The sequence below is a fragment of the Amia ocellicauda genome, chromosome 3 (assembly GCF_036373705.1).
Source record: "Amia ocellicauda isolate fAmiCal2 chromosome 3, fAmiCal2.hap1, whole genome shotgun sequence".
Lineage (NCBI taxonomy): Eukaryota > Metazoa > Chordata > Actinopteri > Amiiformes > Amiidae > Amia > Amia ocellicauda.
Window position 1 is genome coordinate 48,488,836 of NC_089852.1, and position 288,358 is coordinate 48,777,193.

Here is a 288,358-nt window from a genome sequence, read left to right on the forward strand (position 1 = left end):
CTGGATAAGGCTTCCTGTGGTTCATCATGTTGTCGGAGCCGTTTCTAGGCAGAAGTGACATAAGCCGCCGCTTAGGCCCCCAGCCGCTAGGGGCCCCCCTATCAAAAACGAATAATTAATCAATTGAATATATTTTCAATTATTTTCTGTAATTGATCACAGTGATCAGTTTTCAGATTGGATTTTATGTTTGATTGCAAGTTATGCTCTAGAAACCTATCATCAATCTGGCTTTGGTATGCGTTGGGTGTGGTAGAAAAAAAAAATTGGATGCAAGGAAATTATAATGGCAGAAAAAAGACCAAAAACGCACAAATCTTGGCGCACAAAAATAAACTGAAGGAAAAACAAGCACAAGAGAAAGATATAGTAATGTTATTTGATTATGCTTCGTTTTTATTGCTGTACAGCAGCTCACTTGCATACCAACTGTTTCAATGAGATGACATGTATGTATAGCTATATCTAGCTGGTTTTCCTCCTTACTTAACTGCACAGTCCAAGTTCACCTTACCTGCCACCAGAGACCGCTTTATTAAAACATGGTGGCTGTATCTGCATCTGTAGCGACTTTTACCAATAGGATTGGCAATTGCAGCTTGGTCTGGTCAAACTGTGCGGTGCGTCAACGAAGGTTGGAGCTAGTTACAGTTAAAAAGAAAGTGTAGAAAATGTAAATATATTAAACATTGTATTCGAAAATAACTATAAATAAATAAGCTTTTGCTGAAAGTTCTTCTGTTCCAAAGCAAGTGACGTTTTTGTACAGTGTCCTGTGGTACCCTGAAAGGCGCTCCTAAATACATTATTATTATACTTTATTAAAGCAAATATATATATTTGAGAAATGTGTCGTTTTGTGAGAAAAGCATCCGGACCAGCAGACAGGTGGCGGCGCAGCTCCAGCACAACGCGAGAGCCGAGACTATGACGCAGCTGATTGACACTTCAGGGCCTGCAGTTCAGACTAATATCGGCCCGCTGTCTGCATTGCGATCCGCATCCCATTACTGTGGGCATCGAGGAAACAAACACACTGGTAAGGTAAGAATATTTAATATTATACGGAATTTTTAGTTTACCTGTTTCCATTTCTACTGTTTTTGATCTCAAAATGTAAAGTCCACTTCTGCAACTCATACTCACACGTTTTTATTCATGATTTTGCAGCATATTGTTGTATTGTTTTAGTAAGCAGGCGCAGCCATTTTTTGTCATTGCTCAGGGAGGCTCAATTTGATAAAGTCTGAGAACCGCTGGTGTAGACAGACGTATTTAAACCTGCAAAGTGTGTAATAAATATCAATCAGGACCTTTGTTGATTGGCAGGCTTCAGGCTACACATGATGGGGTGCTGCTGACTGTGACTGAGCCAGGGGCAAAAATGTGTAAACCACAATCATATCCTGCACAGGGCCCCCAAAAGGCTACAAACTGCCCTGTGTGTAAAATCAAATAAACAGTGGATTTGCTTGTTTTGTCTGGGGTAGTTTGTGCAGATACTACTGAAGGCTACTGAAGTGCTGGCATCACCAAGAATGGTTTATAGGAACAGTTTTGAGTATTGTTAGTAATACAAACTACATACCTAGATTTACATCTGTTTTTAAATGTGCATAGTCTGAATTTGTCATGCAAGCAAATTTATTTGCTCAGCAGCAGTAGGTCTCTCTTCACTGTCACATAATTTATACCATCTAAAATAAAAGCATTTTGCCATTTAGGCTATATTACTTGAGTGTGAAGCATTGCGATATAATTTTGTGAAATGCAAAAGCTCTTGGAAGAAACTTTTTGCTAATTATTCTGTATACCAGCAATGATTGTTGGCAAATCTAAAGAAGTCACACACACACACACACACACACACACACACACACACACACACACACACACACACACACACACACCAGATGTATAGACCTAACTTACAAATGCATATTTAACTAAATCTTCAGTGTGGTAAAAGCTTGATAAACAAAATGGTAGCCTATATCTTACATGTGAAACATGTACAATTGCTGAAAAACATTCTAACTCTGGGCAAGAGGAGCAATTCATGTCTGGTTGCAGCAACATTTTTAAATACAGTAGATAGTTTTTCAGGTGGTCTGTAGATGACCTGGCGAAATGAATGAAGAATGCAGTCATGATCACATTATTATTTTTACTCTTTCATTTACTCAATATGGTTCTTTTGAGGATCCTCACCCAGAAGGCACAGTTTTATTCAGCCGACAGATTGCTGAAGGAGAAACCGTATGCCTTAATTTCTGGTACAAGGTGCATGGTGACAGCACAAGAAGGCTGCCAGTCAGGGCATGGTGCTCCGGGCAGCACAGTCAGCTGTGGTATGTGGAGGATAGTCACGTGAATGTCTGGAGAAAATATCAGATAAACATCTACAGACCATGCGCTTAATTCATTTAATTAAACTGCTTAATAATAACTTTTTATGGTGATAGTTCCTTCTTGTAGACAATTATTAAATACATAGGAAAGGTTAGAAACAAGAGGGGGCCAACTAGGCCCATCTTTATTGCTCAGTAACCTATTGTCCCAAGATCTTCATCTAGTTGCTTCTTCTTTGACACCTCCATTGTTTGTTTATTTGGCCCTTACCTTCAAGGTAATCTGCAATATTCAGTTATTAAACAGTTTGTTCCAACTTGTTATATTCGTTAGTGTCTTCTGTCTTTGCCCCACATTCACCTACACTGAATTTACAGCTTTCCCACTCATTTTAGTTTCTTTGTTGAACTTGGAACTGTTTGTATTTCACTTGTCAAGTTTTTTAAGGTTTTGAAATACCCAGATCTGGTCTAACTGTTCCTGGCAAAATCTAATGAGCAATTATACTTTTCTGACCTATGACGTTCTAAGTATAGGAATTCTGTTTGTTCATCTTTTTCTTTCAGTTTGTTTTTAGAGTTCATGATAAGTGCCAGTAACCATATTCTTCATTAATAAGCAGCTGAAAAATTCAAAGATGGGCAAACTCAGGAGAGCAACATTTCAATAAATTAGAGCATGATAACAGTTGTAGCCTTCTGTAAATTTGCATGTTTCAATGCTTAGACACTGAACTTCGACCCTTTGTAGATACCTGTGCAAACTAGAATCTTGACATGCCACTTTTCAGAGGTTAAATGTCATTACAAAAAGTGTAGAAGACTTCCTGTATGCAGCTAACAAATATTTATGGTTTGTGGTCAGCACAAATGCTGCAAAGAATACAGTCAGAAATGCATTTAACAATAACTGCAGTCACTTCAATATTATAATTTAGGTGTTTTCAGTACAACTCAACAGACCTGATACGAAAGAACATGTTTATTATACACAATATGTACCTTTATTAGTGCTAACCAAACTTTTTATTATGAATTTCATGGAAGTATTTATTTTATTTTTACCCAAACAGCACCTGGGGAGCAACTGGCTTACCTGGCTCTAAATCTGACATCAAATAATAAGGCAGTTAGCACTATTATGTTGTGAAATTAAGCAAAAAATAAAAATTAGTTTCCCCACATGAAAGTGATTTATTAGGATCTCCTAGGCACAGGATTTTTATTACAGTAAATGCTTGAGAATATTAAAGTTCAACTTCTTAATAATAACTTTCTTGCTCACAATTCAATGCTTTTCAGCATGTTAATATTGGTTTTAGGATGAGAGTGTGATACTGTTCTACAAATTCTTGTGTTGGCCTATATTAATCTGGCTATGGATATTCAGTTTGTATATAGTACAATGTACAGAGTGATGAAGCTTATTTTTATTATTAAAAGCCCATGAAAATGATTTGAACTAATTACAGCTAATGCATTCCTCCTGCGTTTTATTGTTGAACATTTCAGTTTGGTTGTTGCAGAGTTGCCTGATACTGTTATTTCTGTAAAATGCATAGACCCGCATTATCCTTTGAGGTATGAAAAGGGGCAGCTTTGTGGGACAGGGTTGTTTTTTTTAATTACAAAAAAGGGGACTATAATTCTGCATAGTTCTCTTCTCAAAGTGTTATCAAACTTATCTATGACATAAACATTAGTTCCAACTTGGTCACTGAATTGTAAATTATTCAACCTTATTCACAATACATTTTTTCAATAAAGGCAAGGAAACCACGAGCCCATACTGGTTTATACATGCCTTAATTTACATTTTATATAAAACAATGTATTCTTAAGCTGTACTGTACTTGAATTCAGACTTTATAAACATTGCATGTAGGTTTGGGTTTGTGTCTACAGATATATCTGTGCCTCTGCAGCCTTTAACAAAATACTTTTTATCTTTAGTAACTTCTCATAGTCCTCATTTTTTCATATCGGCTTATTTTTCTCTGTTGCACCAGCAAAGCACAGAATAAGATAAACTCACAATCTTTGTCCACTGTCACAGAATGTATATGGTGTAAAATGAAAGCATTACATTAAATTATATTCCTTCAGTGTGAATTGTTTAATTTTGTGCTTTAATTTCTTGCGGGGATGGCCAAGTTTTGAAAAACAAAAATAAACCCCCCAATGAAAAATAACAAAATTACAACTCTAGTAGAAATGATCAGTTCAGACCAAAGTGGTTAGCACATCACAAATGTGGGTGCAGTATTTCCGGGATTAAAACGAGTCCCTTTCAAGTCAAAAGCCATCTATTTCACAGGTTCTTTTTGGGAGGGGAAGGGGTGTGGTTTCACATCATTTGACCAGATCAAACTAACTCCATATTAGAACAAATGTTGTTCCCCGATTATGCCAATGCCAGCCTCAGAATCCAACAAAATGCTCCCTCCCTAATGTGCTATCCCAACAGAACCCCTTGCAGTGATTGTAAAGCCCATTTCCACAGGCAACAGCTCAACCTGCTCTAATGCATCCTCTTCCATGTTCTGCTCCTACAGGGAGACCACAGCAAACCAACCTCAGGCTGAGCGCAATGCTGAACAGAGACGTGCTCCAAACCAGCACTTCTCTAAGAGTCCCCAGGGCTCAGCTCGACTCAGCTCAGTCGGGAAGCCACTGTTTCGGGCACATCTGCATTTTACAAAACTATGTACAATTGTTTTTATATATAAAAAGCTTTGGAAGCCCGACAGTCTAAACACATCACTGGGGAACTTCACTTGGCATTGCCTGAGGGATGTGATTGATGTGAAATATGGATCATTTTGAACTCCCAGATCCTAACAGGAAGGAGACAAGTGTGCCAACACTGACATCTGTCTGAAATCTCTTGGTAAAAACTACACCCTGCAGTGGCCTGCTCATAAACCACCACACATTTGTGCTGGACAAACAAGTCCGATCCATGGAGGCCCCACCTCGCAACTTACAGGACTTAAAGGATCTACTGCTAACGTCTTGGTGCCAGATACCACAGCACACCTTCAGAGGTCTAGTGGAGTCCATGCCTCGACGGGTCAGGGCTGTTTTGGGACCTACACAGTATTAGGCAGGTGGTCATAATGTTATGGCTGATCGGTGCATATTTTAACTTTATTCATTTTACTTCTGTATTGTTGTTTGGTCTTTCCCATTATAAATGTTACAGTCTCCAAGATCAACTCGATAATTAATCAGTAGTTCACTTCATCAGTGGGAAGAATAGAGAATATGTGGTCTGAGGTTTGCTGTGCACAGGAATTTAATTAATGAAAATATGAATCTTAGCCAAAGTGTAATACTTCATTTGTTAAATGAAAAATGCATTTAATTTTTAGGGCAACTTTAAAATGTTCATGATTCCAAGTTATAAGAGCTATATACATGCTAATTTATTTATTTATATATTTTTAAAAATAGCCTTTCAGTCTTACTGTTCATCCAGTATTATATGTATATGGAATTACAAAGACAATAATAATAATAATAATAATAATAATACAAAAAATCTATCTACACCACTCCTTCTTTGATGTGCAATCGGTGATTCCACCATCTCCAGGTGTTTTACAATTTTTCATTTTCTTTATGGCATAACCTACTTCTGGAAAGATATCTGGTATTGCACTTGTGTTCATTTCATTTTAGATGTGGTGTTGACTGATATAGGTACTACAACCTAGTAACCGCTCCGTACTCCTTACAATGTTTCACTATTATGATCTTTTATGTTTTAAGGAAGAAAATAAAAATTAATACATATCTGAAATGTGATCCTACAGATTTCATACATACTCCAGCTGAATATGTTTTCAATACAAACAGGATATTTCAGTGACAAAATATTGTGTTTCCCTCATCACTTAATGGTAAATTGATGGAATGGATGGAATGAATGGAAAGTTTCAGTAATAGATTTCACTTTTCAGAATCTAAAATGTCACACATACAATAAATGTGTCTTTTACGGAGAGGACACAATCGTGCATATTTCATAAGCATGTTCCGTTAGGCAGTCTGTTGTCAGTCAGGGATTTAGTATGTTGGGATTTTGATGTTACATTTCCAGCAAACTATATTTAAAGCTCAAAATAAATAGGTTAATATAATTAAATCAATATTGACACAACTAGAACTACTTTATTATTAAACCTCTATTGATCATTACAAAAGCTGCAGTTTTTTTTATCCTATTTTTAAAATATGTTTATGTAACAAGGTATCAATGAATGATTTAAATTAATTCCACTTTTTTTTTTTTCATTTTGAGTGTCTTGTACAGTAAATAGGATAAGCTATAATTGTAATAGTGCATACAGAAGTAACGAGTCCTGGCTTTATAGCTAGGAGAACTCGTGCTCTTATCCTTGTAAGCAAGATGTTTTCCAAAATGATCAGGCAGTGTATTTCCAGTGCTGTATTTAAAGAGTAGGGGTCAGTGTGAGGATAAAGCAGATAAAATCTCCTCTTCTCTGTCCCCCCCTCTCTCTCTTCTATCTCAGCCCACAGCTCTCTTGCCTTCCATTGATTTCTTTTTCAAATCTATCTGTCAACTGTGCTACCTCCTCTTTGTTCTCCTCCCTCACCTCCTCCCTTGACTCTCTCTGTCCTCTCACGTCTCGTCCTGCCCATCCCTCCCCTCCTCAGCCTTGGCTCTCTGCTGTTCTCTGTGCAACCCGAACTAGTCTGCGTGCCGCCGAACAGAAGTGGAAAAGGACCAAACTCCCAGCCGTCCTCGAACTCTACCGCTCCCTACTGTCCACATTCTCGTCCTCTCTCACCTCAGCCAAGAAGTCTTACTTCCAATCTCTCTTCGAATCCACTATCAACAACCCTCGCAAACTCTTCTCCACCTTCTCCTCTCTCCTTGCCCCTCCTCCCCCATCTCTCACTGCTGATGATTTCGCCTCCTTCTTCTCCTCCAAGATTGCAGACATCCGCAGGCTCTTCAATACTCCACCCTCATCTCCCATCACACCGAAACCTCCCACCGACCAAGCTTCCTTTTCTTCATTCTCATCTCTCTCAGATGCTGAAGTTTCTGCTCTCCTCCTACATCACAAACCCACAACATGCGACCTGGACCATCTCCCTTCTCGTCTCTTCCAAGCAACTTCCTGATCTTCTCCCCTCCATCTTCTCCCTTCTCAACTCCTCACTCCTCTCTGGCTGTTTCCCCTCTGCATTTAAACAAGCTGCTGTCATCCCAATGCTCAAGAAACCAACCCTTGATGCCACCTCTCCTCAGAACTACTGCCCTGTTTCCCTACTTCCCTTCCTCTCCAAGACTCTCGAGCGGGCGGTCCACCGTCAGCTCTCGGACTTTCTGTCCCAACACTCACTCCTTGATCCTCTGCAATCTGGCTTCCGCAATCCACTGAGACGGCTCTCCTGGCTGTCACTGACTCCCTCAGCCGTGCTTGGGCGGCCTCCCTCTCCTCAGTCTTCATCCTCCTTGACCTCTCTGCAGCATTTGACACCGTTGATCACTCCATCTTCCTCTCCTGCCTCGCTGACCTTGGGATCTCTGGGACTGCTCTCACCTGGTTCTCCTCCTACCTCAGTGACTGGTCCTACCAAGTGACATGGCGAGGCTCCTCATCCACCCCCAACCTCTCCTCACAGGTGTTCCCCAAGGCTCCGTCCCGTCTCTCTCTACACTCGCTCCCTGGGCCCCCTCATCGCTTCCCATGGTTTCTCCTACCACTTCTACGCTGATGATGCCCAGATCTTCCTGTCTTTTCCCTCTTCTTACCCTCTCATCCCCTCATGCATCTCTTCCTGCTTGTCTGCCATTTCCGCCTGGATGCACTCGCACCACCTCAAGCTCAACCTCTCCAAATCAGATCTCCTCTTTTTCCCCCACTCTTCCTCACCTTCTGCTGACCTCCCCATCTCGATCCCCTTGGAATCCACCATACTCTCCTTCTTCTTCCGCTAAAAATCTAGGAGTCACCCTCGATCCTGCGCTCTCCTACACCCAGCACATCACCACGCTGACACGCACCTGTAGATTCTTCCTGAGCAACATATGCTGGATCCGTCCATTCCTCAACGACTACTCAACTCAGCTACTTGTCCAGTCACTGGTCCTCTCCCACCTGGACTACTGCAACTCCCTCCTGGCCGGCCTGCCTGCATCCACTACCCGCCCGCTCCAGCTCTTCCAGAACTCTGCGGCTCGTCTGGTATTCTCTGTGCCACAATTCACACGCTACTCCACTGCTCCGCTCCCTCCACTGGCTCCCGATAGCAGCACGCATTCAGTTCAAGACTTTAACCCTCACCTACCGCTGCCTTGACCACACTGCACCAAGCTACCTTCAGTCACTCGTCTCTCCATACATCCCCTCCAGACCTGCCCACCGAAGTCAAAACAGCAGAGTCCTTGACCTCATTCCGGCACTTACTCAAGACGCATCTCTTCCGACAGCACTTGTAATATTAGTCCTCTATCCCTGCTAGATAGCACTTCAGCTTATTATGCTCCTCGCGTTCTTGATTGTTTTCCTCCTTGCTCCCTTTCCCCGTAGCCCTCGTCTGTAGCCCTACATCTTGACAGCACTTAGCTTTCACCGTCCAGGATATAGGACCTCACTTACTGTACTTGTGTAAATTGTAAATTGGAATTTGTAAAATGTATTATTTTGAATTGCTATGTTTTAGCCAAGTTGAATTTGTAATGACTGATGCCTTGTACTTCTCTGTAGTTTTGCCAAGAAATAAAAACAAAAATAATAATAAAAAAGCTTTCAGTGGAGTGCCACAATTTTAAGCTAACTTTGTACATGTCTCTAAGGGCCATGCTAAAACTTTTTTTTCCCCCTCAATATTGCCAGTACTGCTTCAGGGTGTAGTGGGAATTGGATATACCAGATCGTCTTCAGATGTGAGACTTTAATAGCATACAATGGCATGCTATTTTTAATTTCTTCCTTTTGCTAAGTTTAGAATTGTACAGGTAGTTAAGAGTGGTTGAGTCAACTTGTTGGATCACTGTCTAGAGTGCTTCTTTTAAAGTCAATGTGGCCTGGGTTCGAATTCTGTCTAAGGTGTAAGTTTAGTGTGGTATATCAGTCCCAGAGGAGGTAGTATGTGAGGTGGCATTGCATAAAGTGCTATGCCACCTCACATACTATCTCCTCTGGGACTGATACACGACACTAAACTTACACCTTGGACAGAATTTCGAAAGCTGTCTAAAGCTGGCAACTTTCTCCTGAAATTGTTGGTTTGGTATGGAAAATAATCATGTAAATACCTGTTACTCTTGTGAATTAACTAATGTTGTCAGTGTCCAAAACTATTGAGAATGTGTTTCATAATCACAATGTGTTTGATTGCTTAACAGTCCACTGATATATTGGCTAAATAACACCTTGTGCTGATATGCATTTGATGTGGAAATTTGTGTTGCCCTGTTTACCAGAAACAGAAAATTGTGTTTTTGCCAGAAAAAGACCCTGATTTCCCAGAAACCATGTGATACCTATTGTAAAATCCTCTCTACTACGCCAAGTTTAAAGTCAAGAGCACAGAGACAGTATGACAGAGCGAACTTTTATATACACCCCCAATGTTTTCGTTTATTTACTGTTCAGCTCTCGTGTTAAACTGTTTATATATAATACAGTATAGAATTGAACACTGATTTATTTTGAAAACACTTTGGTGGCTGCCTGCTCTACAATTTCTCAACACAACAGCCACAGTATTTGGTTCCAATCCGTGCAAATTAATAAGTAATCTTAAACAAATATTTGGCTTCATTAAAGCATTATTGCCAGGGAGGAAGCATCAAAAGAGACTGGATTTATTCTGCATGAACATGAGAAGGAATTAACCATAAGGAAAGAATGGGTTTCTATCTGATGCTCACACTTGCGGCACTGACTGCACTTGCTGAGCTAGCACCATTGTGAGTATTATAGAATTACTATGTGATATAGTGATATTTTCCCCCCATCACTTTTTGTATGGTTTGTGCCGGATAGGACTTATTGATTCTACTCTTAGCTAAAATTTGAGATTTAAAGTTATGTACAGATTTAAGGTGTTCTTGTAAATTCTATTTCTAATTAACAAACTCTAGAGATGTAATGCATGTTAATGCATGAAAATTATAGTTGATATGAAGTTATGATAAAAAAATGTATTTCTGGATGTATTTATAAGAGTCTTCCTAACTCGGAATGCATTTAATGGGTATCTGTAAAATCAGGCATTGCTGTGCACATGCTTTGAAACTGATATTCACAGATGTATGTGTAATTAATAAATATGCACTGTGACTAAATTTGTTTTGACAGACATAATTAAAATAACTTGTTCAATAGATTAATTATAGGATGATAAATGAAACTTATAATACTAAATTTATTCTGGTTTAACCTTTCTTCCATTTAATTGAATTGAATTTAATATTGAATATTTTGGAAAACTGTGCACTATGGCTAACAGTTTTGTTTTTAAGTAAGGAGCCTATTACTGAATTGAATTGCGTAGTAGCACCCTCATTGCCAAAATGAAGCTCAGAGTTTACCAACAGTTCAAGGAGAATACAATTGACAAACCCAATAATTTCTGGAAAATGTAGGGTGTGCGAGTTATCGCAAAACTATCACAATGCACGTTGCGTTGCTTTCGTTTTTAAAATAAAACTAGCCCTGCACAAAAATGGGACCCTTTTTTTGTGGCTTTGGTGAAGTTTGAATGCCATTTAATTACGCCTATTTATCCAGTGTGTGTGCTACTGGCTTCTAGGTGCCTGATAACTGCTCCAAACATTATTAATCTGGGAGAAGAGGAGACGGTGGCAGTGCAGCTTCATGATGCCACAGGTGTCATTAAAATGAGGCTTTACTTTGAAGACCAGAGGGAGTATCCTTATAAGCGATTGTCAGATGAAATTGAAATTTCACTCAATGGGGGAAATCAATACCAGGCAGTTGCTAAACTGACGGCAAGTATCCATCACATTCCACCATGTCCAGTATTGTTAGCAGGAATATCTTTGTTAAAATGTATTTTAGAATGTTAAAGAAACATAGTAATACAATATGGCAACATTATTATTAACAACAACCACAAAATACAACTTCCCCTTCCCCCCCTTTTTAATTATAGGTGGATCCTACAAAGTATGTACTATCAAAACAACAAAGAAGCAAGAACTTACCAAATCCCTATGTAACACTTGTTGCGATCAACAATGTTTTTAAAAATCCAATGAAAGAACTCATCACTCTTTCCACAAGGAAGGGTTATATTTTTATTCAGACCGATAAACCAATCTATACTCCAAGTGAAATAGGTAAAGTATGGTGCTGTTATTTTTATTATGATTATTAATAAGTAAAATGCTTGCTGTTGCTCATATTTCTTTGATTCCAAATTATCATGTAATAAAATTGTAGAAGAATGTGCAAACAATATAAAGCTGAATCTTTAACCAGGTCAATTTTTTCTTCCAACTTTGTTATTCTTATAATAACTTAAATCAATTGACGTTGATGTTATCAATATTAACTTAATAATCTGTTCTGTTGTCTCTGTGTTCATGTTTTTTGTTTGTTTGTTTTCCCTTAAATGTATTGTTATTTCAGTAAATTTCCGTATCTATACATTGGACAATTATATGGCTCCTTCAGATGCAACTGTTGAAATTAATATTTTTGTAAGTATGTATAATAATTTCTGAAATGCTGGTGAATATACAAGGAAATAAAAGGAAATGTTCTTCCAATGTCTTCTGAAAATTAAATAAATTCCTACTGACTTGCAATGTTCCCCGATTCATATACAGCTTGAAAATGTTATTCAAAGGAAATATTACTTTCAAAATGTCTTGACAACAGTTCTTAATTTAAACATGATTAGTTTGTCATATAATGCTTGTTAAAGTTAAATAAGTCCATATATTTTGATATTTCCCTTTTTTTAATAAAAGTTATTGAAACTGCTGGGGACAAAAGTTTGGTGAGGACTCCAACACACACACACAAGTATATTTTTCTCAAACTCTGTAGAGGATGCACATGATCAATAGGACCACAATTGGAGATCCTGTGGAATTGCTTTGAAAAGTTGCTCAATAGGACATGTTTAAATGGCACTTTCACTAGACTAATTTGACACACACAACACATACTTTCGGACAATTTAACCAATTCATAGAAAAACATGGACTTCTGTGTATCAGTGTTAGTGATTATATGACTGGCTTCATTTTCTGCAGAACTCTAAAGGTTTGCGGATCTACTATGCAGTTAAGAGAACCCATCAGATTCTGAAACAACACATAACGATCCCTGACGTTGAACAGTAAGTGTGCTCTTAATCCTTGAGTAGTTCATATTTTAATCAATTGCAATATTTGGCACTTTGATACTGTTACAAAACGCAAAGAATTTGGATTAGAGATTGAATGACGGGCTGTACATTTGTAATATATAATAAAGAGCTATATTGTTGAAATTCCAAGTACTGCTCTAGATTGTTGATTTAGTCTAACAGGAATGCAAATGATTCATAATGATTTTTTAAAACTATTTCTCTTCTAGGGCTGGCAACTGGAAGATTGTTGCTTCATTCCACGACTTTCCAATGTCGAATTCCACAGCTGAATTCCAAGTCAAGGAATATGGTGAGTCCTTTTTAGGCCTGAAAGTAGAAATGTGGTGGGACTCTTGGAAATATCATAAAAGTTTGTGTGATAATCTGAAATACAATGTCTGATTGAGTTTTGTCTTTTTATATCAATCCAATGTGGGATTTAAATTTAAAGAATAATATAAAGAAGAAAAACAGAAGTAAAGTAATTCTGAGTTAGGTCTGGATTGTTCTTTACTGTTCCTGCTTAATGGACAATCGCAAAGAATACTGTATTCGTTTTGTCTGTGACTATTGTAAAAAAACATTACAAACCATCTCATCTTGTAGAATAGAGGCATCTGTAGCACAACCTGTATTTATGCAGTTTGAAGGCATAGCTTACTCAGTTCATTGTACTGTGTGCTGTCTCATCAGCGCACTGTTCAAGAAGTGTCAATAAATCAGACTCGGTACGCAGCAAATTAATTCAATTAGATTATTTTAAAGCCTGCCAGTTTCTCACTGTAAAAGTAAACCCTGTTGAATGTGACCTGCATGTTTGTCCTTTACTCCCTTTATTGTAGAAAATGCTATGTAAGTAGACTCTTGCTGTAAAATAATTTGGTCAGACTTGCATCACAGAGGGTTGGGAAAAAAGTAGGAATATCTGTACTGCATTTTATTTTCATTTGTTTTTTCTTCTTTTTGTGTGTCCTTGTGATTTTTTTTAGTCCTCCCGTCGTTTGAAGTGAAAATACAGGCTTTCAAGCCATACTACATGCTGAAGGAGAAGTCTTTTCCTTTTAACATCTCTGCAAGGTGCTGTGGGTTGGAGAATTTCATTCTTGAATAGTGACTTTAGTGTCAGCATTGAATGGCGACATCACCTTTACTATTGAATGTTTTGTTTTTTCAGGTATACCTATGGGAAAGGTATCAGCGGTATTGCGTATGTAAGATTTGGTGTAATTGATGAAGTAGGAAATAGGATATTCCTACCTGACATTGAAATACAGACTTCAGTAAGTATGTTTTGCATTATAGGAATTTTGGTATAAAACAATTATACAAAAAATGCAGGCATTATACAGATATATGTAAAATGAGAATCATTAAATTGAAGACAATGGGCTAGATATTCATAGGGTTTGTGCACCACATGTGGCTATCACACAAAAATGCTTTTTTTTTGTTGCTATATTCAAAAATCCATTCTTAATTGTATGCAAGGCACAAAAGGGGGTTGGAGTGGCTGAAATTTTGTGTGATTCCTGCTATTTTTCTAGCTGTGTGCCGCGCAAAAAACAGGTTGGGAACTATGACATTAACTCTGCGCACAGCACTATTTCAGGGGACAGCGACTGCACAGCGACATTCCAGCACACAGTCAACCATGGGGCTGTCTGTTTTTATTTATGGTTGCATGTCTGCTGCACCATAACAAGTTCCTACCTTTTTTTTATTTTTTTATTTTTTTTAACAATGACAAAGCATACATGCATAAATATGTACATATGGAACGTAGTTGGTAGCATGCAGCGTGTCCCCGGTCATTGCTAGTACTTATGTTGTTTATAATCTACAATTTATTACCTCACAAATCTAGGATGTTGGACTTGTATTAACTGTATATTTTATTATGCACTTATGTAATTTTGAACTTGTAATTTGTACTGTACTGATCTGTAATTTTACACTGTTTTGCACTTTTATAACACTCTTATTGCCCTGGATAAGGGTGTCTGCTAAGACATAACACTAATAATAATAATAATTTGGACAGTAATGCTGCACTGTACACTGGCAACAGCAACCCCAACACAGGCGAAGATTGAGAGTGACTGGCACACTGACACAATTCACCCCCCTCATACATTCTCTATCATAGAGTCATAGAACATGTGTGTGTGTATATATATATATATATATATATATATATATATATATATATATATATATATATATATTACTAATTCTAATTTCTTATTACTTCCACATTTATTTGTGACTAATTCCAATAGTGGAGTCATATACAACCAATTAAGACAGTTATTTATTTTGGCTGTAGGCTAAATTTAAGATTTCGGTCTAATACTAATCTCCATTGGTTAAGAACAGTGCTATGAACCAGGCATAGTGGGTTTGAATCCCAAAATGGGCAGTAATGTATTTGATTTTGTTTTTGTTTTTTAAATTATGTACAATATATAACTCCTATATGTATGACAATGCAAGAAAATGAACTCATTGATATCCAGTTACTAGATCATTAATCGAATTCAGCCAAACTAAATGCAAGAAATCTAATAATAGGACATCCAAATATGCACTGAATTTAATTACGCTTAAATAAAAGAAATAAACAAATCATCCCTTTGTGCAGTTTCAGTAATATATTTAAAAAGATAAAAACAAGCTTACTTATGGAAATCAAAAGGATATGGTGGTTACACAGCACTAGGTGCTACACATCTGATTTGGACACACAACAGCAGTCATGTACATACTATTATGTTTGATTCTGTGACAACCTCCATACATACAATCAATTATGGGTATTGAGTAATATTTATTACTACTACGTCCCCAGTGGCGATTCTAGAATACGTCCCCAATATTGTATTTGCACTGTAATACTATGCGTATGAGCCTCGTTGTTTACCCCGTCACGACTATGGCATAAAGTTGTGCATTACTATATTACCGAGGAAGTCTGTATTCGGGACTGCACAGTGTGGACTGATGGCAGATGTGATTTCTAATTAGGGGTGAGTGTGTGTGTACTAATAACAGAATGTGAAACATGGCACTCGCCTCATGCCTTCATACATCCACCTGCAGAGTCCTGTTCCTTTAATGGCATGCAAGGCTTATTAACATATGGTAATGAATCGGTAATGGGAAACATGAGATGCAAATATATTCTGGCCTGACATTAAACATCGCGCAATCAAATTTGAATTGCGTGAAAGATTGAATAATTAGATATAACTAGATTAATATACCAGTTTTAGTGTGATATTAGCTTGGCGCATTCAACCATTAACTGCACAAAACTGTGCGGATATTATAAGCGCACTGTGGAGTAGGACCCGACAGATATATCGGAGCACCGATATTATCGGCCGATATTGGCCTTTTACAGATATTTTCTCAAACTATTGGCTAAATATTTTTTTTTCAAATCACCACAAAATCCTTCGTCATACTTCAGACAATAGATAATTACATAAATACATGCTTATTTGGTTTAACCGTTAACACAGAGCTCATGAACAAATAAACGTGTTTTACTAAAACCCTCATAACCAATAGAAAGTATTTTTGAAAACTGCTGCATTGGAGTATACATGGTTTTGATTTGTGTATTATCATCTTGACTGAAGATTACCATATACTATGGTATGGAGGCACATTTGTACTGAAAAGTTAATTAAATTGCTTTTCAAAATTCACAATAGCAATTAAAATAAAGAAAAACAGTAAATGTTCACTGAAGATGTTGATATCAGCAAACAAAAACGGTCTCCAAATGACAAGCAAGCTCAGATCTAAGAAAATTTGTGAAAAACGCATCTCTCTGATGTTGGATAAAACTGAAACTATACATTTATAAAACTATTTAAAATCCTACATCGTGTTTTGGCTGTGATTCGTATTGCAATACGTTTACATTGCATACTCTAACCTGCCCCTGTTGGATCAGCAGTACTGAGCGCAGGACTTGCGAATCTGAGAGAACCTGACGTGTAAAATGTAAATATAAGTTAGACCAGACCTTAAAACTATCATATTATATTATGTATAGAACATGCACATTTCTATTTGTGTGTGAAATTGCTCATATACCTTGGTCTTTGTTCTAATGTATAGCTAGAACATATTTTTCCTTTATTCTCCCTTATTCTAATTTAATTTATTTTTACAATGTTTGATTTGTGGTTTTTATTTATGAAAATGTAATGTTAAGTTTACTATGTAAAATACAAATCCTGCCTTCAGTGCATATTTGACACAATTTCTCTCTGACAGGGAGAGATTTGAGGGATCCAAGCTAGAAAATGTCTCTTTGGCATGCTAACAAAAAAAATATATCGGCAGATCCTGTATCGATAATTGGGAAATTTAGCTTCCCGATTATCAGTATAGGTATTGGACCCAAAAAACCTGTATCGGTTGGGCTGTACTGCGGAGTGACTTAGGAGGGTTTGCAAGGCTCAAACAGGCTTGCGTGAGACAGGAAAAAAATGCGCGGGCACTCATTTTACACAGAAATTGCATGAAGTTTGAATATCGGGCCCAATATGTGCAACACAATACCAAGCATGAAATAGAGGGGAGTGAGTAAGTGAGCAAATTGTATTCACTTAATAAATTATTAATTAATTAATTAATTAATTAATTAATGTATGTATGTATGTATGTATGTATGTATGTATGTATGTATGTATGTATGTATTTATTTATTGGTAGAAGCCCTTATTCAGGGGCGATGTACAGTTTATACAAACATTACAAAAGTGCAGTAATACAAAACTCAATTTAAGCATGCAGAAGCCTCTAGAAGCATCTCAAAGATTAAATGAGAAACAACTAAAATAGAACTAACACCACCCTTCAAAGCATAAATACAAAGTACAATTTAAGACTTACAAAAGTGCAGAAGTACAGTTTAAAAAAATACAAACCTACATCCCTAGTTGAAGTGCAGACATGGGCATATGGGAAATCATAGTAAAACAACAGGAATCTAGCAATGTATAAGTAAGCAGCAACATAAGGAAGCAGTTATACAAAGTGCAAAATTACAAGAGTGCTTAACTGCTCAGGAATATAAGCTGCTATATTACAAGTACAGATGTGTCTTGAGTAATCACCGGAATTCAGCATAAATGTATGCATTAAGTAGTTAATATATTCATGTTTAAATATTTGAATTATCATTTTGTTTTGTGGAAATATGCAACACAAATAGATTTTTTACAAATATTATATTAGTATCTATTAAAAATAAATAGAATGTTCTACAAAATAATGCATTTGTGTTTTCCTTGATGGACTAACTTATTTTTTTTTTAAAATAACCTATAATTGCAATGCCATTTATTTAGATTTTTTTTTCCATTAAGGAGAACAGATAGTAAGTATTGCCTCATTAGAATATATAACTACTATGTTAACAAATATTATTTTTTTATTCAGCTCCAAGATGGCCTTGGAAATGTCACCTTACTCACAGAAACTCTGCTTACGACAGCGGAAAAAAGAAATGTAACAGACTTGGAAGGATTCCACCTTTATATTGCAGTGATGGCTTTTGAAACTGCTAGTAAGTAATTTGTTTTCTTTTTAAACACAATGCAAACATTAGTTTCATAAATGTCCAAAAGACAAAGCTTTTTAAAGTTTCCTCAAATCATCACTTTCCTGCCCTGCGTTTGATCTGGACACCTTCTCGTTGGTGTGACAAACACCAGGAGGCCTGCTCAGCCTCCCAGGTTTTGCCAAAGGTCAGACACACTTGACATCTGTGAAGTATTTCAGATACAGGTGGACTTTGAAGGGCAAGGGCAAAAGCCAAATAATGTAATGCGACCAAAAAATATATAATCCTGTCATGAGTTCTCCTCGCAGTGTGTATTAAGTGATTAATGGTTATAAATGTTTTAGGACTTTTTTTCATTACGTTTAAATATTATATTTTAAGCTGCAGAAAGTAATGCTGGAGAAGTAAAAAGGAAACAATCCATATTCAGTGTAATTAATTTCAAATCATTATTTCATTCACTTAATTCATTATTTCAAACCATTACTTTAAGTAGGGCTGTGCGATATGACGATATATATCGTATGACGATAGAAAAACGTCTATCGTTTCATATTATGCTCTATCGTTTATATCGTGGTGTCGCAAATCGCACTCTTTACGGCAGTATTTTTCGTCATTTGGACGCTTTGCGTTCTGCCCGGTTCTTCCACACGTGCCGGGTGCTGCAAGAAATGTGCATCAGAAACACAAACAGACATGAGGAGAGAGACCTGACACACAATAACCAGCACAACCAAGAGATACTTTAATGCGCACAAGGTCCGCCCCGCTCTCGTGCAAGCAGCACCCACGACAATACACGATCGCACCCCCACTCGCGCTAATTTAGACTGATATAATTTGTATAAAATTAAAGAATAATAGTTTGTTTGCATTTTAATAAATTGGAAAGCAATGCAAACAGATGCAGAAAGTTTAATTATATGGTGAAGTGGTATAACAGCTTTTATTATTATTATTATTATTATTATGATTATTATTAATAATAATAATAATAATAATAATAATAATAATAATAATAATAACTATTTAGTACTAACACGTGCTGTACCGGTTAATAGAATTGAAACGCGACAGTCAGAGAAGAAATATCCCTGTCTAGCAGATGTTAATGAGCCACTGTAAACCCGACTGTTGTAAATATAACTGAATCTATACCATTTTACAGCACGTGTTGCGTGATTACTATTACTTGTGTTATTGTTATGTGACAGTAAATCATGTGCATATGTATGTATGTATGTATGTATATCCCATAACATAACACACGTAATAGTAATCAAACACCACTTGCACTGTTATATATTGCATTCTGCATATATTTACCATGACAGCCTGCATGTAGTATTTGTTAGTTTTGCATATTTAATGATTAAATAAAGACTTGTTTAAATGTCTTTGGTCTTATTTTGTAGCTTGATTGGATAAAAACAAGGCATATCGAGGTATATATCATGTATCGCCAAAACTTCCAAAAAATATCGAGATATCATTTTTAAGTCATATCGCCCAGCCCTAACTTTAAACTCTCTGAACTACTATTTTTTCCCAGGTGGAGAACTTGAAGAAACTGAAAGCACCAATGTGAAGATTGTAACTACACCTTATTTGGTTGACTTGTCGAAAACCAAACAATATTTTTCACCTGAGGGGAGCTTTTCCATATTGGTATGTAAAAACTAAGCAAAGCAACTGGTTTATGGTCTTGTTTCACAACTGTGCAAAAAAGGAACCCGCAAGATTAATGCCATAATCCCATACAATAATATTTCTGGTCTTCCATAGTCTGGACTGAACCATTTGAACATACCAATAGCTTGTTGTAGAGCAGTGTTAATTTCGTCAATGTAAACGATGACGAAAAATATTCATTAACCTATTTTCAGTGACAGTAACTATGACGATAACGAGACAAAAAATACTGTGAAAAATACGATAATAAATGCCTTCTAAATGTAGTTCAATAAAATGTGACGAAACCAAAATTCAACACAAGACTAATGGACATAAATTACAGTATTTTGCAAGGCAACCGGTCAGGGAGTTGTTTCTTGGTCCAATCATAACATAATTATGCATGCCTTGACATGGTCATCGCATTAGTATAGCACAGCTAATCACAGTTCTGCGCAGATCTGTGCTGTGATCGGTGGAATTCTGCAGCTCTGCGCAGAACCACTGAAATCTGCGCTACAGAATGGAACCCGATTATACGGTGGCTCATTGAAGACGTGGAAAAAAAATTAAATAATAGCTCCTCTGGTTATCTCGTGATCACGACATAACGGCCCATTATGTAGTGATGATGGGTTAATGGGAGGTAATTTATGTCGTGATCACGAGATAACCAGAGGAGCTATTATTTTATTTTTCCATGTCCTCAATGAGCCACCATACGATTGTGTACACAAGCGTGTTTTGCTATACTTTGAATGCACTTTATGTGGTTTACTGGACTTAACATGAAGTTGAAACAGATTGTGTGAAGTTAAACATCTCTTTTGTCTATAAGACTGGTAAGTGTGCGTCTTGTAATTTGTAAAGTTAGGATCTAATTGGTTAACTTATAAGCCAAGTTAAGCTCTTATAGCATGAAGTGCAATTCACACTTGGCTATAGTAGGGCTTAACAATACGCTTATGCTTTTAATATCACTTTAAACATCCACTTTTAACAAGTTGTGCATATGTGGGGAAAGTCTTTGAAAATGAAATGTTGAAACTGGTAAGCATTTTAGTCAAAAGAGTAAGACTAAAACTAAATCTAAAATAGCTGCCAAAATGAACACTGTTGTAGAGCAAGACAAGGATACTAGAAAAACATACCTGACCTGTTTGTTTGTTATATTCTGCTTCGGGACATTTTCTTAGGCTACCACAACATATCCTGATGGTACTGCTGCCCCAAACGTGAAGATGAAAGCTGAAGTCCATGTGGCAGGAGGCCATGGAGGAAGCATCAATTTGGAAGGCACTGGAAACCAGGATGGAGAAACGGTTTTAACCTTCAAAGTGCCTAAAATGGCACTGGGTCTTCACATTACGGTAAAAATGCTAATTCAGTCATACAATGATGCTTTATTATTTCTACAAGAATTCAGTGTCCTGTTCAGAATGCAATCATAGATTACAATCATAAGAACATAAGAAAGTTTAAAAATGAAAGGAGGTCATTCAATCCATTGTGCTTGTTTGCTGACTAGTATCTTGGTGATCCAAGAATCAGATCCGGTCTAGTTGGCTTCAAAGAAAAGAAAGGACTCAGTTTTTCTGTTCTGAATGCTTTTAAACTCACTTTCTATACAATGCTTTTAAACTCAGTGTACATACATGCATGTATATTTTCTTAAGATCTCAAGTTTCAGGTTCACTGATCGACAAGGATTCTATTCTAAAACCTATGTAGGGCTCTACAGTGTGAACATTTTACACAGTACGAATAAGAAGTTTAAACTCTATAAGGAAATACTACATTAAAATGATTATGATGATAATTAAATTTTATACAAATCATTATTAAGGTAGCAAATTTGGGAAATTTAGTTTGGTTGTGGATTGTCCCAATTAACCGAGAAGGCAACGAAAATGTCCCATGAAATTTGTTTATGACCCAGTGTTGCAGCGGTTCATTTGGCCTGGAGCCACAATGATAGAGGATGAAGACGCTCAGCACAGCAAAGGCTGTTGCCTCTGGATCCGACACGTAATTTTTAGTCCGTCATCCGAAAAGTTGTCCGTCAAGGACAGCACATTGGATCTGTTCAAACCGCACAGCCTTTCGGTTTCTTGAACGGGTGTGCGTCTCGCAAGCCACGCCTGTTTCCTTACCTCCTCAGCTACAATATTATTATACATTTTATTTATAATGCGTTCTTATACACGCGTGCTACACACAAGCAAGAGTAAAAACGGACACGGTAAAAAGATGCAATACAGCAGGACAGTACATACAGACAAAACAAAGTAAACAAGAAAACAAGCAGCTATGTTATACAATAAATGGGAGCAAGCAATTAAAAATATTATTTTAAAACTTGTAACTAACAGAGATCCTTAAAATCCTTTTTCAAAAAGGTGACATTTCTTTAAACTATCATGTGTAGGGTGCTTCTCAGAGCCTCTGGAAGTGCATTGCACAGCCATGGTGCATTATTACAGAAGGCTTGGACTATGTGATAAAACTAGTGCCATAAATATTGAATTTGCAAGTTTGCAACAGCTCTGCCCATTTTCTTTCCCCTGCCGTTTTTTTCACCAAAGTGCACTATATGCCCCGACTGCTCCCCCAGACCTCACTTCACCGGCACTCCCACCCCCCCAGACTGCACTTCGCCAGCTGCCCCACCAGAATGAATTGCCACATTTTTGTTTACAGCCACTGCCCCCCATGAGGCTGTGCGTGGCACTGTAGTTACATGTGTTGATCATGTGTGCATTTGTTTCTCATTTGAGCATTAAATATGAACCATTTATGATGATGTAGGCAGCACTGTGGATATGTGGTTCGGGCTCTGGACTCATAACCGGAAGGTTGTGGGTTCAAATCCCAGGTGGGATAGTGCTGTTGTACCCTTGAGCAAGGTACTTCACTTAGATTGCTCCAGTAACATATCCAGCTGTATAAATGCATACAAATATAAGTCACCCTGGATAAGAGTGTCTGCTAAATGACAAATAATGTAATGTAATGTAATGTAATGTAATGATGTGCCTTGAGCCCTGCTATGGTTGTCTATTTGGAAATGCCTTACATTTATTGACGCATTCTTTTGATACAAGGTTATTGCTGAAGGGAGCTCTTCCGACATCACCAGCAAGGTCATTACAGCTACACCTTTCCACTCCAAGTCCAAGAGTTATCTGAGCATTGAGGTGCCCCACACCATCTTGGGTCCAGGAGAGGCTATGGATGTTACCTTCAAAGACATTACCCCTGGCATTGACAAACCAACGTACATTTACTATGTGGTCAGTAATTATTTTGCACTGCAGGTGTCAAGATTTCTGTCTGATGTTTAGCTATTTTGCTGTGAAGCTTGACTACAATATGTAACTCCACAGATGGTGAGCAAAGGAAAGGTGATTCGAGCAAACCGAGTCCAACGCACAGACACCACCAAAGTCAGGCTGCCCTTCCACTTCGACATGGTCCCTGCCTTCCGCTTGATTGCTTATTTCTACACCAAATTGCAGGAAGTGGTGGCTGACTCTGTCTGGGTAGATGTCAGAGATGTCTGCAAAGGACAGGTATGGCGTTTTAAGCTCATTGTGCCACTCTGACACCTTTTAAATCTGCTTGGTGCGTCGGGTCTAAATGCATGCTGAATGTTTGCCGGGGAAGCTCTCGCATGAGCCTAATGAAGTTATTAAGTTGAAACAAACTTTTTTTCTATTTTTTGTAGTTCTCAATCCTCTTTAAAAAATCCTTTGTCAAACTAAGAACACTGATGAAGCAATATTTTTTTGAATTTATTAAAAATTATGCACTGTGGTGTCTCTCTCCTATTATTAAAAAATGTAAGGATGACATTTTAGAAAGAGACCACATGGGTATGGGAAAAATCTATTATTTTTTTAGTTTGCACTTCAGTGAAGATTTAGGAAATGAGGAGCAAATGATATACTGGGAGCAATTGTGGTTAATGTGTAGCTGTGTGAATAAGTGGCACAAAACTGGTCAGAATGGGGTAGACTCTTTTATGTGCCTAGTGGTTTGCTTTTGCCAGATAAAAGTGACACCATCCAAGGAGGAATACAGACCAGCAGAGACAATGGAATTTCTCATTGAGACAGACCAGGCAGGGAAGGTGGCCCTGGCCGCTGTGGACACTGCAGTTTATATCCTCAACAAGCAAAACAAACTCACGCCTAAGAAGGTAAGGTCTCTTGAATATGTGGAATGTCTTTAATATACAAGTACTTATTCTAACCTTTAAATTTTTTTAAATGAGAGTCCATGTGGTAGCTAAGCATGCAGATGACTGGAAACTAAAATAAAATAGACAAAAATTAAATTATTTATTTTGCTGAACAGTATGTTTGTATGTGCTGAATGGTGACAGTGTATTTTTTTTATAATTCTCTATAAAACATAGGAAAATAAGACCTGTGCATTTAAAAAACAAAATACTTTTTTTTTTTGATTGCCCACCTGGTAAAACTTTTTTTTTTTCTTCTTCCAATACACTTTTCTCCACAGATGTTTGATTACATGAACTCCTATGACCTTGCCTGTTCCCCAGGAGGAGGTCATAACACTGAACAAGTATTTTATGATGCCGGCCTGACTTTTCTTTCTAGTTTTGGATTTGAAGCAAACAGGAGGTTAGGTGAGGAAAACAAAAGTTGTGCAAAATTAAGTCATATTTTAGTCATGAAAAGGACTGATAAGCATTTCTTTAACACTTATCAAAAATGAAATAATTTTGTGAGGAAAGTAGCTTTAGTTTTAAGATGCCCAAAGCCAATACCATTTATAAATGTATAATAAACACTCTATTAACACTGAATTGTCTTTCTAAGTGTTGATATAAGAGTAATGTACTTGTAGTAACTTAATTGGTAGTAGAGGTGAATTACTATCAGGATATTGAAACTAAATGTATGTTCTATGAATAAAAAAAAAAATATATATATATATATATATATATATATAATATGTGTGTATATTTATACACTCACCTAAAGGATTATTATGAACACCTGTTCAATTTCTCATTAATGCAATTATCTAACCAACCAATCACATGGCAGTTGCTTCAATGCATTTAGGGGTGTGGTCCTGGTCAAGACAATCTCCTGAACTCCAAACTGAATGTCTGAATGGGAAAGAAAGATGATTTAAGCAATTTTGAGCGTGGCATGGTTGTTGGTGCCAGACGAGCCGGTCTGAGTATTTCACAATCTGCTCAGTTACTGAGATTTTCATGCACAACCATTTCTAGGGTTTACAAAGAATGGTGTGAAAAGGGAAAAACATCCAGTATGCGGCAGTCCTGTGGGCGAAAATGCCTTGTTGATGCTAGAGGTCAGAATGGGCCGACTGATTCAAGCTGATAGAAGAGCAACTTTGACTGAAATAACCACTCGTTACAACCGAGGTATGCAGCAAAGCATTTGTGAAGCCACAACACGTACAACCTTGCGGCGGATGGGCTACAACAGCAGAAGACCCCACCGGGTACCACTCATCTCCACTACAAATAGGAAAAAGAGGCTACAATTTGCACAAGCTCACCAAAATTGGACAGTTGAAGACTGGAAAAATGTTGCCTGGTCTGATGAGTCTCAATTTCTGTTGAGACATTCAGATGGTAGAGTCAGAATTTGGCGTAAACAGAATGAGAACATGGATCCATCATGCCTTGTTACCACTGTGCAGGCTGGTGGTGGTGGTGTAATGGTGTGGGGGATGTTTTCTTGGCACACTTTAGGCCCCTTAGTGCCAATTGGGCATCGTTTAAATGCCACGGCCTACCTGAGCATTGTTTCTGACCATGTCTATCCCTTTATGACCACCATGTACCCATCCTCCGATGGCTACTTCCAGCAGGATAATGCACCATGTCACAAAGGTCGAATCATTTCAAATTGGTTTCTTGAACATGACAATGAGTTCACTGTACTAAACTGGCCCACACAGTCACCAGATCTCAACCCAATAGAGCATCTTTGGGATGTGGTGGAATGGGAGCTTCGTGCCCTGGATGTGCATCCCACAAATCTCCATCAACTGCAAGATGCTATCCTATCAATATGGGCCAACATTTCTAAAGAATGCTTTCAGCACCTTGTTGAATCAATGCCACGTAGAATTAAGGCAGTTCTGAAGGCGAAAGGGGGTCAAACACAGTATTAGTATGATGTTCCTAATAATCCTTTAGGTGAGTGTGTATGTGTATATATATATATATATAATACACACACACACACACACACACAGTTTCTGTATGTAAAAATAGATGTATCAATTATTTTAATACAGCATATTAGATGTTTATTAAGTGTCTGTTCATGATTAAAGTTGCATACCGGGAATGCTATAATGCTTGCTTCCTGTGGATTAATTTGCAGCTACATACATATCACTTAACTTAATGTATACTTTTATTTGAAGAACAGGCACTTTTTGTATATGTGTATATAGGCCTATAGTGACATATCTAGAGAATTTGATCCAGTAACAGACAGCCAAGATGTACTATGTACTAAGAAGTTATTTTATGTAATATTTATGTAATTATTCTGTCATGTTTTTGTTTTGTTCGTTTAATTTTCAGAATACAACTGTAAGCGTAGGAAACAGAGGCAGAAACGAGCCTACACTTATTACGCTGAATTCTCTAAGATAGGTATGCTTATGTATGAAGCAGAGGGCATTATCCTTCACTTTTATGAGTGTGTGTCATTCATATTATGATTGGTTTGCCAGCATTGATGGAGTGTTATGTTGAGGGCTCATATCCACTACCCTAAACACATACTACAAAGCAGGGATTGCAGCAGTCTGGTTATAGATTGGGTAAGCATTAGACTCTGCACCGAATTTAACCTGAGGGAGTATAAAAATTACAGTGGAAGTTTGGACAAAGTATGATATTATCAGCATCTATAAATTGATGTTGTGTTAATTTCGTAATTGGTTATATTTTGTGGAATGGTAGTATGCTCCTTAATGACCAGTCGCATCCTGTCTGTTGTCAACAGTAAACAAACAAAGCAACCCTGTGCTGAAGAAATGCTGCAATGATGGAGCAAAGCTGAGCCCAATGAGGTTCTCCTGTGAGAAGAGAGTCACAAAGGCAAAGCACAGCTCTCCAGACTGCCAGCAAGTGTTCCTGGAGTGCTGCAAGCAGGCCACCACCCTGAGGGAAAAGATCCAGAAAAGCAAGAGGAGACTGAATCTAGCAAGAAGTAAGATTTTGTTTATGGTTTAAAACCTGTTTGCTCAACTCCAAATTGGTTGGAGATCTGTGGCATTGAACTGCCCTGTGAAACCATTTCCTTTTAGTTCCTGCCCTAAAGACTTTTAAACATTGGTCTGGGGTACAATATATTAAATTGTGGAACTATTGTAATTGATTGTCTTTATATTTTATCAGCTGATGTCATTGAAAATGAAAATGCCATTGATGAAAACGATATCCGCCTTCGGAGTTTCTTTCCCCAGACTTGGCTTTGGGATGTTCTTGACGTGCCAGAGTCTGGTCGTCTCAGGTAAACCAGAGGTGTAATTCTCAATGCAATTGTGGAATAAATTATTAACTTTAAAATAGTGTGCCTTGATGAAGCTGCAGGAACTCAAATTTTGCGTGGCTGACCATTTTTTTGTTGTTGTGCTGGAGTAAAACTGACATCTAAGATATATGACCAAATATTGCTTTTAGTATGAGTATTATACCAATGGCAATGGGTATTTTATGATTATAAACTGGCATGTCCTGATGTTTCGCTCTTTTCTTTTCAGTCATAAGACTGTCCTGCCAGATTCAATAACAACTTGGGAAATGCAAGCAATAGGCATCTCTGAAAGACAAGGCAAGGCATAATTTTCTCTCTCCTAATGTGAAAAATACTTGGCTCTTTCACAATTTAATATCATGGAGGTATTAATAACTGTTGTGGAGCACTGACCCAATGTACTGCAGTGCTACAAATGTAAAATAAAGAGCCTACCATTTTATAGCACTTGTCTATCTCATTACCTTGCCAATGCCAGTGGATTTCAAATTAAAAATGCTAATGGGCTATACCTGCCAATATATTGACAATATAGTAAATATACATTTAAATGAGAAACATAAACCCCAGTTTGTAATAACCCCAGTTCTCAAACTGTTTTGTATACTGTTTTGAATAACTGATTAACAAAGTCACCTAAAATACAATGTCATTTTATTTTTTATTTTTATTTTTTATTTTTTGCCTAGGATTTTGTATAGTGGAGCCCACGAAATTCAGAGTTTTCCAGGATTTTTTTGTCTCTCTAAAATTGCCTTATTCAGTGAAAAGGCACGAACAACTAGAGGTGAAAGCTGTGGTGTATAACTACAGGCCGGAATCACTAGAGGTAATGTTTGTTTTTAATTATTGGCATTCATTAGAACTACAGATTTGACCGTGTATATAGTCGTGGACACAGAGAAGCATTCTCTAATACATTTGCTGCCTCTTTCGGTCGTTTTAACTGTCAATAAATAATTGCCTGTTTTTCCCCAGGTGACGGTGATGTTGAAAACCACGCAAGAGCTTTGCAGTCCAGATAATATGGATGGGAAGCAGAAGGTCACTGTTCCTGGCAATTCAGCTGTGCCTGTTTATTTTTCGGTGGTGCCCCTGGACATCGGAGAAATTCCCCTCCACGTGACAGCACATGCCTCCAGCAAAATATCAGATGCAGTCCAGAAAAACCTTAAAGTTGTGGTTGGTTTATTTTGTTTCCCTTTAAAGTATATGTTTCCACATAGGCCTCTTTTAAATGCTTTCAATAGATTCAGTACTGTTGTAGATATCGGCTCTGTATTTCATAAGGCAACATAAAACTTATCTTTAATTTAAATTGCAAGGATAGTAATGTGGTAGAGGTTTTTTGAAAAACACATGTATAGCACTTTTTAGGGTGTTTTGCAAATGATAAAGAAAAAAGAAAAAAATAAGTTGTATTGGCACTAAATTATTTTTTTTACTAATCCTGCCTGCCTAGTTTTCCTGAAATGTATGTGTTTCTCAATCCTAAATGTTCTTTTGGAGCAGATTACCAGCTGGTGAAGAGGTGGCTGCCTGCATATTTCCACAGTGCTTTAAATTCTCCCAGATTCATACAGCAACACAAAAAGTCAAGCTTACGCTGTTTTTCTGTTTCTCGTGCAGGCAGAAGGTGTGCTCATGTCCACTCATTATGAATACAATCTCGATGGAGCAGGTGATTAATTGTCAATTGTTAAAAGCATTGTATGGTACTTGAGGCCTGGGAGTGTCAATACCGGTGCTTCGGTGAAAATTGTTATGTTTGTTTAGGCTCTTATTCTGCATGATTAGCAATTAGCAAGAAAAACGTCTTAAGACACTTCTAAACTATTTGGTGATTGGAAGCTCTAGTGTCACCCCTCCTCCGCCTGGTCGTCACTTCGTCGTCCTAGTCCAGTCACTTCATCCACACCTTCTCCCCAGTTCTTCACTTGACAGCATGCCCCCCTGCCCATACTTCACTTCATCTGCACCTTCTTTCCCCAGTGGCTAAACGTTTCTGGCTACTCCAGTGAACTAAACTATTCATAAATCACAAGTCTTTTTTTGATAAAGAATTTGTTTTTGTTTTTGACATTGACAGCATTTATGGACATGGACATTTATGAACATGGATAAAATTGACTCCACAGCTTAAAATAACATAAATACATAAATAGTGTTCAAATTGTGAGTAGAAATGTTTTATTAAATATTATTAAATAGCTGAGAAGCTCTACAGGAATTATTACCCAGCTGGAACAGCAATGCATTTTGTTTGAATAATATAAAGTTATATATACTATAGCCAACATAGTATTATATGCCAATACACCCCACAAGAGCTGCAGTTTTGGAGATGCTCTGACCCAGTCGTCTAGCCATCACAATTTGGCCCTTGTCAAAGTCGCTCAGATCCTTACGCTTGCCCATTTTTCCTGCTTCTAACACATCAACTTTGAGGACAAAATGTTCACTTGCTGCCTAATATATCCCACCCACTGACAGGTGCCATGATAACGAGATTATCAGTGTTATTCACTTCACCTGTCAGTGGTCATAATGTTATGGCTGATCGGTGTACAAATAGTATTGCAGTACAAATCCAATATTGTGTGCAGAGTAGTAATACAAATTCCCATAATTGTCTTTATGTATGTAGGCAGACTTACTGCAGGATGATACACAAACACAGAATAAAACATACTCCTATTATGTACATGACTACATCTGTGTGTCCAATGTGTCCAGCACCTACTGCAGTGGTGTGTTGCCTTAATGCTATATCCTTTTTTGATTGCTTTCATTAGCTTACTTATTCAGAAAGTGTTTATTTTTATCTTATGAATAAAAACAGTGCTCATAGTCCTTGTAACAAAGCTAATGGATTATTTTTTTATTTTTTATTTTTTTTACATAAGCGTTATTAAATTTAGAGATGCTCCAGTTTAGAGCTGCTCTTATGTCTTCTATGGATTGAAGGGACTACTTCCCAGTTTTGTCTGTTATAGAATGCCACAAAACAGCTACATGTACATGACACTGACACCTCACTATTTATCCTTTGTAGGAGCTAAAACACGTACGATTGAAATTCCTGACATGGACAATACTATTCCAGGAGTAGAGTCAGAAGCATATGCCAGCATCAAAGGTAAGCTACTCTTATACAAAAAGGATAATGCTGGTGTGGTTGTTGGAGGGAACAACAATGCTGTAACACAATTCAAAGTTGCATGCAGTTGTTTTTGGAGTAAACCATTACCCTTTTAAATTATACACAACTTAGTGATGTATGGCAAGATTGTGCATTAGAATGCGAAGGAGAGAGCCTGTTTGAAGTTCGTTATTGAAATACATACAAATATTATCATTAACTTGTATCCTACACTGATCCTCACATTTCTGGTTATATTTATTTTCAGTCAAGCAAAATTAATTTGTCTATCTTTTGTGGTACATATACCATGACAAGACCACATGATTCTTAAAAAAAAAAAAAAAAAAAAATCTGGTTCTGTCATGTCATTCCACAGGGGGGGCTATGGGGGAGTCGGCACAAAATTGCCTCAACCTGGAAGGGGTTGAAAAGCTTATTAGACTCCCAACAGGCTGCGCTGAGCAAACCATGGTAAAAATGTCCCCAGCGATACATGCCATGAGGTACCTGGATGCCAGTGAGCAATGGATTTACCTCAAAGCTGATAGCAAAGATAAGGCAATTGAAATGATCCAAAGTGGTAAGACCTCACTTTTTTTCCACTCAAAATTAAATTATGACAAACACAAGAAAAGATAGAAACAAAATACATGGGAATATTAATACACAATTTTACTTTATACTTTTTACTTTACTTTCACACACGTCTCCTGTGTCTTCTGTCCTCTCTATGGCCTTTGGTGAAAATGTTTTCAAAAAATCGGCTACACAGAACTACTGCACCTGCCCTCTCCGGAGTCATACACAAAGCTGAAATTCATACATGGGTTACACAATCTTGCTGCAACAATCGTGTGAATATAATATATTTGGCATCTAGATGGGGCACTGTCCCGAAATCACTAGAGAAAGGGACTGAGTTTTCCAAAGTTGGTAAAGGATTTACTATTGAGTAAGTGCAGTAGATGTGTTTATTAGGCTGTCAATATATTACTACAGGAACTTCATCTACCCATATAAAATTCCCTCTTAAAGGATCTTAATGGGGGAAAAAAACAGCAACATTTTATAAAATTGATTAAAACTGGTGGTTTTACTCAAAAATAAATAATTCACCAACTTTGGAAAAGGGGGAAAAAATAACCTGTATTGTTTACTGACTCCTATAATGAACTAAATTAGTAATGTGCATAATATTCCCATTTCCATTAGGCTATACCACAATCCTAACCTTCAAGAAGGATGATGGATCATATGGGGCCTTTTTAACCAGACCCAGCAGCATATGGTGACTATAGTTTTGTTTCACTTTAGGAGTATGCTCCATGCAAGAGAAACAATGCAGAATACTGAACAGTTGCTGACCCAAGAACGCATTGCTCTGATGAACTTCAGGTTGTGGATCTGCAATCAACGTAACAGGAGTGGAAGGCCCATTTTAAAAAAGCAGGCGGCTAACCTTCAAGATCACTACACAGCTGTGGCTCCAGTTTACTCAGATTCATACATTTTTGTGAGATTATAAGTAAACGCTTCAATAATTCACTAAAATCACTACTTGTATCGATTTCTTTTTCAGGCTGACGGCATTCATTGCGAAAGAGCTCACCAGATGCAAAGCGTACATAGAGGTTGAAGATGCATATATTCGAGAGTCTATTTCCTATCTGGTGTCCAAACAGCTTGCCAGTGGAGCCTTCAATGATCCTAATCCTCTTTATGACCGAACCATGCAGGTATAGTGCTCTTTAAATCGGCTTCATCTCATGAGCTCACTGTATGACAACACACACGGGTTGTCATAATACAAATTCATCTGATATGCTGGTTTTTAATCATTTTTGTTGTTTACAAAATGTGGAGTCGAACGACCAAAATGTTCCTCAACTTACTAATGCTAATAAATTATAGCAAAAGCAGGCAACACATCTAATTTGTTTAAACATTTATTGGGTTTGTACAATTTATTAAGCATTCTCATTTAGTTAAAGAACATAACTTAACTAACTTGTATTGGGATAGATGATGCAAGTGAATTATAAAATTATAATGTTTTAGATTACATATCATAGTGGAATCTGGGAAGAACAAAGAATTTTGTGAGGCATGCTGAAACCGCGGATATAAGCATTAAAACAATAGTTTTCTGTAGTTTAATTTCAAGCACTTTATTAAATCGGGTACTGTACCTGCAGAGCACAAGAACACATTGTCAGTTGCAGAACATAAGCAGAACAGAATTAATGTTTGGGTTAAATATACCTGAAAATTACACAGTTGAAATCCACCAAAACTAAAATAAGGAAAATGTAGGAACCAAATAAACAAAACACTTGATTTTAGTGATTTAGTATGCTTTTCCTGTGTCTTCAGTCATTAAAGTGCACGACCATCTAAAACCAAAGAAACTCACTCATTTCAATTGGTTTGGAGATTTAGTGGAAAATGTAAAACATTGGTTTATGACTGCCAAAGTCCTTCCAGGAACTCAGTTTGTTTTATTACTGTTTATTACTTATTACTGGTATCGTGGTAGTATCGAGTATTGTGATACTAAAATTAGTATTGATATTGTGGAACAAAATGTCATCGCCTACCACTAGTTGAATGTGTGGTTTTATACATGACTGTATTATGTGCCCTTTCAATTTTCTGAAAACATTTGAGCTCTTGCATATATTATCCAGTAAATGCACTGAAAGGCTCCAAGGAGATTTTGAATGTTGTTTTTATTTCAGGGGGGAGTTGGGGGAGCAGAAGTTGATGCTTCTTTGACCTCTTTTGTGATCGTTGCAATGCATCACGCTTTGGAGGCGTATCCAAGAAATGAAACCTCAGAAGTGGTAATACATAGTTCAACTTTCTTACAGGCTATTAAAAAACAGATTTTTTTTAAAGAACATTATAATGTCCCATACCTACAATATTATTTCTTCTTCATACTAAAAGCCTCTTGTCTTGAAATGGTTTGGTTATAATTTTTGTTATGTTAAAGAGTTTAGAGTATTCTAAAGAAGGAATATCCTTCACACCAGACTGGCTGTCAATATGTAGTCAATGGTGAAGCAGAGATACAAATCAAACTGATCTATTTCAGATTGTATTAATTGCAGACTCTTGGACAATCTATCTATAGTACATTTTAATTTATTTTAACATTACACATCTTGCTCAAAATATGATTAGAAGCTTGAAATTAACCCTGCTGTGGTACCATGGGGTCTCTGTGACCCCACCCCAATGGTACTGTCAATGTAACTTTTTTCATGGTACCAGAGCAGGGTTAAGCAAGCCTGTAAAGCTTGGAGCAAACAGCTGTACCATAAATCATGCCTACATATCTAAGATTCAGAAATTCTGTACTAAGTAAACTTTATTTTTTGTCTTCGTATATACTTCTGTCTGGTCTGAACATTGTATGTCACTAAGAGGTTATGCATGCATATATATATATATAATATATATATATACTCAAAGGCAGCATTGTTCTGTAAATCTTTTGTGTATGCATTATTAAAGCCTAGGGCACTAGGGAGTAGTTTTTTCTTTTTGCAAAAGGCTTTATTCAAAGACTTCCTTATTTTCTTACAGAGCGCTTCTATACATAAGGCTGTTACCTATTTGAGTCAGCGGCTGGACTCTCTCCAGAGGCCTTTTGCTGTCGCAATTACAGCATATGCTCTGACCCTGGTCAGACCCAGGAGTGACATTGCCACCCAAGCACAGTCAAAGCTCAGAGGTTTAGCAACTTGCGATGACGGTTAGTTGTGCCTTTCCAGCCACTCTCATAATATCATTGGGTTCTGTTGCTATTGTTTGAGTCTGTTTGACCTTAAGAGGAGGCAATTTAAGTGTAAGATAGTGAGTTATGCCTTAGAAAATATTACAGATGTTTATTTGTTTGAAGACAAGCAATTGAGTGGTGTTTTTGTATTGCAGGAAACAAACAATGCTACTGGAAAGCAGATGAAAGTTTAAGACTGGTAGGAGAAACCAGGAAACGAAAGGTTCCTGAAGCATCTTCAATATCTGTGGAGGCTACAGCGTACGCCCTGCTACAGACGTTACTGGTTAACGACAAAGAATATGCAACTTCCATTGCTAGATGGCTAACAGAACAACGGAAATACGGAGGTGGATTCCGTTCAACACAGGTGGGAACCATTTCTACTGCCCTGGTCTGCATTGAATTAAAAAAATTGAGAGCTTTAACAAAATAACAACAAACATTAACATCACACATCTCTGCTAAGCCTTGAGATGCACTGATGCCCTGGAGTTGTTAATGTTACTCCTCTTTGCTAGAGAGAATTGTATTAAGTTGATTCATTCATATTAAAATTGTCAACTGATACAAAATTGAACTTCAGATGTTCTATACAAATCTGCTCACGTTTTTAAAACACAAATTAACTTTGTTTCTAACATGATGTTTAGGTCTTGAACCTGTTGTTTTTTTTATCCTCGTTGTGCAGGACACGGTTGTGGCTTTAGAGGCCTTGTCCCAATACAGTATACAGCTGTTTGACGTGGAAGACCTCAATCTCACTGTGGAACTGTGTAATCCGAGAGGCAAAAAGGAGACGGTGAATCTCAGCAAAATGACCGCCTTGACTGTGTCAGCGTTCCAGGTTTGCATTTTTCATATGAAATTATGTAGCTCAACACAGTGACAACATACATTCTGACATTTCAGAATAACAGTTTGGGATCAGCATTTCTGATGAGTCCTTGAACAATATATATTTTTTAAAACCCAACTGTTACCCATGTAAGTCATTGTGGAAGATTCAGTAGATTCATAATATTTAATTTAAATCAAACCAGTTCAGTTACTACTTTGTAAACATAAGTCAGTGTTTTTATATTTGTAAAATAAACCCCCACAAAAGTGTAAGTGCTCAGCCTTGGTCTTCAATAAATCCATGATTTCATCTATTTGGCTCTCTGTTGATTTCGTTTTCTCCTAGAATTTGTTTTGGGTTCCTAGGGAAATAGTCTACTTTCTCTTAAACAATGAGAGGTTTTCTCTTGGTATCTGTGTAATTCCCAACTGTATACACTTGAATAACAGTTAATGAATGTCATGTTTGAGACTTATAAATCAAGCCTAAGAAACTGGGTTTAGAAAAAAAGGTACATTTAGTTTTTTTCTAAATGGATGCATTCGTTTGTTTTATGTTGTGTGTAGGTTCGACCAGGTGAACAGATGGTCGTCAATATTGAAGGGAAGGGCAAAGGAACACTAACAGTAAGTGAACTCATTTTACCTTTAAGTTACATGGATGCCATTCTAAGAAATGTGTCAGAATAAATCAGGCTCTAGCAAAGACATCAATTGGAAACTGGGGGGAAAAAACTATTTCATTGATTTAGAATAATGCCACTTTACTCGCTAGTTTTTGATCAGTGACTGTACTCTGCAGCATTAAGTGATTGGGTTAATTTGTTTCTGGTTATTAGCTTTAAGGAATTAAATCATTTGTGTGTTTTGGTAGCAAAAGCACTTTTTAGTTGAATTGTCTGATGTTTCATATTGTTTTATTGTAATAATATTGTGCAGTTGTTATTGTTGTTTTTACATCTTGATTTCTAATCATCAGATCAGAAACCCTTTAGTTTTCCAAAGTAAAGAGTTCTGTTAGATGTAGCAATGTTTGTCTCACAATGTTGAGCTTTACCTTTGACAGAAAGTATGCATCTTGTTACACAGAAGTATTTTTGTATGCTAGAACTGTAGAATCTAAATGGTTGTTTTTATTTACTTTCTGGTACAGATTGTACAGACGTACCGGACTATGAAAGTGACAGACTCCGTATGTGATTATTATAAATTAGAAGTGAGCTTACAAGGAGAACTTGAATACAAATGTAAGTCTGTTTGATTTTTTTAAAATTATTATATACCTCAAGAATTGTCTGCAAACAAGATTGAGCGTTTTCATACAAGGTAAGTTGCCTGATGTTCATATTGCTAGCCACTATTAGGATTATATTTGTGCAAGGTTATGGATCCAGTAAACATTGGGATAAGCTGAGACGTGATGAAAACCATGTAGATGGTGAAGATGTATGAATGTTGTTTAGTAGAGACAATGCTAATTTAAAAAATAATAATTGCAGTTCAGTTTGTGACTCTTCATTATTAATATAAGGCTGTAATGAAGGGTAACAATATGGAAGGTAGAAAATTCTGATAAATGTATCTGTGGACTGACCTGGATATCCACACTGTGCAATAGCAGAAATGTTTCCTAACACTGCTGCTTTCAACATGAATATTCCAAAGCAATTTAAAGATCAAAAAGACAAACATAATACATTTGCAATTGATTATCAGTTTAAAGTATACACGTGATTGTAAGATAAGCTTTAACCCATTAAAAAAAAAATGTATCATTATGAATAATAAAAACAAGCACAATAGTTTGTCTCCTTACAGCCGAAATTGTAAGTGTAATTCCTCAGAAAAAAAGTTCAGTGAAATATTTTATTACAATAACAATCATTTTTTGTAGTTCAATCTGACTATACATGCAGAGTTGTAGGTGCAGTGAACACTTATGCTATACTGTTCTGCTGCTGATTCACTGCGATTAAGGAATTGCTAGCATCTGGAGAGTAAGAGAGCAGGTGGCGTCCTCATGTCTGCAAACATACTTGTTGCTCTTTATTGTTAGATTAGTAGTTCAGATTTCCAATTAATTTGTAGTAATTTGTTCATTTGTAAGATGGTAATATATATTTTAAGACTAATTACATCAATGCTGTTGTAAATGTCCTTTTTAATATTGAAATTACAGCGAGTTTTGACTATGAGGATGACCTGGGAGACTATTATAACTACGATTACGAGAGTCCTTCAGCAGACGAGCCCATGAGCAGGATTGAGTGGTTTGATCTGCGGACGAGGAGAAAGAGACAGGCAGTTGGCTCCAGTGAAAAGGAGAGTTCTCTCCTGTATACCGTGTGTGTGAGGTACACAAATCTCCGCCACCGCGCACCCTGAGGCCTGTGGAGAAATCGCAAGCCAGCGTACCATTCGTATGGCTCTCTCCACGGTGTAAAAGAGTGCATCTAGTGCATAGACATTTTCATATTTTTAAATCTGTATTTGTTCTAGACTAAATTTAAAGGTATATCATCCTCAAAAAGCATTGATTATCAATATGGCCTCTCTAATTATGTGCTATGCATACAAATGCTCCCAGGCTATGAATCTTCATTTGATAATTACACAAATGTTTGGGATGCATCATGGGTCAAAGTCACCCACTTCACTAAAGCTGGGTTAATAACTTTTATTTATTTATGCTGAAATCGAAAAAATCACAATTTTGTATACATTTAAAAAAAAGCCTGGTAAGACCTTAATATTTTATCATGCTGTGAGAGAGGAATTCTAGCCAATAAATGTTTATTTTGAGGGATTTGTGTCTGACTTTAAAGGATATCCTTTAAAGCTTTTGGAGGATATGTTTAAATGACCTTCATTATTTTTATTTGAATGTTGTAAAGCACGAATGGGCTGAATGCTACTGGAATGGCCATAGTTGATATTTCACTTCTGAGTGGATTGGAGCCAAACATACAGGATCTTGAGGAGGTAAGTAATAAGCATATTGCAATTTCACTTTTAAATTATGTCAAAGCAGGTTACTTACCTAGTTCTGCCATCTTCTGAAAAGTTCTTCATTTTTAAATCTCATATTTATCTCTTGTATACATTTTGGCATTTCAACACAGTTTGCTAGGTGATGTATATATTTTTTACATGTTGCTATTTTCATGTAGGTTTGATCTTCTTAACAATCAACTTTTAGCCAAATTGGGATAGCTGAATATTGTTTGTATGTTTTATTGCTCTTGCTAAAATCTATGTTTGTTTTCATCTCAGAGGGTGAAGTCCACAGACAAGTACATTGACCGTTACGATTTGGGAGCAGGGAAACTGTTTCTGTATTTTTACGAGGTAGGACACCTTTGCAAACTCACAACTCGCTGATTTGAACTCGTATAGCGTCCGCTGCAGCACATTTATTTCACTCGGAACGAGCCGTGGTTTTGTGGCTAAAAGTAATTGACACCTGTTACTGAATGACCCCTGATTGTGGACAGTTCTAAGTTCAAACCAGCAGATCCACCTTCACATTACTTTATTTTTCTCTCTCAGCCTGATAATTCCCTATTTTTTTTAAGTTTCAGTTCTGAAATAAAAGTTGAATAATTATAATTTTTGTGGTGTCATTTTAATGACGGTTATTGTTTCTGTCTAATAGATCACAAATATCAATGAATGTGTGTCATTCGGGGCAAAACAGATTGCTCCAATTGGCATGGTACAGCCTGCTAATGCTGTCATCTATGATTACTATAACCCAGGTAAGATTATATTAACCCATCAGTACTGGAAATAGATATATCATGGCCTTATGAGCTTCTGCCCAATTATTTTCATGCTCATGTACATTTCAAACTTTTCTATGTTTGTTACAAATCTCTAGAAACTGATTAAATAAGTTAATAATGTAACTTTGTAAGAATCCAATGTGTTTGAGTCTTAATAGTGATTTAATTTTCAGAATTAGAAGGCTGTAATTGGTTTCTTTGTTATTTTCAGAGAGGAGATGCAACATTTTTTACAGCGCACCCAAGCAAAGTAATATGGTCTCAAAACTGTGCAGTGAAGACGTGTGTGTCTGTGCTGAAGGTATATTTCACCCTACTTCTTAACATACTGAATATGCATTTTGATAGACTCCTTCCTAGCCCAGATCTCAGCATCATTGAAGCTATATTAGTGTGGAACACTATTCTACAAGTTTATGCTTTTTTTGTGTGCTCCTAGAAGTTCAGAGGTTTTGAAGGAAATTGATAAAATACTCTGTTAATCTATGTATATTGTTTATCAGTTAGCACATTTTAATAAGAGCCTTCTTTCTAACAGAAGTGTATTTACATAGAAAACTATTGTAGTTTTCTTATGCAGCAGAGTAAAAAAATAAATCTTAGGCTTTGCACAACGTGGTGTATGGTTATCCATGTGGCTCTCTACATATGTATGCTTTCATTGATTAATCTATCGAGTCATGGTGTCTGATTTAAACGCAATGAAGTGTTCATATCTCCATATTGTAATTTGCCTTTTAAAAAGTGTTCTCTTTCTCTTATTCTTCATCTTTAAGGTCGCTGCCCCAAAATAAAATCAACGTTTAGTAAGATGATGACCGACAACACCCGCTTCAGTTTTGCCTGCTTCTCTCCTATTGTGGATTATGGTGAGGCAATCATCAAGATTTCTGGGTTACCATCTAATTCCTAACGTCTTATTGTCTGTAATGCTGTTACATCTTTTGAAACAGCGTACGTTATCAAGGTGCTCAACACAACTCAAGATGGAGTCTTTGATTACTATGCTGTGGACGTTACCCAAACACTGCACATTAGTAAGTATTACTGGCTTCCACTTCTTGATCTGTTACTAATTGATAGCATTTGAAGACTCTACATCTTTAACTTTTTACAAATGGAAGAAATGGTATTGTCTCTTGTTTCTAAAGGCTTTCTGCTGTAATTATGGTCTAATGTTATGTATTGTAATTTTTGTTTGACAGGTAAGGATGAAGCACTCCTAACAGGGAACACTTTCCGCTCCCTAATAAAACGACAGTCCTGTGAGTTTTCAATGAAACCGGATAAGAAGTATCTAGTGATGGGAAAAGACTTCAGTAGTACAGATACTACCGATTCTAAAGGAAAGTAAGTACACACCCATCCAAACTCTTTCTAAGCTTCAGATTCCAACAAAAAAATATATATATATATATGAGAGAGAGAGAGTTCTGTATCTTTTTTGTTTGTTTACAATCTCCTGTTATGTAGTTGTCTTTATGTAGTGTTACAGGTATGTCTACATTTCGGGAAACTACAGCAACTGAATTCAATATGCATGGTTTAGGTCACTTATTGTAATTTAATAAATGTTGTGTTTTATTATATGTAGGGGTGGGTGATCTGACTATTTAATATCGTGATCAATCTTGAAGACGTCCACGATCTACTTTTCAAGCGAATCATAGAGATCGCGATCTTTCATGTCCTCATAATAATGTTAAAACTATAACGACTGCCTACTAGATGGCTGTGCTGATTGGTCAAATTATACCACGTGTCTCAATCATGTGTCTTTCATGCGTGGTGACGTATTAGACAAAAAATTCAACATGAACTAGCAGCACGGCGATGAGGAGTTGGTGCCAAAAAAATACTTGACATCAGTTGTGTGGCAGTGGTTTGGCTATGCACAGTCAGACATTTCTCAGAGAAAAGTTATCTGTAAACTTTGTCGGGTAACGGTTGGCTCTTCCGGAGGTAATTCGACAAATCTTTTCAACCACCTGAAAAGGAAGCATCCGAAGGAACATGCCGAGAGTGTTTCACTCAGGTCGGTACAACCCCACTCATCTGTATCTTATGAGGTCCCGAAGGAAACAGTTATCACTGACTGACACATTAGAGCAGTCGAAAACATACGACAAAAGCAGCAAACGATGGAAAGAGGTGACGGAGGCGGTCACATTCTACTTATATCATTTATATCATTATCTATTGGCTGTGATTGCCACTTGAAGTTGTAATCAATTGTTTATTTTTTCAGAATTTGAAAAGTGCACACCTTTGTGTTTATATTTTATTACTGCAATTTCTGAGTACTTTAAGATCTTGTGTTATTTAATGTTTATCTATTGACTGCTGATCACAACTTTAACATTTAAAATAAAGTTAAACTCAGGCCATTTAATGACCATTTTGACAACTGATTCTTTAATTAATGTTTTTAAATTGTACAAATAGATAAATCCATAGGCTTGTTCCATTCTAGATATTCTCTCTAGTATATCTAAAAATTGGGAAGATCGTGATTCAGATCGTGTATCTTGATTATATGTTATAAGACCGTGATATGATTTTTTGGGAAGATCGCCCACCCCTAATTATATGTATAAGACAGGCCCAGATTAAAGCAAAACTATTTGAAAATCTAAAGCGTACCTGTAAGTTATCTAAATTGACTGAAGGGGAAGGGTGGAGGTTATAGCATACAGCATTGTGATACATTATGAATTAGACGTGTGTTCAATGGATATATTTATCGGATTTGTTACAGCATACAGTACTTCCTCAATCACGAGGTGTGGGTCGAGCAGATTCCTGAAGAGACAAAATGCCGGGCAACGCGAAGCCGGAAAGCATGCAAACTGCTCCACGACTTCATGCAGAATTACGGACTGGAGCAATGTGCTTTAAAGTAAAAGGGCGATAACAAGCAAAACTTTAAATCAATACATGTTTTTTCCAGATGTATAGAATTAGGAGTTGGCTAACATAAAAAGGAACTTTAGGTCTTAAGCCAGTGCCATTTAATTTATGGAGTGTGGCTTCAGTTACACTGGACTGTTGGAGTGAATTAAAAGATATTTGCTGGCTAAAGGAAAAAAGTACATGTATAAAATCAATATTGACTACTGAATTAGCATGGAGAAAACTGTAAAGACTTCAATTGATTGAATTAAAGTTATGACGGGAGAACATTTCACTGCTACTCCATCAGTAATTCTGTGATCTTCAATTCTTCATTTAAACAAGCAGGTTTCTCTCTCAATTATTCTGAAATTCAAGTGTCCCAAGGTTGCTATGGCGATATAACCGCAATATTTTGGTTAATATAAGCCTTTATGCGGCGACTGCAAGCTAAAATGCCCAATCTGTAACACAGCAGGATTGTGGCTTTGGTTAACAGTGCATTAAAATTAAGCACCTTATTCAGAAAGAATATAGTGTATTGAGATTCCTTAAGACTGGATCCCAGCTTTTGGGGAAAGGTATAGTGGTGAAGTAATATGTTATGGCTGGTGGGTTTTCTGGATCTCAGTTGCAGTGCAGTCCAGATGAAGAAATGAGACACGGGCTGAGATTAAATAAAAACTTGGACCCACCCACTAGTAGAAAACTACAAACCTGCATTTGTGGAGTACTGTTGTTCAGATTGCTATTAGCAGATGGGTCAAAGTATTGATCCAGCCCATGGTTTAAAAGGCCTTGCTGATACCAAATGAAAGTGTGTCCAAAAACAAACGGGAGAACAGTACACATTGCACCCATGTTTAATAGATAAACCCATTTAATCTCATTTCATTTGTGTTTAAAACATTTTTTTTTTTTTTTTTTCCCCATAACATCATTTTTTTTTAGTAAAAGGAGTAAATTATTCAGTGTTACAGCGACATTAGGCTACTAAAACAACAGACCAGTACTGGTCTCTATAGCTATACCATCTGGATTCTACAGCTACTCTATGGCTGTGGGTGAGATACATACAAACCCTAGTGTACTGTATACATTCATTCAGTCATTGGAGGAACTGGCATCGAGGGTGACCATATGACTTCACGATGAAAAAGGGAAAGTATTTTTGTTTTGTTTTGTTTTGTTTTATTTATTTGTCTTACCAGGATGCAAAATGTTTCTTATCCCTTCAAAGCATAATGCAACTAGAGGCCTTTTAGCATGTTTAGCCAAGGTATTCTGGAATGTGAATTTGAAAACAATCTTCTGAAAATAAAATCAAAAATCAAAATTGCAAAATCACTCTTTCCTCAAAGTGAAAGTACATGCTGGCTCAAACAAACTCTTTAGAAGTTTACATTTTTGCAGTATTTCGAGAACAGATGCCTCCTCTAAAAACTATGTGGGGGCATGAGTGCAAATTCAACTAAAGTGCCAAACACTGTATGAAGATCCTATAACCCTGCACAGATAATTCTAGTTACAGAGTAATCAGTTCATGAAATACTTTTAAGGAAACCTAAATGTCTGCCCACTATCTTAGCTTTTTACTTATTGCTACCTAGTTTAATAATGTACGCAGGGTCTCCAAACTAGCTTTCTCCTAACGGGTACACAGAGACCCTAAATGTATGCTGTACTGGAAATTTAGTTGTCAGGATTATCAATAGAATTGGAAGCTATGGCATCAGTATAAACAACACAGTTACTTCATCTTACCATAGCTGCCGAGCAGAAAAATCTGTAAGGCTGGGAAGAGATAATCATAGGTGCTCTTATATTTCATGGAAACTTCCACAGATTTTGTTTGCCATGTGAATAACAGATCGTATGTGTTATGTATTAGGACCCATCCACATTCTGGCTTTTACACAAAACTATATCTGACACTTTTTTTTTTTTTTTCATTTAAGTTCTCTCCCTCGTTCTCTGTCCAAAGAAGTCCTAAGCCAAATTGTACCCTGCAGAGTAAATGTTCCCCAGGCCCCTTCCTCATTCACCCCAGTCATGTAATTACTGCAGAGGCATCTGTGTAAGTATTCTTGCCTAAAGCAGGTTTTTGTGAACATGGAGGTTGTTCGTTTCGAATGGCTGTGGGACAGTGACCTAACTTGTTGCAGTAGCTGTAGAATACCCACACACTACAGGAAAGTCTCTATTGAGGCATAACCCTGACAGAGAGCACAAAACAATGTTGGGACTTGCATACAAACAAAAGGAGGTCAAAGGATTCATCGCAAAAAGGTACCCGATAAATGAGAAACACATACAAGTACACACACACACACACTGTAATCTTGACCCAAGCTGTCTTCCACTTTACTCTTAACAAATCACCTCCTGAATTAAACTGTATTCACTCTCATCAGTCCTAACAGATCGGGAATCCTTTGAGGTTCTTGTCTACTGAAGCAAGAGGTTAACATTTTTCTTCCTCCCTGTGGGATAGTAATTTGAATTATAACTTCAGTCTTAAAAAGTTCAGTGGAAACGGTTTGATCCCAATGAACCACTACTAGGAGTTTACTAATATTATTATTCTGGTTAGTCTCTACAATCCATGAATTCCAAGGAATAGTTTTGTACGAGTGGGGTTTAAATTTTCAGATATTTGACGTGAAATTTCCGTGCATAAATGTTCCATGGTTGCTTTGATAGCTCACACATTCAGTTAACAAATAATGAACAACTAACTGTTACACTACTAAAGGATTTGGTGATGTTTTGAAATTATTCCTCTGGTTTTAAAATCCATGAGAAGGGAGAAGAGCAAATCTCAACCTTTTTCTTCACTCAGGTCATGTAGAACACAGGGGCTTCATTATCGCTAGTTCTTCTTTAGACAATACCTTCATCCAGGGGGGTCAGACTCCAGTCCTGGATGGTCTGCAGTTTTTTGTTCCAGTCTAGCTATTGGTTCCTTAATTGATCTAAATAAATTATTAACTAAATGAAGTTCACACTGCTCTCCAGACTGAACTGTTGTGTGGGGACAATCTTTTGCACAATTAACCTATTTTAATTGATCAACTGTAAAACTACAATATGAAAGCCTTAGATAAATAAATTAATTGTAGGAGCACAAACTAACAGACACGTGGCCCTACAGGACTGGAGTCACACCCCTGCATTTAGCTAAATGGCATAGTACCCTCAGACCCACCACACATCAACATTCGGTTTTGTTACATTACAAATTTATACAAATGTGTACCTTGCAGACGCACTTACTTACAAACTGCAAATCCCTCAGAGCTAGTCTGTCCATGTTACCAGAGAAGAACGCATTCTCAGACTGGCCTCCTGAATCAAAGTACTATATACCATTCCACTGTGCAACTGTCATGGCTTTTCACCGTCAACAGGAAGACCTGCCCACGTCAGACTTATGTACATCTTATGAAAAGAATATGTACGAGAAGCAGACCTGCCTTGGGAGCCATGCACATCTTCTTTTGTGTATCGATCACTACAAACTGTTTCATTTCGAACAGCGTACGCATGAAGTCCTTTCTGACTCGACTCATGACTCATATTGCTTAGTTTAAACAATAACTTAAAAACAAAAACAAATACTCTCTCCTGATTATCCTCCTCTTAGGAGTATGATGTATCAGTTCATTAGGTGGTTTAATCACCTGTCACACTCAGTTATGTGTAGCTCCACTGATTGCTTCAGCATTCGTTTTTGGTTTGCAACAGGCCTTCAGAGAAGCGGAGTCAAGATGCTTGAAAGGAATACTGTGTGTTGGCAAAAAAAAAGCACCCTGGATCCAAGGTATGTGACCACTAGCCCTGACACTTGACCAGAATTGACACTGAATTCTGTACCAAATAAAGGAAATCAGTATGTTACACACAACAGGAAAACAAGCAGCACCTGGCATGAAGTAACATTTACATCATTGCTGTTAAAGTAGAGAGAAGCTATCACTGCTTAGTTTTGTTTTTGTCTATTTAAGCAGGGCTGCAGTTTTAGATCATTACCTATTGCCCGGTTTAGATTTTTACCATTTTACTGGTGTGCCAGAAGTAATTCTCCTCCAGCTTTGTGTTCTTCATTATTTCAGTTAATTGTGGAATGACAGGTTGCTGTCAAAGACCGTTTCTATGGCAAACAAGGACACTGGCTCCCAAAGCAATAATCCACCTGATTGAAATTATAGATAGGACCGTTATCAAGGCTTTAATACTCAAAGTAAATGGTAATAATCTAATTCTCATAGAAAAGACTTAAAAATAACTCTAGGCAGGTTATATGTGTTGAATCACATGGCTGATGACATTAAAGAGAATATTTCCATCATCCATCTTTTATTTGTAAAGTAAAAACTATCCCAGCTTCTAGAAATTTCTGTGGTCCTTTATGGCAAATGTCATTGCATATGAGATTACAATTGATCTGAACACCTGTCCTGTATTCTAAATTGATGTAGCGATGAAATTTAGCTACATTAATTGAAGTTGTACTGAAATTCTAAGCAACAAAATGGCCTTGGAGAAAAAAAAATGATGAAAACCAATCCAAATGATTGTTTGAAATGTATTGACAATGTACTAGTGTAACTGAACCAATGGAGTAAGCAGAAGTGCATTACTGAATTTGGGGTTGTACAAAAAGCATTGGTCCAAGACATTACTGAGCATTTGTGAATGTATGGCTTTATGGATTTTTCTGCATTTACATTGTGTGTGGAGCTCAAAATACAAACATAATGGTTAGGATATGACAGGGTGGGATAGCAAGACATGGGGGTGTGGGATTTATTCCTTTTTGTCTGTAATTTTTAATTGGCAAAGCAGACATGCTACCACTAACATACTCCAGATCAAATCGACTCAATAACGCAGGTGTCTTTATTGATTGTTTCATTTTTTATTTTGAATAAATACGAATGAGAAGGCTAATTTAAGAGAATGGATACGGCGTTCCCTTAAAATACATTCATTTCTACAGCCAAACATGCAAATTTTGTATTTACACTCGGACAGGAATGCTACATGAACCGAGCCTAGAGAAAAATAAAATAACTTGGCAGCATCAAGAACGAGTGTCCTAAATCCAGTGTTATTTTATCTACATGCTGCAGTAATGTACAAAGAAAGCCTACAAAAATACAGCTAAATGGAGCTATCCGTTTAATACAATGCAAGTGTCCAAGGAATGTGGAATTTAAATATTAGCTTAACATGGAATATTCTGTGGTAAATTAAACCACTTGATCTTACTTATAGCGCTCAACTAACTGAACTTCAAACCTATAGTATTCAATTCCTTCAGAGATCTTACCTCAGTTGTAAAGTGACAGGAATACATCCAGTAAGTATTTGTCAGTAGCTGCATGACAAAATCATATTAGTCTTTACATTCAAGTGCTACACTCTAACACAGAATTAACAAAGCACCTGTATGAAAAGCAAGATGTAATGTTACATTACAGAGATGCTGGTAGGATGTGTTAAATACTGGCAAATAAATTGCATTGATTTTACTTCCGTTAAACTAAACAAAACAAATATTCTGATACAAAAAAAAGTGTTGCTAGATAGTTGCTAGTGAATCCCAGATGTAGTAATTCTTAGGTCACAAATAAGAGATATGCAATAGGTTAGTTTCAACTTGCATGTGGGGCCTAGTGTTGTTTGCCATGGAAACTGACAGTATAAAACTGAGGACTCAGAAGGCAGGGCTGATACAAAAAGCCATCCATGTCAAATGCTGTACATGATGTTTTTGCAAAACAAACGGTTCAATTTAGAAAAATAACTTTCATAAGATAAACGCATGTAGAAAAAAATAAAAATAAATTAAGAACCAAAAAATCTCCAACTTAATCCTTTTTTTTTTTCCTTTTTTTTTTTCTTTTTTTAAAAAAAAAACCCTCTGTGAATCTTTGTGCTGTTAACATTTGCAATAAATACTGTAGCAATCTCCTCAAAGTTTTCAAAGCTGGCCTGGGTTGAGCTTTGCAGCCCAGAAAAAAAAGCATGCCTCACACACTAGGATTGGTGTCAAAAATGTTCACCTGACTGAGTTACTAAAAGGTATTTCGGAGAGTCTTTAAACCATGGATGTGAAGAAGAATTAGTGAAATATTTCATATACAGTATATATATAAATACATATATATATATATATAATTATACAACAAAAGTAAATGCACAGATGGTATTAGAATATTATGTGAAATGATTGACTTTTTGTTGTTCTTTTTGTTTTTAAAGATGAAATAGATTTTTTTCCTTGAACAGATATATAGAAAGACAAAATTCTGCTTCTTCATTCGACTCGTTTGACATTCCTGAATAGCTTGCGAGTTGCCTTTCGTTCTCCTACATCTGTTATACCTGGAAAAGCTACCAATAAATAAGCATTCCTTCTCTCCGTGGTTGCTCTGATAAGCTACAACTTCATGCATTTGGAAACACTGCAGCGCCCCCACTGTCCAACCCGTTTCTTTTTCCTACAGAAATGTTTAATCGGTTTTGCTTTGTTTCTTTGTTTCCACACATCAACAAGTGTGGTTGGGAAAAAGGAAGGAAAAAAAAAGGGAGGGGTGGGGAATAAATATCTACACGTTGAACTTTTGTCCTTCAAATATCCTGATATACATAATTGTTTTCTTGTTTTTTTTTTTTCTTTTAAATACAACGGAAGTATGAATTATTGAGTTGGCATGGTTTAAATTTCACACACCCTTAGTAGAAAAACACAAATAGCAGATTTTTTGTTTGTTTGTTTTCCTCTTCTTACTGTCCGGTGAGAGTTGACGTTCTACGGCTCTGAATCACTGATGTGCAAAGAAACAGAAAACAAAAATGTACCCTGTACATTTCACGTGTCTTCAGTCAGTGCTCGTTTGTCTGCTGCTTTTTTTTTTTACTGCAGGTACCGGTAGACTTTGAAGCAATGGTTCCCGGAATCTGCTACTACAACGTGTCCGTCAGAGGTCAGCGCTAGGCCCTGGGGTCCGTACAGGGGGTCTGCTGTAGTGTTAATGTAGGACAGGAATGACCCTGAGCTGTCAAACACCTGAAAGAGACCCCACACATCACAGTGAGTACAGTCTGCCAAGAGAAACTGGGTAATTAGCCGAAATCAGAACAGACGCAACCAAGTTTAACTTTGAGGATGGACCACTTGCATTTCTGTGGGTTTTAGATGTACCTTTTAATTAGCAACTGATTTATACCTGTAAGTGATAGCAGCTTTGACTTATTCTCCAAGTAAGTAGTTAAATTAATTAAATAAAGCTGGAAAGAAAAATAGCAGACTCTGTGGTCCTTGAGGCCTTGATTTGCCCATCTCGATTCAAACGATACATACAGTGCCTTGCAAAAGTATTCAGACCCCTGACCAATTATCTCATATTACTAGCTAACATAGTACCACCTGAAAGCATGAGGGTGACCCCTGCTGCCATGTGGGAAAAGGTTTTGTGGTCATATGGTACTTATTCAGTAATGGCTTATTTTTTGCCATCCTCCCATACAGGCCAGTGTTATGTAGAGCTCTTGATATGGTTGACTGGTGCACCATTTCTCCACTCCCAGCAACTGAACTATGTAGCTCCTTCAAAGGGAGTGTTGGCCTCGCTGCGGCTTCTCTCACAAGTTTTCTTGTGTGAGCGCCGAGTTTTGAGGGGCGGCCTTTTTTTTTGGCAGCGCCGGGGTGGTGTGATGCAGCTTCCACTTCCTGATAATCGATCCAACTGTGCTCACTGGAATATCAAAGCACGTGGATATTTTGTACCCTTTTCCTAATCTATGTATTTTACTTTCTCTTTAACTCCTATACAATGCTCTTTGGTCTTAGTTTCCCTTCAGATCCACAGCCTGAGCAATGATCCTTCAACAGTGGGGTTTTAATCCAGAAAATGTGACAAACTGTAATGGTTCACAGGTGGAGGCCAATGGAAAGGTAACTGTGTCCTCGTTAGGGCATTTTCTTTCATCTGTGTCAACTGGGAGCTTCCACAGCACAGGAGTTGAATACCTTACCAGAATTGATTTTGAGTACTAGTGTTTTAAAATAAAATATCAAACAGAACTATATTTCAATGTACCATTTCTAATTCAGTAATATGAAAGAATTAGTCAGGGGTCTGAATACTTTTGCAAGGCACTGTATACACACACACTCATTGGCTTTGGATATGCATTGTCTTTTCCTCCTTTACCAAAGGCACTGCTTGCTGTGCTTTAGAACCATGCATTTGAGACACTCTAAACTGATCTAACTAACTCCAAACCGAAGCTCACCTGTATTCGACTGTTTCCCCAGTCTGCTACAATGATGTTACCGTTCGCGTCAACGGCAACGCCCGTCGGAGCATTGAACTGGCCATTCCCCTCTCCGTGAGAGCCAAACTTGAACAGGAACTCCCCGTCCGCACTGTAAACCTGACAAAATGAAGACATCTTTTGAGTCATCCAACATCCTGCTGAATGGACGATATCCTCTGACACGGGATGATCAAGGCTGCTAGGACATCATTTATATAAAGCTTATAATTCTGTGCTTTCTGCAGGTCTCTTCTCTTGCTTCATTAACATTGTGCTACTTTGATAACGAGTTCAATAAAACAGTTTAGTGAATAGAATGTTAGGTTTTGTAGGGACAATTTAGATAAGTCAACAGATCCTAATAATGTACTGTTATGTAAAAGAGTTTGTCTAACTTACCTTGACAGAATGATTGTGGAAGTCCGTCACCACAATTTCATTCTTGTTATTTACAGCAACGAAGTGGGGGCCTTGAGACACAAGGGGAAAGGATGAAGAGAGAGAGAGAGAGAGAGAGAGAGTGGGAAAATGCATGGTGATACCACATAAAATCAGAACTGCAAACTGTGCCCTGAGGTTGTTTCCACAGTGCAGTGATTCCATACCCTTGGAGACATTGTTTCAGGTAAACCTCTCTCCTTTATCTCAATGAAAGTAATTTACAACACCCCACAAAAATCAAAAGCATTTGGATTTTTGGGCACAGACTTAGCTTCTGTGACTAAGTGTGAACAGAGGATTAAATCATATGTTGAACATGTAAGTGTTCAACAGCATCAAAATGTGCCTTTTCTAAACTTTAATAAATGTGTTAATTTGTTTTGTTTTTACAAGTCTAAGACTGTGATTGGTCAACAAATTCCCTCAATCTTAAAGAGTCTTGAGGTATATACACTTTCAGCTGGTTTCATAGCACTACTCATGGACTACCCTAACCAAAATTGCATTGGATAGTCCAAGACTAGTGCTAATCAGAGGCTGTGAAACCGCCCCCTAGATTTAAAATAAAGACTATTCATGTTTCAGTTTTGAATGATAAGATTAGTATTACTTTCCCAATGATTGGTATATTAACATTTTGGTTGTTATGAGGAGTTAATGTATTCTTAAATCATACACCATGATATCAATGTAATTTACATAAAGACTTGTAAGAACGTAACACTGTTTTGGGAATGCAAGCACACGATACTTACTGAACACAGGGCCAGATTTACTAAGCTTTTGCTCCAGTGCAAAGTTTGCACCACTTTTTTCTAAAAGGAACAAAAAAAGGGTAAAGTCAGAAATGAAAAAATGACAACTGAAGAAAAAAAAAAATCCATTCTATGGGACTTTTCTGTTTTAACAACGGGAAAGGTTTGAAGCAGAGGACCAGAATAAGACCATGAAATGTCTGAAAATCAGATGACACATCAGGGTTAAGATCGGTTTAATCTATGAGCCATCTGTAGCCCACAATTGTTTAACAATTTTCCTGTAAAGATTAATTGAAGAATTATTTTGCATCTTATTAGTGTCTGTGGTCTTCTCTAACACCCTAAACCCGCTTATGAAATTCAGGAGATCAAAGGGCCGATGGGTGCCCTGCAAAGCCCCCAGTGAAGCAGTGACTCAGTTATGCAAGTGGTGTAGAAACATTGGAAGCAGCCAAGGCTTCAGGCAACAAAGTTCTCTCTCTCTCTCTCTCTCTCTCCCTCTCTGGTACCTATGCAGCAATATGCCAAATAGTTAGTAGCAAACGAACCCTGAGCAAGAATTGGCATCCTCTCAGGTTCCCAATCCACTGTACATTCACACACCGGCCCAGCATGCCCTGTAAATTGTTTGGCTCAATCCCTTGTTTTTCAATGTTAAAGTTCCCTATTCCATTCCAGTTTCAATTGAGGTTGAAAACGGCAAACAGATAAATAAATAAAAACACACATCAGTCATTGTAATAATTTTCAAATGCATGCGTCCCTTGAACAACCGTCCCCTTCAAGCCACATCCTCAGCTTCCAAACCCGTCTCAAGCTGAATTATATTACCAAGCATTACTGAAAGATCCCCAGAGACAGAACTAGGCCTGTTTCTCCTACCCTGCAACATACTGTGTCAGCTTTCCAGCAGGAGTTCAACTAAAAAAGGGAAAGAATGCGTGACTGGAAATCTTTTGACAGGGGCTGACCTAATCCCCATATTCCTCACAATATTCCAGTGGTTGTGCGTTTGCTTTTTGCTTCTTTGACCGGATTAGAGGACAACTACAGATCCCTAATCCTCCCATCTCAAGCGGGGCATGAGGCCGCAAAAATGTATTTCTGTTCAGAACTGAAGAGGAAACAGAAGTAAAAAGAGGAAACTGCACATAAGAAAATAGAGAAAGAAAGAAATACCATGATGACACAAACAGGTGATGGCTGATCATGTTCTCCCTGTAATATTATAAGACTTCTTAACCATGCACTGGAACATAAGGATCTGTAAATCTGGCCCATTTCTCCGGTTTTCTTTTTTTTTTTTTTTGGGTGGGGGAGTGAAATGAGTAAACTTTTGTAAAAGTAGGTCATCACATGTTCTTTGAATAGGTGCCACCGACTTGATTAAAATTACATTTAATTATACACTCACCTAAAGGATTATTAGGAACACCTGTTCAATTTCTCATTAATGCAATTATCTAACCAACCAATCACATGGCAGTTGCTTCAATGCATTTAGGGGTGTGGTCCTGGTCAAGACAATCTCCTGAACTCCAAACTGAATGTCTGAATGGGAAAGAAAGGTGATTTAAGCAATTTTGAGCGTGGCATGGTTGTTGGTGCCAGATGGGCCGGTCTGAGTATTTCACAATCTGCTCAGTTACTGGGATTTTCGCGCACAACCATTTCTAGGGTTTACAAAGAATGGTGTGAAAAGGGAAAAACATCCAGTATGCGGCAGTCCTGTGGGGGTCTAAAATGCCTTGTTGATGCTAGAGGTCAGAGGAGAATGGGCCGACTGATTCAAGCTGATAGAAGAGCAACTTTGACTGAAATAACCACTCATTACAACCGAGGTATGCAGCAAAGCATTTGTGAAGCCACAACACGTACAACCTTGAGGCGGATGGGCTACAACAGCAGAAGACCCCACCGGGTACCACTCATCTCCACTACAAATAGGAAAATGAGGCTACAATTTGCACAAGCTCACCAACATTGGACAGTTGAAGACTGGAAAAATGTTGCCTGGTCTGATGAGTCTCGATTTCTGTTGAGACATTCAGATGGTAGAGTCAGAATTTGGCGTAAACAGAATGAGAACATGGATCCATCATGCCTTGTTACCACTGTGCAGGCTGGTGGTGGTGGTGTAATGGTGTGGGGGATGTTTTCTTGGCACACTTTAGGCCCCTTAGTGCCAATTGGGCATTGTTTAAATGCCACGGCCTACCTGAGCATTGTTTCTGACCATGTCCATCCCATTATGACCACCATGTACCCATTCTCTGATGGCTACTTCCAGCAGGATAATGCACCATGTCACAAAGGTCGAATAATTTCAAATTGGTTTCTTGAACATGACAATGAGTTCACTGTACTAAACTGGCCCCCACAGTCACCAGATCTCAACCCAATAGAGCATCTTTGGGATGTGGTGGAATGGGAGCTTCGTGCCCTGGATGTGCATCCCACAAATCTCCATCAACTGCAAGATGCTATCCTATCAATATGGGCCAACATTTCTAAAGAATGCTTTCAGCACCTTGTTGAATCAATGCCACGTAGAATTAAGGCAGTTCTGAAGGCGAAAGGGTGTCAAACACAGTATTAGTATGGTGTTCCTAATAATCCTTTAGGTGAGTGTATATTGTTGGGGGAAATGTTCACTTTTTCCACATGAGTATGAAGATTATTTACAAATGACCTTTTAAAACAACACCACACTACATAGGCAAGGTGTTTTCATAGGAAGTTGGAATGGAGACTGCATTTGTTAGAAAAACACTGTAGTTGTTACAACAGTCATCTTTAGAAGGTATTTAAATATATCTGAATATGTAAAAAAGTCTGTTAGAAATTCAAATATTTTCAAGCTTAAGCTATGCAAACCATTTGCAAGTAAAATTATATCACAGATTAAAACTACAGCCTCAAATAAAACCAAAACAAAAACGCTGGTTGAAATTTAGCCCATTGTGAAATATTACCTGGATATAGATGCAGATGGACTTCAATGCACCAAACCCAGTCCAAACAGTGCTTTATAAATACAGATTATATATTTTCACAGCTTAGGCAATGGGACATCTTCACACGGTGCAAAAATATATTTTTACTTTTCACCCATCTTAACACCATAACACAATTACTATATTGCACATTTAAAAGGCCATCCATTTTCCAAAGCGAAATATAATCACCAGATGAACCCCTAGAGCTCATTATGCGTGTCCAGTGTACCTGCAAATTGCCTGTCTGAAGTCCCCCGTGCTCCAAATTTAGTCACCAGCTTGCCATTCGACTGGAAGATGAAAACACAGCAGGCTTTGTTGTCTACAGCAATGATGTGTCCATTGCGATCCACAGCTACGCCTTTGGGCCCCATTAGACGACCAGCTCCAATTTTATTCTGAAACCAAGAATAATTGTGCATTAGAAAACATGACTTTCGTCCGAGTGCTTCACAATAATGCTTCCACCGGACCTAAAATTAGCTGCAGTGCATTGTGGGCTGACGTGCATCTCAGAAGCCATTCAGCCAAGTACAATTTGAATACCGTTAAATTTGTAATAGTGGGTCAGAAAAGGAATTTAATAAGAGAACTCATCAGTATAATGCCATTCAATCTTTAAAAGTTTACAGACCAGAAACAATGCAGACATCAATTTGCCAGCTATGATAATATCAAAGTGATTCTATGAGAAAACTGTGAAAACAAGAAATTAGTTTGTTACCCTTACAAGCACCAGCACCAGATTTAACCAACATTACACAGTCTGGAAATGGAAAAAAAAAAAAATAATAATAATAATTTCAGTGTTCAATCCAGAACCATTACAAATATTCAGTATGTCCAACCCACACAGCCTCACCTTGAACTTTCCATCGGAGGAGAAAATGCTGACCCATCTGTTGTCATAATCGGCCACGATGATGTCACCATTCATGTCGACAGTGACGCCAGTGGGGCGCTGGAGCTGACCAGGAGAGCGACCTCTTACCCCAAACCTCAGTTTGAACTGCCCATCGTTTGAGAACACCTATTTTGAAAGAAAAAAACAATTAAGATTAAGACATTTCATTTTCAGCGACTATTCTTCCGATTTTTTTTGCCTGCTATTTTGATGCTGAGAAAGTGAAAGTGATTAAAGTGTGCCAGAACATGGCCGACCACCAGACCACCACCACATTAATTCACTTTTAATTTTGTAATTATTATATTGGATCAGTAGGACAATAAATATGTCTTGTGTTTAACAGCCTGTCCCCAGTGGAATGAAGACCTGAGATCCAAAACGCATACATAGTGAAAACATGCTCACCTGGATGCACTGGTTGTTACTGTCAGCCACCACAATTCTACCATTGCTGGACGCAGAGATACCTTGCAGATTAGTAAACTCTCCTTTCTCCCGGCCTCGTGTTCCTGTGACACACACACACAACAAGAGCTGTTTAGCATACAGATGAGGGCCTAGATTTCTTGTCTGTCGATCAACCTGGCTTGGTGCCATTTATTACATAACCTATACAGCTCATATTAAAATCCAAAAAGCAAGTAGCACATAAAAAACTGCCGCATGTAAGATGGTAAACCTAACTATCACTTACGTCTCTCCTCCCAGTCTCAGCGACTCACCCACTCTGTAGATCATCTCGTCCTCAATGGGGTTCTCTTTCTTCTTGCCTGTGCTGTACATGCTGGAGGGGCGGCGCACTGCCTTCTGCCGCACGTGTCCCCCTCCTCCGCTTGGCGACTTCACCCTCCGCTTGACATCGTCGGGGGACTGGGGCACATCGGAGGGCTTGACGGCCCTGAGGCGGAAGGGGCTGCCCCGCACGGGCTGGTCGTAGAGGGTGAGCGAGAAGGAGAACTCCCCCTCGGAGCGAAGGGTGTATCCCACCTCATAGGTGCCGTTCTTGTTGTCCGCCACCTCCGCCTCTGTGTAGCCTCCGTCCGGGGCGATGATCTCGGCGCGCAGATTGGCGTTGCCCGTCTTTACCAGCTCCCCTTCCTTGTCCTTGGAAGTGACGGTAACCGAAGTGTGCTGGCCCACTAGGGCGTGCCGCAGCCCCTCCCCGGTGGCCACGCTCATGTGGCCCACCGCACTGGTGGTCAGCAGCACCCCCAGGTTCTGGATGGAACGCCGCAGCCCCTCCGTCTCCACCAGGCAGTCCAGGTGGGCATTCTCGTGCGGGTGCTCAGGGAAGTCGTGCCTGGCCAGGGCGCTGACCCTCTCGCTCATCTGCTTGCGCACCAGGAGCACCTCCGTGGCGCTGCCGTGGCTCAGGGCCTGCTCTGTGAAGCTGCAGCTGCTTTGGATGTGTTCCTTGCCCTGTAATAGGGAGGCCAGCTGGGCCTGAAGCACCTGAGGAGAGGAGGGCATGAAGAGAAACAAAGGAACAAAAGAAAAGAAACTAAATTGTTGTCAACAACAAAAATAGTAGCAGCAGCAGCAAAAGCTTCACAGAATTAACCCCCAGGGTGAGCCAACCATTGTGCACTGAAATACAGAAACCTCAGGCTGTCATGTCATGTGTCAAAGCTTGAAAAGAATAACTAACATTGACACAAAAAACACAGCGTGGCAGCAAAAGGAGTCTCTAGCCCATGTTGCACCATTTTGTCATAATGGTTACTGCAAAGTGTACATTGATAGGAGTGCTGTGATGCCCCACACAGGTTCAAAGTAAAATTTCACATATAACCAAGTTTACAAAAGAAGAGGCCATTCCACCCATCGTGGATGTGACATGGGAGCCATCAAGGAGAAAGGAACACACTGACATGACTGACGTGCTCAAATTAGTTGGTACCCTTACAGCTCATTGAAATAATACTTCATTCCTCCTGAAAAGTGAGGAAATTAAAAGCTATTGCATCATGTATACTTGCATGCCTTTGGTATGTCATGTAATAAAGCAAAGAAGCTGTGAAAAGAGATAAATTATTATTCATTCTACAAAGATATTCTAAAATGGCCTTGACACATTTGTTGGTACCCCTTAGAAAAAATGAGAATAAATTATTGGATTATAGTGATATTCCAAACTAATTTGTTTCTTTAATTAGTATCACGTCTGCAATCTTGTAACCAGTCATTCAGCCTATTTAAATGGAGGAAAGTAGTCACTGTGCCATTTGGTATCATTGTGTGCACCACACTGAACATGCACCAGAGAAAGCAAAGGAGAGAGTTGTCTGAGCAGATCAGAAAGAAATTAATAGACAAGCATGGTAAAGGTAAAGTCAGTTTCAAGTTATTTCAATGGAAATTGTGCATTCTTAGTTCTTTTGTGGAGGGGTACCAACAAATTTCAGCACGTCTGTATATATAGATATGCGAGAGAAGAGAAACAGTAAGGCGGCTGAAAACAGCTAGAGACTGGAGGACTGCGAGACAACCCAACATAGGACACAGCGAGGGAGGGAGAGCTGACTGACCTTCTGCTTGGTGCTGCAGATGCTCTCGAGGTCCGTGATGAGGGCGGTCTTACGCAGGTGGAGGGCGCGCTCCAGCTCCTCAAAGGTACTGCTGATCTCACTCACCGCCTCGTTCTTGCGCTCGGTCAGCTGCTTGGAGATCTCATTCACCAGTTCAATGGCGGCGGTCAATTGGGGCAGCCTGGGAGGAGTATAGGAAGAAGAATGAGCCGAGGGACAAGATGGTGCTCGACTGTGAACCAAAATACCAACAACCCATCTCTCAACAGAATAATAATGAAACAAAAAGCTTCATGATCATTCCTTCGAATCCTCTTAAATGACCCATTGGCCCATTGGTTTCTGTCAACCAATACCTTCAGAATTAACTTATAATATTTACATATTGCTTATTATTCAACTTCATAAACCCCATGTGAACCCTTAAAAGACTTTAACCCAGCTGTCAGGTGCACATTTCCAAAAAATCTGAGTTTGAAAGCACCAATATGAACATGCAAACATTGTAAAGTAATACCACTCATTAGATCTTAGATTAGCATACAATAAATGTAATCACCTACATAAACAAATGCATGCACGCAAATCAGAATGCAGTAATAACTCAAATCCCTGGGAGTTTAAATCTTTCAGAGTCACATTAAATAAGACACCTGTTGCGAATGGCATCCAGCTGGTTCTTGAGCGCTGCCTTGTGCTGTTCTAGAACGTCCCGCAGCGGAACGGTGACGTGTTCTCTGTGTTCGCCCTCTGTGCACTCCAGACACATGGCCGTCTCGCACGACTCGCAGTAGAACTCCATCACCTAAAGGGGAGGCAGAGAACATGGAGCTTTGGCTCTCAATCCATTTTATTTCAGTCCTGGGATCTTCACCCTTTGTGCAGTTTACTCAAAACTGACCCCTGAATGTGTATGGACAAACAGATCCATAATCCCCACAGAAACACACACAGATATTCAAACAGATATTACAATTACAATTTTGAAGGAGAGCCTCATTCTTAAAAGGTCTTGTAGATGTCTATGGTTATCTTGACTCATTCAACCAATAACCGGATTCATTATCCAATGTTGGCTTTAAAGAGTATAAGACTCATTCAGCATTGCACAAGTGGACTTTATCCTCTCTTGGAATGATACCAGAGTATGCACCGGACGTGGCGCATGTACACTCATTCTCTCATGTAGTCAGAGCTGTTTAGCTGTAATGTAAGCTGGACAAATACCTTGACTCGTGATCTTTCTATATACAAACAAGAGCTCATTCTAAACATGTTATCTGCCTGCAATGGAAACCAATTGGATACAGCTATTCATTTTCTCCTAGAGACTTTATGCCAAGATCATGTTAGAAGAGCCTTCCTTAGCCCAGTCCCACAAATCTGATTAAAAAGCAGAAAGTTTTTGTTATGAACCACATATCCTAAGCTACACTATCTTACACTGTGATCAAAGTGTCAGACACCCACTACATAATGCATCTTAGTTTGCTACGAGCTACTGTGCTGGGATTTCTTATTTCTTTTTTTTTTTTCACACTTTAACAGTTTTTTGTTGTTGTTTTACCTTCGGTTAAAAAATAATTCCTCTGCATCCTCAAAGCTGATGCATTCAATTCTATAGTATTTTAGTTTTGTTTATGCGTTTTCTGACAACTTTACACTATCAGCAGGAACCTCATTTAAGGAAGGTCAAAAGTGAATACAAACCTACAATGTTCCTCCTAATTCTATATTATTATTATTATACTGTACTGAAACATGTATGTACACAAACAGCATGTAAAATAAGCAGATGGTTACAAAGCAATTTCTCAATTGTGTCACTAACTATTTGATTTAAAATGATCATAATAAACACCTCTGCCCTTCAAAAGATGAACACCCACATGGCCAATGCAGCTTCCCACCACGATGCCATGTCTAAGGTCCACCAATCAAAAACTGTCATGTTTGTGTCTCCTATGCTTTGTGCTTGCTGTTGTGCTTCATACATACTGACTCTAAGTTAAGTTATAACATGATAGCGTTTGCCCCCTACCCTACCTTACCCCACCCCCTTCAGCAGCAGTGGCAGTACCTTGCCCTCGTGGTTGGGGCAGGACAGTGGCTTGCCAGCCGCGGCGGCGCTCACAGACTCCAGCACACTGCAGGCCTCGGGCCGGGCACACTCGGGGTCCCGCTGTAGCACCTCCATCAAGTTGGTGATGAAGAAGTTGTTCTGCAAAGCAGCAACGCCCTTCTCCGGCAGGATGGAGGTCTGCCGACACACTGGGCAGGACAGAGTCAGAGACTGGGGCGGGATGTAGTTCTGGAGACACCTGGAGGAGGATGGACAGAGAAAAGGGGTTGCTCTCCAGTAGAGAGAGATTTTAAGTGTGTCCCTGTACAATAACACTTTCAAAATGCTTTCATATTCTACCTCAAATCAACCAATCAGAATGCAAGAACAAGGCATTTTGTTTTCAGCAATAATTCTGAGCTTGAAAGCAGATTCAACTGGTGTCAGAACATCTCATTGAGATGCAAGACACTTTCTTGCCAAGACAATTTCACAGTGTTTCTCAGTGAAGCAGAGCTTTTTAATCGCTCACCTGGAGTACCCTCATCTCCTTTGGTTTCCACGTCACACCATATAAATACATATATAGAGATTTCAGAAAGATTAGGTCATTAAATGTTAGGTTATTCACAAATATCTATATTTCCATTTAAAGAGTATATCTACATCTTTATTTATATCTGTCTATATAAACAGACACAGACAAACACAAAAGGTGGTTATGAGCCTAATGCAGCACACAACACCATACCAGAATTGATTGCTTTGGCAGCTAATAATCCTTTGTTTTTGAAACAAACACTAGAAGATGCTTAATACGCTCCTAAAAAGGAAACTCCTTATGTTTGTCTCTAAAGAGCCTTTAATTGGATCATCTGCACATTGACAGCATCCTTCATTTAACTTTGCGAGGAAGCCTTTGAATACAGCTGTGCGCGGCTGATGTGAGTGCTCTTGTCATATGGGTGAATCAGAGCAGTTGAAATAGCTGCAGGCGTCAAATCTCTTTGTGTTTTCAACAATGCCTCGCCATGCTCGAAATGGTTTACCGACGATGTCACCGTGACCAGGGGCCACAATTGCAATGCAGCATCATAGGTAAAAGTAGAATATCCCCTTTACAATTTCTGTGCGGTGAAATCAATTCTTATTAGTGGGGTACGTATTATTATTGTATTGTCCTTGATGTTATTTTTACAATCAAACTTTACAATAACAGACACCAATTCCTAAAGAATAAATGTACAAATTCACCTCAGGCAGTGCATCTGAGCCCTGATGTTAATCACATATATAACATGTCCATTTCTATGTGTTTTACAGCTCTCTGTACAACCAAAGAAAGAGGAACCTATGGGTGTAGAGGAAGTATAGAAATCCTAAAACCGGTAGTTACATTTTTGTTTTTTTATTGCTGTACAATATCAATACAGTGGTAAATCTATATGGGTCATATTTACATAGTTGCAGTGTGTCTAAAAACAGCACACATGAATATTTATTTTTAAAGCAAAAAAATTCAAGTCTTGAATCAGATTTGGCATAGAGTTGATGTGGTATCTTTTAAAAAAAACATAATGCAGGCATCTTCTTTCAAGTTTGTTTAAGCATTCATAGAAGTTCACCGATATTAACTGCATCCCCCTAAAATGTTCCAAAACACATAAATAACTAACACATTAGATTACGGTATACAAGTTACATTTAAAAATTCTTGACAAGCAATGTCTTAACAATGCTCTCTCTTGCAATAACCTCCTTCTATATGGATATTATTAACACAAGGAACCCAGATATAAACCCAGATGTAAGTTTAGGAGGTCATTATACGTTTATACATACCTGTCAACACATACCCTTGTAGAAAAAGGAGACTCTTAAAGGAGGGGGTGAGCTAAAATCTGACATACTTTGATACCGAGCTGAGGTTTTGACATTTTGAAGCGAATAGACTGAGGAGTTGGAGAAATAGGAGAGAAATTAAATTACTGGAACTGTCGGGGAGAAAAGGTCAAATTACGGGAGTCTTCCGCGAGAGATACGGGAGTTTTGACAGCTAGGTTTAATAAGCTTTCCCGTTTTTGCGTCCCCCTCATACATGACATGACTAACCTTTCACAGAAGGTGTGCAGGCAGGGCAGGACTTTGGGGTTGTGGTAGTGGTCCAGACAAATGCTGCACACCAGGAACTGTTTGTCTATCTGCCGGACCACTGGGCTGCTGCTGCTGGACTCTCGCTTTGCCATGGTGAGCAACATTCAAGGAAGGAGCCACAGACACGGGCACCAATTAACCTGCAGGGGAAACCACAGAACATTTAGCTCCCAGAACTAGCCTTGGTGTCACTGAGAAGCTCAGGTCCACCCCACCTGATGGGAGAAGGACATGTGTGGTATAGAAGCATGTAATTCCTCTCTCACAACCTGTGAACACAAACTTTATTCCCAAAACCTCCATCCAGCAGTGATGGAATGATATCAGAGGTCAAGAGCTATGAAGGAGATGTTTTCTTGGATTTTTGAGTAAGGACACAATGATGGGGATTTTGTCCAACACTGTACAAACAGCATTACTCTAGAAGGAGAGTAAGAGAAGAGAGATTGAAGGCATTTCACGGCCTTACTCAAAGTCCTGACCCCAATCTCCTGGAACACATGAACTGGAACATGCAGAAACACCCATCTCTTTCTGTGGAGGGTTTGTGCTCAATCTTCATGGTGTGGCGATGCTTTAAAGTGCAACTTTGATGACAGACTCAAAGCCGGGGTTGTAAATGCCCGCATGCTTGGCTGTTTCTGCTAATACCTGATCACAGCCTGAGATTAACCTTGGGTGTTGATTAATGAAAGAGAAGACGTCCTACTTTTATCGGTTCTGAACCCAGCAACTGCAAACAAATATGCAAATTGAAGTGATCCCTCCACCACATAAAGTACATTACTGTGATACCTGTGGGAGAAGTAAGACATCATGGTTGTTTTCATTACAGGCTTTAGTGTACAAGGCCTCATTAAATCCTCTCCTAAAAATCAAGGATGTCCTTTTAATGTAATAGTCTGCGTGACTAAAGGAAACCATTGTTCGTTATTTATCTTTAATCCTATCAAGAACAGTTAAGATGTTCATTAACTTAGTTTATGATACAGGGTGCCAGCACTTGTCTGCAGTTCTAGAAAACTGGTTTCATGGAAATAAAAGAAGCAGTAGTAAAAAAAAAGGATACACTCTTGACTCATTTCTGTCAACCGGCTTATTTACACTTTAGGCTGAATGTGTGTTGAACAATGTCTGAAAAATATAGTTGACCTACGCATTTTTTTTGTCCCAATAACTCAACGTCTTTATAATAGGATTGATCAGTTTCTTTATTTTATTTTTTTATTCATTTAAATTTATTTTGTAATTAATTTTGAATAAAAGCTGAATTAGTCAGTCAAGTTCAGTCGAGTCGCCTGTCTGGCTCAAGTCACTTCGAGTCATTAGTTCCGACTGTTCAAGTCATCTTGATTTAAACTGATTATTTTATTACAGGAAAAACACAATATATACAAATATCTGTGCTCAATTGTGTTGGATGTACAGTAATGAATAATACCAAAATTCAACTATTTAAAATTAAATATTTTCTCTTTTTCTCAAGTGACACTACCCTATAATTGTCTATTATTTATTCCTTGGCAGACACCCTTATCCAGGGCAACTTACAGGATACAAGAGCAATAACTCCCTCCTGGCCGGCCTGCCTGCATCCACTACCCGCCACTCCAGCTCATCCAGAACTCTGTGGCTCGTCTGGTGTCTCTCTGCCCCGATTCACACACTCTACTCCACTGCTCCGCTCCCTCCACTGGCTCCCGATAGCAGCACGCATTCAGTTCAAGACATTGACCCTCACCTACCGCTGTCTCGACCACACTGCACCAAGTTACCTTCAGACGCTAGTCTCTCCATACATCCCCTCCAGACCACTGCGCTCCTCCAGTGCCAGAAGACTAACTCTGCCTCCTCTCCACTCTCCTTCCTCCAGAGCTGCTCCTTCTCATCCCTGGCCCCTAAATGTTGGAACGACCTGCCCACCGAAGTCAAATCAGCAGAGTCCTTGACCTCATTCCGGCGCTTACTCAAGACGCATCTCTTCAGATAGTACTTGTAATATTAGTTATTTTATCCCCACTAGATAGCACTTCACAGAGTTTAATTATGCTTCTTGCTTTCTTGATTGTTTTCCTCCTTGCTCCCTTTCCCATAACCCCTGACTGTGACCCTACATCTTGACAGCACTTAGCTTTCAGCGTCCAGGATGTAGGACCTCACTTACTGTACTTGTGTAAATTGTAAATTGGAATTTGTAAAATGTATTATATTTTGAATTGCTATGTTTTAGTTAAATTGAATTTGTAATGATTGATGCCTTTTACTTAACTGTATTTTTGCACTTATGTTGTAAGTCACCCTGGATAGGGGCGTCTGCCAAGAAATAAAAATATTATTATTATTATTATTAATAATAATAATAATAATTTTAAAAAGTGCAATAATACAGGTTACAATTATAAATTAAACATAATACAGTTACAGGTTCAAAATTACAGAAATGTTTCGCCTCTTCACATCTTAAGTCACTTCTGGTACCGCCAAATCGGCAGTTCTGCGCAGAATCTGACCATTTAGACAACTAATCAGTATCAGTATCTGTGTTGATTTCCTTAGCAACGGGCTTGCCAATCACTGCAGAAGCCTAATCAGTTTGTGCGATAAGATGACTGCGGGTACAGAAGGGGCATTTTTGTTTTTGTTTTACTTTTTTTATTATCAAGACAATGACTCAAGTCAGATGGAGACTTTTGTGTTTTGACTCAAGTCGAGTTTAGTCTTTTCTTGCAGGGATTCAAGTCGAGTCATCAAAAACTGCGATTGCATTACAACTCTGCTACACATTAGCTTAAAAAAGGAGATTGCTTTTCATGGAAAGCAAAAACCAAAAAAAAACAGTGCTCTCTCAATTCCATTAAGAACATTTTTGGTTAACCTATTTACAGAACAATTTCAGCTAACAACTGAGGTAGATATTTAAGCCTTGATGTTTCCTGAAATTCCTGCCTGGCCTTACTTAATCCAGTTCAGTTAGGCCATGTAAAAGAACAGGCTGCCTCATTTTTCAAGGCCCAGATTGTACAAATGGACATGGCAATAATGTGCTCTTAGCATCAGCAAGTTTTAATTTGAACTGGGCACCTTACTTAGAGTTTCTAAATACTAAAGCTACACTAGATGCATTGCAGAATACAGCAAAACAAGTCCTTAGGTCACCATGTAATGAAGAATGCTTTGCCTTACATCATAATATACTTTCATTGTATTCTTCTCAACTGAATAATATAAATGTCACAGAAATACATGGTTGACTGTTTTGACGTTGATACGCTGCTGTTCTCTGCAAAGTGATTTTGCAAAATACCTGTCACACTGCACACTCAAAAAACTGGTTTTGTAACAAATATTACCGATATCTTATGAGTAGAATGGCATTTGATGGTTAAAGTAAAAATGACATGCTAAGGACATCAACACATGCAAACTAAAATAATAATAGTTATAAGAACACAAATATGAAAATGTATAATTAAATTTGTCTCATATGCACTGCGCTGAGTGCAATTTCGGAGTGGATTGCACAAAGAGCAGTGCGTGATAATGGGAGAAGGGCAGTTGTACGGCTTGGTTAGCTGCAGTTTGTGAAGCTAAAAATGCTTTGAACAGTAAAATCCTTAATGCCGTCATAATCCTCCATTAATACACATTTACTTTGACATTATTACAGTCATTCTCCGAAAGGACAGTTTTGCTTGGAACCACTTTAGAGCCAAATGAAATAAGTGTTGGACTTTACTTAACTGGCAAAGTGTATGATAACAGTGTTGTGCAGCAGTTGTCCCAAAGCAGATTTATCATCATTTATCGTATTTTGATGTAAGCTCCTGTCAGCACATCTTTCATTTTTCATTTTTTTATATAAATATGGAAATTTTAGATCATAGATGGTTTGGCCATGTTTTGACATGTTAAAAAAAAATCCAAACGAAATGGGAGCATCGCCTTTTGATTAAAAACAGACATATTGAGCATCCATTTTTCGATCAAGCTCAGGTTTTTTTTTTTCATGTCACGTGTAAGTGGCAAGCGGCCTTTTTTAATCTCCCTTACGATCTCATTTGAATGTCACTTTCAGGCTGTAAACCACAGATCACTGCAGAAACGATGACAACTCCCCTTGTTGACATTTAGCAGACCTTTTCATACACTGAGAATAGGCCTGGTGGAGATCTGACTTGATCTGGACATTTTAACAGTCCTTACTGAACAAGTAGACTAGTTCAAACTTCAAAACTAAAATCTCCCAGTCCTCAGTAATTTGGAGTCTAAGAATAACTATTCCATTTAAGTAAAAGCAACTCTCTGCCAAAGTAGGAAGTGTGTTTTTCTTCATCCGTAGCAAGGGTCCTGGCTAGGTCAGCCAAAGTTTCTGTTCAGTTTGTCATCCTAAAGTATTAGTTGCTTTTTATTCAAATCTTCCCCACTTAAAATTAAACTGGATGTGTTTTATGTGATCAAGCACTGTTTACTAGTGGGACTCCACAGATAAAATGCAGCACACAACTCCTCAGCTCCATTTTTGGAAATGTGAATTCAAACAATTACACACACATCAGCACGAGCAGAAAAAACAGATGGTTGAGCCATGTTAGTTAGTTTAAATATGCCACATTTTATAGATAACTGGTTTTCAAAAACACAAACATACATAAATATAAATTATTCTTTATCTTTGGAGAGCTGTTAGAATTCAGAGAAGTGTTGATCACATAGGTACAAAACCCAGAGCAACACAAACCACCCTTTAAAGCAAACTGCAAGTACACCAGGTGCACAGTCACTACTCAGTCTTATCTCTCTGCGTGAATCATCAGGCTGTCTGCGTCGCTGCCGTCAGAAAGGCCTGCCTGCCTCCCATCCGCCCATGTCCCGGAGGTTCCTCTTTCTAAACCTATTTGCTCAGCAGGGCGCCGGGAGCTAACCGCAAAGTGCAGACGTAAAAGTTTGATAACCCCTGAAGTCTGGCCTAGTTGTCGTGAACCACAAAGGTTCTCAAAAAGCAGCAACCAATGGATTCGGCACAGAACCGAACATTACACGTTGTTTCAAAAGCCATTTCAGCTTTTGATAAGGTGGCCTGTGAATCAGAAAACGGCAGTTCTCTTACATTTAGAGGTCAGACATGTATGACTAAATCTTTCATCGGCTCTTGTTAATTTAACTGTGCATCCAAGTTTTCCTGCCCTCATCTTTTATATACGGTGTCTGGATGGCTAAGGGACAAGGATGGAAATGGCACGTCCAGTGAGAGATTTGCTGTTATTCTAATAGTGACTATGATTCACGACTGCAAATGAATCACCAAATAATCTTGGACACATCTTCATGCATATGAGGGTTCCTCCATCCAATGAGAATAACAAACAGCTTTTCAATTGCTGTTCCTGACATGCTGTAAGAGCATCATTTCAGATCATGTAGAACGCTACAAGTGCTTTAGCTGAAAGTCATTGGAGGGCCATGTCATAACCCCCCCACCGCCTGTAAAATAAATCACAAATTATCAATTCATTTTATTTTACATTTGAGAATTCTCATGTTGTTCTTGACCAACTTTTTTTTTTTTTTGGACCCTAGGAAAACATTTTAGTATTACAAATAGGTGAATACAGTAGTGGGGGGGAAATACACCCTTTGCAAATAATGGGATCATAACAAAATCGTATTTCGATAGTCTGACAGTGGTTGAATATGAATAAACTTTTAGATTTTCTGAGAGTATTTACACAACTGTATTTTAATATACAGAAAGTCTTGTCTTGTTTTTCTTTTCAGTAAATATATCTGTATTGAATCAGTCATTTTCCACCATCCTATTTATTTGTACTCATTTCCAAAATGGTGTGCAGGCAATTCCAAACAAGTATTTTTTTTTTTAACACTGCATTAAACAACTTTGAATGTGCTACATGTGTCAAAGTGTGATGAGGCTGTACTAATTTATCATTCATAACTTTAATTGACTATAATTACACTAAAGGTGATTTGAAAAACCAATGACTAAGCAGATGCCAGCCAGCACTGAATGACTGTCAGAAATCACTCCTGGGTGCTTTGTGTGTTAGTGGAGATACAGACTGTACAGCATTGATTGAATGAATGCTTGAATGAGTGTTAGGGTTATGCCGTTCCACTACCGCATAAGAAGAACATCTTGCTGCCAAACATAAACCACTGGGTATTGTTCTATTGGAAACGCAGGACAAGAAGACTTCAAACCAGCTCCACAATCTCAATCACAAGACCACAACAGCTACAGAACAGGTGTAGGTAACCATGGCTCTCCATTTCCATTACGCGGAGAGCTTTGGTTTCCAATTAATCCATGATTACTCGTCAGCATTAGGGTCAATGAAGCCAAAGGGTCAATAAGGTAATTCAAGAGTCAATTAAGTAATTAAAGTGCTAGTTGGATTGAAGTGCTATGATGGTTTGTAGTAAAAGAACCAAAGTTGCCCATCTCAGTGGAACCTGTTGATGCATTTGGCCGAGGAAACGGCCAATCAAATCTGGGGTATGATATTCTGGAGTATAATACAAGGTCTTGTATTCATGCATCTACTACACAGCTCATACAGGACAAAGTTTGAATGAGGATCATCCTTTTTAAAAAACAATTGCTGGTGACTTTCAGATGCTCATGCAAATTTAGTTTGTGTCAAGCCAAAGTAGGTTCCATCAGCCAAAGGAACATCTCAACCTGGACAATGTCAGACACTTTCAAATCACAGGCCAGTACTTTGGCTTCCCGTACCAGGAAATATCACAAAAGATGCTGTGACATGAAAAGGGGATCAACAGAAGCTGTCCCAACCTGGCCAAAGAGAGGCTGATGTTGACCAAATCTAAGGCTTTAATAAGCACTGAGCTGTGAAGCTGCACATACCACAGAAGACAGACCTAACTAATGCACAGGAGAAAAATCAAGACATGTCAGGGTGAGACTAGGTACAAACAACAAACACCACTTAACTGCCTTAAATATACATTTGTAGATGGTGTAACTGCAACCATCCGTAAGACTAATCATACCTGATGGGAGGAGGAGGGCATGTGTTGTATAGAAGCATGTAATTCCCACACACACTTTATTCCCAAAACATCCATCCAGCAGTGATGGAATGATATCAGAGGTCAAGAGCTATGAAGGAGATGCGTTTCCTTAGTATGTTTTTTTTTTTTTAAGAAGGACACAACGATGGGGATTTTGTCCAACACCATACGGACAGCATTACATTAGTAAAATAAGAGAGCTCAAGGGTATTTCATGGCCTTAAAGTCCTGAGCCCAGTCTCCTGGAACACATGAACTGGAACATGCAGAAACACCCAACTCCTTCTGTGGAGGGTTTGTGCTCAATCTTTGTGGTGTGGTGATGCTTTAAAGTGCAGCTTTGATGACAAATTAAAAGCTGGGGTTAATGCATTCCAACTGTAATCACGACTGAATTTGCAATGGTAGCAGTGCAAATGCCATAGGAAAAAGGGCTCATTCTGTTGATGGTGCTCACTTGTGTGACCATCTCGTAAACTTTATGTTTTGACAGGACATTCCTAAAGCCTTTTCACTTTCATACTTGGCCTATACTGTGGCATTACTGTGACCTGTCCAATCTGACATAACCACTTCTGGATGTGTCCACACCTACATGTGCAGTGATGTCTAGATGCATTCTGTCATGGAACAAGCAAATGTAGAACAGACCATATTCTTCTAACAGTAGCAGAAAACACAGTAGCTTTAGAATTATTGAAATAGTATTAGAGAAATATGCATACAGGAGGACCTGCAGCAGTACCTCACTAAATGTAGGCCTAATTGGTATATTTTCCTCCTTCCTGCTTGAATAGTTTGACTTTCATCTGCTTTTGGTGGGGAAAAAGATCTAATCTACAAATCTAATCAATCTTATTGATTATATGCATTTATAAATCCGTTACATAATTTAAACCCTTGTATGCCAAGCTAAAGAAACCTCTAGATCCAACAGACTAAATGTGATAAATCTCATACACAACATGAAGGTCTGACAAGATCAACCCCCCCAAAAAACCAGTTTGACTGCATTTTATGTACAGTAGAACAGCAAGCAAGCACATGAAAGTATTTTACCTGCATAGGACAAAGCTTTCTATATAAAAATGTCATAAGTGAGAGCATTGAAACAGAGCAATTTCCCACAGTGATATTGCCCTTAAATAACTTCAGAATGGAAACTGGTGATATCAATCTACAGGCATGCTTCAAATGGTGCAAATTACACCATGTTGTTAAACCGTAAATAGAGCTGGAAAGAAATGGAGCCTAAGGCAGTTGGAATAAGATTGAACAGAGGTATTTCGATATGGAGTTAATGGATAACAAAATAGTCTGAGCTCATTGCATGGTCTTTGTTGTTAGAAACCAGAACCAAAAAATAAAATTAAAGGTGTGATAAAACAGGGGAAATGGGAGCCTAAATCTGGTTGTCAGCAGCCCTGTGAACATCAAATACCAGTCCATCTAAAAATAACTATCTTCATATTGTCTGAAATTGCACAATGGTTTTTCTGTGGGCAATACCCACTGACACTCATCTGACACCTCTGAAATACAATAGGAATTCAGTAGTGAGAGATTAGGAATTGACTGGAGTTGATAAAGAAGGAATATCACAGTAGATATGAAAGAACTAGAACATAATGTTTCTAAAGGATTCTGTAGTTAAATTAAATTTAAATACATTATTTTTTCAATCTCATTTACGAATCTAGTGAAACATTCATTGCAGTAGCAAGCAACAGGATACATTGTTTAATAATTCAGGGCCTGGCTACAGGGGTTAAATAGACCATGGTGGTCTATTAAAATGCACAAGAAGAGAAAACAGATTGCATATTGCCTAGAATAACATCACAGGACAGTTACATCCAGCATGTTGACTGGATTTGATAAAAAAAAAAAAACAGGCTTTAAAAATCAGTGCTAGTTACAGGTCTATAATAATACTGACCACAAGAGATAATAGACGGACTATTGGAACGAAGAATTGTATATATAATTTGCATGTCAAAGGATATCATGAAAAATGTGTTTTTCCAGGTGATGCTGGAGGAAAATGTTTGTTACTTTTGACTTCAAGCAGTTTAGGCTTAGCTCAAACACAAATGCTTGCTAACATACACACACACTGTCTAGCAAACATGCTGAACCTGTCACAACTGTGAGGAGATCCCCGATTAAGCAGGCCGCAGCCTCCCAAATCTAATAGACGCATACATGAATAAAATAAATGGTGGAAAAGCTAAACTCACCTATGACAGTAAGGATCTCAACTTCCCTTGCTTCACCCTGCCCGCCATCCCAAGTGTTTACTACACATCAGCCTATAATGCGTGTCGTTTTTTTTTTTTAGTATTCCTCAAATCACTCCTTTTATTTGACGCACATTGAATCCACCTCATAAGCTGTATTCCAGGGCCCCCTCCCCACCCTGCGAGCCCCCGGCGTCAGTCAGAGCTCTTTGACGGGGCGTTACACCGCGCCTGGAAGCCCCCCTGCCTGGGGAAGACTGCAGTGGGCGTCCCTCTCCCAAAACAGCCTGCCCAGAAACCAGCTGCCTCGTCCGTGCCCTGACATTACAGTTACAGCCACAGCCAACCCCTACGAGCCATTAACGGGTCTGCAAGACGAGAAAGCCTTAAAATGGCACTCCCAAAATCCTCTCACTCCTTCCCCCTTTGGGTTGAATCAGCACAGGAAAAAAAAAACAAAAAAAAATCAAAACCCATTGGAATAACATCTATATTACAGATGACTACAAAACAAACAATCAGACATGGAAATTAGCCCCTCTCACTCTCAGCTCGCCCCAGAACCAGACCCTCAAGCAGAGAGGAGCAGTAACAATGGCATTCCTTCCCAGCTTCAGTCACAGCCTAATGCTTTCACTGAACACACACACACACACACACACACACACACACACACACACACACATGCTCCCTGTTCCTGCATGGCCGCGAGATTTTTTTTCCCCTTCTTTAAGCCACGCCGAGACACACACACACAGACAGCAGCTCGTCGGAGGAAAAAAACACACTTACAGCAGGCACAGTTTAGGATCAGGCAGTCCCCATTGTTGTTTCCTGTCAGGAGATTACAGGGCCCAGGCAGTGACTAAGGAACACTGCAGCTCCCTTTCACTACCCACACCCCCCGACCGTCAGCTACCACCCCCCCCCCCCCCCCAAGCCCCAGCCCCCCTCGCTCCTTCACACACACTGAATGAGAACAGCTGAGCAGTGACGTCAGCCTGCGCCAGGCCGGGCCCCGGCACACAAGCCCGGCCCCTAGCTGTCCGTCTCTGTTTGTGCTGCTGCTCCAGAAGCCCAGGTCCCTCCCACGGCTCCTCCCCGTCTCCTTGCTACAATAGGCCGAGAAGCAGAGCCTGCTTCAAGAAATGGAGTGCCCTCGCTCTCCTTGCCTCATTGGAGAATAATGCAGGCTGACAAACCGTGAGTGGGCCACAGGGAGGGAGGGAGAGAGAGAGAGAGGTTTACATAGTGGATTGAAATCTCAACTCATATACCCAAATGACTGTAGGCATGTTTTCCTTTTGTTTCATGTTTTCAGATATATATATATATATATATATATATATATATATATATATATATATATATATATATATATATATACACACACACATACATACATACTTTGACTTTCTGCCTCTATCACTTAAAATGACTAACTCTCAATCCCATCTGAACACCACAAGAAACACAAATTCGTGCCATTCAGATCTGGAGGCAACTAAAAATCAAGGAGCTAAACCAAAATTATTAAAGTCAAAACGCAGCAATGTAATATTAAAAATGCCACCCTAAGAACACCTATGCTGACGATTGTGATTTGGATAACGGAGGACATGTCTGCAAAGGTTAGCCGACTTCGTCCCATTATATGGTGTGGGCAGAACAACGCTGCCTTCAAACTGGCTCCTCGGGAACACCTCTGAAAACTTCATCACAACAGCCCCCAAATCAGGATGATGATGAAAGACAGACCCTCAATGCCAAAAGAGATGATGTAGGTCAAGGTGGGGGGGGGACTGAACGATCTTCCAAGTCTAGGCAAGTGATGTAATTGTTACAGACTCCTATGCACCGTGAGCCCTAATACAATTAGAGTTGATGCAATTAGATGATTGAACCCAGTGCAGAAGTTCAGACTAGCACAGGGAATCGTTTTACACCTACAGCATGAGTTGACCATATGGCCTAAATTAATTCAGAAACATTCAAAGGCAGGTTAACCTGGGCTGAAATCCATTCAGATTTAATAATGCAATGAGCGTTATAGCTGTGAATCCACACCATACTAATGAACAGCTATCATAACGACAAAACGCAATGGCTGATACACCTGTATCATTCAGCATCACAGCCCATGTTTGTCTTGAAACTCAATTAAATATACTTAGGAGTATTGAAACAATCTTAAAAGCAATCCCTTAATTTGCCTCTGTTGGTAATGAGTTGAATTACCTTCTACGCTGGGAAAGTTTACCAACCATCCGGATGATAGTCCTGCTGAAAAAAAATGTCCGACCGCAGAACTATTCACAAAGCAACAGTCACAGTCTAGATAAACAATACACTTTGAACAAAGAGCAAGTAAATGAATAAAAAAATAAACAACCCAGTACATCCATACATATCATCTATCAATCCATTAAAAAAAACACACACATCTCTGGTTATAGCGCGGATATTAGCACACCTAATGGAAGAAGCTCAAAAGGTGACTCAAAAGTGAGCTGTTAAACCCAGTGCATTTAATTGTAGATCATAATGTGCAACTGATAGATGCTGTCTGTAAAAATGACAAGCATATATAATAGCTTTAAAAAGTATTATAATAGCTTAAAAGGTTTAAAATCTAACAAAATGGAAGGCATTTCCTCTCATTTCCCATTAACATCGGATCAAAATTATTCTCCGCAGGATGGAATTTAATCCGATTGCACAGCAGTACGACATTCTGAGGGAACGTTAATCTGAGGTTAATCTGGGGGCTTCGCCAAGGAGCACATCCACTGTCAACACTGCAAGCATCCATAGGCCCGGGTTCAAACAGCACAGCTCCAAGGTGGAATTATTACTTTGATTTCGGGTTGACCTACAATGAAGATTTACTCTGGTGACATTCATCTGCACTTTGAAAGGTGGTAATGTGTGACAGCTGGTACTCGTGAGATCTATTTTGTGCCTCCAATTTATAAGCCCAGGAATTAAAGTTATGAACAGTGTGGCAAACTAAAAAACTTGATTGTAACATAGTGAAAACATCATGTATAAAACTAAAACTAAAAAGATGAAGAACAATACGAGTACCATTAAATCTGTAGTGAAACCAAAACGGCTAGCATTTAGAATTTTGAATTCATTTTTTACGCCTGCATCAAAATTCACTCCTCTTTAGTTATACAATGGCAAGGAAAGCTTTCATAGATGTAGATCTTTCAAGATCTTGAAGAAAATCATCAGGAGAAGACTATTTAATGATCACCTCATTAAAATAAAATGGCAACAACTCTTTAGAATGTAATTTCAAGGCTGTTCCAAAAAGGCAACTTTTAAATAAAACATTACAGTCCTTTCACGGTCACAGGTGCTATCTGAGGGCCACTTTTCGACATTCGCCACCGTTCACCGATTCTCTGATTCAGCGCATCTCTCTCCGCTTCCAAAACCCAGTGCTTACCCCTGCATGGAAAATCAGATCTAATTCCAGCCATTGGGATTGCTGCTTTATTAATAAGGATTGCGTAACTAGCTCGAAGGGTTGCTTGGAGCTTGATGTTAGAGGATTGACGTGGAGCAAAAATCAGATGCGGTTTCTGAGTCATTACGCTGCAGTTTGTCTTTCCACTTTACTGGACTAATGCAGGGATGAGCAGTGTGCTTTCAGGCTCCAAGTGCAGCCACATGGGTAAAACCCCGAGAGTCATTAATGCACTGATGTACAGCCGCTGTCCCGCAATATATGGACAGATTGCAGGCTTGGAAGGAAGCAAAAGCAAAAAAACACAAAAAAACTACTTAATTGGCTGTTATTTATATACCATGCACTGTAGGCCTGTGCATCCACCTGCCTTGTTATGCAACCCACAAGACCTTTTAAATATATGCCTGTGTGAAATTGGATGTAATTCGATGAGGGTTTGAACATCCTGGTCCCGGAGAGGACCAATCCAGCAGACTTTATATGTCACCCTTAAACCTTTTTTCTTTTTTAATCTTTTTTAAAGACTAGAGAACATTACATTCTGATTGAATTCCTTCATCTTGAGATCATTTGGCACAACATTCCTGAGCAGCCTCCAGCCCCCCTCAAGAGCCAGAGTTCCCTTATTAGAGCAAGTGAATTGCTTAAATCACGTCATTAACGAACATGTGGTCCAATTCGTTGAAAACTAGATATTGAGGGTGACCTAAGACACTAACTGGATTACGACTCTCCAAGACAGTGGCTGCAGCCTTTTAAAGAGATGCGCATTACAATATGCCTGTAATTCTATTTCTTTTACTCACTCTGAGTGTTGGGAATGTTTTAAGAGCTAAATTAATTGTTGGAAGTGCCCCAGCCTCACTTCTTTCACCGATTAATGTTTAATTAACTTATTCCCCACTTAAACTACAGAATGTCAGCTTCTTTAGCACATGATTGTAACTAATGGATAGTGTAGAAAAGTTAAACTGTAGCCTTCTGAGATTTTTTTTTTCAAACTAGGACTAGACTAGGATTGAGAAACCCCTATGGGCTGGTTTCACAGACCTAGATTAGTCTGTGACTAGTCTAGTCACAATTAGACTAGTCATTAACTACCTAATGTTATTTTAGGTAGAGTAGTGTTGATCAAGGCCTGTGAAACCAGTCATATATGATTATTTTGTTGTTTGGCATTCAGAATCGGATTTGCTGTGGTAACTAAACACTACAGGGGAAAAAGGAGATTCTGAAAAGACAACATAAGGAAATAAAGCAACCGCATTTTGGTGGTGGGATATTAACTTCCCCTGCACAGTTTTAGATTCATCATAAACCATTTTCGGTCTTGAAATAAGTTACTGAACATTACATTAACATTAACAATTCAAGACAAAACTGCAACAAGGAATATTGCATAACCCCATCTTAATACACCAAGCAAAGCTGAACAATAACAACAAAAATAATAGATTATCAGATAAAACAGGATGTGATTAAAATTCGTCTGCTTTTGTATTTTTAACCTTTACAACTGAATAGATCTGATATTATTCAGGTGCTGGTAGGTTGGTCTCTGCATGCTGCTGTCTGCCTGACAGTAACTCCAACAGTTCTTTAATAACAGTAAATTAAACAATTACATAACAAGTTCCTAGATGGAACCATACGAAAAGAAAAAAAGACCACTGTCAATTTACAAATCCTCAGGAAATCAAAACCTCCAACTGTGTACTACTTATGTAACATGCATCATATCTGTGCGTGTGAAATAACTCCAAGAGCAGTGAACAACATAAAATAACAGCATGGTATCTGTGGGGGTGCAGAGAGAAAGACAGTAACGCAAAAGAGCGAGGAGGGGGAAAAGGTTCCAGTCGCTTCTCCCAGAGTGATCGTTTTAACATGCACTGCAGCTGATGCACACCCCTGATCCCCAAAGTTCATTAGGCAGCTTTTAACGAGATCACCCGGCAGGATTAGAGACACTGGTTTGTGAATGCGTGATGGGGGCAGGGGGGCTTGTGTGGCTGAGTACAAATGATCAGCAGATAACTGTCATTATCAGGATACAAATGACATGGGAGCCACCTGTTTTCTGATTGCCTTGCTGGGAATCGGTTCCTTTTCATGTTTTGAAGTCAATATTTCCCTTTATTTAAAATGATTTTGTAATTTCAATTACTCAGTTGCTTTTGTTTGTTTCTAATATATGCCTGTATATCTTTAATTCGGTCTAGCACTCAGACAACCATTATAATTTCTATAATACTCTACAGAGAGTGTGTTAGAATTGGATACTTCCTTAGCGTTTAAAGATGCCGTCTCTCTCGCAGATCTGAGCTGTGGGAACATTCATCCGTGACGCACGTGCTACAGTAGTTTGAGGGGATGAAAGCAGGCGTGTCGGGAGTGGAAATTACCGATTCCTCCAAATAGCAGATCACAGAAAATGTTATAGGCCTGTTCATCGAGAGCCTGCTATTATAGCTCTGCTCCCAGCATGCCTTGCCACTGTGCCACACACTCATCAATGTGTTCCAAGTGCGACAGTACATAAAGTGCCTCATTGTTGCGTTCTGCAGGTGAGGCGATTGAAATCCTATTCTAAACTAGGCCAAGAATGGCGTGAGACAATTTCAGGTCAAGGATTAGGTGTCCAAGACATCAGCTAGACTCCCATTGTATTCATTCATGGATCTGTCTTTTTGGGCTATTACTTGAGTTTATTCTCATTCTGGAAGTTAAAGTTTTAACATTCCTAACACCGCCAAACAGGGTCCAAAGATTCAAATCTCACCAGATAGAAAGGAAGACTGAAATAATGAGAAGAGGGAAGAACACAAAGTCTTTTAAATGATGTATGATAGTACTTGTGGTTTTATAAAACAAAAATACTGCCACCTACAAGGCTGACCTCAGACAAAACAAGAAAAAAAAAAAAAACATTTCTGTGTGCGTGCACTTTTGCCTTCCTACATGTCAAGTCCTATTCTTCTGGTGGAACAAAGAAAAGTTTCAAAAATACATTTCAAAGGCCACTGAATTGCACTCTTTGCTCTTCATAGCTCCCAGCACTGTCAGCAAAGGACATGTGAGCTCAGAGTATTACGCAAGACTTCTTTTGCCGCTGCTTCTTATAAATATTTACAGATGGAAAGGGTACTGAGCACATTACTGCAGAAGTCCTCACTAAAATAATGCACAAAGTGATATCCTCGATCATGAAAACACTTTGTTTTTAAGCTGTGCAGGCTTTCAATGTTCATTTGTTGGTTTGGCCCAGAATATGAGCTCTGGTAGCTTCCACTACGGGACATTTAAACATTCATGCCCGACAAGAAATCTTTCAACTTTCAAAATCAAATTCAAGTAGCAAAATAATCTCACAAAAGCCAGTTCCAAAATAATTGCACAAAAACATCATCATAATTCTGCGTTCAAAATTGTACTGTTTCAGTAGGTTACATTATGTTAAATTGGAGAATTCGAGTATACAGCATGATAAAAGAGACCAAAGACTGACAAAATACTAGCTGAAAGTAATGAGAAAGAAATGTGCATTTATAAAGAGATTATGCAAGCTTTGCAAGCTACATTTGGATGGCAAAATGCACTCTTGGTAGGCTGTGTCCTGTGTATTTATAAATTGTTAAATTACTTGAATTTAAAAGGTGATACAAGGCTAATTTCACCCCACCTTACAAGTTGGAACTGTGTTTTTCAACTTAAATAAATCAAAAACAAAAGCTCAGCAATTGAAAATAGTAAATACTGTCCTATGATATTTGTATATCAATATTTTGTAACTTGTTAGAAGACAAATACATTGACAGGAGATGTGGCATTTTCCTAAAAGCACACAAAACACAAATAAACACTATATTAATGGGAAAACCAAATAGACAAGCAAAAAAGATCCAGCATTCAAATATCAGGTTTAGTATTATGGAAGGGGGAAGTAAGGTACAGTTGAAGGAGACTTGCAATCCATAACGGTGGAGTTACATTTCCAGAACCAAGATATTCAACACACTTCCAATTGAGAGTCTCTCTTCATTTCTGCATTTTCTTTTCCGATACAAAATATATAACACCAGAACCGAGAAAACTTTCTCTGATCACGGTCTTGCTTGACACAGAGCAAGATGGGCAACCAATCCATTATTTGTCCCCAAAGACAGAGAACCAGTTCTTAGCTGCCAATCATTATGCAGATAATGCAGCAAAGTGCAGCCTTGAACTGATTTTGAAAAATGGCTCATCTTGATTCATTAATTCTTGTCAGTTCTTGGGCAGCAGAAACATTGGGTCATTTGCAATTAATGAAGGACACCTCTGGGCCTACATCTCTCATGAAAAAAGCTAAACGGAAATCTGGTCTCTGTATTCGGAACTGCTTATACATGAAGTGCAGCCTTCATACCAATTTATAGAGAATTCTGTACATCCGCAACACCCTTCTGCGTCTAATTCATACATGAATCAAATACACACACTAAACATGTATTTATCAGTATCATGCCAACTTCATAGTTGAAGAGATTTCTACAAATGTCTCTGGAACCCTCTGAAGTCTCTGTTACAGGTCAAATCTGATATATAGGGATTCTGATGCAAGTGCCTACACATCAGTACACTGCCCTGTCATTGCCAATTGTTGTCTTTTCAATTAAACCATTTCTGTCAGGCTCTGGCCCAGAAATATTAATCATTTTTTCTTTAATACCAGAGATCAAGATGGATGCTGTTAGTAGAGGAGGTAACTTTGTACTGCAACATTTTAGAAGAGGTTTTAAATTTAGGTGTATTTTTTTTATATATCTATATAATTTAAATGTGCACTCCAGAATATATACTGAACTAAAATATAAACTCTACATGCAACAATTTAAAATATTTTATGGAAATCAATTGAAATTCATTAGGCCCTAATCCATGGCTTCCAGGTCTCAGGATTTGAGGGAGCATGCGATTGACCTGCTGTCTGCAGCAATGTCCACCAGAGCTGCAGGCAGGTCAAGACCCTGGTGTGGACGACGAGCCACAGATGAGCTTCCCCGAGACACTTTCTGACAGTTTGTACAGAAATACTTTTGTATTCAACAGCTGTCCAGGTGGCTGGTCTCAGACGATCCTGCAGGTGAAGGAGCTGGATGTGGAGGTCATGGGCTGGCACACTTGGTCTGCAGTTGTGAGGCCGGTTATGCCAAATTCTCGGAAATGACATTGGATGCGGTTTATGGTAGAAAAATTAATATTTCAATTATCTGGCAACAGCTCTGGTAGACCTCCCTGCAGTCAGGATGCCAATTGCACACTCCCTCAAAACTGGAGACATCTGTGGCTTTGTGGTGTGTGACAAAACTACACATTTTAGAGTGGCTTTTAATTGTCCCCAGCACAGCTTCTTGATCTGCCACACCTGTCAGGTGGATGGATTATCTTGCCAAAGGAGAAATGCTCACTGACAGGGATGTAAACAAATGTGTGCATACATTTTAGAGAAAAGCTTTTTGTGTGTATGGAAAATTTCTGTGATCCTTCACTTCAGTTCATGAAACATGGGACCAACACGTTACATTTATATTATTTTTGAGTAATATATATGCAGCACTAACAATGGATATGTAAACAATAAGAAACACAGATGCATTATATTGCTTAATAAATTTATGTCCAGGTTTAAGTTGACGTGAGTGGTGTCATGAGAAAGTGAAATAAGACAATCATGGAGTAGTGTATGTGAGGCAAGTTATGAACTCAAACAACGTGAACCCACAAAAAGACAACACACAACATGCATCTTTCCTCATTTGAATTACTCAACTTATTACTCCTTTGTCCACCTTGATCTCCAATTTATTAAACATCTAATTTCTATTCCCAAACTTTCCTTGGACTACTAAACGAATCTTCAAGGCCAGTTATTGAATTGCCCAAAAGAGTCATGTTCGGGAGTGCCTGTGCAATAATTAAACAGAAGTTTGTGTTTCATATAACATCAAACTAAGATTTTTCACACTTAATAAGTGTTACTTTTTGCCCAATGAAACAGGATTTCCTTAAAAGACCAGGCTGAAATTTGAACAGGACCTGAACCAGAGGAGACAACCAGCATAAAACTGCTCACAAATGGAGCTCTAAGAAAGGACTAAAATCCATAAATAAACAAAGCTTCAGAACTTTTTCTCCTGAGGGGAAGTGATGCCAAAACAACTCAAACCATTGGCCATTCAGAAATGCTGTATGCAGTGATTATTTAATAGCTAACCTCCAAGGATAAGCCTCTGCAGTATTTGGGATTCTTCATTTACCCCCTTTTCTATTTAGACGTCAATGCAGCTGGGATACGCTGCGACAATCTCACTGCAGGGACACTCAAGCCAAGAGACAGCTCTTCCCCTGGCAGGGATCTCTTCATCCATTTCTATTAATAAGAGAAATACCTTTTCAAGTTCAACTAGCCTCAGGAAAGCTGACAGAAAACTGACATGACCAAATAGAGAAAATATATATTTAAAAAAATACACACACACACAAAGAAAGCATTGCATCAAAGCACAAGACTGAAAATCATGCGTGACAATCCAATACAGTAAAAGCAAAAAGGAAAAGCAAATACTGTTAGTCAAGGTGAATTAAACGCACACATTGTCGGGTGATTCCCCTGTATTAAAGGGATCCGATTTATAGTAAATTACAGATGCCAACCCCCCCGACCGACTCTCTGCCGCTCCCCCTGGTCGACATGAAGCAAGAATCTTCTTGTCAACCTCTGGATAATTACCGAAACCCCCCCAGGAGATTCCAGTTAATGACGCACTATGTTGGAAGCTAGAATCATGTAACGGCATTACAACAGTGCATGACAAAAGGAGACCAAGCCAAGTGTTATACCTCGCACACAGAACAATACCGGACACACTATAAAGACAAGAACTGTGGTAACAGTGGAGTTCAGAATATTTAAAATAATGCTATATCTTGAGTTTATTTTTTATTTATTTTTTACTTCTGGCCTTGCACTGAAGTATGACGCATGTCCATTGATTAAAAAGCGATCAATGATTGCAACACATTTGACAGCAGGCCGCTTTCTTTTTATATACAAAATGCTGGCCAATGTGCTTCCCAAAGAATTACAAATATGATCATCTATGCTTCCAAAATGAATCCTATCCTTCTCCCTGTATAGATCCGTACCCGAAGACACTGCTGACAAACGGAAATTCATTGACACTGTAGGACACTAGTTTTGGTAGGAGTAGGACAGGGTTTCTGTGGCCCCTTACGAAGTACATGCATCTTAATAATCCCTTAGTAATTGACTCTAGAGACGGTGTCTGACTAATACTGCTGGGATCATGGTTTTGACTGTCACTAAGTTTTCTTCATGAAAAGGTCAGCCATATAGATACAGGGAAAAAACTACTGAATAAAAAAAAAAATCTAAAATTAGAATACAGACTGTTTATATGCCACTGCATGAAGAAATTAAAATAATGCCAGTGAGGAACCAGAAATGTAGGATTTTTTTTTTTTTTTGAGAATGTCTTGCACATCAGAAAAAGTATTTAATTTTTCACAGGTACATGAATGAAAAACTAAAACCCTAAACATTCTCTCCTCATTCTATAGATTTATCCATTCACACTTTTCTTTTTTACTCTTTATTAAATGTTAATAATTTGGACTCAGAGTAGGTAGGGGACACTGCTGCTGTACCCTTGATCAAAGGCATTGTACCTAGATTGCTCCAGCAAAAACACAGCTGTGTAAAATTGATGATTGTACTTAAAAATTATTTGATCTATTGTAATTGTCATTCGCTGTGGATAAGAGCATCTGCAAAGAAAACTAATAATCATAATTTACTCAGCTAGCCTGGTGTCTACAGCTTAACTGCCTTCTTCTGAGCATTTTTTGTTGACGGCTCAACTTGGCCAAACAATCAAAAAACGCTTAACATTATACAGTTAACTCTGCAGATTTACGTTTAACAGAGACCATAAATAAAGCAGATAAGTTAGCTGTATATCACCAAAAAGCAAATAGAAATGTAAAACGCATGATAGAGTAAGAATAGGTAGAGAATAAATCAATTCTCTTTCTCCACCGAAATCCATTCCAGTGATCTTTCATCGGCTATTTCCTGTGCCACAATGCAAATCAGTATTAGAAGATGTTTGGGCGACATTGCTGTACACACCTTTTAAAGAGGACAGTCACCTTGTAAAAACATGTTCAAATGAACCTGCCCCATTAGATGACTTGGACAGAGGAGAAAGTATATATTTGGCTTGAAACAGAAACAGAGAACACTAACAAAACAAACCTATATTACGAACATCCACCATCTGCATTACCCCACATACTGGAGCCAGATTTATGCCTAAATCTCTAGAGGTATAAGTCAGCACAACTAGGCCCGACTGTGGTCATGATTAATGTTCTAAATAGGGTTTGACGTCAATGCTGATAGCATCAAATATCTGTCTACAGTACTTTCGGTGGACACAAAGCAAAGCCCTCTTGAAGATGACAATCCTGCTCTTTTTCTGAAGGAAAAGAAGAAGGTTTAGACTTATTTTCTCATCACCTTGCAAAAAGCTCTTTCGGTATGAATGACAAAATAACCTGACCCGAGATCAGTTTCCCTACTGCTGCCCAACGTTAGTTAAATACAATCACACCACCAGTTGGGGCATGTTATGTCCTTCTGTCCTTAGCTCAGTGCTCTTTATAATGGACAGACTGGCAATACTCAAAGTTGCACTTTAGAAGAAGTGGTGTAATCCTAAGGGATGCTCCCTGGTCAATTGGGGAGGTCCAGCATCGAATTTTCTGTCTTCCCTGTCTGTTCCAACAAAACTAGTTGCCAACTGGCATTAATCCCCCCCCACCCCCCACTCACAGAGTAATGCATCAAATGCACCTAGCACAGCAGTTTGCTCCGTTCCAGGTGTTCAGAACTGCTGGCTCTCGTACAAATGAAATGCACGTTGCATATCCGTCTCGAGAAACGCACTCAAAGTCACAGGATTAAAATATTCAGCAGCTGGTGCTGGTGTATATGAAACCAAACACCTGTAAAACTGAAAGGGATCAAAATGATACGGAATAAGAGTTACATATGTTTTTTCCTGGCACTTCTCATCCTAACTGGATCTCATGCCTTTCTACATATCAATTTCTGTTTGAAAATCAACTGTTTGAACATAACAGGCATTTCTAAATGTTTCTTTTACAGAAACAATGTATTTTAAGGCTTAGCTGATGAAGTCGGAGGTTGGTGAAGTTCAAAAATCTTTATACTGTACAGCAGGTTGTCAGAGAAAACATTTCCAACACAAAATTACTTTAATTACTTCAACGGGTGTTGGTGAAAAGCAATTTCTAAAACCACCCTGTGGTTTAGTTAAGTTAAGCTTCCCAGCAATCCCAAACCAGAATGAACACCTCTTTAATTTACCTCAGACACATCTGGTATTCTATCTCCCCATAAACAGACAGAGAAGGTTAAATAAATAAATGGTTCCCCAATATTTATGATCAGAAATCCTGGAGAGAATAGAACTTCAGACTTGTTGTCTAGGCCACTGTCGACTCCTTATCTCCTCTCTCATCTGGCATGGCTTCCATCAGACCAGGATTTGTGAAAATGGTGCAATGGAGAGCGCCTAGGAGACTGCATTAGATGGACAATGCAGATGCTGCACTGAGAAACTAACTGCTTTGCACGGAAATCCGCTGTAATTCCCTTTGTGAAAACACGGAGATCTGCGCTCCAAATCTCTGCACACAGCTCTCACACAGCTTATGTTCCCTCAGTCACATGACCACATCCCACCGTGGTCTGAAGGGGCCACACCGCAGAAATATCAGATCGTGCACGGTTTCAAACTCAAATATTTCCTCGTTTCCAGACTATCTACTAAATCAGTTATCATTAATTTGTGGGACATCAACAGTAATTCGATTTAAAAGCATATGTAATAGAAAAGAGAAAGATAGCAATTGGGAAATGGATAAGCCGTCCAATCTACACATGAAATCTGTAGGTGGAAGTTTAACAAATTAACCCCTACTTTCTTTTCATGTTAATCCCATGGTTTCATACGTACTCTCTCTGTATATATAGCTTTTGTTCCCCTCTAAGCTTTTGTTCCCTTTGAAATGTGCAGTGTAGAAATTTCATGGAAACCCAACTCGTTTTCCAAGAGACCAATTGCAGTGGAATGCTCTCTGTATGGCCGTGATAACTTCCATGTCACCTCCTTTGAAAGATTCACATTTAAAATCAAGCTGGGCAGCTATTTTTCCTCCACTAACGCCATGGTTTATGGGTCTCCTTTCGACCTCTCATGTAATGACAGCTGCCAAGGTCACTGTATTACTTTTTAAATCACTTTTGTGATTGGGAATGAGGACCCATTTGGTTACTTGAATGCAGGCACATTAGCAATAAAAGAAAAAAAAAAAAAAAAAGGAGAGGCTCAGCCATCCAATTTGCTGTAACAAAATGCATTACTCACCCCTCAGGAGCAGAACTGTTATTAGCAGGTGGCCATAGTCACGTACAAACATGACAAGAGCCCTCCTCCTTAAAGATATAACATTGGGAAGATGCTGTTGGAGCTGTCAAACGCAACCTCTCTCTATCATTTTAAAAGACAGCAATACCGTGTATCCATCCGAGTGCTGCAAAGATGCAGAGAGGAAAACCCAGGCTGGCTGAGGTGAATGCCGTTTCAAATGGTGTGCACATTTGGGATGCAGAACAGCAGGCCCTAGAAGCACCGCACAGCTCCTGACGCAATGCTGTCTGCTCTCCCCCTACCTCACCTGCAGATCTGCAATACAATCAGGCCAAGCTAACAGAGACCAGAAGGGCCACGTTCATCGCTGCAGGTTCATTGCAGTCGGCATCTCCCATCTGCTGCCGTATCCCAGCATTGTTATATAAGCCAGAGAGCCCCCAGTCATTCCTGTTGCCTTTGGAAAACCATGCCTGCCTCCTGAGCACAGTCTGACACCCAAATCAACGATTCTCAAGCAACTGGCATTTCATTATGTACAATCCCCATCATGTTCTCATTAGAATGTGGACTCATTTACTTAGGCAGGCTGGTCTCGTTAAGCATGCATTTACAAAGCAGGACATGCACATTATCACGGTGGTGGTGGGGGGGCGGGGGGATACATTTATAACAGTCAGACTCACTAGTCAAATCATGCCTTGCAGGAGGAGTTGCCCCAGGTAGTATTATTACATAAGGTCTGTAAAGTCTTTATTGTAAAAAAAAAAAAGTGTTAATGCAAAAAATGCTGGCTTAAGTAGATAATAGTAGTCAAAACAAGATGACAAGCTGTCTCTGGCATTAAAAATAAAATGCAAGTTGAAAAACAGCCGTGTTCTTAGAAACCAGCCCTGCACTCAAAGAGTTTTGCCTGGCAAACACACCAATGCTTTGGAAAAGGTCTGGAGGATTTGGAGGTAGAGGTTTATACTGCATTCCTGAGATCACCCAGCACATCTGATGTAACAATCTAGTTAGTTATTGAGTTGATTGATGTGTACATAGAAAATACATACATGTAATAGTGTGTAATAGGAAAAGGGATAAGTGTGGATACATGAATGTTTGTATTGCTGTGAATATATAGCCATTCATTTATTTTTCATAGAATGCATGCCTTTTTGGAAATGCCAAATTGAAATCACAGACTACCAAAAAAAAAGATACAATAAGAGATAGACAGTTAGATATAGTAACAGTCATTTACAAATTTAAATACCCAAAAAATGAAACGCTTTCTTTTAGACAGTCCCCACATGGCATGTTCTTCAATGCTTCAATGTGAAATATCACCGTTGTATATTCTAGGCTCAGTGACTGTAGTGCTCAACCGTTGGAAGGAGATGCACAGCCCCTTCTTTAGGAGGTATAAAGTTCTGAATCAGCCAAAATGGTGAAAATTATGACCATGGCCATGGAGCAAAAGGGGTTTGGCACTGTAGGAGAAGCAGATGCACACCTTTTCCTTCTTCTTATCTAAACACACTAAACGTAACCAAGCATTTTTGTTTAAATAGTATTTTTTAATTGCAGCCTTTGCTGATTCTCCAAAGCACAGCTGTCGGTTAAGCCTGGTGAGACACTGCGATAAATTATTCATCCCAGCCATCAAGACATCTTTTGTAATGATTAACCAAACAGCCGCTCCGAAAGGGCAACAATAAAATAATCAAACATGACTACTATGATATCTGCAAGATTTCCTTACTCACATTAGACTCCAGAAGGTTAAAGCAGTGTCAGCATCCTAGAGACAAGGGCAGACGGACCATTGTCTGAGCTTTGCATCCCGAAGAGATGATTCCAGCAAAGACGAAAGGCAGAAATGAAAAAGAGAAAGCTGGAGGGAGCAGGGTGTGAGAGTGTGCGTGTGTGTGTGAGAGAGAGAGAGAGAGAGAGAGAGAGAAAGGGAGAGAGAGTGTGCGTTTGGCTTGTGTGCGTATTGGGCACGCTGAAGTGGGAGGAGGGTTCGTATCCAATGCCGTAAGCAAGGTGCAGAAGAATTGATAACGGCACAATTCAGCGCATCTTCGTTAGGAGCTAGGCTGTGAGGCGGGAGCCTGGCTGCTGCAGTGGGTTTTGGTTTCTGCGTTGCACCCCCCCTCTCCCAAAATGTCTCTGTCAGAGGAGAAACGGCATCATCTCCTTGCATGCTTGTTTGTGAAAGGGAGATTCGGGGAGAGGGAGGGGCAGTTAAAGGTGTACAAATAAAAACCATGAATGGAACAGGAAATTGGAGTCACAAAAGGAAAAATAATCACTCAAACTGTCCCTTTTTGTGTTAAAGGAGAGGCAGAAAGACTATTTTTTTTTTAAATTAAACCAACTAGCTCATGGTGTTGGGTGTAAAGAAGGATGAAACTGTAATCCCCTTTTTTCTGTTGGGGTTGGTTAGCCCCACAGTGGGTGGGGGGGGGGGGGGGCTTATTCATATGCACAGGCAATCCAGTGACTGAGAGGGATGGAAAGGGAGAGAGATGGGGAGACGTGAAAACGGGCAGGGAGTGCAGCTGGGACTTGCATTGCAGAGCGAGAGAGAGAGAGAAGGGGGCGGGGAATTGTATAGTCAGGTCATGTAAGGGCTACAGAAAGGCAAAAAATATCCATACTGTGTTCTTTTTTTCCTATTACTGTGAGAAAGGGGGAAAGATAGGCTTTACTTGTGCTGGCCTATTTCCAGTTCAATTTCATTTAAAAAATTGAGAGAGGAGAGAGGTGGGTGGAAATGAGGCTGTGCCGAGGGTGGGGGTTTACACAATCCGTCATCTCTGGATTCTATTGCAAGAGGATGAGGTTGCCATGGAGACTGCATCCAGCACACTGGAGACAGATGGCAGGGCCTGCAGCCTGGCTGCCCGCTCCCTTTTTGCTGCCCAGCCCAGGAGTGCATTCATGGAGCAGGAAGAAACTTTTAAAGGACATTCACATGAGTGCATGAAATGTCACAAGCGGGAGCAGAACGTGATCATTTGGATTTCGCTGAAAGTGGCTTTATGCATTTCTGGTTTTACAACGGGCAAATTATGGGTTAGTTCTGCTTAATACTCTCTACCCAAGTGTGACTCTACATACACAAAAATAATAATAAAAGTGATTACTGAGCTTTATTGTGATCTCAAATCACACTCCCTTCAGCGCAAACCATTCAACATTTCCTGCAATGCTGCCTAACCCTCAACCTGAACAGCTATTGGACACCACTGGCTTGTAAATAGTACATTTCCAGCGTTTCATCTTACCCATTCACCTTGTTTAAACACGCTGGGTTCTCCTAATTGCCACTAAGCCTCGGGGAGAGCAGTAAATGCCAAATGACGTCATTGACTTTACAAAAGGGAGGCAGCAGGAGGTGCGTCTCCCGACCTTGCTGCTCTCTCACAGATCAGTTTTACACTGCGGAGTCGATTGTACACCAACATCTCTGTAGTTACATGAGCCACAAAACTGCAAAGCAAAGCCACAGTACAAAGCCCTAACCTCTAAAGACAACACTGCCTGTGAATATGGCATTGTGAACTTCTAGTCCGCGGCTTTCCATGAACTAAATAAACAGCAGGCAACAAAAGTCGAGTGAAATACTTTCTACGCTTCCAGTCTTTTGAAAAACTGTAAGGTAACAAAAAAAAAAACACAGAGCGTGGGTATTCCAAAAACGTATGACAAAAAAAAAAAAACTACAGTTCATTTGATTCTGAATGGCACACTACTGCAAGGTTGTTGGCTTTCATCCCAACTACATCCTGAATGACTTTAGGCCAGCTGCACAGATCTGACTGGATGGAAGTTTGTAAAGCATTGTAACATTGATCCAGATCGATTGATCACAACAGCAATGTTGTATTGAACAGACAATGTCGTCAGACAAGCTTTGGATCTTCTCTGAAATTGATGGGTATTTTTCTTTGGTCATCCCAGCTTGCCTGTCCTTCGAATTCAACACTTTACTCCCTGCTGCTTGGGGAAATAAGTATCTAAGCTCAATCTCTTTTCTTCTGTGCTTGGCTCTTTCTTCAAGTTTTCTGATTTGCTCTGATTCTGCCAATATGACCCGTTGTTTGCTTCTTGCTCTCTGAAAGACATTATGTAGTTGATACAGAACTAAAAAGATGGCAAATGACCTTAGTATCACATTAGAGATTATAGTTTTACTTGTATCGATTACATTTTCTGCAAGGTGGCCTAGTTTTTTTGTTGTCATGGAGATACAGTCCTTCACACTTTTTTTTCCTCTCTTTTTTATAATTAACAGCTTAAAATCATGCCTACATATATTTCTTGACTAGGTCTCCAATAAAGCCATTCCAAAATCGGAATCATGGTGTCTTTAGTTTGAGAAATGTATATTATTCATTTGGGTTACTATATTAATACATTGTTTTAATGGGGTTTAAACTTTTTCAATTATTAACTGTTGTCCTGATTTGGCTATATTGATTTGTTTTTTTTAAATATTGCCTGAACTAGGCGTGCATTCAACAGACAATATTGTTTTCGAATAATGCACAAATTTATGTTATATTCTATTAGAAATATCAAAGTTAAACCGCATTTCATCCAATGCAAACAGAACAAAAGTGCAGACAGCGATCAGATTTAAAACGAATTAAGAAAATGACACAATGTTTAGCCAGTATATTGTCCAAGCCATTAACAAAACAAAGGGTTTGTGTTGCCATGTTCTTCTGTACCAAACACCTGAGAGTTCATATTTCTGAGACAAGTCTATAAAATTACCTGGAAAATGTTTTATTTCATGAGGTTTGTTTGGTCTTAACCGGTAAAATGTGGTTATTGATAAAGGATGAATGGGTGGATGGATATTTTGCATGAGAAAACATCACACCGCCCAGACAATTTAGAAACCCGTTTCTCCTTCCAATTAACTTGGATAAAATGTATGTTTTTCATGGGCTTTAAATCGGGATGGACAGTGTCAGTTAATCTTGTTAGCTGCAGGGTGTGTTAATGTTTTCTGATCTCAACTCCCTGGTCAGTTTCTGAACAAACCAAAGGCGAAGCAGGAGGGGTTTAATAGATTATCGTTAGCTAAAAACAAACAAATTCAGGATTAAGGGATTCTCCACATGTGCGTTAAAACGTAAGCTGACTGAAGGGCAATCAAATGAAACTGAGGGAGACAAATAATTAGAATGAAAGCCAATACCTGTTTGGATAGGTTATGTGCACCAATAGATATTATCATCAGCATAATCTAGTTCTGTAGGGCAACATTATTCTTTACTGGGAAAGCAATAGCTTGGGTGTTATTCCCATGACAGCCTTATATGGAAGAAAAATAGAGTACTTATTTAAGAGGGGTATAAATATTTAACTGATTGAAGTTAATGGCACTGCGTACTGAGCGAAGGTTGTCTTTTGGCAAACCCACTTACTCACTACTAAAAAGATATACCCCCAGGCATTTAAAGATGATATTGTAATAAACACCACAACAAAGCATGCCAAGGGAGTTTACACAGATGTATATAGATTTAGATTTATATACATTTTAACACTACTGGAAATATATAAAGTATATCAGTTCTAGTTTTTTTTGTACAAACTCCCATGAATTGTACATGGAAGAATTTTAAGTGAAGTTTGATTGGATGTATAGGAGAGAAGAAAACCCAGCTAGAGCTGTACTTACCCAATCATCTTGACTTTATTTGAATCGTGTGTTCACAGTCACTGTCCACAATGTCCAGCTCTCTTGATAAACTCCAGAGAATCATGCAACCTATAGGAAAGAATAGCATTCAGACAGCAACCAAATCACCTCAAAGAGATGACAGTAGAATGGCCTGCACTTACAAAATTCATTAGCTATTATATTGTGAGAAAACTAATTTGTATACATAAACCATGCCTCATATGTAAACACGTCTAAGTGTAAACACTACTAGATTATAAACCATGGATTAACTACCCATATGTGATTACTATGTTTGCTTTATTTCATAGCCTAGATGCCTTCAAACACATGATTCTGTACAACAAATAGAGCCAGCTAGTCACTCCTTTAGGATGACATCTTGTGGCTTTGAATGGTATCACAGTCTCACAGTGTAGGTTTTTATACAGCACTTTATACACTCACCTAAAGGATTATTAGGAACACCTGTTCAATTTCTCATTAATGCAATTATCTAACCAACCAATCACATGGCAGTTGCTTCAATGCATTTAGGGGTGTGGTCCTGGTCTAGACAATCTCCTGAACTCCAAACTCAATGTCTGAATGGGAAAGAAAGGTGATTTAAGCAATTTTGAGCGTGGCATGGTTGTTGGTGCCAGACGGGCCGGTCTGAGTATTTCACAATCTGCTCAGTTACTGGGATTTTCACGCACAACCATTTCTAGGGTTTACAAAGAATGGTGTGAAAAGGGAAAAACATCCAGTATGCGGCAGTCCTGTGGGCGAAAATGCCTTGTTGATGCTAGAGGTCAGAGGAGAATGGGCCGACTGATTCAAGCTGATAGAAGAGCAACTTTGACTGAAATAACCACTCGTTACAACCGAGGTATACAGCAAAGCATTTGTGAAGCCACAACACGTACAACCTTGAGGCGGATGGGCTACAACAGCAGAAGCCCCACCGGGTACCACTCATCTCCACTACAAATAGGAAAAAGAGGCTACAATTTGCACAAGCTCACCAAAATTGGACAGTTGAAGACTGGAAAAATGTTGCCTGGTCTGATGAGTCTCGATTTCTGTTGAGACATTCAGATGGTAGAGTCAGAATTTGGCGTAAACAGAATGAGAACATGGATCCATCATGCCTTGTTACCACTGTGCAGGCTGGTGGTGGTGGTGTAATGGTGTGGGGGATGTTTTCTTGGCACACTTTAGGCCCCTTAGTGCCAATTGGGCATCGTTTAAATGCCACGGCCTACCTGAGCATTGTTTCTGACCATGTCCATCCCTTTATGACCACCATGTACCCATCCTCTGATGGCTACTTCCAGCAGGATAATGCAGCATGTCACAAAGGTCGAATCATTTCAAATTGGTTTCTTGAACATGACAATGAGTTCACTGTACTAAACTGGCCCCCACAGTCACCAGATCTCAACCCAATAGAGCATCTTTGGGATGTGGTGGAACGGGAGCTTCGTGCCCTGGATGTGCATCCCACAAATCTCCATGAACTGCAAGATGCTATCCTATCAATATGGGCCAACATTTCTAAAGAATGCTTTCAGCACCTTGTTGAATCAATGCCACGTAGAATTAAGGCAGTTCTGAAGGCGAAAGGGGTCAAACACAGTATTAGTATGGTGTTCCTAATAATCCTTTAGGTGAGTGTAGAGTGATCACAGCAATTCCCATCTCCAAACATGGCCAACAGCATTATTAATAGGATAGTCAACAGCCAAATAAAGATATGATCAGTTAAACAGTTAAGCTGCTTAAAAAGATCTGCCCAATTAAAATGTGAAAGGTGTGTTAAATAAGAGAACCACTTCACTCTTTTTAAAGGAACTATATTTAGTTATATTTCATAGTCATGCATACATGACATATAATAGGGTCCATTTGTTTTGTATGTCTAGTACACAGTTCTGTATTTGGCATTTTGTTAACAGAAAATAGTCAGATATTTGCAATTACGGGAGCTTGCGTTTTTATCTGATACAAGGTCTTTTAGCGTCTGTGACTGTGGGTTCATGTAGAAACAGTTCTGTAAATTTTGATTTCAGAAAGAATCACTGGCCTATTTTGTAGTGACCTTCCTTCATTTGGTTTAAGGTTATTTTTAAAATGTACAATCTTTAAATCAAAAGGAAACTCTTCAACTTTCATGTCCCAAGACAAATGGGACCTAATTATTGTCCTTTACAACCTTTTGTCTGGAATCAGATGGTAATCTCACTTCCTTTTCAGCGTGAACATGTGACAACTGCATGACAGGACTTTATGCAATCCATCACATTCCTGTGTAACTCAAAAGATACAGAATATATTTTTATCTTAAATTTATAAATAGGACACTGTAGAGGAAAGGGTGTGCAATTTGTAATGGCCAGCTTGTGCGTTCTTGTTTATGCATTTGTTTGTTTTGGACCAGATCAAAATAACCAAATTTGAACCCTATCAATTTGGAAATTATTGTTAGAAGTCACTTTCTACTATTTCAAAATGAAAGTCTGATAAATTACCATCTAAAATTGCATTTTAATGCATTTGGGTCAAATGTTTTGATTTGGTCTAGCCCAAAACAAATGCACAAACAAAAATGAACAAGGTGGACATTTAATATTGACCTTACCTCTACAGTGTCCTTAATCTAGCCCCATGTTTAAATGTCTCCAAAAAACATAAGAAATACAAATGTAAATATATGTTTATTCTTTTAACAATTTTCGAAATAAGTTATTCATTTTGTTTTTACCATTTGTGGCCCCAAAACAGTGCCATCTCACAGACCTATCAATCCCAATGGATCAATTGCAACGAACAAAAGATACAAGATAGGGTTACAGGGAAATGTTTACTGAAACACTACTCAGAAAAGCAGCACCAGACTATATTACTGATTTGGAGGACAACAGCTTAAAAGATAATGCAACAGAAGTTCTTTTTTTTTTTTTTTTGCTGACCGTTCAGAGATTTATCAATATCAGCCCAACCTTAAAAAAATAATTTGAACCACTTTTCTTTACTTTGAACCACTCCTTTGTTAATTAATTAATACGAATTACAACTCCCATGTTTTAAAGTTAGGTATGGTGACCATCTTAAGCCTGCTTTACGTCTCACATTGCACAAACAAACACTTGACCATAATTGAGGCCACCTCACTAATAACATCCCAGTATTGGTTTCTACACCACAAAAGAGATTTTCTTTAATAAACCCCTTTGTCATGAATCAGACGCTCCAAACACAGTAGTACAACAATTGCATTCAAGTAATTGCTAGGACAACGCTAAGGAAATATGCCACATGAGACTGAGATGTTATTTACCTTGCACAGATGTCACACATTTGATACACATACTTCCCCTTCGGCAAAGCCCTCCCTTCTAAGCCAACAGGTTGAGTCATAAAACACTTCAAGGTGTTAGTAAATAAACTCCTACATTCACAATAACCTATTTCTAGGTTATATTAATTTTAAGTGACAAGGTTGTCCTTTGCTATAACAAAATACAGTGCTCATATTCCTCCTGCACAAAAGATTTAAGCACTTATAACCCTTGCCCTCTGACCTCCACTGTCAGTGTGGTAAAATTAACTCACCAGAGTGAAAAGACGCACTCTCAGTCCTTCCTCAGTCATTTTACCTTCAGAGGGATTTCTATAGAGCATTTCTGCCCAACCATCAAGTGGTTCAGTTTTTCAGTTTCCCCTACGAATTAATCTCTTCCTCACTCTGCACCATTCCCTGCATTTGATTTCAGTACCTCACACAGATAACTTATTCTTTTTTCTCGGTCCCAGCTTTGGTATCCAAGTTGCTCTCACTTGCTCTCTCTCTCTGTCTCTCTGCAGTTCCTTTGTCTTCCAACGCCTTTCCCTTTTCTCCCCTCTCTCTCTCTCTCTCTCTCTCTCTCTCTCAGAGCCCTTAGTCACTTTACTCTTGCTCCCGGGTTGGAGGAGCTCTTAACAAGATTCAGCTGAGGAGCCAGAGCAGAGTGAAAAACAAGCTATTGTGTGGCGACTGGTGAGAGCTAAAGGCCAAGCTCTTAACTCGTGCGCTGCTGGATCCGTTTGCTGCCCCCCTCTTTGGGGAATCACAACCATCTATTCTTGTTACGGTATGAATGCAATTAAGATTACAAAGCAAAGCCGACTGTCATTAAGGAAATTTGACAAGACTGTGTAGAAGTCCCTTAAATGTGTTTTGCTGAAGCTTCTGCAATGTAATTAAATAACTAGATTTTGAAATGTGGTTACCTCGTTAGAAAATGATAACATCTGATGCATTACACACTGTTCTAAACTCAGAAAATGCAGTTTTGCCCAGGAATGACTTCAGCAAAGGGACCCGACGGAGAGCAAAGCTTAAACGTGCAAAACGTGCAAAACGTGCCAAGTGACAAGTCATCTACAGCAACGCGTCTAACGAGAGGCCTGACATTTTGAGAATGAGTCTCACAGATTACAGACGACTAAATAAGCCTCTTACATGGGATAGATTGTAATTACAGTGTTTAGGTAAGATGCATTTTCAATTAAAACAAAAGTATTCCAAATTTAAAAACACAATTTAAGCTTAAAGTCAGTAAAAAAAAAAAAAAAGGGACAACCACCTGCTTAGCTGAATTTGAACACTAAGCAATAACAAAACACAAGCTGCTTAGGACTTTTTACATTACATGCCAATGCCATGCCTTTAGGACAGAAAACAGAGCTCCAGTCACCAACTAATTTCCTTCAGTTACTTCAGGAGCAGGCCCTTGCAATTACAGATGAAAGGACTACTTTATCAACTGATACAGTTAGCAGGATCACAATGATATTCCCTGTACAATCGTTGGCAAAAGTAAAAGGAGTTTGGTTGTTGCCTCAAATGGATAAAAGTGCAACAGAGATTGTAAACTGCTTATATAAATCATTCGTGTGACATACTGCTTCCATCTTCCTTTGAAACCGTGTATCGTATCCGTTTAGTTTAAAAAGTAAATAAATATATTAAGCTCTCAGATTAAACAAAACCCCAGCTCAACTGCAAATAAACCAAACAGTTCATTGGAAGCACAAAGAAGCTTCTTTAAAGCACAAAGCTACCCTCAAGCAAAGAGTTTATAACCTGGGGGTGGAGAGGAGGTTGAAGTTATTAAATTCTGCATTGTACACATTTAAAATCGAAGTGTTATAATGGATCTAATATAGAGAATAAGCCCAGTATATCATTAGTGTTTTTATTTTATTTTTTATATTAAGCATTCATCCAGACTGCATCCCTGAAGCCGTATTATAGATTATTATTTTTCTAATTATTCAGATGCAAAAGAACCATACTTGTATTCCAACTAGTTCAAGACTTTGGCTCTTACCTACCATTGTCTTGACCAAACTGCATCTAGCTACCTGAAGTCTTCCTACACCCGACACTCACCTTCTGGCGATTACACAAGACATCTTTTTGGATTGTACCTGTGATACAGCAGCCTAATCCCCTGGGCTGCTCAGCACTCTTGCTTTTATGCACCTAATTATTAAACTATGCTTCCTTATGCTCCTGCATACACAGGTATTGTTAGCACTTATATTATATTACTCCAACTTCTATGTCAACCACTCCCTTTAGCACTTATCTTGAACTTAACTGTATTATGTCTGCACTTGTTAGCTCATTGTACTGGGATGTATGCTTATTGTATTACTGCACTTTGTAATGCAAGGACATCTGCTAAATAAATAAATCAAATATATACTATAGAACATATTTGAAGTGGCATTTTTTTCTAGCCAAAGTTGAGAAAAAAAAAAAAAGATTTAGGTTTGAAGCAACAAGACCATTAATGCATAAAGTCATTAGTCATCTTGTACCTAAAAATCAATTTTAGATTAACTTGCACTTTCTACTGTTAGCAGTTTGGGTTTTATTAGTAACACAATGATGAGACTGGGCTATGGATGAAAGCAATGAATTACAATAATAGGGCTCTTGATAAGCACGACCCATTCACTCGCTGGGTTAATGTGAACAAGCTTGGAGCATCACTTACAACTGGGCCTGGTTTATGCTGTGAGCCAAGGCGGATCACAGGCCATTATAAAAGGAGGGCTGTTCAGAGTGGGTTGATCCGGAGGGTATTATTTCACTGTGACACAGGAACGGTGAGATCATTCTGTAAATAAACACCATTTCTATGGCAACCAGGCCAATGCCGCTCTCTCTCAGCTCTGACAATGAAAACCCCTGTGAGAGAAAGCTGTGTAGACGAGACTTGGCACAGCAATAATAGATGAAAGCAGTCATGGAAATAACACCGGCTGCGTGGACATATTCTGCCAGTTTAACTCTTCACCTGACTGGGACTTTCATGTTATTTAAATGCTTCCTTTTTTATTATTATTATTTGGAAATGTTTTCAGAGGACAGTCCCTGACAAAACGATGCATGGGCAGCAAACAACCGTAAAAACAAAACGTCGACACACTACATGGACTTCCCTTAGTGTTTCAAATCCTTTAACGAGTAAGAAAAGGAATGGGTCGCATGAATATTTCAGAAAATTAGTACTTGAAAGAGGATGCAAATCAGGGGTCGTCACCTTCTACACTGAATGACAAATGGTAACAAAAACACCCTGCATGATTAATATCAGACATCAATTGCGTTGAACCCTAAATAGATCAACATCAAATCCATTGTCCTTTAAAACAGGCCCTTTTCCCTAACAAGCATGTTAACTTCCACTTAACAGTCCAATAAAATCGAAGGAAAACAAATGTACCTTTTGAATCACATTTTGTCTACCTTGTCTGGCCTGGTTTTAGTGAACAGTAAATATGAACGTGACAAAATGCAGGAAAACAGAGCTGAACATACTTATAACTAAGAAAATAAATATGAATTACCACAAATTCAGGCATTTGATTGCAAAATTAAAATGATGGGTTGCAAATGCAACCCCGGTTATCTGAAAAAGGAAGCACTGCCCAAGGGGGAGGGGTTTATGTGCACTTCCGTATGAAAGCAATCGAAAACGTAACTATCAAAGATGCCATTGGCCCCTGCGCTCGTCACTCAGAACAGGTCCTTTCCCACTTCCTGTTCTATAAAATGAGGATGAACCTGCACAGACATCCATTTTACCGGGAGCCAGGACTCCCATGTGACCTTGCAACCCTTGGGCAGTGCTTCCTTTTTCAGATAACCGGGGTTGCATTCGCAATCCATCGTTATCTTTCAAGTCGGAAGCACTTCCCAAGGGGGAGGGGTTACTGTGTAACCAAACTGTCGCAAGGGAGGAGGCAGCGAGCTGATAAGGGAGCCTGCCCCGAGGTGTACTGTTAAGGGCCTCAGTAACAACTCCAGAAAGTAAACATTTTTCAGGGCCACACATGAGCTGTCCAGGAGCGAGGCCCATAGTCGCGCTCTACAGGAAACTGTCTGTAATCAGCATATATAAAGCGGCGCTTACAGAGGTCAACCCTTACGCCCTCCGCTAACCATCACAAAGTGCAGCTAGGAGTGAGGCCATAACTTCTTGCACAGTGTAATATATAATACATATATATAGGCGCGGGGCAATCAAGCAATCTGTGCGCCATCCTCGTAATAACGTGGCAGTGGACACCCGATCCAACAGGATTGTGGCCACAGATCCAACGTATACAACAAAGTACACAATACACAGCTGACTAGTCACTCAGAGTAGCCAGCCTGGATAGTAACATAACGCATGTATAGCGTGGCAACAGGAACCTTCATGCAGCCTATGCACAGCACAGGAGCGTCCTGCCCAACTGAACAGTACAGGGCAGGGATTTCCACTGTGCTGATCAATCAAATATATGCCGTACAAACAAACTATATATACCACGGGGCACAGGAACCTTCCATGAACCACACAGCAGCAGTTGACACCTGCTGGTTAGTCCAGCTAATGCAGGGCAACGTTAGCTCTACTGTTAATTGTTAATAGTTCGTGTTAATGAACGAACTATGTAAACAGCGGGGCACAAGAGCCAACTCACGTGCTTACCACTGAGGACAGCAGCAGCGGTCTCTGAGGATGAACCTGCGCAGACGTCACATTTTATAGAACAGGAAGTGGGAAGGGACCAGTTTTGAGTGACATGCGCAGGGGCCAAAGGCAGCTTCGATAGAGTGACGTTTTCGATCAGGTTCCTACAGAAGTGCGCAGAAACCCCATCCCCTTGGGCAGCGTTCCAACTTGAAAGAATTATATACTTAAACAAGTTCTTGATTCCCTAGGTTATTATATAGACTTAAGTATTAATACAAACTACACTCAGATTAAAAAAGCTCAATACATAAGTCACTTCTCTGTCAACAACTGAAGGACTGGTGACTACATAAGCGTAAAACTTGACGGTAACTAAGCAGACTGATTAAATGTATTCACCTCAAGTTCTTAAGCAAAATAAATAAAGAGCAACAATAAAAACAACAAAAACAAAAACTGTTGAACACTGAAGCTTTTGGTTATGTCTATATTGCAGAAATCATTTAAGCCACAATTTAAACTAAACGTGGAAAGTTTACAACATGCACTGCTTTTGTCAACATTCATTTCGGCTCAAGCACAACACTGGCACTGCAGACTTAATGAAAATATAAAGATCACATGTAGCAAGCAGATGGATTCCGAGCCCACACAGAATTAGAGCCATGAAAGTTGAGAAATGCAATAGAAATGCAGCCTACTTACAGCAATTTAAAGAAGAGCGGCGTTGGGTGGCTTCTTAGTGGCTCCTCTTGAAAAACCATCAACCAGAGTGCAAAACAGACCTCAGTTAATTCCCCCAATAGTGCCACCTGTCATTGTCCAGACGTCTGGAAACCCTGGCAATGAACGCGAGAGATCCATCCATCATGCGGCTGATGCCATCTCCAGCGTTTCCATACCAGTGAGTTTATTTACCCGTTTCTGTCGGGATAGTGTAAGGTAATAGAGCATTGGGCTAAATGAGCAAAAAAGGGGATCGCCCTAATCACTTTACAGTATATTTTTAGATGGCATACAAAGTTGAGAAAAATAATATTTCACACAATAAGGAACCAGATATTCCTTGTCATAAAAATAAAATTTTGACCATCATTAGCAGTCATTTTGCAGGAATGATCTTATTAACACTAGTACTGTATCCAATGAACAATTGCACCAACCTTTCATTCATACAAAACAAAAAGGAGGACTAAAAAGGAAGACAAAACCAAGAGTCAGATAGAATTTGAAGGAAATCCTTATCAGTTTAATTGGATTAATAAACCAAAGCCAAAGTTAATGGTTTAATACCATATTTTATTTATTTGTATATTGTATAAAATTCATTTGATTTGGGGTTAGCGGAGAACACGTGGCCTTCATTTTGTCTTTAAGCATTTCCATCTTACATGTTCTTTCATGTTTTGTCCATTTATAAATATTATCTCCAGCTGCTGAGAAGGTTCTCAATGCTATATTGTTGGACTCCAAGTGGAGGCAGACTAACTCATTATTTTTAACATCCATAACACAAGTGAGTTTTATGAGGAAAGTAAGTTGACATGCACTTTGTTATAATTTAATGGGCATTTTCAAAAAGATTACTCAGCAAGTCAACATTTTCCTTCAGTTCATCAATGTTAATGTGGATGGATTCCCAAAATGCTGAGGTATGTAATAATTTAAGATTTCTCACTGTGAACTGTCTGCTAGGCATCTGTCTGAAATCAAGTTTCCATGGCCAAGTTTCCATTTCATTATCACTACCCCAAATCTAGATTTTAAAAACCATTTTGGCATTATTTGGCATTAAACAAGTCCGTGCTCTCGGAGTCCAGCTGCTTATTAGAGGGCTTGCTTGTCTTCTCATTAAAACGTCTGAAGAAGGAGAAGATAGTGGAACTCTCTGGACGCCCTGATTCAGCTGGCTTTGGCGAGTTCTCCATCGCCTTCTGGCTGAACTTTCTTTGGAGGAAATCACCCAGTCTGAAGCTAGGAGAAGACTCTATTGCGTCTCGCTCCTTTTCCTGATCACCCTGCGCTTTCCGTGACTTGAAAAACCCTGTTCGTTTTCCTGAAGGCAAGGAAGTCTCCTCCTTCCGTGAAACGGAAGGCAATCTCTCTTTTGGTGTCATTACTGGACTGCAGTGGTTTGCAGCCATTATCCGTCTTTGTGATGGACTTTTAATTTTTGAGTCCGTAGAAGTCATTTCACGGTGCTGATTTGCAATCACCTCCTCCAGCTTCTCGGAGAACTGCCAGCAATCAGCAGATTTCATCTTCCCTATGTGGCTTAGCATTGGGGTTGGAGTTCTGATGAAATTGTCAGGGAAAAAAAAGATGTTGTCCTCTCTATTACCAGTGGGAGTTGTGGGCAAAGCAGTGAGCGTGTGGCGGCGAGTTATGCTGCTGGAATTTTTTCCAGGAGTAAAATGGCTAGCAGGAGGGCTGAGAATAGTCCTTGGTGTGAGGTCTTCTGACTGCTCAGGCACAGCTTTGTGTCTGTCCTCACGGTGGTCCCGAAGGCAGGGAGAAGTGGAGGTTCCATTGGGTGACCTTGTGCCCAAATTCTCAAAAGACTGGTCTCCGGAGATTAAGCTCCCTCTGCTGTTTTGGTATTTGAGAACTTTGCGAGAAACTTCTCGCATGTGCTCTGCATTGTTCCCTTCCTCATCCCCTGTGCCACTGATGGAGTTTCGGTCCATGTCGCTGCTGGTGTTGCTCATTGCTGAGGGGGTACGACTTTGTCGGTTTTGTTCTTTTGACACGGGGACGCTGTTCATGTTCTCCAGTCCAGGACCAGATGGAATCCTCTCTCGTCCTGAACTCTGCTCCTTCCCAGTCTGGAGTGGACTCTCCTCTATTAGAGAGTTCTTAGCAGGGTCTTTGATTAAATCTTTTCCATTCTCATGCATCTCTACATCATTGATAGGATTTCTTAATCCTTCCTTGTCACAGGACTGGTTGTCATTTATATTTTCTGGGATGGTCACCTCTGGCAGACTTCCCCCATTGGGAGAGGGTGTCCCAAGTTTGCGGCGAGAGCTGCCGCGTATGAACCTCTGCAAGATGGACTCCAACGCCACCCCCTCCATGTCCTTGTCCCTGTGTGAACAGGTGGCTGTGGACTTGCGCTTGGATGCACTGTTCAGTCTTTCCCGCTGCCTTCTCTTCACCTCTACCAGCTCCCGGTCACGGTTTTCCTGGAGACACAGAAGCAGAAAGACAGCTCTCATAAAAGTCAGTCTTTGGAAAACACTTTTAAATCAAACCCAAAGTCAAGTAGTAGAACTGAATCTCCTTCAGGTTACCTGTATGGCACGCATGAACTTGTCACAGAACGAATGGAAGATTGAGCAGCACTCTTCCAATCTGAATTGGTTGGGATCCTCACAGAAATACTCAGCCACCGAGTGACTCACAGAGTTCAGAGCCTGAAGGGAGATCTCCACCTCTGCCAGCTGATCTTCTGCTTCCTGTAGTGGAATATTAGAAAAAAAACTGAAATTCTTGTTTGTTAAAGTTTCTATTTTGCATAATTTAGGAAATATTTATCAACACATGAAGCAGCAATTCATTTTACACTTCCATTTTTTGACCCAAAATTCAACCAGTTTGCACCTCTGGCAAGAATCCTACATATGCTCTGTTTTGAACACAAAATGGTTATTCTATCAAACAAACTTTTCTACATCAGCAACTAATTGCTCGGTCATTGAAGAGATATTACATAATATCCCACCTAACAGGACGATACTCACAGTTTACATTATTCCTATATGGTTAACAATCCACCTCACAGTCATTCAGAACAGATGTTCCCTGCAGTAGGTCAGTCAGATTTTTTTGTTTTTTTGCATCATCCCAAAGTATTTGCTCCTACAGTGTTTTTGCTAATTAACGTGCAAATCTTAATCTACATGCGAGTCATGAGAAATAACAGTGCAGCATTACCCTGCAAATTGGTATCTCAATGAGCAAGACCAAGGGAGAGAGAAAGATGAGGGAGACGGAGAGAGACAATCACCTTCAAGAAAGACTCCATCTGCTCCTGCAAATCCTTCTGATTTTTGGCATTTGCTTTTGAATCTGCCACTTGCTTTACTTCCTTATTAAACTCCATCTCCACTTCCTGTTTAAAAATCCTTCAAGGGCACAAAAAAAAAAACATTCCTAAGAAAATCTTCACAATCTAGGCCTGAATCCAGCCATGACTTCTCAATCTTTAAAATATGCCTAAAAGCAGGAAATAAGCCACTATAGCTACAGTTCCACAGCCCAAAAAAGGAATACATCAGCAATAGGTTTATATAATTCAGCAGTTCCCCCCAACCCCACACTACCAGATACCTTTCCTTACCTGGATGCTGGTCCAATGTGTTTTAGCTGATCAGGTAATTTCAGCAGGGACATGTCGATTTGCTGTGCTTGCTATAATGAAATAAGAGTAGACCAGAGAAAGTGAAGTACAATAATAGGGAGTAAATATAAGACCAAAAACAGAGAGAAAATGTATTTTGACCAGAATGTCAATCTTACCATAACTACATAGTGCATCAAATTCATGCCTGGTTTGTTTGCCTTCGTGTCTGCCAGCTTCAGCAGGGAGGTCATTCGAAACCCTACAGCACTACCAGCATAGCCCCCCTATACATGCACAAAGAGACAACGGAGAAAGGAGATTAAGAAACAGCCAAGCATGGAGGATACAGACTGCAAGCCTTAGGGTACGAAAGTGTGTATTTTGATGAAGTAATCCAGAGGTTACCACTCATCTTCTCTTTGTAGGAAAAGTGGTGTAGATGAGAGTCTCTTTCCATATCATGTCAGATACATTCCTGCATACAATTTGAAAGTGTCTAGATTTTGCATTTCTGAAAGGTAGCGTCTTAACAATGCAGTATAATGGGGCCATTTGATGCCACTATCTCTGGTATAGGAACCTGATCCCCCCCACACACTCTCTGGACTCACAGCGTTCATATAGTTGCCCATCTTCAGGACCAGTCGGATGACAGTGTGCAAGTCATTACAGTCCAGCAGCTCTGAGGAGAGAAGGGACTTCGTCAAGAGGAAAGATCAGGGATTCTCTCACAAAGCCACATTGCCCTGCTGCTCTGAAGGACACTTGAGATAAACCACAAAGCCTACCATAGCATGGATACGAGGTAAGCTTGGCATTCTGTAACTTGAATAGAGACCACAAAGTGGAGAAATAAGCCATGGAAATATGTATACAGACTGTCTGTGTTGCAAAAATCTAGTGTTCCTTACATTCTTTTAGCTTTGCTTTTTGGGTGGAAAAAAATCTCAGAGGAATGGAAAATACATCATTCTGTACAATAAAAGCACATGTAGGATTAATGATTAGAAATTAAACAAGGACATTACTTAAATGTTAAAAAAAGGTACAAAACGTTATGAGAAAGAAAAACCTCTAGGATAAATGATCTGTTTAATGGCTTAAGTTGGCTGAAAGTAAATGTAGAGTAGTGCAGTAGACAGTTACAAACATGGCTACTTACTATAACAGATGAAATAAGAATGTACCTTTTGCAGCATTGGTCATTACAGAAATTGACTGTTTCATGTTCTCTATGAAGGGGGAAAACTCCTCTTGCAGGACTAAACCCTGAAGCCGCTCTTTGTAGCTGAAGAGAAACAAAAGGCAAGATACATTTCACACTTAAACACATAAAACACAAAATGAGAAGCCAAAAAACATGCAACAGTGCAATAAGTATATTTTTCTACAGCTTTCATGTTCCATCATGAGCTATCCCATGGTTTGAGTGAACCTGGAGTTGGTCTGTGAGATTCATAGAAAAGAAAGATTGCCACACTCACCTGGGCACCTTCACTAACAGAACCATGAACAAATCTGCCTCCGAGAGCCATGCCAGGTCACCTTTGAATGCACGCAACTTCTTCACCTGAGAAGATATTAGGGACAAATTATATGCCGTCTCCAGCAAGTCTTCCCCAGTTGCATGGCCCTAATTCGGAACCCCCAGTCTTGTCTACAGTAAATGCATTTTGGCCACCAGCCTTGGAAAATGTGTACATTGTTCTGCCCTAGCAATCATAAACAAAACAGCCTGAGGTCAAAGATATGTGGATGACAGGTTGAACTACCTCTCCGTCCTCCGGCAGGAGTTTAACGAGCTCCTGCAGTTTCCCTGCTCCATATTTCTGCCCGCTGCCTTGGCTGATGTCTTCGACTATCTCCTGGACGGGCCTGCAGAGGGAGCACAATCACTGGTAACTACAGAGACACCGACAAAAAGGCTGCCATTGTCAAAACAGTAGAATGTGAACTTTACCCACTGGAGACGTATTCTCTAAAAACATAGAACATTACGTGCTTGGGAAAAGAGGAGACAAAAGACATGGAAAGTGTGGGAAGGGGTGTCTTCTACACAAGAGTAGAAGTAATGTTTACAAATAATATAATGTATTTATATTCTGGTAAACTATAAATGCCCTGAATGTTCTCCTGTGAAATAAATACAATTCCTACGTACACAGTATTATTTATTGCCCGAATTATTCAGCCAAGTAGCTCACCTTAAAAATAATGCAGTAACAATCAGTAACTGCACCAGTGATGAGTCACTGCCATTTGACACAGGAAGTGCCCATTAGAGGTATAACTCTATATTCCGGCTTACTCATCCACGCTGATCCCTTCCCAACAACATCATCCTAATTGCGACACTCTTCTCTGGATTGCTACTGTACTGAAAACCACAGATCCTATGACAAACACCTCTCTGGTGTCATCATTGGGCGTAAAATTCTCCGATACATCTCTGAAGACCTCACACTGATTGGTGAAAGATGAGCTTCAATCCCCCCTCAACAAGCCCACTGTGAAATGATACAGTTCACAAAGGCTGACCACTTATATTTGTGTGTGTGTGTGTGTGTGTATATATATCTCCCCCTTTAATTTCACTGCATTGTCCAGTATATTTGAGACAAAGCAAATGCATTTGTTGAAAATATAGTTGGGTGGAATGGAGTTCCTCTACCTTTTGCCAAGTTTGCGTCACTTGTCAGCCATAAAAGACATCAAAGGTAATCAAACACCAGACCTTCCAGTTCTGTTGCTACATTCTCTTTCATTATGAAAGTTTGGTCACCCTCAGCCAATCCTACACTTTAATAGCGGACTGTTCTAGAATTCTGCAGTGCAATAGAATGTGTGGGAAGCACCAGCCACCTTTGCCATAATGAACACTGTGGTCTAGTGAAGAAGTTCTCGTTGGTTCAATTAGCAGGTGGGGGGGGTCTACATTTTGTTTGAATTAATAAAGTTAAAGAATGTACATTTTATCATATGCCAGTGAAAGGGAGTTAAAGATTTAAGGTACATGTATGACTCATTACCAAGCAAAACAAAGAAATAAAGGAAATATGGACAAGCCACATTCACATCTTAGTTGCACAACTGGCTATTTGGGTAACTCCTAGCAGAATTACCTGTTCAGTAGTTCCGTCATATTGCAGTTAAACATGGCTTGTTTGTACATGTTTAGACCGTGGAGACCTTACAGAGGGAAACAGCATCTGGGGACATGGCAGACACACACTGTACTGAGCATGCCCAGACCCACCCTAAGCAACACCCCCAGTTGCTCACCTTCTGAACTGCTTCAGGAAGATTCCAATGTTCATGCTCTTCTTCGAGTTAAGGATTGAAACCTGAGGGAACACGTTTAAAAAAGGGAAGGGGAAAAGACGAAAGTATTTAAATATTTAAATACCTGACAAATAAATACTTGATGCCATGTCACATAACAAATTAACCCTATTCTGGCAATGTTCCACATTCATGCAGTCAATGAAAGTGAAAAAAATGTAAACATTGCTCAGATCCTTCTTCAAAACATTATTTTCTAAATATGCCATTTTAAATGACAAAATGTCAGACTCTTTGGTCATTTCAAGCAAGGTCTGGGTGTTTCTCCATATAGAGAACATTTGTTTTTAAATCTAATATTGAGGTAAATTGGCAAACTTCTCCACAATACAGGTATTAATAGTGGAAGTCAACTAGAACGGGCCCATTTAATAGAGATTAAATCACTTCCCTGAAATTAAATATTCTATTCTATAAGGAAATTCCAGACAAGGAAACTGAATTGTTGTTTATAGTTGGAACAGTGCCAAAACTTGTCACAAAGTTCTAAGTCTTTTTATATAGCCTAATTATTTTGATGGTTTACAGAATTGAGTGCAGGCCACACTGTTCTGTATGATTTATCATCATTAAACCAACAAATTAATATACATACAGATAGTGCCTACATATACAGTAGAAAATCTACAATCCCCTTTTGTTACCTTATAGCCTGGAATTAGAAGAAAATTTAAAATAAAAACTGAAATAGCTTGGTTGGATAAGTGTCCACCCCCTTATAACAGCGATCCTAAACTATCTCAGGTGTAAGAAACCAGCTTCAAAATCACACACCAAGTTAAGTGGCCTCCATCTGTGTTAAATTGTATTGATTAACATGATTTCAGGATAAATACAGCAGTTTCCTCTACTGGGTGGTATATTCCAAATACTCAACTATAAACACCAAGGAACTGTTGAAAGAACTCCAGGACAAAGTTGTTAAAAGGCACAGATCGTGGGATGGGTTTAAAAACTAGGCCTTTAAAATCCATTGGAGCGTGGTCAAAATGGTGGTGCCAAACACCTACTTCTCAATCAAGACCCTGCCTAGACCAGGCTGTCCGTTCAAACTGGATGACCAAGCAAGTAGACTGATCAAAGAGGCTTCCAAGAGACCAATGGCAACTTTGCAAGTGTGTGCATGTGACAAAAATATCCCAAGCACTCCACAAAACTGGCCTGTACTGTACTCAAGAAAGCTCACCTTGAATCCTGTGAGAAGTATACAAAAAAGAAAAAAAAAAACTCAGGAGATTGTGTAGGCAAAACTTTTTGGCATAAAAGCAAAGTGTTGTTTAATGCAAACCCAACACAGAACACCATCCCTACTGTGAAACATGGTGGTGGCAGTATCATTTTATGGGGATGTTTCTCATCAGCAGGGACTGGGGTACTTGTCAGGATAGAAGGGGAAATGAATGGAGCAAAGTACAGAAAGATCTTGAAGAAAACATGCTGCCCTCTGCAAGAAAGCTGAAACTGGGACAGAAGATCTCCTTTGAGCATGATGACCCAAAACACACAGTCAAATCTAAACTTCAGTGGCTGAGGAAGAAAAGGGTAAATGGTGCTTGAGTGTCCCAGTCCACTCAGAGAGCCATGACTGAAATCTCATCGAAACTTTGTGGCATCACTTGAAGATTGCCATCCATCAATGCTCCCCAAGGAACTTGACAGTTTTGTAAAGAAAAATGGTCAAATATTGCCATACCTAGGTGTGCAAAGCTGGTAGAGAACTACCCCAACAGACTCACAGGATTCAAGGAGGTGTAAACTTATTGTAGGCTCTGAATATACACTCACCTAAAGGATTATTAGGAACACCATACTAATACTGTGTTTGACCCCCTTTCGCCTTCAGAACTGCCTTAATTCTACATGGCATTGATTCAACAAGGTGCTGAAAGCATTCTTTAGAAATGTTGGCCCATATTGATAGGATAGCATCTTGCAGTTGATGGAGATTTGTGGGATGCACATCCAGGGCACAAAGCTCCCGTTCCACCACATCCCAAAGATGCTCTATTGGGTTGAGATCTGGTGACTGTGGGGGCCAGTTTAGTACAGTGAACTCATTGTCATGTTCAAGAAACCAATTTGAAATGATTCGACCTTTGTGACATGGTGCATTATCCTGCTGAAAGTAGCCATCAGAGGATGGGTACATGGTGGTCATAAAGGGATGGACATGGTCAGAAACAATGCTCAGGTAGGCCGTGGCATTTAAACGATGCCCAATTGGCACTAAGGGGCCTAAAGTGTGCCAAGAAAACATCCCCCACACCATTACACCACCACCACCAGCCTGCACAGTGGTAACAAGGCATGATGGATCCATGTTCTCATTCTGTTTACGCCAAATTCTGACTCTACCATCTGAATGTCTCAACAGAAATCGAGACTCATCAGACCAGGCAACATTTTTCCAGTCTTCAACTGTCCAATTTTGGTGAGCTTGTGCAAATCGTAGCCTCTTTTTCCTATTTGTAGTGGAGATGAGTGGTACCCGGTGGGGTCTTCTGCTGTTGTAGCCCATCCGCCTCAAGGTTGTACGTGTTGTGGCTTCACAAATGCTTTGCTGCATACCTCGGTTGTAACGAGTGGTTATTTCAGTCAAAGTTGCTCTTCTATCAGCTTGAATCTGTCGGCCCATTCTCCTCTGACCTCTAGCATCAACAAGGCATTTTCGCCCACAGGACTGCCGCATACTGGATGTTTTTCCCTTTTCACACCATTCTTTGTAAACCCTAGAAATGGTTGTGCGTGAAAATCCCAGTAACTGAGCAGATTGTGAAATACTCAGACCGGCCCGTCTGGCACCAACAACCATGCCACGCTCAAAATTGCTTAAATCACCTTTCTTTCCCATTCAGACATTCAGTTTGGAGTTCAGGAGATTGTCTTGACCAGGACCACACCCCTAGATGCATTGAAGCAACTTCCATGTGATTGGTTGGTTAGATAATTGCATTAATGAGAAATTGAACAGGTGTTCCTAATAATTCTTTAGGTGCGTGTAGTATACATATACAGCTTCATATGTATGACAGGGATCACATGTCCCTCGACTACCACGTTTTCAAAGGGTCTGGATTGTTTTGTAAAGCAGGAGCATATACAGGTTGGGGCCTGGGAGTTTGGAGTTCAATTCCCAACACATGGCTTCCCATGTAACATTACTATACATGTATACATATAGATTGTTTTCTTCTGGAATACTATAGATATAACCGAATAATTTTCCATTGTGGGATTTTAGTGGCTAGATTCATTGAATCGATTTATTTATTTTGATGTGTTGATCTCAGCTAGACTCAATTTCTTTTTGCCGATGATTAGAATCTGTGCTCCTTTTGCATCATTCTGATATGGTTCCTTTTGAAGTATTTGCAGAGATAATGTCCCATTTTCTTATGAAAATGTGGACTTGTGGACTAGTCTCGGTCCACTGCATAAAATAAAGTTCTTCATAGTCCTGCTGAGTAAATTGATCTGAGGTTTCACACTGGACTTCTTCCAAGTATGATGTGAATGTCTCATTGTTCAAAGGAACATTTGGTGTCATATAGAATTAGAACATTTTGTTCAACAAAAAAAACTAAAATTAAATACAAAAACAAAATCAAAGTTAACACTTGAATCAACGTAACCAGCCCTTTGACTAAAATCTCCTGTCAGGGTGTTACTTTATAATCTGGTTACATTATATTCCTCCAGGCTAATGAAAACTGGAATTAGTAAAATATAAATAATACTTTGAGATACAGACATTGTTTTAATCACTATATTTGTCACAAGATGTCTTCAGCTTTATTTTGGTGAGGGAACACTTCAAAAAGGTTAACTCATTGAAGCATTATAATTAAGACTTGCAAAGGTGCCTTGGAATGGAAACACATACTTAAATGTAAACTTTTGTGGAAGTGAACTAAAGTTATTTTGAACCACAAACATGAAAACCATACTGTTCATAACTAATATACATGTAAATGTTAGAAGACATTTTGCAGTAATAATTGTAGACAAACTACTGTCAGAGCCAGGCTCCGGCTACAACTAAGAAATAATATAATGAAATGCATTATTCATACTATATTCTGTTTGCCTATTCCGTGACCCCTTTCAAAGCCAGTTAAAAATATTCATACTCAGGATTTCATTTTCTTTAATTTTAATTGCTGAAAAAAAAAAAAAAAAAAAGTCATATAAGGGTGTGGACAACTATATACTGTCTATAAACTCAGGCCATTGCTGGCAACACTAGGCCATTTCTCGCTTGAGGGAATTCCAGTACTTCCCATTAAAAATAATCTAACCGATTATTTTAACAAATCAATAGGGAAAGCCAATATGACAAGAAAAGTTTCCAAAATGTCCTTCCTACTCCACCTGTTTCCTGAATACATTATATTCAGGAAACAGCAGGATAATAGGGTGTCATTTTAACCGACTTATTTAGGACTGATAAGAATTAGAACCGGGGAAAATGTAGGGCTATATGAAATCTGCATTGTGGAGAACATGGATGGAATCGTGAAATTCAGGCACTCAAACACATTATAACAAACACATTAAGTCAGTTTAAAGAACATGACCCGTAAAAAAATATATTTAAAAAAAACTGTAGAAAAGTGCTGCCTGCCTCTTGTGCCGCTTCATTCTCGCTACTGCAGCTCTGGTATTGATTGAGTGAAAACAACAACCAATTACTCGGTAGGACAAGAATCAACATTTTCATCCTGTACAGTCATACAATACATATGTTTGTGTATCAAGTAAAGAAAGGACACACAACATGTGACCAAATAACTCATATTAAATCATATTTAATTATGAGTACAGTTTTTTTTTTACTTTATAACTTGACACTCACAAATTGAATTTGATGCCACCACAGACTGTTGAAACAGATTGTTGTAATTGGACATACCAAACAAATCTGCATTTCTTGGTAAAGCACTTCACGACTTCCACAGCATGTGAAAAGCTGTTGGGGTGAAGTGAGCCCCAATCACAGAATTATCTGATGATCGGAGAAAATCCTTTTTAATAAAAAAAAAAAAAATTGTAACTTTAATAACTGCCTTATTTATGGGATCTTTTGTGTTCCACTTGTGACGTCAATGCCTAACTCTTCCCGATTGTTGTTTCTTGGCAGTGCAGCAAAAAAGTTTCAAATTAGGGCTGGGCGATATGACAAAAATAATATATCGATATTTTTAGAAGTTTGGGCGAAACACGATATATATCTCGAGGTTTCTTGGTTTTATCCAATCATGCCACAAAATAAGACCAAAGACACTCAAACTACACGTATTTAATTAATCCTCCAATAAGCAAAACTAACAAATACTACATGCAGGCTGTCATGGTCAATATATGAAGAATGCAACACATTACAGGGCAAGTGTTGTGTGATCACTATTACGTGTGTTATGTTGTTATGGGATTATATATACACACACAAGTTTAAAAATAGTTGGCGTTAAAATAGTTTTAATAAATCTGAAATGCGGGGTGCCTTATCCCAGGAATTTTATATAGAACAATTATCCGGTTAAGCAAGGATGGACAGCAGCTCCCGTCTAAAAAGTCCATATTCACCGATGTCTCAAATTATTTATTAGAGAAAAAGTGAACATCATAATGCTTACGCGTTTCGACTTATCTTCCTCAGAGCACATATATACATATACACAGTATGATTTACTGTCGCATAACCACAATAACACAAGTAATAGTGATCACGCAGCACATGCGCTATAAAAGGTACAGATTCAGGTAGATTTAGCACAGCCGGGTTTATAGTGGCGCATTAACATCTGCTAGACAGAGACATTTCTTTCTGACTGTCGCGTCTCGATTCTGCTTACCGGTACAGCACGTGTTAATACAAAATAGTTATAATAGTAATAATAATAATACAACTGTTGAACCACTTCACTATCTTAATAAAAAGAAAATGATACTTTCTGCATATGTGCATTGCTTTCCAATTCATTAAAATGCAAACAAACGTTTATTAATTTTATACAATTGATATCAGTCTAAATTAGCGGGGGTGGGGGTGCTGCTTGCAGATCGAGTTCAGCCCGGCGACGAGAGCGGGGCGGCCCGTGTGCGCTTGCGCATTAAAGTGTCTCTTGGTTGTGCTGGTTATTGTGTATCAGGTCTCTCTCCTCACGTCTGTCTGCGTTTCTGATGCTCATTTCTTGCCGCATCCGACACGTGTGGAAGAACCGGAAAGAACTCAAAGCGTCCAAATGACGAAAAATACTGCCTCGATATAAACGATATAGCAGAATATGAAACGATAGACGTTTTTCTATCGTCATACGATATATATCGTCATATGGCACAGCCCTATTTCAAATGCAATTGTCTTATATTTATAGTGCAAAATAATGCATTAGCCTATACATTAGAAAGGTATTATAAAGTAGTTTATGGATAGTTAGTCTTTTAAAAAATACGAGGGTTTTAAAATATTGTTCTGTGGGGAAATGAGGTCCATCTGCTTTATGTTTCTCGGTTTCCCGCAGCTATGTGAATAAAAATGGATGCTTTGAACGTCGAAAAAAAAAAAGTTTGCACTATATTTAACTTATAAATCCGAAATCAGGAAAAATTAAATCTAAAATTAATTTAAAAAGAATAAAATGGATTTCATATAGCCCTAAACATTTTTGGGTGGAATCCAATGTGTTTCAGTCCCCTGCGCCCCACCCCAACGCGTACTTTTAAATGTTCAGTTAACAGTTATAGTTCTGTTCCACACATTCTTCCACAAGCTCCGAGCAAGACTAGACCTGCTTGTGATACTCTTCCACTGCGATTATGCAATTTAAAAATACTCAAGAATGCAAAATGCATTACAAAACAAATTGTACGAACAAAACAAAAACAATTGACCTGACCATTTTAGAGCACAGCATTCCTCATAAGCACAAGATACATTTAGTCAGGCACAATAATGTGTGGAAGAAACAAAATAATGCTTAATGCATTTTTTTTCTTCTGATTTGAAACTATAATATATATATATATATATATATATATATATATATATATATATATATATATATATATATATAAAGACAGTAGAGTTTTACTCAGACAGTCCAGGTTTTTGCTTAAACAAATCTTGCAATTATTTAGACACTTATTTTTCCTAATTATACTTCATTCTTTTGATAAAAATAAATCCAATAAAAGAAAACAGGTAAGTTAGACTTTGATTAAGAAAATATATATTAAATATTGGTTTGTTTTACAAATGCTAGATTATATTTCACTCACAAATACTATGCTTGCTATATAACAAATACTTACACAAAACCAACCCAATATGGAAACAGCAGTAGGAACTGCAGCGCAATATTTTTTTACAAAATAACATACAGAACATACAGCATGTGGCTTCAAAAGGTGAAATAGCAATGAGTCAGCCAATTTTTACTTTATTGCACACAAATTCAATTAATCACAAGCATTTATTTGGAAAGGAAAATGAGAATGAACACGCCGGGCTCTCCATGGCAACCTGGTATTATGTTTATGCTGAAGAGCATCGATTTGCTGGCTCTCCTTCTGGCATTTTCCTACAGGTTTTTTGATTGGATTTCTATTGTTATAAAGCCCTGTGAACAATCCTTGGTTATACAGATGGATTTCTGGGAGTTCATACTGACATCTAGAGTGAAACTTAAATGAGCAAAACAAACTATAGCTCAGTTCAATTAGTCTAAGATGTCCCAAATTGTATGTCCCCATACTCTTCAAAAAGTGTGCCTGTATACCATATTTGGGTATCACTCTCCTATTGAGCCGCATTGCTTTAGAGAACCTACAGGCAGCACACCGTATCCTTGCATATAGGGTACAGGAAGTGTGCATGTTCCAAACGCAGAATAACTTGAAAGCAAATTTGGGTTCAGAAGTGAAATTCTCTTCAAGTAAAAAATTTTTTCATCACAAGCCTTCTAATCACACTATTCAAACTAAAAATCTTTTTCCATTGAAACCCAGTCCACTGAGGCCTACTCACCATTTCAGAGCCTTGGCTAGAGGCTGGCAGTCCCCGCAGACTCTTCCTGGAATTGGCATTGGCCCTCAGTGGCACCTGCTCATCCTGGCTGAAGAGCTCATCCATGCACTTGGTGTCCAGCTTAAAGTCATCTCGCGTCTCCTCCTTGGTCCAGATGTTGCGTTTCCCCACTACATTGTGTTTGGGGATCGCATCCCAGTTGAAGCTGCGCATTTTTGACCGTCGGTTCTGGCTTCTGGTGAAGGGCCCACCACCGGGGGGAGGGGGGGGCGGTGGTGGGGGAGCCAGGGGGGGCGGCGGAGGTGGAGGTGGAGGAGGAGGAGGAGGAGGAGGAGGAGGAGGAGGTGGTGGGGGAGGGGGCGGGGGTCCGGAGGCTGCATACTCGGTGGTCACCATGGCAACACCGCCATCCATCAGTATCTTAAGACACTTTGTAGGTCTGTGGATGGGGGGGTGGAGTATAAGGTAGAGGGTAAAGGAGCAGGAATATACACAAACCAATCTAGTAGAAGATTACTCCAAAAAGACCACACTTTCCAAGGGTGACGGTAGAGAAAAACCTGTAAAGAGACAAAAATAAATAAATACAGATTGTTCAATTTGTATTTGTGGACACAGTACATAGGTGCTTACAAATGTTAAATGCATAGAACTTATTCAAAACCAAGGACAAATTAAATGCTTATAGTGTGCAAACATTTGCATAAATGTTACATTTGAATTATAGCATGAGTGTCACAATGGCAGTGGAAGGGCCAAGGTTCAAACTTCCAACACAATCTTTGGGATTCTCTGGCGACAACCAGCATTGAATTTTAAGTAATTAGACAAATAGAAGGTTATGGTGTTCTGTGAATAAGAATTAAAACAAGTCTATACTGCTTCATGGTGATGAGCCACAGGCTGCCATCTTAAAATCTGCCAGTTTCAAATAGGAGGGAGGTGGGCTGTTATACTCCAGAGAGTCCCACGGTTATGTGCTTGCAGTCTATACAGCTCAATAGGGATGGAGAAAAAGTTAAAGGCCACTGAGTCAGTAAGGTAGTTTTGCATATTTAAACTGGAGTATCAGACTGCTTTTTTAACCTTTCAGCAAGCTGGTACACAGAGGAATAGATTTCATCATAGGAGCAGAAACTCTATGTAGTCAATGCCCTTACCTTGCCATGTTTAATTCTATAATTGTATTCACTGTATTGGACTGACCCTATTAACTTTGTTTTTTGCAAAATGAAAATAGTGTGGTCAGACATCACTTCACAGATAAGGAATAGCTCCTTATCCACTAGTATGAGCCAATGTTGGACTGTTCAGGAACCTGGCTAAGCTCAATGTGTTCTTTAAAAGGTTACAGTGCACCCTTTACCCGCAGCTGATCTGATACAGTTAACCTCACACTGATGTGACTCAAATGTTATAATATCATCCCTTTGTGAATCCCTAATATACAGCCATTGTGTCACAGTATTGAAACAATCTCCTCCTTTTATTATAAAAGTTTTACACCATTATTCTGTCACATTTTCATTGGTTTGTTTTCTGTCACTTGCCAATCTACAGCTGTGGTCAGCTACTATAAGAAAAACAAATCCAACCAAACCAATTAATGCTTCAGCCATTTTAAGGGGAAAAGAAGCAAACCTACAAAATCGATCCTGGGAACAGAATTATAGGTCATCACGAAACAAACTTGAGGCCAGACTGCTTCTGTCATTACAATATGTAATTACATACCCTAAAAATGTAATTACTCTAAGCCTTTCATATTTTGGTAAAATTAACAAAATTAACATGGTGTTACCATTTTGCAAAGCATGAATGGTTTCTTTAAGACACAGGTGACAAGAGCCGAGAGCAGTTTACAAAATTGACATGGTTACAATCTCATTTTGGAACTATCAATATGAGTTTTGCCAGTAAAGCAACTTGACAATGAAACTCAGTGGATAATCACAAGGACCTTTGTTGAATTGTAACTTCTATGTGCTCAACAAGCATAGTCCAGCATTTAATTTGCTAATGCCGATATTGCTGCATCTTGGTGGGTCAGATGTCACAAAAGGCTTCAACCACATAAAGTAGAACAACAATAGGAGAATGCCTAGAGGTTAGCATCACTTCCTTTCAATTATGATTAATAGGTTTCAAATTGTAAGACGAAATTTGAACAGTAGGCCTACATCTATTGTAGCTATAGTTTACACAAATTTCCAATGTATAACGTAATGCAGTATGCAACATTCAACATTTTCTTCACTTAAATCACTCTACACCATGAATCTTTTACATTTTTAATGTGTCTGCATATCATTAAAATGCAATTGGTTCAATTATGCCCTTTTCCTTGAATAAGCCAGAACAGTTGTTCTCAAACCTGTCCTGGAGGAACACCTACCCTACTGGTTTTTGTTCCAAACTGAGCTCACAATTACTTAATTGAACCCTTAATTGAAGTACATTGATTATATTTGACTCTTTAAATGGTATAACTGATAAAAAGTTGTTTCCTTAATAAGATAATTTCCTTATACTATACTTAACTTAAAACCCCTACTGTTAAAAATAATGAAAAGGCTCTGATTTAGGAAATTATTACTTCAATTAAGGGTTCAATTAAGTAATTGAGCTCAGTTGGAACAATTCAGCAGGGTAGGTAGAACACAGAACACAGAACACATGTAGGATGACCACATATGTTAAAACTGAGATTACATTTGTTGCCTCTTAGTCACTCTGGACACCCATAACACCCAAAATCACTACAACCACTGGAGACTTCCAGAACTACAGGTCAAATTCCAGGTGAACTAGCGCAGTTGGGAGTAGCCCGCTGGCAAGGAGCGCGAGAGTAGCCTCCCCTAGTGTGCGCTCACCTTCAGCCTTCGATACACAAACACTAAACTCATATACTTTATTGAGATGTGCTGCAAATATAACAATTCAGAAACCACAATTAAAAACAGACCTATCCTACCACAGAAACCTGTTAAACCATGCACTGTGAGGCACAAATAAAAGCCCTATTTAACTGCTATGCAAATGTGTGGTTTGTGACAGTCTCGTGTTTGATGTTGCTTTGAATAATATATAGGAATAGGTCCTTTCTGTCCAGCTATCAACAGTTTCAACCCTGGCTTGAAAAAAATGAGAGAAACGAATTGTTTTGTTTCTGTAGTTACAAGACAGGCAACACGGTTGCAAACAATAAACTGCATTTTACATGACAATCGTTTGGCAACCTGGAGAAAAGTGGGTTGCCCTCTCCAGGTAAGAGGACAGTAGCTGCCCTTAGTGGAGGGGTTTAAGTATCTTGGGGTCTTCTTCACAAGCAATGGTCAGTGGGGGTAGGAGGTCCTCTGGTAGATGGGCAGGGCAACTACAGTGAGGTGGGCACTGTGAAGGTGAAGCGGGAGTTGAGTCCTTGCACAAAAACTCTGTCTACACCTTGATATGAATCCCCATTCTCTCCAACGGTCATGACTGAGCTACAGGTTATGACCAAAAAGGACAAGCAGAGTTTGCCAGGCTTATTCACCATCACCATGTTAGGAGCATGGCACCCTGTGAGAGCCTCAGAGTGGAGTCTATTTCTGTGGATCAAGCAGCCAGTTCAGGTGATGCGGTCACCTGGTAAGGATGTCCCCTGGGAGGCTTCCACTGGGAGATAGAACCTAAACATGTTGGAGGGATTAGGCCTCTCTCTCTCAGCTGGCCTGGGAACATCTGGGAATCCCCCAGGAGCAGCTGGAATCTATTACAGGGGAAAAGGCCATGACCCTCACCAGGAGAAGCCGACTGAAAATGGATAGATACTTTGGCTACAAAGTTTATGTGCATGGAATTTGTATCTATACGATTCTTTTTTTCTGCAGCAGTACTAAGAGACGTCTTCAACGTGCACTTTGAGGTTGGGTAATCCCATTAGATGACACTTAGCCAATATGTTCTGTTGTCAGATGTTCAGAAATATCTCATGGTAGTCTGGGATAACTTGGCAACTGGGTGGTACTCACTCAACATTATTTGCCAGCTTTCAATTCATGCAGAAAAAATTACACATCAACATGCATTTATATGCATCTTCATTTGGAAAGTGCTTAGAAATCCTAGGATTATTATTATAACTATGAGACCTGATCAAGTCTGAGCAAGCACTGTGGAAAGTAAGAGTGGAAGTTTGCTTGAAACAAAGGAGAAGTCTGAGACAAGTCTAAATAAGCTGTACACTCCCACGTCATGCATCCTGCCGGTGATCATGCTTTTCTGAGAAATATTTGAATATACAGCTAATTTGGATCAAGAACACGTTCACTGAACATTACAGAAAACTTGCATTTAAGGAGAAAGGTTCCTGCACCTGAGAAACTCTAAACTAAGTTATGGCCCTCACATTATCACAGTAGCTTCAACAGATCTTCCTTAAATCTCTCTCTGCTGCTAAAGGCATGCCAGATTCCAGCACTTCCACTGGATCTGGGTTGAGAGGGAATTTATCTACAACCAACGAGTGACATCACATACAGAGCAGCCTTGAGAACTTGCATACAACATGTAAACTGTCATCTTTTAAGTTTCACAACCAGATGTCAGAAATGAAAACAATCAACTCAGGCCAGTCACTTAGCTGGAATGTCACATGGTGCTTCAAAGAATAAAAAGTTGAGCTTCTACAAATTGTGAAGTAATAAAGAGAATAGCATCTTTAAATGTGGGCTTCCTTGCCTCTACATAGAATTCCGGGATTGAATATCAGATGCCTCTTTTGTTTGTTTGAATTAAAGGCCAGGTTCGCATTAAATGGTTGTTTGAGAAATCGGGTTTCTTTTGAGGTTTTCCGAGGTAACATCAGCACAGATGGTTTGACTCACATTTCCTATTCCTCTAATGCAGTTTTTTGCTTCTTCTCTGTGATGCAGTTCCCTATTTATGTAATCAATTGTGTGACCTATGCAAAAACATTTAAGCTTTAAAAGGCTGTCAGAGAAACAACACAAAAACATTTGTATACAGCAAAGTCAACTCTTAAATAACAACATCAGTCATAACCGTTTGGATGCCCTGCTATCCCTAATAGTACATGGGAATGTGATCCATTTAAAGAGATACTCACATTAAAAAAAAAGTACAAGTTATGAATATATGGTTGTGTGTGTGTATGAAAACGTAACAAAATACATTTGCAGTAGGTGTATAGGAGTCTACTGCTGAAATTTCTCAAATGGTTACTCATTGGGATACTCATTTCCATTTATATCAATAAGCACGTTTCTGTTACTGATAGTTTTGATAGGACTTTTATCAAGAGATGAAAGGAAATCCATGGCTCAGTGACCACCATATATCTTTCAACACTAACTGGACAATAAAGCTCCAAAAACAGCCCAGCCTTCCCATATGAAAAGAAACCTGTAGTTATACATCCACATGACTCATATCCATTTATTTCATTTCAATAAACAATGGAACAAATTTTAGGATGTTTTATTTAAAATACGTTAATGTTTCTACAGTTGGATTTATATTTCAAAAGAGAAGATAGTATACAATACATTCGGTTTAAAAAATATATATACAAAATATACAAACAACAACAGGAGACAAGATGTTCGTCGCGAAAAAGGATGGTAGGTAATGGAACTACAAATAACATTCTAACGTCATAAAAGACGCCTGATTACTTAATTACAATTTCTCTACATCTCTATATTGCGTATATACAACGAGTAGGTGAATACCTATACAAAAACGTGTTGTATATAGAGTATATAGAGAAGTTGAATACAGGCAAACAAAATCTGTTAGAAAACCTGTTCTGCCTTGACTGTGTGTGTGGATAAACAGAGGAATACACGTACCTGATGTAAAGATAACGATGTTCCAACGCCTTCAAATAAAATAAAATAAAATAAAATAAAATAAAATACACACTGCTCCGCTTTTAAATACACTCCATTATCACCCGACGCTGCTCTCACATCCAACAGTTGCTGTAAAATCCACTTCTTTCCAAAGCGCAGCTGCCGAGTCGGACACACCTCACCTGTGCTACACGCCCCGCGTTAACCCCTGCCCTCCCGACACCGGCAGCATTTCCCTTCAGACACGCTTGTGCTCTCATCTGCATTACCATCAGCAGCATAATCTGGGTCTTCACTATTTTACACACTACTTTAGAAGGACAATGTATCCAAAGCATTAGAAGACCAAAGTTTGCTTGGTTTTGGACTCATTTACTCATCTTCCCCTAACCAGCTACCTGTGTGTAACTTAATGTCAGTGTATGTGTCTAGTTAGTTTAACATTCAGGGTATTTGCATTCTGGTTTAAAGATAATGAAGGGAGAAGTAAGTCGGATTTTGCTGTTTAGGGAATCTTTCCACATAACAGTTCAATACTCAATGTAGGTATATATTGATCACAATTCCTTTCTAATAAAATTATATAATTTTTGTCACCTTATGTGTCTCAGCCTCCAGGTGTTTCTCACATATAGCCTAGCCAGAATTTAGTTTGATTTCCAGTCATTTAAGGATGGATTAACTAATTGTTCGCGCAAAATTATCAATTATGCCAAGCAGTGACCAAGACCTCTTTGTAAGAAATGGAAGCTAAGTACTATGCATGAAAAGGGTTCTTTCGGAAAGCATCTTTTAAAATAATAATAATAATAATAATAATAATAATAATAATAATAATAATAATAATAATAAAAGGCATCCAAGAAACCAGGGTGTGCTGAAGTTTAAAGGGGTGGATGATTTCAGAAGAGAAACCTTGCTGCAACTTGACATCTGGCAGAAATTATGCAATACACAGTCAAAAATGGTGACTAGATTAGTACACTTCATACAGAAGGCAGGGAAGGGTGTAGATAATGACCTGGAAATATGACACATTTTAATGGATACAAATGAGGAATTAAAGAGCTTAGGACACCATCATCCTTTTAATAGCTTTAACACTAAGTTCTTATTATACTTGTAAATAAGCGTCTTTCATTCCCTGAGGGGTCCAGTTACTGCTAGAAGGATATCTCAGTTTAAAGCCTCTGAACAACATTACCTCTGCAGGACCTCCTTCCTTTATGCAGATGTTATTGCTGGATGAGGACTGGGATTCTTCCATTAACATCGATGTTGACTATCCTCATCCACTTTGCTTCTTGGTTTCTCCTTGCCGTCTTCTATATCTAGAATATGCATGGTACCAACCATTCATTGTGTCCATCCCACTGTTCCTTTTGTCTCTACACTCTCTGTGTGAAGTGACACACTGTCAACTGCGCCTTCAGCCGACTATTTGGATTCTGACTCATTCCAGTCTCATTCTGTGCAAACACCTTTCCCTACTACGCTGCAAATACAGGCTTACACCTATAATACCGACTTTTAAGGGCCTCAGTCAATTTACATTGTGCCATGCCTTACTGAAAGGTGTTTGTTTTTGCTCATAATAATATTCCTGAGTTTGCCAGATGAAACTTAACCAAATGACAGAAGAACAGGTGGCCTGATCATAACCACATCAAGATGTTGCAGAAACAGCTGAATACGAGTGGAAACAAAATATGTAAAACTGAAATGACCTGTATTACAAAGAAACTAGAACACATTCAAAAGTACTCTGAAACCATCTCCTTGGCCATTAAGCAATGCCAAATATTGTTAACAAATGTCACATTACTGATGTTTTTCCTCTGTATTTTGAGTCAATTCCACATTAGTTTAATAATGAAGTATCACTTACAATCAGCTTCAAATTCAGAGACACAGAATTGTAGAAACATTAATTATGTCTTTGTTTTGCCAAAGTCCATTGGATCATTAGAGACACTCCTGACCAATGCAAGGAAGAAAGGAAAAACCGCACATAAAACCCAAGACATTTTGTTTTATTATCTTAAATATCATTACATATATACAATCATTCATACACTACAATATCACAGAGCAGCCTAAAAAAAATATTGATTGTACGCAAATTATATTTCATATATAAACCTCTCATTGTTTTGTATACTAACTACAGCTACGTAAGGAGTGTCTGAAATCTATCACACTTGGATCAGAGAATTGTCTTTTTTTATTTTTCTAGTACAGAAACCATTAACTCAATGTGTATTCATAGGAATCAATAACCTCTGGAATTTAGGAAAGTTAAAAGAAGGGGAAAAAAATACAGGTACACAGATACCCTTTTTCAGGGCCAAACCAGCTGGAATTGGTCATATGGGTACACACAGGACTATCAGTTAAATACAGAATAAGACAAATCAGAAGCAGTTATATAAAAAAATGTTCCTTTTGTGATTCTATGAAGAAAGCAATCATTCCCAGTAGGGCCCATACCAAATCAAAGCTTTGAACCAAACCTACCCACAAATGCCAATTACAAGCTTGTGCCCATTGGCAGTTTAATGTTATATCAGAAGCAGCTTTCTATTAATTATAAATAAAAACATGATGGAGTGCAGGTATGTAATTTGCCATTTGTGAGGAGGTTAATTATTTGATTTGAACTAGGCCTAGATTAGAGGGTACCAACCATTATAAAGATTATTTAAAAAACAATTTAAAAACCTTATTTGAAGTGATGGTATTTGGTTGTTTTGTTCTAAGGTTTCCTAGTTTTAACATGCTAGAAATCTAGTGACGATAGCGCTGAAGCCAGTGTTTCTTAAAAATGGGGGGATCCAGACATCAGTTTAGGATACCTACTTAGTCCAAATATTACTAACCTAGAATGCAAAGCATTACTAATTAACTGGGCACAGTGTGAGGGTTTTGCAGTCCCAAAAGCCCATTTTGAAGGACTCTTATCATCGCCTGTTCTAGAGATATACAAGGTACTGCAAGTTGCTAAAAATGGGATTCCATGCTTTGTAAATGCAAACCAAAAGAAGACGACTGTCTGATTGCATACTTCATAAAAGGGTGACAGTAGTGACACTGGTACTGTCCAACTTACGGGGACTCATCATATATGTACAAGGAAGGTAAGTCAGGGGTTAGGCATGAGGTGCACAAATTTGTTTGCTGACGTTTCTTCACACTGTTCTTCACGTTAGTATTGCTTCACCCAAAGTAGACAAATTCTTAAGTACATTAGAAAATGCAGTAATTATACATCAAACTCTTGTATGTCATTATTTAAGCCTTACTGAGCTTTAAAGTTGCTCCAACTAGGCTTGGGAACAAAGAAGCCACAGCACATTAGTACAACCTTAAAATCATTTGGAAAAAACGCCTTCAAGGATGTATAAAAAGATAGGAAGATCTGTAGGCTGTCATAGCAAACAGTTCATATTCGCATTGTGCATGAATTCCATAGCTTTCTGTCAATTTATACATTATTAGGAAAACAATTAATATTGCCTCTATGTTCCTGCAGTCATTTAGCATCCTCACTGCTTTCTGATGACTGAAGTAATACAAATCTTAAATGGCTAGTTCGCAGCATGTTACAAAAGCTGGTCAAATATAAAATGTTCTGAACCATGTGAAAGCCTGTCTTGTGTTCACTGGTCTTCTACCTAGTACCAGTGCTGTGTGATGCAAATACCACAGTAAAATGTACATTTTACACCTCAAGAGCCATGCTTGAATGTAGTATTAGCCTTGAACAGCACTTTATAAACAACTGTTTGTTACAATTTACAATACTCCTCAAGACAGTGTAAAGAAATAAAATGCTGCTAATTTCAGGAGAATGCTTCGATTTCAAATTTGCAGTTAGGGATGAAAAGACTAAATGAGTGCACTCTCTTGAAGAGGGCACTTTTACGGGTCCTAAGGAGACTATGATTGGAATTGTAAAGCGGATTCAGAAATGGCAATGGGCAGCCAACACATGCTGGTACATCTGGTACAGCAGTCTCAAAGAATATGACTCTTCCATCATTTTGTCTGAAGGGAAAAACAAATCAAATTAGTAACTACAAACTCAGGTGCTCATCTGACACTACTACCGGTCTTGAGGTTTCAAATATGATTTAAGATTCATACAAACGATGGTGCAAATTGCACTTTCATGCAAATATCAAACTGTTTTATTTCTGGTCTGAAAACAGATGTATATATACATACATACATACATACATACACTGTGTTGACATGGAAACAAGTGTCCCCCAATATTATACTAATTGACTAAATTAGTTTAAGCAGAAAACTATCTCCTTATTTGACACATTTTATTGCAATGCAAGACTACAATGCAATGGCATTTTATAGCACATTAAACTAATTGAGGCCAGACAAATCTTCAATAAAAAGGGCTCCCTTTTGTTGTGATTCACTCAGTAGATTAGACTGCCATCTTGTGACAGTAAGATTAATATGTATTCACCTGGTATAGTATTAAGACTCCAGATGCCCAACTATTTCCCTATCAACCCACTTTCAACAAGATCCTTCTCACACAAACACATGCACTCACAATTAACTCTAAAATACCTTAATTACAAGAAAAAAAAATGAAATTTTAACTGAACCCATGTTCATATAAGGTATATTATTATATGGTTTAATAATTTTTTTTAACTGAAGTTTGACAAGTTATTCCATTTGGTTCTTTCCACAATAAACAGGGGTCTTTCCTTCTATAGAAAAGCAGTCCAGCAATATCAAATATCTCGACCAGGGCTCAAAGTGACCACTTGCAACCCCTATAAAGAGGATTCAATGCAAGCATACATTTGCTTAGAAATGCAACATAAGTAAACTGATATTTATTCAGATAGTCCATCTAGCTATTTTTCTCTACCACCCACCTAATATAACAGCAGCTTTGGATTTGACATCCAGATGGCTGTTCTGCAGAATAATTGGTTTTAACCAACGTTAATTAACATGCACACTGGTACTCAGGACTTCTTTTAAACAAATCAGACCACGCAGAGATGCTCACAGGTATTCTGTTTCTCCTGTGAGCTGTCCAAGGTATTGAACACTACTGATAAAAGTCTAAGATTGACACTCTACAGCAAAAACAGATGTGTACGTTCAAAATACTAGCATTTCAATGGAGATGTATATACAAATTAACTGATATTCTATTGTTTTCCTATCTACTGCTTCCCAGGTACTGTCATTGATCTTGTTCGAAGAAACTACTAATCAGATTCACACCTAACTACACAAAAATAAAGCTTTATGCATATATCTTTCTGTAAGGACAACAATCACCTACCCAACGCTGTGTAAACGTTTGTGTGGGACTGTACAGTCAAAGCTCTGGAAGGTGATGCTACATTTTTGGAAAACACCACAGTGTATTTCTATTGTCTCAAAAATGAGCATCAATTCCTCACAGGAGTCAATCCTTGTTCAAAGGCTTAGCACTTCATAGAAATAGACTTTGCATTTAAAAAGCTTTTCTATTACAGCTGGGTACGGTTACACTATTTTCATTGTTCATTTCTGAAAGAATCCTTTGGCTTTGGATCACTAGTGTCTGGGTTTTTTCTTAGCAGCTAAACTTCCACCAAACAATCACTCTTGTTCACAAGGGTTAGTGTTGAAAGTATGTAGTGCTACAGAGATTAACAGAGTGTTGAGGATGTCTGAAAGCAGTAATTGTATTGCCTCAATATGATAAGGATTCCCCGTTCTGGTTGAACTTTAACCCAGGAATCCTTATTTCCTGGGAGGTGCAGTCAAGGTTTTCTGACAAGTAAACGTCATTGTGTGACAGCATGTCATCTGGCCTTTTATCCCTGATACAGTACACTGACTTGTTCTCATTCCGAGTGCATTTTACTTGTTGTGCCAGCACTACTGCTCTGTGTAAAACAGCAATCTACACTGAATGTATTTCACTTTTCTAGATTAAACTACTGGAACAAAAAACATTCTGAATATAAGAGATATAGGATACGTTTAATTTTTTAATCTTCTCTGTACATTAAAAAAAAAATCAAACTTCTGAAATCCAGGTGTGTCATTTATTCAGTTCTTACTAGGCATGTAAAACAAACTAGGCATGCCCCCAACAATGGAACACAATGCTGTTTATACTTCTTTTTTTAAATTAGGAGAGGTAAAGAATATTGTATTTTCAAACATTAGTGCATTCATGACACACGATCCGGGACAATATTATACAAAAGAATGGTGGATGCTCATCAATACTCGTAGCAAGAAGGAAATATAAATATATAATTATTATTTCATATTTCCGTTGGATAATTTATATTAGGTTGAACAAACATGAAGAATCACAATGTAGGCAATGAGCTCCAACAATTTAAAACTACTATTTTGGAATGCTTTTTCCTTCAGAGACTTTTTTTTTTTTTTTTTTTTTTTTTAAACAGGACACAAAACAAATCCTTCTGGAAAGAAACTGGGCAGCTCTACTAGATTTTATATTTTTCAAACAGTACTTGGGAAATCTCAATAGTTGGGTAGAATGAATAGGCACAGAGGCCTACTGATGTACCAACTATTAAAGCAAACAAGGATAATGTAAAGGAATAATCTAAACATCTATTAAAGTTTTTTTCTTCAGTAAATGGCTGTGTTTAAGGTTATTATAAAATACATGGAAGTTTAGGCCTATAAGGACCAGAAGTGTGCGACTCTGAACCTGCATAACCTTTGGACATTGTGACAAAAACGTTCACATCGTACAGCGGTTGACTGCACACCCATCCCACTACAAAACCTTGACCAACAAACACTTGTATGCAGGAGCTGAAAGCTTAAAGGACTGAAAGTTTGTGTCCAAACCCAAAGTCCCTACATAAGAGACATTTTGGAAATTGTCTAAAGCAAGTAGCCAAAATTAAAGAACAGCAAAAAAACAAAAACAAAAAAAATAAAACCTTACATACAAAATAATATAGGAGTGAAAATGTATTTCATATAGCTATATATCTGAAAATAAATTAATAAATAAAATGTATCCAGCTCTTGTTTAAAAAAAAAATAGATGAGAAAAGAAAACCTTCTTCCATTCCCTGGCCCCATTGATTTATTTGAAGCTGATGTACCATTGGCCCTATCTATGCTGGCATAACTTAAACTCTTTCATGAATTAATTTTTTTCTTCAAATATACTACCCTTTAGGGTTTGTAATCCGTACCTCCAGTTAATTCATTGCCTACTTTTTCAGACAAGTAAACATATAAAAGGCAAAGAAACCACCTTTTATCTTTTCATTAAATCAGCTGTTTTCATATGACAAAACCTTATCAGTAAATGCCTCCAACACTTTTGAAAAGATGTTGGTTCCTCTGGCTCTCCACCATGCTTGAACCCAGTGCTGTATGCCACACGCGATATAAACCGGTGACTGAGGTACTGGAGTAATGTTTCCACAATTGGTTGGCCTTGTGATCTGCCTGGTCACCTATAGCAGATAACATCAAGCGGTTTTAACCCAAGACACTACAAGCTGAAGAAATTTGTTTTGAGTTTTTTTTTAGAGATCGAGAATAGATATATATAAAAACAATGCCATCTTTTTCTTTTAATCCACCTACGAGGGATGAAATGTTAGTGTTTCTAAATAACTACAACATCTGAGGAGTTCTTTAAACACAAAGAGAGAAAGAGAGAGAGAGAGGAAAAGAGGAAGGAGATAGTGAGAGAGAGAGAAACAAGAGGGACAGCTATGTCCTGTTGTCTCCTGCTGCTGCTGCTGTCACTGGCCTCTCCTGGTCCTTGCGTCGTTGGTATTTTCTGTCCGTGTCTGTCCATCCGTGTGTCCCGCTTGCCGAGAAGTCACTGCTCCTCCAGCCATGACGGTTTGTCAGCACCGGGAGGCTTTAACTTGACGTTGAACTGCTTGAGGGTCTGTTCAAGCTGCTGCTGGTTCCCTGCGAAGTAGGCCGAGATGGCGTTGTGAAACAGGAGGAGTTGCTTGTGCATGACCTTCACCTGTAAAATTAAGAAAAAACAAATATGAAAAGGGAGAGAGAAAGTAGTAAGCATTGTGTAGGAGACAGTGTACTAAACTAGAAATTGCCTAGAAAATGTTACAAAAGATGAAAAAGTGACATTCAGTCATTTATATGCAACTAATTCCACATGATGTCTAATTCTATTAAATTCCGATCACTGATAACCGAATATGACAATTAATCACTAACTTAAAGGTTTCATATAAACCTACAGGGGTATAAAGTAATTAAGTACAAATACTTCGTTCCTGTACATAAGTAAGTTTTTTGAGTATTTGTACTTTACTTTAATATTTATTATTTGTGGCTACTTTTACCTTTACTCCACTACATTTATGAACAAAATGTACTTGTTATTCCACTACATTTCCCACAGATGACTCCGTTACTGATACTCACTTCAGGTCATTAACATGAATATTAAACCGGCTATATGCTTCATTCAATAGCACCATTCATTCTTCTGTCACACACATTTTACTATTTGGGTAAAAATAAAAAAAGTATGTTGATTGGACTTCACACAGTAGAAAGCCGGGGTCAATTAGGGGTCAAAGTAGTATGCCCACAACGAGAAAAAAAAAGTTTCACCTTGCGGCTGCATGAAAAAAATATATATCTAACGTTAATAATGGGTATGCAAAATGAATAGTTTAGCAGTGCTCACAATTGCGTGGAAAAACTGCAACGTGCTGGCGAGTTTGACGAGTCGTGGGAGAAACTGAAGGACACGGACACCCGCTCCGCACACACACAGAGAGGCGAGGATTGACCTGACAGCGCATGCGTACCTGCGTCCGAGCGGCAAAAGGGTACCGATAAGTCGTGGTAGTGTAGTGTACAGTATTGTTTGCTTTCCGCGATAGGAAATGCATTGTATTGGATGGGGAAGTGTTATTTTGGTAATTAGCAGCGGTTATGTGTTGCATTAGATGGGTATTGTTGGTGCATGTAACTGCGTAGTGTTGTCATAACGTTTTATACGAGCCGGTTATAATTGTCCCTGTTGTAAAGTGGTGCAGTAACCTGTATTATTGTGGCATTTTTTTATGTGACAAATCTCATGCATTGTCGTTTTGAAAACTTCAGAGCTATGCAAAAACATTGTGTGTAATTGTAATATCGATTATTGTACATCCTGTGCTTTTATCGACCGAAAATACTTGTGCCCCCTCAGTCATTTCTGATGCCCCCTTGTGAGTTAATCCTGCTGCCGGGCCTGGAGAGAGATTCGCTACACTCGCCCTAATTTGGTTAATGTCTCCGACCTTAACAGTTTCATAAAATGAGGAAAGTGTTCGTCCTGCGTCAGACATGAATATAAAGTCTGTTGGTGGTTCACACTGGACGGCTGTATTTCAATAGCAGCCTCCACACTGCTATGGAAAATTTGCATCGCAAAGATTTAAACTGTCTACTTTCTAGATTTTTTCGCTGCGACTGGAAAGACTCTGACCAATCAGAAGTGACGTAAACCCACGTGGAAACACGCACAGTATACGCATGCGCCCCATAACAAACAGCGTGGAAGACAAGAAGTTAATTAATGAGGCACAGCATTATCCATTACTGTATCATTGTACATTAAAAGACAAACACATCCATTAAAAAGACAATGCATGGGGGAACATCACAGCAGCTTTACTTTAATGACAGCTGCCCATAAAAGATACAGTATTAATAAATAATATCTATAATTAAATGTGATTTTTATTTTACACATTAACTTTACTTTAGATACTTTACTTTATTTTATAAATAGTACAATTGTATATGAGAAAAAGTCCCGAAATCATGCCCATGGTGATGTTTACACTTTATATAAAATAAGTTTTTAAGATGGCATGTGTAAGGACAACATCATATTTTAAAAATGTATTTTATATAAAGTGTAAACATCACCATGAATTGTTGTGGTCAGATGAGACCAAAATCGAGCTCTTTGATATCAACTCAACTCGCCGTGTTTGGAGGAGGAGGAATGCTGCCTATGACCCCAAGAACACCATCTCCACCGTCAAACATGGAGGTGGAAACATTATGCTTTGGGGGTGTTTTTCTGCTAAGGAGACAGGACAACTGCACCGCATCAAAGGGACGATGGACGGGGCCATGTACCGTCAAATCTTGGGTGAGAACCTCCTTCCCTCAGCCAGGGCATTGAAAATGGGTCGTGGATGGGTATTCCAGCATGACAATGACCCAAAACACACAGCCAAGGCAACAAAGGAGTGGCTCAAGAAGAAGCACATTAAGGTCCTGGAGTGGCCTAGCCAGTCTCCAGACCTTAATCCCATAGAAAATCTGTGGAGGGAGCTGAAGGTTTGAGTGGCCAAACGTCAGCCTCGAAACCTTAATGACTTGGAGAGGATCTGCAAAGAGGAGTGGGACAAAATCCCTCCTGAGATGTGTGCAAACCTGGTGGCCAACTACAAGAAACGTCTGACCTCTGCGATTGCCAACAAGGTTTTTGCCACCAAGTACTAAGTCAAAGGGGTCAAATACTTATTTCCCTCATTAACATGCAAATCAATTCATAACTTTTTTGAAATGCATTTTTCTGTTTTTTTTTGTTGTTATCTTGTCTCTCACTCTTAAAATACACCTACCATTAAAATTATAGACTGATCATTTCTTTGTCAGTGGGCAAACGTACAAAATCAGCAGGGGATCAAATACTTTTTTCCCTCACTGTATATGTATATATATACACACACACACACACACACATACACAATGAAAAATTGATTTTGTAGTCACACTCTCACTTATTAGGTATGTATAGCCCAGATGAAGACACAGTAGTGTTGAAAGGTGTTGTGGTTCAATAAAATGAAACTTATGTAATACAAGAGTCCTGTCTAAATACCTAATATATAAATTATAACAAATGTGATCATTGCAGGGGTACATATTTTATATTGCTTATTTTGTTTTGTGTTTTATTATACAACTCTTTGGGGTGTGTGTGTGTACAGTGAGTTTGCCAAGAAAACTCAAAATGGGCTATTGTATAAATCTCCCAATGTTACCCTTTGTTAATACTGAATACAAATGAAAGTAATTTCCAGATATGTGCCTAAATAACATTTTTGTTGGACGTGGTTTTCTTCAAGATAAAATTGAGGAACCATAAAAATAAAATACCTTAATAATTTATGGAAAATAAAATGTTGGATTAAAACATGAAATGAATCTCTTGCGTGCCCTCTTCATAAGGTACACACACAAACGCATGCACATTCACTTTATTGCTAAAATCACAATTTACTTTCACTTTTGGTACTTGAGTACTCTTGAAAGTAGCTACTTTTTAACTTTTACTCAATTACTGTTTGAATGGGAGACTTTTTACTTTTACTGGAGTAAGTTTTTGATAGAATATTTTTACTTTTATTCAAGTATGACTTTTTTCACTTTTTTTTTAAATGCCCCAAATTTAAGATGATTCAATAATTTTCCAAAATTATGCAAATCTGGACGACACATTTAAGAAATGTAAACATGTCATTTACAAAATGTATCTTCCTGAAAGTAGCGTAAGTGTCATAGAAAGTGACTTCTGACCTCTAGCGCAGACTGAACCATTCAAATTATATAATGCTTTTGGAAACATATACACTCATTTATTACTATTATTCTTGGGAAACGATCAAATAATTTAAAATAATGTGGGGATCCTGATGCTAGGTAAAATCATTTTACATTAGATTGAAAAGTTTATATTAAACCTTTAACTACTGCTGGACAGCAATGAAAAACCTCCTAATTATTCACACTTTCTCATGACATAACTGTAAATATAGTGTCTCTCACTGAGACAGAACTCGGCTCAGAACTCGGAATATACAATTTAGAACTCGGAACTCGGAATTTACAATTTAGAACCCTGGAGGACACACTCGGAATTAACAATTTAGAACTCGGAACTCGGAACTCAGAACTCAGTCCAGAATCTCTGTTTATTATCCGCTTACCTTGTTTTCCTCCAAGAATTTGAGTTTGATGGTGACGTCACTTCGGAGTCTCTCGTATTTGTCCTTGTGTATCTGGAACTGCTGCTGTGCCGTGTCGATGCGGGTCAGGGTGACTGCGTCTCGGGGGCCCATATTCAGCTCCTCTAGGTCTGCGCGATAGGCATCGAATTCAAGCCTAGGTGAGAGAAGTGGGATTTTAGAGAGCTCAGGGCCCAGTGCCAATAACGATTTGATGATGAGGAGTAGAAAAAAAAAAAAAAAAAAAAAAGGTATGTGATCCCGAGGGATAATGAAGCATGAACACTGTGAATGTGTGCAGGCTCCGATTCTGGACTCATACGCTACCTTGCATTCTCGTACATCTTGACAGTCATGAGTGTGTCCTCCATGGTTTTGTTGACCAGAGTGTTGATGCTGGAGACGAAGAAATTGATGGCCCCCAAGAGGGTCTCCCCATTCTTACACAGCAGCTTCTGTGTCTCGGCGTTGTATCCAAATTCGTCCTGCACATCACAAACACACTCATAGCTGGATATGGTCTATTCAAAGAATACAAACCTCAGATTACCCGCTGTTTTTTCCAAGCCAACAGTGATGCATGTTATTAGCATATCAGTTGCTTTTCAGTTCTGGACTATAGCACACATTCTTCTCAAGTGATAAAAGTCAAACTACCTTTTGTTAAATGTTTCTGTTCAGGTTTGTCTGGTCATCGTCTATTCAAATAGGAACTTATCTTTTTGTGATGTTGAGAGATCTTATACATGTTCTTTAGTCTCACTTTTTTGTTATACGCAGTTAATTAACTTTAAATTTTTCAAACCAATCCACGATTTTCTCTCAATTAGCAGAGGTATATAACGTTTTATGTTTAAACTGGCTGAATCAAACCGCATTTTACCTGTAGCTCTGGAGATTTCTGACTGAGGTCAGAGAAGGTGTCCCCAAGTGCACGCTGGGTCTGAACCATGCTGTAGAAATGATTGGTGAGCGCTCTGGCCAATCGCAGGATGTTTTCGTATTTGCGCTTGGTGTCCCTGAGCACGTCGATCTGAGCCTCCAGCTCCAGGTCCACTGTCCGTGACCCGCGGCCAAACCGCTCGGAAATCATCTGCTTTGTGCACTGAATGGCAGAGCCGGCGAGTGAGAAAGACATCCACGGCAACAGGAAGGACAAAACAGTCCATTTTAAAATAATGGACAACCAACCATGCACCTTCGAGATTAAAAACTTGGGTCTATCAAATCAAATGTTTCAGTAATATGCCTTCCAAATTTTGTCTCAGTCCTTTCCAGTAAGTCTTAATTCAGTCAACTAAACTTTTCTTAACCAGTCTCTTTAACTGTACCTAATTAACAATATCAGCATAGTCTAAAAAACTAAATCAAGGATGGACAATGTAAAGCAAATTCATGTAGCCAAAATCATGATGTAACTCAGGAGCTGGACTTGCCCAGATTCTATACCGCATTTCGTGGGAAGGTCCAGTATTTCACTCTGCACAGCGGTATTAAACCTGAAGTGAATGTCTACCGGTCTCCAATACCTTGTAGGTGTTGATGCCCCACTTCTTGACAATATCAAACTTCTCCACGGCGACTCCGCGGTTGACCTCATCCGCAGTGACCGCTGGGCTGCTGAGAGACTGGTGCATGTTGGGGCCTGTGGGAGAGAACGGGGTTAATAAAACAGCAGTACGCCTGGAAAAACAGCAGAGGGAGATAAAAACCAGAGCAACAAATGCTCAGTTTCTGTATCCAGATCAACAGCATTTTCACTTTGCTGAACAAATCCACATGTAGGATTCATAATTTAAAGCCTGAAAGAGTAAAAAACTATTAAAACAAAAACAGATTATGATATTTTGAACAATGGGCTTCAGGACACTTTAAAAATTAGGAGATTAAAAGAAAAAAAAAATGAAAAAACATTGGCATGAAAAACATCATAAACCATGCAGATTCTGGCAATGTTCTGAAAAAAAGTTGTTGTAGGTATATTGTAAATGTTTTTCAATTTAGAGAAGTTCTTGTTTGGCTTTAGTTTTGTTTTGCCTCCAGTTAACTTTCTGATATTAGGTACTTCTGACCCCTATTTGAGGAATAAAAAATATATAAAAATCCACAACATCCACAGCCTGTTTTACAGTTTCAGTGGCGTGATTTAATAAACCCAATAAAGAGGAAATACGTTTTTTGTATACAACAAAAAAATAACTATTGGAGTAAAACAATTCTAATGCTGCATAGGTTTATACTTGCATGCAAACAATGTATAAAGGAAAAAAAAAACTATATGAAAAAACAAATATTAAAACAGATTGGTCTTCAAAGAATGGAGTCTTAGTCACGGGCAATCATAAGGCGTTTTTTCACAATGCGCACAACATTCCCCAGTTTCCCTTGAGAATATCTTTTTTAATCAAATCTGAGATTTTATTTTTTTAAATCTTATTACAAATTTGATGGTGAAACAGAAAAGACTAAAACTATAATAACAGAATAACACTGAGTGTGTTTTATAATAGCAAATGTATCAGGACACACATCTAAGATGTTTGCACTGCAGTGTAACCCACCTTCAAGAATAAACAAACAGATCTTAATTTTCTCTCAATAGGTTTTTTGTGGGGGTGGGGTAGGTTCTTATGGATAATATAAGACAAACCCTTATCATCGAAATTAATAATAAATGAGCGGATCTTCAAGAAAACAGTCAGTTTTTTCTGTTTAAATCAGATTTGACTTTGTGTGTGATTGTTTATAAACGCATATATTTTGCAATCATCAACCTTGTATTACCTGTGAAATGTAACAAGTAGAATCCCACATTTTCCTTTTGCTAAGCCCTCATGTACAGTATGAGATGACAACTAATGGCAGAGGGAACAGTGATTCGGTGATTATGGGGAAGGGCAGACACTGGGGGTACCTGTGAGCGCCTCTGCCTGGCTGGCTATCCGACTGGCCGCTGATTGGCTGGGAGAGATGTGAGCCCCCCTGGATTTCAAACGCAGGTCTGAAATGGGCATGGGATGGGGGTAGGACCCAAACAACAAGAGGCAGAGATGGAGAAATGAATGGACATTGGTGGGGATGTGTGTTTTAGATTAGTTTATCCACGTAAAGCAGGGTAGGTGTGAAGAAGGGTCCAAAGCAAAATAAATCCATAAATAAAGAAACATCCAAACAACAATAATTGCCAGGAACAAATTGGCCAAGCCAAATGGGAATGACAAGGTTGGTCAGTGGGTGGGGAATGAAAATCCAACAGGGAATGTATAAGGGAGTGGTGTACAGGATGAGAGGATTATAGTTGGGTGTGCCCATGTTATCAAAGGAAAGGGAATATGGCAAGGTAGGTTGAATGGATGAGGATGATTTGGGGGGGGGGGGGGGGAGAGATGGAACACAAGTGAGTTTGAAGACTAATGATTAGTGAAGATGACATTCCTGTGGAACACATATGTGAATGTTGTGGAAATGGAAGAAAAATCAAAACAAAAACATTCCTACGTATGTTGAAGATCAATAGCAAATTCTGAAAACCTTGTTCTGAAATAATACCTCCATTGTTGACTTTTAACCCTCTTTAAGTGCTTGGTGTTAAAAGATTAAGTTTAATTAAAAACAGTGACCAACGTCTGCCTACGTGAAGCTTTTCCTCAGAACACAACAGTGCTGTAGACACTGAACTGAACAAGCCAGGTGCATTTATGCATGTGTAATGCCAACCACAACAGCAGTTCAGATTTCCACAGCACCTTCCCATGCCAAAGCATCTCAGATCAGATCACAAGAAGAAAACCTTCATCTGCAGAGGGTTTGCAATGTTAAAAGACAAGAAATATAGGCTTGCAGTTAGGCCTTGAAAAAGAGAAAGGCTTCTGTAATATCCCAGGTAGAAAGAGATACAGACAAGGTGCAGAACTGTTTAAGGCAAGGACTCCAATAGCGATTCATCCAGCCCAAGGTGTAGCTAGGAAACATGATCCCCAATGTGGGGTAAAAAGAGGTGGATTACATGCACACAGCCAGAGAAAGTGCCAGTCGTCCTGAAAAGCAGCTAGATAGATAGAAGCAGCTCCCTTTCACCATCTAGAGCTGGAGAGAACCAGGAAGAAAAACGGCGTGTGTTAAGAAAGAAGAACCACCTTGTCCTAGAGGGAGGACGCGTCTGGTTCCCAGCATGGTGGGGTTGTAGCGGATCCCAGGTCCTGAGGAGAATTTATGCATTTACTTATTAACCGATTTACCGACAGCAGCATGAAATCAGAGAGTTCGGACAGATGACTGCCATCAGCTTTGCCTCGGTGGTAATGCAGAGTTCACTACCCTCAAACATTGAAGACTTAATTTCTGTGCATCTAAAAATGACACCAACCATCTGCTTCTGTTTCCAGTCTGAATGGTCTGGTGATTTAAATTTGAACTAAAATGTCAACAGTTGTATTGATCTAATAAGAATTATCTTTACTGGCTACAGTAAAGTGCTATCCTAAAGTTTGTACTTTATCTATAATAGAATTTTTCAAAACATTTGTTTAACTACATTTTTTTTTCTTTTTTATCATACTTACAGTGAAGAAAGAAGTAGAAGAAATCCAGAGAATTGTGGATATTGAATACTATATTACAGTTCTATAATACTCTGAAAAATTACAATAAAATAAGAAGTTGGAGGAGTGAAAATGTGTCAAACGTAATTATTCATAACATTAAAAACTTCTTTATAAAACAGATGTTTCCACTTTGGCATCGTTAAGACCTATGGCCAAGTGTTGAAACATACCGAAAATAAGATTCTCTGAATGAAACTTGCAAAAGCAAAACCCCTGGATTTGAGTTAAGAGTACATAATTGTTCCGACTAGGTGACTAAGCTGATGTACACTCCCTCTGGTCATATTATTCCAAGGTGTTTCTCCCAAACAATTTATTTTTGTTCCTCTTAACTGTAAGTAATCTACATTTTCTCATCAAGTGTAGTTTAAAAATGTACCTTACATGCAGTATGGACTCTAAATACAACATTTTATATGCTCTAGTGCCATCCATAAATGGTGGTTGTTTTCAATTCAATTTTTTGCTTAAGATCTTAAGCAAAGTTGCTTAAAAACTCTCTTCTCTGACAATATGCCTACTGTCTCATACAAAGCCTACCAACATGTTCAGTCATATTCAAACTTGCCACATAGAACTGATTCCTGATTCCAATAGCTTGCTTTGGGTGTGTGATCTCTCTTCTGTATTAAGTTAGTTATTTTCCAGACAGCTGATTATTTTAGCATTTGTTCAAATATGTTTCTATGAGACTAGTATCCCCTTATGTATATAAAATAAGCCAGACACATTGCAAGAAGAACAGATCAAAGAAGGACAAAATAACAGATCCCAAGAGATAAAAAAAATGTAGAAGATGATGACATGAAAGATTAGAAGATTAAATTGTAAACTTTGCCAGCGTGACGTGGATAAGAGAAGCTGTAGATTGTAGTAAGTGGAAACATATTGGGGAGGCCTTCATCCAGCCCTGGATCGATATGCGCTGATGATGATATATTCAGATGCAAGAAGTTGTATTTGTCCAAAACTTGTAAATAACATATTTGTTTTGTTTTTGCTTTTTCATATAATTTGCATAAATGAGAAATTAATTCCAATGCAAACAAACATTTAAATTATGTTTGTTGCAATTTTTGCTTTGTTTTAACCTGTATAATCACCTTAAAAAAGAAAAAATGAAAACCTTGGTAACAATGCTTGTGAGTTAATTTGATCATTAATAATGATCATATAGACTGTGTAAAGTTATTAAATTAAATGTCTTTATTTTAAGTGACTGCAATAGTCTACCAAAGTGCAATTAAGTCACACATTAATTAAATAATTTTTGATTGGTTCTGTCATTTGAAATTCAGATGCATGAATCTCAGTCAGGTTCTTGAGTATGACTACGTGTCTTCACCTGAATGCTTTTGCAATATTGTACCAAACATGTGTGTGTTTAATTAAATAGCTACCAGTTTACAGTTTATAGCAGGGAAAGCCTAAGCTTAAGACTTTGTGGAATATGTCAGTCATGTAGTACACAGCCACAGTACACATCAAATACAGCGGAATAACTTAATAATGATAATACTTCAAAGCGTTTGCAAAGAAAGCAAAGATGAAAAAAATCCCTTCTATGGCAAGCTGAAAATAATGTGATGGGAGGAACAGGAATGTGTAGGGGAAAAAGCAGGATCCCCACAAAATCTAAATCTATAATTACAGCATCCCAGTTAGTTCAAGAGTTGATACTGTGTGAAGACCTTAAAAAGCTAAAGATTCCAGCTGCTCACACTTTGATTAACGTAAGTAGTATTCGGGATGCCAACTCAGTTTCTAAGTTGTTGTTCTTGTGAGTTGGAACTCCATTATGAGTTAGCAGTTCCTTTTTATATAAATTGAATAAATTGAGAATGCTTTTTCTCAACTATACATTTTCAAATTGGAAGCTATGACGTACAAGGAAGTTTAGCAGGACAAGACTGAGGGAAGGAACCAAAGAGATGAAGAGAGACCAATACCTCCTTGAAGACACAGGCCTATTTGTCTTTTGATTTTATGATTAATGATATTTGGTTTTAATAAACAATTACATTTATTTAAAGCGTCACCTTCCTGTTCAATTGGGAATCAAATCCAATCCTTAAAAATGTTGAAACGGCAACATAATACTGCTGTACATCATTACCATGAAGTTAGCAAAACCTTAAAAGAGGGCCTTGTCTGACAAAAATTCCTCTTCTGAACCGAAGGTGGAAGAAGGGGAATGATTCATTGGAGGGAACAAGAAGAAAAAAGACTGGAGTCAAATTTCTGGATTGACTACAAAAGCTCATATAATAACCAAGTAAGGGTGACCCATTACATTTTGCATTTTCAGCTCCATTTATTCCTAAAGAAATAAGAGGCACTGGCACTATGAACAGTTCTATTTAGGCACAAACATTACATATCCATTGTAAAGCACATCAGACTGAGCTGAAGTGTAAATAAAACACATTGCCATCTATTCTCCCCGTTCAGATTGCTTGGGACAGAAACTGCCGAACACAGGCAAGACAATGTTTAGGAGAGGAAGACTCGCCTTCTAAAACTCATCCTAATTAATTAATGTAATCCTGTAATTCTGCCACGAAAAGTCAATTTGTGTCAGTCAGGAAAGTTACCTTAAGAAAAAGAAAGGACAGCCAGCCATTTTACCTTTGATAGAGCTGGTAGGTATGATTCCTTCCGCCGTCCCCCCGTAGCCTCCTGATACGATGCTGGTCTCATTGAGGTTGGGGCCGGACACCATCACTTGCTGGAGGTCCTGTATGGGTGAAGAACAGGCAGATTTAGCCAAGGAGGGGAATGAATAAATGCAGTTTAACTCAGACTGCAGCTTTATGGAGACTGCTTTGCCAACAAATACACACTGCTTGACAATCAGCTTCTCAGTTCCACACCTCGATGAGTGGGATTCAAAATCCCAGATCATACCACTCATTCGCAGAAGAATCCCGTTTCCACATTCCAGGTCGAATTTGTGATCTTGTCAAATATTGAACTGATCAAAACCATGTTTTTGGTGGGGCCTGACAGTTATTATGTAGTGGATCCTTTATTTATGAGGCCAAAATCATAACCCTTTGCATTGAAACAGGAGTTATGCATTAAGCATGCTGAGAATGAGTGATGCATTAGAAGCACGATTGCCACATATAAATATTTGTATTGACAATGTGAAGACCCAAGAACACCCATTACCTAACTCTAAAACACTAAGGATTTAAATGGAAACACGGGGGTGGGGGACACACAAGTTCACACAATCTACACAGCTATACATGTTCTGCCTAAAGGAGGAACATTGACAAAAAAATCGAACTTGAAGCTAATGTTAACAGTTATTGATTTATAGGGTCACGGAGGAGCATGGTAGTATGTTAATGATCATTATTTTATAAGGGGACACAGAAGAACAGAAGTCTCAAACTTGGCTCAGTGAATGGGGCCATCCAAGTGTCTTTGCAATATCCCTGTATACATGTTTTAATGAATAGAAAGACCTTTGAAAAGACAGTGGAGGAATATCTGACAAACAGTAAACATGTTTGTGATCCTTTTCAACCTGGGGATTATTATAATGGCCACATTTGGATGGTGTGTACTTAAGGTCATAATTTGGCACATATTGTCCTGCAGACCAGTGAGTGGATGAGAGGTTGGTAGGAAGTGGGCACCAGACGCATTGCGGCTGTGAGAAAACATGAGGTGGGCTTTTCTTTTTCTACTGCAGTAAGAAAAGAAAAGAAAAGAAAAGAAAAAAAAAGTTATTTATGCCAAAAACAGCCTAGTTAGCTTGATCCTTAAGAGCATCTTAAGAATGCAATTCAGTTTATCAGAAGGTAGGAGGCGTTCCATTAATACCCAACTTTGGTTGCAGTTTAGTCAATAATTGTGGATAATTTCTCACTAAACAATACAGGCTGATTCTGAAACTCAAGACAGCTCTTTTTAGCAGGCAGTTACGAGAAAACAACTGTTGCACACTGCAGATGATTACGGCATTTATTAAAATGTTCTTAGACGGGCGTATTTGTTGCAAATTCAGATACTGAAATAAGTATCATAAATATGTTTAATCTTACATTTCTAATGCATTTCTTCCCTCCAGGTGTCTGAATTAGAATACATTGTAATTTCAATACTGCACAGACTAGACCTTATGGTATTTCATCTGGCAATGACAACACTTTAAATTCAAGATCTATGCTAACAACAAGTCTAATGCATTGTGATTCTATTAACTGGATTGATACAATACTTTAAATGAGTGCTTTCATAATGGTAGCTGTCATGATTTGAAAACTTATAATAATAAATAATAAAATAATAAAAGGTGAAGGTACAGTACATATTAGGAATGCAAACTGAAGTAGTGACAATGTTATAATCTATAAATCATGTAGTGTAAGACTTTAACATAGATTGTTCTGTTAAATCAAGCATATTGAGATGTAACATAATGTGCACCTACAAAAATGTTAGGCACTTTAGTAGGTACAACCAATATCAGATACAAGACAGCTTTGGGTCAAGATCCAATGACATTGCTGCAGGAAAAAAAACCTCAGTATTGAGGCTATTATTAAGCTAAAGTATTCAGACTAATTCAATTCTGTCACACTGTATTATGAACAGGTGCTATGAAATGAATAGATACTTTCCATATTTAGTATTACTACTACTACTACTAGGAGCAAGGAAACTGCCTATTTTATTGTATTTTCATTAATGAAATGTAAACATAAATAAATAAAAGTGAGTGTGATATGGTCACACTGCTGAAAATATCAAAATATATCCAGAAAAATCAGTTATAGAAAAAAAAAAACACTAACACTGTACTTTGAAATCAAAGCAGAATAACAATGGAATCAGAAGTGAGCTTGAATCTTAATAACAGTAATCCCCATTGTTAACAGCATGAGTGGGAGTGCCTTTGTGCTTTTGTCATCTACTAGTGATGTAGTGCATGAAAACATAAATAGTGAAAAACAGATTTGCCTATATAGATCTCTGTTCAGGTCCCTGCAAGAAAACTAGGTGCAGGAAACACCGAGGTGCATTGAATAAGCACTGCATTGTCTGGTGGTAGCAGACAGCTGTCTATGCTATGCATTTGGAATGAGATCTTCAAAAATGGTGAAATAACACATAAGCAAGGATTGTGGATTTGTTTAGTGAAGATTTCAGTGGCCTCAACCTTAATTCTCCGAACAATAAGAGGGCCAGACACGTTTGGGTGTACCGTAGTATCATGTGGTTGTTTTGCTGTCGTTATTGTGGCTGGGGTGATTTGATGGCTAAGCCTGTTTAACTAGGTCCCCGCCTTCTTGAACGGAGCTTGGCTGGCATCAGTGGCTCAAATACTCAGCGTTCTTTGCTAAACAGAGGTCTGCGCTCTTTCATCCCGTTTGGCTTTGCCCTTGTGAGATCTTTAAGAACTGAGCCACAAGATCACGGTGTATCTGGGACTGATTGATCCCTTGAAAACAAATAATTTGCAGAGGCTGGTGTTGATGCCTTGAACAAGATAACCATCTCCTAAACCTTTACTAAGAAACTGCCTTGTGTGCCAACTGGCAGGTTAACAAGCTTTATAATAGGGAAGGCTGCATTAGTTGTGTGATAAGTCAACAAAAGGGTATTTGCAATTTATGCAAGCAGGTTCACTTCAGCCCTTAAGTGGTTCCTCTTCTGAACTGTATAAAGGTTTTTAGTTAACAGTCTGTTCCACCAGTGTAGTAATACACACCAGATATTATAAAGTGCCCATCAATTATGAATTATAGCATAACATCCATTTGATTTTACTCTTAAAAAAATATAAAAGTCAAATAAATAAAACCATGTACTAAACATTACAACTATTTAAATATATTTTTGACAGCTGTGATGTTGTGAAATTCTGCCACATAAAGTCGTGTGTATACATCTAAGGATGTGTGAACACATGTGGAAAATCAACTCCATTGGAACTTCACCCATCCCCGTTGACTGTACCAAAGGAGTTGTTTTTCCTCTGGATTAGACAGTATAAGTCACATGTCAGTTAGGCCTTGCTAGAATCGATCCCAGAGGAAGGTAAAGCTACAGGAAGCTAGTTTAGAGAGGGTTAGTGAAATTATCCATGCATTGCTTACACTACACATACAAAGATTGACACCACCCCCCAATTGGAGAGACAGGGAGAGACAGAGAGAGACAGAGAGATACAGAGAGAGAGAGAGCACAGCTCCATGAACTACCAACCCTCCCATCTCCCTAGTCAACAAGTTAAATGTGGAGCCCTGAAAGACTGAAATCCCCTACCTTCTCATCTAAGCTCCACTGAATCTTTGCCGCCTGTATGAAAATAAAAACAAATGAGACAAAAGAAAACAAACTTAAACGTAAAAGGAAATCAAAAAATAAGAGCCCAGCATTGGACTGTACATGATTTCGACAGGGTTAAAAGACATGGGTACACAACACAGTGGAGCCTACAGAACTGAATAGTACATGGCATGTGAACCAGCACTAGGGGGTACATCATAGTAGAGGAGTTTTGGACATGTCCCTCTGAAAATGAGATGCCAAATGTTGTATCCCATTTAACATTTGTTTGGAAGCAGATTTTTAAAGACATATTACAAATTAAATATTACCAAAAACTACTGAAAGAATGAAACATGCAATAGTTTGATGAAAATCATAATAATAATACAAATAATAATAATAATAAAAGAAAAAGAATGGTCAATGCCGTCCTGTTACAAACAGAAATTAAATCGGGCAGTCCGAATGAGTGTCTCAACTTTGTGTGGTCTGGAGAAGAACAGAAGCCACTATTCCAGGGACGCTCTGTGTATTTCCAACCTGCTGCTGTTCCGTCTTTTCGTACCTGTGATTCGACAACATGATATGGAAAGCCCATGTGGGGGAGAAGGGCTCTGAGATGAGGTCTCTGTGTGGCTTCCAACATCTACTGCATCAGCTATATGGCAGTCTACATAAAGGGCGGTGGGGCAAACCTACTCCAGTTTTAACACACTGTGCTGCGATATTCCCAGAGTGCTCCCCTCATCTACGATATATACTAGGCAATACTGATATCAATATGAAGCAATAAACAAGGAAAAAACACAGTCAAAGGCAACCAAAAAGGTGGCACAACAAAGAGAGAAATCTTAACCAATTTTGTTAACAATAGACAGTCCTCAAATCATAACTGCAAAAAAGGACCAGGCTGTAATATAATCATAATAGCATTAGTTTTAATAGCAACACAGATTAACTCACTTTAAACCCCCAGTGCACAATTAAAACCCATTACTAAAAAACACAATTTTGCCATGAAACCTAGATGAAAGCACAAGCACTTGTTGCACAATCACACTCTGCCATCTTTATAAAAAGGGTCATTTTTTTAAGATGGTGTCTAAGATTCCGTCAATTACAAAATACTGCTTTCGAAGTTTTGTATACTTCTTCAAAGACTGGATGCAAGCAAAACATTCATATTTTAACAAACAGCTGATGTTGCTTCTCGCCTTGCCTATGAAAGGGCTTTAATTTACACGTGAAAGGAGAGAGCACAGGTGCTTAGATGCTTGAAAAGTAGGTGGAAAAACTTTGAAATGAAATAAAATAAAATAAAAAAGGTGGTAGAATGTAACATTAAAATGATTTGAACACCAGATTGCCTACTCTTCACAAAAAATCTAAAACCAAGAAGGGCATATATCAAACTGTGTAACTATAAGATATAGTTGTTTTGTCTGCAATTGTGTTACTGAATAATATCTAGTCTGGTTTTCTAGTGTACCAGCCTAACAAAATGAACTCTCGGCTGCTGTGCTATGATACTGGGAGATCACTATTGGCGAGGATATAAATGCTGCTGTTTACAGCTTTCACATGAAATGTATGTTAATTAGGGAGGTCTAGTGCCACGGTAGAGTCAGATTAATGAATGCAGCATAATACATTATAATGAAAAGATTATAATAAAATTACAAACATATACATATTTATTCTTAATATGCATTTGAATGCAAGTATAATATTGCCATTGTAATGAACTATGGTATTTTAGTACAATTTCAATCGCTTGATACACAGTTACACGTTACATGTATTTTAATTTTTTAAAAGCACTAGCTGTTGAAGCTTTTTGCTCTGAGGTACGTTATTCTTTATATGGGTGTTTTGTTGGTACAGTCATTTAGAGTTGAAGGTTTTTGTTTGCTTGTTATTTTACCAAAGTTTAATCCTAGTTTAAAACAATACAATACATTGGCTTTACCTTCCTGAGACAATCAACTGGAAAATTATCTGAAACTTGTTCTTCTGAAAAGCATAACTCCATCCTCAAACAGGTCCTGGAACTCAGACAATTTTAAATTGTGTTTTTTTGCGCTGACAGTATTCAAACTCTATAGTAGAGTAGAGCAGAGCACAGTGTTGTCAACCTTATTAGTTTAATAAATGTGTTTTTTTGTAACAGGCGTTTAGACTTGAAATGTCTTACAATAAAGATTCCATAAAACAATGGAAATCCAGTGACTTTATCAGGGGCTGACAAATAAATTGATCATTAAACCAATACAATAAGTACTAGAGGTTTAAGTGCAAAACAACATGAAATGCCATAAAGTAACATGCATAAAGGTAAGCAGAGGAATCGTTTAAATTTGCATTCATTTGGTTAAATCAATTTGCATAAAACTGGAAAAGAAAGCCAATGTCTAGAGAGGCTAAACTAAATTGAACACACAACGAAATACTTGCTACAAAATAAATGTTTGCGTATATGTCATTTTGAAAATACACCACCTTGCATTAAATATTCAATATTTGATTTTGTCTGGGTCTCACAAAGTTTTCTAGACCACTACTAATGAAACCACTTGAAGGAAAAAAATTTGTATACAAATTTGCTTGGCTTAATTTGAAACAGCATTTCCATCAGAAGGCAAAATGGACAATCAGAACACGTATTTTGACCTCAATGTTTATTAGGCTACATGCCATCATTCAACCAATTTACATGGTGACTGGGAATAGGTGAGTGTCGGCCAGAATACCAACACATGTGGCTTTACCTCAAGCTTACAGCACCGACATGAAGCACAATGAGATTAGAGCTGTATCAAGAAAATGTCCTTCCCATTTCAGCTTACATAATCATGAGACAAACAGACATGTCAGAAGTCCAACCCCTATTAGGTATGCAATAAAATGACAACCCTGGTTAACGAGCAGGTGCATTTATGCATTCTACCGAGAAAGCAGGGAACACAAAAGTGAAAAATACTAGGCCTAATTCAAAACCAAAGGCTGTAATTCAAATTTTAAATTACTAGTTTCTTTCTTATACTGAATGTTATGTAAAGCACAGCAGCTGGATTCCCTGAAGCCTCAGAGACTGAACCTGGAAGGGAGATCTCTGGGAAGAAAAGCAGGTGGACGGCCTACTCTTCCCTTTGAGCCAGAAACACTCTTCCTTACAGAGACACATGTCAGGTGCCAACAGTGATCAGATGATTAACCAATTCCTTGTCTACACAGTCAACATTAAGCTTCCCAGTGACTCCTTATTCTTTTAAATCCTACTGCCTTCCTTAATAAACCTGGGTAAATAACTGAAGAATGCAAAACTTACAAACCGGATCTAAAGCCAGTATTTTCTGTTTAACCTACTGGGTGGTGTCCTGCTTTTGTGTCCACAGAATAGTTTCACAATGGGATTACCCTTAATAGTGCCATTGTAGAAGAAAATGTAAAACTCAGTATCTTTAAGAACATTCACAAATGTTCCTTTAACCATTCTAATAAAATAAAAACATGAATAATAATAAAAGCAAATCAAAAAATAAAACAAACTCTGCTAACCTGTGCTACTAATCTTAACCATGCTTAATCATTACCTAGTGCCAATTGTGTTTCTCACATTTGTGAAAGAAGGCATAGCACTCGATTGTAAACATTCAGGGTCAACCCCCCTATTCAGGAAAAACACTCAAGGCACACCTACTGAATTGCTTACATTTGAATGATGTGGAAACAAAAAGAAGAATACTGAAGAAAAAGCAAGGTTAATAAGATAATACTGAGCATTACTAGATCTGAAAAACCCAGTCACACTTCAGACTAAGGAGTTCTGGCGTTTGCCCATTTTATGTCTCGACTCTTGATGACAAAGATATTATTAAAATATATTGTTTTATAAAGCCTATTTGGTTCAAGACTCTCCTCATAATGTGTAGGTTAAAGGGGTTCCTTTGGAATGCAGTTTCCCAGGCCATAAGGTCCTACACTGAAACGTTTTGCATGCAAACTTGAAAAAACGATGCCGAATGAAGGACAGATGTGAAGGACTACGTTGGCACTGGAGCGGAAGAGTTCCCCACCAGGAAGGGGTTACAGCCAAGACTCTTACATACCTGTTCCAGACTGTCGTCCTCTGGCAGAGACCCGGTGTCTCCATTACTGTTTATCGGGATCTCCATTGTAGCAGCTTTACTCATGATGCTGTCTGTCATTTTGGAGGTCTGCAGAGGAAATACGAATGAAATAGAAAAGAAAAAGAAAAAAGAATGAGAAAATTATACATAAGTGACTCGAGGAGAGCACCGGATACCCCAATTAGGGGGCTAAACCAAGTTTGTGAATCAAGCCCTTGTCCCATTAGCACTGGACAAGTGCTACTGTGACCCTCTTCTGGCTAAATAATAAATAAATGATGCTAGTATTAACAATACTATTTATTGAGCTTCACATTCCATTACATGCATTGTTTTATGGTACAGTGTTTTGGTTATTTTATTATGCACATTGAAGGCTAATACCAACTACTCTTTGTCTTACACTAGTCATAAAGGCTAGCCAACAGAAGCATTGGTTGACTGCTACTTGAAAACACTGTTAAAAGCAGTAATTAATGTCTTAAAATTATCCTACAACTGCAAGTGTTCAAAGAAATTCAGATCTATATCAAGATGTTGGAGATTTCATAACTGTACTACAGTTTTTGAGCAATACATTCTATATTGTCCTCATGCTTTACAACAGTATTGAAGGAAACAGGCTTTAGAGATAACACAGTCATATTTAAAATGCTTAAATGGGTGGTGAAAAATTAGGAAGTGTTGTAAACACGCACTCTTAAATGTCACATTAGCTGGTGACAAACAGCTCAAACATATCAAAGAAAACAGCAAACCTTTTTATACAGCTTTAAAAAAAGCTCACCCCCTGTTCTGTATAGTAGCTGTGCATGTTGGTTTTGGTAACACCTAAAACAGCTTAATTGATAGAGTTGCACAAACTCTCTACAAACAACACAATCAAGGAATGGTTGAGGTCAAATTATATATATATATTTTTTTTTCTTTTTCTCTCAGACATGCAGAATTAGGGTTTCAAAATACTGCAGGAAAATAATTTTTTAAAAAAAGGAACCCAACACAACACAGCACTACACTTGCTTTAGCATTTAGCCATACCATAATTTACATTTGGCCTAATTCACAGGCTTACTGTTTGTTCTATAGCCAACATGATAAAAGATGTGTCATACTTTAAACAAAAAGAAAAGACAAAGAGTATTGTAAACAGAGGGGAAATAAAAACACTTAATGTTGCAAAAGGACTCATTTCCCTGGTAACCATTTAGTAAAACACTCCCTTTTTTCACAATATTTCAATGATTAAACACGTATGACCCTAATTAGAATGTGAACTTATACATTTACCAGAGAGTAGAGGGATTAGAGAATTGTAATTTTTCTGGCACCTAAATCTCAATCCATTTAACCTTTCTGGTGTGCTAGCAGTCCTCCAGACTCCGTTCTCCTAAAATAATATCAATAATTAACTGCTGAATGCATAAATACCTCCAGGTTGTGTGAACAATAAGGAGGCACAGTGTGGCAGCTGTGGCCTCATGCTGGTGGAATGCAAAAAAGGCAAAGGCACCTGTGGCAAAGTAAGTTTAGTGCTGCACTAGAGTAAGTTACTATTGTTAGTACAGTGTATACAGTCAACATAAGAAAACACCAAAACCTAAAAACTACTAAGTATTGTTCAATTAATTCAATGCAGACTGAAACCATGCAATGCACATTCACATAATTTAGCCTCGAGTCCCGTTTTCAAAATGAGAATCGGATTGTTGCGTCTCGATATTTTATTTTTGTTGCTGGAAGGTTTTCAATGTTAATATGTTGTTCTACTCTTGTGGTAAAACTGCACAAATTACATACAAACAGCTGTGGAGACTTATTGTAATATGATTTAACTGGCTCCACAACTGAAGAAGAAGAAGAAGAAAAAAAACTCAGTGTCAATTTTAAGCAAGAGGTCGACTGGTTTCTTTCATCGCTAGTTTGAATGACCTGTTTTGAGATTGGTAGCTCCTAAACAAACACTTAGGTATTATAAAGAGAACGTAAACAATCTGTAGTGGGGAAAATATTGGTGAGAAAACACATTTTGTGCAATATTTATAATTCCGGTAGGGTAAAATGTATTATTTTTAAAATTAATAATATATATAAAATACAATAATTTCAATAAAGACCTTTTTTCTGGTGGACGAAGACACATCCTTACTGCTCAACTGGAGATGGCCATTGTGGCACAAAATAATACATGCCTCAGGGATAAAGCAAAACATCTTAACACATTTTCCAAGGGGTTGAGACCATAAGCACTACCATTACAGCACACATTTTGAAAATATCGATGAAGAATTAAACAGTATACTTGCTACATCGCTGTATTCAAGTGGTGGGATGAGCATGGCCGTGCTTAGTGGTACATACTTTTGCATCATTGTGCATATTGTCTTGCTTAGTGGCCATTGTTCTATGGCACAATGCACAAGCTCTAAACAATGCTCTGTGATTGTAATATGACAGAATCTACTGTAAATCACAAGCATTAGCCTTGTTGTTCAGAGAGTGATGGAATTGGATTCAGAGGTCAACCACCACCAATTAATGGACACGGATAACTTCAACTTGGCCAAATGGCAGTGTGGTGGAAATATAACCATGTGTGCAGTTATTTCTGATCATGGAGTTGTGGCCAGAGACCCAGTCATTAGACCACATCATTCTACTCACCTTCTCAATTTTCTGCATGTGCTTCACACTCGCCTCGTACAAACCACAGCAACCAGGCCTACATCTGTCAGGGTTTGGGACAATGTCCTATTCGATCACTCAGTGCTTGTGCGAGAATGGTCTGCAGTACATCCTGAATTCCAACCCATGTTTCTGAAGCCCATTGAGGAGGTCTTTTCTGCTTTGAGATGGAAGGTCTATGAGAGGAACCTTTACCAGCAGGCCTCACACATCCTAGCCATGGAAGAGACACCACTGTCCCAGGCTTGCATAAGGCATTGAAAAGATTTCCTCGGCACCTTGCTAATAAAAACATAAACTGTGATGTTGATGAAAATCTTTGGCCGAATACAGAGCAGGAAATAGCTCTCCGTTGTCAATATCAGTGAAAGCATTACAGTATAATGTTCTAGTTACTGTAAGTAGATTTTGCTCATTTTTACTTTGTAAAACAAAATGTCAGCATACTTTAGATTTTTTTTACCCCATCAGCAATTTTCATTGTTGTCACTGTAAGACTCAATTATATGATTGTGTTGCTGATATTAAAAAGAAAATGTTCAAACAAAGTCTCTTGTTTTGGACATGTTACTTGCTTTTGGTGTCTTTATTGTTGCATGGTTGACTCCACATGATTTTGATCAGTAGTTTGGTTTGGGTCATCTTTGGACTGCAACATAGCCTAATATTCAATTGTATAGAATATCACTGAATGCTTATGTGCATTGTATAGAATATTTTTTTATTCTGCAGGTTGCTATCGTTTTGCTCCTTGTAATGTTGATCATTTGGATATGAGTAAATTACACTTTTAGACTGTTTTAAATCATTCTGTGTTTGACAGCATTATTAGCTAATGGATGTTTTGTTCAGCAGTGCTTCAATGATCAAAGCATCTGATGTTTTGTTGCCATGATTTGCTTGTGCATGATGCATTGATCTCATTGGACACATCAGCATTTATTTTGCACTCTGAATGGGATTTTGACTCTGAAATGAGAGGTTCAGCAGCTTGTGTTAAGAGTTATACACAATGGAAATGAGTAAAAAAAGGTCTAGCCTACTCAAAAGAGGGGGAAATGTGGAAATGCAACTTTAAAAATATAATGTTCTTTCATTTCCATGCTTTAAAGGGTAAAACATATAAAAATGTACTAAACCCATTAAGATTAATCAACTGCTACGTACATATATCAAATCTACAACCCTGCGATTGACTTTCACCACTAACAACACCTGTATATTTCCACATGAACCACGCCACAAAAACCACCTTCTGCACTTCATAAGCCTTTGGAGGGAAACCTCAATCACACACATGGGTCATCCAGTGTAAACCCTGTTGTTAAGAGTATCAGATGTTAGATCACACCTTCTTTAGACAGGAAGGACAAATAACCAAGCACAGTCAGTACAGGCAGTCTGCTGTGTATCAGGAAACTCACATGATGGGAAGTAGTACTACCTATCCAATATCCAACAACATTCACCGCCAGACTTGGCTAATGTCGAACTGTATCAGAAACCTTTGACCCAAGGGAAAAGCAATCTTTATTATGAATATGCCTCCTCTTACAAACAGCTCCAGAGCGACACAGGTCCCTTAAACACAATCCAAAACACCTGTGCCCATTTCTAACACCATGCATGTCCATGACAGAGAGCTGACTGTCCAAAACAAGCTCATAAAACAATAACACAAGAAGCATTTACAAGGACACAAATAACCATGTAAGGAAAAAGCAACTCGCTCTCTCATTGGCTCCTTGTTTGGAGACAGCTGTCAATGTCTTTTCCTTGGCCAAAGCCATCTCTATGTGTCCATGAAGATCAGCCAGCTCTTGAGTGCTCCCCCAACTCGGAAACATGTAGTAGGAGGTGGTGATCGCCCCCAATAAACCGGGCACATATGTGGAGATCACGAAGCATGTAGACGGCAGTAGCCGCCATGCACAGCTGTTACTAGACTGTCCCCAACCATGCATTACATGCCTACATGTTAGATATGTACTGCGGTGGAGAAGTGCATGGATTAGGGCTGGGTGGAAACGCAAAATATACATAGATAGGAACGAAATCTAGCATATATATTTTCTCCCCCCGTGGTCAGCCCCCATCCTTAATCCTTACAACGAGTCAGAGTCACAACTAGGGTCAGTGTCAGGTTTCGATGTGTCCGTCTGGAGAGGCCGAGAAAGCCCGATCTGCACTCTTGTGGCACAGCACCCATCCCACCACATCACATTAGGGGTGGTATCATACTGTTTGCATGCCATCGTCCCCTGGCATTTCAAATTGTGCATGAGCCAGATGGGTGACATTTCCAGTGCAGCCTGGCCGCTTGCAAAAATAGACCATAAACTGCTGATCGTACCTGTGTGTGACTCCGTCCTCGGGATTAGACGGCCAGCTGGTGTATTCCAATGTTATTACGAGATGGTTTCCGACAGTGCAATACTCTATGTACAGGAATAAAAGGAGATGATTTGATGCTGTTATCTGTGGCTTTATTGCATGTCTGGCCGACTGCCCCCCTCGCCACCTCCGGCTTCTTCTTGTTGCTATTATTCACCCCCCCCCCCCTCGCTTTCCAGCCTGGAGACGCCGACCGGAAGTGACGAGCAGCACAACCCCGACTGCACGAGCCATCCCCTCCCCCACGGAGGAAAGTTGACAGCGTGGAAGAGCACAGTGTTTCTCTCGCGTTGTTTTTGGCCACGTGAAGTCAATAGGCGGCCATCTTGGTGAAGGAAAAAGTGCGTTAAATGCGCTTTTAACGCTAATTGTTAATAAGAAATTATCAATATAGGTTACATATTTAATTGTTAAATAAAACGACATATTACATGTACTTAAACAAATAAGCCCTGTAGCTATATTTTTTCAACACTTATTTTTAAAATAACTCTCAAGGAGGCCCTACCTACTTATTTGTTGAACTAGGGGAAATATGTATCTGTGTGTATATGGCTGTCTGTCTGTCTGTTGTATGTATGTATATATTTGCAAAAGCGATTTACATATGTCACAAAGTCTACTGAAGTCATTAAACTACAGCATAATACAAAATACAGGACAGGATAGTTAATTGTTAGCAAAACATTGGTAATAGTTACATTACAATGATACTTAATGCGTATTAGGCAGTTAAAAGTGCAAGAATAAGTACATATAAATTATTAAAATATGCAGGGTTAAACAAAGCAGTTGCATTCATAAAATTTTACAAAAGTTTCACAAAAGCCAGATACTATAATGTATTTGTAACATACAAACGAAACATTTTACAGTTTAAACACATAATTCGGATTAGAATATCGAATATTGAGAAATACTCGCTCCTTCAGAGTGTGTTTTATTCCTTCGTGGACAGCAGGTGGCGGTGTAAATCAAGGAATAACCAAAACTGAGACTGTAGTAAAACCTCATGTTATTATACATGGCCTGCCAGTCAATGCGGGGCTATTATTACTGATGTTGATTGTTGTTGTTGTTTTATCTTTGCACACTATGTTTATTCTACATAGATGTAGATTAAACATACCTCCGAACTACACGACAGTTGAAACACAGCTCCTGAGCTGCCCTATCCAACACCTGTGCAGATCACAACACAAGGTAAGTTTATTTTCATTTTTTTATTTTTTATTTTTCCTGGCACTAAGTTACATCCTTATTCACTGTCTCCCCCTTTAATATATCCACCGTGTTAGTGTCTAACATGCTTAACTTTCATGTAGTGATGTTTGTCTATATTAGTTTACACTTTAATCTGAGCACATCGCACATTAAACACGTTTCTATGGTTCCCCCATTTCAATTATTTAAACAAAAATATTTAAGCTTATTTTCAGATGTATTAAAAGAGTCTATGAACAGTTCATTGCCTATAAATACTATATCCATTGCTACTCTCATTTATGCAATGAAAAACAGCTGGCAGCATTAGAATCCATGCCAATTAGAGGAAGGAAAAGTTGAATCTGTGTAAATCATAGTAATGGAACCATCTGCCAGACCTTCTAATCTTCTAACCTGTAACCTTGCTTTTCTCCCTCAAGTGTGATTTGAGTAGATGTGCACACAGATGAAATATAGAGTTTGAGAGACAAGACACAATTAACACAAAATCATATTTTATACACACACACACACACACACACACACACACACACACACACACATAAAATCAGACACAGTATGTCTGGCTCAAGTAAGAATGTAAGGTTAGTTCCCTAAGCCAAATATTTTCCAAGTACAGGCAGCTAGGAAACTTCACTAACAACCAAATGTGAATACTTAAAAAATAAAATAAAGTATTCTTAGTACCACCTTTCTAAGCACAAAATAAAGCCAAACAACTTGAAATTAGTCACTCTCTCTTTTGCTAGGGATAGGGCTTTTTTTCTACCCCAGCTGACATTCATTAAAGTGATTCACAGAGCCATTTCCTTGACTTCAACTCACCCTTGATTCAGGTGTTAGTATTTTGTTGGTGTGGGAGTGATTTATTTTCCAAAGTAAATCCAGTGTGTCCAAGTTAAATTTCCCTGCTGTTGGCACAGTCCATTCAGAATTTCCCTCAATGACCCATTTGTTAGAACAAGTAGGTAGTCTTAAAGGTTGATGGGAAATAAATGAACACTTTGATCTGTGTAGGTGACTGCAAGTTATTGCTTTCTCAAGGGAGAGTAGCTGTGAATTGTGAGTTGCTGATTAAATTAATTTTGCATGCTTCTTGATTGCCTTTTTTTCTTTAGTCAGTAGTCAGCTTGTTTCTGTGTCATCTTACCATCTGCCTTGAACATCTTTACACAAAGCAAACATATGTGAGTAATGTTACCAAGCAGTTTAACCCAAGCGATCTTCATTAATCCTTTGCTACTTTATGTTGAGGCGATACATCACAGACACATTTTCTCTGCATTAAAGGAGCACATGGTTTCAAATATAGGTTTAGATTCCATTCCTGGAGGAATATACGTTCTTCCAGGGTCTGTTTAATACGAGTTTTCATTGAGTTAGGAGCTGTAAATCAGTAGTTCTCAATCCTGTATCACCTACCCTGATGGTTCTTGTTCCATCCGAGCTCCCAATTACTTAATTGAACCCTTAATTGGAATACTTTGATTACATTTCACTCTTTAAACCGTGTAACTGATAAAAAGTTGGTTCCTTAATAAGATAATTTCCTTATACAATTTTATACTTGACTTAAAACCCCTACTGTTAAAAATAATTAAAAGGCTCTGATTTAGGAAATTATTAGTTCGATTAAGAGTTCAATTAAGTAATTGAGAGCTCGGTTGGAACTAAAAACAGTAGGGAAGGTGGTACTCCAGGACAGGTTTGAGAACCACTGAACTGAAACATTTTGCAAAATAAAGAAAAATAGGAAAGCATTTTACTCAAGGACTTGGTAATGTCATTTTATCACTTTCTGGTTTTCAATTGAGAAATCAGACTGAAGTTATGTGCATGGAAATGAAAATAATGAATTCTAAAATGTGGCACATTGATATATTAATTGATTTTATTTGTTTAGCAACACCAAAGCTATTGGGAACATGCTAGTCATCTTGTGAAGGACAATGTCCTGGGACAGGTCCACAAGGTCTGATCTAGCAGCCAATTACTGCCTTGCCAGGTGCTCCAGGCCTTCTGGAAATCTGGTAATAATTCTGCCTGCAGTGCTGGAGATCTGGGTTTGATCCAGACTGGCTTCCTCTCAGGTGATAGATCGATACAAGAATTGAGATTGGTAACTGTGCGTGTCTGTAAAGGAGAGAACTATGGCCCGGCCTGAGCATGCTGAGATTGAAACTATTTTATAAGAATGTAATATCTTTGCATGGTAAAGAAAGAAAGCATTTCTGTTGATTTAGTTTTGCCTTTTAAAAGTGCAGACTTTAAGAAACATTGATTATGTTGTTGGTTGTAATAGTAATATTTTTATATTTTCACAGGAGCAATGTCAATAATGTATGAAGTCCTTTTTTTACCTCCATCAAATCATCTTAGTAATACTTTTTAAACCATGTGTTACATTTCTGTAGTTGCAGTCTCTGAATAATTTGTTTAAATATTTATTTTTCATTCATTCATCTGGAGATATTACAGAGATAACTACCCTATTCCTGTTTATATAAATTATTAAATGTATTGCTTTATGAACATAATCTAGCTTGACACAGAAAAGATGCGAAAACAATATGTGATTATTTCAGGTGAAACTATATCAAATTCAGGAATAGTGCAGAATTTGAGCCTCACTTTCACTTCTACTGAATACCTATAATTCAGGACAAAGAAGGACCCATACATTTGACCAAGGCTGCCTATCCGTCTGCCTGTCTTTGAAAAGGCAGGTACAGTACCATGTAGGGTGAATTGGTTTCAAAGTAATTGAGTGCTAAAACCAATCAGATCCATACGAGGAAATGAGAAATGCCACCCCAACTGTGTGCAGCGTGATTAAATAACTTCTGAAACAATATTTTCAAAAGGATTTTTTTTTGTTTTTGGTATTTTTTGCATGATTTATTAGGGGGTCTGTATTTCTGGCATAGGTTTTATGACCACAGTAGTGAGTAACTCCCTGACTAAGGTTCCCTTTTTACGGTAAACTGATTCAGGTTTAAATAAAAACAGATTCAGCCCGGCATCAGCCAGGAGAAGAAGTTTCCAAAACAGGAACTGTAGTTGCGCTGTAGACGTGATTCCCCATGTGCACTCTCCCTTGATTGGGGCATTGGAAGGCACTGTGGAAATATACCAAAGCATGATATAGCGGAAAACAAGAGCACAACAGGCACAGCAGCAAAAGTGCATCACAGTGAAACTGTATGTGTGTTAGCTGAGTACCCAAGACAATATTTCACATAGTAAGAGAAACTTTAGAATATTACAATTATTATTATTATTATTATTATTATTATTATTATTATTATTATTATTATTTGTAGTAGTAGTAGTAGTAGTAGTAGTATGCTTGCAAATACCCATGACTCTGATCTGTGACTCTTCAAATATTCAATCTTAATTCTCTGTTCTGAACAAATTCCGATTGAATTGGGTTTGAGTAGGTTTTATTGATTTGTTTTTACTGTGTTTCTGTAACTATATTGTCAATGTAAGCTGTATGTAGGTGATTTCAATGATTTGTGACCTCTGTAAGGTGTCCAAAACTGATGTGAATAAAGAGACTGATGCTTTCTCATTATGTGTTTCTGTTACAAGATTGAATTACTTGTCTTTCAATTTACAGATGGTCCAGGGTATTGAATCCACTTCAGCAACCCACTTGGTATTTGGCAAACATATTTAACATAACAGGCAGCAAGCTAATGGATCTGTAATTCTTGTAAAGTCATTCATTATTATGTTAAAATATGCATTATATACAATGCAGGTGTTCGAAAATCAAATAATCAATCTGCTGTGGAAAGAAATTCGGTGTTACTCAGAAGGCTCATTAATATTAATTTGTTATCGTTGTCCATAGCTGACACGTAACTCCGGAAGGGGGCTTCCCAGTAATTCCATATGTGTCACAGAGACAAAATGGATTTCCAAACTGAGGCTCCAAGGCTTCTAGAAATGGAGAATGATGGAAATGAATATTAATAGGAAAGGCAAGTGTTTCAGATATTGTATGACAAAATGTGCTTTCTCCATCAGTGCATTTCTCCAAAGAAAACAGCAAAGAACTTATAAAGTATTTGACATTCTCCAAAGAATGATTGAATTTGTGAAAAGTGAACTGAGGTTGTGAATTATCAGAGAAACTGACCTGGGGAGTTGTTTAATTTTGCATCTACACAGGGATGGTGAACACTGAACCACAGATTGGATTTGGAGGTCTATGCAGACTGACAATCTAAGAGGCTAAATCATTTTAATCTGATTGTACTGCAACTTTAGTCAGACGGAATGACAAATGACAAAGGTTGTCATAAAAAGAAAAACATAAGTATTGTCCTGGAGGGAAGGATGTGATAAATCAAAGGATTCCAGTTTAGGAAAATGTCCTGACAAATATTTGATGTAGAGAGACTGTCCCTCATTTGTTGTAGTGGAATGAAGTTTAAATAATGTTGAAACCATATCGCATGTGGTTTGTTTGAAGATCGGATGCCCCGAGCCGACAGTGCTGTGTTAGCAAGTGAAAAATCGAGAAAGTATGTTTTTACTTAACAGTTAAAGACAGTGACAGACATAACATCCTTTAGACACTAACCTTTAACCTTCACATTATTCATGGACCACAAAGTCTCTAATAAGAATTGCAACCCTTTTTCTTTTTCTGTTTTTCTGTTTTTGTTTGTTTGCTTGTTTTCAGATGATGTCCTGAAGTACGTCACAGCAAGATAAGACCATAATATGCACTCCCGGTCAAATGTATTAGAACACTCCATTTTTCCAGTTTTTATTGAAAGTTATGCAGTTTAATGTCTCAATGTATTCTTTCAACAATGGAAATCAAATAGTGTTCGGAAAGTTCTTCCCAACACTGTTGCAAAAGTTCCCACAAATGTGTAGGTTGCTTTTTCTTTCACCCAGTCCAGTCCAGTTCATCCCATGTTTTGGGTCATTATCTTGCTATAGGATGAACCCCTGACCTATACCAGAGTGTAATGCATGGCGCTGCAAAATGCTGTGGTAGCCGTTTTGGTTCAGGGTGCCACTCACTCTGTGCAAGTAGCCGACTCTGGATCCAGCAAAAGAGCCCCAGACCATCACCTCCTCCATGTTTGACAGTTGGTGTCACACACTGAGGAACCATCCTTTCACCAACTCAGCAGCATACAAAAACACTGCATGATGAACCGAAGATTTCAAATTTTGATTCATTTTTCCATAAGACCTTCTTCCAGTCTTCAGTAGTCCACTGGCGGAGCTTCATGGCTCAGGCAAGCCTCTTTTTCTTATTTTACCATCTTAGCAATGGCCATTCGACCTGTCAAACCTGCAGCTCAAAGTCTTCTCTTCACAGCTGAAACTGAGACTTGCTTACTTTGACCAGTGTTAAACTGTGCTTGAAGCTGTTGTCCTGTGAGCCACCTATCACGCAAGCTGTTGACTCTCAGAAACTTGTCTTCTGATTCTGTTTTGGCTTTGGGTCTACCAAATGTCTTCCTGTCAGAGTTTCCTCCAGTTTCCAAGTGCCTTTTGATGGTGTAGGAAACTATGATTAAAAACTGTGCCTAAATTTCAATACAAACTTGAAAAATGGGGGTGTTCTAAAACATTTGACTGGTAGTGTATATCCAGGACAATATTAGTTGTACATATTTAGTTGTGTAGTGGATTTGATTCATTCAAAATGTACTTTGTGGACAAGTTTGCTTTCTTCACCTCTTACACATTAAATCGCCAATATGAAAATATATGGATATAACCTTTTATAGCAAAATACTATAAGGCTCAATTAGCATGAACCTTAAAACATAAACTTACTATTTATGTAGACAAAACACAGCGTCTAGTATACTTGAAGTTTGAGCATAGCAAAACTGGGTGTTAAAAAAGTTAATTTTACAATAAACAGAAACACATTGACATTGATTGTATACCTCAGTATGGGACGAGTAACTTGAATGAAAATAGAAAGACATGAACATGATTTGTAACATGTATGTACTTTGCTATGACTTTCCAATTCACTTGACCTCTCAATGTCTAACCAAGATTGCACTTTACTTTCCTTTAACCAATGGGATACACCATTATCCTTTCCTAAGAGATCTCATGGTGAGTTTATACCTTGGTCAAACGCAACGCACAATTTCCATTGTCAGTTACAAAGACCTGTCACAGTGGCTCTGCTGAGGATTGGCAATGTGTCAAAGAAATAACAGAACCAGATTGTAATGAACCACCTGCTACTTATATTACTGAAAGTGCAGTACAGTACCTTCCATAGATGGTAAACCCTCTGTTTTACATTTAAAGTAGTGGCTAGGATTTGGACCAGGGCTGGTGCACAGTCAGCAGGGCAAAAAGAGCCAAGGTTATCTGAGCCATGCATTAGACACGCCAATAAATATCCAAGTCAACTCTCCCAGAGAGTTCATCAAAGAAGTTGGACAAAAAAAAACTCAGGGAGGGGTAACAGTGTAGTCATGGCTCTTGTCTCCTTGGTTGCCAAAACAGCTAATCTTGAGACATAATTGAGTCTTTCCATGCTCGCAATGCAGCTGACTGTGCTCCTCAATTACATATAGTTAGAGAGACTGGTCTGAATCACAGACAGACACCAGTTACAGGAAAAGAGTGAATAGTACAAGTCTCCACTGGCTGCTGCACAATCACGAACAGGATAGCAAGAAACCAGGCTCATTTTCCCACAAACGCTGGGAAAAGGGGTATCTATTAACTGTTAATGCATTACTAAATGTGTTTTTTTTTTTCATAAAATGTGGAGCTTAGACAGCAATTGATCTATGCGCTGGATTGGCAATCGCTCCACTCCTGCATAGCAATTATTTCCACTTACACACATTTCAGTTGAGAGATGACTTGACCCTTTGGTCACTAACAGTTTAGAATGGGTTTGTCACTTATGCATGGAAAAGCTCTAGGCTGTTAAAATAATAGCTAATTCACATTCATTCTCAGCAGCCTAGGGATATCAAACAGACTGACTTGCCATTGAAGTTGTGCCAGAATCTTATTAAACCATGAGACACGATTAAAGCACTATTGCTAAAATACAATATGAACAACAACACATAAATTGGTCATGTAAAGGCATTATAACCTAACCTGAATACAACCTTTAGGGAAAATATAGTATTTTGGCTCACAGAAGTGAGTCCCCTGTGGAAAAGAATGACATCATGTAGATTAGTAGTGAAATGTTTAGTCACTTCTCTGTGGTGACTGACTGGGCAGACAAACCAAGCTCTTCCATTCCATTGCAAATAATAAAGTTCAAACTTTTACTGAATTATGTAGGAGATCTTCAGCAGCAATTCCATTTAATGCTCCACAAAATAAAGACTGGTTGGGGTTAAAGTCTTCCAATAAGATAGCCTAGAGCAGGGGATAGCTATTCTTTCATTTTGCATCTGTCTCTTCTAGGAACCATATATGGCTCTCAAGTGTCAGAAGTGCACTCGCTACTTTTTTTTAATTCAATACCATGCTATTTCTATGTAAATGGCCAATAAGTCTGTAACATCTCGCATTATTCATGTGTACATCCTCCCACCTGCGGACTCTTTGCAGACTACCTCCTCAACCTGAACAAAAATGTTTCCCACCCCTGTTCTAGAGAAACCCCACCCCTGAGGGACAAGTGTAGCATGGGGGAACAATAATTCAGTTCTATGCCCACAGGAAGACAATCTTTTTTTTATTTTTTATTAGCTTAATTCTTAAAATTATCACCTATAAAGCCTGTTTTACTGGCTATCTAGTTATTTTGATCATTGATTGATGCTAGTTTAATTAGCCATGTCCAAAGCAAGATATACAGAGAAATTATGAAAAAAAGACAGAAAAAAAAGTATTGTAGTAAGGAAGTTTAAGATGCCCTCTAGTTAAAAACCTGCAGGTGCCACACACATAAAGCCTTCTTTTACACCCAGGTCCAGAGGCTGCCTGTGATGTGACCCCCTCAGACTAGACATTTGCATACACCCAAACCACACACAGGAGATCCTGGGATGTAAGGTTATAGACTGCAATAAATCGCCAATGAGCGCCTGTAAAATTTAAGAGCTTCATGTTTAAAGCACTCCGGAGGGCACATGTCACTAAGACCTTATTTGTATGGGAGAGGGAGCGTGAGACCCCTGCAGCATTACTGCCTGTTAATAAATGTTTCTTGTTTTTAATGATCATTGAGCACAGTTCCAGATGTTGGCAGGCCTGGCGTCCTCACACACAATTCTGTTTCTCAGCTGCAGCTGGAGGAGCAAGACAGGGCCGAGGACGTGTGGAAACACAGTGTGCTGGTGATATCTGAACTACTTCTGAACCCTTGAAATAGTGGGTCATGTTTACAAGTCCTAGAGAGGACCTTAGAAGTCCTGTTTTCGGGATATGCCATTTCAAACCACTTCCAGTTAGCGGTGAATCAACTGGCTGTGGTAATGCATGCAAATTATAATTATGGGTGGAAACATTACAACTGATAAGAAACATTGGTTTATAATAAATAGGGGAACAAAACCTACTAAGATGTATTTTTAAACTCCGTGCCCTTCTCTGCTATTTTTTGTTTACATTTTGTTTTCCACCCAATCCAAATTATTAAACTATGTCATTGTCTTATGTGGTTTTGTTTTCTGGAAATGTGAAATTGAATCAAAGGGAGATAGTCCAGAAAAGGAAAAAAATGATTTCTCTAACCACAATGTACCATTCTTAGAAGTTGTCGTGCCGTGGCTGAATAAACTTATTAGTATCAAGTTGGCACTTCCTGCAAAACAACAGCATCAGGTTTTGCGTGACTCATAAACAGACAGCAGCAATGGTTTAGGAATGGACAACCTCTATTCAAAGCTGCCACCCAAACTCAAAAACAATTTCTTAACCTCTGGCAAGCCCAGCACATTGGATATGCACCCAAATACCTTGGAGAAAAATGTATCTATTATTTTTTATGTCAATATTTATAAGCCGAACCCCAGGGCCAAAACTTCTTAGCTTAAAGGCATTGGATAGCTGCAGAGGGGCAGTCTACAACAAATGTTACAACAAGGATTTAATGGGCACTCTGAGCACAAGCCTAGTAAAGGAAACAATCCAAAACTCTGTTTCGTCTGTGTTGGAACGGAGTGATAGCTAAGTCAACATTTACCCATCGGTAGCCTTTGTGTGTATTTGCAGTTAATTTTTCCCCCAATACCATTACAAGTCCATTGTTCAAGGGTAACATCATTAAAGGCTCTGATTATACATGGCCAATAAAATAGTTTTGGGGGGGAAAAAAACAGCAGTTATTTATTATTTTTCTATGCTAAGACGGAATAGCATGGAATAATATCAGGGCTCATAGGCCACACAGCCTTCTGGATCACATTCCACCGAGGTTTTTAGCAAACTTATTGGATTAATTTAACATTTTCCTCCGGTCTTTAAAGTGTGGAAAATGGAAAGTCACTTATAAAAATGTCTTTATGGAAGCCTTTGAGGTCTACAGCATATCTGTGTTCTCCAATCACTTGTGAATGTGCATGTGGTTCCCCCAGAAGAAAAGAAAGGAAAACATACAATGCAAGATCAAGCTTTAGAATCACCTGATACAATTTGCGAAGGAGTGCCAAAGCTCAGAGTTATGCTAAGCGTCTTGCTAACTCTTGGTAAGTCCGGCTCTTGTGCAGATTTGGACCGTGTGTTTTTAATGTGCATGTTTTGTATTCTGTTAATGTGAGCGAATCAAAACAAAAAGTGTCTGCCTTCTACTGGTGAACTGAATTCACCCGGAGGTCCAGTTGTACAAAAGATGTGGGTGTTTTAGTAACGAGAAACAGAACAAATGTTAAATGGTGCGGCATTCCTGAGGTTTCAACAAGCACACAATCAGAGGAAGTTAGGGGATATCGGCGCCTATTTAACTCCAATCAAACACATTTATTCTCACACATTCTATTTCTTATTTGGGCATATTGAAGTGCCTCTGCAAGAGCAGAAACATGTTTTTCATGTGATTTCTTTTTTCTTTTTTAGATGAAAACCTCAGCAGCAAAACCACTCCTTGGAAGCTGTTATTAATTGAAACAGGGAGTTATCTTCCTTCTATAGAAATTCCTTAATATTGTGACACAAAAAGAGACTCTAAAAATAAGCTTAAAAATACAGCCCTAGCTTTCTTCTCTGCATGTAAAGAATAGCAGCTAGAAGTCTGTCATGCTAGTTGTCTGGGTTCTCCAAATTGTTATTTAATTAATTCACATACTCTATATATTTAAGTTTATATACTGTATTTTAGTACCTCATTAGTTTTAGGGCATAATGATTGTATATGTAAGGATCTCTCCCACAGTTATTAGGTTATTAAAGAGATCCCTTTCCACTTATTGTAAACAAGCTAATAGTCAATGTTCAATGGGAGAAATCCTTCATATTGGATAAACTTGTTTTTGTACCTGAAACGTGTATATCCAAAATTAACTCAGTATAAAAGAAGAATGTGGCGTCTCATTAACAAGCAGATGTCTGGTAGATGTCATTTCAATGAAGATGTCCCCAGCTCTGGTTGACCCATGGAGTATAGTGTTGCAGGCTGGGAGTGGACATCATGTAACATCTCAGTAAAGCTTCAATCATCCTTCACATGATCGCATTCTTGTGATTTTTAGTGCTGGTGTGAGCGTTCTTCATTCCCAAGGGGAGCTGACCTTTGACATAACAGGTAAAGACATTGTGAAAGAAGAAAGACTGCAGTGCACGCAGAGTTCATTCAGAAACATTTCAATGGCTCTCTATGGGACCTTCAGTAATTGTGAAAAAAAACATAATTTGGCATTTACCAGGGACACTGAGATAATCGCTTTTCTTGTGAAAACTGACATAGATTTAGTGACCACAAGTTGAGCTTGATTTTGTTCTTTAAGTGCAATAATGATTTCTGTTTTACTCTTCTGGAGATCCTAACATTCTTTCTTAGAATAGAAAAGTTCTGCTAATGAGTGGAAATAGGTTTTCTGGACTTTTATGTCATAGAGAGAGAGACAGAGATAAAGAGAGAATAAAAAAAACTAACAGTAAACTTAAAATCTGTGAAAATACTGCTTTAAAACACTCTCCAGCTGTGCTGTTTTTCTCCCTGTAACTCTTAAGCTCACTCACTCTCTGTGAGAAAACAGAAGCACAATTCTCCACAATTAGGACTGAGGATATGAAAGAACAATCTCTTTAGCAGTAAGAGCGATTTTCACACGCCTGCTGCTCCAATGTGCTACCGATCCCGTTGCTGTAGTGATACCTTGTTGTCCTCATAGCTGGCGTGACAGGAATGTAGAATATAAAACACATTAAAAAACACTTCCAAAAAAACATAAGGTTAGTGCAGAGCAGGGGGGCATTTCAAATTAAATTCACCTGCTTCTCAATAAAAGGACACAGTGATTAAAAAAAACGAATGTATCACGGAATCCAATTAAGCCATCGTAAATCTAATGGCACTGGTGGAATTCTTATTGGGGTGTTAAAACACTTTAATTTGGGTTTTCTGAGCTACCTGTGGTTGGCACAGCAGGTTTGGGGACAGGACACGCACGGTAATCGTGGTGAATTTGTTTTTTATATGTTGATTTTATGAACTTCTCATTTAAAACCCTGTTTGAAAGTCACGCATTCAAATCCTCGCCATCAAAGTAATGTAGCACTTGCACGTAGGCCTGTCCGCAAATGAGCCACCCACACACACACACACACAATCATACTTTGGCAAAGTGAAGCCCATTTCCCAGAGCTACTGTAGAAACTTGGGGACATAGACCACATGAATTTACATAGCAGCATGAGTGGAGTTTAAAACAAGTAGTTTATAACTCGTTTAGAGCTTTCACCTGCCTGCATGAATCCAAACAGATTTTTTCAATTTTCCCCAAAGCAGAAGTAATTAATACTTAAATGTGACATATATATTTTGTCTACATTTTTAAAATCAGATGGTTATTCATATTTTTTCTTGGGAAAATGTATTAATTACCATCTGATTAAAAAAATTACCAATCCAGGTGTTCTCCTTGGTTGGGTTACTAGTACTTTTCATATTAGTATTCTCTCTCTCTCTCTCTCTCTCTCTCTTTCTCTCTCTTTCTCTCTCTATATACACCGATCAGCCATAACATTATGACCACTGACAGGTGAAGTGAATAACACTGATAATCTCGTTATCATGGCACCTGTCAGTGGGTGGGATATATTAGGAAGCAAGTGAACATTTTGTCCTCAAAGTTGATATGTTAGAACAGTAAAAATGGGCAAGCGAAAGGATCTGAATGACTTTGACGAGGGCCAAATTGTAATGGCTAGACGACTGGGTTGGAGCATCTCCAAAACTGCAGCTCTTGTGGGGTGTTCCTGGTCTGCAATGGTCAGTACCTATCAAAAGTGGTCCAAGGAAGGAAAAGCGGTGAACCGGCGACAGGATCATGTTTGGCCAAGGCTCATTGATGCACGTGGGGAGCGAAGGCTGGCTCGTGTGGTCCGATCCAACAGACGAGCTACTGTAGCTCAAATTGCTGAAAAAGTGAATTCTGGTTCTGATAGAAAGGTGTCAGAACACACAGTGCATCGCAGTTTGTTGCATATGGGGCTGCGTAGCCGCAGACCAGTCAGGGTGCCCATGCTGACCCCTGTCCACTGCCAAAAGCGCCTACAATGGGCACGTGAGCATCAGAACTGGACCACGGAGCAATGGAAGAAGGTGGCCTGGTCTGATGAATCACAAGTTCAAGGTGTTGACTTGGCCTCCAAATTTCCCAGATCTCAATCCAATGGAGCATCTGTGGGATGTCCTGGACAAACAAGTCCGATCCATGGAGGCCCCACCTCACAACTTACAGGACTTAAAGGATCTGCTGCTAACGACTTGGTGCCAGATACCACAGCACACCTTCAGAGGTCTAGTGGAGTCCATGCCTCGACGGGTCAGGGCTGTTTTGGTGGCAAAAGGGGGACCTACACATTATTAGGCAGGTGGTCATAATTTTATGGCTGATCGGTGTATGCTTTCTGTGCTCTCTCACCCATGACTTCTCCTACCTCTTCTTTGCTTATGATGCTCAGATCTTCCTCTCTTTCTCATTCTATTACTCTGACACTTTTCCCATAGATATCTCATCTTTTTGAAATCTGATCCCCCCTCTTCTGATATATCTCTGACGGCCTTAGTTCAATCTTCTCTCCTTTTCATCCTCTGTAAAGAGTCTCTGTGTTACCTACATGCCCTCCTTCTCCAACTCTCTGCATGCAGGTTTTTTCCATAGTTTTATTTTTGAGTCAATTGTATATAAACTGAAGAATACCAATAACTTTCTGAATTTGTGTTTATCTGAGGACCTGACAATTAACCACTCCCAGCCTGCCCTACCTACATTTTCACCTGTAAAGTGAGGCTTCGCACTTCTGTACTTGTAATGTATATCTTACAAAGTAATTGGTGTCTATTGCTATATAGAAAGAACATAATTAATATTGTTAGTAAGTATGGCACAATCACAGTCTATACAGAAAGAGCAAAATAGGTTAAACAAAGGGAACACATAGTATGAAAACTCCCCAGCGATGTGGTTGAAGCTGAAAATTTGGGAACATTTAAAAATAGACTGGATAGGATCCTTGGATCGCTTAGTTATGAATGTACACCAAACGAGCATGATGGTTCGAATGACTGCCTCTCATCTGTTAACCTTTTTATGTTCTTATGTTCTAGGCAGCATAGCCATAAAGAGATGACTCTTCAGGAAAGTAGATAACATACACTGCTTATTTTACACAGACTAGTACAGTCCCTAAAATGATTGTTTCATATGTACTCATGTGTGTTAGTAGGAGTGTGTAAGTAAAGTATCTGTGTTTTTTCTCTTCCATTCTATCATTTTACCAGCTTAAAAGTATAACCTTCAATGCAATCATAGCTGCTGTACACACCTTGAAGGAGAGCTCTTAAAAATGTTGTCTCTCCATTTAAAGGCTACAGTGAGGGAAAAAAGTATTTGATCCCCTGCTGATTTTGTACATTTGCCCACTGACTATAATTTTAATGGTAGGTGTATTTTAACAGTGAGAGACAGAATAACAACAAAAAAATCCAGAAAAACACATTTCAAAAAATTTATAAATTGATTTGCATGTTAATGTGGGAAATAAGTATTTGATCCCCTATCAATCAGCAAGATTTCTGGCTCCCAGGTGTCTTTTATACAGGTAATAAGCTGAAATTAGGAGAACTCTCTTAAAGGGAGTGTTCCTAATCTCAGCTCGTTACCTGTATAAAAGACACCTGTCCACAGAAGCAATCAATCAATGAGATTCCAAACTCTCCACCATGGCCAAGACCAAAGAGCTGTCCAAGGATGTCAGGGACAAGATTGTAGACCTACACAAGGCTGGAATGGGCTACAAGACCATCGCCAAGCAGCTGGGTGAGAAGGTGACAACAGTTGGTGCGATTATTCGCAAATGGAAGAAACACAAAATAACTGTCAGTCTCCCTCAGTCTGGGGCTCCATGCAAGATCTCACCTCGTGGAGTTTCAATGATCATGAGAACAGTGAGGAATCAGCCCAGAACTACACGGGAGGATCTTGTTAATGATCTCAAGGCAGCTGGGACCATAGTCACCAAGAAAACAATTGGTAACACACTACGCCGTGAAGGACTGAAATCCTGCAGCGCCCGCAAGGTCCCCCTGCTCAAGAAAGCACATGTACAGGCCCGTCTGAAGTTTGCCAATGAACATCTGAATGATTCAGAGGAGAAGTGGGTGCAAGTGTTGTGGTCAGATGAGACCAAAATCGAGCTCTTTGGCATCAACTCAACTCGCCGTGTTTGGAGGAGGAGGAATGCTGCCTATGACCCCAAGAACACCATCCCCACCGTCAAACATGGAGGTGGAAACATTATGCTTTGGGGGTGTTTTTCTGCTAAGGGGACAGGACAACTGCACCGCATCAAAGGGACGATGGACGGGGCCATGTACCATCAAATCTTGGGTGAGAACCTCCTTCCCTCAGCCAGGGCATTGAAAATGGGTCGTGGATGTGTATTCCAGCATGACAATGACCAAAAACACACAGCCAAGGCAACAAAGGAGTGGCTCAAGAAGAAGCACATTAAGGTCCTGGAGTGGCCTAGCCAGTCTCCAGACCTTAATCCCATAGAAAATCTGTGGAGGGAGCTGAAGGTTCGAGTTGCCAAACGTCAGCCTCGAAACCTTAATGACTTGGAGAGGATCTGCAAAGAGGAGTGGGACAAAATCCCTCCTGAGATGTGTGCAAACCTGGTGGCCAACTACAAGAAACGTCTGACCTCTGTGATTGCCAACAAGGGTTTTGCCACCAAGTACTAAGTCGAAGGGGTCAAATACTTATTTCCCTCATTTACATGCAAATCAATGTATAACTTTTTTGAAATGCATTTTTCTGGATTTTTTTGTTGTTATTCTGTCTCTCACTGTTAAAATACACCTACCATTAAATTATAGACTGATCATTTCTTTGTCAGTGGGCAAACGTACAAAATCAGCAGGGGATCAAATACTTTTTTCCCCCACTGTACTTGAAAAACCTGTCCCTTCTCCAGTGAGCACAGACCATTCCAGTCACACTACCACTTAACATAATTATAACCCGAGTTGCTGTGGGGAAGTCCAATCCTATGCTCTTGTAGATGTAGGTTGTTCTGCTATCCAGTAAGTATGGAAACATCACACAGTTTTTAGAGTAGCCATGATGATGAAGATTATACATTTAAATGTTAAAAGCTACTAAAATTATAGCATGGAACAGAAAAATCATAGATACTTTACTTACACACTCCTAGCACATGAGTACCAATCATTTTACGGACCTTTAAATCAAGTCAGAACTTCTCTTAACAAACTCTTTGTCCGTGTCATTGAAAGCAAGTAGTCTGTAAGTAACAAACAAACACCAGCAGTATTTAAGTACAACATCGTTCAATGCTTCAGGAAAACATTCCTCGTTTTTAAGCAGGCGTAAGTGCCATACGCAGTAAAATCGCCAGATGTAGATTTCAAGCTAGGGGTTGCTGACTACAGTGTTATAATCCCACATTCACATTAATGTACTGTACAATGGTGCCTTTCATGTCTAGGGTTACCTTCAGGCTTATTGGGACTCTTTTGAAAAGTTCAGAGCTTCCAGTCTATATTCCAGAATTCTCGAGAAGTCAGTCCTGGGAGTTTGCCATGTGTGGTAGCTCCCCAGCTCCCCACATTTGCAGTCATTAACAATGTTGTTCTAACACCAGTCTGCTTAATCAGTGGGCAGGGGTTTACACGAGATCATGAAACTATCAGCCCATGCAGAATGAATAGGCAAAGTATTCAGCATCATTTTGTATTTTTGTAAAAATTATTAATAATAATACTGAAACATCTAATTTATGACTATTGTCTGGATTTTGACAGCTCCTGCAAGTCTTCATCTCCTGGCACGCTGGTTTTACCTTTGAAATCCAAACTTCACACATTTATTCGTGAAGTGATTGTTCTATTTGGGGTGACAAAGACATTTGTTACAGTTATTAAAGAGACATTATGTAAAGTTTCCACAATCCTTTTCCTGCACTGTTATCACCCCAGGTTTTCTAATAAAAGGCTCAATTTTTAACATATATTTTTTGGCTGCTTCTTGTCAAAACTAAGGAAGGCAACACTTGTTCACATATTGCCCAGTCATAACTCATTTCAGAAAGGCAGCCACTGGGTGGGGCTGTTACAGAACATAGAGGGTCATTTGCGCTTTGTTTTACGTGAAGTATTTTTGCCAGGGTGCCAATGCAAACGGAAGGTATAAGGTAAAACAATAGCAATGGAAAGGGTGATTTAGTGATGCATTTTGTAAAAAATTTGACGTAATCAGTAGAATCAATAAATATGTTTTTTTTATTTATATAATTAGATATTAATAATTAGATACAATTTTATCTTATTCTATAATCAGATGAAAATGTAAAAAAGTAATAATTTCAGATATTAATAAATATAATAATTAAGAAAAATAAAGTAAAAAGGAAGCTTAGGTAGAATGTATTATAATGTATACCAAACATTCTCATTGGTAGTAAACCTAACCACTGAAATAACTGTGCTCATTATTCTTTTATGAAATTGTATCAATAATTAATTATATATGCTAACAAATATGGTACAATAAAATGACAATGGTTGATTAGGGTGAACCACAAATACAGTGTATACAAATATAGGGATTTTTATTTTTATTTTTTTTTAATATGCATGACACAGAACACACACACATATGCACGTGTGTGTAGATCATGGGTGTGTTCTTCTTAAACACAGATGGTGTATATATCAGCCTTCATAATAACACAGAGAAAAGTACCTATAACAGTTTTATGAGTTATATATATTTATTTCATTTTTCAAAAATCTGTTATTGAAATAAGATTATTATTTTTTGCAGTCAAGTAAAATCTCATGTTTAACTTCCCACTCTGATAAAATGATAATAAAGATAGCGGCTGAAAAGCACAAATCACCCTGTCAGGTGACTTAATGAACAATACTCGGACGTCTGCCCAATCCAAGCACTTCCTCTGCATGGAGTGGTCACTTCCTGCCTCAGAGGAAATATTGCTCACATCACAAGCAATGCTGTGTCCCAAATGGAGAATTTCAGACCCCAATCCGGCCACCAAGACTTGATTGTCAGTCGGCTGGCATTGAAATGATGCATGCTGGTTTGGCTACTAATCATTCTGACTGATTTAGTAGTTTGCCTCAGCCAGATTTTTATGGTTCTCATCCTTGCTATGAAGGAAAACCTTTTCTTAAATGGCACAATCTTTGACACGTGGCAGTGGTCCAGCAGAGAGTTTTCCCTAAATCTACAAGAGGACTTGTAAAGCCATGCTATTTGAAAATGGTTGATATATTGATATGGAATTGGTGCTGTTTTTTCCATCCACAATGTGTGTGTGTGTTGTGGAATAGTCAGTTCCTCTGGCTCTGTCGAACTGTTACACTTTCCTCTGTGTGACAAAAGAACTGCTTGTTTGTCTTTTCCCATGCACCAAAGAATAATATCTCAGATTTTGGTTTATTTTAACAGAGACAATGTTTCTCCAGGATGGAGTGCATTGTGCCTTTGAGAAATGTACATTTCCTGTGTTTTTTCATGTAAATAAATTTGAAATAACATTAAAATTGATTAATTGAAACATTTCCCCTGAAGTGTTCTCTAAACACAAACACACATACACACACACACATACAGTATATATATATATACACTCACCTAAAGGATTATTAGGAACACCTGTTCAATTTCTCATTAATGCAATTATCTAATCAACCAATCACATGGCAGTTGCTTCAATGCATTTAGGGGTGTGGTCCTGGTCAAGACAATCTCCTGAACTCCAAACTGAATGTCTGAATGGGAAAGAAAGGTGATTTAAGCAATTTTGAGCGTGGCATGGTTGTTGGTGCCAGACGGACCGGTCTGAGTATTTCACAATCTGCTCAGTTACTGGGATTTTCACGCACAACCATTTCTAGGGTTTACAAAGAATGGTGTGAAAAGGGAAAAACATCCAGTATGCGGCAGTCCTGTGGGCGAAAATGCCTTGTTGATGCTAGAGGTCAGAGGAGAATGGGCCGACTGATTCAAGCTGATAGAAGAGCAACTTTGACTGAAATAACCACTCGTTACAACCGAGGTATGCAGCAAAGCATTTGTGAAGCCACAACACGTACAACCTTGAGGCGGATGGGCTACAACAGCAGAAGACCCCACCGGGTACCACTCATCTCCACTACAAATAGGAAAAAGAGGCTACAATTTGCACAAGCTCACCAAAATTGGACAGTTGAAGACTGGAAAAATGTTGCCTGGTCTGATGAGTCTCGATTTCTGTTGAGACATTCAGATGGTAGAGTCAGAATTTGGCATAAACAGAATGAGAACATGGATCCATCATGCCTTGTTACCACTGTGCAGGCTGGTGGTGGTGGTGTAATGGTGTGGGGGATGTTTTCTTGGCACACTTTAGCCCCTTAGTGCCAATTGGGCATCGTTTAAATGCCACGGCCTACCTGAGCATTGTTTCTGACCATGTCCATCTCTTTATGACCACCATGTACCCATCCTCTGATGGCTACTTCCAACAGGATAATGCACCATGTCACAAAGGTCGAATCATTTCAAATTGGTTTCTTGAACATGACAATGAGTTCACTGTACTAAACTGGCCCCCACAGTCACCAGATCTCAACCCAATAGAGCATCTTTGGGATGTGGTGGAACGGGAGCTTCGTGCCCTGGATATGCATCCCACAAATCTCCATCAACTGCAAGATGCTATCCTATCAATATGGGCCAACATTTCTAATGAATGCTTTCAGCACCTTGTTGAATCAATGCCACGTAGAATTAAGGCAGTTCTGAAGGCGAAAGGGGGTCAAACACAGTATTAGTATGGTGTTCCTAATAATCCTTTAGGTGAGTGTATATATATATATATATATATATATATATATATATATATATAAAATAATTAAATGCACCTAAGATCACCCAGTTTCTTTAAAAATATTTTTTTTTTCATTGGAACAGGATGGGTATCTAGCAGCTTATTTTGTGTATTCAGGTCGACTGAATTTGTCACAAACTGTCTCATAATTGTAACCAGTTGTTTCCACAAATAATAATAATAATAATAATAAACATATTATATGAAAGATCTTCCATAAGGTCAGGCATAGTTTTGCAACAATTTCAAGCACATTAGTACACTTTTTAAACATTCATTCTTAGTCATTCCATTCAGAGGATATGAATCTGTAATATAGTGGTGATTCACCCATCAACCATGTAACATTTGTTTACCTGTAACAGCTATAACAAGAAACATATGTCAATTGTATTATCCTCATTCTTTTGTGCAACTCATGGATATATAAAGCTAGCTCAGCTTAGTTATTCTTTATCGGATACTGGTGCCTCACCTCCGGGCGCGCCCACTGCCTCCTTTGTCCACTGCATTTCACTTGATGGCACCCTGCCTCGAGTCAAGACTTAATCCTCTGGAGTTGTATTTGCAACCTAATGTCATAACACACAGAGGCGTTGCTGGATACAATGCAATCATCAATGTCTTCCTTTTCGAGGTGCGGTAACACTTTACAATAAGTCTCCCAGTTACAGTGTATTTACATAGTAGGTACTCAGTAACTACATTTGTATTTACTCATAGGAACAGTGTAATTATGCATTTGTTAACATGTACTTAATATGTAAAAATGATTAACGGTATATGTAAGTAAACAATTGTCTGGTAATGTTACTCATGGGAGGCTACCTTTGGAGCTATACCGGGCATGACCCACTTTTTACATATTAAGTACATTGTAATAATGCATAATTACACTGTACTAATGAGTAACTTCTATGCAAATACACTGTAACTAAGGAGACTCATTGTAAAGTATTACCCAAGGTGCATCTTTTTTTTAATTATTAAACTAATCTCACATGCTAACGTAAACCCAGTTCATAAATGAGGAGAAAGTACCAACTGTGTAGAAACAATAGGCAATCCCTATCACTATACCCAATACTTATTTAACATCTTTTCAGGGGTGCAGTGATATCTTGTTAGTATCCTAATGCGGTTAATTCTGGGTGTAGTTGTTGGCATGAGCAGCTTGTGGTTACAGCAAACTATAAGGTGTTCCTCTAAATTATGGGCTTTTCAGTTAGCGGTCTTCAGAACTCCTCGACTTTGAATTGGATCAGAAAGCTGAACCAAGAGTTAGCCATCTTTCCTTTGCATAGGAGACTGGCAAGTGAAGGAAAACCATACCTCTCATGTCCGGTTGGATCCGAGAAGGAATCGGAGAAGACCTGCATGTAATGAAAAAACAGGAGAGTGTTTTCGAACATGCCAGGGGGGATGCTTCTAAAGAGACAGAAGTTGGCAATGGATGTGGAACAGCTGTAATAAGAAAATGGAGCTACTGATCTCTGGAGACAAACCTCGGACCTGACGAAGATCTGTAAGAGTTCAGCAGTAGACTTTCTAACACCCCCGCCCTTTTTCTTTCTTCCCTGGTTTGCTCAGTTTTATTAGGAATGATGGATCTCTGCACGGACCAGGGAAATATTTGTCTTGTACTTCACATTGATTGCACTTGCAAAGGCTTGTAGTTTTGCTTGGACTGGGGTTCACAATTAAGACTGGTGTGGATTTAACCGAACAGACTTGGCTTGTGAGTAACACGAAAAAAAAAGATATAATAATAAGGAACTCAAATAATAACCTGGAACCATACATGATGGGATTAAAACTTTTCAAAGCATACAATCTTTGGAAATGTTCTTGGAAAAATCCATGTCTGTAATTTGGGGTTGATGAATCGTGAATCGAAATGTGAGGAGTGCTTAGTACCTCATGAAGCAGTATCAGTTAGCTGGGCTTGCAGCTGGGGAACTACCTATGAAAAATAAAAATGTATATGATATATGTTGGTAGGAAGTTGTCAACCCAATTTAAACTCACCTGAAGCTGGCAGCCACTCTGTGAAGCTCAAAGAGCCACTGATGGACAAAAATACATATTCATTTCAGACTGCCAATTGGCCATTTGTATGAAACTGGTCACGGCATTCAAAGTTGATTTACACATCCAGAGCATTTCATTAATTTGTAGCTTGACATGTAAAATGTTTACATTTAAAGTGGTCAAAGAGCCAACAGCTTAATTAAGATTGGGAAAGGTCTATAAAACACAAAAATACAGGCAGTTTAATAATAGAAATAGTGGACCCCATTGTGTAACTTTCACAAGACCCATACAATTCTGACAGGGCAGGCAGTTTTGTTCTGATATAAACGTTGAAAGATTCAGCACAGCATTGAACTGGTGCGAAGTGAGTGATGAGAAAGCTCGTTTTCCTCCGCTTGTTTTCACAGAGAAAGAAGTACTTGAAAACAGAGTGACTGACAACACAGGCCCCCCGCTGTCTAACTTCATATTAATGATGAGATGGGTGGGGGTTCAGCATGCTCAATAGACACTGACAGACACTCCGCAGTGGTCTGGTCCAGCCGTTTAAGGTTTGAGGTTCAAAGACTCCATATCATTGCTGAAGTTACCTCTTTATAAATTTGCAATGTTTTTGAGCTACTCATTAGATTGCAGACCAAGAAAAGATGACTCCTCATTCAGTCAGTATTTTAATGTAAGGAATCTATCAACATCAATGTATTTTTGAAATGTATCATCATCTGATTTTCCAGGAGTTGAGATATATAGCACTGTGTCTCAACAAATATGCTTAAACACCATTTTACAAATGAGTTGGGTTTGAATGTGGCTTTGATTGATTGGTTCTGCTAGGTTATGGCCTCTGGAAATACAATGAACAATTTCTTAAGGAAGAGAAGAAACTGCACAATACAGAATTTCATTGGTACAAAAAATGCATTTCAAAGGTCTGTACAAGTAACAGTAAAAATTCAAAGACACAAAGTTAAGGATGGCTTCATGTCACAAATATTTATAGCATATTTATAGTATAAATTACAAGCAAAAACAACAACAGCAAAATCATAATGAACAATGATTGGCACTTCTCAAACATTTCTTGTCCAAACACAAACCCAAAGTGGGGTACAAGATGTTATGAAAAGCCTTCTCCCCTGTCATGGAGGGCAATGGTGGAGAGGTGTGCGCAGGAGTTTTTGTGATCTAGCATCGGCCCTCCCACCAAAAAAAATATTATCTTATACATCCAAACTATTCAGTGCGTTCGGGAAAGATAATAATCACAGTTCCAATTGGAAGACCGTACTGCACAATGACGTTTTGCTGAAACCTTTCCTCTCCCTCTTGTGAAATACATACAGACAGAATAACACCCCCTTAACCCCCACCCTCCACCCCTATCAGTCTCCCATAAATCTGAAGAAGGGAATAAGGTGAGGTCCAATTCCAAGTCTCCCTGACCTCCGTTTTCCCTCACATGGAAACAGCTGCCATTTGGAGGACTGCAATCTCCTGTGCTGGACCCTCCCCCAGAATCTAGCAGCACCTGCAGTCATACAAGATCTTAAATCACAACAGTGGCCCAGATGTTTTGTAGCATCAGCTGCACAAAAAGCACTCCGGTTCATTTTCTCCGCAAATTAGCAACATGGAAGTCTCCGGGAGAAGTCTTACCATTAAGAACTTTATAAACTCCGCAGCGAATTATTGTGAAACCGTACGCTGTGCTTTGGGTTTACTGTGATTTATACTGTGGCCGACATCAAGCATAATGACAGGTTCAGTTAAGTATCTGCATTATATCGATTTAAAAACGATTTTACAGCACAATCCCCATGGTATACGATTGCTGATGATGCCAAAATTGAAAACACACACACACATATATATATATATATATAAATTCTTGGAAAAGTAAAAATGAAATTGTGGGAAACACTGAGGCCTACAATCCTGCAGGCTTTACCATTGTCTCTCAGTGGTGCGTTGCTTAAGGCCTCCCATATGTAATTGTTTTTATTTGTCCACTTAAATGAATGATTTAGATCAATGAAGTGACAGAGAGCTAAGAGGGAAACAAAAAACAGAAGACCCTGAGACCCTGGAGGACTTGAGTTGCACAGTACTGACATATATCATCTCTACAGTTTTTAAGAGCACCCCTTTTCACCCATGCTCCTGCTTTAAAGATGCTCATTACTCAAAGGTTGGGCTGGAACGGCAGTAGATTGCATGTACACCAGACAGCCAGCTGCAGACCCCAGTTTGTTTCTTTAAGTTGCCTGTTTATTTTCCCCGCACGCTTCACTTGGCAGATTGCCAAACGTGATCATAGTTTCTCCCCCGCTTCTTTTTTTTAGTGGCAATGGCCACTACACTAAATTAATTAAACAACAAAGGCGAAACAGTAGAAGAAGAAGGAGATGAAACCGAAGATGAAACAGAAGATGGAGAAGAAGAAGAAATAAGGGGTTGTATATGCAGATCTGAATAACTTAATCAATTGGATTACATGTGTGAGATTTGTGGCGTACAGAGTGATTGCGTAAAAAATGTTGAATTGGTTCTTTAACAACGAATTTACATGTTTTTAGTGCAGGTTAATATTATAACAAGTACATAAACACATAGGTTTCTAGCATGTTTCTAAATCATGAAACGGAGACTTTAGACTTTCATAAAGTAGTTTTAACTCTTTAATGGGCATACACAAAAACAATGGATTCTTTAAAAAAAAAAAATCGAATGAAAAAGTATCACTTGCTTTTGCTGGACTCAATTAAATATTGATGTAGCCAGGAATGGGTATACCCTTACAGAACATCTTTGTTAGAAAACTATAGTGATGTGTTATTAATGCTGTTGTGTCTGATGGGCCAGATGTTCTCACATTTCTTTGCCTCATTGGGCCTCACGGGGGCCACTAGAAAGAGCTATTTGCAGCTGTTACTACAGGTGTGTGGAGAAATGACCTTCAGATTCTCATTAAAAACCTTTTATATAGGTGCATTTCAAATTGGCAAAGACAGAAATTGGTCTATGATGAATAGATTTTGATAATATATTAATGAGCACGTATATTATATAGAGATTCCAGTACCCTTCATATTCTGGTCCCTTTTAAAATTGAAACTGACCACTGTGCTGTCATTTGATTCATTCATGGACAGTGCTAATTGTTACACTACATAGGGCCTACTCTTCACTGCTGCAAATTGTCTTTGCTGCTCCGTTAACCTATTGGAATAAAGGTCGTGTTCTTTTTACTCACCCAGAACTAGAAACTAAAATCATTGGTTTAGCCTTTAAATAAGCTGAACTTCAGATTTTTTTATCAGAAAGGGATTGACACAAAATGGATATTAGCATGAACTCATTCGACTAATTGCTTAAATCAAACAACATGAGTCGGCTTTTGAAAAAGATGTGCAACGCTACAGACTGCAGCTAAGTAAAGTTGGGCCAACTTGAAAGATAATATGGAGCTTGTGCTATATTATAAAAACCTCTTACATTAAGCCGATTATACAATTAAGACATTTCTCAGTGCTAATGTAGAAGTGCAAATGGCTTATGTAGGGAATCCTTTCAAAACTTTAAAGCATAGTAGAAATGAACTAGAAAACCACAACGCTAAGAATATGCTGCTGTTGTCTTTTTGATTTGAATTTTTAATGCATTTCAGAAATTTGGAGAAGCTGCATTTTGGTTTGTGGTGTGGAGAGTTCTGTATGAATCAATGTTTAAGAGTACTCTTCCATAATTCACTGATGTCCTCATTACTTCTTATACTTACTGTGTCTTAAAGAGGCTTCTAGAAGCCCTTTCTCCATTTACTGCAAACTGATTAATAAAAAATAGAATTCATCTTTTAGTACAAGAAAATAGTTAATATTTGCGACCAGTTTGTTATGTATGTTGCATTTCAAAACCTTTGCAATGTAATTTGCTCTGTGTGGATTTTAATTTTAAATACCAGTTTAGATGGAACAGATAGCTGTGACAAGTTATTAAACAATTTCATGACCAGATATTTAACACTGAAAGGTTTTTGCTATCATGTGAAATTTGCCAGATATGTAAGTATTCATTTATTTAAAAACACACAAAAAAAAGAAAAAAGAATCAATACATATTTCCTGTATTATGGGTTGTTTACATGGAAATTTAAAACATAAAGGTACATATTGTGGTATTCGGTGAAATGCTTTAAAAAACATTTAGGTAGAAGAGGAACATTTAACTGCTTGGTACAGATACATTGATATGTTAGTAAAATATTGTATCATACATTTTAATGCCTTGCCTTAACTGATCTTTTGTAGATATGTGTTTGTGTTAAAGAAGAAGTTGTCCCAGCATTCAACTTTAGGGTGCAACATAATATACAGTAATGTGCAAAAGTTTTAGGCAGGTGTGAAAAAATGCTGTAAAGTAAGAATGCTTTCAAAAATAGACATGTTAATAGATTATATTTATCAATTAACTAAATGCAAAGTGAGTGAATAGAAGAAAAATCTACATCAAATCCATATTTGGTGTGACCACCCTTTGCCTTCAAAACAGCATCAATTCTTCTAGGTACACTTGCACACAGTTTTTGAAGGAACTCGGAAGGTAGGTTGGCCCAAACATCTTGGAGAACTAACCACAGTTCTTCTGTGGATTTAGGCAGCCTCAGTTGCTTGTCTCTCTTCATGTAATCCCAGACAGACTTGATGATGTTGAGATCAGGGCTCTGTGGGGGCCATACCATCACTTCCAGGATTCCTTGTTCTTCACGCTGAAGATTGTTCTTAATGACATTCGCTGTATGTCTGGGGTCGTTGTCATGCTGCAGAATGAATTTGGGGCCAATCGGATGCCTCCCTGATGGTATTGCATGATGGATAAGTATCTGCCTGTACATCTCAGCATTGAGGAGACCATTCTGACCAAATCCAACTCCATTTGCAGAAATGCAGCCCCAAACTTGCAAGGAACCTCCACCATGCTTCACTGTTGCCTGCAGACACTCATTCGTGTTCTGCTCTCCAGGCCTTAGGTGAACAAACTGCCTTCTGCACCCCATTTCCTGTGTTTTCATGCATAGTTGAGTCGCTTGGCCTTGTTGCCACATCAGAGGTATATCTTTTTGGCCGCAAATCTTCCATGAAGGCCACTTCTGACCAGACTTCTCCAGACAGTAGATGGGTGTTCCAGGGTCCCACTGTTTTCTGCCAATTTTGAGCTGATGGCAATGCTTGACATCTTCGGATTGTGGAGGGAATGTGTCTTTCATCTGCTGCAGTAAGTTTCCTTGGCCAACCACTGCATCTATGGTCCTCAATGTTGCCCGTTTCTTTGTGCTTCCTCAGAAGTGCTTGGACAGCACATCTGGAAACCCCCGTCTGCCTTGAAATTTCTGCCTGAGAGAGACCTTGCTGATGCAGTATAACTACCTTGTGTCTTGTTGCTGTGCTCAGTCTTGTCATGGTGTATGACTTTTGACAGTAAACTGTCTTCAGCAACCTCACCTTGTTAGCTGAGATTGGCTGTTCCTCACCCAGTTTTATTCCTCCTACACAGCTGTTTCTGTTTCAGTTAATGATTGTGTTTCAACCTACATATTGAATTGATGATCATTAGCACCTGTTTGCTATAATTGTTTAATCATACACCTGACTATATGCCTACAAAATCCTGCCTTTGTGCAAGTGTACCTAGAAGAATTTATGCTGTTTTGAAGGCAAATATGGATTTGATTTAGATTTGTCTTCTGCTCACTCACTTTGCATTTAGTTAATTGATACATATAATCTATTAACATGTCTATTTTTGAAAGCATTCTTACTGCACAGAATTTTTTCACACCTGCCTAAAACTTTTGGACAGCACTGTACGTAAAACAAAACAAAAGTGAACAACTGTTAGAACAGATGGCTGCCACATAAATATACACAGCCAACAGCTTGACTCCAAATCTCACACCATGTATAGATACTCAACAATTGTGGACATGTGGCATTTTAGACCATTTGTACACTGTTATTGTGTGGTGAATGCTACGAATATTTAAAATATCTTGAGTTACAGAACCCTCAGGAAACATTGGGCTGATCTTTAATAAACAATTTCACTATTAAGAAAAATATAAGTAAGGGGAAGTCATGTCCCTTCCTCACCGACTACTCGACTCAGCTGCTCGTCCAGTGCCTGGTCCTCTCCCGCCTGGATTACTGCAACTCCCTCCTGGCCGGCCTGCCTGCATCTACTACCTGCCGCTCCAGCTCATCCAGAACTCTGCGGCTCGTCAGGTGTCTCTCTGCTACGATTCACACGCTACTCCACTGCTCTGCTCCCTCCACTGGCTCCCGATACCGGCACGCATCCAGTTCAAGACATTGACCCTCACCTACCGCTGTCTGGACCACACTGCACCAAGCTACCTTCAGACACTCGTCTCTCCATACATCCCCTCCAGACCACTGTGCTCCTCCAGTGCCAGAAGACTAACTCTGCCTCCTCTCCACTCTCCTTCCTCCAGAGCTGCTCCTTCTCATCCCTGGCCCCTAAATGTTGGAACGACCTGCCCACCGAAGTCAAAACAGCAGAGTCCTTGACCTCATTCCGGCACTTACTCAAGACGCATCTCTTCAGATAGTACTTGTAAATATTAGTCCTTTTATCCCCACTAGATAGCACTTCACAGAGTTTAATTATGCTTCTTGCGTTCTTGATTGTTTTCCTCCTTGCTCCCTTTCCCATAACCCCTGACTGTGACCTACATCTTGACAGCACTTAGCTTTCAGCGTCCAGGATGTAGGACCTCACTTACTGTACTTGTGTAAATTGTAAATTGGAATTTGTAAAATGTATTATCTTGAATTGCTATGTTTTAGTTAAATTGAATTTGTAATGATTGATGCCTTGTACTTACTGTATTTTTGCATTTATGTTGTAAGTCGCCCTGGATAAGGGCATCTGCCAAGAAAAATTAATAAAAAAATACATAATAATAATAATAATAATAATAATAATAATAATAATAATAATAATAATAATAATGTCACGAAGAGTCAGTATTGGATAGAAGAACTCAAGGGTAGACAAACTGGAGTAGAGAATGATTCCGTCAAATTGTGCTGATCAAGACAAGACAAATGCCCCGTTTCCACTGGCGGCCCCGGGCGCTTAAACGGGTGTTTCCACCGGATGAGCGTCCGGACGCGCCGGGTTTAGAGCCGGTTAACTGGCCGCTGCTGGACGCGTCCGTGACGTCCGTCCACCGAGGACACGAGTCACTATCAGAGCGGAGTGTGTTTGACTGAGACACAGGAGGACATCACACACATTGTGTCGGAAGATATCATCTCAAGTGCCTGTGCGATCACGAAGATGGAGTGAAATCCACGTACAGAAACAATGACATGTTTTACTGCTTACAGTTAATATCCGAGTGCATTAAACACTGTGATTCACAGACCGGTGCAGCGCTGACTAGTTCCAATAAACTGAAGGATAATAATCGCATCGCAGCAGCCGATGGTATTAATATTGTATGACAGCTGGCCGGGGTTCAGGCTGTGTTGTGTGAATGTGTGCAGGACAGTCCGCACAGACAGTCGGTGTGAAGACAACACGATTCAGTTAACGTGTCCATTTACAAGTGAAATTAATGAATACATAAACACAGCAGATCTGGGTTTCCCTCTAAAACATTAAGGACAGGTTTAATAAACTGCTATATTGTATCCGGATGGTTCATCGTGAAACGCGTGTATTGTGTTTCAACTGTAACTTGCCCGGGTTAAGACGACTGATAAGTACATTATAAATAATACGGCAAAGAGTATCGTTTGCAGTTAGAAATCTGTAGTAAGTAATACATTAAGGGAGTCAGGCTATGCCGTTTAAAATACATATAGACTAGCACAAATGATGATAATAATAACAGTACGTATTGTGTCAAAACGTTTATTTTATTGTTGCGCATGGAAACGTATTCTTAGGAGGACGTGCTTGTCTCAATATAATGTTGTCTACACGTTTAGCTCTCCCTGATATCTCTGAACAGAAACGTGTATTTATTACGCTGTTTACAATCATGTAAAGCACACATAATAAAACAGACACAAAGTCCTCTCCACTCAGGCTGTGTCGCTCGTAGTGTTTCTGTCTCTGTTTTCAACACAAACACAAACCAAACCCACTGTCACAGCGGCTGCTTTTGCAGTAAAAGCTCTGGACGCGTGTGAGGACGGCATGGCGGACACGGCGCTTAAGATAGTGGAACCGAGGCATCAGTCGAGGTTCCCCTCTGTGCCATTTTCTTTTGTTCACTGCTTCTGCGTCTAAAAACAAATGAATTGACCATTGTCAGTTAGCTCTGCTACTCTTTTGCCAAAATATAGAAATGTAAAAATATTTTGTTAGATTTGTAAGCTATTTAAGAGGAATCCTATCTTGAATTGGGGAGACCCAACACCATTTATAATTAAAATGCTTTCAGAAGGAAAAGGACCATCTCTCTACCAAAAGATAGAGAGATGCTGAAGTTAAATACCCTATTAAAATACATTTCAAAGAGCTGCATTTCAGTGTTGACCAATACTTTTGGTAATATAGTGTACATACAGATGCATACAGTTATAAACACATTAAATAGTTGAGGGTATTTTACTGTGTAATGCCTTTTATATGGTTCTATAACTATAAATCTGAATTAAAAATAATTAAAATTAGTAAGGACAAAAATAACAAAACAAAAAGAACAATCTATCTGAACAGTAAAATCACATTTTTCTTAATTTCTCTTGTACTGTAGATACAAAAAAGTAAAATAAACAAAAAATAAAATAAAACATAAAACAGGAGCCTTTTGGTACTGCAGTGCTAGCAAGGCCTAGCCCTTGAAATCTATTTATTTATTTATTTCATTTTTTTAATCAAATGACTGATCTTTGACCTATCTGATTGGCTGAGTCACACTGTTTAGAGCAATCAGGCTCTCAGGGAGCCTCCCACCCACTCTGAGGGCTCACACAAACACAAATACAAGACCTCCTCACTGGCTTTCCCACGAACCACAATTTCCATTACAGATTCATTACATACTGGTTTTTGTCCATTTTGCTTGTTGAGGTCTTGGATTTCCACCACAGTCACTGAAAAAACAGTTAAGGCAATTCAGTTAGGACTTGATAAAGTGCACACGTTAGACAAGTACAGTTTTATCAAGCCAAACCCGGATTGTGAACTTCCACATCCGCTGCTGACTGCTCATTAAACAACACCTGCTGTCTCTCATGAATGTGAGACAGGTTGTATAATTCTTCCACCCCCCCCTTTTTGATCTTTCATGAACTCAAGTCCTTCGCCTCCTTAAGAGAATGAAACACTAAGACCCAGCTGGAAGGAAATCCTTTTATTTTATTCACTAAACTTTTCTCGAACACTAGGCAGTCTGACAGAGCACTTAATGGAAGTGTCTGGCCTTCAAGAACTCATGTGTCTCTTTTCAATCACATCGGCAGTCATTTATATTGTATACCGTTGTTATGTTTGGCAGCTAGAGATGCCAGAAGATGGATCTGAGATATAACTGAGAAACAGCAAAGATATCCTCATCCTTTTTTACATTTGAAAACTGAAAGAATGATAGCCAAAATCATAGATCAAGATGTTATTATTTATCCAAACTAGTACTACCACTAATCTTCTGATTCTGAGAGGGGACTGATTTCAAACACATGATGCAAATGTGCTCCAATTTCTGTATGAATGGCATATACAGCTCCAGCGAGATTTGGATGAAAGTAATAATTAAAAAAAAGACATGCATTTCTTTTTCAAATAGTAAACAGAAAAGTTCCAGAAGGATAATGTTTACAGATGTAAACTTCCCAGTCATGTTAAACACTCTTATTTATTTTTGTGTGGTGAGTCTCCCCAGAGGAACAGGACACAACCATTTGGGTGTTTCCAGTCTCCTGGTGGCTGGACAAGAGCACAATAGCTGGGTCCACAACAGGATGGCAGATTAGATGTCTGAATGGTCTCCGCGAAGCATGATCCGTCGCAGCTGTGAGCTTGGGTTATTGGAGAGCTGCCTGACCATGTCGTCTGCAAAATTGTGGTCTTGCCACTGCCAGGGGAAATGCAGTAAGCGACTGGTGGGGTCCTTGTGAACGTAAGTGGTGGCGGTGCAACAGTAAGAATGCAAATTAACATGAAGCACACTGGAGAACTGGTTCTGCAAGCTTCCCTTCACAGATGCTTTCTAAATGTCAGGCATCCATTAAATAGACACTGTGTGCAACCAAGCAATTTATCACTCATCATCACCTTCCTGCACCTCTCAAAACACAGCTGACCCTGCAAATCATTTCCAGTGTTGCTGTCTGCTGTGTTAACTTGCATGCATTGCCAGATGAAACCATGCTTTTTTCCTTAATTGGACACCTTAATTGTCATTCTGCACCTTGATTTTTGCTTTGTACTTTATTCATTATACTGCAGTGTCCCACTGTATCCCATGAGCACTTCTCTAATACAGTATTAAGCTGTAAATATAATTGTATACCAATTATATTGTACACTTACTAACCTTGTATGTTGCCTTGGATAAAGACATCTGTCCAATGATTACTACTGTTACTACTACTAATAAAAATAATTATAAGCATACCCACATTAAGCCTTGAACTTGAAACTTCCAGCCGAAATGTCAAATTTAGAAATACACCATAGTATCAATTCATAGCTATTGTCCTGGATGGGCAACTCAGAAGTAAAAGTCAACCAATAGACATTGAGAATGAAATCAGCAAGGTAGAAGAATACAGTCTGTGCCAACTGCTTCCTAGACTCACTTCAGGCTTTGTAATTCCTAATTAGCAAAATATCAATGTAGATATAAAGGAAGACATTTAGAATTAAAGCTTCGATATATTTCTGTTTCACTGACTGCGGTAGGTTTTAGAGTTAGGCCTGTAGTTTACTTTAAAAAAATACTCTGACAGCTTCTATAACTCTCTGTTCCTGCGGCTTTTCTTTACTAATTCTTTTAACAAAAGTTCTCCCCCCCCCCGCCTACAATATATCCTCAAGACACAATTTTTGCAGGCTCACATAAATCTCAGTTGACAATGGCCATCAATACATATTGTATTCAATTCAGGTCAATGCAGTTTCCCCCCATCAGATTAAGGCATTTCAGTATCACACTTCAAATTAGTAAAAAAACAACATATATTGCATTTCTCCCTGCCAGATTTCAGTGAAATGGGCTCTGAAAAGCAGATGCAAATCTCAGTCCCTCAAGCATGTTCCTGAAGTCCATGAGAGCTGTAATTGAATGCACACTTCAGCTGCTTTTAAACATCCAGAGTCACATTTTCTACCCTCTTTGCAAAGACACCCAGGGGCAGATGAACATTTGGAAATCATTTTACAGAAACCAGTTGCTGACCTTCAAGATGTTTTTCAGACATCAGGTAATGTGTTGATTTTCACACCAATATCTTTTTTTTTTTTTAACTTTCAGCAGAAGCATCGTATTTATCCTTACACCCCTAGCGTTCCAGGGATATCTTCACACCACAGGGAATGTGAAGCCAGTACATTCAAGTATCTCGACAAGCAGGCAGTTTCAAAGTCTTTGGCCCCCCTCCTGTTAATTCAATGTACAGATCTGGACCGTTATATCATCAATCTGACCTCAGCTTCACAGGGAGACACGACTATTAAGGGGAATTGCTGAAGAAAGAGAATTATCATTGTTGAAGTATAAGAGAGGAACTTCAATAAGGTTGTAAGGTTGTAAGATTAAATACAAAGCAGAGAGAGAAGTTTTCTAGAACCAACTCAACATATTTGAAGCTTTGAATTGCATGGCTCCTCTTTCCACAGACCGTAATACTTGACATACTTGGCAGCGTTATAATACAAATTGTGCAATACACACACCATTATAATACAGATTGTTCATTAAACTTTATTTATGTCTTTTAAGAGTTTGTTGAATGCTGAATGTTCAATAAACGTAATATGGACTGTATACACCCCTCTCAACACAACTCAGTTCAATCAACTATAATATTTAGAGTTTGAATCTTTACTGCATTTATCACTTAACATAGTTTCAGAAGAGTGTGAATAATTATGACTAAAGCTGTAGTCTGCAGTGAAGTTGTAATCCGGCATTAAAATAGTGTGAATTCCACATTAAAGATTATGTCACAGCAATGGCCAACTCCTTCCCCCTTTCTGGATTTGTCCTTGTATTCTGCAGGTGTTTAAATAATTAAGGCAGGGTAGGTCCACACAGCTCTGGGGATTGGGATTTAGAGTGTGATTTACAGCAAGTAGACAAGAAGCATTTTTCATAAGGCATTTTATTACTATTGTGTTTTATTGTGCAGCAAGAAATGTAATATGTAAGGTAGGTTTGGGAGGTGAGGGGAGCAGCACTTTTCAGACAGATGAAAAAGGAACGAGTGCAGCTCTCTGCAGACAGATTATACAGCATCTGCAATATCCTGATTTCATTTTGTATGGTTTATATAATGTTTTTGCTAATGGAAAGTTTGATCCAAAAGTAAAAGAGCTTTGCAGAAAAAGAAACGAAAAAGGTGGCAGAGTTTTTAGGATTGTAAATTAAGCATTTCAAAAACCACATTATTCTATAGAAAACACTCATGACTCACTCATGGTATTGCTGTCCTGTTTTAAATTCAGCTCAGGCAAGATTACACTGGCAGGCCACTATTTTCAGGGAAGGTATCACTGCACACAGTGGACTCAGTACAAAGATCAATCCTACCAAGATTTGCATTTTAGCTACGCAAGATCAAATATTTTATCAGGAAATTATATGATCAAAACAGACCTTTAGAGTGAGTTTGACCTTTATATATTCCTAAACAAAGCAATTTTGCTTGAAGAATGTGAAATAAATTTTACCATGGATGTTACAACATTTTAATACTGTTTAATTCAGAGAAACATATTTAAAAACCTATTACTTTTTTTTTCTCAGAACTGCATCCATAATTCCGGTTCTGTAAAAGTCCTTGATGGAAGATTTTGTGCACAGACACGTTTCTTCAAACCAATAACCTGGCTAGGACTTCAAAGTGTATGCTGAATCACTGAAGAAAATTGTTATTCAGAGTGTTCCTAAAAATATATATGTGGCCCAAGAATACAGTATGGCCATTGTAATACCATTTTGCAGAAACATTAAATCAAACCATATAGCACTGCTCTACAAAGATGCTCATGTTTTCTGGAGTGAAACACAATCGTATCTCAAGACTTTAACCCCTCCAAGCTCAGAGGTTTTCAACAAGAGCTTCTACTGTAATTCCACTTATTCTACTTATGACTTCCCTTCATGTTCAGTCAAGATGTGTACTTGCTTTGGAAAAGTGTAGGACTAGTAATTATGGTTTGGTGACTTTCAGATAAATACCCATGAAAGCCTCTTATGGAGATGGCAAGTCATTCAGTCCAAATCTCTCTTGCTATGGAGCCTTGGCCCAATTTTTGTTCTATATGACTGCCACTGCCTCCATCAATATGCATTGAGGTTTTGGTTGTTGACCTCAAAGGGGTTATACTGTGCTCTCTCCCACCTTCATAGTCCCCAAACTTCTGCCCTGTGAGCATCAATAACAAATAAGCCTAGACCCAGGAAAGCCTGATCTCTGTTCTGTGGTTTGTTGGGGGAATGCAAGCGCTAGATTAAAGGGAAATGTGATCAGCCCCTTGTGTTGCTGGGCTCCCTTTGTCTGGCACACCACAAATCTATCCACATGGAGCTCCTGGGAAATCAAACTTGCATGGAAAAATCAATTTTTCGCCATTCCAGACACAAGCATGGTGCATCAAAGAAGGTATCTGAGGAATGTTTTTAGCACAGCACCTTTAAGTGGCACAGTGTCAAGATGGAACAGTCAAGAAGATCCCTATATTTACCTTAGGATCCTGGGGGGGCGTTGTGAATTGCATTAGTGTTCCTAATGACCAAGGAAGAAATTTCCAAATTGCTTGTTTCAACATCAATGCAAGACAGAAACTTCTGGTGAACACATGTGATGAACCCCCTAGTAGCTGAGTACAGAGGAGCTTCTGTGCACTTCACCAATACATATTTTGGCTCAATTCATCGGTTTGATCAGTCACTGAACCAGACTCAGTGTCCCTTCCTTTATCCGGTACTGTTATCTTGTACAGCATTATTCACCAGGCCCAGATGGAGCACATTCCACCTGACCATATCATCCAGCTTTGAAAGACACATTTGGCACATATTTTTAGACCGCATGTGAACTGGGGGTAATGTCTCTGTGGCTGTTGGATCATCTTGTGCAGAAAGCATGTATTGTTATGAGCAAACTGCATTATGCCTGGACACACATCTTATTTTTGATTAGCCTACGTTCCTTTAAATAGAACTCGATTGATTCTAAAATGGCTGATCATAACTTCAAATATGCAAACCTGCAAACCATTTGCAAGATGGACGTAATACATGTATATATCCTCATAAATTAATAATTGAATGCCAAAGGATTAACACGTTAATATGTCATGGACCTCATCTGAGTTCTGATGGTAATCACATGTACAGACAACATTTATTTTATTATCCAAACCACTACAAGGGTGATTTGATTTCAAACACGGGAGCAGGCCTCACACAAGATACACCCTGCAGCCTTTCCAGAACTACTGAAAACTGCAAGGTATGTGCAAAATAGTAAATACACTGCAAAGCAAAAAAGACAGACCTGCCTATTTTGTATGAAAAAATATATAAAAAATTGTTAACGCTGAAAATAAATGTTAGGTTTGACTTACTAGATTATTCACTTGGCCTGAATGATAACACTTTTCGATAGGTTTGCACATTCGTGGCTGCTGTTATGTTGTAGACAAAAAAAACAATACAAGTACACAGAAGGGAGCTTTATTTAGGTGGGGAGTTGAGCTCCAAAGTGAAAGCAGATGGGGATCTAGCCTGGAATATTTTCCACTTGAAGCATACCGCTCTGGTTTGGGCCAAACTCCATGGCTGGGTGAAATCCAGGACCCAGATTCTGGAAGCCAACCAGCTTGGTACATGTAACAAATGCATTATGAGTGTGTGGGGTAGTAGGGTTAACAAATGAAAACAAAGGAGAGGTTATTGAGCACAAAATAAGACAGAAAAGCAGCAGGAGATAAGTTCATTTTCAGCACGTTGCATTCACTAGCATTTTTTGTTGCACAATGCAGCTATATACAGCCCGTTGAAGAAGCTCTGATCCAAAAGGATATATATACAAGCTTTATATCGGTCAATTTTGGCAATTTATTAAACAGCATTCCTGAAACGCTTCATGCACCATTCACATCACACTTGTACAACATGCCAACATAAAATGAGCTCACACAACAGCATCAGCTTTAAAAAGTCTCCCTTGCTAATATGCTTATGTGACCCATTTTGAATGTCTCACATGCTTCCCTCTGCTGGGGGTTTAAAAACAATCCCCTAATGTTCTGTAAATGAAGTATAAAAGTAACAAGAAAACCTATTATGTGTTAAATACACATAAACCATGCTAATTTATGGCTGTGAAACCTGGTCATTTAATACAAAAAATGATACAGACACTGGAAATGTCATAAAGAAGCATGGAAAGATGCCCGCTTGCAATGACGATGTGACAGAAAAAACAATAAATGGATCCAAGAAGAAAAGAAAGTACGTGGTGACCTCTTTGAAAGTTAAAATGTTAAAATGGCAAATGGGCCTGGCACATTGCAAGAAGAATGGTCCAAAGATGGACAAAAGAAGCTAGAGAATGGATCCCAAGAGATGAGAAAAGAGATAGAAAACGACCAGATAAAAGATGGGAAGATTAAATACTAAGCTTTGATGGTGTGACCTGGAAAAGAGATGCTTTATATTGAAACTAGTGGAAATATTTTGGGGAGGCCAATGTGGATCGATAAAGGCTGCTGCTGATGATGATATAGATATCAGATATATATTAATAAGATTTAACTTTTTTCAGACATGGGGTTTGCATGTAGTATATGTTAGAGAGCAATTGCATTAGTAGATACAAACTTTTACATGCTGAGTTGTTACTGTTTTTCTTTCAGTTACCAAAGGAGAACAGAAAAAACAGCTTCTTAAGAAAGAGGATTCTTTATTTGCTCTGCTGTTATAATAATATGCAGCTAACAGGGTCAATAATCACCTAGTAACAGAGTTGAAGTTGATTTCTATTCATCCTGTGAACAACATGAACTGGAAGATCTGGTCCCTGAATGGAACTGGGTATATGTTACCAGCGATAACAAAAAGACCCCTTGCCTCACAATTACATTTAAAGCCTTGGCATAAGAGGAAACTATTCACAACAATTAAGAGGTGATACATGGGTTTCCCTTATGGGATTTGCAGCACATTTCTTTCTCGCTTATTAATATCTGGTCCTTTTAAACCAATTTAAATGTAAATTCCATCTTAAAAATGAAACACTGTACTCCACAGCTATCATTTTCTGAGAAACGTGGCTTGTTTACATATTTGCTGGAAAACATTACTTCCATAAGGCAAAGACAAGCATTTCCAATAGTGTCCAATTTCTCATTCTCATCCCTTATGCAGCCGTGTAACTAGTGTTTGGGAACAGACCTCAGGAACATAACTGGTGCTGTAAGAGTATAGATTACAGAAGAAATAAGCAGACAAGTATAGCTTGCAGACCAAAAAGTCATGGGCATGGAAAAAAATAAAGAAAAGAAAAAGCTGCATTGCGCCTCTGTCTGACAGAGATATCTAAACATCCCCTGGCTTGAAAAGATCGCATCTCTTCCTAAACAAATTACCAAAGTAAACGCAAAAAGGCAATGATTTTTTTTTTTATGACAGAAAATGAGACAAACAGGGTATTTATAGCTGATTGTAAATAGAGATGTAATTTAGCCCAAGCCTCGAAATGCAAACAAGCTTGGCCATGATGAGCACTTTGGTTTTTTTTGGCGTTCTAGACATACAGGCCTAAATATGATATCCTCATCTTTTCCCTTTCCACCAAAGCAGAGTGACTTCATGACTTGGTGACTTCAGTATTACTTATTAGTTACAGGTCTGTTCCACCCACTCTTATTTTAATTCAGTTGGTTATTTCCATACATTACATACCTCTTTGTTGTCTCATTTCATAGGTCATGAGCTTAAAAGGGCCCATTTACCTTGTCAGAAGACATCTTGATTGTGTTCGAAAGTATCCGACTAGCAACCGACCCATAAAAAAAGGAATCAGTCTTAATGCTAGTTAAAACCACAAACTAGAATATTAAGAAATTAAATTAAAAAAAATGGAATAAACTAATGGTTGCTAATGCACAGTAATAAATAGCTATTTAATGCATCATAAGGTACCAATGAGGTTTAACCCAGCACAGTAATGGCACACTTTGCTTTATAGGCAGAGAAGAATGAGCCACATAAAAGAGAAACAACTTCAGAAATAACCCCTGCATTCAGGAAATATTTTCTGAAGAGCTGAGGAACATAGAGCTGACTTTCAAACTCAGATCAAGTCTGGCTTTTTTATCCCTCCACCACACACATTGCATTTCCTTCCAATATCTCTGTATGTGCTATTTATATATAGAAATAAATTGATGTTGATACTGGTTGTGTTATGGGAAAAAAAAACACCTTCCTTTAAACTTCAACACATGATATTATTGGCTGCGCATCCTCTCATTTCCTTGAATTAATGGCTTGATATTCTGGGACCAATAGGATAACAGATATTCCACAAATCCTTAGGATTTCTTATGCTAATTGTGTTCTTAACACAAACTCGTTTTACATGATTGCCGACAGCACTTATGTTTGGGAAACTCTCTACTGCCAGAAATGTTTGTTAATTTTGTTAACAGCTTCATTTTTCTTATGCCCCAGGATGAAAGAAGTATTTTTTTAAACTGTTATTCCAATTGTGTTATTTCTTTTTTCTATGATGTTATTTCTGCTAGGTTTTTCCCCCGCTCTGTCACATGCACTCCATATGCCCCCGTTGGTTTTCTTTCAAGTTTATTGCTATGGTAGGTGGCAGGAATGAGTGTTCAATTATTTCCTTTACCCACCACCAACGTGAAGCACTGTGCTTCAGTTAGCTGTTTATGAGACAACTCTTTTAATGACAAATAAACCTTCATTGCGTTTGCCAAGATAGAGATTGAGTCGTTGTCGTGCTGGGATGGACTTGTTCTTTAGATGCCTGCCTGTCTGTCAACATTTGAAAGGCAAGGAAAGGTCAGGCTTCTATGAGGGCCAAAAACACATATTAGCTATGCAGATTTAACACAGCCTACTTCTACTGGATGATTTGCAAGTGTTACATGGACAATAAAACCTGTTTGAGATGGGCTTGGCTTTTGTGCTCTTTTTTTATCACTCTTGGATCAACTTAAATTTCTTAGCATGGGGTTGCCTAGACCTTCTTAAATCAATCAGTTGGAAGATCACATACTGCCAAAGAGGGGGGAAATGGTACAGTGGAAAAAGGTCACAGGAGGGCTGTTTTCAGAAGTATTACTTAAATACATGTTCTAGTATGTAGGATATTTCCATTTATCTATGAGAGGAGATACTAAAAAAAATAGAAAAATAACAAACTATACTGGCCCATATTTTCCACTGACAGCAAAGCCCAGAGTAAATTAATTAGATGGGCAATTTGCCCACAGTGGATATTTGGGCCCATTGTCTGGACAAAAGAAAGTACCTCAGGAAGATAAGTTCACACAGGAAAGCAGACTTAAAATAATAAATTATAGGTTATTTTACAGCAACAAACAAGCTCAATGTGTGCTTGCTTACTTCAAGAATACATTTAGTTTTTTACACAACTGGTAATAGCCTTGTCAGTCCTAAAGTCGGTCCCATATTTGTTTTGATTTCGATCCCTGTTGTTTTATCTCAGGAAGTGCAGTTACAGATCTAAGATATACGTATTCCAAGGGCTTGCGCTGACCAAGGCCAAATAAGTGTCACCTTCGCCATAGCAAAAGTGGGATTTGTGCACTCTTTGAGGATCTAAGGGAGCTGTCCCCTTCTAAATGGTGCAACAACCTCACTTGCATGGTGTACAAAATATTAGGTTATTATGGTATCAATCCCTGTGGACTCGTTCAAACCCCCCACCTCAGAGGCTGGGAGGGGGGGTTGACCACACATGCTAGTTGACTTAGATCAAATTAGATTGATGTCTGTCAGTCACTGAGGTTATTGCAGATCTTGCAGGCGGAGCTTAGAGGGGGAGAGTGTCACAGGGCACACCTGGTGTAAAATGAGCCTCTTATGGTGACCTTATTCTCATTAGATTTATTAGACTAATCAAATCCCTACATTAGGGGACTACACACTCCTCATGGTGGGCTTGTCCCTCTGTCAGGGCTGTGTGGAATAGATGCTTGGAGATGTACTTGAGATGGCTGTTCAAATACAATCAAAGGATACATCCCCCACAGGCACCACTGTATTGTGTCAGACTCTGGATTCGAGAGGCCTGGTAAGTGCGTTGCAACACCACTGTACCATTCATATAACGACCTCTGTTAGACACATAGCTCTGTTAAAAAGGATTTGGAAGAAAAGTGACAAAATGTGACTGATTGGAGCTGTTGAACGTTCAATCTCTCTAGTCATGTTGCTGGAGTTGACTGGAATCATTCAAGGATAGACGATGAGATTCTTGGACCATAACTTCAGTAGCTACCAAATGAGCAGAGTTAACAGCAATACCGTCTAAATATAAAATGGTCAGGTCTGAAAACTGCATGTTGTTTTCATTTCTTGGGTCTACCAGTAAAGAATTTGGAAACTGCATAGGATATATACCGGAGCGTGACAGGATTCTATCTTTTATATTTTCTTCATAAAGCTGCGACGTTATTTTTATCTCCTTATAATCATGCTGCAGAAATTGATGATGCTTGAATGACAAGTGATTTTCTCATCATCCAGTTTTCCCAAACATTCCATATTTGCAAAGAGCAAAAACATTTAAATAAAAAAGGAAACCTTCCTGTATGATTTGTCCACAACAGCATTCTAGTCTCACTCCGTCTGTCTTACTCCTAAATTAGATCCCTAGCTCTTTCTCTCTTTTTTGCTCTTTCTTTTGGTAATGTACTTTTGCCTGCAGCTTGGTCGTATCTTATTATCCCCATGAATGAACTCAAAAAGTTTCAAGAATTTTGCTTATCTAAACTATATCCACCACAACCCCTGTAGTTTTCCATACCGCGATTCTCATGGGGTGCAAACCAAAACTATTGCTGCTGGCATATTCTGCATCCAGAACTCTGACTGCGTTCTTAGAAGGCAGTGGCAAAGTGTTGGAATTGCATTGCTTTCTGATGGATGACATCTAGCCTTGGGACAAATTTGAGTCTGCTTTAGCACAGATATTAACCTGTTAAGTCCAGTAGGATGCTCAAAAAGGAGAATAGATAGACCAGGAAATGTGATTGAAGCACTCTCGCACTTACTCACTTAAATAAGCTATGTGCAGGGGAAACTGTGCAGATCTGATCGAACCGAACCAAGTTAAGACAGAGCAGGGGTTAACCTCTGGACCGCCACCACGTTCATTTCATTTTCATTTTCTCAAAGATGAATCATTGTTCAACAACAACAAAAGACATAGTTGATAAAAAAGGGTGGTTTAATTAACAATATTCACTAATTTGTGACCTTGCACTAGATAAAGAGGTTTTTGAAAATGGATGCATGCATTTACTAAACTAAATGTATCACAGAGTAAAATAATTTCAAAGAAAGGGTGTGAATATTTTAAACTGCAATTGTAATTATATAAACAACTGCATCATATTAGAGTAATAAAGCACAGCTGGCACACAGACTGCCTTTTGTGTACCCTGAATAAATATACTACTCCTCTGGGGATCAATATTTCCAGTTAAGAGCATGTTCATATTGTAGCATTCACAGAATTTTGTATATGCAGTCAAGGAAAATGTTGCTATAAATTTAAAGTAATAATGTATAAGCCTTTCATAATGTTGGGTTGCGGATGAAACTTCTGTTACCTGAAATTAAGAGACTTTTGGGGTCACTATTTTGACCGTATACAGCTTTGCAAAGAGGATGTTGCTCCTGTAGTAGTGTACTTGAGCTGAAGCAGGATGCATGACAAGCCACTGCACACAGGGGCTTATCGGTGACTTTAAAATAAAGCTATTCAAGTGTTTCCGGGGTAAAATGTCATTACCCAACACACCCTGGGGGAACTGTTTCAAAATTGAAAGATAACCATGCTTGCATAAAATTAAATGTATTGTCTGTGTGCTTGCATATGATAATTACTGTATATGTTTGCCACAACAGCAAGCAATATTTGGTAAGTTTAGCGTTTTGTTGAATTCCTAAATAATTATGTAAAATTATACTTATTTTTATTATGGTCCCCCCAGATCGAAACCTTGACTTTATGACAACACTACTACTACTTTTTGAAACAAGATTCTCCCATCTATCTAATACCATCAAGTATGGCGTTTTAAATTGTGCATGGTAAGTTTTGATTTCTGCCCCAGACCCTGAACTGCATAACTTTTTCTGGTTAAAGGTGCAAGCAGTTTCCTTCACTTTTGCAGATGTTACATGGTTTCTATTATATTCAGAAATTAGTTTAATTAAAACTAGTATGAACAGTCCAGGCAAAGGGATGAGCCAATCTTGCATGTCATGTTCATTAAAAACAGTGAATGACCAAGTGTGTGGTCTCACTCTATCCACGGACCTACCGGTTATTGTAATAATATCAACACGCCCCTTTCCATCAGTGAAATTATAACGTGTCAGATTAATGCTGAGTAATTTCCATCTTTGTTCTGATGTGTGTAGTACATACATTTCTGATGTTAATGATTTTTTAATGATGGAATTAGCGCAGACTTAATCCCCATTGCTATCTTTTGCCCTTTTGAAAAAAAAAAAATGAAATCAATGCCATAGCCCATGAGAAAAGGAATACAGTTATTCTGCAAAACAGCCAGGTAAATATTAAGAAATTATTATCTTTAGTAGACTCAGGTATGAATATGCCAATGCTGGTAAGTGAACACAACACTGTAACTCTGGAGAGGACTGTGCAGGACTGTCAATGTCGATACAGAAAGTGGATTTTATAAAGCCCAGAAGTAAGTATTCCATTCGTTTACATAACAGTCTCATATTGCCAACCTAAATTCCTAATATTGACCTAAAGTCGTCTAAAATTTCGCTTACGAGACTGCAGGGGCTAGAAAAATACAAGCAACTGCAATATTTCGATGAATAAAAAATAACATTGTCTATATATTCTTTTCTATTTCACGACAGTGTAAAATGCCTTATTATAATCGAATATTAGAAACAGCACTATTAGTTATAGACCTTATCATTCGATGAATTACAATTGCAAATGCATCCATCTCAGCACCTTCCCTCTCAGTTATTTGGGATGTACTGGAGTTGTGACTCAGGAGTGAGTCATATTTCTAACTCAAAGCCCTGCAGACACATATCTCCCCTCAACTACAAAACTATAATCACAGAGTTGCATACAAAACTAGACAAATGCCCAGATTAAATCAGAACTTTGGCTATTCCGGCAAATAGCAAATTATACTCTTAGTCCGTGATGGCAATGTTCCATTAGCTAGAAACAAGAAGCGTCTGGCTAAAAAAACCAAAAAATGCTCTCAAGTATTGAGTTTGTAATTTGCAATTGGCGGGTGGGTCAAAGTTTTAATTTCATCTGGGCCAAAGAGTATGCAATATTTTCTTTCTTTCTCTTGCTTGTGTGCTGTTGCTGTACAAAGCCGCCATAATAAAACAGAAAGCCTACATCACAAACTATACAAAACACTGAATATTAATCAGTCAGCTCAGTACACATCTGTTTTAAACAGAAATGTTGTTTAACTTCACAGAGGGGCAGCTTGTGGGGAAAACTGTGTGGTCCCTCTCAGCAAGGTGTCAAGTGAGGAAAAAACTGGGGGCTGTACTAGGCCTTGAATGAGCTTTGCACGTTATCTGCCCAAATACTGTTGTAATTAATGAAGAGTGCTGACATGGGTGGGAGATTGGACCGTTTCAATTTACACTGTAGTGTAGCTTGGGGAATAATCCAAAGAACTTGATCAGAATCTTGTGTTCAGTGTCAATGTGTAGTGCATTACCAGTGACTGCATGACAGAATTTTTTTTTTTTTAATTAAATAATATATGAATCTCACCTTGTTTTTATTCAGTCGCAGTCTGAGTTAATGACAAAAGTTGCAGGGACTTTTCCAGTCCAACACTAGAGGTCACTGCTTACCTCACTTGGACATATAAAATCTTGGGAAACGACACAGGCTTTGCAAGTCCACATGAGGTAAGGAGGCAGAAGACACACAAAGCTCAAGAAAATCTAAAACAGAGGAGGGAGGAGGACAAAAGTCAGAGAAATGTTTGTTTGTTGTTGTTGTTGTTCGTCTGAAAATAATTAGTCACGGATCAGCTTTAAATCTGAGATTGTGTTTGCGTAAGAGTAAACACAATTATATACACACGTGATTCCTACTATATGTATAAATCCCTGGTTACCACATTTTGCAGAGGAACTGATCTGTAGACACATTTTTAGTACAGAAAAAAGTGGAAACACAAAATGTAAAAGTTACAACATTGAAACTTCAAAGCAGAAGAATTCAAAGTATTCAAGTCAGATTTGGACCTTTCAGCTTTTGTTAACATCCCCAAATATCCTTGGGAAGTGGCTGTAAATACACTTAATCTACATAGCATCATACATTAACTTCGATAACTGGTTTTGGCACCACATTTTTTTTTTCTTTTTCTTTAGAGCCTAAAATTCCAATCTTCTTCTTAATGCTGCCAGGATTCTTTCAAAGTATACAGGGGTTTGGAATCCAAAACTTCATCTCAGCAAGAGACCCACAAGGCAATTGCAGTCTGGGCAAGGTGTGTGTTTCTTGAACTGTTTTGCTGGGGAACCTCAGAGCTGAGCCAGGAATCAGCTTCTGCACATTTTAGTTGGGTTTTCTTGTTGATCCAGGCCCTTAGGTAGTCCAGTTGCTAAACATGATAGCTTCCAGCAGGCTTGATGGAAATACGTCCCATTTTCTATCTTTGTATGCCTAAAATCTCATGATTTGGATTGAGCATTCACTTAATTGCAATTGGGTTGGAAATTTTAATGTACACCTGAATAGTTGAAGTGGAATCATTTTTTTTAGGTATGAAATATAGAAGGTAATAACTAGCATTCATCTTTAATGATCACCTTGAAGTAGTCACTGTGTGAATGGAAACCTGGACCTCCAAGAACTTCAAAAACTTGGAAATAGTGGAAATAGTGTCTTTCTTCAAGACTCAAGATGGTCTTTACTATATGAAAATGGATGGCATTCAATCCTTTGGCCGCTGCTACTACAGCAGAAACTTAGAAACTATTTTTCTGTTGTTGAACTATGTGCTTAAAATGGAAATCTGAAACAAATGGTTTTATTCCGGCAGGTCGTTGAGTAAAAATTTGGCATTTTTTCCCTACTCCCTGTTTTCTCAAGCAGTGCTGGTCCACTTTGAGAACCTGCCAACTGGTTGTATTGTCAAGTCAGCAAAGTTGTTTTTTTTCCCACAAGGAACTTGAAAGAGATTCCAATCTCAGTATATATAGTTAAACACACATATTTATTTCAAGAAAAGGCTTCGATATTTTTTCCCCGGTGTAAAAACAATGATGACAAGAGGTGTAGTGGGGCACATTTTTTTCTGGTGTTTTGATGGATGGACCATACTTCCTGCACTTTATAAGAACTGCGGTCACGGAGAGGGGGAGTAGGGCACTCTCCCTTGTCCAGACATTCAATGAAAAGAGCCTCCAAAGACAATATATCTTGCTCCTTCACACATCATTATACTTTATCTCTAAATTACAAGAGCCTTAAAAAGCAAGTGTACAGTAAGTTGGTTCATTATTGTAACACAAATAAATAAATAAATACATATATACATGGACTAACCTAACCCTCAATGGTTTGGCATTAGTTAGAGCCAGTAGTGAGTTCGGTACCCTCTGTTCAATAGGATTACTTAGCATCTTAGAAAATTACAGTACAGCCAAACTGACCAGCTAGGATGTAACTGATAAATGCCTACATGCACACTCACTCTCCTCCTTTAACAGACACTGTCTACCAATATTGAGGTGACAATCAAGACAGACTTGACCTGACAAGAAACACAGAACATCTTTGGCCCAACAGCCTAGATTGGTGCTGGAGTCATGTAGGTATAATATGTATCTTCTAACACTTGGTGGCTACAGATTGAGAAACAATGCTCAGTGAACACTTCGTCATAAATTAAAGCAGGTTTCTCGGTGGCACTGCAGGGCCATAAGTGCCTGTTCATGTTTTATATAAATTCTCTGTAGGTACATTCAATTAGCTATTCTCATACACTGTACTTGTTTACTTTGTCTCACAAGTGGCTGGAGGAACGCATTTCTCCCAATTTCCACAGCGAAGCAAATTCTACATTTACAGTTTCAATGTCTGAATTCTGAAATGAATGTTAATGCGCTGGGGGATTTATCATTCAAAGGCTTCCAAAAATCCAACCACTCCAAGAATAACCTCTGCCAACATATCACTTTGCTGTTCCTAAACTTACTTCAAATTTTACTAGCCTGTCTTCTGAGGGCTGAAAGTAACTATTGGTTACAGTGATTTGTTTTTCTATCAAAAAACTTGCTTGTGAAATCGGTAATATTTGTGACACAGTAACCATATAAAAACAATACATGTGAATCAATCATTACATGTTATGCATAAAATGTTTACCTTTATGGAGACCAGATTGGGGTCTATTTGATTTCAGTTAAGACCTAGCATTCATCATATTAAACAAGGAAACAATCTATATAGATTAACTTATGTATACCCTTGATGAACTGTAACTAAAACATGTTTTAGTGAGAAAAAGTAGGTGTACTTTCAGTATTTTGTGAAACACAATTCAGAATGTAAAGAATTATATCTCTATTAACCCTTTACATGCACCCCCATTTTCACCTGGTTGGACTTCTTAGATATGGTATTCTTTAATATGGACATTATAAGGAGTACAGGTATGTGACACATATCAAATGAAACTATACAACCTGTACTATGATATTATGCATAGTTGATCATGATCAGACAAACTATATTACAGTACTACCAAGTTTTTCACAAAAACAAAATGCGTTTTTTGACATTTTGCCCCTTTCTACCTTTATCCTTCATTAAAATCTATGAGAAATCTTTTTTTGAATGTTTTAGTTGAAATACCATGCATATTGAAATTTTGAGAAGTTGTTGGGTGAAAATACCATAAGAAATGAAGGAATAATGTAAATTTGAAAAAAACTAGAATAGGTGGAAAAGTTTATAGAAAATATGTACCACAAAATACTAAATTCTCCATTATAAGGGCCAGAAACATGTGGGACCACTCAAATGAAACCATACAAACTACATAATCAGTTTCTGCATTGTTGATCATGATTACACACACTATATTGCAACACTACCACTTTAATATTCCAATATAAATAATAGCATAATTATGAATTATGACATTTTAGGATATTATGAAAACATTTAAATGTAAACTTATTTGTCTTACAATTTTACCTTAAAGTACTAGTCAAAATACATCTTTTAAAACGAACTGGGTGAAAATTGGATAAAAACTGAAGGAGTTACGATTATTGAATGTATAACAAATAGCAATTCTCTAGTCAATTTTTCCCAAAATCAATACCTCCTCACAGCAACATCCAATCTTAACAATCTTGGTATCATTTGATGTTTCTGGCTATAATAATGCCAGCATTATTAATAGATATATCTCAACACGCCGGTGGGTTGGAAACAATGGGGCTGAGTGTAATGGGTTAATATTGTAAATATCAAAAAATATTTGCTTATATTTTTAAATAAACTATCTTCCAATGTATTCCTATCCAAGCATTCAATACTCAATACTGAATCTTCATTTGGCTTTGATAACATGGAGGAGACACTTCCTGAATCCTCTTATACGGGCCATCACCTTCTCAGGAGGATAATGCTACTAATTCTTCATATAGAACATGTCTAGTGCCTCCATGTTGCATGACTGATGCTTGTGCTTTTCTATCAGATGAGTTTGTGCTTTATTCACCATTTAGGCATAGATGTAGATGTGTGTTTCAGATAGATATCATGCTGCAAAGTTAATTTGGGACCAAGCTTGAGTTTCTTGCCAGAAAGCACCCCACATTTATTTTCATGTGTAAAGGCCACCAGGACTGAAGGCTGCAGATCCACCACCATTCTTCACAATAGCTGGAACGTTCTAGAAAATGAGCTTCATTTTTTGATGGATAAAATATACCTCTGGTCAGCATGCATTAAAAGGAAGATACCTGAATTTGCCAGAAAGCAGCTGAAGTACTCCACTGGGACCACACTTTGTATCTGGACTTTTTAGATGCCATTACCAAGCCAGTGGTAATTTTGCAGAGTTGGTTCTGGCAATTTAACTCTACCATTGTTTTTGCCATTTATAATTATATGTCAGTTTAATATCCACCAATGGACATCATTGTGCTTTGCTGACAAAGACATCTTTTCTTTGCAAATTATCCTCTACATACCCATAAGTGTTCAGAGTGGCCTGACTGTGTCGGCCTGACTGTGTGAATCACTACATAATGACATAATTCCTTCCCGTTTTCTCAAGATTATTCATCAGCCTCTCGTATTACAGTTTCATTCAAATATGTTAATGAATATAAGTTAATATAAAACAGCTATAAAGTAGGTGTTGGTTCTCTTACTGATTGGAGGTATTGATATTATCCTTTTGCCTTTAAATCTGTTTTAGATGGAAGGCCTAGCAACTGCTTAAGGAGGTTTGTTTGGTTATTTCATTCAGAGACAGTGATGCAATTAGATTTCTAGTCTTAATTTAGCTGTGTTTATAGAACACTTCATTATGAATCAGTATATATACATATATAGAATAGATATTATATGGGGATAGTTAGCCATAAGTCACCACACTGGCCAGATGGGTTGGCAACTACAGCACACAAACACACACACACAACTACAGGGCTATTCATAGTAGACAGTCAGTAGCTAAAACACAAGACAGTGAATAGTGAGATTGGCCCAGTCAAAGCCTGGACTTGAATATGATTGAGAATCTGTGGCAAGCCTTGAAGATTGTTGTCCACCAATGATCCCCATCCAACTTGACAGAACTTGAACAATTTTGCCCCCAAAAATGTGTGAATATTGGACAAAACTGGCAGAGACTTAGCCCAAAAGACTCTCAGCTGTAACTGCTGCCAAAGGAGGTTCTACAAAGTATTGAGCACTTCTTTTTTTTTAAATTTGTTATGAACTGTGGTTTCACAATAAAAAATCTCTTGCCTCTTCAAAGTGTTGAGTAGATTGTGTAAACTAAAAGATAAATAAATACAATTTAAATGCATAGAAAAATCAGGATGTAACACAAAATGTAAGAAAGTCCAAGGGCAGTTGTAACAGCTGACTTTAGTCAGATTACAGGACCCAGTTGCAGAGATCAAAAGGAATGTCAGCCTAACAAAAGGTCTAGGGCCAGCAACTAGAACAAAGGAGGTCAGGCTAAAGGCGTGCTCAAAAAGGGAGGTTGGAGCCAGGTGATCAAGCTAACAAGCTAGAACAGGAAATCAAAAAATCAGAGGTCATACGGAAAAGCACTGGTCAGCAAACAAAGGTCAAGATATAAAGAACAGGCTCACGATTGCTTCTAGGGCATAAACAAAACTTTGTGAAGACTTGTGGGAGCAGACGGGTATGTATAGTGATGGGTATATATACTGTGCCCTTCACAGGTGAAACTGGGAACAGGTGTGTAGAGAAAAGAAGATAACAGGGCTAATGAAAGAGAATGGTAATCTATGGGGGTAGTGGCGACCTCTGGTGGTGAAGGTAGGGAATTCATGGGGAAATGTCACAGTACCCCCCCTCTCCAAAAGAGTCTTCAGATGCCACAGGTGGCTGTCGGTGGGGATGACCACAGGGTCGAGGCGCAGGATCCCTCAGATGGGACCTATGAAACTCCTGGATGAGGGAGGGGTCCAGGATGTCGGAAGCTGGGACCAGAGTTCGTTCATTAGGTCCTTACCCTTCCCAATCCACTAAGTATTCCAAGCATCCCCTTCTGCCACAGGAGCGGAGCAAGGATTTTACCAGATACGCCGGACCATCATCTAAGTCCAAAGGGGGAGAAGGAGATGGGCTGTTGTCAGGAGTCGGATGAGCAGAGTCTGTTAGTACAGGTTTCAGAAGTGACACATGAACCGTAGGATAAATCTTATATTGAGGAGGCAGTTGCAGACGGTAGTCAACAGGATTAATATGGCACTGTACTTGAAGGGTCCAATGTAGTGGGGACTCAGCTTTTTAGAGGGGAGCCGCATCCATATATCCCAGGTGGAAAGCCAGACATACTGCCCAGGTTGATTTTGCGTGGCCGGGTGCCGACGTCGATCTGCCATGGATCTCTGCCTGTGTATGGCTCGCTGGAGGTGGGTGTGTGCTGCTTGCCAGATCTCTGCACCGTGGTGAAGCCAATAATCTACTGCCGGGATATCAGTGGGCTCTTCTGACCAGGGAAATAACAGCGGCTGATATCATATGGATACACTGGAATGGAGTTATACCTGTGGATGTACTGATTAATGAATTGTGTGGGTATTCCGCCCAAGGGAGATACTTACTACAGTCATGCTTGTTATTATTGCAGTACGTGCGTTGGAACCTCCCCACTTCCTGATTGAGGCGTTCCGTCTGCCCATTGGTTTGATGATGGTAACCAGATGAAAGGCTGAGAGACATCGCCTGAAGCACTGAGGACCCCAGTACAGAATTTTGCCCTCCTTCCTGGAAACGGTGGGTTAAAATGAAAACATCAAGTTTTATAATACGCAGAAAAAAAAACTTCAATTAGATCTTTATCAATGGCTCTCTGGATCCAATACTCTGTCTACCTTATCAACTGATTCCATTCTTATGTCCTTAATTTTGGACTCATTGATTAAGTAACCCCACTCCAACAATCAATCAAGAAAACAAGGAATACCATGATTGTTAATGATCAAAACGTGGGCCACCAATTCTCAACCAAGCGCCCGCATGTCATGGCAGTCTTGTTGTATGTTTTCGAAACCCTCCTCTCTGGATCCTTCTCAAAATCCCCAGGTCTTCTTCAAGACCAAGTGAAATATTGTGTGAAATACACACACACACACACACACACACACAGACACACACACACACACACACACGAGTATGTTTTTTTTATGGGTTAACAGAAAATGAAACAGTATAGTGTCCATAGCAGTGTATGGTATCTTCTCTTTCATATGACTTTCTCCTAGGAACACAATTAAAGTATTCATCCAGCCATATATTAAAATCACAGACTTTTGATCCCCAATCTATGGTCCCAAAAGGTTTGTCATATATATACAATATATGCATAGGGTGTAGCTTCCTACATGAAATACAGAAATGTATTCTACCTTACCAAAACTTACATAGTGAACATGGAATGCTATGAATCAGACACTTCACAAGAATAAACAAATAAAGCAATGGTATAATTCTTCCAAAGCATGACAGTGACTTCATTGCAGTATGTGTTTTAGATTCCAGAATTACCGAAAGAGATTTTTAAACTGTCTCTGTTTTCCATAAACAGCTCTGTTTTGTTATGGCAGAGTAATAACTCTGAATCAGTTTTGTACCCTTAGGCAGGGGGACTGAATGAAATCCTTAAGTCATTTTATCACGGTTCCTGTGGTAAATTTCCTGAAAGAGTGGGATGCATCAAGACCAATAAAAAAATAGATATTCGTTCACAGTAAACCACCAATCTTAAACAAACACATCCAAATTAAAACAAAACATGTGTTTTATTATTCAATTTTTTTTTAAATTACCTTAGTCTACCAAGCCAAGAAATAGTTCGAACACAATTTTAGCAGTGATAAATTATTAAAAACCCAAGCTCAACTGCCAAACCGCTATTATTTAAACTATCAAATTATACCTTCTCAAAACCTTTTCATTGATTCGGAAAATAAAGGGTCTTTTTTTCATTCAGCTGAAGAATGCTAATTGGTCAAGATTTCTTATCTTTGAAACTTTTATTTTCCATTCAATATTTTGTTTTCCGTCTAGCATTTCATGAGCAACTGCAAAATTGTATAAACTGCTGATGCATGTGTTGTGTCATCAGAGGTCACTGTATTTTGCTGCCAGAGAGAACTGCTTAGCATATCACCGCACCCTTCCCACATTATGACTTATCAGCAAGGATATGACAGACCTATCATTGAAGTGAATGATATCAGACCTGGGAAATCGAAACAGTAAAAACTCAGAAAAGAGAGAAGGCGCAGTAGTCACATTATGGATGCTAATGTATTAATTTGGGGTGATGCATTTATATACATTGGAATACATTTGCCATTAAAAATAATTAAATGGGCTATTTGGCCTATCTTGTTAGTGTGGTGTCTATTCAAGGAACCAGAGAGAGAGAGTCAGCTTCAACTACAGACTGTCACAATTTAACCTTAAATTTATATTTTTCTTGTATACACCTACACAATATACCTTATATTCACCTTAAAATCAATTTATAGATGTACTGTTAACTGTGTACATGAAATAAAACAAATGTAATGTGGTGTGCCTCATTTGCATTATGACATATATTTAAGAATACATTAAACAATGACCTTAAAGAGCTAAACATATATTTTTGTGCTTTTTTAACCATTACAAAAATATATTACTATTCATTTAAACAAATATCACATTTGCACTTCAAAAATACTCTCTATCCTGGCTGGCCATAAAAAGTAAACGCTGATTGCTTCTGTCACTACGGTCTGATCCCCCCACTGGCTAGGCCCTCTGCTGAGCCCTAGCTGAAGTATGAGAGAGCTGGTTTTGAGAACAAACACGGTTATGTTTATTTTAGTAACACCACTGCTCATTGTGACTGACGAAAAAACACAAAAAACTGTCATGTCCTTAAAAGGCAATTTTGTTAAACTAATATTTATTATTCAGCTCAGCAAGCCCCTGCTTATGCTTAATACTCAACCACAAGCAAGCTGCCCTTCCTTTCCTTTCAATAACACATTATACATTTGGGCTACCAGCTCATATTTGTTCAAGTTAATCAAGAACACCGGGGCAACAGACTCACAAATCTCAAATTCAGGTGTAGTGCCTTAACAGGTCAAGCACCGATCATCTTGTGATCAGAAAGTCCATCCTTTGTTTATTGCCTTCCTAAGTCTTTTCCATTCAGCCTTATTTTTGTCCTAACAAAAAGGTAACGGTGGGTTCTTGAAAATGAGAAATAGAAAACTGACCTCAAAGCCCAAGGTCTAATTCACAGACTATATATATGTCTACTCTACAGTATTGTGAAGTATTATGAAGTAACCTCTAGTATTAAATGGTATTCTGTAGTTGTCTACTGTTGTATACAGTGGTACTCTATTGCATGATTAATCTCTCATATCACAGTATTTGGTAGCATATTTGGTATTTGGTGTACGTGCCTATACAGATATAGTCAATTTTACCGTAACTGATTTCTGATTGATGAATACAAAGCAGGAACTCAATTTTCTGCTATTCTCCAGTGTATTTCTTCAGAGTAACTTCTCTGGAAATAAACTTTACCAGCAGACATTAATTTCCACAGTCACAAATTCTTCAGCATGCAATAGAACAACAGAATGTAACATTCTTACATTATAATTATACTGGATAAATTATACAATTTCCATGAAATTACCTACATTTTCCAAAAGTAGTCAAAATAAAAACAGTAGGTAACCGGGTTTAAAACAAAACAAACTGATTGTTACAATCATATTACATAGTAATTACACAGTTATGTGTGCACTATAATCTAAAGTTCTTCCAGAAAGGTTTACTCAGTAATGAAGTATTACATCTGTTATCCAAAGTAACTTTCTTATACATTAGTTGAGGCTTAGAACCCACCACTTTTTATTTGCTTATTTTTTCATTATTGTTATTACTTTCATAAATCACAGTAAATTGAAAAACTTCTAAATAGGATTCACAAATGAATGAAATTAACTTGCCAAATGACTGAACTATAAAGAAAACATACATTTATGGAAGCCTTGCTTGAATGTTTCTGCGGTCTGTGTTTTTTTTTTCTTTTTTTCCTTTGGTTCATTTTTCCTGTCTGTATTTCTCTGTCTGCTTTACGTTCTCATGAACACAAATCAAAGTAAGATATTTTCTCAACAATGTAAACTCAGTTGAGAATAGAAATAATACAAGAACAGAGCTCAGCAGAGGAAATATATTTAATGATAATAATCCAATACTAGAGTAGTCATATGAACAGAGAGATAATGGATATAAAAATACAGATTTCCAAAGAGCAATGCTATATTTTGAAATATACAATCAAAATTGTAACTAAGCAATATAGTCAAAACAAGCTTTTAGGTTAGCTGATATAAACCAGTATAACAGTTACTATTATTGACTGAAGTTCCTGTGAAAACCTAGGGGATTTTCAAGTTAATAAAATTACAGAAAACAACAGTTTGTTTTTAAGAAAGTGTAGATTGACTCTGCCAACTTCCTTGTGTTCTGTGTTGTGTCACATTCTAGTTATTTTTGGGGCTAACAGTATTCAAATTCAATTAAATTAACTTTCAAGTTTGTAATTCTGGTATTTATTGTAAACTGAGCAGTTGTTCAAGATTGCTTAGATTTATGGTGTACTTTAAACAACTATTTTGAAATCTTTAAGTACTTAAACTTAAATGTTGAAGTTGAGATTGGGGATCAGATGCTGTTACAGCCCGTATTTAGACAGTCTTCTTTTAAGGTTAGATAAGTCAGAAAACTAGTAAAAAAAACAGTTGGTAGCAGACATTTATCTTCCTATACCTTGTTGTCAATCTGTAATGGTCTTCCAAATGAACACCAGAGAAATGCTAAAGCTGTTTTTGTATTCCATTCATTAGGAGACTGGTATGGTCTTTCACCACCTCTGACCATTACATTGTATGTTCACATAAAGTGCTTCATTTGTGAATTGATGAAGCCTGGATTTAAAAAAACGTTTCTGAAATTGAATGGCCTGTGGACAAGGCTGCTCTGCTAATGTCTTTATATTCTGTAACAAAACTGACCAGAACAAAGAAACCAACACAAATGTATCCAAGTTCCCAGTGAAAAATACAAATAATAGGGACAACCTACTGGTATGACATATAACAGCTTGAGTTTAAGACATAAAGCATTAATTTAATACAATAAAGGATAAAATAAGTGCTGAGCTGCATGATCACACTTTGCATCTTCAGAAAGACATCTGTGGTGATAGTCTACTGAAATGAACCTCTACACACAACACTTCTCAGTTCCTACACAAATACATTTGCAGGGAGTGTCAGCATGTCATGACTTTCCCTTACTCTACTACATGATAACAGGAAATTCTCTTTGGAACACCTTCTCCTGACTCTCAGTCCATGTAATACATTGCTCTGCATTTCCTTGTGAGTGATGGCTGCCATCCAATCCTTCTCCATGTAGATACTTCTTTCAGGATGAAACCAAAGAGCACATCACATGTATGTTTCAATAAAGAACCTTCATATTTCATCACTAGAACCTTGCACCCTTTGTGCAAAGCCTCAGATCTGAAATCTCTGGCAGAGTTTCACCCTCCCTGGGCATTTAAAGCCTTCAATCTCAGTTCTTTCAAAGCCTGTCATCCTACACCTCAGTGTGTGCTTAAATTGTCCATTCTCAGTGATCCATATGTGTTATCCTAGCCTTTGAAAAACACTTACAACACTGCACTGATTTATATTTAAAGAAACTAGTGGGAGAGCCAAATCTCTGAGAGTCTGGGATGGGTTGAGCTGGTAAAGTTTAAGGAGAGGAGGGAGCAGGGGGGGGGCTTGTTGAGGGTGAGGGTGATTGGAGAATAACCAACTGGAAAAGTAATAGTATAAAAAGCATGCCAAGAAGGCCTTTTCGAAGTGAGTTTTAAACAGCCTTCTTCAACAGAAATTGGCATTGAATGGGATTTAACTGTCTGAGTCCCAGTATGGCCAACTGTCAGGCTAGGATTGTAAAGAACGACAGTGTGTTTCATGTCTTGCTGGATTCAGGGCAAGGGAGGAGGGGTTGTCAAAAAATTGAACAATCCCTCTCTAGATGGAGACAGCGTAGCTTGTTGGTGGGGAGCTGGAAACTGTCCGCATTCACTCCATCAGTCTCCCTCTTTCCCCTGCCGAGAGCCCGAGCCCAGTTAAGAGCCAGCATCCCAATGAGATATCCAACTTAAGAAAATAACTTCAGGTCTCCCAGTAAGGTTATAACAACATGGTGGTCACACAACGAAAACAACATGGCAATAGAATCACTTTTGAAATGAGTCTTTAAAGGTAAAACACCTTTTTTTCCTTGTTTTCAGCAAATGAAAAATGTGTGTAATTGTAGAAAAATACAAGAGATTGATTGCTGTGAAATGAAACTTGGAAAGCATACATATGTGATTTTTCTTTTTAATACCCCACTCCTTGGTATTTTCAGATGACACTGATTAAATATACAGTTAGGTCCATAAATATTTGGACAGTGACACAGTTGTCATCATTTTGGCTCTGTATGCCACCACAATTGATTTGAAAGGAAAAAATCAAAGGCAAAATGCCCAAAGAACAAGCAGGAACTAAAGACAGCTGCAGTACAGGCCTGGCAGAGCATCACCAGGGAAGAAACCCAGCATCTGGTGATGTCTATGGGTTCCAGACTTCAGGCAGTCATTGACAGCAAAGGATTTGCAACCAAGTATTGAAACTCACAATTTAATTCAGGATTATGTTAGTTTGTCCAAATACTTTTGAGCCACTAAAAATGGGGGGAACACATATAAAATGGGTGTAATTCTTACAACTATATATTATATAGATACACCGATCAGCCATAACATTATGACCACCTGCCTAATATTGTGTAGGTTATCCTTTTGCCCTTTTGCAAACCATGTGCGCATTGTAGGAATACAGTAACTTCTATACACAGGAGCTGCACGTAACACTGCCAAATAATGCTTAAGAGGGTATAGTAACACAGTATATAACTCTGAAATGTACATCATTTTTCAGTTTTTGGAAACCTAAAGTTTTTTTTAACCACTGACAGTTTACCGCTTACCTTTGTACCATTTCAGGTTATTCACTTGAACTGCTTAAATTTCAATAAGAAATTGAAAATGGGGTGTTCTAAAACTTTTGACCAGTAGTGTATATATATATATATATATATATATATATATATATATATACACACACACACTGATCAGCCATAACATTATGACCACCTGTCTAATATTGTGTAGGTCCCCCTTTTGCCACCAAAACAGCCCTGACCCGCCGAGGCATGGACTCCACTAGACCTCTGAAGGTGTGCTGTGGTAGTGGACAGGGGTCAGCATGGGCACCCTGACTGGTCTGCGGCTACGCAGCCCCATACGCAACAAACTTCAATGCACTGTGTGTTCTGATACCTTTCTATTAGAACCAGCATTCATTTTTTCAGCAATTTGAGCTACAGTAGCTCGTCTGTTGGATCGGACCACACAAGCCAGCATTCGCTGCCCACGTGCATCAATGAGCCTTGGCCAAACATTACCCTGTCGCCGGTTCACCGCTTTTTCTGAAGGTCATGACCACTACAGACCGGGATCACCCCACAAGAGCTGCAGTTTTGGAGATGCTCTGACCCAGTCGTCTAGCCATCACAATTTGGCCCTTGTCAAAGTCGCTCAGATCCTTACGCTTGCCCATTTTTCCTGCTTCTAACATATCAACTTTGAAGACAAAATGTTCACTTACGGCCTAATATATCCCACCCACTGACAGGTGCCATGATAACGAGATTATCAGTGTTATTCACTTCACCTGTCAGTGGTCATAATGTTATGGCTGTTTATACACACACACAAAGCTGCAGTCAGTTTTGTCTATCTGGCATTCTCTACATTTCCACAAATAAATGATAGTCACACAGAATGTGTGTGGTAGGATGTCTTGTGTGTGACACCCACCTATTTGAAGAGCCCAGCACTGTGCTCATCCATTGTTCCAACCAGCACTGGCTGAAGCTAAACACAGAGCAGTATTAGTACCAGGAAGACTCATTAATATAACCCCTTGTCAACATTATAGTTAAACAAACTGACTTCACGTTCATTAGGATATTCACAGTTTATGAACCTTCCCAGCTTCATCCATTGATTAAAAATAAAATAATAATAAACCAGACTTCTCCTATGAAGACAAACTGTCAATGTGGTAAGACAAAGCCATTCTTGCAGTACAGGGCTTTTAAGTTATTCCCCTCCACCCTCGCTCTCTGTATTTATTATACAAAGGAAATACAACACCAATGCCAAGAAAGGCTTTTACTGACTTCAATCATGAGCTCTGGTTGTACTGCAATCCACAATTGTGAAATAAACATAGCAGTCCATGACTGTATATGTATGAGTACCACCAGAGAGCTGCGGAAACTGTGCTCTTTTTAATCAAAAGGACAGTAAATAAATAAATAGGGCAATTCATAAGCGTGCCAACCTTTGATATTTAAGCCCCACTACACAAATGGCTTCCTTGTCTTGCCATATTAATAACTTTAGGATGCATTTGTTTTGCCTTATTAAACTCAGTCGAAGGCGATGTGGTTTGGAGGTTCAGAAAATGAACAAGAGCTTTCAGATCCCGGGTATTGTTCGCACGTCAGGGAAAAACAAAGTCATTGCCCTTCTTGGGCAAAGCTATAAAATATTATCCCACACAACTTAATGGAGCTCCTCATTCATACTCTGAGATTCTCAAAATCCTGAATCAGATCTGGCATGAAACTGAAATCTGCAATGCTTAAACAGCCAGTAGCTTGTCAAGGTAGAATAATAAAAAAAACGTCCAGAAAAGCAATAAAAAATAACTACTTCATAATAAATGCTATTGTTCTTCCATAATAAACACCTGACTTTTAAGAGAAAGATTGCACCATCGCTGTGAATGCAGTGGCTCTGCTTTTAAACCTACGTGAACTATAAACACCACAAACAAAAATGGCAATGTAATACTAATTACTTTCCAAAATCTCCCTTCTCTTTATGGTATTATTATTATTATTATTATTATTATTATTATTATTATTATTATTATTATTATTATTTATTTCTTAGCAGATGCCCTTGTCCAGGATGACTTACAATTATCTTAAGAGCTGTGATTTTGTATAGTGAATTCTCAGGAAACAAATTGATTCAAGTAATGAAACCTGAAAAATATGTACAATATGACAGAAAATCATCAGAAAAAAGCATACCAGTATAACCTGCAGTATCTTTAACCAGTAAATCTGATCTGCTGTTGGCCCCAAACAGAGGAATCAGCTGGAAATTATGATGACCAGTACTATATTTTACTTAACACCCAAGAAGGGAGGACATTTGTGATTGATTTGTTTTGGAGGTCTCTCTTTTCATTACATTGTACCTTGGCTGTGGAATGTGCTTTTACATCAATCGTCAGTCTTTGGAAATCTTGAGGCAGAAGGTGAAGACTTGTCTTTTGGGAAGTGACCAACATTTTAACTTTCAATCTGGCTTGGAATGAAATGCTTTTCCAGTTTCTGCTTATTGTATCACGTCTGTATATTTTTACTGCATGTATTATGCATTGTATTTATGTAATTGTCTTTTAGAACTTACAAAATACAATACTGCATAACCTATTGTTGTTGGCATGTAAAAAATAAATAATGAATTAAGGTCTGCACTTCAAGGTAGCCTGAAAAATATGATCTATACCCTAAACCTCAGCTGAGAATATAGATACAAATGATCTGCCATTTCTGCCTGGTTGCATAGGCTCATTTCAAAAATAAATACATACATGTATTGAAATATACATATAAACAGACCAATTTGTGTGTATATTATACATTTTGTGCATATATATTAAAACACAAATAGGCCAGAGACATTGCAAGAATGGCTCAGAGACTAACTAAAAACAGCAGTTGTTTTATTCCAAACCAATTCCTCACTTCCCTCTCAACTTCTTTATGTTTACCTTATTTCTTCCTTTAACTTTTCCCTCTGATCTGTTTTCAATGAAAACTTAATGATCTCTTCTTTAACTGTGTCCTTCTTCAGAGGAAAAAGTAATATATCATTTAAAATTTTACCCAGCAGATGAAAGTATACACATCAGCACTAGTATTAAACATAAAGAGTTAGGGGCAAATGCTTGGCAACCTTGAATATTAAGTTGTCAGAGACACTGATTCAACCCAAGGATTTTTTTGCCACATCAGCTAAAATAATAAAATCATTAAGACAACTTCTAGACAAGCAGATACCAGAAGAAGAATTTAAAACCATGATCGATCAAGTGTTCAAAGTCTCTGTGATAAGGTGTTAGTGGAGATAAACTACCTGGTCAGATCTACAGTGAAGAAAACATTTCCCCTGAAGGTCCCTTGACTAATTTAAAAAAAGAAAGAAAACAAGCCTGCCTGTGTGTATGTTTAGTTGTCCATTCCATTGCCTGAATAGAAAGATTTAGTTTTTATTGAATAAAGCAAGGCTGTAAGCAAGAGATCATGAACTAGAGTATTTGTTAATGTGTGTATGTTCAGAGGAAAGTTTGAATGTTTTTCAGCATTTAAACTAAAAGTATTTATTTCAGAGTGAATGCTAAGCGACATTCTGACCAAGCAAAACACCATTCTTTTTTTATACTAGCCCGAATATGTTGACTTCAGGAACAATCATTTTGGTAATGGTTTAATTTATGTATAATTATTCAAATTGAAAGCTATGAAAGAGGGTGAACTGTGTCAACTTACTTTTGCGGGGAGGATTCGTACAAAAAACAGAGAGGGACATGTCTGCAGACACAGGGAAAGAGTTGTAATACTTTGATTGTCTGCCTAACTGGGTGTTGCAGTGCAAGCTGGGATGCGGCTGTTCCTTCGAATGATAACCAAAAGGTTTCACTTTTCCAAATCTCTGACTGACAATACCAAGATACTGATCAGAATCCACATACTCAGACTCATTCCTTCATACTTTACATATATCAACTGGAATATATGTATTATCCCCAAAATACCACACACCGTAAAAGCACAGCAATCGATGCACTTTCACTCACTGTCCAACACTGGTAAAGATGTCTATTGAATATAATTAAATATTTCCAATGTGTTTATTTTCTACACAGTCTTAATATTCACCTATCCTGAAGTAAAACATCTCCAGATGAGAAGTCTTATCACAAAATGACAGAAAATATATTACCGTACTCCATTAAAGTTGTTTTAGTGTTGCCGAAAATGTATATGTTGTGTGTGTTTGACATTTTTTAACATTTATTTTCTTGATATGTTTTCTGTGGAAAAAATAAAACCCGTGTCAGGCCGAAATGTTACAGATGGAAAGCCGTGGTTGAAAGAAAAACTGTAACACAAGCAGCTGTCCCGCTAATGAGAAGCAGGTTTGGGCGGTTGCTAAGTGACAGGACCTCAGGAGCCGGCAATCCACAGCCTCCTTCACGCAGCAAACGCACCTCTGTACTAAAAACCTCCCTCACTCCCCAGTCCAACAGCCCAGCACGGGCAAGCGGGGCGGGAGGGGAGGCAAATGAGAAACAGACGCCGTTTCCCTGCTGTTTTTTTTTTCTCCTTTTCTTTCTATATTTTTTTTCTCTTCAAGAAAAAAGAACATGCTCCAAAAATAGTTTTTAGGGGATTGCGTGCCAGTGGGTTTTGAAGTCTTTTTTTGTTTTTTTTCACTCCTTCTAGTCACGCAACTAGCCTGGCAGGACCTTAGAGGGAAAAAATTATAATAATAAAAGAAAGAAAACTCCTCCAGAGAATTGGTCAGGGAGGATTCAGTGAAGAAGGATGGTTCACTTCTGACGTTTGTGTCGCAGGCCGAATCTGGCCCAGTTAAGGTGCAAGGGCTGCTATACTAGCAGGTGCAGGCTCACAGGTTTGTCTTATTGGCCTGGAAACTGTTTTTTAATTTCTTTTTCAGGGCATATTTGAAATGGATAGCGGTATTCGATTAGCCAGTGGTAGAATTCAAGGCAAATCAAACTGTGAGCAGCCAATTCAGGCTTCCAACTTCGAAGAGAACAAGGAGTTCACTTACTGAAGCCGTTTCAGGGTACCTAACTCTTTCACGCTCTTAAAAAAAAAATAGGAGAACAGGCCTGCGAATGCTTATGTTATAAGGTTTAGCGATATAGTCCTGTAGTTACATCAGTTTCAACATTATACTCCATCCTACCTTCCTACAAACCCCATGTACTCACCGCAAAGGTTTCTCCAAGTGAATTTCACATCTGCCTTGCCCACGTTTAAATCATTATGTGCTCAACACTTTACCAGTCTTCTCTGGTGACACAGTATGAAAGCAATTTCTTTCAGTGCAATCATCCAAACGAGACATCGAAAGAACTTCAGCCTCAGTCAGTGACGACTGCAAGGGGACCTGACAGAGCTCTTAAAACTCTGTAAAGGGGAAAATAAAGCTGATTCTCTCACTATAGGCTCCTCTTCCACTGCAATCAATGTTCGCTCTATAGCACCACAGCTCTTAATGACTTAATTCAGTCATTGAGTGGTCTAAATTACAGCTTTTTTCCCCCAAGTCTCTCAGTAACCTTTGAGTAGTTTCAGTTGCCTGTAAATCATGCAAGGAGGGGACTCTCCGTGATATTAAAACACTGTGTGATTATATAGTTCAATTAGAAGCAACCACATGTGCATGGTGTAAATACAACAGTCCCACCATACTGTTTAAATGTTAATGTACAGAACTACAGTCAATGAATATTAATTCACAACTACTGCAGCTCTTTTGGGTAATGCTAATCACTTATAATGTTGACATTGATCTTGATTCATTAGCATAGGATCTGTGAACTCTGACTAGCTTGAGGACTTGCTTTCTTTCTGAATATGTGAAAACCATCCATTCATCCACTCATCCATCTTCGAAACCGCTTATCCTTGTGAGGGTCGCAGGGAAGCCAGAGCCGATTATGTGAAAACCTTGCACAGAAAAGACTGACATTTTTTTTTTTTTACAAATATTTCCATGAAGTTTATTAAGGCATCTGTTATCAAAACAATGGCACCAAAAAAGAAACATTGGCACTTTTGTGCTCAAGTATAAAGTCCAGGGGCAGAAATATCTATGAAACGTCTGCCTGAAAATGTACAGCTACATACAAATGTCCAAGAACACATGCAACTTCAAGAATACGAAGAAAAACAAAACAAAAAAAACACTTTACAACATTTAAAAAATAAATAAATGGTCTTTTGCTTTCTTTCCCACCGAAAACTTACATTTAAAATATACAAATTTTTTTTATGACCGGAACCATGCCAGGAAACTGAATGGTCCTGCAAGGGAGTCAACAGAAAAGATGTTCATATCCCATTGAAAATGAAAATAAGCAGGAGAACAGCATTCAAAGACTGAGGTCCAGATTATTTTTTGATACCCTATAATAATGACTTTTACTCTTTTGTTTGCTTGGTTTATTTCTCCATTTTGTTGATTATTTGTCTGGATATCTCTGTACTACCTTATAAATATATGGAGTGTTGATTTTCATCGCCCAGTATGCACAGTTTCTTCGACTTCATTCCATTTCTACATGTTGTTTCAGCACCTCAGTTCCTTCCTGGTTCAAACTGGCCTGTGATGAAAACAAATGGGCCCGTTCGAACTTAGATGTAATTATGTCTAACAGCACAAGGTCAGGTTACATCCTGTCAACGAGAGAAGACCAGGTCATAGGGACACGACCAGGTCCAATTTCATTATGAAGGATCTCTGTTTCCCATGTTTCATCAACCAGGACAGGTTTAACCAACACTATGCTGCTTACACAAGTGATGTAATGAGAACTCTGGGCATTAGACTAAACAAGCTCTTCTATAGGTTAGGCCTTCCTCCTTGTCTGCCACAACATATACATATAGGGATTTAAAAATATGGTACGCAGGGTTTGATAGTGAAGGACCAGGAAGCAGTTGTTGCTATTGGAGACGCATTTGTACCTTATAAGGTGATTTTATTAGGCCAGCATCACAACCTAAGAGAGTATAACCACATAAACCCATCTGTAGCCCTTTTCTTCCCCCGCACAGCTGTGCCTGGGCTACACAAATAAGTCGTCTCAGATTATCCCTGATATCCACTCGCATAACCTTCACAAAAAACTTCTGAAAACACTGTGGCCTTGACTATACCTTAATTGCCAATACAGATTTTGAATGCTGTACAGTTCGTCCAAGGAATTTGTATCTCCTATAGTACCTGCACATTTCTTAACTATCCCTCTAAAACAAACACATCTTCTGGCAAAAAAATGATAAACAACGTTACTGAAAACAAGGTTAGATACTATGAAATCCACAGCTAATGAACCCAAATTCAGGGAAGATCATGCTCCATACATTCAGGCCAGAGACTCAATGCAAACACTGAGAACTGCGGTCAAATTAAGAAGGGTAACAGAACCCAGAGTGGGACCTCTCTGCCTTACATTTCCACGAATGCTCTTAATAAGAGATTTGGTATAAAAAAAATAAAAAATAAAACAGAGAAGGGAAAAAGTTATTTTCTTCTCTGTCTTCCTTACATATGGTGCTAATTTGTAAAAATAAAGCTTCTGAGTGTAGGACTGAGGTTGTTAAGTGCAGTCTTTTATGTGAAGCTGCTTTAAGTTGACTCTAAATCACTTTTTTATTTGATTTACCTTGGTGTCCAATTACCCAGCGCACGGCCTTGTGTTCAGCACATGTACTTATTGGAGAGGTTATGGGTTCGATTTGAGAGCAAGGCCGCCGCACAAATAAGCTCACGTCCGCACGTCCGTAACTGTGGGGGCTGTCCGCCTATAGCCACTCAGCTGCTTACTGCAAAATTTATAAACAGCCAAGCAGCTATGGCCAAAAAAACGGACAGCTGTGAGTATTTCACAATATTATCACCATCAATATTTCAATTAAAGAAGCACTAAAATAAATGAACTGCCTACTCCATGGGGGAATGAAAAGCATTAAACTAATTCAAAAGAAATACAATTTTACTTCTGCCTGACATCACTGACCTGTAAATCTGCCCTGCACTAATACCTAAACTCAATGTTTTCACGTTTAATACATCACATTCCTCTGTGCCATGTATTATGTTGACTGCACTGACTGATGTAGTCTCTAAAACAGTTACTAGGCCCAAAGCACCAAAAAGCAGACAATATATCTTAAGTTAACTCTGGGAAAGTGACAGTTTGAGAGAGGAAAAAAAAGTCACTTCCTGAACCACTTCCTGTGTAAATGCAGGTAGGACAAAGCCCAAGGCACTGACGTTTATTTTCCCCAAAGCTGCACTAAGATGCACTTTTATGACATTCCAGATTCTCCTCAACACACAATATTATTCTTCAGGTTTTAGTTATATGGATATGGGAAGTGTGACCTCCCCCATAAACACCCACACTAAAAAGACAGGATATGCTCTCCAAACCATGAATACACATTCCAGGTAAAGCACATGGATTTATGCTTTAATAGATTCCATTCCCTTAATTCCAGGCCCACAAATTAACTTTATACTTCTGCTCTCTTTGACTCACCAAGTCCTCCTTTGCTGTCAACTTTTAACCACTGTGTTTTTTAATTGCCTTGACCTTAATGTTCACTGCCCGCACTTTGTTGCCCCATGCTCTGATTACAATATAGGTTTTCAATACATTTTTTCTGACAAGATATCATGAAGAAAGTGGCATTTACTCTCTGGTTGAGCTGAAAAGCTGAGTTTATGTATTCTTCCTTCTAAAATGAACCAGGTGAGAATCCAACATGAGAGAAATGGACAATGTGAAGTGTGCATCTGTACACTGGAGCATTAAGATTATAACACCTAAAGAGTTTGACAGCTTTCACCCTCTGAGACTTCACATTTTGCCTGGACCCCAGTCTCATTCAGCAACAGCACTCTCCTAAGTCTATTAATTGTATTATTATTTTTACTGTAAATTCAGAATGAACAATTCTAATTAAAACTGACGTTAAGACTTTTTTTCACAAAAAGTATGAAAGCAATTCTGAATTAGACAACCTGTATTGCAATTATTATTATTATTGTAATGATTATTATTATTATTATTATTATTTTAAATCAGGCACTTTGAAGGACAGCAATGCGTCTCCTTCAAACTCTGTGCATCTCAAGGTTCTAGGAGGCAGCTTTGAGACACGGTGAATATATAATCACCTCAAGTTACAGATAGTTTCCATCCAATTTCACCGGCAGGAGAATGACCTCCAAATGAACCCTAAAGTATTTGAAAATGGTTAAACAAAACACTTCAGCTTGTCTCAAATGTGCCCCAAAGAACTGAAATGATCACCCTACCAAAACCTTTCTGCCATATCAGAAAGTGATAAAGAAAATGAGCTAAGTGCTATGTAAAATAATCAGAACAAGGTGGCATCTATGTATTTTATGTGACTACTGGCTTCAGTGTTGGCAGAAAAAACTACCTGGAATGATATTTAAGGTTATTATTAAGCAACTATTTACAAGGGAAATCTAGATTCTCATTATATAGTCCCTTGAGGGAATCAATAATTGTGCTTCACTGTATGAAGTGATTTCCTAATGCATGTACCGTTTTAAATTCCCCTACATCTATAACGTGACAATATCCATTATTTGGGTACACAGCACAGCCAAAACCAAAGTCAAAGTTTTTTTCTCTCTGAATGTTTTCTCCACATTTGCCAAAGTGAGGGAAGTGAGACTCTTAATTATGTTCTTTGCTGCAAACTAATGAAGGTAAATGTTTCGACCAACATGTTAACAATTAAAAAACAAAACCACCAATTCCAAAACCGTCACGGAAAAGAGGCTATGCATTGAGAAATTAAATACAATGGAAATTCCAGAGTTTTATTTCATGGCAAATGTTTGAAGAGTAATAAAAACAAGCTTCCATTGGGGTCTTAAGCAATGTTGTTGATGTTTTATTTTAATTTTCGTTTTTTTGCCAGAAGCCTTAAAAAAATGTTTGCTCGTTTTGTGATCTTGGTAATTATACATTGTTTTAATTAAAATCACTATGTCAAAAGATCCACCGCAAGCAACTACAGTGGCAAAAATGTGCACTTTCAAATATGGCAGAATTGTACATGACTCAGGCAAAGTGCCCCAACCAATTATAGAACAGTACTGCTATAAATGTAGAATATAGTCATCAACAGGGAAACAACATAATTTAATTTCAACATCTTGTTTAAGGTCTGACGTATCAAATATACTGACCACCTTTAATAATGCACCATGGATTTTCTTTTTTGGGGGGTAGTGAAATTATGCAGCTGGCTTAAACCCATTTGGAAAATGAATGACCGATCAAATGTTTATCAGTGGTGACTAATCTTCACTGGAGATTGATTGTCTCTTCACTGGGTACTGTACTTATTACCGAAAATAAGTACCATATGTGTTATCTTTTAGCTTCAATATACCTCTGTTGATCAACTTTCTGAATGAGTGCCTGGGATAGACTGGTGCCTTACTAACGTTGGTCACTATATTTAAACAACTGGGAACAAAAAGAATTTATTATTTGACAAATTCTGAACAACACAGCCCATAGGCAGACCTTCTTTCCACATAAGTAAAAGTCCATGTTACATATGTACAATTGGTGAATAACTTGGCCCTAAGCCAACAATCATTTCTGGGAAAGAGGTAGACTGGACTACAATTTTCATAATGGGCCAAAGAGAAGGTGTACAGTTTCAAACACAACAAACTCGTTAGTCCTTATGTTTAGTCATGACCTCATTGTGCATATTTTCTTTCTTTTTTTTCTCTCAGAGTAACTTTCAATGCCGCTGGTCGGTCCACACATTTCTCTTCAGAGCTGACCTCACTGTCATGAGAGTCTTGAAAAAGAGCTTAAGGACAAATACAATATCCAATCAGGTGAAAACTCTCGTCAACAGACAAATTGGCTCCTACCTGTTTAAAACTGCACAAAATGAATTACCAGCATTAAAAAAAAAAAAAAAAGTAACCGGGAAGAAACTGGAAGCACATTAGAAGGTAGAAAAATCTTAGCATGTTTTTAGGTGTCAGTTACATTTGTTCATATTTTTGTTTGTCTCTTCTTTCTTGGTTTATCTTGGCTTTTCTTGTCAATGTGTGAAGCCTGATTATTTGATCGATTCTTCTCTGTTCGTAGAAAACTTATTGCTTTGTCCTCTCTGTAGAGGCAATGAGGCAGAAATCCGTCACAGATGCACAGGAAGGATACGGTGGAAGAACATCCCAGTTACTGAGCTACGGCAACAACATAATATACGTCTGTACGTTTCTCATCCCGTTATCACTATACATTAAAAAAACACAAACATTTAACCACCTTCAAATTCACAAATTCAGTGTTTCCCATGGAAAAGATTATGTACACACTGACAGAATGCAATGTTATAAGATACAAAGCAAAGATGGAACAGTTTGCATTTCTTCCAGTTTTTCTGTACAGCGTACAGACCGGTCTGGAGTTCTCCAGCTGAGACTTTTCTTAAGAATTTGAAAGTTCTGTTTTTTGGGAGGATTGTTTTGATTTGTAATAGCTGCCATCAACTGTTACAACTCTTGGAGTCATCCAATACATAGTTATTCATTCTGCACTTGCAAAGTCAACCTAGATATACAAACTGCTTGCGGTTACCCCTAAGCTCCCAACAGGACTCACTGTCTGACTAATCACATTTGAATGAAGATTCAGTAGAACTTGGAGCATGTCCTGAGATGACCAGGATTTCAAGGAGTATTTTCAAATGAGACTGTTATATAAAGCTCTATTGACCTTGGACATATTGATTGTATTGTCAAAAAGAAAAGCTGAATTTTGCAAGGGGATATAGCTATATATATATATATTGGTATTTTTAGTGCTAATGTTTTGATTCTGAATGAACCGTATATATACCTGTAGCTGTATCTATATTTACAACAATTTAAATCGATTTTCTTTTTATTTGTTGTTATTTTTATTATTATACTAGAAAATAAATAACAGAAGCCTGTAGGGAGCTTTAATTGCTGCTATGCAAATGCTGTTTAAATCCTCGAAAGCGCATATCTTCACCTCTTAATCGTTTATGAGGATTTTGTCACACTTCTTGCATCACTTAATGCACAAGGGTCAATTAAACCTGAAGCAGTAGTACTCGGTGAAGCAAATGCAGTCAAAAACTGTGCAATGAGAACGATCCTAACTGTCACACTTAGGAAACATCAACTCAGAACAGACTGGGGAGAAAAATGATGCAGGGCAATCCGCGCACTACTGCAGTCTGGCGCTTGCCTCGATCTCTTTGTGAGGTATCGAAATCAGTTGTAATTAAAATCCGAACTGACATCAAATTAACAGAACAACTTAAAACCTTTACATGTCTCATGGAACGACCTACTATAGAACACATTTCTCATTTTACATGTAAATAACTACCTACAAAATACGAAACTTGAAGCAATAAATGTTGCTGAGTCCTGCTCCCAAGAGCCAATCTTGCTGAAGCACAGACAGTGGTCAGAAAGCAAATTCCCAGTTAAAATACAATGCAAGCAGCAAGTGTTGAGGTTGGTTAACCCTTCCTTTTCTTTCTGAAATATCTTTTGAGTATTTCCATGGTCCCTCATTGTGAATTGTCTATATGGTCAACACTAAATGTACGTCAGGAACAGGAGGGACGTCTCCGTTACAGAGTGTCCATTGACAGTGGAGACAGACCTCTGTAAATCAAGATCAAATGCTTCTCGCAGTGGCTTGGCAAAAACAAAGAAAAACTGTACAGAACATTATAAACTGGTTTAGGAAGAATCCCAGGAGTATAAGTTATGGAAAGCCAGCACTGCTGACTGTGTTTGAACCTGAAGATAGGAAAAACTGTATCTTAGTGGTCCTGGTTCCTCTTCTTGTACCACTGTGGTCTGTTAAGTCAGTGGCCATGGCCCTCTTTAGATGGCTGTTACTGTGTTTACAGTTTGGTCAAGATGAACACAAAAATCCCCATAATGTCTGTAAAGATTGAGTCTGGGTACATCCATTCTTCCTTTGTAGTGTAGCGAGCAGAGTTTTATAAATATGTATCAAAACATTAACAAAAAAATAGTTGTCCAATCACCAATGGCACAGACATCAATACTCAATACAAGCACACTGAACATAATCCTGGCTACAAAATTTCAAATGAACAAAACTAAAACATACAAACCTTTGCATACATACCCATATGTATATATTACACAGTGACAACCCCCATAAAAAAGGTATTGCCATGCTGTAGTCAGTTTTATAAGGAAAAAAACAAAAACAAATAAATGATCACTTCTTTTCTGCTTGAGAAAACAGCCTGGCTATCTTCCTGTGCAGGTGCAAATACTGATTATTATACATGTACTATACATATCGAACACTGATAGGTATTTGTTTCAGCGATACAAGTGGTGGGGTCAGATTTTGTTGTTGAACAAAAAGCTGAAATAAGATGACAATAGCCATATTGCCCTCAAAATAATACTGAAAAGCTTCAGAACTAGCATGGTCAATTCAAGGAACATAGACTCTCCCCTCTCTCTGGCCAGCCAGTGAGGTGACACATACACATACAAACACACACACACACACACACACACACACACACAACTTTTCTCTACAGACATCCAAATAGGGAGTTACTGACATAAAATACTGGAAAGAAATCTATCATAAGCACCATCAATGTAGGGATACCCACAGGAACATCAACAGTGGTTAGGAGGTTCATGCCATGGCAAAGGTGATTGTTGAATGTTTTTTGAAACAGTAGATAGTTTAGAGTTTAGAGTCTGGGGAAATTCACAACAGCCCAACATTAGTAAAGGTGCCTGCTTTCTGTGAGCTGCTTTGCCTTCTATATTGGGAATCCAGAACAAGCATGTATAGAAACATCTTTGCTTGATCAGCGTTGAGCTCCACTGGCACTTAGGATTCCGTGTCAATCTTGTCTCCCATGTGCAAAAGCACTGAGAGAGCCTAAGAAACCACCATAGCTGTTGATAGTACTCAGTGATCGTATCCTTTTTGATGCAGGTGTGCTGGTGTTCAGACATCCCCTCTGTGGCATTCCTCGATTATTGAAAAAAATGTGCAGTCAATCCATTCGTAACAAGAAGAGGAGGTTCAGTCGTTGTGAGTCAGACAAGTGACCAGTCAAGTGACCCCACAGAAGGGGATGCTTTTCTTGAAAACTCGGAAGAACTACAGCATCCTTCGAGAAATTCTCCCATCCTGTCATTACTCTCTTCCATGTTTAAGTGAAAGCCTGAAAACTCAGTCATCCCCATTTTTTTTTTTTTTGTTTGTTTTGTTCTTCTAAGACTTTCAATATATATTCTTCAAGTTCAATGGTTTAACCCCCAGGTACTTTAGAAGTGTGTTTTTAAAAAGGGGTTAATTACACCACAGTCCAATAGCTAAGAATTGCTAAATCCTCATTTCAGCTTCTTCTGGGTGGTCTAATGAATGCTCAGCAGTACTGATCATGGAAGCTGAGGGTCCCTGGGTGACACCGAAGGGTGAAACGGCAGGTGATCGGGCTGCCAGGGGCGAGAGGGAAGGGGAAAAGCTGGGGGACATAGCTGCAGAGGAAATGGACCCCTCATGGCTGATTGGAGAGCGTCTGAGGGAAGCCAAGTGAGGAAAAGTCCGACCCACAGCTGGCTTTGGTGGGACTGACTTAGCTCCTGGGTGTGCCACAGAGGTTATGAGTGGCGGTGGGTCGATTCTGGGCTTGGGATCTGCCTTTGCTTTAGGCTGGAAGGGCCTCCGTGGGTTGGGGGGTGCACTTTCGTCTTTTAGCCGAGCAATCTCTGTGAAAACGCTGGCCAGGGGCTGGAACTGGGGGCACCAGTTAAGGAGGTAATCCCAATTGTAGCTTCCCCGCAGTTCCTCATCGCTGGCCACAATGGCGGTAAGGGAGCCATCAACAGCAGGTTTGCCATCCTCAGGGAAGGCATAATCCTTAGGGTGTGAGATGTTCAGCCCCCGTCCAACCCCCAGGTAGCCACCACCTTCATCTCTGTAGATTGGATGCTGGCCAGGTAGCAAAGTGGCACTGAGGCTCCCAATTTTCTTCCCTTTGTACCACTGCCCAGCTTCCATCCCTGGCTCACAGGAAATGTCTGAAAGCTGGTCGGCATCCTGCTGGATTCCTGAATCAGGGCCACGCGTGGAGAGATGGTCCTGCATGGAGGACGAGATGCTTGAGACCCGCGGGTACTCGTTGATCATGCGGATCTCATCATCCTCTGCCGCCTCTGCTTCTGCTGAACCCCGTCCGCTGGAGTGAGAGGGATCAAGGGAGCCTCCTCTGGCATAAGGCCCCCCGCCTGCTCCCCCTTGCTCACCAGTGTATCCGGGAAGAGTCTGGTGGTAGATCCTCTCACCTCCAGCAATCTTGGCATCATCCAGCTTCTGCATGGCGGTTCCTGAGGGCGCATTCCTGCTGGCTGACTCTTCTTCTTTCATCTTCCTCCTGGATCTCACCACAAACAAGGCCACCGCAATCACAATCAAGATGACGACCACTCCGAGGGAAGCCGCTATGACACTGATGAGCAAAATGTTCACATCGGGTGCTAGGCCAAAGGAGGTCTGAGTGACGTCAATGGTAATTGGGGCGGTGGTCTTCCGCGAGGATTCTAGTGGACTGTGAGCTTCAACATCTACAGTCATTTGCCGCGCTTCCCTCTTTGATCGGCCAGACCCACTATGCCTGCTTTGGCTGTCCATCTTCAGGAAAATCACTCCTGTGGTGGTGTTGATGCCAAAGAAAGGTGAGTCATTGGCAAAAGAGTAGAGGACAATTCCATCCACACCCTCATCTTCATCACTGGCCTGCACTTGTCCGATACTCTGCCCTTTTTTGGCTCCCTCTGGCACCTCGAAAGAGAAACCCGAAGAGGTAAAAACTGGATCATATTCATCTTCTCCTGTCACATAGACTTGCACTGTGACAGTTGCAGAGTAGTTGCCTGAATCTAATGCCAGAGCTACGAAGCGAAAAGAGTTCACCTTTTCAAAGTCAAAGGTTATGCGTGCTCTGACTTCACCAGTACTTTGATCCACGGAGAAAGAGTCCTTGCCATCACCAGTTTTGTCCACCATATAGTAGCGCAACTGTCCATAAACCCCTGTGTCTAAATCTATGCCATGAAGCACAGTGACCAGTGCATTGGGGGGCTTGTTCTCTCGAATACTAGCAGTCAACGTCTCCAAGGGGAAGTAAGGTTTGTTGTCATTGATGTCTTTCACATCCACATTGACAGGAGCCAAGGCATAATGGCCCTGGCCATCTGAAGCTTGAACAATGATCACATGCGAAGACTGCATTTCACGGTCTAATGGTCGCTGCAGCCTCAGAGCTCCTGTCCACTTGTCAACAGTGAAGAGCTCCATCTCATCTCCAGAGCTAATGGCATACTGTATCTCGGCATTGGGAGTGGAGTCAGGATCGGTGGCAGACAAGCGCAGGATCTCAGTGCCGGCTGCTGCTCCTTCGCTCAACACCACACTGTATTCGGCGCGCCCAAAAGCCGGGGGGTTGTCATTGGAGTCGGTGATGGTGATGACAGCCGGGACGCTGGAGCTCCTCTGGGGGACACCGCGATCTGACACCACTACGGTGAGGTTGTAACGGGAAACAGACTCGAAGTCCAGCTGCTCCACCAGGATGAGAGTGCCCACTGTCTGGAACCCCCGTCCCTCGATGAAGCGGACGCTACTCTCGATCTGGAAGGCGTTTCCTGTGTTGCCGCTGGCTATTGCAAAGTCAAAGCCGCAGTTTTCCCGAGAGAGGTCCCCGTCAACAGCCTCCAGGGTCAAGATGGTGGATCCTGGCAAGCCGTCCTCAGAGATCGTTGCCTTGTACTCGGATTGGTGAAAGGTGGGTGCGTTGTTGTTGGCATCAGAGACCTGCACTTGGACAGTAGTGATGGACGACAGAGTTGGGGTCCCTCCATCACGAGCCTCTATCACAACACTCACAGAGAGACGCTCTGGATCAAATTCTGCCTCCTGGTTGATAAACAAGGTACCTGAAGGACAAGATGCATAATGTTTAATATACTCTCAATGACAGTAATCATGTGCTATTACTGCCTACTCTATGCTATAATGCACTTCTGTTTATTTTGTGCATCACAATCACCATTATAATGTTTTATGAGATGTATTCATTCTTTTACCATAGTATAGGGCTGGAAATGTATGCCATAATAACACAACAAGGAAAAAAGTGATTGGATGCTTCTCTTTGTTATGGATCATTACGAAAAAAAGAATGACATATATGGGAATTTATAAAGAAATAAGTCTATAATTTGTACTTGGTGTGAAGGATACCTTGCTGCAGTTGGTAGGAATAATAACATTCAAACTCGTTAATGGTATTTCAATTTTTACATACTAATAGCTTTCAAATACAGGGATTTTTCCATTGAATTATAATAAGCGTGCAGCTTATAATACTAAGTATATTAGTGAAGCTGGTAAGAGCGTTAAACCTGGGTCCTGCAAGGCAGACGTGAGGTTCCTCATTATTTTCCAAATCCTAAGCAGTCAGAATCTCTGCCTTATACTTGTATTTTATCAATTCATAAGAAAATAAAAAGTTATGTATGATTATTCTGTCAATCAAAGGGCTGTGGAACTAGAGGTTTTGAATCTGAAGGAAATATTGAAAAGACTGGGGCTGACACTGTCATATTAAAAATGACACCATATTAAAAGCGGACTTTAAATGTCTATGTCTTTTTCAAAAGCAGTGTAGCCAATTGATCCAATAATGTATTTATTCTTCCATATGAAGCCTTACTTTGATATACTGTTTGAAAGCTAAAATAAATGTTATATGTCATATATCACAATTTTGCAAGTTAAATCATGAACTTCATTGCATTTCAATAGTGGGAGGGATCTTTTCCCCTTTACAATTGTATATTCATGTTTTTTTGTATCATATACAAATACTGTGGTGTGTGTGCGTGTGTATATATATATACACTCACCTAAAGGATTATTAGGAACACCATACTAATACTGTGTTTGACCCCCTTTCGCCTTCAGAACTGCCTTAATTCTACGTGGCATTGATTCAACAAGGTGCTGAAAGCATTCTTTAGAAATGTTGGCCCATATTGATAGGATAGCATCTTGCAGTTGATGGAGATTTGTGGGATGCACATAAAGGGCACGAAGCTCCCGTTCCACCACATCCCAAAGATGCTCTATTGGGTTGAGATCTGGTGACTGTGGGGGCCAGTTTAGTACAGTGAACTCATTGTCATGTTCAAGAAACCAATTTGAAATGATTCGACCTTTGTGACATGGTGCATTATCCTGCTGGAAGTAGCCATCAGAGGATGGGTACATGGTGGTCATAAAGGGATGGACATGGTCAGAAACAATGCTCAGGTAGGCCGTGGCATTTAAACGATGCCCAATTGGCACTAAGGGGCCTAAAGTGTGCCAAGAAAACATCCCCCACACCATTACACCACCACCACCAGCCTGCACAGTGGTAACAAGGCATGATGGATCCATGTTCTCATTCTGTTTACGCCAAATTCTGACTCTACCATCTGAATGTCTCAACAGAAATCGAGACTCATCAGACCAGGCAACATTTTTCCAGTCTTCAACTGTCCAATTTTGGTGAGCTTGTGCAAATTGTAGCCTCTTTTTCCTATTTGTAGTGGAGATGAGTGGTACCCGGTGGGGTCTTCTGCTGTTGTAGCCCATCCGCCTCAAGGTTGTACGTGTTGTGGCTTCACAAATGCTTTGCTGCATACCTCGGTTGTAACGAGTGCTTATTTCAGTCAAAGTTGCTCTTCTATCAGCTTGAATCAGTCGGCCCATTCTCCTCTGACCTCTAGCATCAACAAGGCATTTTCGCCCACAGGACTGCCGCATACTGGATGTTTTTCCCTTTTCACACCATTCTTTGTAAACCCTAGAAATGGTTGTGCGTGAAAATCCCAGTAACTGAGCAGATTGTGAAATACTCAGACCGGCCCGTCTGGCACCAACAACCATGCCACGCTCAAAATTGCTTAAATCACCTTTCTTTCCCATTCAGACATTCAGTTTGGAGTTCAGGAGATTGTCTTGACCAGGACCACAGCCCTAAATGCATTGAAGCAACTGCCATGTGATTGGTTGGTTAGATAATTGCATTAATGAGAAATTGAACAGGTGTTCCTAATAATCCTTTAGGTGAGTGTATATATATATATACACACACACACACACACACACACACACACAAAATTATCTTGCCAAAGTATTCCAACACGCTACCTGATATAAATTGTTTTAAATATCTTTTATTGCACTTTTAACATATTCCACCTCATTTTTATTCTACAGTATTTTGGGCTTCTCTTCAGAGGCTAGTATTGGGCATAACCGTGATGACTATTCCATGTGAGCTTACTCATAATAATCAAAGCTTTAAAAAAAATCTTACCATTGCTTGGGTCGATATAAAAGCCATCCCTGCTAGATGACATCACCCTATAGGTGACCTTCCCGTTCTCTCCCGAGTCCTGGTCAGTGGCGGTTACTGTGACAACAGGACTGCCTGGTGGTGAATGCTCAGGCAGTGTAACCTGGGAAACCATAAACAGGATGATTTCTTTACAATGTTGTTTTGACATAAAACATATAATAAATACTGCACAATGCCAAGAGAACTAGAATGACGAAAAAGCAAAGCATGGTGAAGGGTGGTGAAAAAGAGGGGAGCACAATCACATGACAGCTATGTTAAAAGTAGGGGAAGAGCATGGGTAGCTTCCTAATTTCTCTGGAAATGAACGAGCACGATATTGGTTAAAATTAGCAGGGAGCTTTAGCTATATGCCAGCTAGTGGTAGGTGAATGTAGAGCAGTTTGTGTGTGTGTGACTTCAATCCAAGATAGTGAAAATATAATTGAAAGATAAGAATGCTTTTTAATCTACTAAAAATGTAAAAGTAAAACTATTTCCAGACCTGTGTGACATCCTATTTTCTCAGTTAATTCATTTCAATCTATAAATAATTGAAAAATGTTGAGGAATATATTTAGGTGAAGAAAAAAAACAAGAGGGTTGGAATGTGTTTCTCTCGGTTAGGTTTCCATTTTGACTAGCTGCAACACTTTTTTTAATTAATTGGTGTGTGTGGGTGTGTGTGTGTGTGTGGGGTGGAAATACCCTGAGGACAAAGACTTTGGGACACATTAACTAGACTATTAAATTGAATGGGGTTTGAAGAATCTTTAGTATACAAGTTCCAAAGCACACATTTTAAGTTACCTTAGATCTCTTAAGCAGCTGCTGATATTAACTGCAGCTATGTCTGCACACAAATGGATATAGAATTTTCTCCTCTCTGCCGGGGGGGTAAAACTTTCACCCAGAGTTTGTTTGATATATGCAACTCATTCTATCCATGACGGAAAGAATGATGAGGAGAAAAGAAAACCTTAAACGAACAGCACAAGTGAGAGTTATTCAGTGGCCGACGGAGCAGGAGATTGAAAATAGGTTTGGCTTCTTCCCAAAGTACGGTAATAGTGCACTACTGTGGTTAGGTGCTTTTCTGTAATCAATGTCAAGCTCAGATTATCCCATTCCTTTGAAATAGAAAAGTTTATATACAATATATGTCGTCAAATACAAACGTTCTTATTAGTCGGGCTGTGTGATATGGGTTGTTATTCCACACACATCAACCTACCTTTCAACGCTCTCTATGCCAGGTCTGTTTTTAATTCAATTTGAAGCCAGCCCACTCACTAGAAGATGTGTTCTGTTTGTACTCATAGATGTAAGGAAACCATGTGTGATCTACCACAGTGCCTAAAAAGAATTCAAAACTGATTGTTTTCTGTCTCCCATCACATTTTGACCAAGTGGCCTTTTATACAATTTCCACATAAATCCTCCTGGTTAAATCCTTACAAATGTGTTCAGTATTTGATACCTTTTTTCCTGTGGGGGAGGCAACTACATTTCTGTACCCACAGAGAATAAAATGTAAAATTAATGAATTAGCTTTGTCATTGAAGTATCTGAACGTGAATGAACAAATCAAGACAAATAAAAAACATACGTAAAGAGAGCTGATCAGGGATGGACATTGGCAATTTTTATCTTGGAGGAAAGCATGTTGAGTACCTGATACAAGTCCTGGGTGAAGACTGGTGCGTTGTCGTTGATGTCCTCCACCAACACAGTCAAGTTGGCCTCACTCTCGTGTTTGGAATCGGAGGAGCGGATGGTCAGGGTATACCATGTCCTCTCCTCAAAGTCCAGGGGACCGGTCAGGGAGATGCCACCCCCGTATCGGTGGATCCCAAACTTTCCCAGGGAGTGGTTGTCAAGCTGGAGTGTGTAAGAGAGTGCAGGGCCAGAGTCCACGTCATTTCCTGTCACCTGGGTGATCTCAGTCCCTATCAGGGTGTCTGGGGGAAAATCCGGAAAGATACCGTATTGAAATAATACCAAATGGCGACCAGTTTTGTTCCAAAATCAAAAACAGAAAACTGAAATAAAAAGAAACGTTAGCACTCAAAAGAAACTGAATACATATTCCAGTTTGTCTGCTCCAAAGCAGCTTTCACTCTACTTACTCTCGGGCACTCGGACTTCGCGTGGCAGGGGGATTGTGGGACTGTTGTCATTCAGGTCCACGATGATCACAGTGAGGGTGGCGGTCCCTGCTAGTCTGGGGCTGCCCCTGTCGGTCGCTGCGATGACAAGCCTGTGCAACAAACCAAGATCTTAGTCAAGCTGCATATTTCTACCCATCAGTATTGTATTTATTCTCGATGAACAATAGTTATCATTATAAACACTGGTAACTAACCTCCCCTGATTTGTCTGATCATATCACTCTTGGTTAGTTGGTTAGTTTCAGAGCCTTTAGCTGTTATGTTGCCCCATTTTTAGAATACATTTTTTTATAAACTACATTGAAAACCTTGTTCGACGTGCTTTCTTGCAATGTGATTGTAACTCTATTCATGTTTTCTTATTTAAAATGTTTGGCTCTGGAAGTCATTGTTTTTAAAGGGGCTATATAAGAATACATTTGTATTGTATTGTGTGGAAAACTACATAAAACATTATACAAAAAGCGCAATGCAAGGAGATGTACTTCAGATAACAGTGGGACCCAAATCAGATTGTAATAACCAGTAAGCATACAAGAGTGATCTCTTACTTGGTTTGTGTCCAGATCTCTCGGTCCATGATGGCTGCGGTAGTGATGCTGCCATTAATGGGGTCAATTTTGAAGAGGCCACTCATGGAGGATGACTGGATGGAATAGGTGACCTGGCCATTTTGACCCTGGTCGGGGTCATCTGCCAGAACCTGGAAAAAACATACAATGAAAATAAAACACATAACCTTAAATAAAAAGGAAAATGAAAAAGGACAGAAGCTATGAGATGACCTTTCCAGTGCAATTCAACAAATTCAATGCTATAGATTGATAGTAGGAAAAGATTTATGATTTTGGAGTATAGCATGTGGTATAGTAACTGTAATACTTAAAAATGAGGGGCAGTAAATGTTTTCTTGTAACAAGAAACTCTCTGCCCTTAAGTGAACACTCCCACACCGATCATTCTTGTGCCTTGTTTTACTGGATACCAAAGATAGAACAAGGGCAACAAAAGGTTAGAGTTATGGTGTAGAAACTTGCTTGGCCAGGTCCATTTTGAAAGCTGTTGTTCATGCATACCATTGTATTTGTATGCTTACAATCTAGAGTAAACATAATCTAAAACTGCTTAAACTCAAGTAATGCATTAAATACAGTATGCAATCACTTAAGGTTTATAATTCAATTGTTTTGAAAATTCCAATCTACAGAGAATATCTAATGAATGAATGTCATCTGTTTCTTATTGAAGCGAATCATCTTATAACAACGAAAAAAAGGACACGAACGAACTGGGTAAAGCACAATATAACCCTATAGTATCAAGGAAAATGTGAGCAAAAGAGATTTTGTGGCAAATAATAAAATGTCATATGGAATTCAGATGGAAATTGCAGATTGTTTCCAATATTTTTAGTTCCATATTGCCACACAGTTTGTGAATTTCTACCTACACAAGCAGACATGGGGGATGAATGTGGAGTGACACTGAAGAAATCTCAGAGTACAGAGACTGCAGGTATCAGATATTTCCCTCCTCAAGGAGACTGCAGTGTGTGGGGGTGCTTGCCCTTTCCCTGTGCTGCCTTTACCTGAATGATGGGAAAGTCATAGCCCTGTGCCTCCCGTATGTAAGCGATGTAGTTCTGCAAGTGGAATCGAGGCAGGTTGTCGTTCACATCCTGGAGAATGAGGTTGATGGCCATGTAGGAATTGGAAGACACAGTCTCAGCCTTCACCACTAGGCGGAGCCTGGGAGTCTGCTCAAAGTCCAGGCCTTTGGAGCTCTGTACCCAGATTTCACCTGTAAACGGGGAGCAGCATAATTCTGTCTTAAGGTGTATCCATTAAACCAACCAAACCAAACATTTTTTAAGATAGCTGTAGACATTTCCAGCAGATTTCAGCACAGGCACTGTCAGCAATCCCATCCCATTACATTGGAAGGGCCTAATTGAAGCTGCTGCAAAGGATCATGGTAGAGCTGGATTACAAACTCAGGGAATGGAAAAGCCAGAGCTCCCTACCCCCAGAACACAGCATTGAACTATCCTCATTGAGGCTGACCTGTACTGGGGCTGATGTGGAATGACTGCAGTCTGTTTCCACTGAAGAGGCTGTAGCTGATGCCGCGATGGGAGCCATCAGGATGCTGTGCCTGTATCTGCACCACTGTTGTACCTAGGAAGGCAAACAAAAGTCAAGTTGCTACGTCCAATATCAGATTAATCACCTGTGCCAAATGCCCAAAATAAAATTATTTCCAGCATGCATGGCACCAGGATTTATTTTCCTTCATCAGATATGGAATTTGTTATGCAATCCATGGGGCATTCTTGCTCACCTGAGGCCGCGTTCTCTTGGAGGGAGACGTCTTTGGCGTTGTGCGAGAACCGGATGCCTGTGTATTCCTGCTCCTTGACATAAATTACAACCACACCAACGGAGGACTGGGCCGGGCTGCCTTGGTCAGTCGCCTCTACAAGCAGGGTCCTCTGACTCTGTGACAGAGACTGCAGCTTCTGTGTCACCTGGATGTCCCCAGTCAGGGAGTTAATGGTAAACCCATGAGCAGGGGTGGCAAAGCGATAGAAAATTGACCCATTGGCACCGAAGTCTTTGTCCTCTGCTCTCATGGTGGCTACCACCTGGTGATTGGACACACTGCTGCTGGAGATGTTGATGATGACCGGGTCTTGAATGAAGAAAGGAGCGTTGTCGTTAACGTCCTGGATGTTGACCATAACCTGAGCCGTTGAGTTCCTGGGTGCGGCGGGGGATGAATCAACAGCGTGTACCAAGAAGCTGTACACAGCCTGCTTTTCTCTGTCCAGATCTCCAGATGTGGTAATTCTGCCCGTTTCCTGATCCACGTTAAACATGCCTCGGGAGTCACTGCTCAAGTAGTAAAGAACTTTCCCATTGGATCCATCATCCTTGTCAGTGGCCGTCACTTCAAGCACGAGGGTACCAACAGCTGTGTCTTCAGGGACATCAATGGTATATGAGGTCTTCCCAAACTGGGGGTTGTTGTCATTGACATCCAGGACCGTCACCTCTACTCTGGCTGTACTGCTGAGCTGGGGTTTCCCACGATCCCTTGCCACAATGGTCAAAGAATAGCTTGCTATCCTTTCTCTGTCAAGGGGCTTTGAAGTGGAGAGCACCCCAGAGTTGCTGTCAAGATGGAAATCAAGGGCTGAATCGCCGTCTAGAGTGTGACAAAGCAAGGAAAGGAAGCGAGAAAGAAACAGCCACAGACAGACATTTGTTACCAATTTATCAAAACATTAAAAATAGAAGGATCTGTTTTGGTGGGGAGGAAGTAATTATAATAATCAAAAAGGATTGTTAGAATGCTAGATGTTTATAGGCGATTTAGTGTTCCAACCTGTGCCAGTACTTGACACCATGCCACAATTACTACTTATGAAAAACATCTCCTTTTTGTAAAAAAAATATAAAATAAATAAAGTACTCTGACAGCATGTGCTTTAATGGAAATTTTGGCTTTACTATCTGTTTCAGTGATCCAGGAAGTGACAAAATCCTAATCTCCATTGCTCCTTACCTATTATCTTGTACTCCATTCTGCCATTCTCCCCAGAGTCCTGGTCTGTGGCCTTGAGTGTGAAGAGTTCCAGAGGCTCCAGATTTTCTGGCACCTCCAGGCTGTATATATCCTTCCCAAATGTAGGAATGTTGTCATTCTGGTCCAGGATTGTGATCCTAACTGTTGCCTTGGCAAAATTTGGAGGGAGGCCGCCATCTCTTGCATACACTGTAAAAGGTCAATCAAGGACTCAGGAAAAAAAAACTTCTCCATGGAGCAAAGCCATAGCAACCACAAAAAGCTACACAATAGAGCATTAAATGACTCAAGCTTGGCCATGATTCCTTTCTTTTCTTGTTTTCTGTTACAAGACACTAGCTGTTCCTACCACTGCCACTGCGACATTACCTGTAACAGTGTAGTGGTCCTGTGTCTCACGGTCCAGGGGTCTTGTCGCTGATATGACTCCTGTCACTGGATCTATAGTGAAACTATCATCTGCAATCCCTCCATAGGTCACCAAGCCATTTGTCCCTGAGGGAGCAGTGAACATGACTGTTAAAAATCAAAGAACCTTTATATAATGTTACCAAGCTGCTTCAAAAACGTTGTACTGGTTGATTTATCACACAGACGATGTTCTTTACTTTGAAACATCAGGGAAAACAAGTGAACAAATAACCAAAGCCATAATCCTACCATTGGCATCAACCTCGCTCGATGCCATGTACATACAGCCGTTCTTTTCTGCTGTCTTAGCAGTTAAGGGCTGTGGCTCGAGTTCCAATCTCCGGATGCCAGATTGCGTGCTAGCGAGAATTGTCTGGCACGGTCACCTGTTTACTTCATTAATTGGTCCTGGAGTGAAACTTTATAATCCTTCTGTTTTATGTGCTTCTGACTCAGAACAGGAGGAATGTACCCCACTTCTGCATCCCACACAATTAAAACCAACTGTTGTTGCCCATGACAATTTGGGGAAAAAAGATTGGTATATATGCAAAATGTCATTACAGGACTCAGGAATGAGTATACAGTTGCCGGATAAATCAGATTATGGCATGTGAAATACATCCACCTAAGGAAACAATGCTGTCTTTTTCTACATGTAACAAATACACCATTAGGCTTGTTAGATGAATCATCTGTTTGTGTAGTAAATGTTACATCAATCAGGAAATGTTTATATGGAAAACATTTGATATAAAATAATACACATATGATTTCAAAAGGCATCTTGGACAAAAAGATAGCCTAGCCATACTTTCCTCAATAAAAGGTTTATTTTGCTAGGTTTAGCAAGCTTGTCCGGAATATCCCTTCAATATTACCTTGGTCACGATCAGTAGCCGAGACTGCCAGGACAGATGCTCCGGCTGGTTGGTTCTCTGAGATTTGGGCTTCAAACTCAGTTTTGGCGAACCACGGGGCCTCATCGTTCACATCGATCACCTGCACAGACAGGAGCTGGGTGGTGGAGTGCTGGAGGGAGCTGTGATCCTCAGCTACGATTGTCAAGTTGTAGAGCGCCTGTTCTTCACGATCGAGGGCCTTGAGAATGGAGAGGGAGCCTGGAGATGGAAGAGGGAGTCATGAGAAGGGGTAGCACATTTGTGTTGGGAGTTAACTATTAAATGTGACTCTAACGTACATCTGGAACACAAGTCAAAATATAAATATTTACATATGGGGAGCAAGCCTCATCATTTTACAGCCTGTAAACAATACACACTGTGTGATATCTAGTTGCATTTTAAACATTCAGATTACAGGAAGCCAGTGCAGACAGTCTACTTGCAGGTCAGTTTTTAGTTTGACAAAGTTTGCATTGAAGGAAACAAACAAAAAAAAAGAGATAGCTGAAAACAAATTTGAGTCTCAACTGAGTCAATGCCGAAATTGTTCATAATCTGAAAACGTGCTGGAAAAAGTTTATGAGTAAATATAAGCGAGGACCTGCAGGACCAACCATTTCCATGACTGGTGTACAAAATAGTTAACAATGACACAGATAACAACAAGAATCGCAGAAAACAACAGTACAGGGTTTTTACGACAAGGGCACTGGGGGGAACGTGTTGTGTGAAAATGGCTCCAAGTAATTTGTTTACATGAAGTCGGCCTACCTGAGAGCTACCACCACTGCTGTAAAACAAAACATTTGTCTGACTTTAATGAGTTTTCCACCATGGAGCTCCAGCCAAGGGAGAAACAGTAAACACACAGTGAAACACGCAAGGTTTGCCTGCCTTACCCCACCAGCCTTTAAAATCCCTCCTCTTTATTAATGCAAACTAAGAGGGGTATACTCATATTGATTCAATTTCATTTCTGTGGTTTGAATTTGGCCACTGTAATTATGAAGAAAGTAAACCTCAATGCGTAGAGTAAGAGCTAGTTTTTTTTTCTCTTTTAACAAGCTTCTTTTTTTTCTTTTCTTGCAAGCACTAAAATAACATACCACTAAATCCTGAGTCTGTTATAAAATAATTAGAAAAACTTTAAGAGCCTGTGAGTGTGATTCCCCCCCTGTAGTCTCTTCTAAAGCTTAATCTCATGTGTCTTTCAAAAAAAAAATGGAGTTTATGCTGGAAGTTTCTCCGTCTGCTTAAAACACCAAGGACTCTTCTTCCACTCTGATAATCTTCCATCGTGTTTTCTCAGGAAGATATCACATTACAATAGCAAAGTGAAAAGGCAAGTGTGCAAAATAAATTATAGAAAACATTGCCTGTTGTTGAGCCAAATACCAAAAGATTAGTTGTCAAAAAGACAGCTCACCCTACCCTAAGTCAATGCTACATTTAATTTACCTAGATGGCCAGAGAAATACTGGGAAATTGACTACACTACAGTTTCTAGGGCATCCAGAGTAATTGGTCTCTTTGGTCTATCCCTGAGGTATTCTGTGAAACTGAGTGCAGGAATCTGAGATGGCAATGCAATGTTTTCCACACTGTTTTGTCTGAAGCACCTTGCTTTGTGATAGATTTGAGTTATCAAGTTGACAAAGGGTGCTGATGCTATATATTTAATTCTAATTGACATTTCAGTGCCTTCCCTGGACTTCATCATGGGGTATTAACATCGGGGAATCAAAGTGTTAACAGATGACAAATGGATTGCTAATTCAAATGAAAGTTAGTTTCCCATGAAAAGAAAGTCGAACCTTAGTGACTGAAAAAAGTTTCACAGTGGCTGCTGTTAATGTAACCGTAATTTGAGAGAAACAGATGCTTTAAAGATTAACCCGCCATTTATTTATTTTTTAAATAAACCGCTCCACTCAAATTTAAGAGGAACGTCTTTTGCGGTCTCTAACCCTAAACATGGATGACATATTTTGTCTGTTTCTCCTCTTTCTGCAGCTTTGAGGGAGATTCAGACTGATCTGCAGCCGACACGCGTCTAAAACACCACAACAAAGGATAGGTGAACTAATGACCCTCTTTTCCTGTTGACACAAAGGTTACAGACAATCCAAAGTAGAAACACTACCATCTGTGCTTAAAGACTTTAAACAATTCCTGATTTATCATTCATATTTTAATCATTTTACTGGCATAAAAAATACTAGAAGGGAAGAGCAGTGTTCAAGTAATGCTGTTGGTAGCAAAACAGATGGTTCATCTCATAGTTAATAGTTCAGAGAGCTTAAGTGCTAAAGAGTAGGTCAAGTAATGTGGGTCAATGGGGCATTGAGTTGGGTTAGACTTGCTTGGGGCCTCTTCTCTTTTCAGATAGAAATCAGTTGAGAGTTTAATCCTCCAAACTATTTTTTTAACTTGATGTCTTGCTTAGCTTAAATACTATAACCCTACACACAACGTTTCATGAAGAAGGAGGTGACTTACCAGTGTTAGAGTTCAGACTGAACCTTCCTCCATTGTTGCCTGCCTGGATTCGGTAAGAGACCCGGCCATTCTCCCCCTGATCGGCGTCCCGTGCCATGACATACAGGACAACGAAACCTACGGGTTGGTCCTCCATGACGCTGACCGCGGGTGGGGAGCTGAAGACAGGCGCATTGTCATTTTCATCGGTCACAAAGATCCGGGCTGTGACTGAGCCCCAGCGGCGCTGGCTGGAGTCGAGGGGGCTGTCGGTGGCCTGGACCACCAGGAGCAGGGAGGAGGTGGTCTCGCGGTCCAGGATCTGCCCCAGAGTCAGTATACCAGTCAAGGGGTCCAGAGACAAGAGGTCGCCGTCGCTTGGCCACTGGTGGAGAATGGAGTATTGGAGTTCGCTGTTGGGGCCGCTGCCATCCTTGTCCACAGCCTGGAAGGCGTAGATGGAGGAGCCGGGATCCATGTTTTCTGGAATCACAATGGTGACTGGGTCCTCTGGAAACTGCGGTGCATGGTCATTGCTGTCCTGGACCTCAATGTCCAGCGTGACGATGCGACTGGTGGGGTAGGCTTTGGAGAAGTCATCTACCTCAACCTGCAGGGTGTAGCGGGTTCCCTGCTCATAGTCTAGCTCTCTGGCCAGGTAGACGTCGCCGGTCATTCGGTCCACCATGAAGGTGCCTTCCATGTCGGTGCCCCCCACCACAGTATAGGTCACCTCACTGTCTTCCAGCACTGGCTGCTGATCATGTGACCTCACTGAGCCAATCACAGAGCCAGGTTTGGCACCTTCGACGGAATTCAGAGTCATAGCAAGGCTGTTAGGTTTAGGAAGTGTCTTACTGGAACTCAGGACCTGCAGTTGACATGAAAAAAGAAAGACACAGGGCTTTTACTTTTGATCATGTGATATCCCCTTAATCACATTTTTCATTGATTCACTTTCTTAGCTCATTAGCTGATTTAGCTTTCAATGTGTCAGTTTTCTTGTTATTCTTGATGTTTGTTCACCATAAATGAACAATTTTCATGTAATTAGCATGCAGATCTTAAGTATCTTAAATGACAAATATTTAAAGGAATGTAGTGATCAGGAAAAAACACAGAAAAGTTCAAGCCCTACACATCTTCAGTTTACAGTCATGATGATTTTCTCGAGGTATTCTCAACTTTTCAGTACTATATATCAATAGCCCTGTCTCTGTTTTGGCATTATGTGACCTAAGTTGCCTAAATCTCAGCAAAATTGAAATATTCACCTGCATGGCCATGTATGTAAGGATCTTTGCATTCATGTGTTGGGACATTGTGTCATTCTGTCTCATTTTCTACACAGAAGCTCAGAATAAGCCAATTACTTTTGACAATGAAATATTACTGCAAGAATATAAATGGGAAAACAAAATCAAATGGCATTTGACATGGGCTACCTTAAACCAATCAGTAACTGCGGGAGAATTAATGACTTTTTAACAGTGCTTAACTACAGCTTGAGTGATCTTTTGCATCATTATGCCACAAATGCAACAGGCCATTGAAATCTCTGAAATAAAAGCACATTAGAAAACATTTTAAGTGAACCACCTCCCCCAAAAAGCAGTCTTTCTGGGCTTGGATAAAAAGCCTGTTAGCGTTAATCAGATTTAATCAGATGTGTTTTTTTGTTGCCAGGAAAAATAATAAAGGATAAAAGTAAACACAATCAGAAAAGGAAATGATTCTAACTTTAAATAAATTTAGCTACAGGGCCCAATTCTTAAAAAGCACATAGTGCTACACTGGTTACAGTCTGAATGATGCTAAAACTAAAACAGCCTTCTACCTAATATGAAAAACACAGACACTTAGATTATTCTCAGAAACAACATATTGTTCTAGTTGATGATGTTTTTCAACGTTATCTGACCAGAGACATCAGATAATTATGGTCAAAGTGGCTAAACTCCAAATTCTGTGTTTGTCAAAAGTGAGTAAGTATAGTTCAGGCATATAAGATAAATACACCGAATTTTGCATTTCCTGTTCCCACTGATTATTCTACAGATATGCAGAGATGATTCCAGTGATTAGTTGATATAGGCATAACAATCAATAATTCCCATGACTCTGAATACTTATGTTTAATACATCCATGCTGGCTGGCATTGTCAAACAAATCTATTACATTTATTTGATTCATAATACAGTAATAACCCTACATGACACCATAGGAATCTATAGGAGTGTGTGAATTACACAACAGATATCCAGCCTAAGCAATTTAATAGATTTCCTATGCAGTTTGAAAACATTCCTGTTCCTATACTATTCTCATTGTATTTTGTTGGCAGTTCATTCTGGGCATGGCTTGTTGAGTTGACTTACGTCAAGGCATCAGCCAGATAATAATAAATAAAAAATAATAATTGTATCTGAGTTGTGACAAAGAAAGAGATAATGGATGTTAGATTGGATATATCTAATGTTATTCTGCAGAACTACATCTAAAAGGTCTCCACACATCCCCCCCCCCCAAAAAAAAGATGTTACTCTGAAATTCATTGAAAATTTGAAATGGTGACACATTATAACAGAATTGAAAAGAATACCATTACATCTTCCAGGCACCCTCTAGATAAAGTACATCAAACTAAGCCTGTGTGCCTGGTATTAGTTCACCTTATATTAAATATTAACTAGATTAAGTTCAGTCGTGCCTTCCAATTGACTGTACTGTACGTGTTCAAAAGGGCTACTGCCTTAAAAGTGTTGGAGCCATTGACTCCCACCTTCATCAGCAAGTCTACAGCTGCACATGATCAGAGCCCAGCTGTGATTATTGGATTCAAAAGTTACATTTTCCATTTGTGAATTGAAATTTCCTTTTTGAAAAGTAACAAAACCAGGGGAGAAACTCAAGGTACTGTGTCTAGAGTTCACAATGGGCTCATGTTTGAAATTACATCCTCACGGACATCTCAGATTGTACTGCAAATGTGGTTTCTTTCAGGTGACATTTTCTAGGCACCTGTTTTTTTTTTTTTTTTTTCCAGAGTTCCCAATACTCCGATATCATTCCAAAGAGTTGGGTTTCAGAATCTCGGTCAGTCTGAAAAATCTCAAAAACCTACAACAGCAAAGTCCCACAGTGCATTTGGTATCACACCTTGAGTTTAGGTTACATGAGTAACAAGCAAATAAACTCCCCCCTGATAAAAGGAAATATAGATTCAAGGCAGAGATTCAAGTCTGTGGTCAGCTAGTCCAAAGGGAAACAAAAAAAGGTTTTGTGTTTTGTTTTGTATAGTTGACTTGATTGCTTATAAGACTACAAACAGTACAGTTTTCCAGTGAACACCTGTGCATTTGATGTCTATCATAGCAGATTGAATGCAGATAAATAACAAGGCTTTCGTTGCGTCTAGCTCTGATTTTTGTTATGAAAAGGAAGGACAGGGAGGGTATTAAGGCAACTAGTTTTTGTTCTTTGTTCAGGGTTTTGTCTTGTACTGGTGGAAATTTTTTATCAACTGACTTGCATTGGAACTTCTGAACTTTTTGGGTTTTTCACTGATTTCATATGACTGGGTTGAAGTCTTGAACTCAACAAAAAGTACAAAAGTGTATTAATTGTAGCTGTTTCGAATTGTGGTCTGTCATGTGGCGAGAAAGAATGAAGTATAAACTGCTTACTCCCTAACAATCCTCACAAAAATAAATCCATTCGAAAGGAAGGGCTTTGTGTACAGCAAGTCTAGTTCTGGTGAGAAGCTGATCTTTATGTGAACCAAGTGATGGTTGGCAAATACAAACGCTGAAATTGCTGCACTGTGGGAGGGATTAAAAGAAGATGGATTAAGTATAACATTGTAAAGTCCATTGATACAATTATGATTTATTTTGTTTGAAATCTGTATTACATTTTGAGCACACAATGCTTGTTAAACACATGGCATTCTCATGTAAATCTCTCCCAGAACTTCAGGTAATTCTAAGCTGCCTCTTGTAATCATATTCAGATCAGGCTTTATTGGAAAACATCTTCCAGTCTGTAATGTGAGTCTGTTGTAAGACTTATTGACCTATTGAGGGACCTAGTAACAGAAACAGGAATATGACATTGACTGGTTAATTAAACAATTAACAATCTAGCCTACACCTATGAATGAAAGGGTTTTGGCTTGTCAGCACATTTCTGGAAGACTTTATGCTTCATATATACTGTTAATACTTTCAATAACTGAAACCAATTAATGGATGTCGTTTTTTTCTCACCTACACTTGACATTTCATTTCTGCCAATACATTTTTTGATTTCCCTGTTTTGACTAGAGATGAAGACATTAAATAATGGCTATGTAATAATAATTAATGATAATACTATCACCTATAGCCAATATTTCATCAAAACATTGACCCAGAGGTACCATCATTCTAGACAATCAAAACCAGGCAGCATGTACTGTGTTTGTAATGTGTCAAATTTAGATTTTATCCAGTTCAGCTGGCAATTTTGTTGCCTGCAAAGAGTAAATCTATGTAGAGAACTCGCAGCAAGTGAATCCACTCGTAAAGAAAGTCACATGGTTGGTAAAATTGTTTGATTTGTGGCAGACACCCGTTCAATCTTTCTTGCTTTTTTTGTGATTGTGACGGATGTAAGGACTCAATTCATATGTTTGGCTTTCACCCAGTCTGAAGTTTACAACTTGACATGGCTCTCTGCTGGTGCTCTGGTCGTCTATGTTCCCTACAGCTTGGACTCACCTGTACAAGCAGGGTGGCGGAGGTGCTCTGTGGAGGTAGCCCCCGGTCTGTGGCTGTCATGGTAAAGGTGTACTCTGCTCTCTCTGTGCGACTCAGAGGAGAAGAGGACCGCAGCTCTCCCGTGTTGGGGTTGAGAGAAAAGCGCTCTGCCCTGGGGCCTAGAGGAGCACAAGAAAGCAAAAACAATTGTAAACACAGACAAAAGACAAACACAAAGCAGTTAGTCTTTCTCCTCCTCATTTATTTGTCTACCGGAATGAACATCACTTTTTGTTTTGAAACTCACAGTGAAGCGCTGATGGGAATGGTTTGCTTTCTATAAACATTAAACAACAGAGATAAATGTTTAAAGTTCCCACACTGTTCCTCAAAACACAATCATAATTTCTCTGATGTTTCTTACCTGGACCACCCTGAACGTTTTTTCTCTACAAAGTCTCACTCACCTGACAGCGAGTAGTAAACGGTGCCATTCTCCCCTTCGTCTGGATCTTTAGCCTGCACCGATCCCAGCAAAGAGCCAGAGGGCTTGCCTTCCAACATCTGTGGGATGAAACCAAGTCTATCAACCAGTGCAAAAATAAAACTATCCACAGCAGCACAAGACAATAGCTTTCCATTGGCTTCTTCATTACAGGCAACAACTAGTGAATGGACAATTCCCAACAAAAACAAAAGATGAGACTTCACCCCCTTTACCAATACTGCTCATCTCAATTGGCCTTGCTGAAGCCACAGAGCAGGTTTCATCTCACCTGCATAAGCAGCTCCCTCCCTGGCTGTGCGTGGGTGAAGGAGGGGGCGTTGTCATTCTCGTCCAGTACTGTGATGTGCACCGTGCCCGTGGCGCTCCGAGGGGGTGTGCCGCTATCCTGTACCAGCACTACCAGCTGGTAACTGGACTGGTGCTCCCGATCCAGAGCCGTCAGGGTGCTGATCTCCCCTGCAAGAGAGCAAGAGGAAGGAAGGCGTGGATGATGGACCACTCAGAAATATATTTTTTTAAGGATTCCCATCAGAAAATGTAACTGAAAAGGGCTGCTTGGCTATCGTAACCAATTTGAAGAACGTGTGTGATTTCTTAATTAAAATCAAAGAGTTGTCAATTTCGGGGTTCACCAGGAGAAGAAAATTACTTGATGTGTAAAAATAGATATTACATTAAATTACCTAATCCATGGAAATAAGTATCATAATTGTGCACGTGGTATGCTTACCGGTTTGGGAGTTGATCTGGAAGTTGCGGTCGGGGTGCAGGAGGCGGAAAGTAAGCCGGCTGTTCAACCCTGCATCTCGATCAGTGGCCGACACTCGTCCAAAACCAGTCCTGGCAGGCAAGTTCTCTCGCACTGCCAGGAAGGCCCGTTCCTGCGTGAGACGAGGGGAGTTGTCATTCTCATCTGTGACTGACACTCGGACTGTGGCGCTTCCAGTTTTCTTCAGCTGTCCGGTCCCGGAGGTAGCCAGGACAGTCAACAGGTACAGGTCCTTGGCCTCCCGGTCCAGGGCGCTCTTCACGAACAGCCAACCGCTGTCAGGGGCGATGCCGAATCCAGCCGCGTCCCCGTCTGGCCGGAGGTGGTAGGCAAGAGGACTGGAGGGGGCCGTGCCGCCTGAGGGGCTGCTGGCAGCCTCCCGGTTTAGAGCTCGCACCTGGAGGAAGTGCGTGTTGAGAGGGGTTCCTTCCTTCAGCTCCACGCGGTAGGTGAGGGTGTCGAAAACAGGGCCTTGGTCATTTTCTGCCTGCACATGCACCACCAGCGTGAAGGTAGCACTCTGCTGGGGAACCCCACTATCTTTGGCCGTCACTTGAAGGTCATAGCGTGGAGTTGTCTCATAGGATAGGCTTCCAATCAGTCGGATCTCCCCACTGCTGCGCTCTATGCCAAAGGTACGCTGCCCGACGGAGGACACCAGGTCGAAGCTTAGCTGCCCATTGGGACCCGAATCACGGTCCTCTGCACGCACCCGGTACACCACCGTGCCCATCTTGGTGGCCTCAGCAAGAAGCAGAGACTCGGAGGATGAAGGCAGGAAGGTGGGCGCATTGTCGTTGACATCAGCGATGGTGATGCGGACCCGTGTCTGCCCAAAGGCTGGGGGCATGCCACTGCGAGCCTGTACCTCTAACTCAAGGGAGGACCGCGCTTCGTGGTCTAGGGGAAGGCTGGTCCGCAGGGCACCAGTCTCCGAGTCCACAGTGAAGTAGCCATCTGGGTCCCCAGAGGAGATGGTGTAAAAGACATCTTTAGAAGCCCCTGAAATAAAGAGATGACTTGAGTTTGCAAAATTCACTCACAAAATGAAACAGTTAACTTCTGCTTTCACAATCTACTTTAGAGATCCGGCCATGAATTTAACTTGATCAAAATTATATGGTTAATGGCACAACAGTCTTTTCAACTAATGAAGAAACCATGCAGCGCTGCAGGCCCATGGTCTGAGTGTCTGTGACAGACGTGGATGAAAGCTGCCCTAGACTGATCTAGGTGATTAACATATTACATTGGAATCGAGTAAATATTTTAGAAATTTAAGAAATAAAAACTTTTTTATATATATATATTATATACATGCAATTATATTAGTAGTAGTTAAATGAGCACAGTACAAAATAAACTAAAACAAAGTGCTGACTGACACCCAATGTGCCCATGTGTGCATCAGACCGTGGAAGTGCTTTCCTTAATAACAAATGAAAGACAAATGTGTTTTTTTATGCAGTGAGACAAGTAAGTATTTCTACATTTAAAGGCAAGGAAAGGAAAATCTTGAAATAATGTTTCAAAATCACAATGGGCCAGTGGAATTTTTTGTATTATTGATGTGACTTAAATGAGGTGTATATAAAACATAGAGTGCCTCCACAGAGTATTTGTACATCTGGTGTGTAAAAACATATGTAACCACTGTATGTAAAGCATTCCTACAGATTTTGTCATATTTCTCTAAGAACGGGCTCCATGTTTCTTATACATAACCTAGTCTCCTAGTCTTATTTAATTTATTTCAAGGACCTATTTAACAGATCGAATCAAATTATTTTATGTGATATTTATGATATGATATATATATATATATATATATATATATATATGAAGTAAAATAAAATATATTGATTAGTAGAATTGTCTCCGGACTTTCTATTGTATGGCCCCAATCCTTTAGGTCTTACAGCAGTCTTCAACCAGTAGCTAAAAATCACGTCTCTCGATTGGTTCAGCCACTAAGTGTTTCGATAAAGTTATTGAAAGCTTGAATGGCATGCAGACCACTGGACCATTCTCCAAGGACAACCCTAGTCTAGGGACCAATATAGAAGGCCACACTCACCATTCCTGCTCAATGCTTGCACCACCCCCACTTGAGTCCCGCGCAACACGTCCTCGGACACAGTGAAGAAGTAATGGGCCTGCTGGAACACAGGGGGCGTCACGGAGCCCGCCACCACACTGATATTGACCCGGGCGTTGACAGGAGCCAGGAGACCCCCGCCGTCCTGTGCAGAGATTACCATCTGGATCACCGAGTTGGCCTTCCCATGGACAGAGCGAGACAGTGAGATAACGCCTAGAGAAGGAGATTGGTGAGGAACACTTGGTGAGGAACTTGCACGTATTGCAATAGACTGAAAAGTTCAAAATGTACAGTAATGCAAGACAAAAGGAAGAAAATGACAAAGGACTGACAGACAAGTAAGATTTAGATAACTAAGCAGGTAGGTGGGTCGATAGATACTCAAATAGATAGACAGTTGAATAAATGCATAGCCAGCTAGTAACAAGGGCATATGAGGATACAGACAAACAGACCGATGGAGAAAAAGAGAGATGGATCATTAATGTCTACAAACCGGTGTCTTTGTTGAGGGTGAAATAGGGCGAGTTGCCTCCTTGAACAGTGCGGTACGTCACTCGTCCGTTCTCGCCCTCATCGTTGTCGTAGGCCGTCACCCGGGCAACCGAGGTCCCTGGCACACTCTGTGTACTCAGGCTGACGGCGTAGTTGACTGGGTAGAAAGTCGGCCTGTTGTCGTTTATGTCAACCAGGAACACTTTGACATAGGCCATGGAGTTGAGGCCACCCTGTGAACACAATGAGACTATTTCTAACAGGATTCAACAGTGTTTTCAATTTTCTTTCTATTCCTGTGGAAAAAAACGAATATCTGTCTAAGGAGAAATGTACATTATATAGATCACATTCTTTACATTCAATAGATCATATTTTTAAGTTTGTACAACACAAGCTCAAATGTAAATATCATATTATACACAAGGTTAACTTACATCACTGTACACAGCAATATCAATACAGTCATAGGAAAAACATTTTGATTTTAGAAACATCTCAAGGCTTTCTTTAACCATCTCAGGAGATTACAACAGTATAAAATCAACACGGGCATCAGTCAGGTGACTACCACCAAATAAATCAGCAAAGCCATTATATTCTATGTATTGACAGGAAACACCTCCTATGAGACATTTGGTAGAAAAGGCTCAAAAGCATAGACAGTCTGACAAAGATGGTTTATTAACCTTTAATGATTCAAGTAAATGCAACAAATCGGCCCAGCCACACAGCAGGATTATACAGAATCCATATGCAGCCTTTCAGTCAGAAAGCAGATTCTGGAAGGACATTAAAGTTCCCCAGGGAGCAGTCAAAGAGAAGTCTGTCATGACTGATGATGGTTGTCACTGTACATCCGGGACTGTTTGTTTCATTGGCTTTTAATTTGGAATATATACCAACAGCCCTCGGGGCAATTTGTAAAAGCAGGTGGGGGTGGTAAGGGGACCTGCTCTCTTACTTATTAAATATTACTGCCTGGCAGTCCTGGTTTTGAGGTATTGCTTCCAATGATTGCTTTACCATTATTGCAGCAATTTCCTTGTATTTTTAGTGAGCATTTACCCTTTGCTTAAATGTTTTTTGGCATAATAAAGCATACGTTCCTATCAAATACTGTATCTTGGCCAGAAAGCTACATTTATCTCTGCTTATATTGTTGTAACTAAAAATCCATTGTTTAGACATTTTAAAGTGCTATTCTCCCCCTCCTTGTGAAGAAATCATATTTGTGTGTGTGTGTGTATAGGCCTATAAAGTGGTCTTTTCTCTCACTTCCATGGAATGTGAAGGCCACTATGGAAATAAGACTCTTGAAAAATTTAAGTATCATTATTTGGAAATATATGTATGTAGAAAATACAAAAACCTCCAAAGGATTCACTAAAGCAATAAAATAGATTTAATTACATTTTCAGAAGGACATTTTGACTGAAAACCCTTTATAATCTGCACTAAGGCTATACAATCATCAAAAGACAAATATTGTAGCAAGCAACAGAACATGTCCTGAACTCACCCCATCAACAGCAGTGACCGTGAAGTCATAGGTGGCAGGACCCTGGTCTCTGTCCAGGGCCACGCTGGTACAGATCTGGCCAGTCTCCTTCCCTATGGTGAACTTGGTGGGCATGACGCTGCCAATCCCAGAGCCGAGTGAGTAGGAAATGGTGCCAAAAGAACCACCATCTGCGTCTGTCGCTGTCACCTGTGCCGAACACAAGAAAACACAGTCAAACTCTCTGGCTTTAATTCCCTTTCATGGAAAACACAGGATTACAGGATTCATACTGTTAAGCCTTTGTGGGCTGACAATGTTGCTAATGTTTGTTAAAACTAGTATTTAGGCAACGTGACAAAAACTTTGTTTCAGAGATGGCAAGTATAACTCATGAATTTACTTTAATCACTGTGCAATGGAACTAGCCAAAATATTTGTTTTAGTGAATACATACAATATTTGTATTAAACATCCTGTGATGTGAATGCACACTGTACTGGATGAAGTGGAAAATGGATGGCTGGAAGATGCAAATGCTTAGAATGACTGCAGTCTTTGTTACTTGTCACTATTTTCTGATGCACTGACTGGATGGTAAACGTTTTTAAAGGTAAAATTGGAGACATCATCAATATTTTAATAACAGCGTTATTTTACGCAAGCAGTTTAATACATCTGATAACAAACAATGAAAGTGATATTTCCCAAATTCGTCAATTTTGTCAGAGCCCTCTTCCTATTGCAGGAAATAGGAGGTGCCTTTGTCACAAGGGAAGTCTGATAATAATAAATGGCCACAAAATAATAAATCAAAGATACCATCATCTGTGCTTTTCTGTTCTGATGTTTAGAAAATATATATTGGAAAAACAAAATAGATTAACTCATATAACAGCAGGATATATGTAATCAGGTTGAAAAGCTGCCTAATATGCCAAGGACGCATAACATATAACACTCAACTGCCAATTATTTGACATTGAAATGCTCCAAATGAAACAGGTTGGACTCTCCCTCTCAAAACGCATCGGGAATGCTAACTAATTTAAAGATGTTTCACTGCACCACGTCTATTCCTAAGAGGGTCAAACTGAAATGCTATGAACAAATCTCTCCAGCGCGAGGATCCCTTGTTGATTCCACTCAAAACGCGTTTTTTGTTTGTATGCGAACGGGTGCCAATACACAGAACGAACCGGCCCTTCTGGCAGGCAGACGCTCTGCGAAAGGGGAGGCTAGGTTGGCCGGCTTTCCCAGAACGAGCAGCTTGTAAAGGAGTGGGCGTCCTGCCAGAGGGGAGACTGTGACTCCTGTCTGCGCAGGGGCTGTGACATGGCCCAGCCCGGCCCGGCACAGAACAGCCCAGTACACTACAGTACAGTGCAGGATGAAAAAATAGTTTTTGATGCATTATATGGCAGGGACTATTCCCCTGTGATGAGGCTGCAGGGCTGCTGCGCGTTACAGCCAGGGCTCCCCAGATCTACAGACGTCAGCCTGCAAGTGAACTCAATTACTGCAGCTCCCAGGCGAGAGAAGGCAAGTAAACCAATAGGCACAGGCCTCGGGACACTCGGCCAGTTAATTGTTTACAAGTGTTGGCTCCTTTCTTTCTGAGGTGAGGTGAGTGGGGGGGAAGGAATTCACTTTTGCATGTTAAAGACTCTTGGATGTGCAATCGCAACTCCGGGAAAGGTGTTGGCGGATTTCAAAACAAAGAACTGCACAAGGACATTGCTATAGCATACGTGTTGTGCGTGTGACCTTGACCTGCCTCTAATGCACACTGCCAGCAAAGTAAATTAAGAATATGTAACATATTAGAATAGTATGGCTTCCCTTACAGCGCAGTAGAAAAATGTTCAGTAAACAAGCGGCAGACAATTTTAAGAATGCAGAAAGTAATTAAAACAGCAACCCCCCCCCCCCCCCCCCAAGCAATGAAAAGAAACAGATTTAAACTCATGTGTCAAGATATCAACAAGCCAGAATTTTGGGAATGATAATAAATCTTTTGTGCACACACTGTGGTTATCGCGTGAGCCCGGTTTGCACTGTCTCATACAGCAGATGGCAGATACAGAAAGGACTTGAGAGCAGAGATCTGGCAACACAACACTTTAATTTTCACAGTAGAAGTCATGGCAGCTGACAGAACGGCCAGTTAGCTCCTGGGATGGTAGAACAGGAAATTGAACGCCACAGTTTGTCCTTAAAAGAAGGGGAAAGCCAAAATGAAGCTAATGCTGACTTGAATTTTATAATATGCCGTTCCACCAATGAAGAATAGTAGGCAGTTTAATGTTTGCTTTCATTACCCCTTTTCTTTCTTTGTTATAATAGCAGGAAAAATCTTTTACATCTCTTTGGGCAGTTAGGGAAAATCATATATAAAAGGAACAGGGACGAACACAACAGAGGAATCCCTATTAGTACAGGCTTGCCACAGCCTCTGGGTCTCTTGTATAATAGTAGGTTTCTTCAAAATAATAAAAATATCAATTTTAACTCTTACAACTCCAACTGATAAAAAAAAGACTGGACTGTGACGGACTTGGAATTCCTATTAATTTTAACTTTTAAAACAGCGGCCAAAAATTGAATTAAGGCTTTTTTTGTAGTACCGAGAAGGTGAAATTATTTATAGATGTAGCTCTCCTTGCGTAGCAGAAGTTGGAAGGGTTGCAAGGGTTGAATTTGTCATGTGGTAACAGGCAGACGAAGGTTAAGGTAGTTCTGACCAGCGGTTTGCTTCACGGATAAAGTAATTTTTCCATGAGAACTTGGATAAGCAAAGAAAGGGGGGGAAGCGCAAGATTCCTTCGGGTCTAGCAGTACTTGTAAATTAATGCTCCCCAACCACACTCGAAGAAAAACATTTCCTCTCGTGTAACAGCTCAGCCATAGAAGTCCTGAATGCAATCCCTTTCAATAGAAACCAAAGTCCTAATCACTTTCCATTTTAGTCACCAAAAGGCATGAAATGTTTATTTTTCTGGGCACAGAGCTTTCATAAAACCTTGGCACTCGGATAATGCATATATTAAATATTTATGATATGAAACCTACAAATGTACTAGAAACAACCTAGCACCTGGGAATGAAAAAAAACAAAAAAAAAACTGGTCATTTAAAACAAGCGATTTATACCTGTAGAACTACTTATTTTTTTATTTGGCCATATAGAGAAGTGGAAAATGTTTCAACATGATTGGAAACTGTTATTTGTTTATTCGCATTGTCCTAATAGATTTACAATTGTATTGATCATGGTGATTTGGGTTCGAGTAGAGTTTAGCTCGTGTTATGGAGTCGTATGCACAAAAATGGCTATAAAGGGATACACACCAAGATGAAAATGGGTATTATATAGTGGTAATGACTGATTGGGAGTTTGGGATTCTGTTACAGTGGAGTAAAGACTGAGTTGGGCCTCATCTGACAGAAAAAGAGAAAAAGGGTATAGGGTAGATTCAATTGAAAGAGATCTGATTGAGTGTGGAGGTGTTACCAAGTGCAATTCTGGCCTTGCTTGCCTGCAGAATAATTTTAGCAAGTTCATCTTGAGTTCAGTGTCGCCTCACCTCCTTTACTGCTGGTTTAATTTGACACCAAATAGGCCTGTGATAGAACTGTAAAGATTGAGAAGTGGGGCTTTTAAAGTGCTGGATCCAAGAAAACCTGACTATAGGCCGGTAGGGAGAGGTGGCTACCGTACAATGTAGTATTCACAACTGAATTCACAACCATTTCAACTAAACCTCAATTGCTGTACACAGTATCAGGTCAGCTAAGTACCTCTGACTCCCAGACACACAGACCTACAATCTCTATTCTCTCTAATAACATGGCTGCAAGACCAAAGCCCTTTCTTTGTGGCTATAAATGACATTTAAATGAAGCAGGGGTATAATGAGGGTAGATGATGATCATACATGAGCTTTGTCTGATTCAAGCACTGCATAACTAGTCAAAAAGAAAAAGTATATAACCCTATTTTAAAAAGATTGCTCCAATGTCATAAAATTCCCAAAAAACAACACAACTATATAACCAAAAGGATTAGAGCAACCAACAAATGCCAGAAGACAGCTGTTCAAAATGTATTTAATAGTGTCTCAGCCCTTCCTTGCACTTCAGGCTGTTGGAGGAATTGTGTGCCTTTCCTCTTGCAGTACAGTAACAGAAATTGTACTCTGTTGTCTTTTGGCCAGACCGAGAAGACAATCAAAATTTTGGCCATCTACTCCTTGAATCACAATGATATAGCTTTATCCTGTCAGGAGAAAACAAATTCCTTCCATGCTGGCAGGACACTGCTGTCCAGAATATTACAATATTTGCTGGTGGTTATGGAATCCTGGCTTGCCCTATTACTTTTGTCAGTACAGTGTCATTATAGTATAAAAAGAAAAGTGCTTCTATTCTAAAATTGTTTCAGGGTTGACAATTCTATGGTTATTTCTGTCTTTCTATCAAAACAAGTAAGTAAGCTCTGGAAAGGCAGATTGAATACAGTGGTTTGCAATAGTCAAGGCACCTCAAAGCTCCCACATGAAACAGTTGACTGCAAGATTTTCAATGGAAAGTGATCAGCATTGCATGAGAGCATTTATCATTTGAAGCCAAACAACCAGCCAGGCCTCAAACCATGGACCTTGAAATTAAGGTGGTTTGCAGTCCTTCAAAGATCCGCTGACTTGTAAAGTCTGACTCAAAAATTATACACGTTGGGATTATGGGAAAATGACTGCACATTTCACAAATAATATCCCAGCAAACACAGCAAAGTAGTGTTCAAGCAGATGATAAATAAATGTGTGTAAAAAACTGACATACACAACTGCTGTTTTTGTAACCATTTTCCCTCCGTTTGGGCAGAGAAACTATGAACATTCACTAAACCTATACATGTTGATCGCAAAAACAATTTAGCAGGGCTGCTGTGGCACCAAATGGATTAGAGTGCTTTAATTGCAATAAAATTCCAACCCTGTCACTGGAGAGAGAAAAAAAAGTCTCAGAAGAAAATGCTTTAGAAGAATTTAAATCTTGTCCAATATTGTTTACTCAGTGTTGGCTAGGTAGCCCTAAAGGTTAATTCACTGACCTTTTAGCCCTTCCATCTGCGCTGACGAGGTCCCAATTTGACTTCCTTTATAAACACAATGAGCATGGTGGTCTCGATTTCATCCTCCCTTATTTTAAATCCACAGTTACTCTACCATAAGAATGACAAAGTATAAAACATACCCCACTATTTAAGTGCATAAACAGTTGACATATTTTCATAGTTCTGCCAAACCGTTATAAAGTATGACTTCTGAGGCTTTCATGGCCATTTATAGCATGACATATTAGCTGACTTTTTTTCATGTGAAAGCTGATTTTCCACAATAGCCACTGTTTGTATCCCTTAACACTGTACAGTAGAGTCGGTTAAATACACAGGTGGCAGCTTTTACAAAAAAAAAATTGTGGTTGAGAACAGCACCATGTGCAACTATATAGGGCATACTTCCACCGAAAACACACTGCCTGATCAAAATTCAGCATTGTATTTGGATTGCCATTCATACTTCAAAATGTTAATACACAAGAGAACCGAAGGGTGTCAGTATGTGCTTGACCCGAGCCTCTGCATTTCACCGTTCTAAAATACTGCCTTAATTAACAAGCGACCGCAAAAATATGAACCTACTAAAAAGTCCTACCACGATTGACAAAGCATTCTGGTAAAGAAATCCTTGGGGATTTATTGAAGTGGATGTGTTGAGACTAAGGATCATGAAAGAAACGAAGGCATTTGGACCCAGAAACGCCCAGCACAAACATAAAGACAGAATAGTAGCTATATAGTACAATTTCCGGCAGAATTATCTGTGAAGAATGGTTATATATATATATATATATATATATATATATATATATATATATATATATATATATATATATTATTTTGGTTATAAACCTGCCCTAAAGGAAGATAATTTGAGAGAACTGTGGATACATTTTATAAATTATAGCTCAAGTAGGGTGATGTCTTCCAAGCAGCTCCTTCTCATTACTTTACAAAAAATAAAATAAAAAAATACACAAATAAATAAAGTTTATGTATGGTCGTAGGTCCTAGAAAGCTGAAGTAACTGGATTATAATCTTCATCTTTTATTTATGGTCTCACTCACTTCCTGAGAGGATCAGGCCGTCTATTGCAACCAAATGAAATATTCTTGTAAGGTGAGAGTCATTCTTTGTAGTAGTCATCTTTTTTTTTTAACTGCAAATTCAATGTTTCATTTTTTTTTTAAATTTTAGTCAAAGGGAAAAGATAATAATAATTCAAGGTCAATAGCCAGCTGTTCTGCTACAGTTTAATCTGCAGACAAGAGTGTAGCTTGATGGGAGCTATCCTTTTAATGTGTTATTGCTGAGTTTGGGCCCCTCACAAAAAAGCTGAAGAAATCTACAGATATGAAGGTCACACATCAATTCCATAATACATTTTGTATTCCAAAAATATACATTTCACTTAGAAAAAGGTCAGCTGTCTCTAGAAATATCTATGCAATTTGGAAAGGGAAGAACACCACAAAGAGCTCTTCTTTCAGATGGGTTCATGCCATTTTCAATAAAAAATGGTTCAGCATATCATGATCACGACCATATGAAAAACATAAACCCCAAAATGACAGGTATCAATGTTGGGGTGACAAGAACAGGCCCATCAGCATGCTTTGGGGGAATTCCTGCCGTCAACTTCCTGCCACATACAACTCTTTAAAAGAATTCCTGGCGATGTTTACTCTGGAAAGTAAAAGTGTTATGAGCAGAAAAGCATGAACTACCATGACCCGTTCCATTGAACTTGAACACGTATACTAATACAATGTAAGCAGTCCATTATCGAAAAGGAGAAAGAGAAAAATAGAACCATTTTTTTCTTAAGAGTGAGAAGAACTGCCTGGAAATCCCTGAAAGTCAATCCACGTCAATCCACTTCTTCGTTTGAAACCAGAAGACCCTGAAAATGGAGGGGAGTCCTCCATGCAATTGTGTTTTATCGGAATGCAAAGTCAAATAAGCGCGTTTCAAAGAGCCTAAGGCAAAACCACCCAATCAGGTTTCCCTGACAAACACAACGGGTTGCAGATGAGAAATTGCACATGCCAACAGACGGATTAGCACGTGCATTTGTGGACCTGTATGCAAACTCGCCCAGAACTTGTCAATAGCCTGTAAATACCCTCTCTGATTATGACCTCTTTTAAAGACAAATAAACAGAAGCCTGACCTAATCCTGAGCCGACCAACAACTTCCCTTAGCACAGGATCACTGCTAACCAGCCACGTAGCTATGTCTCCCCTTTGGCTGTGAATAGTCTGAGATAAAAATAGGCAAACCCTATTACAGGCAAATACTGCACAGACAATAAAGTACTTGCTTTCGTACGTGTGCCCTGCTGTTCTCAGGTCATAGCAAAGTGAGAGACTGAAGTCATCTTTAAGAGGAATTTAAAAAAAAAGCTACATCATGGTAAATGAAAGAGCACTTGCCACCTTAACAGGATGGGTCACAGCAATTAATCGACAGTAACCACCTTCAGGGGCATTCTAAAAGGTTCACCATGCAGGAAGCTTTACCGAATGGGACGTCTGTTGGCGCCATGAGTTGGCAATGTGAAAAATAAAATACAAAAATTGACTAGGTCATAGGACTGAAAAAGAAGATTGTACACCCAATTAGCGGTTGCCAGCCAGCAGAAAGAATGGGAAATGTCCATTCATAATAGCAAAACCAAAGATTTAAGGAAAGAAAAAAGAGAGAGAACAGAAACTGCTTAAAGGGATGGATTTCTTTAATGTCCAATAAGTTCCATAAAACAGTTTCTGGGATTCTGTCAAATATGTTTCCAAAGCAAACAAGTTGGGAAGGAGAAAAAGTATGGACTGCTTTTATAAATTAGTTTGTGGTAATAAGCGAAAGGGACTACTTAAGGGTTGGTTAAGTATGTGTTACATTACCAATATATTATAGAGACTATGATGAAAAAAGCTGTTGCAGAGGAAGTCAAAACTCCACTTTTCTGTGAATGGGAAGAAAAAGTCCAATATTCAAGAATCACAGGGGGTTTAAGCAGTGATTTACCAGTGGAATGCATAGCTTCATAAAATGTCCCATTACATATGAATACATCTTTGATTAAATGATTTGATCACCATACACCATGTTTTATTCAAGATGGTATTCGGTAGAACCAAAACCAGCGCTCAAGAGTGAGTAATTCACAGCAAACTGGTTTTCTCGTAAAAAAAAAAAAAGTATATAGGTCCTGTATGCTGTGGAAAGTGATCTGGAATTGTACTAGAGTGGCAAAAACCTAAATGTGGACATTGGACAGAATGTAACTCCTTCTCAAGGGGATTAGACAAAGAAGACATTGTTCACTGTGAAGAGTGAGGTGGACTACAGCAGGAGAAATAGTGTGGCAGTTGTGAAGCAGTGGGGACCTCTAAAAATGAAGAAACAACAACCGCAAAAAAAAAAAAACCTGCCAGTTCCCCAACCAAACAGGGAAAGTCTTTGTAGTTGCTGTGCCCTTCTTTCTTTTTCTTTCTTTTTTTTTCAACAGGCATCTAAAATATCATCTCTGACATGAATCAGTCATCATTTAAATGTGTTGGACAGCGAAAGCCTGTAAATGTAGCAGCAGGGAGTTAGTCTGTAAAGTTAACATTTCGGTAGAACGGCAGAGCCATCCAAAAGCCTACAAACATCCTGGACAAAGTTTACATCAACGCTTCGAAAATGACTTCTATGCGGTCGTTGGCTAGGAGTTTTATGAAAGCCAAGCAGGTGGTGGAGACTCTGCAATGTCACAGCATCAGTCAAAGTGATCTCTGTAGAAATTGATGTCTGAATTTTGTTTATATTACAAAGATTGTGGCTGATCAACTAGTTTGCAGGTGTCCTTAGAGAAATACAAAACAATCCAGCAACATACGGCTAAGGACTATGGTATCCATTGGTATAAAAGCTGTCTATCCACTAATCATCTTAACATTGCAAGCTTTGGAAGTGCGCCTCTCTCAGGATGTGTATTAGCATCCTGGTTTTCTTTGTCTCGGCAGCAGTTTTTGCCGCATTGCTAATTTTTATTTTTGCAATATTGGAAATATGTTCTGTGAGTGTAGGTTTTGACATTATTACCATGTGTCCTCCCACTGCGATTACTGGAGAAATATAATTATGCAGCCTTTTATACCTGAAAAACTACTTAGGGGCCAGTGCATGCCTGGCAGAGTGTCGCCGTCATAGTCAATTTTCTTTGGCGTATCATCCTTGCATACCCTCCCGGTTTTCTGCTTGTGTTGGTTTGTTTTGTAGTTCCCTGATAATTGCACACTTTTTATAAATTACTCCTTGTCCCCCAAATATCAGTCACACAAACATATTTGTCGTGGTGGCCAGAGCCTTGGCCCTTCTCTGTGTTGAGATGAAAGAGCACAGGGATCTTTTTTCTCCTTTTTTTTGTGCTTTGCTCAGCGATAAGACACAAATGAGTTCCCAGCTGCTCTTGCTGCCTCTGCTCTCAAGGGAAGAAGCGGGATGAGAAAGCCAGACTGTTGCAGCGCTTCAGAAGAACTGTGTCTGTCTGAATCACACTGCGGCTTCCACGGAGGAACATCCGTCAGGGCTCCTAGCGGGTGCAGATCGGAAAAACAGCAGGGGTGCTTCGGAGGTGGGGGGTGGGGGGAGAAGGGTGTTGCAGGCTGTGGGGTTCACAGAACTGGGACTGCTGTAGTGTCGGGGAAGGAAGGCACGCTGCCACGGCACGTCCGTTTAACACGCCTTCCAGTCTTTTGACTTGAAGTGTCTCTGTCCTGTGATAAGGTGAGCACCATCAAAAATGGGCATAGACTGTTAAGGTTTTTAGTGAATCTTTATAGGAAAGGACATAAATACAGTCAAATACATGGTGAAGATAGATAGATAGATAGATAGATAGATAGATAGATAGATAGATAGATAGAAATCAGCTAGCCTACTTGATATTGTTACAGCTGTATGGCCAATACTCTTATTGGATTAACTGTATAAGGATTTAGTGTCTAGTAAAAGCACATTTAAACCATGGTAAAACATGGAGATGCATTATACACTATTGTATCTTGAAGCTTCTCTTTATTTGGGATCAAATACAATTAAATATAAAAACGGACATGGAGAAACAATATAAACTCAACGAGTGCATTTATTTACTGTGGAAGTCTGCATGACACGTTTGACCAAGAAGCGCTTAACCAACAACAAACTGCGATACCCCTCATCCTTAGCGTTAGAACTACAGGCACCCCCATGGTACATACCTTACCAGCCCTGATATATAACAGTACACCAAGAAACATACAGAAATCATGGAAAAGCAAAGTAGCATAGTCATGCAAATCATGCAAACTTATCCTGCAATGGTACATTTTCAGAGCTATCCTACCTTCATGCTTGGGTATTTGAAATAACTAAGCAACTAAATAAATAACTAATCTGTGTCAATAGAACATATGCTTTCCTGCATCCCTTTCACACTGTTGAAATGACTGTATTAAAGAGATAATAAACACTCATTCTCATATTGGGTTACTGGTCAGCAAAGAAGAAAAAAGCCCAAAGCGTTCTTGCTCTTTTAAGCTTTACAAAACAAGAGAACACACTGCTACCTGACAGGTATTATGCAGCAGTCCTTCCTGGTGAGAAACGGCTTCACTGCAGCGATGGTGAAAGTCAGAAACACAGAAAATGAGGGCAACTGGCCCTTTGAGAGTCATTCATTCCCTGCAGCTGGGTCCCAAAGTATAATTGTTCTCTGTTAAGTTTCCTGTCTGCTCCATGCTTCATAATTCATTTCTGTTTTTCAAACCACTTTTTTTTCTTTTTCTTTTTCATGCAGGCAACAAGACTTCTTAAGGTCCCCTATACAGGCTCATCATTCTAAAAAACAGCTGACATGTGATCAAAGTGCATTTAATTCCAGTGATTGCAAATTAACCGTCCAGTCTAAAATATTCTTTATGAATAATGTGCTTTATGACATTATGTACACATTCTTCGTCTTTGTACTTCGCTTTTTCTAGACTGACATCCAGACAATCTGTAAAGACTTTTCTTTCTTTCTGTCTTTCTTTCTTTCTTTCAGCCAGATGTCTATAAACATTAGTTGCCTACATCTTATAATTTCTGTAGAAGAGTTTGGTTATGTCAGTTTCGTTAGTCATGAGCATTCATCTGGTATGCAGTGTAACTTTTGTTAAAAGAAGTAAGAAGCAATGGCATTTTGATGCAGCTAAGCTCAGTGCTAACAGATACCTTAAACGTGAAAACAGTGCTTTTAAAAACTGGCCAACAGAAAAACGAATACTGTGCCAAAACTGTTCATGAGCTGTTGGGGAGCCTGAAATAATGTTCCTTTTGGGCTAGCTTGAGGCCGTTACACTCATTGCACTAAACTGGGTGTGAGCCCAGATTTATGAAGGAGAAAAGCTTCAATCCACATCATTTAGTGTCCAGTCCAGCACTGGGAAGCATTGTTGTACACAATGCAATTGTCCCAAATGTCAATTAATAAAACACACTGAAGGCATTGTGTGATGCCCTTTTCTAATCTTTCAATGGATGATTTCATTCATCCATTGCAATGTAGCTTGTAATTCGACACTTTCTCTTACGCTAAAAGATTAGGAAAACAAAGTTTGGGGGAAAATAAAGGTACCACATATGGTGGCATTTAGGTTGTGTAGTAAGACATTTTTCATGCACTTGTTAATGTTTTTACACAAGATTCACATTTTTTCTGTGCAATCCTGTAAATGCTTAACAAAAAGAATAAGGCTTAATAGTTCCCTATGGCAGAATTAAGCCGAAAAAGAGAAAAATGTCTTAATAAATCGGCCAGAACAGACATTTTGGAAAAGCCGCATGTAGGTGTATTTTATGCATGACAAATGAACCAAAACAAAATGAATATTCAAAAAACTGCCAAACAAAACAAAATTGAGTTGGAAGTTAAACAATGTTTGCGTCCTTCTGGGATGTCTGCTCTGGAATTGTTATAAGTGCTGCAGGTGTAACACTTTCATCCATTTTGAACTGTGTCTGTGTGCCAGTGGGAACAATAAACACACATTAAATCAGTAAAGTGGGATATCAACAATTGACATTCAGTTTTTCTTGATATTATTAACATAAAGAGCTGGGAATATTAGACTTCTGTCAGAGACCCAGATTAAATCAAAACACAGGCTGACCTGCCAATTGCAAATTAGAAACCCAGTACTTGATGGCTAGTCGCCATGGGATAGGGGGGGAAATGCCTCTGGCAAACAAATAGGCTAGGATTCCTATTATACCAAACCTTAACATTTACTTCTTAGGTTAAGGCATACAACTATCAGACTGGCCATCCTATTTAAGATGAATATTCTTGAGTGGCTCTGGCAGTATGGAATAATTGTGTCAGGTAATACATGTTTGGCAGAAGAATATTTTACACAGTCTAGTCAAGAAGCAAAGACCATTGTACAGTATGCATGCTCAAGTAACAATCAATTGCCTAATGCAGTCAATTCTGAATTAGCTAAAAAGTGCTTAATCAGTAAGAAGACAATCTATACTTTTTTATGCCTCCTGGCACTTTTGAGAGTGGATTATTTTGAATTGATTTAACACTTTCTCATCTAGGAATCTATACCTTAGCTTCTGTAAAACTGGGATGGGAGTCTGATTTGCCCATGGTGTAAGGTGAGTTGAGCATAGTTCAAGGTATAACAATTTGGCAAGAAGACAAAACCTTATTTAATATGGCATGAAGTCACGTAATCACACTAGGAGAGGGGCTTGCAGACAGCTCTGAGAGATTGGTTTCTCCCTCTCTCTGTCTCAGGCCTCACTTGCAAGGGCCTGTCTTTCATCTGGCCTTTGCAGCTGGATGTGATTAAAGCATCAAGCCATTTTAGGAGAGAGAAGGAGAGAGCGGGGTGGGGGAGCAGGAGGGTGGAAAGAGATAGGGATGGAGAGGCAGAGCGAGTGAGAGAGAGAGACCGATAAAACGAGAGCAATGGAGATACAATAAAGGAGCAGATGAGGAGAGAAGGGGGGAGGATATGAAATCCTATAAATATATCTGTATCTGTAAATCATCTTTAGTCTTGTATAACATCTTTACATTTCTACTGTACGTATCCACTCTGGAATGTAAAACATGCTGCACAATTATGTGAATAATTATATATTGTAATGCAACTGTAACTAAAACAACCGACCACCCCCGAACACACAATTCCTTCCTCAAAACATTTTTTTCCCCCTTTCTTAGGAATCCATTCCCAAAAGCATACTGATTTACATGGAAACAATCCCAGGAGGTAAATCTGTGTCATGTTTGTGTAGGTATGTCATTTGTGTTTCTATTTGTAAAGTACTTTACAGGGAAATGAACCAATTTACTGAGTTCTGAATGTCATTTCCCACAAGCTCTGAAGAAAGGAACATGTTACATTACAAGCAGGCAGTGGGAAAGCATAAACTCACCAGTACTTTGATCACCTACTGTACATGATCCAGTCATCTTCACTATTTGATCAGCATATTATTTTCTATACACTGTTGTGCAAACAATCCGTTTTGTTTTCTATGATGTAATACCTTACCTAGGCTCTGTAGACTGTTACAAGTTTCAGCAAGAACTGACATGAAATGCATGAAAACGTTTATAAAGTAGTATTTAGTGATGAACGGACCATTAGTGTGCACGATGCGAGAAACCCAAAAAGGAAAGCATATGAAGGTCTGAAGGAAAATGTTACACATTTTGTGGAAAAACTTACATGGAAAATTCATGGTAGGGGCACATTGAATTTAAGGCCTGTTACTTAATTTGACAAATTGATAGACAGATGTGGATACTGGGATGCATTAAGACAAATCATGTCATTTGCCTGGATATGATATCTCTAAATGTTTTTAAGAAATTGTTTGTTATTATACGGCTTACAGAATCTCACATGTGGTAAGAATTAATAATCTCAACATTTATCTTTAACAGCTGCCTGCTGGGAAGGGGCTGATGTTGCACTTTTTTGGTATCAGCTCTTCAGTTCAGTTATATATATTGTTTTTTTCAAGACCAAACCTATTTTCTGTGCATAGTTATTATAAAATAAGCTAAACCAGGTGGTCCGACTCAGATTAAAATTTAAATGTGGGCCCTTGTGAATGATCCAATTTGTGACTGAGGATTGTATCATCAGAGCAGCAATAAATATGTGAAAAGAGAGTAGCAATAAAATGAAATATCAAAATTCTCATGCTCTTCAGTTTCTTCTCAGACTACAGTGTTACAAGTGTAGCTTATAAATGAAATATCACACACACATATGTGAAAAGTTATAGATTGAAGTAAGTGGAAACATCTTGGGGAGGCCTTCATCCAGCAGTGGATCGATATAACCTGATGGTGATGCTATATAATATATAACATTCAGATGTTCTAAGTATGATTTCTAGATCGTAAATGTGCCATATATTCTTGCAACACAAAGTGAATATTGGACTTTGGGAAAAAGCCAGTATAAAATCAGACCCAGCACTGTCTGTCTGTCTGTGTTAAAAAAAATCCTATGCCATTAATTAAAGTGAATTAAAATCAAAACATACAAAGCACAAGTTATGGTTTGCATTTACTGCATCAATGTTTGATGGGTGTGTCATTTTTTTATTTTTGATAGTATTACGAAAGGTTTGTTCTGCAAAAACACTGCCACATGTTTTTGAGGTCATCTTTTGTGTCCGTTTTCACAAACTATCATGTTCCTTGAGCCATCACCCTTTGATCATTCTGGAAGATGTAACCGTATTTTACAGTTCCAATACTGAAAACAGTTTCATTTGCTAAGCGGCTCTACATTTGAGGAGCAGCCTTCCTCTACATCTGTAATAATATCCCATGTTAATCAGTGCTTTGTTCGTGTGGAACAAGGAGGAAACCAACTTTTGGGGAATGAAAAGGGTGATTTTGAAAAAATGGAAAGTTGAGACCTTGGACACATTACTATTTATTAATGATTTTAGTTAAAAAAGTTTTTAATGACGTACATATGCATTGAAATGGCTTAGATGATTAGGTAGTATGTTTTAATGTTCAACCCGTGGTTACATGACTCATTTTATAGTAGCAGTATTCACTTTGCAAACTAGGTCTTGCTTTTTCACCCTAATTGCATTTTCAATAATATGAATAACAATATAAAAAGCTACTCATTACAGAGAGTTTAAAATAAATAATAATTTACAATTTTCTATTCCCCGTTGAAAAGTCACAAATACACAATTGGTTCCATGAAGTCCCATCTGCAGATATTTCAAAGGCCATACTTCAAGGCGCAATCAATTTTCCAGTGACTGATGCCTGGCTTGATTGAAGATCAGATCATTCCTGTTTTGCAAACTGATAAATATTTATAGCCGTTAAACTGATTGTACAATGCTCCCTTTTAATTATGGCCTGCTAAAAGCTGCTAGAGAAATTCCACGTGATGTGGGAGGTGAAGTGAGCTGAGATTTCAAAGGGGGTCACGCTAACTAGTCTTAAAATGAGATGGGTGGGTGGGTGAGGGGATCAACTCAGAGATTCCCGACAAGCTGAGCCCCATTAACCCCAGAGCCTGGCTTGGGTTCAGTTGTTGCATTATTGCAGCGCAGGAACCGACTTGGAAGCAGATTAAAAATATGAATGAAAACAAATGGTGCAGTTGTACTTTAGATGAAAAGGTAAGTTCCCACAATCCCAAGTGTATGGCATTCACAAAAAATCCCATAAAATCCCATGGAAGAGGCTTTCCAGAGAGTATACCTATGATTTCAGGCAGTATACTTATATATTTTCTCCTTTCTCTGCAACCACTGAACCAGAGAGCCGCTTCAATAAAGTAAACTAGTCCCGACATGGTGACGGCCATTGGTAGAAGTCAGCTCTTATGTTTCAGCTGGGGCTTTGAGTACTCACTGGCAAAGAGCTACTGTAATCTCCAACAAGCCCATGTGGGCTTATTATTTGTGTTAATAAGAAATAGAACAATCCAAGAGAGTTTAACACCATATGCAGGGCTGGGCGGAATAGACTAAACATATTGTTTTAAGAAATCACTTCATCTTCTGGAAAATATTCGATCAAAAAGTTAAGCATGCTCACATGTTAATTGTATCATTTGGTGGCCCTTTGCTACAGCATGTCATGCTTGTTTAATATTTACCCAGCTGTAGACATGAGATTTGGATCGCTTTGTCTGTGTTCACGTTTGGCAAGACATAAAGACTTTCTCTCTTTCTCTCTCACTCTCTCTCTTCTTAGACCTGTCATTAGAGAGAGCAGCAAGTCAGGGTTTTGGGTCTTTTTAAACCACATTTTGTTTAATGAGATATTTTTCCACGACATGATGTCATGTTTGTGAAGTTTGAAATGACTGGAGCCAAGCTTGTCATTAGTTGTATTGGCAAACAGAGAGTTAAAAAGGCCCGGGTTAAAGCTGAAGTCAGCACTTTTCGAAAAAATGTGCGATGATCAGGGCACAGCAGAGGGAGACAAAAGTGTGGCGCAATTATTCAACGTCTCTGCACTGCATTCATTAAGCGGCAGCAGCAAATTGGGGTGGAGGCAAATGCTGAAGGCTCTCTCATAAGACAATGCCATTGGATATCATTCAAAACTGGAAGAACCGACACGAGAGAAAAAAAGTGCAAATAAGTATATTTCATAACGCAAAGCTTTGTCTGCAGACTCATTCCAGCCTGGCCTTGAAGCCTATCTTACTAAGTTCTGAATTCCCAATATCCATTGTTGGTGAGACAATATTATTAAAATGTTCCACGTTATTCTTTTTCACAAACTGTGGAATACATCTGGTTTTCACTTGAAACAAATCCAAATCCACAGTGTGATGAGTTTTCTTTTCTTCGCTTGTTTTTTCCATGTTTGTGGGATATGCTCATTTAATAACATGTTACTTCGGTTTCTTGTGATTGTGATTGTATTGTTTGAATTAGATTTTCTGAACCAAGTGTGTCTTTGTGGAACTGTTACCTGAACCGTAGCTCTTGTTATTATTGAACAAAACTGATATATATGCACACAAAAAAAGAAAATGTTTGACTTCCTTCCTCCTGGCGAATAAATATTTATTTATCAGTTGTTTTACGGCAGGGGCTCATTTCTTCCCTGACCTATCAGTACAATTTCAAGAGCTTAGACAATAAACAGTACTTGGCATGTACTGTGTGTTGTGTATCTTTAAGCAGGCTGAGAGTGCAGCTTCTGGCTTCATCATGGTATTAGCACAGCGGCTCCCTAAACGGGAAACTCCTGGACGAGGTGAGGATTGGGCTCTCGTCCCATCGTCCTCCAGCTCCATTGCTCAGGACAATAAGTACGAAATTCTGAGGCATTTTATTGTTGGGCAGGGACCCGGGGACCACTTAAGTTAAACACAGCTTGATTAGCACTCACATTATACTTCTAATTAAGGTCTCAGATTGGAAAGTACGCCTGGGGTCATCACCACAACCACGTTTAAAAAAAAAATCAGACTCAACAGGGGGACATCTCGCTGGTCTACTACAGAGGCAGCATTCACACAGCTTAATATTTAAAGTGTGGCACAGTTTTTATTTTACAGTTAGATCCTAGGTCTACTAGGAACCAGTTTTTCCCCTACTTTCCTATTTATATTTTCATGACGCCAGTAACAGCAAACCATTTAAATGGAAAGCAGCCCGCTGATACCTGAATCGAACAGTGGGGAAGCACGGTAAACCGCCACTGGATTCTCAGTGGAGACAAATGCATTTCCACTGAACAGCAGCTATGATGTCTACAAAGCTGATAGGGGTCAGACAAACACTTGAAGTGGCAATGCCTCCAGGCTCTGTATCTTTACACAGGCCTTTGTACAACAGCTCCTGTAGCACGATGTAAGTGATAGTCCTGAAGGGATGCTTTGTGGGATTTGTACCAGCAAGAGGAGATCATTAAAAATGGATTAACCATGGTGAGACACTATGTTGAACTGCAAAAGCAGGATCAATGCATTTGATAACAACCATAAATTATTTCAGTGGTGCTCATGATTTACATGAGGCTGTCAGAAGGAAAAAAGCAGATGCTTCTGGTCTTCTGTCACATTGAAAATATATAATCCCAAACTATGAAACACAATACACATTTATTTGGAATCCCCAAAGATGACAGAAGCTGGAAAAGTGAATGTTCTGAAAATATAGCAAAGTTTAACAACAAAAGTTATTTCTCTTCTTCCCAAGTAATCTGAAGGCTTTAATAAAAAGGTCTAGACCATTAAATAAATGGAAATTAAGCCCAACAAAGATGCATCCTGAAATATAATATAATCATTAAATATAATGGACACAGAACACATACACCATAATTCAGTGCTAAACAGTAGAGACCAAGAAGGATGTCTACTATTTCAATAATCCACAACAGCTTGTAATTAAAGTGTATTCTGCATGTATGCATGACATACAAATATTTGCACCCCTTGATTTAAAGGGGCTCTGCTCTTTCAACAAAACACTAATTTCAAATGGCTATCATTTGCAAGTCATTCGTGCCATAAACATTTTCCTTTACAGCACAGAAAGAATCTGTCTGATGATGTTTGCTGATTAGACCTCGTCTCCAACCTAAACAATATTAAAGCTAAATCTGTCCAGCTATTACGCTGCTCTTTTAAAATGTAATCACTTCCACCGAGGGGTAACTCAATCACATCGTAATGTTTAAACGACTTGTCTACTGGAGTCTCCTACGCTCAAGAGGGAGGTCAGGGCTTCAACTGGCCACAGCGTACCGAAATCATCCGAATAAACACATCTTGTCACATCCTGATAAACCCTGCAAATGAATGTCATATCCCACGGTGTACTGTTGCGTCTCGTCTAGGCGCTGGCACTTATATATGTTTAACCATGGACCTTCCCAAACAGGTCATCATTCTATCCCAAGTTCATTCCAAGGTCAAGCTTATGAATACATATTTCGAGGATTTAGCCCGTGTCTTTCGACTCCTGACCCCGGGCTGTTGTGTAGACTTCCAGTAATTAACTGCAGCAGCCAACGCGTCCAGAAAGTTCGTTCCCCGTAAGAAGGAACACCCTGCTTATCTCAAACATCATTACTTTGACGAAGACATTGCAAGCAGAGTAAAAACTACCATTCAGTTGTGATTATACACAACGACGGCCTCCTTTTTCCCTGTGGCTAGAGTGGGATAGGCAAACTTCTCACCCCATAGTAAATTAAGTAGATGGGCCATTTCCTCACAATTTCCCCACAGGGAAGATTAGAGCCCGATACATATAATGTTAGATGTATGTAATGAAGCTCGAAAAGGTAATCATTTGTGAGGAATAAGATAACCTAACCACAGTCCATAGGGTATTCTTTTAAGAAAAGCATTATTTATTCATCACAGCAGGTACCACGTAGACTAGAAACAGCTTGACATATAGGGCTATTTATCCACACTAAGAACAAAGGCCTTACAGTCCAGATTCTTGCACTGTTTTTTTAAATTTTTTGTGGCTTTTTGAGGAATACAAATACATCAAACACTCACTTATACCTTGAAAATGAGAGTTAGCACAGATCTCCAATTTTTTTTTGAAAACAAAAATCTGCATGGAAAATAATAAATCTGCACTATGGCCTACCACACAAGTAAAGAAGCACCAAGAGTGAAAGCACGGCAGTTCAGTCTTTATAGTCCAGATCAAAACCAACGCTAAGGCAGGGAAAAGGATAAAACACAACTATGGTGGCATTTTATAAGTGGCAGAACACTTTTTTTTCTTCCTTGTATGTCTCATATCCTTTTTTTTCCACTCAGTGTGAGACAAACAGTTTAATTTGATAACTCTTTGCTCCATTACGTGCCCTCTAATTTCGTGCTTTTGTTCCTCTTGAGGCTGAGGATGCTAAACACAAAAATTATACCGTTGTGAAAGTCCTCTGATGGATATAATTAAAGCGTGTGCATTTGATTTGCACTCAAAACAAAAAAAAGAAGAGCTTGACATGCAACCAGGCTTCTTTTGTTTTTATACAAGCGCTGGGCCTGAACTCCAACTGCTACCACTCCCACCTATTCTGATAGACACAATGATGGTACATAGCAGGCTGAAGTTGTTAAGGTGTTATACATTCCACTCATTTATACAAATTAAAGTAGTTTTCACAAGCTCCTCGTCTTTGGTTCCCTTGGTCCAACATAAGGTTTACATTTTGAGAGACAAGGAACACTTTACCTTTTTGAAAATGTCCCATGCTTGTTCTTCAGTGTAAACTGTAGCTAAGCGTCTGAGGGTCGAAGGTTAGTGTTTAGTTAAAAGGCCAACATTAGATTGTATTCTCTGCCTGCATTATAAACATTTGGGTGACACGGTCTTTTTTTTATTTATAAACATAACTGGTAATCGTTTACTTGAAGTGAGTATTAGCAAATTAATCTCATATGTCCCAGCAGGTTTATAAATTGTACTTAAGTACTTTCTAAATATTATTTCTGCCGTTTTAACAGGATGGCTGTTCTAGAGATAAAGGGCTCTTTCTTTTTCGTACCAATGACAAAACATGAATGCCTACATTCACGTTAAGCAGGGTTTTTCCTTAAACAGATGTAAACTTTGTGGTTAGCAAGCACTTTTTTCTTTCTTTACATATCAATTTGTTTCCGTAGATTGAAGCATTACTCATTCTGAATGTGTACAGTCTCTCAAAGGAAATTACCCTCCTGTCTAGGTCTAGTGTAATTAGGCACACCAAGATACAACTAAATGTTTTGAAGGTATTTTTTCTCATGGAACGCAACAACAACAACACAATATCATAATACTATAGCTGAAATGTCAGAAGAGAACCAAAGAGGCCTTTAGTCCACTCCATGTTATAGGTTTGTACGGAAAAAAGGAAATTTCTCAACTTCTCTAAAGATCTACGCAGTAAATTTATCAGGTTTCTGAAACTAATGGATAAATAAATAGGGTGACACCAATGAAGCAAAATTAAAATTAATGTACTTTACATATACTTGTGGACATTTTACTCATATGCTTGTGAACTAGCCCTTTTTCTCAAAGGCTAACTTTGATCAGGAACAGTACCTTTGGAAAATCAGCATACGGTCAGTCAGAATGCTCTAAAAGGGCGGCCATGTTGTTATTGAGGATCGACTTGTAGGTTACATTAAGGAGCTTCACAAATATGAATGGGATGCGGTGCCAGACAACAACAGAAGCATGTAAGTGTTTCATGTCGCGTTCCTCCTTCTGGCAGACTGCTGGTCTCTGAGACAAGGCTGTGAGGGAAATATGTTATTGTAAAGGTTGACGGTTTATTAGAGACCTGGCCACAAGTGTTCTGACTTCACATGACCTGTGGGGAAGACGCCATCTTGGTGTGATGAAAATGCAGCCAAGAACGTCCCCCTTCAAGTTCTAGAAATCAAGGCCTCAAATAGCATTTTTTAATGCAATTTGGCTTATTCTGCTGTTGCTCTTGGTTGCAGTACAGGCGCTTTTGTGATTGTTATCTTGAAAGCCTCTTTGTATGGTAAAATTGCTCCACATTGCTTTTCTGCAGTTGCCTGGTTATTTCCCTGCAACCGGCCGAGGATGTGTTCTTTAATACTGGTGTCTGTATCGTGCCATGAGAACTGTCAGACTCTCCTTTTATGTTTTGTCAATGACAAAAACGTCACCATTAATGTTGTCTCCCCTTTCCTTCTTTAATTACTTTAAACGCCGCATCCCAAATAAAAGCAGGTCCTGGCGTCATTAGGGAAATAAATCAAAGTAAGCACCCCTTTGTACATTTACAGAAGGCAATGAATAACAGTTCATTGGTTATACAGTAGTATTGCTTTAATCAGCTTTTATTGAAGTTATATCTTGCCGTACATTGTAAAGACATGTAGGACATGTAGAATGAAATGTGGAGACACATTTAAAGGCCAGCCATTTCCCCAGTACTGTGGCTGTAAAACATGTCCGTACCTTAATGAACATTTCCAGAGGTGTGAAAAGACTTAATTAGATTAACATCTGCTACTGGGCATGTATTTATGCCTAATTAAACTTTAAAATGCTTCCCTTTTAGAAAGCTTCTATCTTTGTGTTTTAAGTGTAGAAACCACGAGCAGGAATACATCATTTGAAGAGATGGCTAGAGTTTTTCTCACTAATTAATTTGGTGCATCTGTCTCTTTGCGCACATAAGTGCATTAATTAGCAACGTGTTAAAATACTGGGCATTCCCATTGCGTGCTGCGTTTGTTTTTAAAGCAGGAAAGTTCTCCAAATTTAGAATTAAAAAAAAACCTGTTGAAATGATGACAAAAACAATGACATAAATATTTAATATAATTAAAAAATCGAATTAGCCTTCCTGATAGGAAAGGTTCTTTTCCGCAAAATTCAGCTGAATTTTCTATATAGGATTAGCCTCTAATACCTCCCCGATTTTCGCTTTTAAAAATTACCGCTCTGCTGCCTTGTTATACCAATCAAGCAGATGACATCATGGAACTTAAATACATCTGATTAAACTATCCCTGAGCTTATTTTGTATGTGTTAGTGTTTCCTTCCTGTATTATTGCATAAGCAGACCTTGATACAATACCTCCAACTTTATTTGTATCAACCTTCTGCAAATTCTTTTAATTCCTAGAACAATTAATGGAATGACTGACTGATTAGAAAAGAACCATGGCTTAAAGCTACCAGACTGGCCCCTGCACTGCACTGAAATATAAGTCCTGTGCTTGTATTTTTTTTATCTTGCTATACGTTTCAAGTCCTGTGCTTGTATTTTTAGATATATTTGTTCTAAATTGGCTACATGAACACACTTTGGCATGGCATAATTTACAACAAAAGCTCTCATTCCGCTTTAACCAATTTAACAACTCAATTATCTTCTTGCTAGCAAATGGCTCATCCCTGCTTTTGCCACTTTATGGCAATTCTGCCCTTTCAAGAATACTAGCATACATCTGCAGAATGGTAATTAACCTCTGTCTGTTTGAAGACATGCTACAAGGTCATATTTACTGATACTGATGGTGATAAGGCTGAATTACTGAAGTTCTAGCATTGATGTGCCTATATTCATGCCATCATACAGTCGTTTTTCTTTCTTGGTCCTTTCAGGAGAGGGTCTGGTGTCAAGACGCTGCAACCCTTCCAAGAAGAACAAAGCGGCTCTAATCCGATCAAGGAGAATGTCTGCCCAGTAAGTCATTTCAAAGGACAAAAGGTGGCTAAATGGCCAGCTGCCCCCTCTGACCTCTGCTCTGACCATCGTCCATCTTGCCCTTTATCTCTGCCACGTGTTTCTGCATGTGTGTCTTACAAACACCGTTTGAACCTTTTATGTTCCCAAATGGCTCCCAAATTATAAGAGACGTGCCAAATTGTCCTGACGCACCAGTGATACAAAGCTCATATTTCTTAGTTTGAAGGAAAGATCATTTTCTACCACAAAAGAAGAATTTTTCTCCTCTGCGTATCTGTGTCTGTTTATGTGTATGTGCCTGAGTATATAAGCTGTGTGGAAGGGAGGTTCATGAACTGTAAGTCACATGGACCAAGAGCTGTTAAAGCTGTGAAATAACACATCTCTGTAAGACCTAAAGAAAATCCTTCCCAGTTATAACGACTAACGGAAAAACGGAAATGTCTCAGTCAAGTGTAAATGTATATCTTTATGGAATCTCTTTAAAATGGAAAATGTTACCATTCGTCAACTTCTGTGACAGACACTATTGAAAACTACTGAAGTATGTAAGCCTGGCCATTGCTATAGACGAATGCTCTTGGGGTGACTTGCTATAATGTCCTCCTGAAATAGATGAGGCTGTCTAAAATAACTTGACTACAATAAAAAGCAAGCAGTGGAAGTAAGGTATTTTTCTGTAGCATCCATCCAAAGCATAAACTAGAATATTGTATGGTAATATTTCAGGAGACATTCTTTATCCTTCACAATAAATGTTTCATCCCTAGATTCAAAGACACAAACATGAATCTCCAGCTCTTATAAAAGTTAGATTAAAAAACATGTCTCCATTTGTCTCAAACAGCGCAGTGTGAGTAATACCTTCACTCCCCCTCAGACTTGAGACTGATCATGAATGTCATTTTGATACAACAGGAAATCAGCAATTGCTTTCTTTTCAAAATATATCCAAAGTTTTCCTACCACTGCTGAAACCAATTACACAAAATTGAAGGGTGAGCAGGGTATATCTCTTCTACATCATAAAATACACAAATCATGCAGGCTGTGGCAAAAAAAAGTGGAATGTAAATAACATTTCAGCTTGTCTTTCTTTAATGCATGATACAGAAATCGCTTTGAAAACCATGAGGAATCTTAATATAGAATGTGGGGTTTAGGTTTGACAATGGTAGGATATTGAGATATTGAGGATATTAAGTCTTAGAGGCTCTTGGAAATGTGTTGCATCATGCAGGGTAGGCAGTCACTATTCTGTCAATTCTGTGTTAGCGTCATCATTGTACAGAAATGGCGTCCTGTGCTTTCGCGATAAGCCTGCAATCTGCTGACAAGTCAACAATGCGTTTTGTAATGTCAAGTTTTGACATCTCTTTTGATGCTGCCGAGCCGAAACCAGCTGTTCCTTTCTATGCTGCAGAACCCCCTTTTGTCTTTTCAATACCGCTTTACCGATATGTAGCCTGTTTTCGTCAAAAGCCCAGCAGAGTGTAGAAATTGCCACAGGCTTTGTTTTCGGCCAGGACTGTTAAAACACGTTAAAAACACAAACACTCACACACACACACACACATCTTAAAAGGGTCACAAAGTCTCCAGACTTCAAAGGACATTCATTTCCTGAGCAAGGGGAGCAGTGAGGAATAATACTCCAATATCTGCTGCATATCTACAGAGCAATATCTATTTTCATTTAGAGAGCCAAAAGCTTGCAACTCTCTCCAAAACATGTAAAACACAGTTCTGAAATGCTGTCCTGATTTCCAGAAGCATCCATTTGCTGTAACTGTTATCTGAATGGTTGATAAATACCTGGGGAGTTGCTTAATGGAAATAAAATGTATTTAGTTTAATGAGAACAATGTCACATAAGATGACACTTGCCCAGGAAGATCATGAGAAATCTGTTCCATTAAATTCCAACAACCTCTATTATCCATTGCCGTGAGGGTCACAGATAGGGTGCAATGCTCTAAGACACTACCGGTATTTCTAATTTGTAAATCTGCAGACAGCACCTGTGAACCCACATTTGGGAGTGCATGCTGGCCGTGGATTTTAATCAACAAATAAATGATGAAGCAACTCGCAACAGTACATATACGTATGCAAATCCCCAACCAGTGAAGATATTGCTTTCAGTAATTTACAACCTCGATAATGAACTGGTGATTAATTGCAATGAGGTTTGGCTTTACTGAGGGAATTATGGTCTGGCAGCCGGGTCCAAACCATTGAAACCCCCTCCCATTACAGAGAAAGAGCCAAAGACCTGCTGCAGAGGCAGTGACTGGGGTCACAGACAAAGGTATGTCCGTATCGGAGCAGCCTAAGGATCCAGGACCGGGAGAATGATATTAAGCCACACCGGATAAGTAAAGGGTTAACTCGGCTCCCATCCGTGCTGAAGGATTGCGGAGTATGACCCCTGTTGCTCCTTGCATGACAAATAGGCGCTCACTCGGCGGAACAACAGAATTATAAATGAGTGTTTGATTGCTGAAGATGCACAAAAATGTGGGGTACATTTAAATGCAAGAGGATCACGTGAAATAAAATAGTTTGTGTTTTATTAATTATTTGGCAAAGGTTACATAAGAAGCCGCTCATCTCCCAGATTGTAAACGACAGGGGAGGGATGATCAGAATGACTTGAAACCTCTACTTGAATTAATTATGAGATCAAGAGAAAGGATAAGGAGATTGAAATATGAATAGGGAACACATTTCAGTCTCTCTATCTTGCTGTTTTTCCGTCTCTCAGTTTTGGTGTCTCTTTCTTTATATTCACGGCTTCTTTTTTAGATTGCGGAATCTTACTCCAGTGATGAACTCTTTTGTGAGGCTTCTTCAGTACACTAGCAGATGTTACAATACAACGAGGCAAACAAAGAGCCACAGTCGCCATTTTGTTTCCTTCTTTATTTTCAAAGTGTAGCAATTACTCCTCTTCTTTCCAAATCTTGGGTCTCAAGTTGAATGGATAGTTATATTGGAACTGTATTTCAATTTTGTATTTTTTGTTACAAAATTGTGAACCTTCGTACACAAACGACTAGATCTCTATCTCAGTCACAATCTTGTGTTCCCTGCTTGAGCAGACAGCCCCCCCCATTGTTGCAGCAGTAACCTATGTCTCGCTTGCCTGTAATATTCCAAGAGCATCCTCGCTGAATTTGCATTGCTTAAGCAGCAGCTTGTACCAAGCATATTAACAGAAGAGTCACACCTCCTTTCTCTCAAGCAATAAATTATGATCACCTCTTGAATTTTAACGAAGCACGAGACACACAGTCCCATTCCACTCCCCAACACAAATTACTCCATCAATTTCATGTCTCAAATGATCATGTAACCGTATCAATGTGTAACCTTGGGGAGCCCTCAGTGGGAGAATTATAAAAAAGTGAAAATGGCTCTTGCCCTGACTGGGTAAAAAAAACTGTTGACATTACATTCCTCAGATACGTTTACATCCGTATTTATCAAGAAATGTGTACATAGTGACGTAAACCTAGAAAGGAAATTAAAATCGGACCTATGTTTAAGCACCTGCAACATCTTAAGCAATAGTGCGCTTGTGTATTTGTGATTTCATTGATAGCTCACTTCCTAAAGGTTTTGCAGGAACATATATTGTAAAATAAAACTGTCATTGTACTGCCTGTGCCGGATACAATCCCCGATGCTTAAATTCTCTTGGTACCTACACCCTGAAAAGCCAGGCTGCCATACTGAGATTTCATTAGAGGAGAGGCAAGAGGTCATAAGAATCATGGAGTGGAATGCCCAAAGGATCTGGACCTTGACAAGATCAAAGCAGAACCATTCGACTCCCTTTAACTGAGCCAGCTGGGTAATTAAGTCACTTGCTAGTGGAAAAAAAGCTATAAATTACAAACAAGAAAAATAAAAAACACACACACATACAAACACGCCCTCCCTCACTCGTGCTCCATTTCTACGGTCTCTGCTACTTAAACCAGAGAGCGAGCCAAGAAAAACACATGTTCCCAGAGACAGATAAGCCACAGGTCACAAGCTTTTGAGGCACTGGATTGAGGTAGGGGGTGTAATATTTGAGGGTGCGTTAGCTTCACATACAGAAACCCGGCCTGTAAGTGAAGACTGTAAGCCCATCTCCCCAGCCAGCGTCAGGCTTAAACAAAAAGATTCTTCTCTCTAACTTTACACCAGGAAACCATGGCTTGAATGCCAAAATTAGTCTTCTTTTTAACACGTTTTTCTTTTTTCTATGAAATACCAGACAAAATACCCAACATTTTAGCCTTGGCTTCATTTTGTCTGGACCACACTATAAAAGACGTTGAAAAGTTGGCCTTTGGGGATAGTTTCACTTCGAAATATTACCACCTGATTTCAGAGATAACACTTCTTTCGTACCGCTTCAACAACAGTGGAGTGATCCATGTGAATGAGAATAACTTTCCAACACACTAGCTGTCATTTCAAGAAAAACTGAGAAGATTTCACCTGTGGGATGACTATGGATGGATTATTTTGGAAAATAGATTAAATACTTTAGATTCTGGTCCTGGAGTACTACCTACCCTGCTGGTTTTTGTTCCAACTGAGCTCTCAATTACGTAATTGAACCCTTAATTGAAGTAATTTGATTACATTTGAATCTTTAAATTGTGTAACTGATAAAAACAGAGTTGGTTCCTTAATAAGATAATAATTTCCTTATATTATTTTATACTTAACTTAAAACTCCTACTGCTAAAAATAAATGAAAGGCTCTGATTTAGGAAATTATTACTTCAATTAAGAATTCAATGAAGTAATTGAGAGCTCAGTTGGAACAAAAACCATCAGGATCGCTGTTCCGCCAAGACCAGGACTGAGAACCACTGCTTTAGATAATCTCTGACCTTGATGGAGAGAATGGCTGAATTGCACCATTTAACAGTCTAGCCTCTTCCTCAGCACTTTTTCCACGGGTGATTGATTGATTTTACAGTATCGTGTCTACATCTACCGTAACTTTGTTTCTTGTCTTTTTATGCTTTTAAAAATGTTCCAAAAAACAAAACAACTAAATGTGAATAAGCTTAAAATAACTGACCCCCTTCTTTAGAACAATGCATGGCTTTTACTGGGTGACCCACAAGCCTTTAAAAGTTCATTTTGCATATTTAGTAGGAATCATTTCGTTTCCGTATTCCCTATGGTACTTGTAACCATTTCTGCTGATGCCATTATTTCAAAGAAACCGCTTAGATCAGGATTTTGAATTGAAAAAGCAAATGTCTCGCTGGATCCAAACCTCACGTTGCCAACTGCTGTTTATGGCACACTAGCTTCACTCAGCATGCAGACACAGAACTGAGCTCAACTACATGTTGTTGATATTATGTATTACTAATTTCTTAGCAGACACCCTTATCCAGGGCAACTTATTAGTGTGACAATATATCACATTCTTTTTACATACAATTAGACATTTAATCAGCTGGGCCCTTACTGGAGCAATCGAGGTAAAGTACCTTGGGTCATCTCGGATACAAATGCAAAGCATAAGGAACCAGCTATGGTCCTCAGGGGTCATAGTCCAGCACATTTCTACAGGCCTCCTTAAATCCTTGCTTTGGAACTGTGAATGGGTTAAAACTGAACCAAATAATTGTATATAACGAGTTAAATTACTTAATTGGGTTAAAACTGGACCAAATACATGTATAATGAGTTCAATTCCCTAAATAAGAGCTGAGATAGATTTCCAAGCACAGTACTCCGTGGTCCTCATGGAGCTTCAAACATGGATGAAAGTCAACGAAGGCAGGCCGGGGTTAAGTTGTGCCACTTCAATCTTCTTATCTGATCAGAAATGAACTAAACTCCGCGATGCCAACACGTCACGTATCACAAAGGCCGGGGCACCGATCACCGAGCTTATGTCAGATAGGCTAGACTGGGGGAACGGAAAGTGCAAGCTGTTTGATTAGACAAGCTTTGTGTCAACTTGCGAGGAAAAGAAACTCCAGATCCATGGAAACAATGCCCTTCCTCATGAGCCCGTTACCAGTTTCCTCTTAACACCGTCCCTGAAGGACTCCTTCAGCACAAGGCACAACAACGTTTTGGCTCGAATTACATCAGGGCTACAGTCAGCATCCTACCAGGGGAGCTCAAATGTGAAGGAGGAATTAATTTGTGGATGTGACCTCTTAATTGTGTGGCCTTAGCTTGGAGATCAGTCATACCTGTGGTGAGGGTAACTTGATGCAGAGGAACCGGGGAGATGGCCTACATGATGAGTAAGTGGAGCCATGGAGGTTTAAGTATCAAATTTGGCAAGCAGCCATTCACAGCTAGCAAAATGCTGGGAGTTACACACTGGTCTTGGTATTCCCACCTGTTAGGCTAGTTCTGATTCACACCACCATTATATGGTTCTTTAACTCTTCAGTAATACCCATGCATTAACTCAAACGAGGTATCCAAATTTGTCTGGGGCATAACGTCTGAATATCCATTTTTAGTCACAAATTAAGAATCAATGGTAGATTTTCAGTGAAGGGAAAAGTGTCAGAGCTGAATAAGGTCCCCGATTTTTCACATTTTCTGTGTATTCAAGAAAGAGAGAGAGAGAGAGAGAGAGAGAAGATCTGAGTCTTAGTATTCTTAATTCTAAGAAAAAATATAACCCTGCAACACAATTATATTATAAGCAATAACAAAAAGGCTGTACATCCAGTGAAGCAAAGATTTTGTTTCCCATAGTCTATCAGTTGAAAGGAGCAGTTGGGCCTGGAAGTGTTAACACTAAAAAGTGAAATTAAAAGAAAAACACAATGTGCTCTGAGAAACTGAAATGTGGCTCAGAGATTAGTGACAAATAATGAATCATGGGATCCCTCGAACTTTGCCATAGTAAGTAAAACTTAAGCTGATTTGATCAGTTAAAGATTCAGGTGTCACATGATAGACTGAAATCTTTGGGAGAAAGCTGGCCTGGATTATACAGAGTGAAACGTTAAGCAGATCAAAGTTCCCTGAAGTGGATTATATTTCGAGGCGGGGAGGAGGGGGTCCTGAGCTCTCCAGGTGCTAGGTTTAGTATTGGAGGCAGTCAGGGAACTAGTGCTATTGTCTCTTAAATGTATGTAGGGGGATATTTTTTTATGATATTATATAGATGTGCGTGTTTCAGAATTCAGGATTGGTTCTCTTCCTTTCTTAAATGTAACAAGCTTTCCACACTGGATTATACAAGAAGCAATCCTGGCATTTATATACCATATACATGTCTCAAGCCCTTCGTTGCTTAAGTCTCACACAGCTGACAATAGTAAAATGCTTGGTGACCTAAGAGTTGTCCTTCAATGACATTAAAGCTCTTCCAAAAACCCACCATGCAGTGCCCAGAGAATGTGGTAAACTTTGTCATTCTTGCTTGAAAAAGACCAGGTCACAACTTTAATCCCAGTTTACACAACTACTTGTTCACACAGTTCCTGCTGAAACCAATAAAGCAACCAGAAGAACGTTGTAAAACCAATTTCTACAAAGAGAAACTTTAAAAAGACCTAATACCAAATGTATTCACATCATTAATGTCACGGGGATTGTTGAAAGAAAACAAACGGGAACAGACACAGACACAGAAACAGAAATGATTATTCAATTTACAGTTTAATGTCAACAAAAAAAGTCCGGCCAGTCAGAAAAAAAGGCTGCACCATCTGTTGTGCATGACTGGATAATCCAGTAAGGCTATGCAATGCTTTTCATTCCACACAAGATGGCCTGGAAAAAGGGTTCCCGTTACATTAACTGTTACATATGACAAACCTGTTGATTAGCTAACCTTTCACAGAAACGAGCACATTCATACCAAATCCAATCAAGGCACTTTCAAGCAGCTTTTTTGTTCAGGCCCACATGATTTCTGAGGCCACTGAGCTCGTTGTTTCTCACAGTTTGAAGACTGCGCTCATTTGCATGTGAACGGCTCAACACATCCTTTCACGTTCTCCTCCGATCAAGGAGTCGAGTGAGATGCAGGAGAGATGAGAAATGCGCCCAGATATTTTTGAGACTCTTGGCATAATATAAACAGTAGTAATGGTTCTACGCCAGAGAGGTTTTTTGGCCATGATGTGGCCTAGTCTGGTGGCTTGATCCTGACTCACGAGACTACAGATTGTACCATCAGACTTTCTCTCCAGGTATTTCCACAAGAAAAGTCTTACGCTGTAACATATAGTTTTACCTTTGGGTTATACATTCTTCCTGCAATTGTGAAAATTTAATTTCGCTTGTTTTTTTTTTTCTTCCCGAGGCTTCAGAAGGCTCCTCCAGTCTATAATGCAAGTTCAGCAATCGCTCCCAAGCTGGCCTCTTGGAAATTACCCCCAGCCCCCTGAAGTCTACTACAGCGGCAACAGAGAACATTCCAGCGCTTTATTCTTTGTCCTTCATTTGCTCTTCCATAATGCATTAACCAGCGATGTTTCTCCCTCTTCGACATGTTTTCGTGACCTCCGAAGGACACTATCACAATACACGTTTGGCTTACTTAGACAGACTATGACACATCCAGTTGGCTGTTTCAAGCTTATCCAGCAATTCCCCTTAGTGTCATGTTCACCAATGCTCAGCATTTCCAAAGAACATTAACCAAAAAACAATGCTGTTCATTTACCTATAAAGCTGATGGAGTTCTGTCATTTTAGTAAATTATTTATTGCCATGTTGACAAAGCATTTCTTCACTTGTCTTCTGTGGTTTTCTGAACTGGATGCAGGTTACTTGGTACAGTGTATGGTGATTGAGACATATTCCTGTCAAGTTAATATTACATTACATTGTTTGTCATTTAGCAGACACTCTTATTTGTCCCCATTTATACAGCTGGGCATTTTACTGGAGCAATCTAAGTGAAGTACCTTGCTCAAGGATTTAAACCCACAACCTACCAGTTATGAGTCCAGAGCCCTAACCACTACTCCACAGTGCTGCCTTAATATGTAAATTAGTACATGTTTTCAAGTAATTATGTATTATTGTAACCAGAACATTATTTTAAAGGGCAAATCCATATTATAGTTGAGATTTCTGGTGGGACACTTTGAGAACAAACAGGATTTTAAAAGTTGTCTTTACCATTTAAATGAGGCACTACATTCTTGAGTATTGTTGTCCTGCATTAAAAATATCAAATAAAAGCTGATAACATATATGGTATTCATCTGTCTTATTTATTTTGTGTTGTTGGCAGTTATTGATACAATAATGTCACTGTTGTTCTCCTGCTCATTAATAATACACTACATAGAAATGCTAATGTCCAAGTTCTCTCCTAATCAAATCAGAGATATTGATCAGCCATTGACCCTGTGGCAGGCACAGTATTGATCAGTATTACCTGTTAGCTGGGTATGGTAATCAAGCAAAATAGTCTTGGCAAAGGTATAATGCCTAATGTACAAGTTCATTTCTTTCAGTTAAGCTTAAGGGCAACTTTCCAATGTGTGATGGTGACAAGTATTATAGTCACACTACCCATCCACTAAGCTGTTAGTCATCCATGATCAATAGTGCATTATGACACAAATAAAACTGTACCATTTCCCCCTGCTTACATTTCTCCTCCAGAGGAGAATCCAGGGCCTGTGTGTCCATTCAAGTTAGTCCAGCCACTGAGGTCTCTTGGTTCCTAATTGATATATTTTGCAGGATGTAAGTTCAAAGAATCTCTCTTCCAATAAACAGGTGACTGGAATATTATTCCTAATATAGGAACCACACAGTTTGATTCTTAGTCTTGATAGGTTTATTTAAAAGAAAATGCTGAAACAGTGAGAGTTTTCACAGAGCTGTTCACAGCCTCTCTGAGGGAAAGGAGTCATTTAAAAAAAATACCCAAGACGGGAAACATGCCCCTAAAGAAAATCTTGTAAATTTGTACATTAAAAACATCGGCCCCCATTGGCTCATCAAACTGCCAATCACTGTGTTATTGCTCTAATCTGTGAGCTGTAGGCCCTGTGTTTTGGCCAATCATAACGTTCCCCTGGAACATAGTGTTCCCTTGACAAAGAACTGACAGTGTGTCCCTTGAGCAAGCTTAGGTCATTGCATCAAAAGCAGCTTTTTTGTAGCTGTCTGTACAGTGTTTGCATTGGAAATTAAACTCTTGCTGCCTTTTTATTGGATTATTAACTGCTGAACTCTTTCCACTGTTCACTAAGGTCCATGGACAATTGTATACATTTACAGATTGCATTAAAACACGTTCTCACAGCCATATTGTACGCTGTTGGGTATGTGGTCTTATTTTTTATTCTATTTTTATTTTATTTTTACAATAAATGGATGAGTTTTTGAGGAAGCTTCCGAAGATACTTTGATGAACATCTGTTTCTTTCCCTTGACACATTCAGGATTTCTCCCTATTGTATGCGGAAATAATGACCTGTTCAGACTAGAATTAAATCTATCCACTCTGATTAAAGATATGAACAAACCAAGCTGGTAAAATGATGCCCCTTTTCTCACACCCACATATTCTGAATTTTATCTGAGAGAAAGAAATCTAGCTAAATACAGAGGTCAATTAGCTTTGCAATGCCAGAGAATACACAGTCTGAATGTATAAGAGTTGCAGAAGAAAATGTTTGAAGTCTGGAGTTTGTGTATTAGAGGTGTAGACAGACCAGTAGGAAGCAGCTTCTCTCCTAGCCAGAAACAGAAAATTTAACAACACCACCACACCGTGGGCAGAGGAGATCTACTTTTGAAAGGTCTGACTTTGAGAACAATTGTGCTGTTGCCTCCCTAATCACAGTACTTTCTTATACATGTTGTCAGGGGTATCACTGAGCTGTCACCGAAAATCAACACATATAGGCTGTGCACAATTTCACCCGATGTGAAAAGGTCCGAAACAAAGATTGTTTATAGGTATTACTGAACTGCAAATCTCCCAGCTTGGTTTGATCAAAGGTAAATGAAAATATAAACAGTCGTCCTGCCCTGGGCAAGAAACGTAAGCCATGCAAAGCAGACCAGGCTACGAGGTCACCGTAGGCCTAACCTTCGAATGGTGGGATTTTGATTAAGTTGCACCTTAAATGAACACATTCCAACTGCACTTTGAAGGGGGTATAAAGCTGCTGGGGGTTTACCAATGAGTTCTGAAGTATACCAACTGTCACACAGATTCCTTGACCCCAAAAATTCTGGAAAACACACACACACGTAGAGAAGGAACAAAGCTAAAGCCCTCTCAACCTGTCAGTGGATTATGCACGGTTGGAGGTCTTACGTCTATGTTTAAATCCCCATTGTGAGGTTGGTTTATCCCCCTTTTTCCTTTCACTTTCCAGTAACAGAGACATTTTCTTTTTTAATTGCAACAAATCCAAAAAGGGCCCAACCGATTCCACCACGGCCAAAGAGAATTGAGGCAAAGCATCAAAAGAATGTTTATGTGTGGTTGGGAAATGCGGTGATGTCATGCGTTAACTGCAAAAACATCTTGTCAGTGGCCAATGTTCCAGAAACGATAATTACGATTTTTTTGTTGTTTGGAGGGGGGGGGGGGTTTGAAGTTTGAAGACAAAAATCAGGAAATGCGCCTTAAACAATCGCGGCAGATCTGAACAAACTGCTTGTTATCGCTTCCTTTGCTGCAAATGCATTAAAGGCGCTGAGTGGTACCAGACGTGTAAGGCTCAGTCCAAAGTTAACAGGATATTAGGACGCTGAAGGTACAAGCTGTACACAAGTTACATACTTTTTTTTTTCTTTCAGTGGATACGACCAAATGAGATGAAAATTGCTTCAACAGAGAAGCTATGGAAACAAAATATGCTGACTTGAAACAATCTCACAAATCAGTAAGCACCCTACCTTGAAGGCACCAGGCGTCTAATTAAAATGCAGGAGGTAAGCCTGCCCCTGACAGCTCTTGCCACTTTTTCCACAATAACCAGGACGGAATCTACAGTCGGAGCAAAGTCCCTCGGCTATTGGTGTCCGCTGATAACAACCCGATATAAGGTTGGACTGAATTTATCACTTTTCTCAGGGTGGATGTGCTTTGCAGCCAAATTTCCTAGCACTTTTTAATGTGCTATGCAGTGTATTCCCCCTTGATGTATACTATGAAGTGGTTTAATTGAAATGCATAAATATGGTGTTGGTTTTGCAAAGGCTATGCATTGCTTGCCCGTGTATCTATTATAAGATAATGTTTCTCTACCCAAAACCTGGGTTATATTCCCATATCCATGTGTGAGCTTCCAGACAGAGCAGAGTCTATAGAGTGATAGAAGAATGTATTAAACAAGAGACTAAGCATTGTACCATCAACGTTGCAGACCGTTATGCCTGCTTTATGTCTATCTAATTTCTAGCAGAGCTTTAGGGTGTGTACAAAAGCCCCAGTTCCCATCCAGGAAATGAAATCACATGTGCAATGGTTACCAAAAAGCACAAAGTGCCCTATTAACCCTTGCAGAAAACATCAATAACACTTTCACATATTATTTCAATTTATATAATTTCAGATATGTGTCTCATGAGAATGTGCAACATATCTGGCAATTCATGGAAGAAATGAGTGCAAGTAGATGCAGGTTAGGGAATAGCAGTCACTTCTTTATGCAAATAATTGTGGGTATATGTCAAGAAGAAACTATCAAACAAGGCTATAAATGCTTATTCACTAGAATCCTTCAAGAAACACCAAGATGACCTGCTCTCTAAATAAGAAACACATGCACACAAATTATGTGAGGTGCATATTACCTCAATGCTCATTTGGATTCCTTAGATAAAGACACCAAAGATACAGTTTCAAGCTTAACCAGCAATTCCATTGAGTGTCAGGTTCGACAACACTCAGCAATTCATGCCAAAGATGCTGACTTGTCCCGAAAGCCTGTGTTGTTGTTTAATTTTTTGTTCTTTACTCATTACTATGTTGATAAAGCATTTCTCTGTTTGGTTGTCTGTGGTTTTCCAAACTGCTGCTATATTTCTAATATGGGATACAGGTAGTAGGCTAGTTGAATGGCCAACTTAAATATGTATGTGACAAAAAATTGAAATATTGGCCCTATTTGAGACAAATTATGTGTATTTTGTTAGAGATCCCATTTTCTTGACAACATGGCTCCAAATTGCAGCACAGATGTCTGAGGGCTTCATAGCTTCTGCAGATGGTCTTGTTGAAGGCCAGAACAATAGCTTTTCTCTGTACTAAGTCAGTGGGCCAGAAAGAGTGTCTCCTGAAATCAGACTGAGCATCGCTTTGGGCATACAAATATTGACCTTGCTGTGGATAAAAAGTAACTGATATGTCGTAACACCTTACCATACATGAAAGGTAATACACTTTAGCTAAAAGGTTCCACGACTCTGAAGCTGAATCCAATTCAAAAGGTTTTAATTGGGAATCTTGTGCTCAAACAACACCAAAATTATCTGCTAAACTAGTTGTTTTGAAGGCCATCTTTACAGACAAAACTGATGTGAATAACAGTATAGATAGAAGACTTATATAAGTTAATGTGTCCCAAATGAGACAGGTATGTTTTTTTTCTTGTGCTGATCTTTCCAAATGGACATTTATCAATGTCAGAAAATATCTATCTTTTCAGATACATATTTTGGACATGTATTGTTTCAGTGTGTATGGTTACGGTTTATATATGATTATCATAAAAATATTTAGAAAAATACAA

The 288,358-nt window shown here is 38.9% G+C and overlaps 5 protein-coding genes across 17 annotated transcripts in view; 1 reads left to right on the forward strand and 4 right to left on the reverse strand.

Annotated features, from left to right (window-relative positions):
• Positions 1 to 10,037: 10,037 nt before the first annotated feature.
• Positions 10,038 to 42,284, forward strand: c4 (complement component 4). The gene is made up of 41 exons (XM_066699800.1): positions 10,038 to 10,305; positions 11,151 to 11,349; positions 11,514 to 11,700; positions 11,993 to 12,063; positions 12,625 to 12,710; positions 12,950 to 13,032; positions 13,712 to 13,799; positions 13,897 to 14,002; positions 18,183 to 18,309; positions 19,862 to 19,977; positions 21,180 to 21,353; positions 23,088 to 23,276; positions 23,370 to 23,555; positions 24,035 to 24,184; positions 24,508 to 24,637; positions 26,588 to 26,659; positions 27,015 to 27,221; positions 27,410 to 27,524; positions 27,775 to 27,845; positions 28,238 to 28,377; positions 28,527 to 28,730; positions 29,178 to 29,229; positions 30,604 to 30,687; positions 31,070 to 31,273; positions 31,906 to 31,981; positions 32,273 to 32,429; positions 33,432 to 33,536; positions 34,285 to 34,453; positions 34,633 to 34,847; positions 35,169 to 35,324; positions 35,885 to 35,944; positions 36,471 to 36,564; positions 37,497 to 37,671; positions 38,212 to 38,299; positions 38,591 to 38,665; positions 38,973 to 39,075; positions 39,314 to 39,403; positions 39,879 to 39,971; positions 40,056 to 40,139; positions 40,308 to 40,452; positions 41,861 to 42,284. Exons 1-41 carry the CDS (start codon positions 10,244 to 10,246, stop codon positions 42,003 to 42,005), a joined length of 5,133 nt encoding a protein of 1,710 aa, XP_066555897.1. The 5' UTR covers positions 10,038 to 10,243; the 3' UTR covers positions 42,006 to 42,284.
• A 610-nt stretch (positions 42,285 to 42,894) lies between these two features.
• LOC136746926 (tripartite motif-containing protein 3) lies at positions 42,895 to 91,249 on the reverse strand. 5 transcript variants are annotated; one of them, XM_066699804.1, is made up of 13 exons: positions 91,164 to 91,249; positions 62,133 to 62,314; positions 60,039 to 60,279; positions 58,612 to 58,763; positions 57,959 to 58,139; positions 56,153 to 56,882; positions 55,836 to 55,939; positions 55,386 to 55,553; positions 54,753 to 54,921; positions 51,522 to 51,581; positions 50,725 to 50,795; positions 50,302 to 50,442; positions 42,895 to 49,072 (listed from the first exon to the last, which is right to left on the reverse strand). In XM_066699804.1, the coding sequence occupies exons 2-13, from the start codon at positions 62,276 to 62,278 to the stop codon at positions 48,920 to 48,922; spliced, it is 2,316 nt and encodes a 771-aa protein (XP_066555901.1). In that variant the 5' UTR covers positions 62,279 to 62,314; positions 91,164 to 91,249; the 3' UTR covers positions 42,895 to 48,919. The 5 variants fall into 5 exon arrangements, with proteins under 5 accessions (XP_066555901.1, XP_066555900.1, XP_066555898.1 ...); XM_066699803.1 differs by lacking the exon at positions 91,164 to 91,249 and adding an exon at positions 87,226 to 87,609; XM_066699801.1 differs by lacking the exon at positions 91,164 to 91,249 and adding an exon at positions 72,260 to 72,380.
• Positions 91,250 to 100,447: 9,198 nt separating this feature from the next.
• Positions 100,448 to 120,906, reverse strand: LOC136746927 (FH2 domain-containing protein 1). The gene is made up of 12 exons (XM_066699806.1): positions 120,741 to 120,906; positions 114,886 to 115,445; positions 106,797 to 106,858; positions 105,287 to 105,389; positions 104,999 to 105,084; positions 104,702 to 104,802; positions 104,126 to 104,196; positions 103,691 to 103,798; positions 103,512 to 103,582; positions 103,179 to 103,296; positions 102,463 to 102,627; positions 100,448 to 102,354 (listed from the first exon to the last, which is right to left on the reverse strand). Exons 2-12 carry the CDS (start codon positions 115,297 to 115,299, stop codon positions 100,951 to 100,953), a joined length of 2,703 nt encoding a protein of 900 aa, XP_066555903.1. The 5' UTR covers positions 115,300 to 115,445; positions 120,741 to 120,906; the 3' UTR covers positions 100,448 to 100,950.
• A 1,849-nt stretch (positions 120,907 to 122,755) lies between these two features.
• On the reverse strand, positions 122,756 to 153,042 carry arfip2b (ADP-ribosylation factor interacting protein 2b). Of its 9 annotated transcripts, none has more exons than XM_066699809.1 (10): positions 152,851 to 153,042; positions 147,792 to 147,899; positions 143,677 to 143,709; positions 140,020 to 140,128; positions 136,924 to 136,986; positions 134,317 to 134,432; positions 133,671 to 133,892; positions 133,115 to 133,272; positions 132,770 to 132,944; positions 122,756 to 128,769 (listed from the first exon to the last, which is right to left on the reverse strand). In XM_066699809.1, the coding sequence occupies exons 2-10, from the start codon at positions 147,888 to 147,890 to the stop codon at positions 128,614 to 128,616; spliced, it is 1,131 nt and encodes a 376-aa protein (XP_066555906.1). In that variant the 5' UTR covers positions 147,891 to 147,899; positions 152,851 to 153,042; the 3' UTR covers positions 122,756 to 128,613. The 9 variants fall into 9 exon arrangements, with proteins under 9 accessions (XP_066555906.1, XP_066555904.1, XP_066555905.1 ...); XM_066699807.1 differs by having other exon boundaries at positions 133,115 to 133,308; XM_066699808.1 differs by lacking the exon at positions 143,677 to 143,709 and having other exon boundaries at positions 133,115 to 133,308.
• A 72,240-nt stretch (positions 153,043 to 225,282) lies between these two features.
• The window catches only part of LOC136746930 (protocadherin-16), a 126,628-nt gene continuing 63,552 nt past the window's right edge, over positions 225,283 to 288,358 (reverse strand). Inside the window, exons 3-21 of the mRNA XM_066699817.1 lie at positions 251,293 to 251,481; positions 249,772 to 250,003; positions 249,252 to 249,488; positions 247,136 to 248,176; positions 246,674 to 246,861; positions 246,365 to 246,461; positions 245,919 to 246,076; positions 241,179 to 242,028; positions 238,656 to 238,895; positions 237,733 to 237,858; positions 237,343 to 237,552; positions 236,116 to 236,982; positions 235,839 to 235,952; positions 235,364 to 235,575; positions 234,327 to 234,478; positions 233,734 to 233,864; positions 233,279 to 233,565; positions 231,584 to 231,725; positions 225,283 to 229,151 (exon numbers count right to left, since the gene is read on the reverse strand). Coding sequence (XP_066555914.1) covers positions 226,540 to 229,151; positions 231,584 to 231,725; positions 233,279 to 233,565; positions 233,734 to 233,864; positions 234,327 to 234,478; positions 235,364 to 235,575; positions 235,839 to 235,952; positions 236,116 to 236,982; positions 237,343 to 237,552; positions 237,733 to 237,858; positions 238,656 to 238,895; positions 241,179 to 242,028; positions 245,919 to 246,076; positions 246,365 to 246,461; positions 246,674 to 246,861; positions 247,136 to 248,176; positions 249,252 to 249,488; positions 249,772 to 250,003; positions 251,293 to 251,481 — 8,085 coding nt within the window. The 3' untranslated portion in view covers positions 225,283 to 226,539. The remainder of the gene's footprint in view (positions 229,152 to 231,583; positions 231,726 to 233,278; positions 233,566 to 233,733; positions 233,865 to 234,326; positions 234,479 to 235,363; positions 235,576 to 235,838; positions 235,953 to 236,115; positions 236,983 to 237,342; positions 237,553 to 237,732; positions 237,859 to 238,655; positions 238,896 to 241,178; positions 242,029 to 245,918; positions 246,077 to 246,364; positions 246,462 to 246,673; positions 246,862 to 247,135; positions 248,177 to 249,251; positions 249,489 to 249,771; positions 250,004 to 251,292; positions 251,482 to 288,358) is intronic.

Excerpts from the sequence above, each read along its gene's own strand:
- LOC136746927 (XM_066699806.1), bottom strand. The coding sequence starts at position 115,299 with ATGGATGGCGGTGTTGCCATGGTGACCACCGAGTATGCAGCCTCCGGA. Across the intron at positions 106,859-114,885 it reads CTAGCCAAGGCTCTGAAATG|GTTTCAATCCTTAACTCGAA; the intron begins GTGAGTAGGCCT and ends GTGTTCCCTCAG. Across the intron at positions 102,355-102,462 it reads AGTTCATGCGTGCCATACAG|GAAAACCGTGACCGGGAGCT; the intron begins GTAACCTGAAGG and ends CTGTGTCTCCAG.
- arfip2b (XM_066699807.1), bottom strand. The coding sequence starts at position 147,890 with ATGACAGACAGCATCATGAGTAAAGCTGCTACAATGGAGATCCCGATA. Across the intron at positions 133,893-134,316 it reads GGGGCATCAACACCTACAAG|TGCACAAAGCAGATGATTTC; the intron begins GTATTGGAGACC and ends TCTGCCATTCAG. Across the intron at positions 133,309-133,670 it reads AGAAATCTCCAGAGCTACAG|ACCATATCCAGCTATGAGTG; the intron begins GTAAAATGCGGT and ends TTCTTTGAATAG.
- LOC136746926 (XM_066699804.1), bottom strand. The coding sequence starts at position 62,278 with ATGTTGCTCACCATGGCAAAGCGAGAGTCCAGCAGCAGCAGCCCAGTG. Across the intron at positions 55,554-55,835 it reads GTAACAACCAGTGCATCCAG|GTGTTCTCAAACGATGGGCA; the intron begins GTGAGCATGTTT and ends CTTTCAAAATAG. Across the intron at positions 50,796-51,521 it reads TAAATCTGGCCCTGTGTTCA|GCCCCCACTTCGTTGCTGTA; the intron begins GTAAGTATCGTG and ends TTGTGTCTCAAG.
- c4 (XM_066699800.1), top strand. The coding sequence starts at position 10,244 with ATGGGTTTCTATCTGATGCTCACACTTGCGGCACTGACTGCACTTGCT. Across the intron at positions 26,660-27,014 it reads CGCTGAATTCTCTAAGATAG|TAAACAAACAAAGCAACCCT; the intron begins GTATGCTTATGT and ends TGTTGTCAACAG. Across the intron at positions 27,846-28,237 it reads AGGCATCTCTGAAAGACAAG|GATTTTGTATAGTGGAGCCC; the intron begins GCAAGGCATAAT and ends TTTTTTGCCTAG.